At 50.3% G+C, this 241069-nt stretch overlaps 7 protein-coding genes and 1 non-coding gene across 12 annotated transcripts; 3 read left to right on the forward strand and 5 right to left on the reverse strand.

The window, feature by feature from the left end:
- The first annotated feature begins 34191 nt into the window (after nt 1-34191).
- Nucleotides 34192-49139, forward strand: MDFI (MyoD family inhibitor). Of its 2 annotated transcripts, none has more exons than XM_068557930.1 (5): nt 34192-34268; nt 34707-34793; nt 41874-42056; nt 45684-45908; nt 48472-49139. In XM_068557930.1, exons 2-5 carry the CDS (start codon nt 34718-34720, stop codon nt 48726-48728), a joined length of 741 nt encoding a protein of 246 aa, XP_068414031.1. In that variant the 5' UTR covers nt 34192-34268; nt 34707-34717; the 3' UTR covers nt 48729-49139. The 2 variants fall into 2 exon arrangements, with proteins under 2 accessions (XP_068414031.1, XP_068414030.1); XM_068557929.1 differs by lacking the exon at nt 34192-34268 and adding an exon at nt 34386-34571.
- Nucleotides 49140-73025: 23886 nt separating this feature from the next.
- Nucleotides 73026-120635, reverse strand: TFEB (transcription factor EB). 2 transcript variants are annotated; one of them, XM_068558597.1, is made up of 9 exons: nt 120439-120635; nt 79338-79584; nt 79003-79257; nt 78273-78350; nt 76623-76743; nt 76476-76532; nt 75893-75968; nt 75123-75270; nt 73026-74137 (listed from the first exon to the last, which is right to left on the reverse strand). In XM_068558597.1, the coding sequence occupies exons 2-9, from the start codon at nt 79566-79568 to the stop codon at nt 73649-73651; spliced, it is 1455 nt and encodes a 484-aa protein (XP_068414698.1). In that variant the 5' UTR covers nt 79569-79584; nt 120439-120635; the 3' UTR covers nt 73026-73648. The 2 variants fall into 2 exon arrangements, with proteins under 2 accessions (XP_068414698.1, XP_068414697.1); XM_068558596.1 differs by lacking the exon at nt 120439-120635 and adding an exon at nt 108747-108841.
- A 1732-nt stretch (nt 120636-122367) lies between these two features.
- PGC (progastricsin) lies at nt 122368-130787 on the reverse strand. The gene is made up of 9 exons (XM_068557725.1): nt 130729-130787; nt 128633-128783; nt 128104-128221; nt 127024-127142; nt 126187-126386; nt 124882-125004; nt 124162-124309; nt 123279-123377; nt 122368-122523 (listed from the first exon to the last, which is right to left on the reverse strand). Exons 1-9 carry the CDS (start codon nt 130785-130787, stop codon nt 122368-122370), a joined length of 1173 nt encoding a protein of 390 aa, XP_068413826.1.
- Nucleotides 130788-151028: 20241 nt separating this feature from the next.
- On the reverse strand, nt 151029-159971 carry FRS3 (fibroblast growth factor receptor substrate 3). 2 transcript variants are annotated; one of them, XM_068557607.1, is made up of 7 exons: nt 159794-159971; nt 158020-158163; nt 156908-156996; nt 155812-155998; nt 153634-153795; nt 152646-152803; nt 151029-152362 (listed from the first exon to the last, which is right to left on the reverse strand). In XM_068557607.1, the coding sequence occupies exons 3-7, from the start codon at nt 156971-156973 to the stop codon at nt 151448-151450; spliced, it is 1488 nt and encodes a 495-aa protein (XP_068413708.1). In that variant the 5' UTR covers nt 156974-156996; nt 158020-158163; nt 159794-159971; the 3' UTR covers nt 151029-151447. The 2 variants fall into 2 exon arrangements, with proteins under 2 accessions (XP_068413708.1, XP_068413709.1); XM_068557608.1 differs by lacking the exon at nt 158020-158163.
- Nucleotides 159972-160676: 705 nt separating this feature from the next.
- Nucleotides 160677-166538, forward strand: PRICKLE4 (prickle planar cell polarity protein 4). The gene is made up of 7 exons (XM_068557609.1): nt 160677-160721; nt 162713-162860; nt 163370-163477; nt 164177-164314; nt 164608-164811; nt 165387-165591; nt 166064-166538. The coding sequence occupies exons 2-7, from the start codon at nt 162726-162728 to the stop codon at nt 166435-166437; spliced, it is 1164 nt and encodes a 387-aa protein (XP_068413710.1). The 5' UTR covers nt 160677-160721; nt 162713-162725; the 3' UTR covers nt 166438-166538.
- A 312-nt stretch (nt 166539-166850) lies between these two features.
- On the forward strand, nt 166851-168338 carry TOMM6 (translocase of outer mitochondrial membrane 6). Its single transcript, XM_068557610.1, has 3 exons — nt 166851-167149; nt 167693-167797; nt 168020-168338. The coding sequence occupies exons 1-2, from the start codon at nt 167022-167024 to the stop codon at nt 167787-167789; spliced, it is 225 nt and encodes a 74-aa protein (XP_068413711.1). The 5' UTR covers nt 166851-167021; the 3' UTR covers nt 167790-167797; nt 168020-168338.
- A 2984-nt stretch (nt 168339-171322) lies between these two features.
- Nucleotides 171323-182554, reverse strand: USP49 (ubiquitin specific peptidase 49). 2 transcript variants are annotated; one of them, XM_068558246.1, is made up of 5 exons: nt 181196-182554; nt 179353-179557; nt 176460-176568; nt 175701-175906; nt 171323-174753 (listed from the first exon to the last, which is right to left on the reverse strand). In XM_068558246.1, the coding sequence occupies exons 1-5, from the start codon at nt 182516-182518 to the stop codon at nt 174563-174565; spliced, it is 2034 nt and encodes a 677-aa protein (XP_068414347.1). In that variant the 5' UTR covers nt 182519-182554; the 3' UTR covers nt 171323-174562. The 2 variants fall into 2 exon arrangements, with proteins under 2 accessions (XP_068414347.1, XP_068414348.1); XM_068558247.1 differs by lacking the exon at nt 171323-174753 and having other exon boundaries at nt 175615-175906.
- TRNAW-CCA (transfer RNA tryptophan (anticodon CCA)) lies at nt 177127-177199 on the reverse strand. Its single transcript has one exon. It is a non-coding gene; the product is annotated as a tRNA-Trp (tRNA).
- Nucleotides 182555-241069: the final 58515 nt, after the last annotated feature.

Raw genomic sequence — 241069 nt, forward strand, 5'->3', positions numbered from 1 at the left:
TAAAGGCAGGGTGGGGAGGGGAGCACCACCACACCAGCCCACATCAAGTCCTGGCTCCCCATCTGCTGCCCCACCCCAACAGGGGAGCCCCCTCCGCCTTCCTCAGACCCCAGTGCCGTTACTGGGTTATCGGCCAGTTCCCTCCTCCCCGCACTGTTCACCGTCCAGACACTCCCTCCTCCAGAGCAGGGCGCGGGAAGGAGTGTGTGTACTCAGCGGAAGTGCGGTGGGGGGGGCGGGGGGAAGATGTTGAGAAAGCAGCAGAACTGGAATCAGTAACCCCACAAATCACCAAACTGCTGGAACTTTCTGAAAGCCAGGCTTGAGGGAAGTAGAGCAGAAAAGAGCCAGCAGGAGCTGGAGATTGAGTCTCTGCTGACTTATGGGTCTCAGGCCCATCCTACTCCTTTCAACCATCATCTGTGTCGTCCTGTCTCACTCTCCCCACTTTCTGTCCACCCCTGTCCACCCTGCCTCCTCGCCCTGCTCCAATCCTCTGGACATTGTTGTAGAGCCCAGGGTGAATCCCCTGTCCCTCCTTACAGAGGGCATCTCAGGAGGGGCCTGGCCAGGTCAGGCCAGGGAAGCTCAGCCTGGGGACTCAGAATCCCCACCCTCTACCCGCCGGCTCGCCCACCAGACGCTATGAACAAGTGGCATTGATAATATAATAATCTGCCCCACCTCGCCCTCCGTGGAGGCCACCAGGGTTCTGTACGGTAGAACTAGCTGCATGTAATTGGTGTGGACAACGGCACTCTCTACAACGCAATAAAGCGGTTACCCTCAGTTTCACTGCAGCCGCCGCTTCCCCTCCCCTCCTTCCCCTCGGAACCCACCAGCCTTCTAGAAAATCCAGAGGTGTTGGCTGCCAAACTCCCTACTCCACCCACGGAAGAAGATTTGTTTTCTAGGCTGGCCCTGGGAGCATCCTTCCCACATGGGAGACTCTAAAGGGACAAGGATACACCCAGCCTCACTACCAGGACAGTCCTTCCAGTGATCTAACTTCAGTTTCTCCTGCTTCAAACTTGAGTCCTTTTTTTTTTTGATTCCTCCCCACAGGGATCTGGCAAATGTCTGGTCAGTACATTTGGACATGGGGTGAAGATCTATCCCAGGTGTTGGCAGAGAAGAAGGTCTTACAATATGAGAAACAGGAGGCTGCTGTGGGCCTCCATCTTCTGAGTACAGACTCAATAATTAATTTCCTTTCTGATCTGACAGATCCCACGCGGGACACTCCTCCCCATCATTACATCGTTACCTTCTTCTAAATAAGAACCACCTCCCACATCCCACCCCCAATCATGTTTTGCTGTCAGGAAGTTCTGCATGCTGTCTAGCTGCTCGCCTTCCTACTGTTTTGTGCAGCTGTTGGGGGGCAGGTTGTTAGCTCTGGCTGGCTGCTTGTCCTGGTCTATTTCTGCATTTACCGGGGGAGAGAAAATCTGTCTTTGGAAACTGTTCTCAGGCTGGTTTAAAAAAAAAAAAAATACTCCAAGCCAGGCATTTTGAGGGTGAGAAGGTGGCACTGTGGGCTCTGCATCGGGCAGAAGTCCCCTTCCCCTCACATTCAGAAGGCTCTACTCTCCCCCAACCTTCTATTTAACTCGCCGCCCTTGACCAAGGCCTTCGCCGATGACCAGCAGAGGGCGCTTCAGACAAAGCCGAGCTTCTGCTCCTCTTTGGGCAAACTTGCCCTCCAGGGGAGGATGGGAGGTGGGGGTGTGGGGAGAGGGCGCTCAACTTCCTGTGACAACCATGGCCCTACAACCCCATGTCCCTGAGAGCAGTCTCTAGCCTAGGGCAGAAAAGGGTTCCTCCTGCTGTTTGGGGGCTTCCAGACCCCCTCCAACTTGTGACGTATGAAGCACCCGGAGCAGAAATAGGAGAAGAGAGATGAGAGTGATCTGGAGAGATGACGCCTCTGGAGCCTAGTACACTGCTCACCACAAAGGGCTCAGTAAAGATTTTTAATGGTAACAATAATTACTAACATTTAGTGTTCTTATCACATACCCCACACTATTCTAGAAGCCTTATATTTTGTGTAATCCTCACAACAACTCGAGTTAGATACTGTTATTATCCCCATCTGACAGATGAGGAAACTGAGACTCCGGGAATCAGAGGCTAACAGATGAAACATTAAGAATGAGGAATCTGGTTTGCAGTGGGGGAAGGGAAGACAGCGGCTCGGTGCCTTAGTCTCAGCTTTCTAGTGACACTGTACACTTTGGCTTTCCCCCCACCCCTTGTTGGAGACTCCCAAAGGGGAAACTGAGGTACAGAGTGCCTCAGAGCCAGGAATCAGGCCCTGAATTCAGAGTTCCTCAGATGCTGTTCTTCTCTAGGCAGAATGAGGTAAGTTGGGGCTTGGAATGTCTCTAAGGGACAGAGGGAACCGGAGAAAGAAGGCTGAAACGCTCTATAAAACTAATCAGGCTGGGAGAGGGGTACTGGGGGGCCTTCTGCTGGAAAACGGAGTGAGTCTGAGCAGTGAAGGCAAAGAGGCCCCTGGTCAGGGGTGGGGGTGGGTGCAGATTCACAAGGCGCGCGCACACACACACACACACACACACACACACACACACACACACACGTGCTGCTAATTAGCTACGTTTACACCAAGAAGTCCCTTCCATCTTGAAAGCCTGCAATTATCCTGTGGCCAGCCAGGGTGGGGACACATACCACCCGGTAGTCACGGTGACATTCCATCACACAGGCCCAGGTCCCCTCCACGCCTGCGGTCTGCCTCCACCTCAGGTTCAAAAGTTTAGAAAAACAGCCCCTCCCAAGAAGGTGGTCACGGTGGCAGCCAAGGCTGAAAGGCCCTCTGTCCTACCCAAGAGGGGCCGGGGAGGGGGTGTGGGGAGGGGGCACTGGCCACCTTTGGGAGATGGGTCAAATTAACAAGGTTGGTACAGGGTGGGGTGGGCATTCTGGAGCTCCTGGCCCTGAGTAGAAGGCTTCTACCCCTGCTAGGGGTCAGGGCCCCTCCTGCTCTCAGACCTGGAACTCAGACTGTCTCCATCGGGCGCTGCCTGGGCTCAGGGGCAGGCCAAGCGCAGGAACACGGGTGGGCAGACACCAGAGATGCACGGGACTCAGCTCTCAGAGAGCTGGTTCTCTGGCTGGGAAACTGACGGTGATCAGCCAAGTGCCGAGGACTGCAGGGGAGAAAACTGAGGGCCTGCAGGGGTTCAGATTCTGCCTCTGCTACTTGCTGACTCTGTGGCCTTGGGAAAACTTCTTGACCTCTCTGGGCTTCAGTTTCCTCGTCTGTAGACTGGGGTGGGGCGATCATCACTGGCTTGTTGAGAAGATTAATTACACAGCATATCAAAACATGTCTAGTGCATATTAGGCCCACAGCACATAATAGCTCTTAACAAAATGTGGTCTTGGATGCCAATTACCATGGGGGTGAGGGGACCGGTGCACTCCTGGAGGACTCCCTGGAAGGAGGCTGCAGCTGGGAGGGGAAACTTGGGTGGGAAGCGGGGAGAGGAGAAACGTTCTAAGCTTGTAGGTAGACCTAGATGGAGCTTCGGGAAGGTTCACGTGGCAGAAAACAAAGGGCTGAGTGAGGAGAGAGAGGCAGGGACAGAGAAGCCAGTGGACTGACAGAAACCTGGCCCACCACTGTCATTGCCGACACACATTTACCTCCTCTGGCACCGGGCTAGGCCCCCGGCACGTGAATTGTGGTGCAGTCTCCTTATCTATAAAGTGGTGATCAGAATCCCTGACTCCTCAGAAGATGGAGGGGAGAATTAAATGGAATCGTGGATGTGAAGCATGCATACGGGCCCACGCCTGCCGATACCCTGTCAGCGGCGATACTGCTGGTGCTGCTGACAAAGATTCAAACTTGCGGCCCATGTCACCGAGTTTACATCAGAGGGGGACAGTCTGGTACTTCAATAAATACATAAGTGACCTTGGCAGGGGCGAAATCAGTGATTCTATCACGCCATGCTGTGGCCTGCAGAGGTGTTCAGAGCAGGCTTCTCGGAGAAGATACGGCACTGTAGTAGCCTCAAGAGAAAGATAAGGCTCAGCAGGAGAGCCTGGCAAGCGGGGCAACCACCCAGAGAAAGCAGGGGTGGGATGGCTTAGGGCATTTAGGAGAGAGTCAAGAAAGCCAGAGAGGCTGCAGGACTGGGAGATGATACTGGAAAGCCAGTGGGAGTGACTGTTGGAGGGTCCAAAGGCAAGCTGGGAGTCCAGGCTGGCGGCCAGGGGCAGCGCTCAGGAGAGGGTTTAGAGCAGAGGGGAACCGACTGACATCAGGTGTGGGGAGAAAGTAGCTGTGGGGCGAGTGGGCTAAGCTGGGGCTGCGGGGGCCATTAGGTGGCTACTGGGGTTGTCCAGGTGACGGGCAAAGGAGTCCCAAATAGGGAGGTTGCTTTGGAAAATGATATCAGGAAGCTTTTTGAACAACAGAGTAGAAACTGGGACCAGGTGACTGCACGAGAGAAGAGAGGTCCAGAATGACCTCAGCTGAGTGTTATCTGAAATGTCTATTCACGGGACGGGGGGACATCAAGTGTGGCACATTTTCACAATGCAATATTAGACTGCAGAGAAAAGGGATACACCAGAGCTACTTGTCATCAGCAGGGTACATTTGAAGGGGAGAAAATGGAAGAAGGATACATAGTGCTGCCATTTACATAATGCTTAAAGCCATGCATATGAAAGCTATATATCATGTAAGGCACATACACATGTAGCGAACATTTAAAGAATTTGTAGGAATGATAAATAACAAATTCAGGATGGTGGCTGCCTCCTCGGGGAAGGGGAGATGCGATGGGGAGCGGTACTCAAGGGGCTTCAAGTATATCGATAATGGTTTATTCTTGAGCCAGCTGGTGGGAACACAGGGGTTCATTCCATTATTCCCTGTACCTTTGTGTGGCTGGAATATTTCATTTAAAAACAAAAGAGGAATGATTCCAAGGTTTGGGTCCTGGGCCAGAGGAAGAAATCTCATGCTTTCAGCCCCTCTGGGCTCAAGACAGAGCCAAGGAAGAGGTTCGATGTTCAACTGGGCCTGTAGGGAGGGGCAGGACAGCCAGCTGGCCCTGTACAGAGGGGCTGGAGAGATGGACCTTGGTGAAGCACATCTGGGCCCACATCTGGTCGTGGGGCAAGAGGCGTGGCTGTGAAGGAAGACAGAGATGGTCAGGGGGCAAGGAGGGAGAACTGGTGAGAGGGCGGTCCCGAGGCCGAGGCAGGGGCTCTGCAGTGGCAGGGCTGCCGTGCTCACGGAAGGCAAGGCCAGGGACAGCTTCAGGCTCCATGCCACCGCCACCAACGTGGACTTGGCAACAGGAGGCCCCTGGCACCCTAGGACAGCATAGTTTCTGAGGAGAGGAGGAGCGCAGGAGAGCTGCGTGAAGGAGTCCCTGAGTGGAGCAGAAACGGGGGCGAGGGGGAGTCTCTCTCTCTCTCACTGAGTTTAGCAGCAAAGGGAGAGAGAGAAGGACCCCAGAGGTGGAGGGGAGGAGACACCGCCATGGAATGTCAAGAAAAGGTTTTGCTATTAGTTTTCTCGGCTGTAAAGATTTTGTGTTTTCTGATACATATTTAAGCGGGGCAGGGAGAGGGCAGCAGAGGTTCAGGTTGATTCTCCCATGAGTGCCTGTGAGTGGACCCTCCCTCCTCCATCAGATTAGGTGTTTCTCACATCTCCTTTCTCAGTATCTCCCCCAGGACTCGACCACAGCTGCTCAGGAAGAAGGGTGGGGCCCCCTTTGGGAGGGAGAGTCTAGAATTGGTCATGGGACTCACCAGGGGAGGGAGGGAGCAGGGCACACCATCCCGGAGCAGAGGCCTGGACCTGGTGATCCTCACTTGAGGGAGGGAAGATTCAGCAGCAATGAAGTTGAAGGTGGCTCTGATGCCCGCACTACAAAGTGGGGTTCCGGAGGCGAACGGGAGGCAGGGGAGTGGGGCGACCGGGGCTGGTCAGCCCCTAGAGTGAAGAAATTGCCCTGAGGCCTTGACCCTGGAGGCCTTCCCACCCACTTAGCCCCTCCCCCATTGCACTGGCCACCTCCCACCCCACTGCCACTCTGTTCACACACATTCCTCTCCTCCCTCCCTCTCCCTCCTTCCTCATCTTCCTCTTCTCCCTGCTTCCCAAAGAACACTTGGCTGTGATGGGCTATTCCTAGATGCCTTCTCCCATAGTCCACGCTGGTCCTTGCCGTCTCCCTCCTCCCAGGCCTGACCCAGGCCCCGCTGGGCTTCCTGATTTTGCTTCCACATCAGAGAGTCACCCCAGACCGGCCCACTTATCCTCCCCGACCTCATAGCACACGCGTTCCATCTACAAATCTTCACTGAGCCCCTACTCTCTACCTAGGCTGGAGCTGGGTGCTATGGAGAATGCTGGAAGGAAGAGCTAGGCACAGGCCCTGCCCTCGGGAGGCTTACAGAGCAGCTGGAGAAAGAACACGGATATGTAAAGAAGTAAAATAATAAGTGAAGCTAGGCAACATGCAAAAAGAACATACTCTTTTCCCTTTTGCTGCGAGCAATCTTTGGTACAAAGAAGGTCCTTCTAATGACACTTGCAGGGAGTTTAATTATTAAAACGATCTTCCTATCAAAGGATTACTAATATGGTGATAATGAAGGCAGCAGCATAGAAAAGAATAGACACAAATAATGAAGTATAACTATAAAGTCAATCATTCATACATTCAACATTTATTGAGAACTTAATGTATACAAGGCACCAAGCTAAGCCCTGAACGTACAAGAGGGAAAAGACACAGTCCCTCCCCTCAAAGAACCCCAAAGAGAGACAGATATGTAAGCCGAAAAATGGCAATACAGGACTTCCCTGGTGGTCCAGTGGGTAAGACTCTGCGCTCCCAATGCATGGGGCCGGGGTTCGATCCCTGGTCAGGGAAGTAGATCCCACGTGCATGCCGCAGCTAAGAGTCCGCATGCCTAATTAAAGATCCCGCATGCCGCAACTAAGGCCTGGTGCAGCCAAAATAAATAAATAAATATTTTTTTTTAAAAAAAAGAAAAATGGCACTAGGACATTCGACTTGAGGTTGGGAACACAGAAGAGGGTGTTGGCAACTTCCCCGGGATAACTTGTGAAGCTAGCTCTGCGTCAGAGGCAGCATTTAAGCGGAGTCTTGAAAGGTGTGCAGGCAGAGGGAACAGAGTCAGGAAGGGCCAGTGTGTTCAGAGTGGCCGTAACCACGCCCAGCGGTCCTAGCAGGAGAATGAGGCCAGGAGAGGCAGATAGGAGTCATATTGTAGAAACTCCCCTACCTAACTCAGAAATTGGCACTTTTCGCTCTAGACAAAATATTTTTGAGCCGTGAATGACATGACCATGGCAAGTTTGTTTGTTTGAAGACATTTCGGAGGTTAAATGTGAAGGGAGGATGCTTGAAGATCAGTAACAGGCCGTTCCTTCGGGCCTGGGTGTGAGAAGCTGGATCTGGGTGGCCTCTGTGAACAGAGGAGGGGAAATGGGAAGGACACCAGAGGGGAGACTAGTTTCATGAACAGGGGGCAAGGGACGCACAGGTGCAGAGAGGACCCTATGGTGTTAGGCCTTAGGTAACAGAGCAGCGGAAGCCACTGGCAGAAATCAGAACCTACTAAGAATCTCCTAAGAGAAGGAGCTTATTTTGCAGGAGAAGATGGGGGGGGAGGGTGGTGTCTGGGTCAAGGTGAATTTGAGGTGACAACAGAAAATCCAACTGGAGCAGCCTCTAATTAAAGGTGGGCAGTTGAGCTCATGCGTTTCCCTCCCAGCCATCCTGAAGCCCTGCTAAACTACAGCAGAGGGACTTGTTTTAGGAGGTAGACTCATAGAAACAAATAGAATAGAACACGGGAGGGAATTCCCTGGCAGTCCAGTGGTTAGGACTCTGCTTTCACTGCAAGATCCCTGGGTTCGATCCCTGCTTGGGGAACTAAGATCCCCGCAAGAGGCACGGCACAGCAAAAAAAAAAAGAAAAGAAAAGAAAAGAAAAGAAAAGAACAAGGGAGAAGACAACAGCAACAAGTTTCAGAAGCTGGAGAGAGGATGGGCAGAGAAAGCTGAGTCCTCATACAGTGAAGAGGGCAGCTGAGAGGCAATCTCCCTGCCTCCCCCAGCTCCACACTCAGGGCACAGAGGTCAGGGGAGGGTTGGCATGGGTTACCTTGGTTACCTCTAGAAGTAGGGATAAAGGTGAATTTTAAAAAGTAAAATGTAAGTGGTTGCCGGGGGCTGGGAAGAGGGAGGGATGAATAGGGGGAGCACAGGATTTTTAGGGCAGTGAAAATACTCGTTGTGAGACTGTATGGTTGATACTTGTCTTTATGCATTGGTCCCAACCCGTGGAATGTTCAACACCAAGGGTGAACCCTGCATGTAAACTATGGACTTTTGGGGACAATGACGTGTCAGTGTAGGTCCATCAGTTGTAACAAATGTCCCCTGGGGTGAGGATGTGGATGATGGGGGAGGCTGGGTATGTGTGGGGCGAGGGGTACACGGGAACTCTCTATACTTTCCACCCAATTTTGCTGTGAACCTAAAACTTCTCTAAAAAATAAAGTCTATTAAAAAAAAAAAAGCAAACTAGTTGAAAGTCAGTTTAAGGAGCAGTTAGTCCTCCAGATCCCTCCCCTACTCTGTGCAGGCAGGTCCCTTCCCCTCCCTGTACCACTGTAGATGATGGGAGATGCATGTTCTGGAGTGAGTAAAATGGAGGGCCTTTGGGCTGGAGGAAACACTGATGTAGGAGAGGCAGGACCACTACAGGGGACTGACTGGGTGAACGACTCTGACATCAAGGGTTTCTAAAGGGCAGAGGCAGCAAAGGCCTGCCCACAGTTGCAAAGCTTTTAGAGTTCCATGCTTCAGCAGAAACCCAGGGACTTCCCTGGTGGCGCAGTGGTTAAGAATCCGCCTGCCAATGCAGGGGACATGGGTTCGAGCCCTGGTCCAGGGAAGATCCCACATGCCACGGAGCAACTAAGCCCGTGTGCCACAGCTACTGAGCCTGCTCTCTAGAGCCCGTGAGCCACAACTACTGAAGCCTACGAGCCCTAGGGCCCATGTGCCGCAACTACTGAGCCCGCATGCTGCGAGTACTGAAGCCCATGCGCCTAGAGCCCGTGCTCCGCAACAAGAGAAGCCACCGCACCGCAACGAGGAGTGGCCCCCACGCGCCGCAACTAGAGAAAGCCTGCGTGCGGCAACGAAGACCCAACACAGCCATAAATAAATAAATAAATAAACTAAATAAACTAAAAAAGAAAAAAAAAACAAACCAGAAACCCAAAGATTCACAGACATATGAGGAAAGCATCTAATGTGAAAAACAGAGGTCAAAACAAACAGATGAAAGCAATTTGGAGGAAACTGTTATGCAGACAGAAAGAAACTTTTAAAAAAATTATTTATTCTCAGAGAAATGTGATATTGCATCCATGAAATAAGAATAAGATGCGATAAAAATGAACATTCAGAGAACAAAATGAGGTCTCAGAAATTTAAAGCTTAACAGGAATGAAAATTAAACAGGAAGACTGGAAGTTAAAGATATCCTCCCGAACTGTAGCAAGCAAACAAAGAAACAAAAACAAAGGAGGAAAACAGAAAAAACAGAGAAGAGAAAAGCCCTTAAAAAGTATTTCAAGAACATTTCCCAGAACTGATGAACATGAGTTCCAAACCGAACAGGCCAATGAGCATATAAAAATGTACCCTCACCAAAGCACAGCATCATGGAATTTCAGAACTGGAGACACAGATGCTACAAACTTCTAGAGAGAAAACTGAGTCACATGAAAGGATCAGGACTCCAAACAGCATTGGTTGTTCAACAGCACTGTCATAGATGACGGAGCATTGCCGTAGAAGTTCTAAGAGATTTTTCTGCAACCTAAAATTCCATACCCTGCTAAACTATTAATTTGTAAAATAAAAACATGTTGAGACATGCAAATTCTCCCCAAACTGCAACTCTCATTTACCATTTCTCGCAGTGGGAGGGTGGAGGATGTGTTCCCTCCCCCAAACACAAGAAAAAGAAAGCAGAAAATCAACTAAGAGAGAGATTAGGATCCGTGCCAGGAGTAGAGAGCAAGCAGGTCCTCCTGGAGAAGTGAAAGGGCTCTGGGAGAGATTTCTTCAAGAAGATGAAATGCACAGAATGCCTAAAATTTGGACATATTGAGATGAGATCCACACTACCAGGGAAGATTTAGAGATTGAATCACTAATATGTATGAGGAAAACTAAGCAAATAAAAAAGGGCAGCTCACTCTAGAGAGAAAAAAATGTTGAAATAGTAATAATATACTACATGGTTTAGCTATAAATAACATTTAGTCATAAAAATGAAGACACTGAGGTCCCATTTAACCAAGAGGATGATGCAACCATATTGGGAGAATGGGGAGACACGAAGGGGTTCTGGGGGAAGGTTCTAATGGGGAGGGTGGATAAAAGATAATTTAATCTACATCTTATAAAGTGAGAACTTAATTGGCACCTGAAAAGTCAACTGAAAAGTCAAAAAGTAGCGATGCAAGTCTCTTTTCTACAGATATGTATGCTGCTAAAACTCAAAGGAAGCATCTAAAAGAATTGAGAGTGGGGGGACTGGGGGTGGGGTGGAGGGGTGGAGGTGGGGGACAGGGAGCCAGGACACTGCTGCTTTCTTCACAAGACTGGTAGAGCTCTATTCTTTCAACCACGGCACAGCACGTAGCCCTCTGTGGTTTAATTCCGTGCTTATTCACCTGCCTGTCTTCTAGAAGGTGAGCTCTGCAAAAACCAGGCCCCATTCATCTTGTTGCCCCAGCACCCAGCCCAGTACCTGTCAGACAGCAGACCCTCAATTACGTGTTTGTGGAAGGAATCATCGTAGGTTCAAGCTGGGAGGGAACTTTCATTTCGACCCTATCATTTTACAGGTTAGAAAACCGAGGCCCACAAAAGAAAGGGCGCGTTCCCCAGGGCTCAGGTGGCGAGTGACAGCTCCAAGGCTACACTGTCAACCTCTGGATTCTTTGTCCATCCTCCTGCAAGCCCAGGGGCCACCTTCGAATCTACAGAATAAGTGACGGTTTGGAAACAGAGCTGCTCTCGTGGGGAGAGGATTTAAAGAGGGAGGAGAGGTAACAAGAGGAGGGAAGACAAGCATCCAGGCAGAGGGAGATGTAGCTCCTACCAGAAAGGTGTGGCCCTGCCCAAGTCAGGAGAACGACATCTCCCGGAAGAGGAGGTGACCATCTGGGGCCCATCAGGGACTTCTCCCTCTGAGGCCCCACTGGAGCTCAGAGTTCAAGATCACACCCCATGGCTGCCATCCAGGGTTCAGGAAGCTGCTACTGTTTCTGCCAAACCGGCCTCTCAACAGCCAGGAAGCTACAGAGTGGCCCCTGGGAGGCTGCAGCAGAAAAATGGCACATTTCCTCCACGTTTACCAGGAGCAAAAGCAGCCCAAAAGGGCATTCACTGCTGCTTCCAAATACCACCCAATGCATCTACATTAGGGGGAAACTAATTTGCACCCGGATCCCTATTGCCAGCGAGTTCTGAGCAACGTGGCTTTCAGCTCTCTGACGTCTCCAGAGAACGGTGGACCGGAGGTTGAGAGCGACACTCCGCAGTCCCCTCTGTCGATTCCACTTCATTCCTCTCCTGTCTCCCTCTGTCCCAGGCTACGGCACCAGAAACATCTCTTCTCTTCCCAGGCCTCCAAGGAATGCCCACCTGTCTGTGAGTAAATTCACGCAAACAGGTGCCTGGAGGGACCCCTGGGCACCCAGCTCTGAATCACAGTGCGGGCTCTACGGGCCTGGGGAGATACTAGTGTCGTTAATGTCCCCTCTCAGCCATCTAAGCATCCAGGATCAACGGGGGAGGGGAATTTCAGGTTTAGCTTGTGACATGAAAAGACTATTTGGCAGGATGCCAGTAGACAGGCAGGAGGGACCTCTGTGCCAGGGAAATGCCCACAGTGGGCAGCCCCGTATCCATCACAGCATGGGCACTGGGTAGCAGGAGGCTGGCCACGTGGGTCCCGGGGTTAGCAAGCTGGACAAGCCAGGAGACCGTCTCAGAGATAATATCCAATTGGGACCATGTGAAGTCTGGTGGTGTCCCAGGCAGGGTGGGGGGCTGGGGTCCGTCTGAGTCAAAGAGTTCCTGGTCACGGAGCCCCTTTCTCCCAACGTTAACCCCCAACGCAGAACCTGGCCTCCTGTTCCGTCTTGCACTGCCCTCCTCAGCCGGCTGCACTCTGGCCGGGGAACCAGAACGGTCCTGGACGAGAGCAAGTTGGTTGGCACCTCTCTCTCCCTCCTGGCATGGGAACACAGGTTCTCCCCTGGTCTCCCAGCCAGCCCCTTGTCCTGCCCTCTTGGAGTTGGACAGACTAGGTCCAGTCTACACTCCAGCACTTTCTAGTTGTGAGACCGCGGGCATGGTGATGTCACCCTTCTGAGCCTGGGTTTTCCCATCTGTAAAATGGAGCGAAAGGTAACATTTCTCCCAGGGATGTTGTAAGCATTAAACAAATAACATGTGTAAGGCTGTTGGCGGTGCTTGGCATATGGTCAGTTGCCCACTGCTGTGTAAAAACTGCTCCAAAACATAGTGACTTAAAAGAACAGCTATTTACTTCTCATGATTCTGGGGACTCAGCTGGGCAGTACCTGTGCTCCTTGTGGTGGCAGTGGGGGGCACTCATTTGGTTACATTCAGCTGGAAGTTCAACTGTGGTGGCTGGACCTCCTTCTCCAGCAAAGTGGGCTTCTCGCGTGGCAGCCCAGGGCCCCAAGGAGTCCAGGCAGAAGCCGTCAGTTAATGCCTGGGCTAGAACTGGTACACTTCACTTCTGGTGCATTCTATTCTTCAAGGTGAGTCCCAAGGGCAGCTCAGACTCTCTGGGAGTGGAGGTAGCCTCTGTCTCCTGGTAGGAGGAGCGACATGGCACAGAGATGGGAGAGATTGTTGGGGGCTGTCTTTGGAGACAAGGTACCAGCACATAACGTTAGGTCAGTGGTAGATGGGGAAGTCTGGCTTGACCACTCGGCTTTGCACCCTCAGGAGTCTGGCCCAGAGCAATGTTTCCCAGACGATGCAGGCTGCATCACTGGTGTCCCAGAGATGATTTGCAAAAAGTAACTTTACTTGGGAATTCCCTGGTGGCGCAGTGGTTAAGAATCTGCCTGCCAATGCAAGGGACACAGGTTCAATCCCTAGTCCGGGAAAATCCCACATGCCGCAGAGCAACTAAGCCTGTGTGCCACAACTACTGAAGCCCGAGCGCCACAACTACTGAAACCCACGCGCCTAGAGCCCATGCTCTGCAACAAGAGAAGCCACCGCAACGAGAGGCCCACGCACCACAACAAAGAGTAGCCCCCACTCACTGCAACTAGAGAAAGCCCGCACACACAGCCAAAATAAAATAAATAAACACAGCCAAAAATAAATAAATTTAATTAATTAATTAAAATATATTTTAAAAAGTAACTTTGCACTTTGAGTCTTTTTTAATCCTTTTGATAGCATCAAAGAGAAAGATGTTGGCTTAGTGCTAGCCTGTGTCTAACACACTCTACCACTAACTATTGCTGGCCCGGCATTAGTGGTATCCAGCAGGCAAAGTATCTTGCCAGAACGTAGTATGTTGCTTTGTTTCTCATGCATTTATTTATTTATTTAAATAAATTTATTTATTTATTTATTTTTGGCTGCGTTGGGTCTTCGTTGCTGGGAGCGGGGACTTCTCTTCGTTGCAGTGCACAGGCTTCTCATTGCAGTGGCTTCTCTTGTTGCAGAGCATGGACTCTAGGCACGTGGGCTTCAGTAGTTGTGGCGTGTGGGCTTCAGTAGTTGCGGCACGTGGGCTCAGTAGTTGTGGCTTGCGGCTCTAGAGCGCAGGCTTAGTAGTTATGGCGCATGGGCTTAGCTGCTCCGCGGCATGTGGGATCTCCCCGGACCAGGGCTCGAACCTGTGTCTCCTGCATTGGCAGGTGGATTCTTAACCACTGCGCCACCAGGGAAGCCCTCATGCATTTATCTTTACAATCGTCAAGTGAACTGGCTTTCCACTCCTGAGGGTAATAGAACATTGGCTGAAGTAAGGATAATCATCGCAACAGAGGGGTCAGAACCCAAGGGCTTCCCAGCTCCAGGCTACAAGCTCTCTCCTGATAACCCTACTTCCAGTGAGTCTGTTGTCCCCAGAAGAAAAGCCTCAGCATCCTCACCACCCTTACCTCCTTCACCCATTAAACTTTCCTCCTGTACATTAAATTCCACTCCCACAGACATTCCTTGGCATCTTTACAGGCCTCTTCCAGAAACTCCTCTGTGCTTTATTCTTTTTTCCCCCCTATTGAAATATAGTTGGAATCGATTTATTTATTTTTTTTGAATACAGTATTTTTTTTTTTTTTCCTTTTGGCCGTGCCACACGGCACGTGGGATCCCAGTTCCCCAGCCAGGGATCGAACCCACGTCCCCTGCAGTGGAAGTGCGGAGTCTCAACCACTGGACCACCAGGGAAGTCCCATTGTTTTATTTATTTTTTAAATTAAATTTATTGGAGTATAGTTGATTTACAATGTTGTGTTACTTTCTGCTGTACAGCAAAGTGAATCAGTTATACATATGCATATATCTACTCTTTTTTAGATTCTTTTCCCACTTGGTCTTTACAGAGTATTGAGTAGAGTTCCCTGTGCTATACAGTTGTGCTTTACTCTTCCCCAATACTCTCCCCGTTCTCTACTAGCAGGCAGTGTGGTGCAGCGGGGAGCACTTGGGGTCAGACCACTTTGGTGAGGTCTGGGGTCTATCACCTACTAGGCACAGCCCCACCTTTCATGTTTGCAGCCCAGGGCAAGAGTGCAGAAGAGACTCCCCAATTCCATACCTTGAGAGTTAAAAGCTGCAAATAAAGCTAACAAACCATTACATAAAAAAAGTTCCAGCTTCCTAGGTTGACAAATATATCTTCCTTAAAACCAAAAACGTGTAAGAGTTTGTACACAGAGCTATGCTTTTTCTATGATGACAGACAGAAAAATATAAAAGTCACTGAATTTTGTGTAATTTTATAGTAAGTCTTGAAATCAGTATAAGTCTTCCTACTTTCTACTTCTTTTCAAATTTGCTTTGACTATTCCAGATCCCAGTTTTTCTAGGTCTGAGAAAGTCTAGGTAGGTTGCCTTCATTTTGAAAGATATTTTTACTAAGTATAGAATTCTAGGTTGATGGTTTCTTTCTTTTCTTTTCTTTCTTTCTTTTTTTTTTTTTTTTTGTTTTAGTACTTTAAGGATGTCTCTCCATTGTCCTATGGCTCACACAGTTTCTCACAAGAAATATGCTATCACTCTTTTTCTTTGTTCCTCTGTCTGAGATGTGTTCTTTTCCCTCTGGCTGCTTATACAGTTTTCCCTTTCTTACTGGTTTTCAGCAATCTGATTATGATGTGTTCTTATGTGGTTTTCTTTACGTTTCTTCTGCCTGAGTTCATTGAGCCACTTGGCTCTGTTGTTTTTAGTTTTCATCAAACCTGAAAATTTTTTTATCATTATTTCTCCTTTGGAGAAATATATATTTTTTATTTCCCTGCCCCAATCTGGGTCTCCAATTTCTCATATGTTAGATGACTTGGTAGTATCTCAAATGTCACTGATGCTCTATTTATGTTTTTTTCCCCCCTCTTCTTTTTGTCTCTGGGCTTCATTTTGGATGTTTTTTTATTGCTGTATCTGCATATTCACTGATCATTTCTTCTACAGTGTCTAATCTGTTCTTAATCACATTCAGTTTATTTTTTTATTTAAGATATTATATTTTTCACTTCTGGACATTACAATTGGATTTTTTTTATAACTTCTGTTTCTCTCCTGATCATGTTCATATGTTTCTCTACCTTCTTGAATACATGAGACTTATGAGTGAGGCACAATTATATTTTCTCAGTGTCTTCCTCTGCTAATTATTTCATCTCTTCATTTCTAAATCTGTTTCTACTGATTGATTTTTCTCCTGATTGTGGGTCATACCTTTCTACTTGTTAACATGTCCTTTTGTTGTTGTTGTTTGTTTGTTTCTAAATTTTTTTTTTTTTTTTTGCCACTCTGCACATCTTGTGGGATCTTAGTTCCCCAACCAGGGATTGAACCCAGGGCCATGGCAGTGAAAGCATCAAGTCCTAACCACTGGACCACCAGGGAATTCCCTGTTTCTAGATGTTCTTTTTTTTTTTTTTTTTTAGCACCTTTAATTATTATTTATTTATTTATTTGGCTGTGTTGGGTCTTTGTTTCTGTGTGAGGGCTTCCTCTAGTTGCGGCAAGTGGGGCCACTCTTCATCACGGTGCGCAGGCCTCTCACTATCGCGGCCTCTCTTGTTGCAGAGCACAGGCTCCAGATGCGCAGGCTCAGTAGTTGTGGCTCATGGGCCTAGTTGCTCCGCGGCATGTGGGATCTTCCCAGACCAGGACTCGAACCCGTGTCCCCTGCATTGGCAGGCAGACTCTCAACCACTGCGCCACCAGGGAAGCCCTCTAGATGTTCTTTATCAGACTGAGGAAATTTCCTTCTATTCCTAGTCTTCTGAAAGTTTTTAACAGGACTGGATGTTGGATTTTGTCAAACAGTTTTTCTACATCCATTAAAATGATCCTATGGTTTCCCTTTTTTCATTTGTTAATATGGTGAATTCAATTGATTGGTTTTCAAACATTAAACCAACTTTGCATTCCTGAGATAAACCCCACTTTGGCAGGATGTATTATCCTTTTTATGTATTGTTGGATTTGATTTGCTAAAATTTTGTTTAGAATTTTTGCATCTATGTTCGTGAGGGCCATTGGTCTGAAGTTTGATTAGATGCTAGACATTGTGAATTTTCCATTGTTTGGTGTAGGAGCTTGTTGCATTCCTTTAAGCAGTGTTGGACTTTGTTCTGGCACATAGCTAACATACTTGAAGTAAGATGTATACTTTTGAGGCTTGCTTTTAAGATTTTTAGGGCAGATACAGAGTAGCTGTTAGTCGAAGGTTAATTTAGACCTCTGCTAAGGGGATATGCTTCTGAGGACTATACTCAATACCCCGTGTATTATGAGGGCTTTCCACTCTGCCTGATGGGAACACAAACTAATCCCTGCCCCGTGTGAGCTCCAGGCATTGCTCTGCCTTCAGTGGCTCTTTCCCGAGCCTTTCCTTTCATGTGTGTGCAAATCAGTGCTCAGCCAGACTCAAGGAGACACCTTTGCTGATCTCTGGATATATGTTCAGCTCCACTTCCCTGGGACTCTGGCCTGTGAATTTCTAGCACCTTTCTAAATCTGTCTTCTCAATCAGCAAGACATCCAAGCTCTGTTTGCATTCCCTCCTCCCTGCACTGAAGCCTGGAAACTGCCGGAGGCGGGGAGCTGGGGTAATTACAGGGCTCACCTCATTTGGGCTCACCTCATTTGTTTCCCTCTCCCCAGGGACCAGTCCCGTGTTGCCTTTGTCCAAAGTCTGAAAATCATTTTTTCAGCTATTTTGTCTGGAGTCCTAGTTTTTTAAGGCAGGAGAGTAAACCTAGCCCCTGTCACTTCATTATGGCCAGAAGCTGAAGTCTCATTCTGTTAGTAAATTTCTTTTCCCATGTGGCTGTGACATGCAGAGCCTTCTAAACTGCAGATCCCAGGTCGGAGGCCCCTTTGCCTAAGTCTGAGATCACTAGTAACTAGATATGTTACCTTGGGCCAGTTACTAGTCCTCTTGGTGCCCCCATTTTCATTACGGTCAGATGGAGGGGACAATAATTGTATTGACTCTAAGGACTGTCGTGAGACATTGGTAAGATCTTACACGCTTAGCACCCCTAAAACAGTGCCTGACACATAGTGAATGGGTGTTTGATAAATGTGGATTATTTCAGGGACAATCCAGACCCCCCAACTAGGGCTCCCTCAATCTCTCAATCTCCTCCCACTGTCTTCACTCAGAGAAAGAGGAATCCTTCCTTTTTTTTTTTCTAAGGCCATCACATCCCCTGTCTGATGAGTTAAAAAGATCCTTTCTGGACATATTTTCTCCTGATTTCTCAGCCTCTCTCTCTTTCCACAGACTCTTTTCCCTCCGACTAAAACATATTCCTGTCTACTGCCTTCTAAACACCAAGGAACACAAACGTTCCCTCTGGCCTCCTTCCCCCTCACGCTCCCTTCCTCCGGCTTTATTTCCTTTCTCTGCCAAATTTCTTGAAAGAGAGCTCTGTGCTCTCTGCCTCCCATCCCTCACCTCACACTCACCCCACATCTCTGCACACCCCGCCCTGCACGGACTCCGCTCTCACCAAGCCCAGGGCCACCTTCTCGGGCAGTGGCCTTTTCTTAATCCTGTTCACTCAACCTCCCTGGAGAATGTGACATCGGAGGAAACCTCTTCTTAGGGCTTCCATAATTGTCTGCAAAATGACCTTGAGACCCAGACAACCAGAGTCCTTAACAGAACAAGGAGTTCGTGAGGCCAAAGAGCATGCCCCACCCCCCCACCCCCGGAACACGTGACTTGTCTTCTAGGCCACGCTCCAGGTACCCAATATTTGGGCATCTTTGCCCAAACAGCTCAAGGCCCACTTCCAGAGCCTGCAAGGGCTTCCTGCCTTGGTTTGTCCTCTTGAGGGTGAAGCATGACGGGTGCGTGTGCCCAGGGCCTGAGGGGGCAATTACGGGCAGCTGTTTGCAGGTGGAGAGCACGGACGGAGCTGGGGTTTATGGTTGGAATGTGCATGCATTCCATTAATAGGAGACCCTCACTCTGCAGGACAAGCTGAAAGTGTGAAAAGAAAGGGAGAGGGGCAGGCTGGGAGCCAGGAGCCATTTGCATTTCCCAGGCCCTGCAAATGTCAGGGGTGGGCTTGATTTTGCCCCCTTGACTCTCCTGCAAGCTCTCTGACCACTTTGCCCTGTCTCCTTCGCTGACTTTGCTCCATCTCCCATCCTCCTGGAAAAGGTTTCCCAGGAGCCGGCCTTTGGCCTCCACACTCCCTCCTCTGCCCATCTCTCAGGGCGCTCACTATGCATCGAGGGGATTCAGCATCTGCATGTCTGCCTTCTCCTCCAGATGGGAGTTCCTCGAGTCCCCTTGTTTCCCCTAGCCCAGAGCTGGCACCCAGTGGGTGCTCCATCCATGTTTGTTGAATGACAAAGGGAATGGATAAATGAAGCTCACTTATTCTCGCCCATGAGCATCTAAACTCACCCTGCTAAGCTTGCATTTCCCCAGTGGATGTGATGAAAAGACCAAAAACAGGAGCTCTGGAGTCAGACTGCCGGGCTGCAAACACCCCTCTCACCACTTGTAAGCTCGATGTGTTCCAGGGCAAGTCATTTAACTGCTCTCTACCTCAGTTTATTCTTCTGCAAAGTGGGGATAATAATAGTACCTACTCCATGGGCACCCTGTGAGGAGTAAAAGATCTAACCCACAGCCTCCACTTCTCTTCCTCTATGTCTTTGCTGGTGCTCTTTGTCCTACCTGGAATGCCACTGGCATCATCTCTGCTTAGTGAATCCTACTTATTCTTCAAGACCCAACTTAAATGTGCCACCTCCTTGCAGCCTTCCTGGATTCCCACATCCTGGTGCCTCCTCCCCAGTTAAACACCTATGACATGCTTCCTGAAGGCCACAGTCCTACTCTGCCCAGGTTACAATTATGCCAGTCCAAGCCCCACTCTCCCTCATAGGGTTGGAGCTTCTTGAGGGCAGGGGATAGTTGGTGCTTAATGGATGCTTATTGAATGAATGAATGAATGCTTGCAGGATATTCCAGATGCTCTGGCAATGTCTGATAAATCTACCAGGACTAATTTTTAGGCAGCCCTGAACCAAGGCCTGTAAGATAGCAAAAACATCTCCTCTAACTGACCCCTTGGATTTAAAGGGACTTTGACTTACTGAAAATCCACTTCCAACTTGTAAAGAGTTAATTATTAGCAGGGAGCTGACCCAGGAATGAAGAAGGGCAGAAGATCCTTCCCTCTGTCTGTTCTGTAAATTTGGAGACAGTATGGTGTCGTGTGAAGATTAAACGACACAGTGTTCTAAAAGCCCCAGCAGAGTGCCTAGGGCGCAGCTGGCCCCCAAGAAATGGCAGCATCAGCACCAATGTTTTTTTGGTGGTTGTTGTTATTGTTCTGGAAGAACTGAGTTCGCAGGGTAAGAGGGCTGGCAAGCTGATTCATTTGCAGTTAGTAAGTAGCAATTTCTGCTTGAGGACTATATTTCCACTTCCAACCCCATGCTTGTCGGTACACATATTAGTTTCCTATCGCTGCCTTGACCAACGTCAGCGGCTTTAAATACCGCAGGTGTATCACCTCATGGTTCTGTAGATAGGACGTCCAACACGGGTCTCATGGGACTAAACTCCAGGCGTTGGCAGAGCTGCGTGCCTTCCTGGGGCCCAGGGCCCTTCCCTCCGTCTTCGAAACTGGCAACAGTAGGTCAAGTGCTTATGCTGCCATCTCTCAGACCCTCTGCCATCCATGTCGAAAGCCACTGACTTTGTGTACCTTCTCTCTGTACTTCTATTTTTTTATAAATTTATTTATTTATTTCGGTTGTGTTGGGTCTTTGTGGCTGCGCACGGGCCCTCTCCATTTGTGGAGAGCAGGGACTACTCCCCACTGTGGTGCGTGGGCTTCTTATTGCGGTGGCCCCCCTGGTTGCGGAGCACGGGCTCCAGGCACGCGGGCCTCAGTAGTTGCAGCACGCTGGCTCAGTAGTTGTGGCTCGTGGGCTCCAGAGCACAGGCTCAGCAGTTGTGGCACACGGGCTTAGTTGCTCCGCGGCATGTGGGATCCTCCCAGACCAGGACTCGAACCCGTGTCCCCTGCATTGGCAGGCGGATTCTCAACCACTCCGCCACCAGGGAAGCCCTTCTCTCTGTACTTTTAGCCAGGAAAGCTTCTCCACTTTTCAGGATTTATGTGATTAGATTGGCTCCCCTGGGTAATCCAGAGTAATCTCCCCATCTCAAGGTCCATACCTTTAATCACATCTGCAAAATCCCTCTTGCTATGTAAGGCAACGTATTCATAAATTCCTGGGACATCTTTGGCGGGGGGGTCATTATTCTGCCTAACACAGTATACCGTGTTACAAGTTGCCCTGAGTATGTTTTCTGTGTGGGGACCATCCAGTCTCCTCTTCAGAGGGTCTCCCTATCGTCATCATAACAGCAAATCGTTCGGAAGGGTTACCACATGCCAGGCACTGTTCTAAGGAGCATGTATTTCTGCACTTATTCAGTCTTCACAGATTCCTTATGAGGTTCCCCACTCCTTAAGCGTGGACTGTGCACAGCCACTTCCTTCCCAAGAGCACAGCCAGGAGAGAGGGAGTAACTTCCCAGCAGAGAAACCTGACACCTGACAAACACCTCAACCAGGTGATCAAGGTCAACGTCCACAGTCATAAGTCACATTGATAGGATGTAGCATTGAGACAACACCATGAGAAGAGTGTTTTACCCCTGTGACCTTCTCCTCCTCAAATCTATAATCCCAGTCCAATCATGAGAAAAAGTCAGACAAATTCCAGTAAAAGGGCATCCTGCAATATACCTAACTAGTACTCCTCAAAACTGTCAAGGTCATCACAAGCAAGAAAGTCTGAGGGCTTCCCTGGTGGCACAGTGGTTAAGAATCCACCTGCCAATGCAGGGGACATGGGTTCGAGACCTGTTCTGGGAAGATCCCACATGCTGCGGAGCAACTAAGCCCGTGCGCCACAACTACTGAGCCTGCACTCTGGAGCCCGCGAGCCACAACTACTGAAGCCCGCGCACCTAAAGTCCATGCTCCACAAGAGAAGCCACCGCAATGAGAAGCCTGCGCACCGCAATGAAGAGGAGCCCCCACTCGCCGCAGCTAGAGAAAGCCCACGCGCAGCAACGAAGACCCAACACAGCCAGAAATAAATAAATAAATAAATTTAGAAAAAAAAGAAAAGTCTGAGAAACCATCACAGCCAAGAAGAGCCTAAGGAGCCATGACAACAAAATATAATGAGCTGTCCCGGATGGGATCCTGGAACAGAAAAAAGACCTTAAGTAAAACTAAGGAAATCTGAATAAACTATGGGCTTTAGTTAATAATAAAAAGTATCAGTGTTGGGTCATTAATTATAACAAATGTTAATAACAGAGAAAACTGGCTATGAGATATATGGGAACTCTGTACTAGCTTCTCAAGTTTTCTGTAAACCTAAAACTTTTCTAAAAAATAAAGTCGAGGGCTTCTCTGGTGGCGCAGTGGTTGAGAGTCTGCCTGCCAATGCAGGGGACACGGGTTCGAGCCCTGGTCTGGGAAGATCCCACGTGCCGCGGAGCAACTGGGCCCGTGAGCCACAACTACTGAGCCTGCGCGTCTGGAGCCTGTGCTCCGCAACAAGAGAGGCCGCGATAGTGAGAGGTCCGCACGCCACAATGAAGCGTGGCCCCCGCTTGCCACAACTAGAGAAAGCCCTCGCACAGAAACGAAGACCCAACACAGCCATAAATAAATAAATTAATAAAAAAAATAAATAAATAAAGTTGATCATAAAAACAAATAAATAATAAATAAATAATTTTATAGAACTCTACAACATAGATGCCATCATTAACCCCATCATACATATAAGGAAATTGAGGCTCAAAGAGGTAACTTATCCTATTAATGGTGGAGCCAGGATTTGAATACTGGATTCTGGCTCCAAAGTTCAGTGCTCTTAACCACCATGTTTTCCTGTTTCTCTAGGGGCTGTCCAATCTCCCCCATTAGTCCAGAAGTTCCCCAAGGTCAGGATCTGTCTCTTCCCTCAGACTAGGGCCAGTATTGTGCCTCTCTCCTCAAGGGGCAGGACTGTATTTCTGCCAGACTGGGCACCGTCTCCTGGCCACTGGCCATGTCCAGTGTAGAGATACAACCTGAGTTTTGGGGATAGACCATTGCTTTTTTTTTTTTTTTTTGGCTGCGCCGCACAGCATCCTATTATCTGGCCGGAGATGGAACCCGGGCCCTTGGCAGTGAGAGCATGGAGGCCTAACCACTGGACTGCCAGGGAATTCTGACCACTGCTTTTCAACTGGAGTGCTTCCCTCTACCCTGCCCTGGGGACACTCGGCAATGTCTGGAGACATTTTCAGTTGTCACAACTTGAGGAATGCTACTGGCATCTAGTGCGTAGAGGTCAGGGATGCTGGCAAACATCCTACAGTGCCCAGGACAGCCCCACAACAAAGAATCATCTGGCCCCCAGGTATCAAGAGTGCCAAGACTGAGAAACCCTGAGACAGACCCTATTTCTAACACTCTCTCCCATTTTCCTCATAAAGACAGTCATATGTATCTAACCACATGTACCAATTTTTGGTTTGGGAAATCTTGTCACTCTAAGTATAGCAGAGACTCTGCGATGGAGAGCTCCACCCTGGGGAACAGAGGAGGGAGGGTCCCGCGCAGGGTCCCGCTACTGCTTCTTCCAGCCCCTGTCTCCATTGACTAGCCTACCTGACTTCCAGCGTGGCCCTTTTGGCAGAGAGGTGCCAGGATGCCCTATTTCCTGGGGCAGGAGGAAGTTCCCAGCCCTGAGGAGGTCACAGCTGAGTCAGCCCTTCTTGGCTTCAGCTCTGAGAGCACTTGTAGACCTGAAAGAGACATCCACATCACAGCTTGCTCTGGGCAGCCAGACCGGAAGGCGTGGCGGGCAGTGGGGCGCAGACAGCTGCCAGGTCAGCCCTGTCCTCGCCCAAAGCCTTCCCGAGACTTGTCAGACAGGCATGTCATGGCAGCTGGGTCCCTTTGGGCAAGTCATGACTTTCCGGACCTTGGTTCCTTTATACATTGAAAGCGGAGAACACTCACTCTCTCTCCGTGGGAGGATAAAATGGTCAGGGAAAACAGCTTTATGGAGCACTGACTCAGGTACCCCGTTCCAGGTGCTGGAGAAAGTGTGGTGGACAAACAGCACCCTGTCTTCAAGGAGGGCACCCCAGGTGAGGGGAGACAGAAAATTCAGTGGTCCACATGGGTCTGTTTCTGGTGGGGTCTGCGGTGGCTGCTGTGACTTGCTGGTACTCTGTCTGTTGGCTCCCAGCTTCATGTCCTCCCTTCTGTGTTCTGCAGGTGCTGGAAGCTAGCAAACGACATTTCCCAAACTCCAGTTAGGTTCTGCGAATGGGAGGAACCGGTGAGAGATGGGAAGGCATGAGGGAGGGAGAAGCAGAGTTTTCTGCTTCCGCAGCTTACTTCTGAATTGGCGGCAGCAGCGTGGACACCTGGGGTGGGCACTTCCTTAGCATCAGTGGGCAAGAAGGGTCCCTGCTTGCTGCTCAGGGGCAGCTGTTCCAGTGGCAGCTGTTCCAGTGGCAACACTTCCAGCTACTCAACCCCTAGTGTGGGTCTGTGGGTTCCAGCCCAGGGATGGTAGCAGCTTCCTAGCCTCTGAGCATCACCTCCTCCCTTCTAAGACATTTGTGACCAGTTCCCAGTATTAAACCCCCTTCTGCTAAAAGCACCTAGAATGGTTTCTGTTTCCCTGTTTGGACACTGATACGAATGGTAATAAATGAGATGATAATGAAAATGTGAAAATGGCTTGCTTCTTATTACTGCAAGGTCCAAAGCAGAAAGGAAACCCAAGTGCAAACTCTCCGTGATTTTCCCCTTAGTGCGCATCTGACATTATCCCACCCATCAGCTTGGCGACTTTAAGCCAGACTGTCTATCACCCCAGTGGGAGTCCATGGGCATCTTCAGGGGCCAGGATACACAATCCCCCACCCAACAACCCCCCCTTCCACTCCTACCACTACCTTCATCACCTGCAGTTCTGTTTTATTCTCTAGGCTATTCAGAAGCACATTCTGATGATTGGATGCAATTCCAATCTCCATATATTTTGCTTTGTTTGTTCTCTTCAGCAATGTCAGATTATCCTAAAAAAACCCCATAGACTCAGAAACAGGGCCACGGAGGTGAATAAAATTCTTTCTCCCCACCTTCAAATGTCACTTTATGCAGATCTCTGAAATTCCACCGCTGAAGCAGTCCTTCAGATTAAGGCAAGTAATCTTAAATGAGGCTTTCTGGGCTTCTATGGATCTCCCAAACTTGTATTGGAAATGCTATGTTTATTTGAGGGAAGTTTTTTTGGATAGTGCCCATAATTTTCATCAGATTGTCAAAGAAATATGGGATCCTGAGAAAGCTACAACCAGGAGGTTAAGGCAAGGCCATCTGTCAATCACATATATTCTTTCAGGAAGAGGGGTACATCATTGTCTCCAAAACGGGATTCAGGAAGAAACACTTATTTATATTTACTTCATTTATATTGGATTCATTCATATTTACTCTTTGTCTCACCCTTTCACTTTTAAGCATATTTATTATGTACATTATATATAACATAATAGCACAGATATATAATTTATAAGTAAATGACACATATGGGGATTGATGGGCAATTTTAAAAACTTGATATAGGTGCACTGTCAAAATACTTTAGAGGGAGCAGGGCTTGAACACTAATGTTCATTGCAGCATTATTCATAGTAGCCAAAAGATGGAAACAACCCAAGTATCCATCAACACATGAATGGGTAAAAAAAATGTGGCATATCCATACAATGGACTATTTATTCACCCATAAAAAGGAATGAAGTTCTGATACATGCTACAACATAGATGAACCTTGAAAATATTATGCTAAGCGAAATAAACCAGACACAAAAGGACAAGTATTGTATTCCACTTATCTAGGATAAGCAAATTCATAGAGACAGAAAGTAGATTACAGAGTGCCAGGGGTTGGGGGAAGGGAGGAATGGGGAGTATTATGGGTTGCATCGTGTCCCCCACGAAAGATACATTGAAGTTCTAACCCCCAGTACCTCAGAATGTGATGTTATTTGGAAATAGAGTCTGTGCAAATTTAACAAGGATAAGATAAGGTCATTTTAGAACTGGCCCTGATCCAGTATGACTGGTGTCCTTTGGACACAGAGACAGACATACACAGAGGGAAGGTGATGTGAAGACACAGGGAGAATGGCCATGTGACTGGAGTGATGAATCTACAAGCCAAGGAACTCCAAGGATTGCCAGCAAACACCAGAAGCTAGAGGAAGCCAGGAAGAATTCTCCCCTAGAGCTGTCAGAGAGAGCATGACTCTGCTGACACCTTGACCTCAGACTCCTATCCTCCAGAACCGTGAGACAATAAATTGCTATTGTTTTAAGCCATCTAGCTTTTGGTACTTTGTCATGGCCAGCCTAAGAAACTAGGGAGTCACTGCTTAGTAGTTGCAAATTTCTATTCGGAGTGATGAAAAAGATTTGGAAATAGATAGTGGTGATGGTTGCACAACATTTTGAATGTAATTACTGCCACTGACTTGTACACTTAAAATTATTAAAATGGAAAAATGTATGTTTAAATGTTTTACCATAATTTAAAACAATTAGTAATGTAATATACCAAAACCTACTAAATTGTACACTTTAAATGGGTAAATTGTATGGTATGTGAATTATATCTTCATAAAGCCGTTAAAAAATGGTTTGTATATGGAGAGGCAAAAGACCCAGAGTACCCAACACATTATTGAAGAAAAACAAAGTTGAATAACTGACACTACCCAACATTAAGACTCACTATAAGGCTACAGTAATCAAGAAAGTGTGGTATTGGCAAAGAATAGAAAAATAGATCATTAGAACAGAATAGAGAGCCCAGAAATACTCACATAAATTTAGTCAATTGATCTTTGACCAAGGAGCAAAGGCAACCCAATGGAGCAAAGACACTTTTTTCAACAAATGGTGCTGGAACAATTGGACAACCACATACAAAAAAATAAAAATAATCTAGACACAGACCTTACAGTCCTCACAAAAATTAACTGAAAGTGGATCACAGACCTAAATGTAAACACAAAACTATAAAACTCCTAGAAAATGACGTAAGAGAAAACTGGATGACCTGGCAGTTGTCAATGACTTTTTAGATATAATACAAAAGGCAGGGTCCATGAAAGAAATGATTGATAAGCTGGACTTAAAATTTAAAACTTTTGCTCTGCAAAAAGCACTTTGAAGAGAATGAATAAACAAGCCACAAACTGGGAGGAAATATTTGCAAAAGGCATATCTTTTTTTTAATTTTAAATTTAAATTTTTTATTTTTAAAAAATTAATTTATTATTTTTGGGGGGCTGCGTTGGGTCTTCATTGCGGTGTGTGGGCTTCTCATTGTGATTGGCTTCTCTTGTTGCAGAGCACAGGCTCTAGGCACACAGGCTTCAGTAGCTGCAGCACGCGGGCTCAGTAGTTGTGGCGCAAAGGTTTAGTTGCTCCGCAGCATGTGGGATCTTCCCAGACCAGGACCCATGTCCCCTGCATTGGCAGGCTGATTCTTAACCACTGAGCCACCAGGGAAGTCCCACAAAAGACATATCTGATAAAGGACTGTTACCCAAAATATACAGAGAACTCTTAGAATTCAACAATAAGAAAATGAACCACCCAATTTAAAAATGGGCAAAAGACCTGAACAGACACGTCACTGAAGATGATATACAGATACAAACAAGCATATGAAAAGATGCTCAACTTCATATGTCATTAGGGAAATGCAGTTTAAAGCAACAATGAGATACTACTACACACCTATCAGAATGATGAGAATCCAAAACACTGACAATGTCAATGCTGGTAAGGATGTGGAGCAACAGGAACTCTCATTCACTGCTGGTGGGAATGCAAAATGGTACGGCCTCTTTGGAAGACAGTTTGGAGGTTTCTTAGAAAATTAAACATACTCTTACCATATGATCCAGCAATCATACTCTTAGGTATTTACCCAAATGAGCTGAAAACTTACGTCCAACAAAAACCTGCATACAAATGTTTATAGCAGCTTTATTCATAATTGTCAAAACTTGGAAGCAACCAAGATACCCTTCAATTAAAAAAATGGGTAAAGAAACTGTGGTACTTTCAGATAATGGAATATTATTCAGTGATAAAAAGAATGGGCTATCAAGCCATGAAAAGACCTGGAGGAACATTAAATATATATTATTAAGTGAAAGAAGCCAATCTGAAAAGGCTACATAATGTATGATTCCAACTACACAAAATTCTGGAAAAGGTAAAACTATGGAGACAGTTAAAAATATCAGTGGTTGTCAGAGGTTGGGGGAGGGAAGGATGAATAAGTGGAGCACAGAGGTTTTTTAGGGCAGTGAAAATACTCTGTACGATACTATAGTGGTAGATACATGTCGTTATATGTTTGTCAAAACCCACAGAATGTACAATGCCAAGAATGAGCCTGAATGTTAGCTATGGACTTTGAGTGATAATGATGTGACAGTGCAGATCCATCAGCTGTAACAAATGTAGCACTCTGGGGGGCATGTGGATGATGTGGGAGGCTGGGTATGTGTGGGGCAGGGGGTGTACGGGAACTCTCTATACTTTCCACTCAATTTTGCTGTGAACCTAAATCTACTCTAAAAAATAAATCTTTTTTTTTTTTAAGACTGGCACTGTCCAGAAAATTTTAAGAGGTTTACTTATAATTGTTATAAAGTTGAATTACTTAAAAAAAAAAAAGTTTGGAGGCCAGTGCATAAGGGCATTTATACGTGATTAACAGCAGCTCAGAGTTAATTAACTTCCCTGGGGGATGAAGAGGATCTATCCAGTAGAGGATCAGCCCTGAGTCCCCTCCCTCCCCCCAGGGAAGACGGTGCTGAAGGGAAGGCTGTGAGGCTTAAGCAAGTTGCTGAACCTCTCTGTGCTTCTGTTTCCTCACCTGTGAAATGGGGGAAATATTGGTACTTAGTATTAACTGATATTTAATGTTGTGACTATTAAACTGGTTAATTCATGTAAAGTGCTGTGAACTGTGCCTGTCGCATAGTGAGCACCGTGTAAGGTGCTGGACACGTGCCCTGTGAGGCTCCCCTTGCTTGCTGCTGGGTGAGCGTCAGGGAGGGCAGACCCGGGCAAGGGAGCTACCATTTACTGAAGCCTCTGTTGTTGTACCAGGTGCTCACTTAATTTCTTCCCAATTGTGAAGTGGGAACCATCCTCCTGGGTTTACACGACAGAACTGGAAGCTCAGAGAGTTCAAATGACTTGCCCCAAATCACAGAGCTAGGTAGAAGTGAGTGAGCCAGGATGCAAATGGGGTCTCCACGATACCAAACCAAGCCCCACTCTTTCTACGCTGCCAATTACCGATGAGACAGAGGAGGGGGGCCAGGGCCATGCCTCCATCTCCAGCAGCCAGCTTGGAGGTGGGGGACACATTCCGAAGAATATCACAGTTCTCTCTCTGTGCTAAAGGCCATGTCAGGGATTAGAATGAGCACTGCAGTGGGCTTCAGAAATGTGGTACAAGGGACTTCCCTGGCGGTCCAGTGGTTAAGACTCCACGCTTCCACTGCAGGGGGCATGGGTTCGATCGCTGGTCAGGGAACTAAGATCCTGCATGCCATACGGCACGGCCAAAAAAAATTAAAAAATAAAAGAAATGTGGTACAAGTCCCAGCTGCAACCCATACTAGTTGTGTGGCCATGGGCAAGTCACTTCACCTCACTGTGCCTCAGCTTCCTCACCTGTAAAATGAGGATAATAGCTATCCGGACTGTGTGGGTATTAAAGGAAGCAACATGGGAGGGAGACGCAAGAGGGAGGGGATATGGGGATATGGGGATATGGGGATATATGTATACATATAGCTGATTCACTTTGTTATACAGCAGAAACTAACGCAACACTGTAAAGCAATTATACTCCAATAAAGATGTTAAAAAAAGTAAATTTAAAAAAAAAAGAAAAGAAAGGAAGCAACAAATCTAGAACAATCCAGCAAGGGGCTGGCATATAGAACATACCCAAACTCATGTGTACTGAATGTGACACACCACCGTCTTCTGATCACCAAGAATAGAGGAGAGGAACAGAGTCAGGCCTGGGGCCCAGAGCTCCCCTCCTGCCGTCCCATGCCATGTCCTTGAGGAAGGGGGGATTAGAGCCCCATTCTCCACTCTGCTCATTAGGGAGGGTGTTCCTATCTAGTTGTTCAGTTCCTATCCAGCATCCCCCTCCCCCCACTACACACAAACACACCCCCTTCAACACAGCCCTCTGCAGGGAGGTCGCACCACAATGGCCTGTCCCCCACTCTCCAGGGTACGGAGACCACAGCTGTGGTCCAGCTGCGAAACCCAGCCCAGCCACCAACCAGCCCTGTGCCAGACAGGAAGCCAGGAAGAGCTGTGCATGCCTGCTGGACACTGGAGAGGGGTGGACGCCAGGGTCTGGAGCCTGGCCAGGCTCTGTAATCACATTGTGTGGAAGGGAGCATACAGGAGAGCTGTGCAGGGTCACCCTTCGCTGTCTGGAGGGCTGTGGGGGTAGGGGGTGAGGATAAGCCCCAGGAGGCAGGAAAGAGCACTGAGTTGGGAGTCTGGAAACATGGGATTTAGTAAGCTCTTGCCACCAACTCACTGCGTGACTTGCTAATGCCCCTTCCCCTCTCTGGCCCCTTGTTTTCCATCTGTGAAATGAAATATTTATTGAGCTCTCTGTGTCAGACCCAATTCTAGGGAATACCCTAGCAGACAAAGCAAAGTCCCCTCTCTCCTGGAGCTTTCATTCTACTAATCAACAAGAGGTGAAAGGTTTATGAAGAATAATAAAGTGGTGGGAAGGGACAGAGAGTGAGGGGTCTGCAATGGCCTCTCTGAGAAGGTGACATAAGTAAAAGGAAACAAGGAAGGGGGCCAAGTGAATATCTAAGGGAAGCACATTCTGGGCAGAGGGAAGAGCAAGTGCAAAGGCCCTGAGGCAAGCACACGAGGCGAGTTGAAAAAACAAACTCAGGGAGCAGCAAGCTGGAAGGAAATGAGTGAGGGGAGATGAAGGCGAAGGCAGGTCGAGCCCAGCTCTTGGAGCCTGAAGGCCATTGTAAGGACTTTGCATTTGACTCTGAACTGATCAGTGGGCCCCAGGAAAGCTAGGCCTGGGCTTGAATGCAGAGCCTACCTGGTGTTGAGGGTGTTGGTGAGGGGGGTGGAAGCATCTTCAGCCTCCCGCTCATTTACTCTGGGGTCCTATCCAGGTCCTTCAGGAGAAGACAGTAATAGGCCAGGGACAATGGTGAGGTGTGTAAGGCCAAGAGTGAGTGAGGCTCAGGTGCAAAACTTAAGGGAGCATCAAAAAACTCGGTAATTACAATTACTCGGTAATTACTCGGTAAACAATATTTTCCTGCAATATATCTAAAAATCAAAATTAATGCAAAAAAATCTATAATGAACAAAATGCCAATATTTTAAATAAAGACAGGATCTAACCCTGAACTTGCGTGATCCCATCTCACTGGCTTCACCCTAATCCTGTCCCTGGTTCCAATAAAACTTTATTTATAAAAATAGGCAGCTGGGTAATTCCCTGGTGGTCCAGTGGTTAGGACTCGGCACTTTCATTGCTGAGGGCCTGGGTTCAATCCCTGGTTCCATCCTTGGTCCGGGAACTAAGATTTCACAAGCTGGGACTTCCCTGGTGGCACAGTGGTTAAGAATCCGCCTGCCAATGCAGCGGACACAGGTTCCAGCCCTGGTCCGGGAAGATCCCACATGCTGCGGAGCAACTAAGCCCGTGCACCAAAACTACTGAGCCTGCGCTCTAGAGCCCGTGAGCCACAACTACTGAGCCTGCGTGCCACAACTACTGAAGCCCACGCACCTAGAGCCCGTGCTCTGCAACAAGAGAAGCCACTGCAATGAGAAGCCTGCGCGCCGCAACGAAGAGTAGCCCCCGCTCACCGCAGCTAGAGAAAGCCCGCGCACAGCAACGAAGACCCAACGCAGCCATAAATAAATAAATAAATAAATAAAATTAAAAAAAAAAAAAGATTTCACAAGCTGTGAGGCACAGCCAATAAATAAGTAAGTAAAAATAGGCAGCTGGCTGGCAGGGCTGTAATTTGCTGATTTGGCTTTTTAAAAATATTGAATTAAAACATTTTTTTATCTTGGCACCTTCCTAAATTTTGCACCCCAGAGGAGCACCCCATTTACCTCACCCTAGTCCTGGTCCTGGATAACAATGAAACTATTAGGTTCCACATGGAGGCCCCCAATGTTCATCCCTCCTGAGGCTCAGAGAGGTAAAGGGACTTCTCCAAGGAAACACGTGGATGGTGGAGTTGGGATGTGGAACTGGAGTCCCATGCCTGGTCATCACACCATACTGTGTTTTGTCCTAGAATGTTGATTTTAATGAGTGTTGATTTTTTTTTTTTTTGAGTGTTGATTTTTTAAAACATTTTATTCAAGTATAATAGCCATATAAAAAAGTGCATGCACCTTAAATGTTCAGCTTGCTGAATTTTCACAAACTGAGCACACCTGTATAACCGGTATGTGGGATTAAATGTAAAGCCTATTTTACATTTCCAACAAACCAGACATATTAATTAGTGTTGGGCCAGATTCAGAGGACTTTGGATCCCAAGCAGCTGATTTCGGACAGTAAGGCTGGGAGACTGACTGGGCCGATCCAGAGTTTAGGGGCCCTGGATAGAGACCGAGAAGCAGTGGGGAGGCGGGGCGGGTTAGTGGTGCAGGGCTAGGGTCTGTGGTTAGGGAGGGGGCCCCACATTCAGGAGAGGACGGAGAGCGACGGTGGGGACTGCACTGGGGACCATGTCCACCACCCCGCCCCCTTACGCCCTTCCACTTCCACTCTTGGCGGCGGGTGAGGCCAAGCTCGCGGACCCAGGTAAGCTGGTCAGAATGCTGCAGTCGCCAAGCCCCACGGGTGCGTCCCAGTGACTCAGCCCTTGCCGGGAAGGGGGAGTCCACCCCGCTCCCCGGAATTTCCATACAACAGCCTGATCCGGGCTGGCTCCCGGAGTTCCAGGCCGGGCCCGCACCAGGCAGCGCGGCCGCGGGAGCGGGACCCCTTCCTCCCGGCCCGGGGGCCCCCCACTTCCGGCCGAAGCCACCTGGCCTCATCGCGGGGACCACAGCGGTCCTGGCCTCGACGGCGCCGCGGGGACCTTCGAGCGTCGTAAGTAGCGACTGCGGGGACTGGGGGACACCAAGGAGAGGCCCCGAGTCCCTAGCTCGGCCCCCGCGTCCCAGCCCCGGCTTCAACTCCGGGCTGGAAGGCGGAACCGGCAGAACAGGCCTGGAGCCGCCGTCGCCTCCCTAATTGCTCACGGGCCCTCGTGGTGCGGAGCCCATACTCGGCTCCGAGGAGTCCTTGGTCTAGCGTGGCTGAGACGCTGTCACCACAGCGGGCGGCCTCACCTGATCATCCCACGGGCCCGCCCACCCCCACCCAGCGGGCCCGCAGGCTCCATGCCCTCCCCCATCCTCGGGGACCTGCTCCCTGGGCGACGCTGAGGGTCCCTGAACTCCCCCCACCCCGACTCTCTGGCCACGGCTCCTTCCTACCCCCGGCCCTGAGGAGGGACCCAGCTCACAATTCCAGATGTGTCGCCGGGCTGCCCCCGCCGGGAGGGGCTCCCTGTCTCCCCTTTCCCGAGCGCCCGCAATTTGGAAGGCCTCGGATTCCAGTCTGGAGCCAAAAGAAAGGCTAAACTCGAGAACCTCTCTTTGCCTCCAAAGTTGGGTTTCTGACCAAATTCCCACGCACGGCTGGTGGAGGTGGGGGAATTAGGGCTGCTGTAGGACACGGGATGCTAGTTGGTCACTAACCGGATTTCCCGGAGGGACAAACTTCTGGTCTGTGCCAAGGCTTAGGACCCCGGGGCAGAGACCAAGGGAGTGGGCAAAGGGTGCCTGAGAAACTTGATCACTCCCACCTTTGGGACAACGAGATTTGGGGTCCACAAATATTCAGACAATTGGCTCGAGGTAGTTGTGGTCACCATGGTTTCTCTCTCTCTCTCGTTCTCTTGCTTTTTCGAAAACTTTTGCAGAGTTTAGGACAGGCGAAGGGGAGCGCGCGCGGCCCCTTTTGCACGCCCCCCGGGGAGCTGGGCCTGGGAGGGGGGCGGGGATCTGGGGAGACTGGGCCCAGCTCCGAGAGCGCGGAGGAAACGCGCGGAGCCGGCTTCCTGTGGGGGCTCCAGCCGCGGCGCCCCGCGGACAGACGTGTCCCGCCCAGGCAGCGCCGAGCCCGGCGCGGGGGAAGGGACGTGGGGGGGTGGGTGCGCCTGGGAAGGCGAGGAGGGGGCGGGGAGAGGGTGGGCCGGGGAGGAGGGGAGGGAAGAGGAGAGGCAAGCAGGGGAGGAGCGAGGGGGCTACAGGGAAAGGAGGCAGAAGGAAGGGGGCCAGCGGCGCGCGCTGGCGCCGAAATGGGAGAAAGGAGCGAGTGAGAGGGGAGGGGCGCGGGGCGAGCGCAGTGGAGCCGAGTTGCCCCTGGGCTGGGGCGCTCGCGGCCGTCACGCATGGCAGGCCCCGCGCAGTGATCCCCGCGGCGCGAGAGAGCGGCGCGCAGCTCGCACGAGTAAGTCGATCGGGGGCCGGGCTGGGAAGGGATAGGCGCAAGGCTGCCGCTGGATCGCCCTCTGCCCGGCCCCCTTTTCCCCTTTCGCGCGCGCGGGGACCTTCCGCCCCGCCCGCTGAGCCCTGTTTCCCGCAGGTCCCGGGCCGATGTCCCAGGTGAGTGGCCAGCGCCCCCCTCACTGCGACGCGCCCCATGGAGCCCCCAGCGCAGCCCCCGACCCAGGTAGGACCGGGGATGGAGAGCTAGACTGGACGAGAGCCGGGTAGGGGGTTGGGGGAGGTGGTCATTCTCCCCCCTCCTCCCTGAGAAGGGGGGAGACGGTTCGGGAAGCTTGAGTGGAGGTGGAGGCGAGGAATCTGGGCATCGGGGACCGGGTCCAAAGAGAGTGGAGGGCTGAGGCGATGGGGGTAGGGCCCGAACGGAGGCGGTGGCCGCGCCAAGTTGGCTCCAACTCTCCCCACTCCCAGCACCAGACACACACACACCGCAGTGTCTGTCTGTCCGTCTGGGATTTGTGTCCCAGCCTTTTCTGCCCAGTGTGTAAATATTTATGGGGGCCTTAGGCGGGGTGGGGGTGTCTGAGTCTTTCTCTCCTTCCCTTCCCCCAACTCAGCCAGAGCCTAGCGCTTCCAGAAAACTTTTGTCCGACAGGACCCGGCCCCTCCCCTCCTTGCCATTCCGTCTCGCTCGTCTTCCTCCCCACCCGGGCCCGGCCAGTCCCCGCCACCCCTACCCTGCAGGGACGCGCGCGCGCGCGCACACGCACGCACACGCACACGCACACACACACACGCTTTATCTCCTTCTCCTCCTCTCTCTCTCCCTCTGTCTCATGCACTCACCCCAATCAAGTGCTCACCACCCGAGTGAAACGCCCCTTCCCTCAACTCAAGGGGTCTGTAACCTCCCAGGGATTCCTGCAGGAGCCTCCCAACCCCGGGAGGGTTTGTGACTCCCTGAGGGGGTCTGAGGAGGGGGTGGAGGGGAGTCCTGGGGCTGTGGCTCTCAGTCCAGCCCCTCACCATACACATGTGAGCTGAGGCTCACAATGGACCACAGGGACAGGGAGAAGTCAGGAACATCTGGGTTTTGTTGCGGGGGGGGGGGGGGGCTGGAGGGGTGGCATGCAGGAGTACAGGCCCAGATTTCATGCCTTTAATCCTAGCTCTAGGCTAGTCTAATCTTCTGCCTTCCTCTCACCCAGCCCCATTTGCCCTTTCTCCCCTCTTTGAGTCTCTGAATAACGGAGGTCTGGTCCTGGACCTCTGACACTAACTCCTTGCACGGCCTTGGACAAGTTCCTTCCCCTCTCTGGCCTCAGTCTCCATATCCGCCCATGGGAGCTGGTCTGCCCATTTGGAGAGGCCCAGGTCTACCTGGTGTGGATGCTGGCCCTTTGGAGACGCAGGGCTGTGGAGGTGCAGGGTGGGGCTGGGGGTCTCCTAGAGTGAGGACAAGTCGGAGACGTTTGGCCAGGAGCCGGCATGTACGTGAGACTAATGTGTCTGCTGTGCATCCCACCAGCCCTCCGATTCCCCCCCTCTGTGGGGACCCTGGAGTAGGGACTTCTGGGGAATAAACTGCCCCAAGAACTGGGCTCCTGCAGCCTGGAGAGAGAGCTAGGGGCAGAGACCTGGGAAGGCTCTTTCTCTGTCCCTAGCCCCTCCTCTCTTTCTCGGCCTCCTGCTTCTCTCCCACTCTCCCATTCTTCCCCTGCTTATCCATTTTCTCTGCTCTCGCCTCCACTCCTTCCTTCCAAGATCCTCGCCCCTGTCTGACCCATTTCGAGCCCCAGTAGGGAAAGGAGGGGCTGAATGTGCTCGGGGCAAGGGCAAGGGCCAGGGTGGGCCACTGGGAGGGTTAAGCCCTGGGCTGTAACTTGAGGCCCCCCAGTGCCCCAGCGAGCCCCCTCCCCAGCCTGGGCTGGGCCAGACAATGTGGCTTTCATAACACAGAGGCCTGGCTCTGCTGCCTTGGGAGAATGAGCCTGCTGCCCAGGAAGCCCAAACCGCAGGAGACCCAGCCAAAACCCCACGGACGCCTAAATCGGAGACCAGAATCCCCCACGCTCCCTGCTGAGTGCTGACAGAACAGCAAGGCCATGGCCCTGCTGGCAAGATAGCCAGGGAGCAAGTCAGCCCCTCCCTCAGCCACGCAAGATGCAGACAGGGGTGCAAGGGGACCCAGGGCAGCTCTGGTCGGGGAAGGTGGCCAAGCCCGCACACCCTTGGCTCCCCCAGTGGCCTCTTCCCCATCCAGCCCTGAGAGCCCCAGGAGCCTGGCTCCCTAACCCACAGATTTCTGTCCAGCACTGTGGCGTCACATTCCTGCTCTTGGTTCTAAATTGAATTTCCTGGGGAACTGGAGCCTTCAGACCTAAAATAAAACCAACTGGACCCAGCCTAACTGGCCATCTCAGGCCCTCACAAGTCCTCAGCCTGGTGACCTGAGCCTGTGACCTGTGTGTCACAAGTGTGTATCAAGTGAGTCCACATTCTTGCCTTCTTGGTGCCAGGTGCCAACCCTAATTCTCACCTTCTCGTTCTCTCTCCTCCTGACCTGGGGCTCCAGGCTCCAGAACTCAATCCTCAGCAACAGACGTTTGCTAAGTGCTTACTGGGGGTGCAGAGACAGACTGGGGCTGCAGCCTGATTGAGGACCCGCACTTCACTCCCTAGTTACAGTTTACAGCAGGGAACCCTGGACGCTGAGTTCTCAGTAAGTGGCCACTCCGAGGAGAGACTATTGGCTCGAGGGTCAGGGAAGGCTTTCTGGAGGAAGAGGTGAAACTCCAGCTGGGTCATGAAGGATGAGTTGGATCTGGGGAGAGGGGAGAGGTAGGACATTCTGATCAAGGGGAACAATATAAGCTTGGATGGATTGGGCAGAAGGCCCTGTGGTGGCCTGGGGCCATGGAGAGGTCGGCCAGCCTGGAACATAGGATCCTTGTCCATTGAGTAGGCTGAAGATATAGACCGAGGCCTTGAATACCAGGCCAAGGAGAGATTGGAACGTGGGGCTTTGGTCACTACTCTCTGAGCAGATCAGATCCTGGCCCTCTCTCTGCAGAGATGGTCGGAGCTCCGAAGGGGAAAACTGGGTCCACTGTCCACGAAGACAATGGAGAGGGCTCAGCTGGAGGGACCAGGCACCGGAGCTTGGGGACAAGGGCCCTGTGGACACCTTCCAGGCTTGGAATGAACCCTTCCCACCTGGAAGACGTCCCCCGAACTCCTTCTCCATCCAGGAACAGCAGGCAGAGGGAGCACACAGGGTCTGGCTGAAGTTTGAGTCTCTCTGCTTCGCTCTCGGGCTTATGGATTTAAACGTGACTTTTCCACCCTCTTCTGGGGCTGTCTTTCCAGAACTCAGGGCATTGACCTGAACCTTATCCCATGTTAGGGATGAGAATATGTCGAGGCACAGGGGCTCTTGCCTTTCTGTGTTTCCCCCTTGGAGATGGGGACTCTTGAGAGAAGTGCGGGGCTGGGGCTTCTGCTCAGGGACGCCACCAGCATGGCTGGCCCGCTGTGCACATTATTATTTTTTTTAAGTTTATTTATTTATTTATTTTTGGCTGCACCGTGCTGCGTGCAGGATCTTAGTTCCCCTATCAGGGATCGAACCCGTGCCCCCTGCAGTGGAAGCGCGGAGTCCTAACCACTGGACCGCCAGGGAATTACCCCCTGTGCACATTAGAAAAAGGTGGCTCTGGTGGGGCCCCAGCCAGGGACTCCAGCCCCACCCCGACCCGGGGCAGATGCCTTCACACACAACTTGAGCTTCTTGTCCACACGGTGGCCCTTGTCCTTTGCTGGCCTCCCATCCTCCGGGACTTTCTCCTCAGAGATGTTCTCCCCTCTGTGGCTGGGCAGGGGTCTCCTGGTCGCAAGAAGGAAAACTGGGCTCTTTCCGTCTTTTGATTGTTGAGCACATGGGCCCCGCCTCTTGTCTGGTTTTTCGGCTCCACGTGCTTGCAGGGAGAGCTGTTTCTTCTCCAGCATCTTGGCGTCGGGGCCCCTGGGCAGCGTGTCACCCGCAGACCAGGCCCTCCTGCCACGTCTTGTTCATTCTCTGCCTGCTCCCACGTCTCTGGGCCCTCGGCACAGTTTCCTCTTCTGCCCTCAGCGCTGCTCCCCCAGTGTCTGCTGGGTCCCCTCCGCAGCCCTCCCGGCTCCAGGAGGTCTGTCCCTCAGTGTTTCCAGGTCAAGATGACTGGACTGGATTTACTTTCCCCCCTGGTTTCCTTCCAAGGTCTGGTGCTCACCCCAGAATGGCAGGTTTCCTGCAGGAGGGGCCTCCTCGGGACTTTGTCTGTGCTCTCTGTAATTTCCTGTTCCCACCAGATTAAAGGTCACCAGCCCTGTAGGTGACTTAGGAGACACTGCCCAGAGAGTGGCAGGTGACATAGGGGTAGGAGGGCCCAGGTGAGGACCAGTCTCCTAACTCCTCTTCCTCTCCTTCCTCCCTCTTCAACCCTGGGGGCCAAGAGAGCTGCAATCCTGGTTCCTTCCACTGCAGGACTGACAGTGTCACCTCTGTGTGCCCTGGTGACCTCAGGAGAAAGCCTGGGAAGTGACCACAAGGCCCACCGTGCCCCAGTTATCATTCTAGTCTCCCCTCGTTCATGCTATAGCTGTTCACACTGGGGTCTTGGCTTCTGCTGCTGTTCTCGAAAGGTCCTTTTCCCCTTCTTTGCTGACTGATTGATTATTTAAGACCCAGTGTAGCCATTGCCTTCTCCAAGAAGCCTCCTAGACACACACAAACACACACACACCCCCCTGGGATAAGTGCCCACCTTCTGTGCTTCCACAGTTCTTAGATGCCCCTGCTGTAACTCTTGCCCTTCGGTGTATGTGACTGTCACCCACCCCCACCCCGACAGAGAACTCCTGGGGGAGTGACCAGGTCTTTCTCATTTTGGTCCACCCAGTGCTTGACGTATTGGGAGGTGCGTCGTAGCTGTTACACCAAACAGCACAGGAAGGAAGGAGGAAAGGAAGGAAGGGAGAGGAGGGAGGGCAGGCAGGGGGATGGGCAGATGGAAGGGTATGTGAGTGGCCCCCTGAATACCAGGCACTGCTGAGTGTTTCATTTACTCTTTGAAACCCTGAGGGACAAGCATGGTGAGCCCCCTTTCACACAAGGTGACCCAATTCCTGGTAACTCGCCCAAGCTGGTATCTGGTAAAAACCAGGGCTTGGGTCTTCCAGCTCCTGGCTCAGGCCTCTGTCATTACACCACCTGGGAGAGTCAGCACTCCGCTTCAGGGCTTTGGCAAGACGCCTCTGGGGCCAGAGGCTGGAGCTGGGCGGCCCCCTCCCTTCCTGGGAATTAGGACTCAAGCTGTGAGCCTCCCTCTCCATGCCAGGTTGGTCGTGACCCTCCACCGTCCTGTCCCGTCTGTGCTGCTGTAGACCAGGCTCTGGGCTGGGAGAGGTGCCATGGAGCCGGCGGCCTGGATCCCCCTTGGGGGTTGTCTCTGCTTCCCTGCTTCCCCTCGTGCGAGCCCTGCGATCCTCCCAAAGCCATTTGACCTCTCATTAACGCAGAGAGCTCTCAGTAGGCCCAAGGAATGGATGGGGCTGGAGGGACCTGCCCCCTGCCTCCCTGGGCACCAGGAGGGGTTCCCAGCACAGAACTGCCACCTTTCAGGAGTGGTGGGAGCCCCAGCCCTCCCTGCTCCCTGTCCCAGCTCCCAGCTCCAGGCAGGGTTAATGGTTTCCCTAGGCAGGTGGGAGCATGCCGGCTGCTCTCTGTACGACCCACGTGGGGTCCCTGGGGCCTCGGTCCCCCTGGCCGTGGGAGACCAGGGTCTTTGGAACAAGGATTGTCCCCTCCCCTCAGGATGCTCCCATCCCCCAGACCTACATGCCCAACCTGAATTGATCCCTCTAAAGATCTCCTTCCCTACCCCTCCACCCCTGTTTGGAGACAGCTCAGGGAAGGAACCCCTGTGTAAGGCCCTCTGTGCTCTGTGATTGGTTCCGTTACTGTTTCCAAGACTAGTTTTTGTCTCTCTCTGTCCCTGTGGGTGTGTCTCGTGATTTCTGTGTGTGGTGTGTTCGGGTGGGCGCTGACCTCTTACTCTCTGGGTTTCATCACCCTTTCTCTTCATCTTTCTCTGTGGCTCCCTGTGTCACTCTCCTCTCCCTGAGCCCTTTGGTCTCTGTGTCTCTCTGAGTCTCTCGTTTCTGTCTCCCCTGCTCCCAGTGCGGCTTGGGGGAGGGGCACCCTCTTGAGGCCCCTGTCATTCCCACTGCACGACCTGGGGGCTGATGGGAGGCCCAGGCTGCACCCTGCCCTTGCCCAGCCTGGCCCCTGGCCCCATGACCCTGGGCTTCACCCTTCCTGTCCACCCTCAGGCCTTCCCACGCCCGGTCACCTTTCTGCCACCCTGCCCCACCTCTCAGCCCCCAGAACTTTCCTCCCCTGGGCCCAGGAGGCCCTAGTCCTGCTGCCTCAGGAACTGTAGGTGGCTCCATTTCTGCCTTCCGCCCACCCTGCACAGAGGGGCCGAGCCACTCACTGTAATTACATGTGGCTGCCATACGCCTCTTCCAGCACTCTTGGGCCGTCTCCCCGTCTCTCTTCCTGCCTGGAGCCCCTCCGCCTCACCCCCCAGGCTCCGCCTCACCACCCAGGGTTCTCTGACTCTTTCTCTTGCTGTCATCCTCTTTCTCAGCCCCAGTTGCTCACTGTCCGTCTCCCTCTTGCTCTGTCTGTATCCCACTCCCTCTCCATCGCCTCTGCCTCTGACCTCATCTTTATCTTTCTCTCCATCGCTGACTTTCGCTCAATTGCTGAGTCTCCTGCCTTTCCCGGGCTGTCTGTCACTGGGCGTCTGGGGCGCCCTCCTCCGTGCCCAGTCTCCCACTTTCTGATGCACTGTCTGTCTTTGCTTCTACCTTTCACTGTGCCTTTGATTCTTTCTCTCTCCATGTCACTCTGGATGCCTGTCCCTGTCTCCCCATCGCTGCCTGTCTCTTCTCTCCTGTGCTGTGTTTCTGCCTCCCCCCACTTCCCTTATACCATGCATCTCGGGCCCCTCTCCCTGACGGTGCGCACACACACACACACACGTGCACATGTACACACCCTTGCTCGTTCATGGGCTGTGGTTTGGGAACTTTCTATTCTAGAGTCTGGCACTGTTGCCAGATAGGGTAAGGGCTGGGTAACTGGTACAGAGACCAAGAATGAGGGCTCACGGCATTCTGGGCTGTGGGAAGGGGACCAGGGCTGGGCAAACAGGAGGACACCAGGAAAATGTCCTTTGGTCGTCTGCTTTTTCCCTAGCCCAGACACTATCCCTCCTGCCTGGGCTGGAGGTAGTGACAGGATCCACTCAACCTGTGGAGGCAGCGCTAGAGGAGGGCTCCCTGGAGGAGGCGGCACCCTCCATGCCCCAAAGCAATGGCCTTGGGGCCTCCCAGGCCCTGGACAGCACTGACCTCGACTTCCCCACAGAAGCTGTGACACGTGAGTCCTAGGGGTCAGGGGATTGGGGTGACAACATGTAGGGGTTGCTCTAGAGAATCCAATGCAGATGGGCTGGCAGAAATGCCGTGGGTGCCTGTGGGAGCCTAGCGGTGGGCCAGGACCTTGAGGTGTGGGCAGTGGAAAGGTGTAGGACATTGCCCTTTCTGTCTAGGAAGAAGACCTCCACATACAAAATGATTCGGATAAAATTAGTTCAAAATGAGTGTGGACAGGCTCCAGGCAATGTGGTTCAGGACAAGAGAGCATGAGGCCAGGGGCAGGGAGCCGGAGCCTGAGGCAGCCCAGCCTTCAGGGTGTCAAGAGCAAACCGGCAGGAGAGACACCCGCAGTTGCTCTCTGTAGAAAGGAGCAAAACTCAGCTCTATTCCCAGGTTTAGCTCAGTGTCTCCAAGGAGGTCCTGGAGGGGGAGAATTCGCCACTGTCACCCTCAGAAGCAGGGGAAGGGACAGCCAGAATCATTTTGTAATTACCAGTAAGATCCGCAAAATCTACAGACACATTGGCACTTTCCAACTTTCTTTCCCTGCATGATCTCACGCGCTCTCCACATTGGCCTGTATTGAGGCAGCAGGATAGCGCTTGCCAAGCCCATTTTACAGATGAGGAAACTGAGGCAAGGAGACCCACTCTCCCTGGACACAGACTGGGGAGCTCAGGTCTCCTGGCCCAGTGCTCTTTCCTATGCCTGCCTGCCCAGCTGGCATGGCCGAGCGTGGAGCCGCCTTCAGCCAGGGCATCTGGGGTCAGCTGGGCTCCCTGGAAGTCAGGGTTACTAAATCCTGCTAGTGCACTGCCCTCCAGACACACCCACCAGCAGAACTGAGAGAAAGAGCTGAATGCCGTGGTCACGGAGGAGGGGGCCTGGATGGGAGTTGGACAGACACCCCTGTGTCTGTGGGGCCCTGAGTGTTTGCTCTGTGACTCAGCCACCACGACCACCGCCACGGCCGTGGCCACAGGCGAGCTCTGTGTCTGCCCCAACCTCCTGGGCCCTTAGCTCACCACACGCCCCCGCCCTCTGGTCACTGTGCCCATGTTTAGGCAGCAGGGCAGGGGGCACCGAAGCTGGCCAAGGACTCAGCCCAGTCACCCACCATGGGGCCAGGCAGTGGGGGCAGGATGATTCAGGCCTGGCCACTTCCCCTGGCCTTACCCCTGTTTACCCAGATGCAGGCACCAGCCACTGCTCAGGGCCAGAGGCTCCCAGCACGGTCCTCCCCAGAGCCCTGTCTCCCATCATCTCCTGACTCCCCAGCTTGCCCTCAGCTCCTTTCTCCCAATCTCCATCCCCTCCCCACTCCACTTCCTAGCTGTGGAACCTCTGGCAAGTTTTACCCTTTCTGGGCCTCAGTTTTTTCATTTGGAAAATGGGCTAGTAATAGTACATCTGTTTGATGCTTAAGGAAGTTACTACTGGGAATTGCTGGTGGTCCAGTGGTTAGGACCCAGCACTTTCACTGCCATTGCCCAGGTTCAATCCCTGGTCAGGGAACTAAGATCCCGCAAGCCACTCGGTGTGGCCAAAAAAAAAAAAGCACGTAAGGAAGTAGTTACTACACTTAGAGCTCTTAACACTGTGTGTCTGGCACCTAGTCACAGCTCAAACCATGTCAGCTACTAGTTATAAGAGTAGTGATGGTTGTGATAGTAGCAGCTTATTCCTCGGTCCCTTGCCTCCCAACCTCTGCCCCGCTCCTTGCCTCTCTGCTCTCGGAGTCCCAGCTTTTAGCCTCCAAGCTGGTCCCACCTCTGACCCTTCGCTGTGTGACCTTGGACAAGTTACTGTACTTCCCTGGGACTCGATTTCCTCATCTGTAAAAGGAGGATACTGCCCTATAGAGATACTGAGAACAATTCGCATGCCAAGTGCTCCGAACAGTGCCCGGCATGCAGTGAGTGCCCAGCAATGTGCTCCCACCATTACTTAAAGGCCCAGCCCCCTCAGTTAGGGGAAGCGCTGAGGCCCCCTTCCGCTCTCCTCAGCCTCCAGCTCCCGCCCCAGACACCCCCTCCTGCCACAATCCAAACCCAGAGACCTGGCCCGGAGGGAGCTGGGGATCTAGACCCCAGGGCCTGAGAGATGGAAGTGCCCCACATTCACATTTACTGAGGGTCCTCAGGGCCAGAGGGTCCCGCGCAGGAGTCAGGGACCCTGAGCAGAGAGATCCTCGAACTCTTGTGACCCCTTCTCAGACTTCTCCCCCCCCACACACCCCTGCCCTCATCTCTTGAGACACACACACACACACGCACACACACCCCTGCCTCATCTCTTGAGAGACACACACACACACACACACCTGCCCTCAGCTCTTGAGACACGCACACACACACACACCCCTGCCTCATCTCTTGAGAGACACACACACACACACACCCCTGCCCTCATCTCTTGCAACACACACACACACACACCCCTGCCCTCATCTCTTGCAACACACACACACACACACACACACCCCTGCCCTCATCTCTTGAGACACACACACACACACACCCCTGCCCTCATCTCTTGAGACACACACACACACACACACCCCTCTGCCCTCATCTCTTGAGACACACACACACACACACACCTGCCCTCATCTCTTGAGACACACACACACCCCTCTGCCCTCATCTCTTGAGACACACACACACACCCCTCTGCCCTCATCTCTTGAGACACACACACACACACACACACACCTGCCCTCATCTCTTGAGACACACACACACACACACACACACACCTGCCCTCATCTCTTGAGACACACACACACACACACCCCTGCCCTCATCTCTTGAGAACAGAACCATGCCATCCAGGTGGGCAAACCTGAGGGAAGGAACGGGGTGTTTGGGGGGATCTCCAGGGCCAGCCTCCCCACACCCCACTGATAAAGCTGTTTTGGTTCCTCAGCCTGGGATGGGGACCCAGGGTTCCCAGCTTCTGGGGTCTCCCTGCTTGGCCTCCCTCTTCCCTTCTCCCCCTCCTCAGACCCAAGGGGCCCCTCAGCAAGCCCCTTCTGCAGCTGCCCCACAGAGGCCGGATGGGGCGGGGAGCTGAAGGCGGAAGGAGCAGGAGATAGGGGGCTGCTCTGAGGAGCCCCTGGATTCCAGGGCCAGGGCATTCATCTCCAAACAGATGTTTCCAATCAATCACCCGGCACACACGAAGGGCAAAAGCAGCAGGGGGCTTGGCAGGGGCCGAGGTGACAGTTAACTGCTTCCCTGCTGTCCCTCCACCCCCAACTGCCACCACTCTCACCAAAATCCCAGGACCCCAAGAGCAGGAGAGTGGATTTCACGTGGGGTAAGAAGGTGGGGTCCAGGGCCCTGAACCTCTCCCTTTGCCTTGCACCTCTGTCTTTTCTAGAATGAGCACGGACCTGGGAGTCAGGATCCAGGCTCGACTCTGTGGCTGTTTCATGATGTGCCACTGGGCAAATCAGTTTCCCTGGGCCTCAGTTTCCCCATCTGCAAAATACAGATCAGCTAGATGACCTGTGGTGTATCTAGGAACAAAGCAGGCAAGATTCAAGCAGAGCCCCGGGAGGCTGTGCAGGGACCCACTCCCCAGCTCCCACCTCCCCCATTGCCCTTTCTCATCATCTTCCTAGGCCAGCCTCAGGGGAACCCCTTGGGCTGCATCCCACTAGTGGCGAATGGCTCTGGCCACCCCTCGGAGCTGGGCGGCGCCAGGCGGACGGGGAACGGTGCCCTGGGTGGCCCCAAGGCCCACCGGAAGTTGCAGACACACCCATCTCTAGCCAGCCCAGGCAGCAAGAAAAGCAAGGGCAGCACCAAGTCTGCTGCCTCCCAGATCCCTCTCCAGGCACAGGAAGGTAAGCACCCCATCTCGCCTCCCTCTGGGAGAAGCCTCCAAAGCTGGCTTCCTCGAAGTCTGACGCAGGGGCCAGCGGCAACATCTTTACAAGGTTGCTGGTTAGAAGTGCAGCATCTCAGCCCCACGCCAGGTCCTCCAGATCTGAACCTCTGGGTGGGGCCCGGGAGTCTGGGTTTTAACAAGCCCTCCAGGGAGTCTGATGCAAGACTCTTAAATCAGAGAACCTTGCAGAGGACACATGTTGGGTAAGGTAAGGCACGTGTGAGTTCTCAAGGCCAACCCCTTCTCATCCCTACTCTCCCAGAGTTGCTCTAACAAGATGTGGAGCCATCTGGGCCCGTCCAGCTTAAGCCACGTCATTTCTGGAAACGGAAATTTTCCTTGAGGAATGGACCATCTGTTCAGTGAGAGCACAGCACCTAGCGTAATAAAATGATGCACCATCAGATGCTTAATTGGGGGCGGAATGGGGGCTGCAAGGTGCAGTGGGAGGTCAGAGCACCCAGATATACCAGCCATTGTTCCTGTCACACAGAGGTCCTCTGAGGGACCAACCTGGGCAGCCACGTCCCCCGTCCCACCAGGCATCGGTTCAGCTTGGGTGACGGCTACCTGTAGCCCAGTGATGTTTGACCTTCACCCCAGAACTTTTAAGTAATTTTTCTCCATGCTGGGGGACTCTGGCTGGTCCTCTGCAAACAGGATTCAGCGTACACATTTGCACACAATGTGTTCATAACTTTCACCCGCCAGAGCAGATTCTGCCCAACAGGCTTGTTTATGAAGGGGGTATTCATGCATCTGAAGTGAACTGGGCATCTGCTGTGAGCCAGGCACTGTGCTGTGTCCTGGGTACCCAGGCCATGGCCTCATAAAGCTCTCATCAGAGAGACACAAACAGGTAATCACTCTGTAATGTGATAAAAGATAAATGAAGAGTGATAAAGTGAACACAGGGGGACACCCACACCAGCCCAGAAAGCTGGGGAGGGGAGTCTGGGAAGGCTCTGGAGGTGTCTGAGCAAGCCTTAAAGGACCCATAGGAGGATCTAGCCAGGGTGCATTAGCACAGAGGTGAGAACTGGCTAGTGTGGCTGGATTATGAAGTTCCAGGTGAGGAATGGTGGGAGGTGAGACTCCAAGCAGACCAGGACTCCCGCGGTGGAGGGTACCTAGTAAGCTGCATAGTGGGTCTAGACTTCATCTGGGAGACAATAGGGAGCTTCGAAGGGTTTTAAGCAAGGTGGTGACCTCATCAGATTTGCATCTGAAGAGAACTCCCTTATCCAGTTTGCCGATAGATGGCAGGGGTTCCAGCTGTGCGAGCCCCCATTCCCTGTACACAGGACTGGGTGGGGACGTCAGAGCCTGCATGGTGCTGTGAGACTCCGACAGGACCAGCAACCTTGAGCCAGGGGCCCGCCTGGTCAGGGGAACTGGACACTGCCCATGGCCCGACCCCTGGGAGGGGTGCCAGCCCAGCATCCTGGCAGCACGCCAGCGGTTCAGAACACGGGCTGCCGAGCCAGCACCACAGCGTACCAGCTGGGTGCCCAAGGCAGGATCGTGCGTTAATTCACTTCCTGTGTATTTACTCAGCACCCACAATGTGCCAGGCACCGGTCTAGGGACCGTAACAGACAAAGACGCCGGCCCCTGCGGTGCTTGCCCTTTAGTAGGCGGGGAGGGCTGTGTAAGCCGCGGGAGGTGCTAAGTCCTGGGCGGGGAGGCAGAGCAGGCCCCGGCGAGGGGGTGGGGCTGGGGCCCAGCAGCTCGCAGTATTAAAGAGGGTGTTCGCGGAAGGCCTCCCCGAGAGGGGACATTTGGGCAAAGACGGAGGGGACAGAATGAGCAGAGCATGTATCTGGGGCTGGAGCACTGGGGGGGACGGGGGGCAGTGCCTGCATGACCAGGAAAAGCCAGTGTGGCCACAGCAGAGTGATCTGGGGAGGGGCCGTCGGGGCTACCGTGAGCTCTTGGGCTTTTCCTCCTGGTGAGGCGGAAGCCACTAGAGGGTTCTGAGGGCAGGAGGGGCGGGATCCAACAGAAGTTTTTCAAGGGTCCTTCCGGCTTCCGTGTGCGGAGTAGGTGCGGGCTGGGAGCGGTAGTCAAAGGCAGGGAGTGGGGAGACCAGCGAGGACGCAGTTGCTGTCGCCAGGCAAGAGCTGAGCAGAGTGGTAGGATTCTGGAGAGATTTTGAAGTGACTTCTCTGTGCCTCAGTTTCTTCATCTGTAGAGAGCGGCTAATACAGCCCCTCCTCAAGGAGTTGTTGCAAGTTTAAATGAGTTTAATTCGTGCATAACACTTAGAACAGTGCCTGGAACACGTCATCCCTCGGTGTTCGTTAAATAAATGACCGAGGGTGGTTAAAGCAGGGACTCAGGATCCAGGCTGCCGGGGCTCAGACCCTCACTCCACGTAACTCTCCGTGTCTCGGGGTCACCTGGAAGGTGGGTCCCCATTTCACGGAGCCGGGGGAGGGCTGCACGAGCGTTATGTCTGCACTCAGTGAGCCTGCCGCCCGCGGCTGGTCCCCGGCCCCGGGCCATCTCGCCTGCAGACTGCTGCGTCCACTGCATCCTGTCCTGCCTGTTCTGCGAGTTCCTGACGCTGTGCAACATCGTCCTGGACTGCGCCACGTGCGGCTCCTGCAGCTCCGAGGACTCGTGCCTCTGCTGCTGCTGCTGCGGCTCTGGCGAGTGCGCCGACTGCGACCTGCCCTGCGACCTGGACTGCGGCATCCTGGACGCCTGCTGCGAGTCGGCCGACTGCCTGGAGATCTGCATGGAGTGCTGCGGGCTCTGCTTCTCCTCCTGACCCGCGGCGTCCCAGCTGTCACACGAGGCTGGACCGCCCCCTCCCCCGGGCCTCTCCCACCCTCCCCGGGCCCTCTCGGAACCCCAGCCCGGTGAGAGGGCGGTGCCGGTCCTCCTCCTCGCTGGTTTCCCTGGACAACAGCACCGAAGACCTGGGGGGAGGGGGGACGGTTCCTGGATCAGCTGCCAGGGCTGCAGAACACTGTGAAAGTTGGGGGAGGGGGCCGGGACATGGGGGAAGCTGGGGTGCTGGGGCTGTGCGCTTTTCTACCTCTCACTGCCCCTGTGCCTGCCTCCCCCCTCCCCCGCCCCCAGGCTTAGAGGACAACAAAATGTGAAAAGAGACACCCCACCTGACCTCAGCCAAGCCCCTCCCCAGTCTCCCCTTCTGTGAGGCCTGACCCATACAGTGACCCCAGAGGGCAGGGCTGGGCTTGGGCCCAGGGTGGGGTGGGAGGGGGGAAAGGTATAGATAAGACTGGAAGGGGAGAGGGAGGGAATGGAGGGAAGGTCTGTTCTATTTGTTGCTGTAAATAAAGATATGGGTCCATCTCACATTTCCTCAGGACTCATGAGCGATGGCCATGGACTCTCAAAACCAACACTCTCACAACCCCCCTACAAAGGCCCCAGATGGATGGGGCTTCCCTGGCCTCTGAGGTCCCCTCCCTTGTGTCACGTTCACCCCTGAGGGAGGGAAGGAAGAGGGGTACCCACACCCCACCTTTATTTCCCTCTTCCTGCCAAAGGGACAGAGAAGCCCAGAAAGGGAAGAGTTAACCCTTGGCATAGAATTAATTAACAGCAGATGTGTTCAGGTTTTGATTAATTAATCTCCTGCTGACTCCTGCTTCTCAAAACCATGATGGCTCCAAGGCATAGGGTGACGCCTATGTCAGTGGCAGAGCAGGGCCTGGGGAGGGGACAACCCTGGGCCCCCACACAGCCAGGGCTGCACTGGGAGACAAGTTTGGCCTGAATGGAGGTCACGTGGCCCAGCCTCAGTTGTCCCCCTGATTGCCAGGGGGCCTGAGATAGAAGAAAACTGTCAGGATTGGCAGGAGCCTCAGAGGTCAGGTGTCCAGAGCCCTTGGGTGCAGGAAGGAGGCGCAGACCAGAGCACTGAGGCTGACAGTGGGGAGGGCTGTGTGGACCAAACCCCTCTCCACCCCATCCTGGACCTGGAGGAAGCCAGGAGGGGTCCAGGGTGAGTGAGAGGACAGCTCATGGTTGGACTTGGATTGTCCTGAGGAGAAGACATGGCCCTAGAAGGCCTTGAAAAGTGGAGACCTCATGGGAAACTGGTGGGACGCTGCTTCCAGGAACAAAGGGTGGAGTGGCCCTGACGGATTCTGGAGGGGAGGAGGGAGCTCAGGAAAAGAGCCAGATGAAATCTGAACTGTCTTAAGGAATGCCACACTACGGAACAGCCCATGGCCTTGGGCGTGGGTTGCAGTGTCAGCAGAAGGAGGTGACAAGAGATGGTGAGAAGGACCCCCCCCCCCCCCCGCTCCGCCCCTCCCCTGCAGCCCCTCCCCTCATACACATGTACACAGGCCTCACTTTGCCAACACCAAGGTTTTCCGACTTCTGGGACCACATAGGAAACTCAGGACACAGAGAGGAAGTGACCTCCCCAGGGTCACATAGTCAAGATCAAAGCCAGGAGAGAAGCCCCATTTTCTTGGCCCCCTCAATGTTCGTTTGTCTCAAGGGTTTTTTTGTTGTTGTTTTTTTGTTTTTGCTTAGTTATTGTATGCTCAAAGTACAAAAGGTTCAAAAGTCTCATCAAAAGTGCATACACAAGCATTTACCCATATCATTTTTCTTTTTTTTTTTTTTTTTACAAAATGTCAGAATCCCATGCACGTTGCGCCATTTTTATCACTTGACCATTTATTTTGGGGGCTCTTCCTTATCAGCACTTTGAAGAGCGGCCTGGAGCTTCACGGAGGGATGAGCCACACATGATCCAGTTGCCCAGCTCCTGCTTAATCCCTTCCATTAATTTCTCTGTTATAAACAAGGTTGCATGAGCATGTCCTTTTGCACAAATGAGCTGTATCTGTAGCATATTCCTGAAGGTGGGATCGCTGGGCCTCAGGGTGTGTATGTTTGTGACTCTGACCTCGATGAGGGCATGCCAGTCTGCCCCCATGGCCGCGGGGAGCGTCCACTTCTCTGCTGTGCTTCTTTGTCCACAGGAGGATGGATGATGGTGGGAGGGCTTCCGTTCAGTCCCCGCTCAACCCAGCTTCTCCCCAAGGCTGAGGTTCGCGGGACGTTAGGGAGGACCAGGGCGGGGGGTTCGCCTGACCAACTCAAGGTCTGGTCCAGGTGGGCAGGAAGGCCCCTTCCCGGCCCTCTCCCCTCCGTGGCGGCCGCCGCAGGAAGAGGCACCTCTGAAGTCCAAATAGTGATTTCCTGCAGGACAGTGGCTGAAACCTGAGAGGCTGAGCTCGGTGGGGGTGAGACAGAGGCGGGATTCAGCCACACACACACAAACACACACTCTCCTTACAGCCACATACTCACATACATTCCACAAAGACACACACATACCGCACACACACACACACACCAGACATAGACACACACATGTGCTCACACACTGCACATTTCAGAACCTGCAACACCGCCAGCCCGTTCAGCCTGATCCTTATGTCTGCTATGCGCCCCCCTGCATCCCACGCCTTCTCCACCTTCCCCAGCCCCCGCGTCCTTGCCCAGGTGGCCTCCTCTCTGCTGGGAAGCAGATGGCATTTATCTTAGAGGCCACTGACCCACCAAGCTCTGCCCACATGTCCTTCCAGGGCAAGCCCTCGTTCTGGACCGTTCCCCTCCACACCGTGGCCCTTCTCTGTTGGCTCCCAGTCTCTGCTTTCTGACCAGCTGATCTGAGCCGGGTTCTGCTGTGGGTCCTGGGGAAGAGGCCCTTTCACCCTCTGGGCCTCAGTCTCCTTGTGTGTACAATGGAACAGTGATGAGGCTCTGGAAATCTAATGGCGGCCACAGTATCCAGGGAAGTCGCCTGCTTCTCTGGTTTTCTTTCAACCCTGGAGCAGCAGATCAGCACCCTCCCCTTTGCCCAGGAGACTTCTTGAGGGCCACTCTCCTGCCCTGGGTCGTCTAACTCAAGACAGGCATTACCACATTTGTGGGAAGACAAGGTGGTGAGGCCAGGCTGAGTTGTCCCTGGCCAGGACCGCCCATGACCTCTGGGTGATCTGGTGTGTTTGCCCTGTAACCGAGCAAGCGGCTGAGCCAGGGGCTGGCTTGATGGGGAGGGGTGCTCTGCCCCCCACGCCCCCGCCTCATGAGCCTCCACCAGCTTCTCCCCATTCTTTGGCACATTTAATCCACATTCTCTGTGCTTGTACTCAGAGCTGGGCCAACTCCAACTCGGCTTCGGGCCTAGACACCCCATGTCTCCGGGGCAAGGAGGGGACACCTTGAAGCAGCCCCAAGGCTGGATTGCCTGCAGCCAGCCATGCCCTGGGGCCTTCACCAGCTCCCCGGGCAGAGGAGGCAGTGGTGGGGGACTGAGGGCTGGCCCCCAAGGCTCAGGACAGCTGCTGCAGACACTCCCCGTTGCTGAGCGGGGTCAGCAGAGAGGACAGAGATCACAGCCCTGGCCCCTTGTCACTTGCGTGTTTACGCTCCTTTCCACATTCCGACTGTCCTAGAATGATACGGAGACAGGCATGGGATGGTATCTCCCACAGCCCCAGCCCTCCCCTCCCCCCACCTCCTCCAGTGAAAAGCCCCTCCCAGCCTTCCTTGCCCCACACCTGGTTTTCCTGTCTTTCCCCGACCCTGTAGCGGCCTCTGTACCCCACAATTCCTACCGTCTCTGGGTTACAGCCTCATTCCCTCATGATGCGGACAGGTGTCCAGGGGTGCTCGGAGGCGGGAAAGAGAGGTGTGTTCACGTGCTGTGTCTCAGGCATTTCTCAGTTTTGCCACCTCAGGGGGCCCAGGGAAGGCACTAAGGCCCATCCCTGGACCAGTCACCGTGTCAGGGGACAGAGGGCTCCAATGAGCCAGGCCTTTGTGGCCAGAGACGGTGGGTTACCTGGCTGCCCATCCAGAATCAGGTGGGCACATTTCCCAAAGAAATAGGGGTGCTGTGACAAAAGGGGGGAAGGATGGCAGATTAAAACAACAGAGGTCACTATAGGTGGGTCCAGAGGAGGCACCTGGGTTGGGGAGGCCTGGCTGGAAACCTTGAGCTGCACAGGGCATCTGGCTGGAGAGGGAAAGTCAAGGACAAAGGCTTTCACAAATCTGAAGCCTGGGAGGAGAGTGAGGCTGTCTCGGGCTCCAGCGGCAGAGGTCAGACCCAGAGGCAGAGGTAATGACGCGGAGAGAGGTCCCAGCCCCAGGCAAGAGAGAGAACCGCCCCAAGGGGCGCGCACTGCAGCAGTGGTAGGGGGACCTCCCCGTTCCAAAGACTGTTCCAGGGGAGGGGGCGGGTCAAAGGGGTCCCTGCCCTGGTGTTGACTGTTGGCAGGGAGGACAGATGGAGGAGGGTGGTTACAGGTGGCGCCCACAATTCCTGCTAAGTCAGACCTTCTGTGGCTCTACGATGCAGCCAGTGACCGTCTGATAAGAGAGAAACAGAGACTGAAGGTAGACAGACCGGAGATGGAGTGAGATGCAGAAAAGGAGGGGAAGAGACAACGAGGCAGACCGGAGAGTGCGGACAAAGCATCCCCAAGGCCCTGGAGACAGAAAAGCGAAGCAGGGAGGCTGCGGGCATGCGTCCCTCGGCTGCTCCCAAGGTCACCCGCCGCCGGGGCTTTGGGGGCAGCGGTGCCCCTCCTTTTGGTTCCGGGTCCCTCCTGTGCCTGGAGCCTCTACAACGCTGGGCAGCTTGGCATTAATTAGGGGCCTGGCTAATGGCTCGGAAGATTGGCCCGTTCCAGGGACGCTGCTGAATAGAGACCTCGGTGAGATTTATTCCTAATTATCTCATTTGTCTCCCCCCATTACTCTTTATGGCTGGGATTTATGGGGCCATTAATGGGGCCTGGTCAGGCCAGGATGAGTGTGAGCCTTGAGATGCTTCATAATAATAACAATAACAACGCTCATCCTGGCCAGATTAATGGGTTCTTGCCCTCCCCACCCCCTGTCCTTGGGACCCCAGCTACCTGCTGCCTAGAGGTCCCTCTCGCTTCTGGGACCCCTGGTCCTCAGCTCCAGTCCTCAGCCACCTGTGGAGTTTGAGCCGGTGGCCCCTCCTCCGCCCCACTCCACCCCAAGGCTGTCTCTTAGTCCTTCTCTGGTGCCACTAATTGGGAGCTTCAAGGTGGTAGCGGGAGTGTCGAGTCCAACGGTAACACCTCTGGGACAAGGCCTGTATCAGCAGTTGATGAGCTTGGCTGCAAGCAGCAGAAAACCCAGCTGAAGGTGGCTTAATCTGTAAGGACATGCACTGTCTCCTTAACGAAAGTGCAGAGGTAGGTGATCCCAAGCTGACTGGGAGACTCAAAGATGCTGTCAAGGAAGCTGGCTTCCATCCTTTCACTCTGTCATCCTCAGCATGTGGTCCAGGTCTCCCCTCCTTGTCACAAAGTGGCTACTGCAGCCCCAGGCATCAAGCTCACACAGCATCCACACAGAACAAAAAAAGCAGAGAGGGAAAGAGAGAACTTCTCCTCCTACGCCTTTCACCAGAAGGAGGAAAAGCATTTCCAGAAGCTCCTAGCAGGTCTACTTACATCTTTGTCCAGACTGGGTCACATGTGGTCTTAGGTTAACTTCCCCAGAAGCAGGCCCTAGACAAGGCTTCAAGTGCAAGTAGGTTTGTTCAGAAGGGGATTCCAGGAAACATCAGTAGGGAAGGAGGGGAGTGAGACTGGGAGGGAAGGCAGACAATAAAGGGTGTGTTATCAAACTGGTTACCACTGTGGGTGGACAGCACTCAGTCCTGCCTCTGAGGGAGCTGAGGTATTTACACACCAAACCCACCATCACTGGTTGAAGGCTCTTCCCAATGGAGTGGCAGTTTTCTGGTGCTTGCTGCCTGGTTGGGCTGCTGAAGGAAGCCCTCCGGCAAAGGGGCAGAGATGCAGAGAGGCAGAGGTTGGCCAGAGAGCTCTTCATTGGAAATGCCTGAGGGGACAGGCAGCCCCATCACCTGCAATGCGTGTGCAGTGACTGGCAGACAGACCAACCTGGTCCACTGCTGGGCAGGGAGAAGGGGGCCGGCTACTGAGGAGACCACCACAGGGTCTGCCACAGCCTTCCCCCCGTCTCTCCAGGGGTGAGACTCTGCCACCAGAGGCCAGTCACAGGGGCTGAGCAACTTCCACATCAGTGTGAGGGACACGTGGGGACAAACCCCACAGAGAGGAGGCGAGTTTCAGCCCCGGTGCTGTTGGAATGTGGAGCTGTCACCTCAGCCTCCTCTACCTGCTTAGCTCAGGAGGAGAGCAAGAGATGGCCCTTCCAGACCCTTCCGTGGCCACCCTCCCTACAGGCTGCCGGTCCTCCTCCATCCCCATTCCTGGGTGTGGTTGCCCCCGCCTTCCCACTGCCACCCACTCTCAGGATGGAGAAGTCCAGCTTTTTCCATCCAGGCACCAGCTTCCCCCCATTTTGCTGTAGGTAGAGACTGTCTTACCTCATGTTTCAGCACCAAGAACCCTTGTACACAACCGCTGGGAGTGAATCTCCTCTGGCAAAATAGACATGCATAAGCCATTCAACCCAGCGATTCGATTCCCTTCTGGTTGTATATGAAAAAGGTCTAGATACACACATGCTCCAAAAGGCACAGACTAGAATGTTCACCACAACACTATTCATAGTGACCCCCAAATGGAAACCCAATTGTCCATTAATGGTAGAATGGAAAAACAAACTGTGGTGCAGTCACTTGATGGAATTCTGCATAGCAGTGAGAATGAACAAACCCGACTCAAGGGAAAGAAGCCAGACACAAAAGAACAGACTATGTGATTCTTTTTACATAAAGTACAAAGACAGTGGAATCAATCCATGGTGTTGGAAGTCAATTACTCTTTCCCATTGTTTCTTCCTTCTCTGTTTACCGTACCTATATGAGATGATGGATGTTAACTGAACCTATTGTGATAATCATTTCACAATATATGTTAATCAAACAATCATGCCATACACTTTAAACTTATATGTATCTCAATGATTTCTTGATAAAACTGAAAAAGAAAACATACTGACTGGGCTTCCCTGGTGGCACAGTGGTTAAGAATCCGCCTGCCAATGCAGGGGACACGGGTTCGAGCCCTGGTCCGGGAAGATCCCACATGCCACAGAGCAACTAAGCCCGTGCGCCACAACTACTGAGCCTGCGCTCTAGAGCCCACGAGCCACACCTACTGAGCCTGTGTGCCACAACTACTGAAGCCCGCGTGCCTAGAACCTGTGCTCTGCAACAAGAGAAGCCACCACAATGAGAAGCCCGTGCAACGCAACGAAGAATAGCGCCTTCCATCGACAGATGAATGGATAAAGATGTGGCATATATATACAATGGAATATTACTCAGTCATAAAGAGAAACGAAACTGAGTTATTTGTAGTGAGGTGGATGGACCTAGAGTCTGTCATACAGAGTGAAGTAAGTCAGAAAGAGAAAAACAAATACCGTATGCTAACACATATATATGGAATCTAAAAACAATAAAATAAAAAATGGTTATGAAGAACCTAGGGGCAGGACGGGAATAAAGACGCAGACGTAGAGAATGGACTTGAGGACACGGGGAGGGAGAAGGGTAAGCTGGGACAAAGTGAGAGAGTGGCATATATACACTACCAAATGTAAAATAGATAGCTAGTGGGAAGCAGCTGCATAGCACAGGGAGATCAGCTCAGTGCTTTGTGACCACCTAGAGGGGTGGGATAGGGAGGGTGGGAGGGAGATGCAAGAGGGAGGAGATATGGGGATATATGTATATGTATAGCTGATTCGCTTTATCATACAGCAGAAACTAACACACCATTGTAAAGCAATTATGCTCCAATAAAGATGTAAAAAAAAAAAAAAAAAAAAAAGAGCAGCCCCTACTCACTGCAACTAGAGAAAGCCCGCGCGCACCAACGAAGACCCAACGCAGCCAAAAATAAATGAATAAAAATAAATTTAAAAAAAAAAGAAAACATAGTGACTGATCTACTTCCCGTCTTGTGACATTAGTTGCTCTGTGAGAGGAATGACGAGTTTGCCCCAAAGTCTTACTTTCCTGGCGAGGAATCCAGAGAGCTCTGCATCTACCATGCTGGTGACAGAAATCCCATGCAAACCAACGTAAACAAAAAAGGAATTTATTTGGCTCTCATAGCTGGAAGGAACACTCTGGTATTTGAAAAAAATTAAAGAAAGATCTTCAGTAATCGGTGGGAGCTGGGGACCGAATGCCACCAGGATTCTGTCTCTCTCCTTCCCTCTGTCTCAGCTCTGTGACCCCCTGAGTGTTGGCCTCAGCGTCTCCTGTTGCAGACACATCTCCTCCATGTCGGTGGAGGGGGAGAGAGCAAGGCGGATAGAAGCTAGAGATGCCAAGATCCCCAGTGAGCAAAAGAACTCTAATCCTAGGAGAGGACTCAGGATGGCTCTCTGGGATCACATGTCCATCCTCTGGATGGGTCACTGTTGCCAGGAGCATTGGCTTCACTAATTGATGGGCCTGGATCATCCGTTTACTCCTGTTGGGGAGGGGGCTTTGGTAATTGAGAGCCTCATCAGAGCCCCAAGGAGGGGAAGAGGAGCAGTTCCCCAAAGCAGGGACATTATTTTAGAAGAAGGAGAGAAAGGTTGCTGGGAAGACAAAAGAAGAGTAGACGCTTAAGACACACCCACCTTCCCAAGGAGAGAGGCCCCCTCTAAGGGGTTCTTTCTACTAAAAGTTGCCCTGCATCTCGCTGGTACATCGAGTGAAACCAACCCCACCGCCCAGAGAAGTACTTCCCATTGAAATCCTCCAGGGGCCACTGTTCACACTGACCCCTGTGAATGGTGCCTCTTAAAGCCAGACAGTGTGTGGCAGCCCTGAACTTGACCATGTGTGGTTGGACCAGGGATGGGTGGCTGAGCCATGAAGGAAGCATTGAAAACGATGAAATACTTAGTGATAAATCTGACCAAAAATGCGCAAGACCGGTTCACTGAAAAATTAAAATAGTCAATACATTGTTGAGGGAAATAAAAGAAGAAATGGGTAGACTGTGTACATGGATCAGAAAACCCAATATTGTTAACATATCAATTCTTCCCCAAACTGATCTATAGATTCAATGCAATCCCAATCAAAATTCCAGCAGGCTTTTACATGGATATTGACAAGTTGATTCTAAAATTCATATAAAGATACAAATGACATAGAATAGCCAAAACAACTTTTAAAAGGAACAGCAGTTTGGAGAACTTACACTCTCGGATTTATAAATCTACAGGAATCAGGACAAATTGATGGAACTGACAGATGGACAAATAAATCAATGGAGTAGAATAGAAAGTCCACAAATAGACACATGCATATATGACCAATTTATTTTCAACAAAGGTGCCAAGACAATTCAAATTTCAAAGGTGTCCCCTTCCTAGTCCCTGACATACAGTAATTCTATGTCACCAAAACCTCGTTGGATGCTACAAAGGCAAAAATACAGATGACCCCACATCCCTGTGGTGTTGCCTGATGGTTTCCAACTAGATTGCCAGCTCCTGGAGCTCAGGCACCAGGACGGGGACACAGACCAGTGGGAGGCATGAGGAGGACCCGGCTTCCCGGGGATATCGAGGGATGCGGGGTTAGAGGCAGAAGAGAGAGCTCAGATCATCTAGCTTGTTTTATGGGCAAAGCCCCCAGGACAGAGAAAACCAAAATGTTCTGATAACATATTTCTTCCCCAGATTTCATCCTGGTAGAATTACTGGCCAGTAATTACCTAGCAAATTAGCGAATCTACCAGAACTGGTTCCTGATTAGAGAAAGTTGTCAAATGGGAACAATTATCTCTGTTCTGTTTCATTTCCTCCCCCCTCAAGCCAAATGTCTCTGCTTCCCCTCCCCCACTGGGCCTTCCTGCTACTCTTGAGACCGGGGTTTGGGGGGGGTTGAGGAGGTAGAGGCCACTGTCTGTCGCCACCACTAGCACCAGCCCAGGAGGTAGTACCAGGGGCCTGTCCCTGGAGTCCCATGCCCTCACCACCTTGTTTCCGAAGGGCTTGTCTCTTCTCCCACTAAACTACAGGCTCCCTGCGGGCATGGGTTAGTCTTAATTATCTTCCCATCTCCGGATCTAGCCCAGGGCCTGGCTTCCAGAGAAGGCTTAGAAAAGATTGTTGAAAGGACGACTCTGGGTCCCAGAGTGATAGCCTCCACCCAAGCACAGGGGAGGGGGCTGATTGCCTGACCTCAGCTGCCCTGCCATAGCCCAGAAACGCCATCCTGCCCACATCCCGAGGAGGAAGCCTGGCAGGAGGTGTGTGATCTCAGCCAGCCTCCTGCGTTCTGTGTTGCTCTGAAGCTGGAGACGTCACTTCTGGGTTGAGGGATCGGGGAAAGCTTCATGGAGCAGCTAGTGTTTGGTTTGGGGATTTAGAGTTAAGAGGAAATGCCAACAGAAGCAGCACACAGATGAGGAGCTTGGTCTGGCTGAATTATTGGAAGTTTGCAAGAGGGAAGGAAGGCAGGAAGCCACGAAGGCAGGCAGGCAGGCAGGAAGGAAGGAAGGGGGGAGGGAGGGGGGTGGGAGGAAGGGGACTGGGGTTGTGATAAACCTTCAAAGACCACCAAGGAGTGTGGGCTGCCTCCCATAAGCCTTGGGAAACCATCCAGCAAAGACAGTCCCGGAAGCTGAATCCAGAGTCGATGCTCACGATGGAACCAAAAGGAGAAAGATGAGGGGCAGAGAACGGAGGCCTGAGGTGGGGCAGGGGGGATAGTACAGGAACTAGAGGAAGGCGGCTGTCACCTGTCATGGGGCAGGGATGCCCCCAACAGCTCTGATCAGACAGTGAAGGCAGGAGGGAGTGGGGAGTCAGTTAAACAAAAAGCCTCAACTTCTGTCCTAGCAATTTCCCTTTTAGGAATTTACTCTGAAGAAATTATTCAACATGTGCGTGAAGATCTTGAGTTCCATGATGTCTATCACAGTATTATTTAAAATAGTATTAACAAGAGGGGGGAAAACATTATGCTAAATAAAAGAAGCCAGTCACAGAAGACCCCATCTTGTTTGGTCCCATTTATATGAAATGTCCAGAGCTGGCATATCTGTAGAGACAGAAAGCAGATTAATGGTTCCCTAGGGCTGGGGTTGGGGGTGGAGGGTGGATTAGAGGGTGACCACGAATGGGTACAGGGTTCAGTTTTGGGGGTGATGAAAATGTTCTAAAATTAGATTATGGCAATGATCAGACAACTCCAAATGTACTAAAAGCCACTGCATTGTACATTTAAAATGAATGAACTTTATGGTTTGTAAATTGTACCTCAATAAAGCTGATCAAATGTTAAACAGGGCAGGGGGATACTGTGTACTGTGAGGAAAGTGGTTTCTGCTCGAAGCCGTGGTCAGCTCTGGACCCCGACAGAAAATGAAGCCGCCCTGCATTAGGAGATGGCGCCCCTCTGGAAGAGAGAGGGACGAGGTAGCAGGGGACGGGAGAGCCTCAGGGAAAACAGCTGGCTGGGAGCTGAGGGTGAGAGAAGAACCCGCTGAATGTGATGCTCCAAAGATGACTGTCATCCCAAGTCCCTCCCTGTGGACAGCCAAGCAGTTGGGGCCCCGCTGCCATGCTCTACTGCACGGTGGCTCTGCACCCAGCCACCAGGTCAGGTCCTGGCTGAGAAACAGAGGAAGGTGGGGTGCTCAGGTAGGGGCAGAGGAGAGAAAAGCAAGAAGAAAGAACCCAACAGTCTTGGGGTTGAATCCCAGATCTGCCACTTAACTGGCTGTGTGACCTTGAGCAAGTTACTTAACCTCTCTGGGTCCCTGTTTCCTCACCTTCCTCAGGGGAGAGCAGCTGAAGTTACCGGCTATAGCAGGTGTAGAGAATGGGGTGCAATGCCTTAAGGGCCCCCTGTCATAGGAGCTGTGCAGGGGCCTTATCACTCGCTGGGGTGAGCAAACCCTGGTGATGGGGGAGAGCCTCATGGGGTCGCCAAACCTCCATGACCAGAGCCAGTGGGGGTGGGGCCAGGGGTCAATAAATCACGGATCCCAGAACTGCAGGGGGTACAACAGGAGGAAGAGGGGCTCCCCTGCAATGCCTGATGTCTCTCCTAGAATCCACCTCCCCACCCCACCACCCCCACCTGCCATTCCAGAAGCTTCCAGCATGAGGGTCTTTCAGGCTTCTCCAAAGAAGACACTAATTAAACCTTAATTGACACAGCACTAATTAGCTTCTTAATTACATGGAACCACATGATTAGCCACTCAGCAGACACTAATTGTTCATTAGGAAGCAGCCTCCCCTCTCCCCCTTCCCTTTTCTAGAACCTGCCAACTAAGGCACCTGAGGGGCCCATGGTAGGCGGTGCCCCCGGACCCCAGCCCAGCCTCTGAGCCCATCCTGATGGTAGAGGGGGGCAGCTGGACGAGTTCACGCTGCCCTGGCCTGAAGTCAGGTGCCCTTCCGTGATGATCTAAATAATAACAACTTCTACCATTTTGAGCATCTCAGATTCAGGAGCCTGTAGCCTTCCTCCTTCAAACCCCTGGCCCGAATCAGGATGGAACTGTGGACTCTGGAGCCCCGAGTTTTGGCCTCCTTGGGGTGAGGGGAGCCCAGGGCAGGCCCAGCTTGGAGAGCAGGAGGGCAGGGACCAGTGTGCATGAAATACCCACCTTGGGCCGATCAATCACCTCCCACAGCTTAGTGTCTGGAGCCTCTGACACCCAACAGAACAGTATTTTCCAGACGGGGAGATTGAGGCTCCATGAGAGTGAGAAGTGTACCCGGGGGGTTCACACAGCTAGTAAGCGATGCAGCCAGAGTCAAACATGGGTCTGACTCCAGAGCCAAGCTACTTTCTACTAGTCCTGCTGCTTCCTGCAGAATTTCCTAGATCTCACGATGTGCAGAACTGGGAACATCTGCCTCCATCGACACAGTTTAACTTCTCTATAAGCCAGGAGCAGGGCCTCAGAGAGCAGGGATGGGCCGCCTGGGTTCAGGTCCCAGATCTTTCTAAATTGTGCGGCATTGGGCGAGTTACCCTCGACCTCTCTGTGCCTCAGCTTTCTCCTTTGTAAAATGAGGATAATAATAGTACCACCCCCACCCCCAAGGCTTGCTGTGAGGATTAGGTGAGTGAATGCATGAAAAGTGCCCAGAAGGGTGAGTGTCTGCCTTGCGAAGCCAGTGCTTTATAAGGGCGGTAGTCACTATTTTCTGTAATGGAGGTGGTTGGTACCTCCAGGAGATCATCTTGGGATTTGGGGTCCCCCACCCCTCCTTGCCACCTCTCAGATTTTCCTCTCCACTGTCTAGCCTTGGAAGCCACTCCCAATAGCTAGGATGTCACCTCCCCTTCCTGAGATTCTGCCCCCAGCTGTGACCCTCTCTATATGCCTCCCCGAGCCCAGGCTGTGCTGGCTCCTGAGGGCCCCAAGGTGGCCAAGCCTACTGGCCAATGGGGGCACACAGATGCCCCAGCGCATCCTACCATAGGTGTGGGCAGGAATGGGAGCAACATCGCATATAGATCTAGTGACCACACATCTTGCTTCTCCCAGGACAGGCCTACTTTTTGCCTATTGCCCTGATGTAATTATTCATAGGGCCCCCTTCCACTTTTAAAGGGCCCAGATTTGGACAATACATGATATGATCCTGGGACTTCCCTGGTGGCGCAGTGATTAAGAATCCACCTGCCAGTGCAGGGGACATGGGTTCGATCCCTGGTCCGGGAAGGTCCTACATGCCGCAGAGCAACTAAGCCCGTGTGCCACAACTACTGAGCCCTCGTGCCACAACTACTGAAGCCCACGCACCTAGAGCCCGTGCTCTGCACCAAGAGAAGCCACCGCAATGAGAAGCCTGCGCACCGCAAAGAACAGTAGTCCCCGCTCGCAGCAACTAGAGAAAGCCCACGTGCAGCAACAAAGACCCAACGTGGCCAAAAATGAATAATTTTTAAAACATGATATACTGAAACGGAGCAGGACCCTATGGTCCTTCCTCCCCTCATGCCCTCCACCTGCCTTTTTTTTTTTTTTTTTTTTTTTAATTTATTTATTTATTTATTTTTGGCTGTGTTGGGTCTTTGTTTCTGTGCCAGGGCTTTCTCTAGTTGCAGCAAGCAGGTGCCACTCTTCATCACGGTGCGCGGGCCTCTCACTATCGCGACCTCTCTTGTTGGGGAGCACAGGCTCCAGACGCGCAGGCTCAGTAGTTGTGGCGCACGGGCTCAGTTGCTCCGCGGCATGTGGGATCCTCCCAGACCAGGGCTCGAACCCGTGTCCCCTGCACTGGCAGGCAGATTCTCAACCACTGCACCACCAGGGAAGCCCCTCCACCTGCGTTTTGTCTGAGGAAAAACTTTAGCCAAAGAATAAGTTTAATCAGAGAAGCGAGCAAATGCAAAAACAAAGGAAAACAGTCCAGCAAGACTAAATAATAATAGTGTAGTCATTATGCAGCGTCAAGGACCTTTAGTTCCTCCTCAAGGGCTGTAGGTAATATTCTGAGCCATACCCTGTGAGCTGCCTTATAGATGCTGAAACCCCCAGCAGGTGGAAGAAGTTAACTACATGATGACCAGACGGTAGCCATGATATAAGCTGCCACAATTCTGAGAACTGGCCTCAAGGAAATGGGAACAAACCAACCCTGGAACTGAAGATTAACTATACCTAAAACAATCAAGATGATGCTAGTTAGACCACCGCAGGACCAACTTCAAGATGACTGTCAGAGCTGACTGTGCTGTTTCGGCATGTAACCCCCTCCCTCAGCCTATAAAAGCTCTTGCCCACTGGTTGTACGGGGGGCGGAGTCGGCCTTTGGACAGGCATCTGCCCTCCCCTCCACCCTGGTTGCCGGCAGCCAAAATAAAGCAAACTTTCCTTTCCACCAACCTTGCCTCTTTATTGCCTTTTGAGCAGCGAGCAGGCGGACCCCACTTTCGGTTACGCTCCCACAGTGTACACACCCTCCCCTGCCCGTCATCGGCCAGGTGCCGTCCACACCAATGGGCCGGAGGCAGGGCTCACCCATCCCAGGGACTCCTCAACCGGAGCGGTAGGGTTGCCGACACCCCCTCCCCTGACAGAAGAAGAGAAAACAAAAGCATGAAGATATGGGTGGAGGGCTTCCCCAAATTCCTACCACCAGAAAGCGGAGGAGTTGAGGTGCTAACCCACGACTGGGGGGGCCTCGGAAGCCCGCGCCCCTTCTCCTCCTGTCCTGCTCCTTCTCTGAGTTGGTAAGAGGGCACTACGAAAGAAGGGTCGTGTGGGATGAGAAGGTCTAGGGGTACATGTGGGGAGAGTGGCTGGCGCACACTGGGATTTATGAAAAGGAGTTAAAGCAACTCGGTGTCTGGAGTAAAGGCTGCTGGGGGCGGGCAGTTCTGGGGGCGACAGGTGACTGAGTGGATTGGGAGCTGGTGAGAGAGAGGAACCTGAAGAGGGCAGGGGACAGGGGCTTAGGCCAACTATCCAAAGAACTACCCGACCAGATGAAGCGTATTCCCTTATTTGTGTTCCGCCACTGGCCTAAGGACTTGAGATACGGTGGGGGGGGGGGGGGGGACCCAAAGTGCCTGAACCGAGAGCTTCGTGGAAGATGGGGCACTGATGTTGGCTAGGTATCGAAAAAGGCACCGCAAGTGGGAAGAGCTTGTGCAAACACTGAAAAATACATCTCTGATCTCCTAGAGGATGATGAATGGACCAGCTTGGCAGGCCTGGGACGCTTTAATGGACATGAAGCCAAAGGGGATATTGTGGCCTGTTGGGGAAAGCTTTGGGTGCCCTGGTGAGCATTTATTCCTTATGGAGGATTCCAAGGGAACCAGCCCCTTGGGTGCGGCCATGCTGGCTTCAGGGTTGGGGGCAGAGATTCGCTCACTGCCCCTCGACACCTCCTCCCATGCCTTCTTGCCCTCCTGAGTCCTCTTCTGGTCCCTTTCCAGAGGGTCAGGCCTGGTCTCCAGGGCCAGGATGCTCAGGACGACTCACCCCTTCCCTAACTGGTCCTTGGTTGGGGGAGGAAGAGGTGAAGATGCCCCAGCATCTTAGGGAAGTGCCGGCCACCCCACCCCCACCCCCACCAGGTCCCTGGTGTCGCTGCAAGAGACACAGCAGTTAGGTCAGAACGCCCCCTCCAGATGCTCCACCCCCTCCTCATTATCTGGAAACTGTTACAGTGTGTCAAGGAAAGCCCCCTGGGGGCGTTTTCCCATCTGTTGCTCTATTTGTGACACATGCTGCTTGCCCACCTGGAATTCCCCGGCCCTCCTCTCCTCTCCTCTCAGCCCTTCCTGTCCTTGGACAAGTTACCTAGTCTCTCCGGGTCTTTTTCTCCTCATCCGTAATGTGGACATGACAGTACCCACCTCCTGTGAGCCACAGAAGATTCAAGGGATTAATTCATACCAAGTGTTTAGTGCAGGGCCCAGCACAGAGTAGATTGCTCAATTAATGGTGCCTACAGTTCTTCTCAAGGCCCAGCCCAATGCCCTCTTCCTCCAGGAAGCCCTCCCTGACCACCCCAGGCTTAAGTGGGCACTCTGTCTTCTGCTTTCCACTGCCCATCCTTCACTGCTTGTCACATCCTGACGTGCACACTTTGCTGCCGATACACACCTTGCCCCGACATTTATTGGGAGCTTACCATGTGCCAGGCACAAGTGCTTTAAATCTGTTAACTCATTTAACACTTACAACATCCCTATCCCATTTTACAGAGGAGGAAAACAAGACACAGAGAGGTTAAGTAACTTGCCCAAGGTCACACAGCAAGTAAAGTGATGGACCCAGGCCAAGGACCCAGCAGTCAAACTCCAAAGTCCATGCTTTTACCCTCTACTATAATCAGGTTGATAAACGTTTGCGCAGGGCGGGGGTGTGGGGGGTGGTAGGATATACACATGACAAGTACCATGGGCTTTGTGGAGTTTCCAGTTTCACTGCTATGCACACTTGGAGCTCTATACCAGGGCTGTGCATGTGTGGTCATTGCACGTGGATCATGTCTGTGCAGAAATGTGTCTAAAGGCTGCATGTTGTATGCACGGAGAGCTTAGACACCACACTTTCAGAGTGTGTGCACATCTGTACAATGTCCGTGTGTGCACCCGGTGTGTAATTCTGCACGGGGGATTGTACGAGGGCACATCACACGCCTTTGTGTAGCTGTCATTCTGCCTTAACAATAGTTAACTACTTGGGAGGGAAGTGGAGCAGGACTTACTTCCCCTTCTTTAGAAATTGAGATGCCAGAGCCTGGAGCAGCTGCATGACTAGCACCCTGTGTGCGCATGGAGTATGAACAGCATGTGATCCAAGCACGTACGCACGTGTGTGTAACCGTGTGTGTGTGTGTAAGTACACCCACGCATCTGTGTGTCGACAGTGCCTGGGTGAATGTCCACACAGTACACTGGTAGCCATATTTGGGTGCACAGAGGTTGTATGTGACCCAGGTGTGATAAATACACGTGCATATGCAGGCGTGCATGTGTCTGTACTCGGAGAGGTGTATAAGCAGGCACACGTGAGAGGAAGCGTGGTGGGTGCCAAGACTGCAAAGTAAGACAGACCTGACCTCCGCTCCTGCCTCTGCCGCTGTCCAGCTGTGTGATCTTGGACAAGTTGCTTCATCTCCCAAAGCTCAGTGTCTGCCTCATAAAGTGGGACTCAACCTCCCAGCTCAGGAGAGTTGGGAGGATGAGAGAGAACAGACCTGAAGCACAGTGGGCACTGAACATATGTGCGCTATTTGAGGACATGTTTGTGTGCACACGTACGTGTGTGCCACGAAGGTGCGTACGTGGATCTTTGTGTGTTCCCAGGGTATGGAGTGTCGGGGGGGGGGGGTGGGGAGCATAATGGGTGAGCACGGTGTGCTGGGCACACGACGGGTGTGTGCTCAGGCTGCGAGGGGCACAGTGGTGTAATTGTAACGCGTGTGACTGTGTGTGCGCTGTTGTACACAGTGTGTGCGTGGGGGGCTGGGCCCCAGGCCCCTGCTTTTGGGAGGGGCTGGAGTTGGGGGGCCTGGCGGGGCGTAGGGGGGTATCTCTGGCTGTCAGGCCCGCGGTGGGTGGGGGCGCCCCCGGCGGCGGTGATGGAGCGCCCCGCTCTCCCGCCAGGGCTGCCAAAATACAGCGAGACAGGGTGTAATTACCGGCACTTACCGCGGCCATTACCCCCCTCGCCGCGGCGCGTGACACACGACCCGTCAGCTCGGCGTTCGCACCATTAAGGGGCCTCATTAGCATCCCGGCTCAGAAGCAAAATTACCCTCACTGCTCATTTCAAGATGTCATCAATTTTAATTTAGGGCCCCAAAGATAGTACAATGGGAAGGCCCTCCCGGCCCGCCGCACACGGAAAGGGAGGAGAGGATGGGGGAGGGGCGGGGGGCAGCCAGGCCAAGGTGCGGGGGGAGGGAGGAGAAGGACAGCGGTGGGGCGGGGAGCAGAGGCCCGGCGAGGAGGGGAGGAAAGCGCTGGTCTCGCCCTGCCCCCAGAGAGGTCCCCAGGCTAGGGCCTCCGCTGGAGCCCCCTGGGGAGGAAACCGGAATTGCAGGGACAACCAGGGACAGGGCCCTGACCCACCCGCCCCTCGAGGGCCAACTGGAAGTAAGTCTGGAGCCACACCTTGAGCAAGATGCTGTGCCTGGCATTTCCCTTCAGTTATTCCTTTAATTCCCACAACAACCTTGGGAGGTAGAGATGGCAGTCCCCAGTTACAGAAGGGAAACTGAGGCAGAGAAAGTCTCCCCCACATTTCAACACAGGCCCGTTTGGTTCTGCTGCTCCCTGCCTTCCTGGACCCAAAACCTGTGCCTTGTGGAATAGTCTTCTGGTCAGTGCCTGGGCCCCCCAGCTTCATCTGCTGCCCATCTCCCCAGCCCTCTGATCCACAGGCGGCCTTCGCACACCGCGTGCCCTGTGCCTGGAATGACCCCTCCGTCTCCTTGTCAGCCTGGTCCCTCATGATTCAGTTTAATACCGCCTCTGTCTTCCCGTAATCCCTTGCTGAATCACCATGGCCGTTCATGTGCCTGTCTCCTCGCCCCCACCTGCCTGGGGACTGGCTCCTAGAGAGTAGGGACTGTCCCTTATCCACCAGGGCATCCCCAGCACCCAGCACAGAGCTGGCTCTAAGGAGTGCTCAAGGTTTGCTGAGAGAATGAATAACCACTATCTTGCAGCCAGTCTTCCTGCCCTCAGGTGGAGGCGGGCCGCTGTCTGGGTGGAAAGGGACCACAGAGTTCTCCCCAGCCCACCCTCCATCGCTCAGATGAGCACCTGGGGCTCAAGATGTGGTCGGTGGGCCCTCGCGAAGGGCTATTTCAGTCTGTCCGAGATGGCACGAGAGTGGGCATGCCACAAATGTTTGAGTGACTGAATGACTGAACACACGGATGACTGCACAAGTGGGTGAGAGGCGCACTCCCCAGGGTGCTTTCAGGGTTCTCCAGTGTCAGAAGTCTTAGCTATTTCCTCTCCAGGCCTCACAGCAACTTGACTTATCAGCACTCCTGGGACATTTTCATTTTACAAGCAGAGCCTGGGCACATATTATGCCCTTAAAGAGCCTCTTTCTTCTGAAAGGGGAACTACACAGGCCAACGGAGATTTTCCAGGAGGTGGGGGGAGCCTTCTTGTTATTCCAGCCAGCTCCACCACCCCGGTCTGTCTTAACTCATAATGGGGTTCAGGTCAAGGCCCTGAACCCAGTGGGCCTCGGTTTCTCCAAGTGTAAAGGAGGAGGCCATAACCCACACCGCAGCTTCTCAAGCTATGGTGCGTGGCTCAGCGACCAGGCAGCAGGAGGAGGGCCAGGCTGAGGGCAAAGGGCACTGCCAATCACCGCACCTGCCCTGGCCCAGACCGGGTCCCGCCTGCCTCCCCTGCTACCCGCAGCCCCTCCAGCTCCCTGGCCACCTCCAGAGTGAGAGGAGGGGGAAGGACCCCCATCCTGAGCCCTGAGACAGGGTCCTCGCTGGCGGCAGGCGCCGCTCCCTGGCCTCACAGAAGACAGATCGCTCCCTTAATCACTCTGGAAAAGAACCCCAAGCCGATATAATATTATAATTAATTAATTCACTAAAAAGGTATTAAATTTCTCTCCCCCCTGAATATTATCTGAATTCATTGACCTTTAGAAAAATCACCCTCTAATTGTAACCAGGTCCAAAAGCATTTGCAGCCCGTCCCTTTTACATTAATAATGTCTTCCCGGACTCGGCTCTGGCTGCTTAAATATTGTATAAATTTCACTGACCCCCTCAGAAAAGAGAGAGCAAAGAAAAAAGATGAGGCTGGAGGAGCCCGAGAGGGGGATGGAGGCTGGACCCTGGGAGGTGAAGGTCTCAGGAGGTGAGGGACAGGAGGTGAATTGAAGGAGCTCTTTCTAGCTGCTCCAGCTGACATGCCATGTGGCGTGGAGGGGCCCGGGCTCTGAGATGGGGAGGGAGGCATGGGTTGGGAGCAGGAGGGTTAAACTTAGGGTTCGTTGTTAGGAGGCTATGTGGGGGGTGATATCCATAGTGTATATGAGACGCTTATCCAAGCCAGTATCTCCAAACAGTGAAGAATCTCTGATTTAAAGGAACGGTGGGTGAAAAATCTACAAACAATAAATGCTGGAGAGGGTGTGGAGAAAAGGGAACCCTCTTGCACTGTTGGTGGGAATGTAAATTGATACAGCCACTATGAAGAATAGTATGGAGTTTCCTTAAAAAACTAAAAATAGAACTACCATACGACCCAGCAATCCCACTACTGGGCATATACCCTGAGAAAACCATAATTCAAAAAGAGTCATGTACCACAATGTTCATTGCAGCTCTATTTACAATAGCCAGGACATGGACGCAACCTAAGTGTCCATCGACAGATGAATGGATAAAGAAGATGTGGCACATATGTACAATGGAATATTACTCAGCCATAAAAAGAAACGAAATTGAGTTATTCGTAGTGAGGTGGATGGACCTAGAGTCTGTCACACAGAGTGAAGTAAGTCAGAAAGAGAAAAACAAATATCATATGCTAACACATATATATGGAATCTAAAAAAAAAAAAAATGGTTATGAAGAACCTAGGGGCAGGACAGGAATAAAGACGCAGACGTAGAGAATGGACTTGAGGACACGGGGAGGGGGAAGGGTAAGCTGGGACGAAGTGAGAGAGTAGCATGGACGTATATACACTACCAAATGTAAAATAGATAGCTAGTGGGAAGCAGCTGCATAGCACAGGGAGATCAGCTCAGTGCTTTGTGACCACCTAGAGGGGTGGGATAGGGAGGGTGGGAGGGAGATGCAAGAGGGAGGAGATATGGGGATATATGTATATGTACAGCTGATTCACTTTGTTATAAAGCAGAAACTAACACACCATTGTAAAGCAATTATACTCCAATAAAGATGTTGGGGAAAAAAAAAAGAAAAAAGGAACGGTGGGTGATGGAAACTTGAGAAATTCCAGGAAGGACGTACTGAGGTCCTGTTTCTCCCCCACTCCATCCCCACCCCAGGCTTCACTCCACTTCTGGCTTCCCAGACAGCCCTGTTCTACAGATGGTGGAGCAGGCCTTGGAGGAGATGCCGTTGGACATCCAAGATTTCCCAATGCTGAGGAGGTGGGTATAAGGAGCCGAGAGCCAGCGCCACCCCCGGCCTGTCCTCAGCAGGGCCCAGAGTCCACTCTTGGCCTTCTATCTGAACAAGCAGGGAAATGCTCCACAGACGTCAGGGGTAGAAAGCCACCTTCCTGTGTGTACACCCCGGTGAGCGTGTCTATGTTACTTCATGGGTCTCGGATCCCAACTTCCTCCCAGTACAAGAGGTGAGAAGCCAGCAGCTGGTGGGGGAAGGACAAGCAGATACAGGGAGTGGAGCTGAGGTTGGCAGGACCCTCACACCCAGTATACCTCCTTGGCTTTGGGGCTCCACAGGGGACCCAAAGGAGCTGCAGCTGCTTGTCCTCCCCCAACCTGGCTTGGACCCCTTCCCAGACCCCACTACCTTTTCACACTTTGGCTTGTTCTCAAGGCCGTGGGGTTTCCTCAGTGAAACGAGGGGGTTTGACAGGTCCGTCTCTGCCTTCACACCAATCCCTCACCCACTCCACCTTTTTACAAACAGTTTCCCCGTCGTGGACCCGACGTCTGGAAAGGTGTTGTCTACCAAGTAAAGGGTGTGGATGAAGACTGCATCCTCTTCTTATTTAATCAGAGATGTTCATAACCACCAGTCAGAAGCTGTTGGCCGACGCCATTCCAGCCACAAGCTAAGGGTCATGCAGACCAGTCTCAGATACACAAACACTTTCTGGTGGCTTGCTGAAATTCTGGAGGTAGCCTCTGTGCCTGCTTGAACCAAACCTGCAGGGCCCGCAGGCAGACAGCTTGAAAAGCACAATTAAGCTGAGACATCGGCCCCACCCACCCCTGCCAGGGGAGCCGGCAGCTGCCCGCTCGTGGCTCTGTGGCACCCTCCTGTGGGCAGAACCTCCCCCCCCACTCACTCCCCAGTGCTGCCCCATGGGCTGGCTGTCCAGACCCTGCTTCCCCAGCTGCAGGTGGTGGCCAGGCTGAAGGAACCTCGGGGCAGGAAGCCTGCAGGCAGGTGGAGGGGGGATACCATGGTCTTGAGGGGCTGCTTGAGGAAGCAGGAGGGCAGCTCTCCACTCCACTGAGTCAGTCCCCAGGGTGAAGGGGGAGAACAGATGGGGGTAGGAGAGAGTCCTCAATGGCCTGAAGGATGGCCTTGGGATTTCCACACCCCCATGCCTCCCCCATCAGGTATCTCCCAGCCAGAGTCCAGGACCTGCCCCAGGAGGGGCTGAAAGGGAGGTTCCCAGGCTGTGGGCAGGTCCCGGCAGCAGGGTGGCACCTGGAACTGGAAGGAGGTGCCAGCACCTGGGCTGGCTCCAACTCACAAGGTCATCCACGGCTCCATCTGACCTTGAGATTAATCCCCAGCCCAGCCGTCATCAGCACCCACACACCCGGCCCCCTTTCCTTCTCTCCCGCACACATTAATTGTTCCAACGTTGATTCAATCTCCCATTCTGCACGGAGGAAATTGCCCACTTAGCCATTTTCATCCTGGGATTTTTCTTTTTTTTAATTAGGCCCCTTTGGCCTCATAGGGCCCCATGAGGGGGAAGCCACTTTGGTCTTTGCCTGAAGAGACTGTGGGAAGTCGAGGGAGAACCAGGGAAACCCCCAGAGACCCTCTCCTCCCTCCCCCCAAGACACCCAGGGCCCAAAAAGCTCCCCCTTCACCCCTCTCTGCCCCAAGCCCGTTTCCCCATCCTGGGTGAGGTCATAAAGCCCCAGGATCTTGGAGCAGAGGCCCCAGGAACTATTGTGCAGTGAGGGAGCTTTAGCCCAGAGAGAGAAAAGGGTTAGTGGGGGCCTGGCTGCCTGATGGTGCCGGAGCAGAACCCACGCCCTGGGCACCACCCAGCATCCACCCAAACTCCCGGGTGGGAGTGCTCCCACCTCCTCCCAAACTGGTTTACATGGTCCCTCTTTCCCCAAACCCATAGAAGGATGCAGCCCCTCATTTCCTAGGGAGTCTGTCCTACTAGAGACACTAAGTCAGAGGGCAGAGGGCCTTGTCCGCACAGATCAGGCAGCCCACCTATGGAGGGGAAAGAACTGGGGGTGGGGACAGGAGAAACATGCCCCCCATCCCCGGCCAGGGGTAGCCTGGACCCACAGTGCCCAAGAGCAGCAGTTAGGAGCAGTAGACTTGGACAGGCAACGGGGTCTCCCACATCACCCGGGTCAGTGGTCTCAGGCCACAGCTGGAGGTGTGAGACCAGCAGGGCTGCGGCGCCACCTTGTGGCCGCGAGGAGGGACAAGGCCCCCCGCAGCTCCCGAGCCTCCTAAGTAAGGCTAGATCTCCAGCTTCCCATGGGGCAGGGCTGGGGAGTTGGGGGAAACCAGGTGATGGACTCAGTCCCTCCTGTCTGTATCCCCCTTCCCTGATCCCCACGGGGGCATTTGAACTCTGAATCCAGAAAGGAGCCCACCGGGTTGAATCCTCCCATCTCTGTTGTCCCCAGACCCCCCTTCCAAAGAGACAGGACAAACAGGTACAAAGCACAGTGTTTACTAAAGGCACAAAGTGGGGAGCCTGGAGGGGAGCTGCTCTTCCAGCAGTGACCCCACTCTAACTTGAACCCAGCGCCTCCTCTTCTGGCCACCCCCCGCCCTCACACCACTTGCTGGAGAGCTGTTAGCACCAAAGGGGGGTGGGGGGAGTGCCAGGCTGGAGGACGGGCTTGTTGCCCTCAGAGTCCAGAAAGGCAGGCCTGGGCACCCCCTGGACCAGTCGCTGCCTCCAAGAAGGAACTTCTGGACCCCTGGTTCCAACGAGTCCTCCTTCATGGGTGGGGGGACCAGGCTCAGAAGGTAGGACCTCGTCTTACCTCCAGCACACCCTGTATCCTCCCTCGCCCTCATGATTTCACCTCCGGGAGCCGGGAGCCGGGAGCCGGGCTGAAGGCCTGTTCCTGCCCAGCCCCACCAAGAGGGCTGCCCCTGGGTGGGGGGGGCTTCCGACCCCACGGACTGCCAAGGGCACTAAGCCCAAACAGGGGGCCGACAGGGCGGAGGGAGGCAGGGCAGGGGCTACTTCACACGCAAGTACAGGCTGGCGGGTGGGAGGGAGGTGGCCCTGGCTCTCCCACCCCCCAGGCCCACCCCCGTGGCCCAGGTCACGGCACGTCGCCCTCCTCCATGCTGAAGCTGCTCCTGCGGCTGCTGGCTTTGGAGGCCTCGGGGGACACGGTGGAGAAGAGGGGGTCGGAGGCCAGTGGTAGCAGTGAGTCGTCCAGGAGCATGAGGTCCAGATCCTTCTTGGACAGGCTGGGGAACGGGGAGCCATGCTCTGGCCCCAGAGGTTCGGGGTAGCCTGGGGGCCCTTCGTTGCCCCCGCCCCCAAAGCTCAGGCTGTGGCTGAAGTCCAGGTGGTGGAATGGGGACGGTGGCTGGGCTGGCTGGGCTGGCGGGGGCAGCTGGGCCTGGGGGGGCAGAGCCGGCAGTGGCTCAGGGTCGGGGACCTCGGCCCCCAGCAGCAGGGCCTCCCTCGGACCCTCCTCGCTGGGTAGCTCCTGCTTCACCACCTGCTGGGCCAGCTCGGCCATGTTCATGCCCGAGGGCGAGGTGGTGGGGAGGCCGTGCACCCGAGCCTGCATCTCCAGCTCCTGCAGGTGCGGCAGACAGAGGCTGGAGGAGCACACCCGTGGGCACCCGTTGCCCGCCCCCCCCCACCTCCGCTGCAGCCCTTGCCCCTCCTTTTGTGGCACCCAAGACCACAAAACGTCTCATAGGGCAGCTCTAGAGTCTAGACCAGTGTTGTTTCAAACTACAAGTCGCGACTCATGAGTGGGTTGGGAAACCACTACAGTGAGCCTTGACCAGCTCTCTATTTTTTTAATTGGAATAGACCTGCCTAGACTAGACTAGACGAGAAACTATCAGAATGCACTGCATCTACTAAGGATGAGGGTTCTTTCATGAAACTTTGATTTTTCACTTTGAGTATGGCTATGTGTGCTGGATTGTAATGTGAATTGTATTATCTACCATAAGAAACAGAAGAATTTTAAGCTGTAGTCCAGCTGCCCTTTGTATAGATGACCAGCCTCAGGTCCAAAGAGGACAAGAGGCCTTCAACACAGAGCCAGGACTAGGCAGCTCTAGGTGGTAGGATGGACTCTCCCAAGCCTTTGTTCTTTCTCTTGTCCCCTGTGGTGATTCTTAGCATTACCCACCATAAAGTCCCAGCTCCCTGCCTCCCACAGGGGTAGGTTTGCCCTTTCTTGCCCCCTTGATGTTAGGTATAGGCATGTGCTTGCACTGATGGAGGAAATGTGAGCAGAAGGGACAAGGTCACCCTAAGGGTGACACATGGCTTTAAGAGCCAGCTCTAGATGTGCCTGTCCGTCAGCTTGAGTCCCAGAATGAGGGTCTCACGGAACAGGCCCTCCAGCTGACATCTGTTCCTTAAAGCTGCTGGGGATTGTTTGTTACCAAACTATAACATCCTGACTGATACATCCTCCCTCCTCATGGGCATCATCCCCATGTCTCCAACTTCAGAAGTATAAGCACTGCCCCTGGGGTCAGGACTCAGGCCAGGGGTCAGGAGTCCGAGCTACCCAAGAAGTCCAAGTTCAGGGGCCAGACCTGGATGCGGAGCCAGAGCTGCTTGTTGGTCATCTCCAGGCGCCGAGAGTGGTTCTCCAGCTCCCGGGACTTCTGCAGGTCCTTCTGCATCCTCCGGATGTAATCAACAGAGGCCTTGAGGATGGTGCCCTTGTTCCAGCGCACATCCCTGCAGGCCAGGCAGAATCAGAGGTGCACGCTCAGAGGAGGGGGCAAGTATTTGCCAGGAGCTTAGTGGGTGGAAGTAAAACCCTGTTCGGAGCTTATGTCGCCTCTCCCAACTTTGCCCCAAATCCCAGATCCAGCCAACCCCTACTTATGAAGGAAGCTGATCTCCATCTGCACAGAATGGGCCTTCCCAGGTAACTATGGTGCCACCACCCACATCACTAATCCCAGGAACCAAGCAATTCGGAGCAGCCTCCTTCCCCAGGCCTCCCATTCCTGCCACCAACACCCACACCCACACCCGTCCTTGACTCTCACTACTCCTGTCCCTGGACCACCTCTGCACCAGTCCTGTGGCCTCGCCAAACTTTCCCAGCATGACTCCAGCATGACTCCTCCTTCAGGAAGCACCCCTGACCCCACCCTCACTTCTGGGACATCTGCTCCTCTGTCTTGAGCCTTCCTTATTTGGGGGAGGGAGGAATCTTCTTTTCCCAAATAGATGATAAGCTCTTTGAGGCAGCAACCAAGGGATTCTCTTCCCATCCCTTCTCCCTGGCAACCAGCAGTTAATACTTGTGAGCTGCTGCCCTCCCTTCCCTCCCTCCAGGAAACCCACTCACAAGTCGTTGGCCTTGGGGATCAGCATTCCCAGCTCCTTGATGCGGTCATTGATGTTGAACCTCCGCCTCCTTTCAACTAAAAGTAACAAATTCCAGGAGGGGCCATTAGGGGGATGAGGACCCCACCTGGGACGAAGGGTCCAGCCCAAGCAGGGATGCCTTAGTCCTTCTGGGAAGTAATGGGTGACCAACCAAATGGGATTTCTATGGGGGTGAGGGTGTCGGGGGCAGGTCGGACACAGCTAAGGGGGTCAGGCTGCAGCGGGCGAAGCTGCCTGGGGAAGACTCTCTCTCTCTCCACTGCCCAGAACTCCTTCCCAGACTCCACGCCCTAAAGAAAACAATCTGATAAACTCATTCCCTCTGAAGTGCTGGGAATTTCATGAATACCTCTTCCCTGGAGCGCCTCTCCCACCCCTTCCTAGAAAGGGCTGACGGGAAGAGGGCTGTGCTGAACCCAGTCACACCAATGCCAGGATTTTAAGGCCTTGGGTAGGGAATCCTTCCTAGAAGCTGTGCAGGACAGAGAGTGGCTTTTGAGCCAGCCCAGGTGAGGGGAGGAAGAGGGGCTGGGGAGACTCACTGAGGTTGTGATTGTCTTTCTTCTGTCGCTCCTTGGCCAGGGCCCGGCTCTCAGCATCTGCAGAACAGGAGAGGAGAGAGGAGCTGGGAGGGGAAGGGAAGTGGCAGGACTCGGGAGCTGGGGCGCAGGGAAGCAGCGGGCTGGTACCTGTAAGCTCTCGCTTCTGGGTCAGGTCGGCTGGGCAGGAGCTGCTGGTGACGCCCACCAGGGAGGTGGTGACCTGGGGGTCTCCACTGTACACATTTAGGTGACTGCTGGACAGGGGCAGCTGCAGGGTGAGGTGGGGAAGGGTACCCGATGAGCAGCCCCCTGTCTTCGGGGGGCTCTCCCCAGGGCCCATCGTCCCAGGATTCCCCGGGACACTGGGGAAGGCTGCGCTGGGGTCACCCAGGGCAGAGTCCAGAGCTGAATAAGAGGCAGCCCCTGCCCTCAAGGAGCAACCAGCCAGCGCTGGGAAGCAGCTGGAGAGAGAGGAGATAGTGGGTGAGAGGATTTCCCCCAGGGCCTTTGGAAGCCAAGGGGAGGGGCAGCTAATCTATTCTGGAGTTTCTGGAAGGTTTTCAGAGGGCGTGGTGAGGAAGGGCACTATGGGCAGGGGGACGGCTGAGCGGGGAAGCGGCCAGGACAGAGCATGAGGTCACAAGCACCTCAAGCTGAAGGAGCGCAGTGGTGGCGGGGGAGTGGGGGGAGATCCTGCCGGACGCTGGAGGGCAGGTTCCACTTGCAGAGCCCCTGGGACTTGGTGATGAGCGGCCATTGGGGGTTTAAACGGGCCCCACCGGGGACAGGTTTGAGCTCTGGAAAGATCTTCGCAGTTCCTGCCACACATTCACGCAGAGCAAATCACAGGCCCAGAACTCTGCAGGGTACCCTGGCCCCCACTAAAGGGGCCAGACGCTGTGCCCTCCTCTCTGGCCTCCCAGCCCCCGATGCCCCTGCTGGCAGCAGGCTTCTGACCCACTGGCCCCGGCCAACTCCTGATGAGCCCCTGGGCACTGTCACCAGGCAGCGGAGATTGAGGACTGACGCCTTGACTTCCCTCAGCAGCATGGGCTGGGGCCCAAGGGGCAGGCGTGAGCAGCTAAGGTTCAGGGATCTCCAAAAAAAAGGGAAGGGGACACCTGCAATTCCACCTGCTCAGTGTAAGTACCTGTCCCCCCTTGTGCAGAGCTAACCCCCAATTTCTTGCCTTATCTAATTTTCCCACCAGCCCGTGGGTAGAAGGCATCAGCCCCAGGGGCTCAGAACAGTTAAGGGACTTCCCAGAGTCACAGCCAAAGTCAGAATCGAGGCCTCTGGATTCCAAGCCTGACCCCTTCCCACCTGCCCTGTCACCTCTGCCCAGGAAGCCCAGAGAGCATTAACGCTGCCAGGAGGCTGCCGGAGGGAGGGAACCGAACCAGCCTGAAATCACCTGCCCCTCGGAGTGAGGGACACAGGCCTGTGCTTTCTGGGTCCTGGGCTTGGTAGAAGAGGGGGCCCCATATCTCAGAGAAACTCATCAGCTCCAGGCCTTCCTGGGGCCACACTGCTCCCTCAGTACCAGTGCCTCCTGCCCCACCCCCGACCCAGGAAGCCCTCCCCAGCCCCTCTCCCCCCACAAGCCCCACCATGCGCGCAGGCTGAGGTGCACCCTCTGGATTCACAGTTCTGCCGGACCCTGGGCCCTCGTCACATGATTTGATGGAGGTGACTCTCATCTCTGTAGGAGATATTCTAGTTCTCTCCAGGCTCACAGCCGCTGCAGGGCCACTGCCCCTCCCTCTGACACACCCATCCCGCCCTGGCCAGCAATACCGTATTGGGAATCTGAGTTTCTGGATTGATGAAGCCCAGGACATCGTCCAGACACATAATGTTGTCGATGACATCAAACTGAAAGGGAAAAAATAGTCCATATTGGGGGTTGCCTACTCGGAGAAAGGCAGGGGAAAAGGGGCACTGGGACAGCCACTGACCTGAAGGGACCTTGGTGCCCACCACACCCCATCTGCTCATCTGGGGGGACGGAAACAGACCCAGAGAGGGGATGAGCTGCCCAGGGCCCCCAGGCCCCAAGGCCCAGGCCAGGGCTCTGCCCAAGGAGCCACGCTGCCCAGGGAGATGGCTTTATATACCCTCTGTCAGGACATGGCTTTGCAGGTGTGCTGGGCATTCCTGTAGGAGTCGCCTGTGTCCCCCTAGCAGAGGTTTCCAAAGTAGGGATGTTTCTCCTAGGAGACTGGGGCTCCCTGAGGGCGGGGCCGTGTCTCCCCTCAGACGGGGTCTCCGTGAGGGCGGGGCCGTGTCTCTCCTCAAACCCGGGCTCCCTGAGGGCGGGGCCGCGTCTCCCCCAGACCGGGGCTCCCCGAGGGCGGGGCCGCGTCTCCCCTCAGACCGGGCTCCCCGAGGGCGGGGCCGTGTCTCCACTCAGACGGGGGCTCCCTGAGGGCAGTATCTTGCCTCTGCCATTAGACCAGGAGCCCCAGGAGCACAGCACGTGGCCCCAGCTCTGCTGGTGGCAGGCACCGGCCAGCTCCTCACTCACCTCCCGCTCAGGGTTGGAGCCGATGTGCAGCATGGCCATGGGGCTGTTGGGAGCACTGTTGCCGGCTGAGGACGACAACACGTGTCCGGCCCGCACGCCCGGGGAGGCGGCTGGCAGGGGCTTTGGGGAGCCCTGAGCAGGGCTGATGTGGGCAGCAAACTTGTTCCCGTAGGTCTCAGACAGGTACTCCCGCACCTTCTGGTCCCGGGACTGCTGCAGGTGGTAGGAGGTGGGGTTCTCCAGGTAGGACTGCACCTGGAGGGGGGAGGAGGTAAAGGGCTCAGGGCGGGGGCTCCGAGGACCGGGGCGAAGGGTCAGGGTGGAGCAGGCCTTACCTTCAGCACCTCCCCGGGCACAGGCGGCGGAGACTGGAAGTGGACGGGGGTGTTGATGGCGGGGGTGGGCGGCGCGCCCAGCTGCTGCTGCTGCTGCTGCTGCTGCTGCTGCTGCTGCTGCTGCTGCTGCATGTAATGCATGACGGCCTGCTGCTGCATGCGCTCCCGCTGCTCCTCCTGCTGCGCCTGCTCCCGCATGAGCTGCATGCGGAGCCCGATGCGTGACGCCATGCTGGCTGCTGGCTCCCTGCGGACGGGAGGGGGCAGTGCTGTGAGGCACGGTCCCCTTCAACGTGCATGGGGTCCTGGGACTTCCCTGGTGGTCCAGTGGCTAGAACTCTGTGCTTCCACTGCAGGGGGCCCGGGTTCCATCCCTGGTCAGGGAATTAAGATCCCGCAAGCCATGCCGTGCAGCCCAAAACAAACAAACAAACAAAAAACAAAACAAAGTGCACGGGGTCTTGGGGAAGGGGCCAGGACAAGGGCAACCACATTTTACAGGAGCGGGGGAGAAATTTGCCCAAGGTCACCAGGCAAGTGGGTGACAGAGACTTAAACCCAAGTCTGCTGGTTCTTGGGCCAGAGATGCAGACTCCCTCCAGGTCAGCCTCCCAGACTTGAAGTCAACCTTGACTCCTTTCTCTCATGCCACCTGGTGAGCCTCCAGATCTGACCTCAAATATATCCTCCTCTGCCACTGCCTCACTGCCACCAGTGTGAGCCCAGCCTCTGCTATGCCTTACCTGGCTTCCTGAAGGCGCCTCCTAACGTCAGACTCCCTCCTGCTTGCCCCATGACATTCTACTTGCAACTCAGTAATTAGAGGGGTCCTGTTAAAACCAAAGTTAGATCCTGTCCCTCTTTCGGCTCAGAACTCTCCATGGCTCCTGTTTCACTCAGCGTAAAAGCCAAAGTCCTTACCATAAAAAGCCCTCTATGATCTGTCCCCACCTCATGGTCCCTGTGACCCTATTATCTCCTACTCTCCTCCTTGTTCCATCTGCTCCAGCCACACCCAATCCCTCAGACATACCAGGCACTACCCTCAGGGCCTTTGCACCTGCGCTTCCCTCCGCCTGAGGTGCCCATCCCCCAGACACCACCATGGCTCATTCCTTCACCAACACCACTCAAGTGGGTCACCTCCTTACAGAGACCTTCCATGACTACCCTATTTAAAACTGCAAACCCCCCACCAGCTCCCCGCCCCCCCGACTTTATGCTCCTTCCCTGTTTTGTTTCCCCATGTCACTTATCACCATCTTAAATATTACACATTTTTGCTTACTTATTTCAATTCATTCTCTATCTCTTTCTCAACAGGAATGCAAACTCCCCTGAGGGCAGGCATTTTGTCTGTCTTGTTCACTGCTGTGCCTCAGGCCTCTATGAACATGTGCAGGAATGGTTACTATTTATGAACCAGCATTGGCCATACAGCAGCAAGCCAGCTGCAGTCCCTGAGCTCCTGGCATCTACAGTCCAGTAAATGAGAAAGGCAAGTCCTCAGGCCATTGTAACCCTGCGCAGGGAGGGCCACTGCAGGGCACCTGGTCCTCCCAGGGCCCAGGGAGAGCTTTCCACCACCCAGCACATCAGCCCTGATCTTTGAAGGGTCTCAGGAGGACAGGGGACTAAGGCCTATTTGGGAAGGGGGCAGGACAGGACAGAATGAGTCTTGCAGCTGGTTGCACTCTGTCCCTAGCTCACTGAGTGACCCTGGGCACATCCGTCCCCCTCTCTGAGCCTCCATCTCCCCATCCACAAGATGAAAACCTTGGACTGGGTGATTTCTAAGGTCCTTCCCAGCTGGGATGGGCTGAGACTCTCTGAGAGGTGCAGGGGCCCTGGGGGTGCCCAGATGCCATAAGGTCCTGACAGGGGCTGGAGGGTCCCCTCTCAGCGATATTGCAAAAGGCAGTACAACTTTGTAGCTGAGCAAGTGCTACAAACAGGGCTTGAATCTCAGTTCTGCCACTTCTTTGCTGTGTGACCTTGGGCAAGTCACTTAACTTCTCTGAGCCTCAGTTCCCTTACCTGTAAAGAGTTTCAGAAGATTGGTGAGAGCATTAAATGAAAATAATGTGTCTTCAACAGTGTGCAGCACTTGGTAGGCTGAGTGGGTGAGTGATGGATCAGCACAAGATTGGAGGGTCAGCTACAGCGTAGACCAGAGGCCAGAGCTGTGCCCCAAGGTCCTAAGGATGAGACCAGACCTCTGGGGGTGGCAAAGGAAAGCAGCACAGGCTGACATGTTCTGCCTAATGCCAGACATCAGACTAAGTCAGCATTAGCGGAAGGTACTGGCATATATTCAGTGAAAATCACCGGATCATGGAAATAATAATAATTTGCATCTATCTGAGCATTTACTGTGTGCTGGGCACTGTTCCAAGCACTTTAACCTCAAACAGCCCCATCTGGTAGCTTTGGTTATTATTCTCCTTCTACAGATAAGGAGAAACAGAAGCACAGGGAGGTTAGGTCTCGGGCAGCGGGGACAGTGCTGGGACCCAATCCCACATTCTGGCTCCCTGGCTCATGGTGGGTGAGGGTGAAGGGTCTTCAAACCATCATGTCTCCATGTAGAGCTGGGAAGGCGTTTGTCCCAGGTTGCATGTCTGGTTGATCCAGGGCCGCCCAAGCCACCTGACCCCCAAGCCAGGGCTCCTTCTAATCACCCTGCATCCCGCCCTACAAAGTACAGCAGCACTACCCATCTCGAGGGCTGAGTACTCAGTGGCCCTAGCCTTACCTCCCTTCCTCCCTTCTCTGCCCCCCTAGGCCGGGAATTTGTGACGAGGCTGCCTCAGCCCCAGGGGTCTCTCTGCCCAGCTCCCTGCAGGACAGTTCCCCCCCTCCTCTGTCCTGCAGCAGGGACACATCTGCAGCCTCCACCTCTGTCCTGTGCTCCTACAGAGGGGTAGCCTGTCTTTGCCGCCCCTCCCACAACTGCAGCCCTGCAGCAGATCGCACAGGCTCTGACCCCAGCCCAGCTCACTCCCCTCGCAGCTGCACCCGCTGCCCGATCTAGTTAGGAACAATCTAACTTCAGTTGGCCCATGGGGGCGGGGGTGGGGTGAGGGTGCAGACACCGAGCCTGGCAGTGCCAGCCGGCACGGGGAGGACTGAGGGAGAACGAGCCCCTTGTTTCTCTCACAAAGGGCTGGGCGCCCATCCTGGGCTGGGCGAGAACATGGGCTCTGCCCGCCCAGCCTCTCACTGCCTGCGCCAGCCTCAGTTTGCTCATTTGTAAAATGGACGCAGGAATCCCTGTCCCACCACCCCGCCGGGGTCTGTGAGAGCCTCCTGGGGGAGGATATTGAATTATGAACCTCAGCTGTCTGTGTATCAGAGAGTGTCAGAAGCCTTAGCCTGTCCCTGGTCCTCTGACAGAAGGTGACCCTCCATCCCCAACCCTGTTGTCAAAGTTTTCACCCCCCTCGCAGAGCTGCTGCTACCCGCAGAGTCCCAGCCCCCTGCCCTGGCTCCCAGCCTGGGTTGCTCTAAGCGTAGCCAGGTGGGATGGGTGTGGGGTTAAGGGCGGGAGTTGAGGGGTGAGGGGATCCGAGGGCGGATGGGGGGGTCCAAGAGAGACCCTGGGGGTGCTAACACCCCCCCAACCCCCAAGCACAACTGCTCACTCAAAGCCTAAGGGCCACTCGCAGCCTCCCCCAGTGCCCAGTCTGGTCAGGAAGGGCTGAGAGGAGGAACACGGGAGATCTAAAATGCCCCAGACCCTCCCCGTCATCTAACGTCAGACCCACCAGGCCTGGAAAGGGTCCACCGTGCATGTACTCGGTAACACCGGGAACTCGAGTGCCCACTACGATGCAGACCCTGGGGCTAGGGTGTTTCCCCAAGAATCTTCTCCCCTGTCCCCTCCTCCTGAAGGGACCAGGGGGTCTGATGCTCCAGAGAATTCCTGCCCCTGCCCAGTAGCATGGAAAACATAGCAGGGGCTTAAGTTGCAGCCGAGGCAATGAGAGCTGCCCCCATCTGCACCCTCAGAATCCACGGGCCGCCTCTGCTGCGGTTCCCCCAGAACCTCGCACCTGCCTCTACCTTCCCTAAGCCGTGTCGGGGTTCTAGTTTAGTTGTGACCAAAATGGACTTCACAGTCCAACAGAGGCGGCCAAAATGCCTGCTCTGCCCATACTGGCTGGGTGACTTTGGGAAAGCCACTTAACCTCTCTGTGCCTTGGTTTCCTCCCCAGTAAAATGGAGCCAACAATGGCATCTGCCTCTTGGGGTTGTTGTGAGGATTCAAGGAGACACAGCGAGTGTGCAGAACGCACCTAACAGCCCTTAGGCGTTTGATAACGGGTGGGTCCTGACTCCCCTCCGAAGCTGTGCCCTCCTCTGGTCAGGGGCCTGAGCTGGTTTCACACCAGCCTCCCTCGTCAGTCATTTATGCCTTAGTATGAACAGGCTGGTCAGAACCTTTTCCAAGGGAAGATGTGGACAGAGGGAGGGGAAAGACAGGGAGAAATCAGTGGACTCCATGAGGAGACGAAAGGAGAAAGAGGGTCCCAGAACAGAAAGGTCTCAGATATAGGAAAGAAGATCTCAGAGATACAGCACTGAGTGGACAAATCAAACTGCAGAATAAAATGTACAGCCGGAGCCCACTTAGGCAGGAAATGAGTAAATGTGTAGAAAAGACTAGAAGAATCAAGATGCTCTTTGAATCCTTGCCATGGGTCAGGGCTGGGCTAGGTGCTTTTCAACTATTAACTCATCTGTTCTTCACAACAACCCCAGGCAGTGACTATTATTGCCCTCAATTTTCAGGGAGAAACTGAGGCACAGAGTGGTGAAGTCACTGGCCCTAAGTTACACAGCCGATAAGTAGCAGGAGGGCAATTTGAACCAGGCAGCCTGGTTCACAGCCCCCATGTTTTATCCACTCATCTGGGCACCCCCAACACCCAAACTGTTCACTGTGTTACCTCTGGGGAGGGGCAGTAGAGTGGGGAGGGGCAAAGAGGTGTTTTTATAGTTTCTCATTCCACTTTCGAAGCACTTAACTCCTAGGATGTGAAGATGCGTTACTTGTGTGATTCTTTTAAAACAAGGGAAAAGGAAGTAGGGCAGCTTCTAGGGGTTTGTGAGGGGCCCAACCTGCTTCCAATCATGTCCGAAGTTGGGTCCCCCCAGCTCCACCTGGAGTCTGGCCCGAGCCCTGCCCTGCTCAGCACAATGGTTGTTAGGCCAGCTGAGGACCCCCGGTGAGGACACTGAGTGGCCTCTGGAGGCACAGGCCAGGGTCGGAAGCCACATGCCAGCTGGAGCTGGAGGGCCAGGACCCAGGCCTAACTCAGTTTCTACTACAGCCCTGACACAAGCCTTCGGAGCGGACATGATCCCTTTTTGGAGGGCCCCCCAAAAAGCCCTGAGCCGAGGCACCTCCCTTCAATTGCTTGTGGGGCCTGAACTGCCCTGGGGATTTTTCTGCCTTCCAGATGATCCTTTAAAAATATGAGCAGGAAGCAGAAAATACATAGATGCCATGAGCCAGCAACTCCCTTCCTAAGTATCTGACCAGCAGAAAAGCATCCATGTGGGCACCAGAGGACACGGACTAGAAAGTTTACAGCAGCGCTATAGACAGTGGCCAAAACTGGACACCACCCAAACGTCCATCAACAGGAAGATGGATAAAGAAGTTGTGGTACCTCCATGCCCTGGAATGCTGCTCAGTGATGGAAGTGAACCAACTATTGCTACACACAACTCAGATGACTCTTGCAGACATAATAGCAAACAAAAGAAGGCAAACACGCACACAGCACGATCGATGTACAAACAGTTCAAAAACGGGGGAAATGAATCTTGCATGTTAGAAGTTAGGATCCTGGTCACTCTTGCGGGGGGAGTGACAGGGAGGTGGCACAGGACAGCCTGGGGTGGGTGTGGGGACTAGGAATGTTCTGTAATTTGATGCGGGTGTTGGTGACACGGGAGTGTCCAGTTTATGAAAATGCATCCAGATGCTCACTCAATAGTTTGTACACTTTTCTGTAGGTGTGTCATACTTTCATTAAAATTTTACGTAAGAATGAGGGCAGACCTTAAAGAATGTAAAAGAAAAGTTGAACAAATTACCCTCTCCCCTCCCCCACCCAAGTGTGGCTACGACTTTAAAATGCCTTTGGTACCAGGCAGCTTCAATGCAACTGCCTGAATGTAGCTTGGTACATCCTCTTTGGAAGAGCAGTTTGGCAATATGTATCAAAGCCTTAAAAAATATCCACTAGCCTGAGGAAGAAATCTCAAATGCAGAAAAGGCTTTTATGCATAAAGATGCCCATCACACTATATAGTGAAAAATAAAAAATAATCTCAATGTCCAGCAATAGGATGGTTAAATTATGTTGTGTTCAGGAATTCCCTGACGGTCCAGTGGTTAGGACTCTGCGCTTCCACTGCTGAGGGCCCAGGTTCAATTCCTGGTTGGGGAACTAAGATCCTGCAAGCCACGCAGTCAAAAAAAAAAAAAAAATTATGTTGTGTTCCTCCTCATCAAATGTTGTGTTTGCGGTAAGTAACACAGGGATATGTCAAGTGACAAAAAGTAGGATGCAAAATTGTATATAAAATCTGATCATCATGTACAAATATGTGTAGAAAAACCTCTTGGGAGGAAATATACTAAAATATTACTGACTTCTTTGGATGATGTAATCATGAGTGATTTTTTTTTCTTTTTACCTTTGGAATGTTGTTCTTTTTCTATAATGAACATGTATATCTTTCCTTTTTTTAATTAATTAATTTATTTATTTGGCTGCGTCGGGTCTTAGCTGCGGCGTGTGGGCTTCTCTCTAGCTGTGGCGTGCAGGCTGTAGAGCACGCAGGCTTAGTTTCCCCAAGGCATGTGGGATCTTAGTTCCCCGACCAGGGATCAAACCCACGTCCCCTGCATTGGAAGGCAGATTCTTGACCACTGGACCACCAGGGAAGTCCCTGTATATCTTTCTTATGAGGAAAAATATTTTATACTAATGCTTATGGAGTACTTACTATGCGCCAGGTATGGTTCAAAGCACCTTATTTAATTATCACGATCACTTCATGACATGAGTACCAGTACTGTCCCCCTCACACACACAGATGAGGAAACAGGCACAAAGAGGTTGTCACTTGCCAAAGGTCACAGAGCTAATAAGTGGCGAGGCTGGACGCTGGCAGTCTGGCTCCACCACCCTAGTCCTGGGACTTAAGAGTTTGGCCTTGGTCCTGCACTTGGGACAAGGTAGCCACATTTTATTTTAGGGATTTCCACTGAAGATGCGCCTCTCCTCCCACCGCCCCAATCAAAGTGTTTCAGCAGCTGATCTCTTTCATTCCACCTCAGGGGGCCAGAGGGTGCCCAGGACGAGGGAATGGTCTGGAATCCCCAAACACAAGCAGAAAAAATTCTGCCCTCCCTCAAAGGGCAGAGATAATTTCCTGTATTCCCAGAAAAAAACATATGTCTGGCGGCTGAAACAACAAAGTGTGGAAGCTCAGAGGCCGGGATGCTTGGTTAAGCCATTTATCACATTCTGCACCTCTGTGGTAGGAAGAAATTTTCTTCTGACCCAGTCTGTTACAAACTACCAGTTGTGTGGGAGCTGCCCAGTCGTGGCGGAGGGGAAATCAAACCAACCACTAAAGGAAGGCGTCCTGAACAGGTGCCGAGGCTCCCGGAAGCAGGGCGAAGGACCCCGAGACCTCCTGGGTAACCTTTCAGCCTTGGGAAGGGAAGAGAGGGGAAGATTCCAGGTCTGGGGTTTGTTTTATCTGCTCTGAGCCCCCTCTGGCCGAGGACGTGGCAAAGGAAGGCCTGATGAGCTAGGAAACGGAACAAGAATGTCCACACAACCCCCTCGCCTTAGGACAGGGCCGTTCCAAATTACCAAGGCAGTCAAGGGTCCCTGCAGGGCCTGGCGGGCATCAGCTGGGCCAAACCCAAAGAGAGTTAAGGGTAGGGAGGTGTCATAAGATCCCCAGGAGCTAGCATGCCCTCCCACAAGATGCTATGGGAACTTGGCATCAGAATGCTTGGGGATGAATCCCAGACTTGGGCCTGACTCAGTGTCTGAGCCTAGCCTCAGCCTTTCCATCACTCAAGTGGGACTTACCAGCTGGGGAACCTCTCCCAGAGAGCTGCTGTGATCTAAGTTGGGGTGCTGGGTGATTCCACCTCTGCAAGGGTGAAATCATGGGCAGAAGGGCGATATCACCGTTCGGTCACTGGTTACTCTCGCTTCATCCATGCCCACCGGGGGCATCCCTGGAAGAGTCTCCTCTTTCTATTCTTAAATTTCTTTTGAGAAAAGGGTCCCATCCATTCTCCCATCCATTGACACACGCACACGCACACACACCCCATAGCAAGGCCCCAGGTGGGGGGACAGCACTACCTATTGATCACCAGCTTCTGTCTCTCCTTACAAACTGGCCAGAAGCAGAAAGGCCTTGGCCAGCTTTTCCCAATACCAGGCACCCTCTTTGTTTCCTCTCGAAAAGCCTTGGGTTTTAAAAGATTTTCTTTTCCAAAGCTTGTATATTATACATAATTCACTGCGGTGCTATGGGAGAGGCAGGTGGGGAACAGTGAAACCCACCTCTCTAGGTTCTAAAGAGATCAGGAGCAGGCAGAGCACTTAGCACAGGACTCAGCACTGGAGACACTTAGTCATGTGGGTCGTTATTATCTTAGCTGACCCGTGGTTCCTTAGGGGTCATGAAAGGCAACAGTGGGCTCTCCGGATGCTTCCAACATTGAAAAAAAGCAACTGGGATTCACACTTGCCCCGGTAAGTGTGCACCACAGGACGCTGCAGAAGGCCGGGGGCAGGGGGAGTACAGGCAGGGGCTTGTTTTAGACAAGCCTGAACACAGGCAGGAGGTGGGGAGGAGGGAGAGGAAGGAGAGGGGAGACGAAGGGCAGCCACAGGAGCTCCCGGCCTGCTGAGTGGCCTCCAAGGCCCAGAGCTCAGGCCCATCAGCCCGAGGACCCAGCTCACATCCCACAGGAAAGGGTGGGAGCTGGCACCTCCTGGCTGGCCCGGGGCAAGGCAAGGCAATTGTGCGGCAAGGGGGGCAGCTTCAAAGGCAATCCCAGACCAGAGAGGAGCCTGTCTGGTCCCACAGGGATCAGCTGGACCCTGGCATGAGGCCTGTCCCAGGAGGACTGCCACTGGGCTTTGAAGGATGGGGGGCCAGGGGGACACGTGGCTGAGGGAAGCATGGAGGGAGAAACCAGAGGGGTCCTGGGAGATGCCCACCCTGTGATACGCATCGACTCAGCCCAGCCACACATGCAGACCCTATGCTGTCTGTCTGTTTCTGTCTCTCACACACAGATACACACGTTGCAGAATCCCTCACCCTGCCGCTCAGTGGGCAGCCAGCTCTCTCCTGGGTTAGAGTAGGGCAAGGGGGCTGAAACCCCCTTCTTCCCCTTCTCCCCTGCACCCCCAATCCTGGACACCCCATCCCCTTGAACAGCCTGCCTGTGGCCACACTACTTTGTTCTCCAGTTGTTTCCTGGTCACCTCCAGTCTCCCCAGCTACAAGGAAGCTCCCAGAGAAATCAGCTTTCTTCTTCAGAACCTCCACCCGATCCTAGCCGGCAGACTTCCCAGAACAAGGCTCAGGGCCCTGGGAGGCTGCTCATCCAACCACCCATCACGTGCTCAATTACCACCTGTTCACTCATTCGGCAGACACTCCAAGTCCCCACGATGGACCAGGCACTGCACTCAGCACATGACCTATATCAGATCTCACCCGTCCCCCACAAACACTTCATGGGACAAACAGAACTTCTGCAGATGAGAAAACCAAGACTCAGAAAGGTTAAGGGCCCTGTGCAAGGCCACACTGCAAGAGCACAGTGAAGTGTTCCTGGCCAGCCCAGGTCTCCCTCAGGTGTGCGACCACCACCAGCTCCAGTCCCATGAGGTCACCAGGGGCCCACAGGGAAGATCCCTGTAGAGAGATGGATTATTGTTCCCGTAAGCTCCCAGCCCTGCCTCACCCCCTCACCCCGTGTTGCCCTCAGTGAACCCTCCAGAGGGTCCCAGAGAGGCCTGCACACCCCTCAGCCCTCCTGGATGCCCCAGAACACAGGCCAGGCCCCGCCCACCTGCAGGCTCTCTTCTTGCTGAACAGCCAAGGCCATCCACGCCCAGGGCTCAGGAGACCATATATCTGGATCTCACTGAGGCGGTTAATGTGGCCACACGAGGGCCTCAGGGGGAAATTATATCAAACTGGCTGGACAGAAATGCGATTACATGGACCAGAGATCTAGCACTGGATGGCAGCAGAGGTGTATGTGCAGAGGGAGGGGCAGGGCGGGGAGTACAGCCCACAGGTGGCACCCCAGACAGGAAAGGGGCCTGAAGAGCAAGGGAAGGATTTCCAGACGGGTATCCAAGGGCTTCAAGCCCCATGTGACCTCCCCCGCCCACCCCAGCCCACCTGATCCTGTCCCCCTGCTGAGGGAAGATCAGCTAAGTTTTGGTGGATGCTAGGTCAGCCCATAAGGTCACCGATACCCCCACCAGTGAAGATGAGTCTCAAGACTCCGCCTGATTGGTCACCGTGTGCCATCATGGATTTGGGGCCCGGGAGTTTGGACCCTCTGGAATGAGTCTGTTCCGAAAGGGCAGAGTAGGATCAAAAAAACGCGTTTGGCTGTCCCACCACCCAGCTGTGTGACCTCAGACACGTCCTGTCCCCTCTCCCAGTTGGACCCCTGGTTGATCATGTGAGGAGGCTGGAAGGGCCGTGGTGGCCCCCTTCCTGCTCTGTCCAGGCAGGTGCAGGGTTCGGGCAGCATGGATCGGTCTGGGGCCGGATGCCCGGGGAGCCAGCCTACAGGTCTGTGACAGGGAGAGCCGGGTGCTGCTTTCCAACACTCAGGAACTCCCTCTCCAGAGCTGTGGCAGCATTGGAGACCCAGCCTTCGATCGTCCATCTCGTCAGAAGAGGAGGATGCAGCCCAGGGGCAGCGAGGAGCGGGCAGCTGGCACACGGAGAGGCTTCTGGCTCCCGACCTGAAGCCCAGCTCCAAACCCAGGTCTCCCTGCCCCAGGCCAGGCGCCTGGCTCCTAACCCCCACCCTTGGGGGCTTCCTCTGCTTCCTCCCGGCTGCTACAGCCTCTCCAATCTCCGCTCGCTCGTCCACTGCAATGAACTCCTACTGCTTGGCTTCCTTTTTAAGAATTTAATCTGCCTCTGAGGACTTCAAAAACAACCTCTTTAAAACTGAAGTATCCAGCCTTTGCCTAATAAAAGAAGGCTTTGGAAGACTGCAGGGGAAAAAGAAGGAAGAAAAACACCTATGAGCCCTGACAACTGCATTACATTCGCAGAAGGTGGCCTATGGTCTCCGGGAACAAACCAGCAGGCGTTTGTTACTACTGGCACTGAGCGATTCCTATGCACCAGGCACAGTTCTGAGTTGATACATGTTACTGATGTAATCCTCCAGACACATACTGCTGGGGAAGTAGTAATATATCCCCCATCTCACAGGGGGACAACTGAGGCAGAGAGGCTGACAACTTGCCCAAGGTTGCACGCTGGTAGGCAGTGGAGCTGGGGGGCCTGGTCTGCGGGTCTGCATACCCAACCTCCGCAGACACAGGTGAGTGCACAGGGGCACAGCAGCAGGCTGGGTGCCCAGGCGGGGAGTCAGTCCGGAAAGGGCCTGAGGAGGCAGGTAGGGAGTCGTAAGCCCATCAGCAGAGGGGCCCTGGGCTAGGCAGGTGGGGTTGGATGCTGTTCCCTGCAGCTGCGGTCCCTCCCCTCACCCACCCACCTTGGCTGCATCTCAGCCTTCTGAGTCCGCTCCCTGGAAGATGGCTGGGTTTAGTGGAATGCTCATATGCTCTGGACCTGACAGACCAGAGTTCAAGTCTGGTTTTGCCACTTTCCAACTGTGTGACCTGGGACAGGTACTCAACCTCTCAAAGCCTCAGTTTCCCCATCTGTAAAACAGGATGGCAGTAATGCCACCTCCTTCAGAATAGGTGAGGGGATCAGAGGAGCCGAAGTGCGTGAGGAGCCCGGCACCAAGGGGGTGGCCCCTGAGGGTTAGTTCCCTGGCCGGATGAGCAGAGCCCATCTGGCTGGAGTTTGGATGGAAGAGGGCCGTTTAAGGCTTTACCACTCAAAGCAAGATCCACAGGCATCACATCCCCAAGAGCTGGTTAGAAATGCAGACTCTCAGGCCCCAGCCCAGACCTACTGAGTCAGAATCTGCACTTTAACATGGACTCCTAGGAGATCTGTGGGCACGTTAAAGTCACTTTACTTGCCGCTTCCTGGGGGCTTGATCACCTGCTGGTTCCAAGTGTGACAGGTGGGAGGGGAGAGCTGGGAGGTGGAGAGAGACCCTTTAAGGGACAGGCACAGGCCTTCTGAGCCCCACAGTGAACCTGAGCAAACAACCCAAACTCTCAGGCAGGCCCAGGAGCCAAGGTGGAGGCGGGAATGCAGGGCTCCAGGCCGACTCTGGACTCGCGCTTACTCGGTGCTGGGGCTCTGGCTCGGGCAGGAGGGGAAAGAGTCTGCGGGAACTGATTGGAAGCTGATATGGTTCCCAGTGGGAAAGCAACCCAGACAGGCCGTGTGAGACACACCTACTCACACACGCTCACAGCATCTCCTACACACACACACACCACCCCAGGACTCGGCTGCCCAGAGAACGGCTCCAGCAGAGAGCAGACAACCTCAAGGACAGGCTGTGCCTGCGCGCTGTGCGTGAGGCGTGGGAGACGCTGGGGCCCCTGCAGCAGGCCTGGGAGACCACTCTTCCCCCAACACTGCTCTGCCCCTCCCCGCCCCGCCTAAGCCCCAAACCCAGCTGAGCGACGAGAAACCCAAGTCCTGCTCACCTGAGCTTAAGAGGGACCCACATTCTAATTGGTCACCTGCAACGTGCCTGCTGACAGTCCCCCGCCCCAGTGCATGAAACCCACCACCCCAGGTTGCTGGGGGGTAAATAGCCAGGTGGAGTGCTGGCCTCAGGGCCCCCCCTGAGAGGCGGCAACACACTGCAGATGGAGGCCGCACCCATCTCCCACCCACACAATCACGCGAGCAATAGCAAAGCCCACCCTCTCCCTGACCACACAGCTTCAGGAGCAGCAGGGACCCCCATCCCCCCAGCCCACGGATGGGTAACGCTCTCACCTATACACCCTCATCTTCAGCTCAGAAACACACACCCACTGACCTCTTTCACCTCCGCGGGCTGGATGGCCAGGGGCCCCCAGGCTCACACAGGCTCCAAAGAAATCCTAAAATGTGGGGCCTCAAGCAGGCCTAGATGCCCAAGAAAGAACCATTGACTAGGGGGTCAGTGGGGGCTGCTGCAGGGTGCATGATGTCACGGGTTCTGGAAAGGCCCTTGGCCCCAAAATATCTCCCCTCTGGGTCTGGAAATCCCTCCCAAACCTGTAAGAGTCACTGCCGGGAGAGGCTCCCACCTGAAGCCCTTGTCAGCTCACAGCCATGGGAGAGGCGGCTGACAGCTGTCCTGAGAGCAGCGGAGGAGGGGCAGTGCTAAAAGCCACCGACCATCCTTTACCCGGTCTGCAAGCTCCCACCAGGAGGGGGCACCCTGTCCTCCCAACACCCCAGAAGGCCGGTTCCAGAGAAGCCAGCACATCTTGGCCAGGGAGGAGGGGTCCAGCAAGCAGAGGAGCTTTAAGCAACACCCCGCTCCCCCACATATGTGCCAGGGGACGTCAAGTCTCACCCCACAGTCCCCTCGAGGAAGGCAAAGAGCTGGTGACGAGGAGGTGGGGGGAGCCCTGAGTGATGAGCGCTGGGGGACAGAAGGGGGAATTAACCAGGTTCCAAAATAGCACTGCTGGTTCTGCCTCGCTTCACCCTGCGCAATGTCTGGCAGCTTCTGCTTTCGGTCTGACTCATGCCCGGAGGGGGCAGGACAGGGCGGCCGGAGCAGGCAGGGGCCACTGGACAACCACAGACTGTTCTCCCCTTGCTACCCGCACCCACCCGGTGGCTGGGCCTCCTCCCCAGCCCCACCCCGGCGTGAGCTGGGCTTCTGGGAATGGTCAGTGGGGGCACAAAATCCAGGGGTCCCTTGCCTGGGTCCTTGCTTAGCCCTCGCTCAGGCCAGGACTTCCCCAATGGCAGCTGCCCCAGACCCAGAACTCAGCTTCTCTGTTGCCCTGCCCAGGTACCCAGCTGACACCTCTACCCCATCTCCCTCTGGAAGCCAGAGGAGACCTCTCCCCCCAACAAAAGAAATGACCTTGTACAGCAATGTCCCCCCACCCCAGGCACCTGGAGTGAGGGAGCCGCCTCCACCTGCCCCATCCAGCCCCCCCAACACACACAGGTATGAGATGAACCCTATGGTGGTCTCACTCTCAAAACGCACACAGCGGCCCACCCACCCCTTTTGCTGTCCTGAAACGCCACAAGAAGCACTTGCCCTTTGCTGGGCAGGGAGAGGAACCCAGTGCCCTGGCTTTTGTGGGCGTTGGGTGGGGGAGGAGCATCTGTCACTCTGCTCTCCCCACTCACTGTCTCCCCCCACCTGTGTCCTTCTGTCTCCCCAGCTTCCCCCATGGGGGTAAGACTCCCATGCAGCCGACCAGCAGCTGCAACTTCTCCTCCTCCCCACATCAAAGATGCTTAAGCTCCAACCTGAGACAAACCGAAAGCCTCATCGTAAGTGCCCCCTTTCTGACCCTGTGCAAATGTCTCCGATGTCCTCCCAGCCCTCACACTGACACGCCTGCCCCGAATAAGCACAGCCACCTTTCTATCCAAGTGGGGCAGGTACACGATCGACGTTCGCTCTGCCAGCGCTGGCCCTGCCCACGGGGTGGGAAATAGATGCCACGGGTAAGTAGAGGGAGAATGTCAAAGGGAATGAGTTTGGCCAGCCCAGGTCAACACACTCCTGCCCCCACCGCCCTGGCACACGCGCCCTGACCAAACCTGGTTTGGAAGCGAAAACATCAAGGGGAAAGTCTGTGGGTGGCGGCTGGAGAGATGAGTCAAAGGGACTGGGACTTGGCAGTCCTGCCTGTGGCCCAATACGGAGTTTGGAGCGTGTGTTGTGTGTGCTCCCGCCAGGCCCGGCACCTGCCCCAGCCCTGTCGCCTGCCCTCCCCTGCCCCTACAGCAGGCGGCATTACCTACATACCACATCCTTTCTTAACTCTGCCCCCTCCCGGGGCCCTACAAGGCAGGAGAGTGTAGTGGGAGTGGAGTCTGAGGGGTGGGGGCAGGAGTCAAGAAGGAGGAGGCCCCTCTTCAGGAAGCAGGCACCAGGCAGGGCTTTCACCAGGGACAAAGAAGGGTGCCCATGAATAAACTCACCCCCCCCCCCGCCCCCCTGCCATTGCACCGTGAATTGCATCCTGTTCCCCATAGAGACTCGGAGGGAGGGCGCTAGAAGCCTCAGTTCCCGACTGAAGAAGGCAGCCACGTGGCAGCCATGGGGCTAGTGGCCCCAGGAGGGAAGAGGCAGGGGCAGCGAGAGAAAGGAAAAGGAAGTCAGAAAAACCGCTACAATCACAGCCTCGACAGAGCCGGGAGGTGACTCAAAGGTGGTCCAAGCTCTGTGGCCACCCAGTCTGTCGGCCCCGCCCCCAGCCTGTTGGCCCCGCCCCCTAGGAGAGACCGTAGAGCTCAGAGATGGGCGGAAAGGGCTGCCGCGTCTGGCAGACCAATGGGAAGGACCTCCTTCACGCTGGATCCCTTTCCTCTGCTCTGAGCATCTAGAGGGATCCTGGCAGCTTCCTCCTCTTATGGTGGCACCCGGCGCACATAGTAGGTGCTCCTTAAGTATCTGCTGAATGCAATGAATGTGGTACCGGTGACTGGCCCCAGTGGGAAGGGTCTGCCTGGGGTAGAGTGGTGGGCGTGGAGTGGGGTGGCAGCTTCGTGGGCATGGAGAGAGGAGGGCTGTAGGAAGCGGGTTTGGCAAGAGGCACACTTCACGGGACTGCCCGGGCCACCACACCTGGGTTCGGTGAGCGCGGCAGAGGCTATCAGGGCCCCTGGACACTCCTAGTCCCTCCTGCCCACCTGAGCACCTCCAAATGCCAGCACCTGCACGCATCTGTGCCAGAGCCAATGGAGGCAGCACCCGCCCTCCCCCGGCCAAAGACCAGGGGGAGCTAGTAATAAACCCCCAATTCCCTCACGCCATCCCGCGGCTGGGAAGCTCTAAAGCACGTTCTCCAGAGATCCGCAGTGAGACAGCCTGGTGCCCACAGCGGTCACCTGCTCCCGAACACACATCTCACTGGCTTCCTTCCCCTCTGTGTCTCACTCAGCCTGCTCCACTAGCCATGCTTCCTGGGGTCACTTCCCAAGTAAACTGCCTGCACTCACAGCCCTGTCTCAGCCAATGGGGCCCATGGAGGCAGTTTTAACCTGAAATTGTGCAGCTAACTCCACAGCTTAGACAGAAAGGCCAATAAAGGGGGCAGAGTAAAATGGGGGCTGGGTGTCCTATGGAGAAGCTGGGAGACAGGTGCCCAAGAGCCCAGTCACTGGGGGAGACTGGTGGGGCTGAATGCAGTGGCCAAGCACATACCTAGAACTTTCCTACCTATGGAAGACAGGACTGCCCTCAGAAGCAGAGCTAGCCTGATGAAGAGAAGAAACAGGACGTGCTGGGTTGCAAGTTACGTGATCAAGAAGCCTCCACTACAGGGGCAGCACTGGCAACACTAGGTTACCAGTAGCAAATGCCAATACGACTGGAAGCCCAGAATAGCCTCCCACCCCCAGGCTGCTCCTAGGATAGAACTATGGAACGCCAGCATTCCAGAACCTGAGTGTGCCGGTCCGTTCATTCAATGGCAAAGCTGTTATGTTCCATGCTCAGAACAAGGCCCTGGGGACACCCAGGGAGGCCATCTGATCCCACACTATGAACATGTGTTTTGAAGCAGGTAGAGCTGGATCCCAGATCGCTTACTGGCTGCGTAACCTTCAGCAACTTACTTAACTCCACAGCATCCTAGTATCCTCATGTACAAGATGATGATAATGTCCATCTTGGAGAGTTTCTATAAGGATTAAACATAAAGCATCTAATTTGGTGCTCAGTAAGTATTTGGTAGATGCATGGATGGATGCATGGATATAATGGATGCATGGATGAATATAATAAATGAAGTGATGGATAGACAGATGGATGAATGGATATGATGGATGCATAGATGGATGGATATGATGGACAGATGGACGGATGCATGGATGCATGGATGCATGGATGGACATAATGCATGAAGTGATGGATGGATGGATGGATATAATGGATAGATAGATGGATGGATGTTTGAAAGGAGACAGAAGAGACACAGTAGTTTTCTGCAGTCTGGTTCCCACGCGGTTCAATATCCTTTTAGGCTAAATTTAATAGCAAGAAAATGAAGGCCCATCACTCTCTAATTTATCTGTTAGAGAAATCTGTATCTCCATTTATCAGGTTGACAAATGCTAAGTAAATTCTTCCTAATGAGCCTTAGCCACATTATTGGCTGGGGGTGGGGGGAGTCATTCCCTGAAGGGGGTAGCGGGCTATGTCAGAACAGGGTGTCCTGGCTCGGTCACCATCACACGGGTTCCCACCATGTGGTCACACCATGCCCGTATCCCTCTCCCCTCAAGTCCAAGTCCAGCCAACCCCAATCCCAGGGAAGATGGGTCAGGCAGGGGGAGCAGGCCAGTACAGCTGAGCAGAGAAGGCCAAGAACGGAGCATGGATAAGTGGGCTGGGGGTGCATAGGGATCGGAGAGAAGGGACTGAAGAGCAGAGAGAGGGTTTATTGTCTTTGGAGAAGTGGAGAAAGGGAACAGCCCTGAGAGAACAAGGGAGCAGAAACAAAATGGACTAAGCAACAAAGAAAGGTCATCCCCCTGCTTCATCACCCCCAGTGGCTCCCCACTGTCCACCAGATAAAGTCCAAACTCCCTAGGTGGGCCTTTAAGGCATCCAGGATCCCCCTGCCCTCACCAAGTCCTGGGCTCAGGGGGTTTTCTCACTCTCTCCCCAACACAATCGAGGCCTCCAGATGTACCCCCTGCCCCATCCTCCATCCACAGGTTGTCTAATGCCTGTGCATCTCAGGAAGCCCTGCTCTAGGGCCACCTCTTCCCGGCAGCCCACCCTGACTCTACCCTCCTCTGATCACCATTTGAAAACAATTACTTAATCTGCTCCAAGCCAGGCTCTGTGCCTGACGCCAAGATACAGAGATGAGTAAGACAGTCCCTGTCCTCACCGGTACTCACAACCTAGTTTGGAAAAAACAGCATTACCTGATATCATATATTGTACTTCTTCTACGAGAATGACTACTACCACTATGACTACTACCAATAAACCTGAACTGAGCACTTACCATTTGTCAGGAACTGTTCCTAAGGGATTTACCATGTCTTAATTCATTTGCCCTTCTCAACAACACTGGGAAGTAGGAAATATTAGTGTACCCGTTTTATAAATGAGAAACTGAGGCACAGAGAAGTTACTCTGCCTAGTTTTCTCAGCTGTAGTAGAAGCTCCCTGAGGGCTGTCCCCAGGTTTTCTCTTTCTCGGCATCTCCCAGGGAGAAGGCACTCAAACATGGCCCTTCTGGGTTTGACGTGCCCTGCTGTGGCCTTGGATGAAGATGTGTTGGCTGTCTTGGGGGACAGCATAATCGGAGTAAGCTGAGCCCAAGCAGACTGGGAAAGCAGACAAGACTCTCAGGGTGGGGTGAGAAGGGAGCTGGCCTCAGTGTCCCTTTCCAGCCTCTCTCTTCCCCACCTGTCCCCAAGGCCCAGCCCTGGCATTGCACAACCGTGTGGCCCCTGCAGACTGCCCTGTTCATTTGCTGAGAGGGCTGAGGTGTCACTAAGGGGGAGCCAGGCCTCGTGCCCGGGATGGGCAGGGGACAAGGAGGTTGGGCCGAGAAGAAGGGAGGAGCTTCAGCTCTGCCCAAACCCATGGGGTCGGAGGTCATGAGTGGATAAGCTGAGACCCATAGAAGTTGATTCTGGGCACCCTCCAGCCTGGCCTGAAGGGCCCGGGCGCTAGGCAGAGATGGGACCCCCTCGCAGCCTAGAGCTGGGCTGCCCCCTTGGCAGGCTCTCCGGCCTCAGAGGCCCCTTCAGGCTGGGAAACCTGAGGAGATGGGGCAGCTCAGGACAGACTCTAAGAATAGAAGCAACAGGAGGCCTTGGTCTAGGTTGGGGAAGGGGAACTTCCCGGCCAGCCTATGGAGCACAGGAAAAGGAGATGAGGGTCCAGGTCTCAGCCCTGGCCACACCTCACCTCTACATTCTTATGCCCTGCGGAGAAGCACAGGGGATATTCAGTGCCGGTGGGGCAGGGAAACTGAGGCACAGAGCCGCCTTCCGACTCTGGAGACTTGCTCTGCCTGTCCAGCCACCAGTATCATCCTTGAAAACCACCACGCTTCTCACAAGCGCATGGCTCCAGACCCTACTACTCCAGGGTCCCCTTCCACCCTGGGGACATGTACTTTCCAGACAGTAGCCTGCCTAGCCCCTCAAAGTTGGGCTGGGGAAAGAAGGAGCACTGCCTTTCCCCGAGCCCTGACCTGGAGACTGGGTATGCAGCACAGTAAGGGGTGCAGAAAAGACTCTGGACCAAGGCTGCCTGAGTTCGAACCCCAGCTGCATCCCTTGCTAGCTGTGTGCCCTTGGGCAGGCTACTGCAGCCTCTCGGGGTCTTGATGCCTCGGTTTCCTCATGTGAATGGGGGACAGTGCTCCCTGCCCTTGTATCTACAGTTGACAAAGAAACAAATGTATGCATTTGGCTCCTCAAGCATCTGCATGGTCCCGGCCCCTCAACTCGGGGCACCCTCACTCACAGCCTAATCGCCAGCCCTCCCTCCTCCTCCTCCCCAGGGCCCAGTGGCTCGGGCCCTGGCAGGGAGTGCTGAGGAGCTGACGGAGCCACTGCTGTTGATGGAGCTGGTGCCAGGCCCATGGCGGGCACAGGGCCCAGGCGTACAATGGGGCTGTGTGTGCACCCAGCGTTACCCCAGAGCAGAGCTGGGCAGGCCGGCATCTGGGGCTAAGCCAGGAATTCATTTCCCTGGAGAGGGCCTCCCCACCCCCTCCCAGGCTGCCCAGCCCCCCCTCACAGTGGGGGGGGGGGCTTGTGGGAGGCACCACCCACTCCCCCAGCAAGCCGGGCACTGGAATGGGGACGTGCCTGGTGGCGGGCACTGGGGAATAGGGACTCCTGAGTCCAGCTGCCAGGCTGGGCCGCTTACTTGTGAGGCATTTGGGACCCATTATGTAATCTGGGGCTGCGGCAAAGGGAAGGTGAAGTCTGCAGAGGCCAGAAGACACCAGAGAGGTCTGCTGTGACCCCTCCCGCACAGAGGGCCTCACTCCTCCCTCCCCAACTTGCTGAGCCTGGGCCGGTGCCCCAGGAGAGGAGCCGGCTCAGTCCCCGGGGGAATGAGTCACAGGCAGTGGCTGCAGCCAGGATGGCCGGAGCCGGGGAGACGGTGGGCAGGTGGAGCCTCTCCTCACCCCTCCCCACAGGTCTCCTCTGGCTGGAAAACCACTCGGCTGGTGTGGGGTGGTGACCACGGCGTCCCAGGCTGGGCCTCTGAAGGCCACTTCCTCTGGCGCAGGGGCTTAGCTGTGCCAGGGTTGGGGGCGCACTGCCTTCTAGAGCTGCAGGCATGGACCATGCCCCCGCCCCAAATGCCACTGAGAGGAGGGTCAGACTGCAGGTCCGGGCAGCCCCCTACCCCAGAGTGAGATACAGGGTCTGAGGTGAAGGAGGAGGGGGACATGGGCCTCTGGTGAGTGGGGGAAAAGGAGGAAGCCAGGCCACCCTCTACCTCAGGTCGTGGCGCAAGTGGGGAACTGGGGAGGGGCTCCTTTGCATGAATCACTTTCCATTCTCCTCAGAGAATGAGCTTCCTCAGAGCCCAGGAAGCTCCCAGCAACAGGAGATAACTGCCCTTGCTCCCTGGCTGGCTGGATTCACACACCCTTTCACACCCAGTCACAAGGACACAAATGTGTCCCTATTGGCTGCCGCCCACACTCGCAGAGGGTCACACACAAAAGTCATGGTGGCGGCCCCGGCCCAGCAGACATGGTTGGATGCCCACCCTTCCTCTCACACCCACAGCCCCCCACCTCCCCACCCCAGCCATGGCCCAGGCGCATCGCACCCTGGAGGCCCCAGTCGGAGCCCCGCGGCATCCCCATCCTCATCTCGGAACCTGAGGGGTCTGCCTGGTGACGGGGGCTGGCCTTTCCCCGGTGTGCATGTGACCTGCCCTGAGAACAGAGGTCACGACACCACCGGAGGAGGCCTCCCAAGCCAAGCCCATCATCCTCGTTTCTGAGGAAGTGTCTTTGTTCAAGTTTATGAGCAAGGCCGAGCCTGCCCCCAGGGCTGGGGTAGCTTAAGGTTGGTCAAGCAAAGCAGAAGAAAGGGAAAGGGGAGTGGAGGGCAAGGAGGAAGGGGAAGAGGGGGGGATCTGCCACCCTCTCAGAGGTACCGCTGCCCTGGGATGCTGTGCTGGTGCCACTTTATTCATTCCTTTCAAATATTTCTTGAGCATTCACTACAAACGTACCTGCACTGTGGCAGGTGCCTTTCTGCCCAATCTCAGCCCTCGCTCCTTCCTGTGAGATTTTGCTTGTGGGGCTGAGTATGTCTTCAGGGCACCCATGTCCCACAGTCAGCGAGGCCAGGGCAGCGCTCAAACCTCTCCCCCAGGAGCAGCCTGGCAGCCCCCTCCCTGCCCCCACGCCCCTCGGGGAGTGCCAGCACCCTCTGGGCAACAGTGCCCACGGCACAGGTCACCTCCCAGAGTCACTGCCACGTCGGAGGGCACAGACGTCCGACGACAGGAGCCTGGGAAGTCACCCACCAGAGATTCCCAGGCTGTTTTCAACAGCAGAACCCTGTTTTCAGACAAAATTTACCTGGAAACTTGATAGTAAAACATGAGAATGAAGCAGCTTTGTGGGGAGGGGGAAGGGCCAGACCACCTGGCCTCCAACTGGGGGCCTCTCCCCCCACCACGCTGTTCTCCTAGTCCTTCCCTGAGGCACCCCCAGGGGTTCTGAGAAAGGGTCTGAAAACCAGAGTTTTCTCTGGCCTCTTTGTGTTACAGGAGACCAGGGGAAGCTATGAGTTTGGATCACATAGCTCACCGAGAGCTAGGACCCCAGCCCCCGCCGTCCAAACCTCCAGCCCCAGGGCACCCCATCTGTCACATGGGAAAGGGACACAGCAAAAAACAAACGAAAGAAAGTCTCATGGATTCAGGTCCTACCGTGTGCCCAGCACTGGGTAAAATGCTCCACGAACATCAAATGCTTTATTTTCCACCATAACTCTATGGCCTACGTAGTATCATCTCTGTCATGAAGGTAAAGAAATGGATGTTCAGAAAAGTTAAGTGAGTGGGTGGGAATGTAAGTTGGTGCAGCCACTATGGAAAACAGTGTAGAAGTTCCTCAGAAAACTAAAAATAGAATTACCATATGATCCAGCCACCCCACTCTTGAGCATGTATCCAGACAAAACTGTAATTCAAAAAGATACATGCACCCCAATGTTCACAGCGGCACTATTCACAATAGCCAAGACATGGAAACAACCTAAATATCCTTTGACAGATGAATGGATAAAGAACATGTGGTACATATATATATAATGGAATATTACTCAGCCATAAAAAAGAACAAAATAATGCCATTTGCAGCAACATGGATGCAACTAGAGATTATCATACTAAGTGAAGTAAATCACAAAGAAAAAGACAAATACCATATAATATCACTTATATGTGGAATCTAAAATATGGCACAAATGAACCTATCTGCAAAACAGAAACAGACTCACAGACGTAGAGAACAGACTTGTGGTTGTGGGGGAGGGACGGGTTGGGAGTTTGGGATTAGCAGATGTAAACTATTACATATAGGATGGATAAACAACAAGGTCCTACTGTATAGCACAGGAAACTATATTCAATGTCCTGTGATAAACCATAATGGAAAAGAATATATAAAAAAAAAAAAGAAAAGAAAGAAAAGTGACTCAACCAACCTGTGAAGGGCAAAGCCCACATTCCAACCCACCTGTGTGCCCTTGACCCCTCGGGGCAGCCTGGCAGAAATCACCCCATCATGATGCCCGGGTACAACCACTTTGAGCCCCATGCCAAGCTTCACCTCACTCAGAGAACAGCCAAGACGCCTCCTCCCCAACTCAGGGCACACACAGAGCTTCTCACTAGTAACAATAACAATAGCAATAATGACAATACCACCAGCTCCCTACTATACAGCACTTACTAGGTAGGCACTTGGTACATTATTACTTTACTGAATCCTTACAACACTCTACTCCCACCCCAACTTCACAGATGAGGAAACTGAGGCGCAGAGAGGTTGAGGACTTGCCCAAGGTCACACAGCTAGGAAGGAGCAAAGCCAGGACTTGAGCCCAGGCAGTCTGGCCCTGGAGCCTGCACACCTCACCACTGAGTACCCTCCTTCCCTATAATGTCTGCTGGCTCCTCCCGCAGCAGTGGCTGTAACAAGTGCCCCAGCTCGGGGCTTGCCCTCCTGCTCTGAGGCCCTTCTCTTCAGGGGTCAGAGGCTGACTGAATCCCTGAGGGATGGACGTGGGAAAGCCTACCGGATGAGTACCACCAGCTCATGCTGTCCGGCTGGATGGTAACCCCCAGCCCACCTCCCCACCCCCACCGACAGGCGCTGGAAGGATGAGGTCGTGGGTGAGCCAACAACATTCAAGCACAAATAGGACGCCTACTGCATGCCCAGTTTTAAGTAGTGGCAGGTGCAGGAAGCAGAAGACTCTGTCCTTGCTGTCCTGCCAGAGGCTCTGGTCCCCAGCAATGCCCAAAGGGTCGCCCTGCCACCCCCACCCCCTTCAGTACTGTCTGCACCAGATGTTGGCAATGCTTAGAAACAGGATTAAAAATAGTCTCTATAATGAGTCAGTGCTAAGAATAACTCGGGCAAACAGCCCTCGGGGAGAGGACACTGCCAGGGAGGCACCACCACCTCCCACCTCCCAAGCCAGCCTGGCCCACCCCCCACCCCCCAGCCTTGCACCCGGAGCCCCTGGCAGCCCGCAGAGAGCCTGGGATATTTATACCCCAACTGCTGAGTGGACAGAGATGTGGGCACGCCCGCACACACTCCCTGCCTGAAGGGGCCGGGGGATCAGAGGAGTGGGCAGATTCTGGAGACCACCATGCTCAAGGCGGAGCCATACTGAGGCACCGAGACACTTGAGTTTCTTTCCCAATTCTGACACCAGCTCCCCACAGGACACTGGGAAACCATGCCCCCGGCTCCCCTCCCCTCACCTGTGAAACGGGTCCCTAGTGTCAGCCAGACCAGCCCACTTCCTAGGTGACCAGGGGAACTGAGACCAGAGAGGACCAGCAGTATACTAAAGGGCAGATGTCAAATATGGGGAGCAAATCGGACCGTGGGAGTCAGAACCATGCCAGATCCCACGGCCAGGGGCTCCCACATTTCTTCCATGTTCTTCCCTCATCGCCCCCACCCCGAGATGATCAGAATTGCTAGACTCATGGACATCTGGACATGAACTGAAGATTAACAGAGCACATTCACACAAGGTGTCAGAGCTGAACCCCTCAGTACCTGCAGGTGAGAGACAAGGTGATGAGTATCACTCTACAGTTGAAGAGACTGAGGCTCAGAAAACTGAATTAACTTGCTAGGAGCCCCTCAGCTGGGATGAAGCCTTACTGCCACCTACCAGCCCAGAAGCATCTCCCAGGAGCCCGAATGCTCCTCTTCCAGCGACACCCAGAAGGAACAGGACACCCTCTAACGCTGCTGGGAGGCAGAGGGAAGGGGCCAGAAAAAGGTGAGGGCCTTCAGGAAGGGAGCAGCACCACACACGTTTCTCTGAGAAGAAGAGAGGAAGGAGGGAAGGAAGTCGGTGTCCTGGGCAGAGCACGGGCCATGGAGCCAGGAGCCCTGGGCTCTAGTCACAGCTCTGTTAGAGATAACTGCATGATCTGGGAAAATCATTTCCTAGGCTTCACTCTAGGTCTCAGTTTCTCCATCTGGAAAATGGAGCTTTGAACACCAGGCCTTTGAAATATCCTGAAGTATACCATGACCACACACTGGAGGTGCATAAAGAATATTAGCATATCAAAGGCTCTGACAAGTCCTGTAGCAAAGAAATCCATTTTACTTTTTTTTTCAACTCTCCCACACCTGCTTGATCACCAAACCCTTCCACAGAACACTTCTTGAGAAACTCTGGAGTAGATCTGGGGTCAGCACTTCAAATGCCTCCACGGGCCAGCAGGAAACATGAAAGCTTGAAGCAGGCCCAGACAAAAGACATCGGGACCTGCAGTTAGCTCCAAGCCCTGAAAAATTCCTGGTAGCTCTGGGGGCTGAAGAGTCTAGCATTTCTGTTCTGTGAAGGCCTCCCCCAGGACCCATCCGGGGTTTTGATCCCATCTGATCCTCAGCAATTCTGTTGAGAAGGGCAGGGAAGGGGTCAGTACCCGGTGTCACACAGCTGAGGAGACTGGGACCCAAGGAGACCAGAGGATGGGCCCCGGGCCACACCATGGTTCCCTGGTACAGACAGGAGAGATGGTGTCCTAAGTACCAAGCACTTGACCTCCATAATCTCATGGAATTCTCACAACCACCCTTTGAGGAGGGCACTGTGGTTATACCCATTTCACAGAGCAAGAAATGAATGGGCAAAGAGGTTCAGGCTCTTGTCCAAGGTTGCACAGCTGGCAAGTGCTACTGCCTGGCTTTCAACCCTGGCAGCCTGAATCCAGAACTCATGCCCTCGGCCCAGCTCTGCCACTCACTAGCTAGCGAGAGAGATTTGACCATTCTGAGCCTCAGTTTCCTCACCTAAAAACGGGATGATAAAAAGACCTGCACGTTAGGTTATTGTGAAGATTCAATTTGCAAATATACAAAAGTGCCTGGCATACAGTAGGTACTCAATATACGTGACCTCTCATTAAATACCACATCCTCCTGTGGGAGCTCACGCCTGAGCCTCTGGGTTCTGGGTCTGGCAGGCTCAAAGCCACCCACAGCTTCCTGAAAATTGACCTCTGCCAATAAGTCCAAGGACACAGACCCTCCACCTGGCATCACAGGCCTCCAAGCTGGGGCTCCTCGGGTACCCCATGTAGGTGGGGGCTCTGGAGGTTGGGTTTCCCAGACCCAGGCCAAACCTGGGTCTCATCCCCTGGGGCCCCTAATGGGCCACCTCCCCCTCAGAGCTGGGGATATCCCCAGCTCACCATGGGTCACAGGCCTCTCCCCACCCTTGCCCCAGCTCACGGGGTGGGGAGGTGGGGGGGCTCTCCAGCGAGGCAGCTGATATCCTCATGACCTGCCCCAGCCCTCCCAGCCTTAGAGACAACAGTTACAACCCACCCAGAGCTCGCCACACTTCCTGTAGCCAGCTCAGCCCTGTTAGGTCACAAGATGGGCATCACCACCCAGACGGCTGGCTGCTCAGGGATTTGTATGCCCACTTTACAGATGAAGAAACGGAGACCCCAACTTACCCCGGGCAGAGATCTAAGTCATAGAAAGGCTTCTGGCTCCTGGACTGAGCTCACAGGGCTGAGCCAGGTCCCAGGCCAGGCCCATCTGAGCCAGCCGGGGCAGCAAAAAGGAGGAGAAGACTCAGGAGACTCCCAGGGGCCAAGGGGAGGAGGGAGAGTATCTGAGCCCTGAGTCCCACCCATCACTGCAGATCCTGCAAGTCCTGGGGGGTTGGGCGGAGCACCAGTAAACCTGAGTCCTCCTCTACCCCACCCCACCCCAGCCAGGGAAGACGTGCACAGCCCTCACCCAGTGCCTTGAGACAACCCTCACCCTCACCTCTGGCCAGGCCTGGCCCCGCAGCCTTCCACTGACAGGGAGCCCCCACTGGGGGGCTCTCTATCTCCAGACCCCAAGTCAAGCACTCACCCAAGGCATTGCCTCCCCTCACTGTCCCCACCCCATGCATGTCATCATCCAGGAAGCCCTCCCTAACCACCCCCTGCCCTCCGTGTCTGCTGACCTCCACCGGGCCCGCTCACACAGCCACCTTGCTAAGAATTGGGTCCCAACCCCCCAGTCTGGCTCCCACATGTGGAGCTGGGTCTTACACTGAGTAGGTGCTCCATAAACATCACTGCACGGGAGGGAGATCATCTCTCAGGCGGTGGCCCCAAATATTTTGACCATGACTCACAGAAAAGTATATTTTATTTGACCCAGGACACACACACACACACACACACACACACACACACACACACACGGAGTGCGTGTACACATGCACATGAAACTCCAAAAAAGTTGTACAAAACAACACTTACCAGTACTGTGCAATACACTTGGATGTTTCCTATCATTCTTTTCCATTTAATTTATTACTTCCTTTTCATTTCATTTTCATTGAGACCCACTAAGCTGATTTCATGGCCAGATTAGGGTCCAATCAGTGGCCCTGATCCACAGTTCAAAGAATGGCCCTCCAAGGATATCTGCATAGCCCCGCTCCCTGCCTGGCACACGACTCTCTGTGTAACAGGTGCCTAAGAGAGGCATCCATTTGGCGGACACTGACTCCGGCCAGGCCTGTGCTAAGCATTTTATTATGGTATCTCATTTCATCCTCACGGTCATCTTAAGAGGAAGGGACTGGGAGGAGTTTTACATGTGAGGAAACTGAGGCCAAGGTCACAGAGTAAACGGCTCAGGCAGGGGTCAGAGCCAGGGCTGCTTGAATTTGGAGCCACGTTCATGACCATCCTGCCCCATCCTGCCCCCCAGGTGAGCGGCCTTCAACTCTTCTCGAAAGTCCACCCACGGGGGCTTCCCTGGTGGCGCAGTGGTTAAGAATCCGCCTGCCAATGCAGGGGACACGGGTTCGAGCCCTCGTCTGGGAAGATTCCACATGCCGCGGAGCGACTAGGCCCGTGAGCCACAACTACTGAGCCTGCGTGTCTGGAGCCTGTGCTCCGCAACGGGAGAGGCCGCGATAGTGAGAGGCCCTCGCACGGCTATGAAGAGTGGCCCCCGCTTGCCGCAACTGGAAAAAGCCCTCGCACAGAAACGAAGACCCAACACAGCCAAAAATAAATGTAAATAAATAAATAAATTTCTAAAAAAAAAAAGAAAGTCCACCCACGGGCAGGGAGCTCTGCACAAGGAAGTCCATTCCCTCCCACTACGAAAAAGCCGTTCCCTATATTAATGTCATTCTTTATATTTGCTGACTATGTGATTGGAGATGGTACAAAGAGAAGACAGGGCTCCTGGCCGGAGCTGATGGGCCGTGAGGCGGGCCCCCACCCCCCCTCACAACACACCCTGCTCCCTCCTCTCCACCCGCCCACCTCCAGCCGAATCCAGAGGAGGTCCGGCAGGGCTAAGGCAGACCATTCTGCTGTTCTCGTCACTGACATTACTGCCCTGGTAAGTCACGCGATGCCTCTGTGCCTCCGTGTCCCCATCTGTGAAATGGGGGTGATGACAGCACCCACCTCATAGGGTGAGTGTGAGGGTCCAAGGGGCTGGTACAGGTCAAGCATTTGGCCCAGCATCTGACGTGGAGTGAGGTCTGGAAACAGGAGCTCTTATTAGTATCCCCAGTCCCCAGTCAAATCCTCGCCATCAGAAATAATCACCGTGAACCTGGTGTTTTGCTGTTTGTACACAAACATGCTCACATACAGGTACGACATTAACCTGTGCCAGGTGCTGTTCTGAGCACTCTCCGTGAATTAAGTCTTTTAATCCTCAGAATGAACCCACACCGTGGGCACTGTAACTGTCATCTCCATTTTACAGAAGAGAAAACTGAGGCCCCAGGATCACACAGCTGCAAAAGCGGCAGCGCCAGGATTTGAACCCAGCTGGCCCGGCAGTGTCTGCTCCCAATCCTGACGTCAGCGTGTATTTCCTGCAGCCTGGCCGCTGGGCTAAGTGCATCATGCCCATTACCTCCTCACCAGAGGCTCAGACGAGCCTGGGAGAGGAGGAGAGGAGGAGAGGAGGAGAGGAGGAGAGGAGTCAGGGAGCGCTTAGTTACACTGGCCAGGGCTGCACGGCTCCGCAGAGGTGGGGCTGGCAGTCTGCTTCTCCTGATTTCGCGTGCGTTCCACCATCCCATCCTCTCCCCAGCCCCTCCCTTCACCACCTGCTTCCCCAGCCCTGACCTCGCTCAAAAGATACCCACATGCCAGCGCAGCCTGTGGGACCTCATCCCCACTAACCCAGCTCCCCAAAGACACACACACACACGCACACACACGCACACGCACATGCACACATGCCCGTGTACCTGGAGAGGGCAGCCCCCTGGAAGGAGGCCCCCAGGAACGCTCAGCTCTTCGGGGGTCCAGAGCCCAGGGCCGTGCCCCTGGCCCCAGCGCCGGCCCCAGTTTCCTCATTTTCCCCAGTGCTGTTTCTCACCCAGCCCCCTGCACCTTGGCCTGAGAGGAAGTTGCACAATCCCCTGGGAGCTGCAAATGTGGCTGAGGATTACTCACAGTGCAGAGGGAACCACACGCCCAGAAGGCCTCTCATACCCACAACTCTACCCAATGCAGATGGGCTCCCAGCTCCCATCTCGCGGACCCGGGGCTCCAGGCCACCTACAGGGTCCCTCCCTGCTCCAGACTGAGCCAATGACAGCCCCACTGCCCACAGAGCCGCACAGGAACCCAGGCCAAGCTGCCCCTGCACCGAGATGGAGAGGCACAGAGGGGCAAGAATTTGCAGGAATCCTACTAGGTCCCGTGCGGGCCAGACCCTAACCCACACATCCTCCCTGTCCCTCCTGGAGGTGTGTGTCCCCTTAGCCAGAAGCCCCACGGTTCACCACTTTCCTGACTGACCCCACACCTGTGACCTCAGCCTTCGGCCTTCCCAGGGCCTCCAGACACCCAATTCACACTCTCACTCTGGCCCACCTTGAAATGGACCCTGAGACCCAGCACAGTCCTGTGCAGCTCTGGGGAGATCTGAGCCACCGTACGATTCTCACTTGTGGGAAAATGCTCTTGCTACACATGCGATTTCAGAGGTTCCTCAGCCCCCGAAGCACTTCTCTAACAGCCTGAGACACTTGACATTTCGCTAGTGTTTCTTTCTCGTGGCTAAGGGACTCCCAGCCCTGGTAGGTAGATACTGCTTGTCAAGAAAGGCTGGTAGTCACTGAGCTGTCATTAGTCATCTACATCTCAGGGTGGATGAGTTTACTAGGCCCTTTCACGAGAGTATGTCTCAGGAAGGGATAGTGTAGTGGCGGGGAGACTAGGCACGCCAAGGTTCCTGAAGATGCATGGGGTGAGGTGAGCCTCAGAATGGGGAGGTCAAAGAGGCCCGGAGAGCTCTGACCCAGACTCTGGCCCAATCCTGGGCCCTCCCTGAGATAGCAAACTCCAGAGGGACACAAAGCTTGGCCTGGGTGTACAAAGCCCCTAAGGATGACCTCTGGCTCCCATGCTTCACCACCGGACTTGAAATGGGGCCTCAGATAAGGAGTATGATAAGCACCTCTTATCACCCCACACAACCTTGGACTCCCACCCAGCTGAGGACAAAGTCAGAAATGGTTTTTCCTGGGCCCCAGGGCTCCCCAGAGAGCCCCTCATTTCTGCAGCCCTCATCAAAAGGCAGGGGCCCTCAGGGCAGTTCCCCCACAGCCCTCTGAGACCTGGAGTAGCAGGAGGCTCACGGCCATCACCTGACGCCTCCAGCTCAGTGCACGGACAGGGAGCACAGTCGAGGGGAAGGGCTGGCGCTGGAAACCCCCCACCCCCTGGAAATAATGGCCATGGGCCCCTTTGCAGGGATGCTTCCCAAGATGCCTATACAGCCACCCTCTCCCCAGTCCTGACAACAACCTATGAAGGGGAGGGGGCAGCAACCCTTGCCACCCTCCTTTTTAGATGAGGAGACTGAGGCTCAAAGCATTTAGTCACTTCCCTAAGGCCACACAGCGAGGTCATGGCAAATCTCAGGTTCCTGGATCCTTCCCTAGAACAGAGTTTCTCAACCTCAACATGACTGACACCTGGGGCCAGATAACTCTTTGTTGCCAGGCTGTTCTGAGCATTTTAGGACCTTTAGCAGCATCTCTGGCCTCTACCCACTAGATGCCAGTAGGATTCCCTGAGTTGTGACAACCAAAAATGTCATCAGACATTGCCAAATGTCCCCTGGGAGACAAAGAGAACTACTGCCCTAAAAGGACCTGAAAGATGGGCACCTGCCAATTCTAAATTGAAGGGTATCAGCTGGAGCCCTAGATGTGCCAGGCAAGAGGGCCTGAAGGTGCTGTAAGTACCCTGTCGGCTCAGTACCCTCTGGGCAGAGCTGCCTCATTGGCAGCCAGTGCCACTTGGGAATCTCGTCCCAAGACCACCTCCCCCCGCCAACCTATAAACCAGCCCCCGCCCTGGCATTCAATATTTCAGTGGTCTTTCAATTATTTTGATCACTCACCCCTGTGAGTAAAAAATTTTGAGCACCCCCAATATTAGTTTCTTTTCTCAGGGATTGCTTATAAATACCAGTATATTAATATATCATGCATGTGAGCAAACATACACAAAAATAGATCTATAAAAAAGGTGAGAAGGGAAATATAAATTACACCCATGATGAGATACTGTTACACGCTCACCAGTGGGACAGAACTGAAACAGTCTACCAATACCAAGTGTTAGTGAGGATACAGAGCAATAGGAACTCTTAGGTGTCAATAGTGAGGAGTAAATTGGTGCAACCACTTAACACAGTATTTACTAAAGTTGAAATATGCATTGCATACCCTGTGCTCTAGCAATTCCGCTCCGGGTTATATGGACTCTGGAGAAGTGTATGCACCAGTGTACCAAGAAGCAAATTCCAGGATGTTCTTACAGCATTGTTCACAAGTAGCCAGAAAAGGAAAGCAACCCAAAAGTCCATGAGTGGCGGGATGGATACAAATATGGTAACAAGTTCATACAGTGAATACTATACAGCAGTGAAAATGAACACACCACAGCTACACACAACAATGGTGGACGGATCTCACAACGTGACAAAAGAACATGTTCAGTGTCATTCCAGCTCTAGAGACTCAAAATCAGGCAAAACTAAACTCTCTTGCTAAAGGATGCAGGTACAGGTGGTTACATGATAAAGGAAAGCAAGGAACTGATTATCTTGAAAGTCACAACAGTGGTTTGCTCTGGGGGAGGGGCTTATGACCAAGGTGGGGTGCACAAGTTGATTTCAGAATGCAGGTTACATTCTGTTTCTTCCTCTGGGTGGTGGTAACCTGGGTATTCACTTTTATAATTATTTATTATATTATCCATATAGGTTTATGCTCCTTTTGGCAATTATGCTATATTTCACCATAAAAGGAGGGACAAAAGGATGAGATAGAAATACATAGAAATAGAAGTTCTAATATTTTCTTCTCACACCTGGCTTTGAAAACCACTATGATTAGACCAAACCTACTGGATGAGAAGCTATAGTTAGTCACAGGTCTGGAGGAGCCAGTGACACCCAGGGCTGTCTGTAGAGGGGCTCCTCCAGCTGGCCCAGACTATGGGCTGCCCCTCAGCCCACAGGACCAGGCCCTTTGATCTCCCACCCACCCCCGGGCATCCCAGCCACCACATGCCCCTGGTGGCCAAGGGCAGGGGGTTGCATGATGCTGGGCTCCCTCACACCCACCTCACCCTGCCCTGGGTCATTCCTCTGGGTCCCCGACAGCAGAGCTCAGAGGTCCACACTGGGAAGGCCCTAGGGGAGCAGGGCGGGCCTCACACACCCTCTAAATACACCAAAAGAAGGAGAGAGGCAGAAAAATGAAATGAAGAAGATGAAGCAGGACAGGAAGACACACCCGCATCTAGGCCTGATGTTCCAGATGCCATGGAACTACATGAAGGGTCAGAGGGATGGGGATGTGGGGGGCAAAGGAAAGAGGGGGGAAGAGAGGGATGCTGGAGGTGGGGGGGCAGAGGCACTGCTCCGGTTCCAAGCCCAAGTCTTGGGGCTCAGCAACAGGTGTGCCCAAAGAGGCCTGAGCTGTTGCACCCAATTTAGCACCGTGTGCCCCAGAGCCCTGGGCTTCAAATGACAGGCGGGTAGCTCAGGAGCCAGCAGCCTCCCTGTGGCCTCACCTCTCACTCAGCAGCCTCTAGGCCTCTGGGAAGAAAGGACTCTATCCAGGAAGGAAGGCTCCTGGGCCTGCAGAGGTGACCCCTGGGTGGGAGGACCCAGGGATCGAGAGAGCCACCCTTTCTGGAGCTCAAGGGGTGAGAAGAGCTGAGCCAAGTTCTCAGTGCTGGCACGAGCCCTTCTGTAAAAACTCCCTCTGGACCAAGGAAGAATGCCCTTCTGCGGGGGAGGGATAAATTGGGAGACTGGGATTGACATATACACACTACTATATATAAAATAGATAACTAATAAGAACCTACCGTATAGCACAGGGAACACTACTCAATACTCTGTAATGACCTAGATGGGAATAGAATCTAAAAAAAGAGTGGATGTGTGGATATGTATACCTGATTCACTTTGCTGTACACCTGAAACTAACACAACATTGTAAATCAACTATACTCCAATAAAAATTAATTTTTAAAAAAAAGGAAGAATGCTCTTCAGACCAAAGGGCCAGGCGTCGACACATTTGTGGTCATTTAGTCCACGGCTCTGTACTATCTCACATCACTCTGCCTTTCACTGTCCTATGCAGTTACTGAAATTCCCCACCAGGCTATCAGTTTTGGGGGAGGAGCCGTGTCTTTATTCCCACCCACCCTGCTTGGCCGGCACAGTGCCAGGCCCCAACTCAGTCCGTGCCTGCTGACTCCAATGGATGCTGGAGTGGGTCGCCCGCACTCCCTGGATCCCGGTCCCCTCCTCTCGACAACACAGGGGCTGCGCCAGCCGGCCTCTGAGGCCCACAGCCCTGCAGCTCCAATCAGCCCACGGCAAAGCCAGATGGTGCCTCGCTGGCAGGGGCAGCTGAGAGCACACCTGGCCAGGGCAGGGAGGGGACAGAGGCGGCAGGGGGTGGACAGGATAGTGTGTCACCTCCTGGCCACACTGCACCCCTCAGGGATGTAGGAGCTGGGGCAGGTGCTGTCCCCAAACCAACTGTAAACAAGGCTGAGGACAGGCTGTGACTTCCCTAGGCAAACAGGAGAAAACAAACCGGAGCCCCACCCCACAGACCCACTGGTAGAACTGGGGTGGGGGGTGGGGGGTGGGGGGGTAGGGGGCAGGGCTGCTGCTGCAAACTCTCTGCGGGGAGGGACAGGCTGTGAGTCCCATGCTAGAGCCAGGCTGGGCCTGGATCACTGTGGGCAGAGGCGGGGAGCTCCTCCCTGTACAAGTCCCTGGGAACCAGTCCCTGGGTCTTAAATGGTGACGTTCCTGCAGGGCAGAGACCACGGGTAAAGCATTTGTGTGTCCTCGTTTCTGAGCACACGACCGGGGCCCAATTCATGCTCGCTCACTCACTTCATGAAGCTGTACTGAGCACCCACTACACACCAGCCTCTCTCCAGGCACTGGCGATACTGCATCCTACAAGACAGACCCCACCCCTGTACTCAGAGTGTGACCTTGGAGCAGTCCATTCATCTGTAGATTGATGGGCTCCGACTCCAGCTCATCTCACCACCCCCCTGCAGGGCTGGAGGACCTGCCATCACCTCTTCTCACTTCCCAGAAGGCTTCCCTGCAACTCCCCCAGCTTCCAAGGAAGACTCCACCCGCACAGGCCTCCCAGTGAAACCCCAGTGTCACCCGACTATCTGCTGCCCTCAAGGCCCAGGACCCCCTGGAAGATGATGGACACATCCCTACTCCCAACAATGACCCCCACCCACCATTCCAACATCTCCAGGCCGGGTGAAGAAAGGAGAAGGAAATGCCTATTTCTTGCATGTGTATTATCATTTTTATTATTAACCAAAAAATGCAATTCAGTGATCAAACACCCTCCACAGGGTGGGAAAGTAAAATAACATGATGGGTCTTTCTACAGCCTCACTTTGGGCTGCTTTGGACACCTCCACCCTGGTGCCAGCAATGCCACCCTGGCTCCAAGCACTTTTACGGGAGCTTCAGACCCCACCGCCCCCGTGTCCTGATGACTCTCGGGGCTGGTGCTGTCCACCTCACCTTGCCTTAAGCAGAAACTATTTCCTGAGCACCTGTCCTGAAGGGTGGGGCTAAGACTGGACACTGGTCAGAGTAATGGGAGGTGGGGGCAGAAAGTCAGGATGGGGGAGGGAGGGCTGACCATACCAGAGACTAGGGGTCACCAAATGGTCTCAGAGTGGTTCCTGCCCCTGGGGACCTGGATTCGAAAAGGAGACAGGCCTAAGAGACCCAAAGGAATCGGAGACCCAGGAAACAGATAGCTCTGGCCTGGGTAGCTGCAAAACAGTAGGTTATCAAAGTGGGGTCCCAGGACCAGAAGCATTAGCATCACCAGCGAACGTGTCAGAATTGCAAATTCTAGACCTATTGGAATTTGCAGGCCTACTCAATTAAAAACCCTGAGAGTGGGGCCCAGTAATCTGTTTTAACAATCCTGCAGTTGATTCTGATGCCCACTCAAATTTGAGAACCACTGTCCTAGAGACAGGGCTTTAGAATCATCAGACAAAAAAAATTTTTTTTTTTTAATATTGATGCCTAAGCCCCTCCCTGAAGACTCAGATGCAACAGTTTTTTTTAAAAGAGCTCCCCAGGGCATCACAACATCCAGCCGGAGCTGCAGATAGAGCAGTCCCCTGGTCTCCTGGAAGGGTGTACCTTTATGGACAGAGGATTTGCCTATAGGGAGGGGAGTAGGGGAGGGGTTGCCAGGAGAAGGGACCAGCATGAACAAGGGCTGGGACGAGGGAATATGGACCATGGGTTTCTGGATAGTCTGTTGGAATTCCTGGATTAATCCCATGGCATCACATTTGACTCTGGGACCCCGCTGTGTGGATAGAAGACAAGAAGGCGGCCTGGCCCCAAGGAAGCTGGGCAAGGGTGGGGATGACCAGACCTCATTTCTCTTCCTCCTCATGCCCACACTTAAGAGACAGGAAAGAAAACTGGTGATGACTCTGCCTCTTGCTTCTGCCCCTCTCGGCTGCCCTCTGCTCTCACCCACTGCCCCACTGCCCCACAGCCAGCAAAGCATTTCCTGTGGGCACGGTAAGTTCCACATCCTGCCTTATGGCTGAGATTTTATCTCTGCTTTTAGTGGCATTGCAGACAAGGAGATCTGTATCTCTGGTCAGAGTGCAAGAGGGCCAGGCAGCAGGAGGGCAGGGGAAGGGCCTCTGGTCAGGAGTGAGTAGTAAGTGACCAGGCCAGATGCTATCCTAGGAGTCCCAAGGGGCAGGGCAGGGCAGGGGGGGTAGAGATGCTGCAGGCATGGCCAAATCTGCTACCTTGTTAATTGTGGAGACCGAGCAGGGTGTGGTACAACAGGGAGTGGTGAGGACTGTGGCCATGGAGTCTGCAAAGCCCCATACAAGGCATTTTGCTCGAGGCTGCTAGACCCACGGGAGAGGCCTGTTTGCAACCCATAGGTCTTTATTTCTCCCTTAGAGCTCTCTATGCCTCTATTTCCTCACCTGGAAATGAGAAATAAAGACATTATAGGAGTTAATCATGATAATTAACATTTTTTGAGCACGGCACTGTTCTAGGTCCTGTACATGCAGCGAGCACCAACATAGCCCTCCCTACAGCACTATTAGGTAGGTGCTACTATACTCCTCGATTTCTAGGTGTGGAAACAGAGACACAGTGTGGTTAAGGAGCTTGCCCAGGGTCACACAGCTAGTAAGTGGCAGAGCTGGGATTCCAAGCCAGGCACCCTGGCCCTGGAGCTCATGCTCTAGGGTACACTTAGCCCAGCGCTCAATACATGGTAGCTATGGCTCTGTCCCAAGAAAAACTGGCTGGCCGCTCCACGGGGCCAGGCTTTAGCGAAAGCTCTCCTGAGTGGACTTGGGCAGCACCTCCCCCCTCCCCTGCACCCCATACCCAACCCTTTCTGAAGCCTCTCCTGCCTTGGTGCCTTTGCGGAAGATCGGTAGAAGGCTCGCACTGGAGGGGACTCCACACATAATCTAGGTTCACAGATACGGAAACTGAGGCTGAGAGAGGCAGGGACCGGCCATGGATACACAGAGGGAGAAAATTTGGGCCATCTTTGCAGTCTACCACACTAATAAAGAGAAATGGGCAGGATGGAGGAAAGGGTTGAATAAGGGTGGGAATGGGTGCTAAAATGTGAGGCAGGTCCCAGGTCATGTCAAGGTATATTTTATACATTATCACTATAGGCATTTTGTGATACCACATGGCCTGTCAGCGCGGGGTCTCCTGGGTTCTTCTCACGACTTTCTCTGCTGTCCCCTTCTCACCCAATAGCTCCCCAGTCTTTTCTCCACATCAGATTAAACAAGTGCCTACTGAGGGCTTCACTGTAAGGGAATGTTTGAGGTATCCAAGGAGACCCAGGAAGCCTTGTCTGAACCCATCTCCTCCCCGGGCCGGGCAGGAGAGTTCTTGCCAGGGGTCCTTCATCACCTGTGTCAGCAGCTCAGAAGAGCAGCCAGGAGACAGGTGTGTCCTGAGGCAGGGGCTTCAGCAAGTCCCACCCCTGCTCAGAGCAGGAGACCCCAGAGGGGGAAAAGAAGGTTCCTGCACCACCACACACCCTGCCTTTTAAGAGAGAACTCCTGGGAAACCCTGACGTGGTCTTCTGCAGGGATTGAGAACATGGATTTTGGACTCAGTTGGGCCTGGGTTAGAATCCCTACCACTTCCAGGTTATGTGACTTCAGGCAACCTGCTTAACTTCTCTGAATCAGTATAATGAAAATAATAAGTACTACCTCATTCTGAAGCGTAAATATACAATAAATGTTGACAACTATTGTTAGAACTAAAATTTATTACAATATTGTTCTATTATAGCATAAAGAGAATAGATGCATATTCTATTAATGTTAAGTTATCGTTACACTCTCATAGACATGCATATACACAATTCATCTATATACATGTATGTAGATACCTATAACCTCATAACCACACACACAAACTCCCATCAATCACATACATCCCATACTGACATACAGAGCAGCACCCTGGACTCACCACGTACCAGGCACCTGACTCCTTACAGCAGCCTGTGAAGTTTGTACATTTTTATCTCCCTCTTTTCAGATGAGGTTACATACACTACATGCAAAAACACCCACTGTATCCTGGGATGTGGACACTTCTGGCAGCTCTGGGAACTCTGAACTCCCTCCCTCTGTATCAGAGGAGGCCAACCCAATTTCCACGGTCATCTCCAGGGCAGCCCCAAGCTGGGCCCCAAGTGCTGACTGCCCTCCATCCCTAGGACAAAGGCCCAACCTGGCTTTCATGCCAGCTGCGGTTGGGGAAACCCCTGCTGCCGGCAGAAACCAAGTTGACTTTGAAAAGGAAGAGACAGAAGCCAGGGGGTGGCTAGGCCACTCCCTGTGGGGGCAGGTGCTAAGTAACTCTATAAACTCTGGCTAATGATGCAATTACAGCCATAAACAGAGCCCCAGGAGGGATCCAGGCCAGAAGCCAGACCCTCTAAGGGCAGCCAGGCCTGAGAGGTGGGAAGCCCCTCCCACCTGCTTTCCAGCTGAGAGGCTGAAAGGGAGGCCTCACTGGCCATGGAGGTGAGCACTGGGTACTCCCATCATCCCAGAACCCTGGATGGGTTTCTGCCTGCCCTGGCCCACCCTCCTACCCACCTCTGACTGTGAGTTACCAGGCCATCAGCCCACAGAAGCCCAGGGGCTCTCCCTGGATTGAGTGCTCACCTGACGAGATGTCCCCAATCCCTGCACCCCTTCCATGGGACACAGAACCAGGAGACCTGGGTTCTCATTTGGCTGCACCTCAGAGATCTGAGTTGAGGACAAAATAGCACTGCAGCTGTAACAGGCCTTGTAAACTGTAAGCAACATTGGCTGCTCTCCCACACAAGCAGAGCATAGAGTCACCCTAAACAGCCCTTCATTTACACTCTCTGGTTCCCGACTCACATCTAGAAGCCAGGAGGCAGGCAGAATGAAGGGGCCCAAGTGAATTGCTATTTTTCCCACGGCTGGGGAAACTGAGGCATGGTACAAGCACACCTCAGGCTACCAGGCAGGGCTCCCAAGGCAGCCAGCCCTTCCCCTCTCCAGCCTATTCTGGCCTGGCTGTCTCTCTCGCAGACTGTGATCTCCCTGAAGGCAGGGCTTGGGAGCCATCTCTCAGGCTGGGAAGAGTGAAGGCCTCAGAGGGAACAAGCCAAGGAACCAAGAACTGTGATCTGATCTGAGGGCACCCACATCTGGCAGCCGTGGAGGACACCAGAGACCGGCCCCCTACCTTCCTCTCCACCCCCAGTTGCCCAAGAGTGCCAGGTCTTGGGCCGGTGGAATCTCAGCTGGCAGGGTCCTGAGCCCACATCCCAGAGGTGTCACTGGGGACCTGAACCGGCCTGTCCCCTTCCCTGCTCACCCAAGCACCCCTCTCTCAGGGTGGGGGGTGGGGTCTGGGAGGCAATTAACTGACACTTCCCCAGAGAACACTAAGCCAAAGCGCTAAAGTTTAGTCCAGAAACTGTTCGCGCAGAACCATCCCCAGAACAGACGGGCGGGAGGACGACGGCAGGAGTGGACGGGGCATCTGAGAAGGACCCCGCGGTGAGGGGCTGGCCTGGAATGAGGAGGGGGTGGGGGAGCCCTGGGCAATGCGGGCGCTCGCGCAGACAAGCCCCGCCCCAGGCGCCCTCTCCCCCTCCCTCCCTTCCTCCCTCCCCCTGGGCGCTGGGCTGGGGCGCGCCGGGCGGCTTCGGCGCGAACCTGCTCGCGCAACCCTGACCAGCTCGGGGCAGCCGTGCGTGAAGCCAGAACCCCCGGCGGGAGGGGGCCGAGGGGCGGGGGAGCCGAGCTGGCATCAGCCCGCTCCCTTCGAGGAGGCGAGCGCACTCGCTGCGGCCGAATAGCTGATCGGGGTACCGGGAGGAGGGGAGAAGAAGGAGCGCTGACTCGGGGGCGGGACAGCCTGAGGTTGGGCGGTGCGGACTCAGGGAATCGGGGGGAAAAGGGGCGTGTTTTCCGGGATTCGGGACCGAGACGAAGGGGGACACTCGGGGCGGGCAGATGGCTGCGAGCTCCAGGGAGGGTAGAAAGAGGGGCGTGCAGTGGGTGAGCTCTGGGGTTGGGGTTCCCTAAGGTCGTGGAATAATGCAAGGGGGAGAAAAAGACTACGCTCAGGGATACCGGGGGACTCTGGCAGGGGCGACTTCTTCAAGAGACCGAGGGGGAGGAAGGGACGGGAAGGGAGGGAGGGATGGTACTTCCACCCGCCCCCCCTCAGCTTCCAGCAGCCCGGCCCCCGGGGCGTGGCGCCGCTCCGGCCCTCCCATTCCCCCGGACCATCCAGGCAGGGCCTGGCCCGGCCGGACTCGGCCCCCGCACACCTCCCCTACCTCCAGCGCCCTCCCTCCCCCGTGCCACCCGCCCCAGCCGCGTCCGGTGGAGAAGAAGTAAGTGGGCGCCGGGCCCACACGCCCTCAAACTTCTTGCAAGTTCACTCCCACGCCTCCCGCCCCTTCGACTCCCAGCTCCCGGGCCGGGAAGGCCCGTGCCCGCCACGGCCCCTCCCGCCTGGTTACATAAGGTCGCAGAGAAGCCGTCCCCCGGCCCGGGCCTGAAGGGAGGGGCTGAAGGGGCTCCCAAGCTCCGCGGGCAGCGCCGCCCCGGCCATGCGCCGGGCGTCCCGGGCTAGACGGACAGCGGGGCGGGTGGCAGCGCGGCGCACACGGTCTCGCTCCCCTTTCCAGCCGACACCCCCACCCACCCACCTGTCTCCCGGACCCACTGGATCGGAGCAGGCGAGCCTCGGTCAGGGGTTCCGGGCCCTCCGCGCACCCCTTGCCCCCCGGCGCCGCTCACCTAACTATGAAGGTCAATCCGTCCGCCGCCCGCGCCCCGCGGCTCCGGCAACTTGTCCCAAGTTCAGGTGTCCGGCCCGAGAGCTGTGCCGGCCACCCCCTCCCGGACTCCTCAGGCTCCGCGCCACCAGGGAGGCCCGCCCCCGTCCGCCCTTCCCTCTGCCGTCGGCGCCGCCGCCGCTCCCTACGTCCAGCCGGCGGCCGCCGCCTCCGCTGTCACCGAGCCCCGCGCCCGGCGCCGGGGCTCCTGCTGTCACTCCGCACCCACTTCCCGCCGCGCCCGGCAGAGGGCAGCACCCTACCCTGCGGCCCCGCCCCGCCCGACTCCGCCCCACGTCGGCCTGCCGCGGAGCCCGCTGGGAAGCGTAGTCCTCCCTGCCGCTCGGCTAGGCACGCCGGGATTTGTAGTCCCGCTCTGTGAGTTCAGGCCTGTAGAGGGACTTGGCGTTTAGTTTGGAAACTTGGTTTCACTTCGTTTATACCCCTTTTGCAAGTTTTCTCTTTTCAATAAGTGATGTCCGAACCACAGATCACCACAATACACCCTGTGGCCTATCTGACCCCAAGGAGAGGCTTGCAGCGGGCTGACTTTCCTGGAGTCTAGGAAAGATGTAGGGTCCCAGATGGTGTGCTGTTGCCATAGAAACCCCTCTGTGTCAAACCTCAGTTTCCCTCCTGGTTTGGAGTCGGGTACCAGACCTGGATCTTGAGCATAAGGGACAAGGTTGGTCAGCATGGTAAAGGAAATATGACTATAAAATAGAGCCCACCTCCCCTCTAATTGTGAGTTCTCCATTTATATATACCCCCTCCCCACCTAGACCTCATCAGCCCGAGCTTGCAGGTACCCCCCCCCACTGCCATGTTGCTGGACAGAAATTTCCTGACCTCTTTCGTGTCACCTTCCCCTGCTGGAAGTTACAGGGTGCTGAGCTATCATTCTTTGCCTTTTCCTCCTCTTCCTCCTCCTCCTCCTCCCCCTCCCCATACCATGTTCCCCCCGCCCCCCGCAGGTTTCTGGGTCTTTTGCTGGGTGGGTCCTATGGAGGACAGGAATGAAGTCCATGAAGTCCAGAAGGACAAGACCTCTTGCTCAGTTGGTTAGAACAAATGGGCTTGATTTTCATGTGATTCAAATACCTATCCCTCTTGTCCATGGTTGAGAGCCAGCCCTTCTTTAAAGACAAGCCCTGGGACATAGGGGTCTGGGTTAAAATACGATAGGCTTAACTCAGCCCAGATCTTCTGGAGCCCTCCTAGAACCTACTAGGTTCTGGTGGCATCAGGTGATCTCTCCCTAAAGGATCCATGACTGTTACAAGTGTGTATCGGCATCCAGCCTTACTCTGAAAGCTCCTAGTGAAACTTGATCACAGATAAGGAGGAAGAGGCCCAGATTTAGGATACATTGGACCCCTAGTCACACTGCTAGTGCACATGTGCGGGGTAACTCTGGTGGCAGTTTGGTAAATTAGGTCAGCAGAGCATTTTGGATTGTCCATTACAAAGGAATGCCCTGCTTCCATGCCACTACCACTGTCTTCCCTCTCCAGAGAGAAGCTGCGAACAGACTCCAAGCTTTGAGGGATGCAGGGCCCACCTCCAAGCCCTACCCTGTGCCCTATTTCTCTTAGGTTCTCAGTGACCCACTGCAAACCTCCTAGAAACTCAGGGAGAACATGGTGCAGCAGAGGCAAATGTGCCCCTGACTCTCATTGTCCCCATTGTCTGCGACCAGGGGCTGCCTTACAGGCCACAACTGCCCTCTAGAAACAACAGGCTGGCCGATATGGAGAAGAAAGATTTATTGTTAGAGAAAGTCCAGAGTCCAGAGAAGGGAGGCTACATGCAGAGAGGAAATGCAGAGAGAACCCCCTGTAGCCTGGGAGGCCCAGAGGGAGAAGGGAGCCCGGGCGTCCAGGCGCTGAGTCTAGGCGGCGGTGGCAAAGCCCACCCTGTTGTTGCCCAAGTCATAGACGGAGTAGTAGGACCTGAGGAAGACGTCCCCAAGGATCCACAGGGGCTGGCCGTTCTGGGAGGGCAGGTAGGTGGCCTCGACCCCCACCATGCAAAAGCTGTCGTCGTTCTGCACAACACAGAAGGGCAACACTCATTCATCCGCTCACACAGTGATGGGGGCACTGCTCAGCCCAGAGCCCCAGGCCAGCAGCACAGATGCAGAAACAGGTGAGCCAAAGTTTCTGCCCTTGAGGGCTCACAGGCCAACTGAGCCTCCAGAGCCAGAGCCGGGCTGTTGGGGGATTCTGGCATGGCTGAGGGCAGGCTGCAACAGGCCTCCCTCTGCAGGGTCTCCTTGACTCCCTCCTGTTCCTGATTTGGAGCAGGTCAGCCTGGCGGTAAAGTCTTGGAGCCAGACCAACTTGGGTTCAAACCTTAGCTTCACCCCGACTAGCTATGTGGCCTTGGGCCAGTTACTTAACTCTCTGAACCTCCACGTTTTTATTTGTAAAATAGAATTAGTATCTCGCTCATTGAATGTTGTGACGAGTAATCAGGGAAATGTAGACAAAGTGCTTCACTCCGTGGCTGACTCTCATAAGTGATCAACAAAGAGCCAGTGCCCCTCCCCCCTAATTAATAATAATGATTAATAATAGATGGCACTCTGCTCTTTCATAGCCTCGTTCCAGAGACGGGGGTTTAGAATCAATGGATGGGGAAAAGAAATCAATGCTGCAAGGCATCAGGAAATGGTGCAAGGTAAGGAGACCCAGCGTTTCTGGCTACCCACCCCTTCCTCCCAGCCCTCACCCCCATCCCCCATCCCCCACCCTCCCGATCGTGTCCCCACTCTCTCAGCCTGCAGGGGCTGGGACTTACATTGAGGATGTAGGAAGTGGGCGGCAGAGGGAACTGCACACCATTGATGATGAACGTGAGGGTGGGCAGGCTCTGGATGTTGCTACAGTCCACGAGAAACTGCAGAGAGGAACAGGGCCCAGGATGCCTCATCTCCCCCCTGAGAGGACCTGCCAACCCCATCACCTCAGCCCCTCCGGACCCGGGCCTGAGCCCCAAGCCTGCTTTGGGACTGGAGGCTGCAACACCAATACTGCTCGTGTTACACAGGAGGACTCACGTGCAGAGGGTGGGATCTGGGGGCACCTGAGCATCTCTCTCACCCCCAAACATGACTCTTGCTTGAATTTCCCCCATGAGAGAGGTTAAATCTACACTCCCTTCTCTGCAAGTGTCCTTTTAAAACACGCAGGTCTGTAGAAAGCATGGCCCATCAGTCCACCAAAGTTAGTGGGAATGCATTAATTAGGCAAACCCTTTGGTGGGCTCAGGAGGGGGCACGGGGCAGAGAGCATGGCCCTGTGGAGGTGAGGGAGCTGTGGACTGAAGGGTTATCCCTTGTCACTCATGGGCTTGGCAGCACAGTCTAGTTATTTCCCTCTTACTGCAAAGCCCGGCAGGTGTGTAACCTGTTTCTGCTAAGGGGCTGAAGCTCAGAGGAAATTCTGCCTAGTAGTGACCTCCCCACACCCTTTTCGCACAAGCATCTGGCTCCCCTGGATCAGCCTTCAGGCCCCCAGCCAGCTCCCAGCCCCAGTCATCCTGGGGCCCCCACCTCCAGTGCCTGGGGGCAGCGAGAAGCAGGGAGGCCAAGAATCAGGCTATTCCTGTGCTCCCAGGAAAAACCATAAATGCCCCCTGGCTGGCCTCCCCCAGGGAAGGGGCACACCTCCGCCACACGCACCTGTCCATACTGGTCCTCGTTGGCCCCTGTGGCCTGCAGAAGGGAGCTCATGAACTGCTGGGGCACGGTGAGCAGAGATGTGCCAGTGTCCACGATGGCCTGGCAGCCCTGGGAGCACCAGCCTGTGGCCTGGTCACCAATGAGGAACCTGAACGGTGAGGAGATGGGCGGCCTCAGCACCTCCCAGCTCAGGGCAGCTAGGGGATGAGCTGCAACCACAGAATCAAGGTGCACCTCTGGAAGATAAGGACTCTGCAGAGGTCAATCCAGCCATCCTCCTGCCTCATACCAAAGTCTGTCAAAGGCCACCTAAATGGCCTTGGAATCTCTTTCTAAAGAGTTCCAAGGATGGTTCTAGAAACACTGAAGGCCAGGGTTACTGATTCATTGTAAGTACTTTGAGCAAATTAGTCCCTCCCCCTTACACACCCCAGTTTTCTAATGTCTAAGCCCCTAGGGTTGGACTACAGGGCCCAAATTGTCTGGGATTCTCAGTCCTGCCCCTTCCTATGTTGTCCCCACCCCACCCTCTTCTCCAGGCCGACCTGGGCCTTGAAACCCCAGCTGAGGGCAGCTGTGGCTTTGCAGGCGCAGGTCTCTGGGGTCCTCTGTCCACCCCCCCGACACCCGACAGTGCCCGGATGTGTGTGTGTGACATGAAGTGCCTCAGAGCCTGCTCCGAGGAAGTGCCCACACCCCCAGGGCCCACCGCAGACTCACTCCTCAATGCCAATCTGCCAGTACAGCTCCTGGGTGACGGGGGCCCAGTAGATCTGCCCCGTGTACAGGCTGCTGTCCACACCCCCGAAGATGACTGCTCCCCCGTCCTGAGAGCCCTGCTGGCTGCAGGACGTAAAGCAAAAGTGAGTCAGGGAGTGGCTGTGGAAAAGGCAGGAAAACAGAGGTCCTGCCCTGGCTCCAGACTGGGGCTCCCTGAGGAACGGCTGTGTCTCCCTTCAGACCGGAGCTCCCTGAGGGAAGAGGTTGTGTTCCCCAGCCACCCACCCACCCCCGCCACCCCCGCCACCCCCAACTGGAGCTCAGACTTCCCAGTGCCTCAGGCTCCCAGGTGCTGCTGCTTCACCAAGCGCTGCCTCTGGGGAAGCCTCTGGTCATCTGGCCCCCCACCCTGCCGCACACCACGTTCTCCATTCCCTTTCACTTTGTGCTGCTGGTGGAGCGTGTCCACGGGAGCCTGACCCGGGCCCAGCTTGTTATTTTTCTGCTGGGATCGGAGGGAGGTAGGGCCCAGGTGGAGGGGAGGGCAGGGCCTCCCCTGTTAGACAGAAGACGAACCCGAGCATGGAACTGGGCAGAGCTCCTACAGGCTAAACTCAGAGTACTTGTAAACAGAGGCCAGCAACCGTTGTAACAGGATAATGTGGTTGAAAGATTCAAATGACTAAGCCCCAGAGAGTAGATATTGACTATCCCTAGAAGGTAGTTGTCTAATTCTGGAGAGGAAAGAAAGTCCACCCCCGGCCACATGCGACGCCCCCCCCCACCCCTCCTACTGCCTGGCACCGGGGCCCATCCACATAAATCACTGAGTTGGCTCGTGTTTGTGGTAAGAATAACAACTTGTTAGGAGTTCATGGTGGACCTAGACCAGAAGACTCCAGGACCTGGCTAGAACAATAGATCAAAGGAGATGAAGCAATAGATTTCTACACAAAAGAGGTGTCCAGGTAGAAAACATTTGGTCAGGAGGAAATGAGCTAACTGGGGCTCTGGGCAGGAGGTAAGCCCAAGAGGTGTGGAGAAGCAGTAGCAATGCTCAAAGAAGGGTTCAGCCGGAGGAAGGAGAGATACTGTCGTGGCCAAGAAATACAAAGAAGAGGCCGAGTGGCCAGGGACAGATGCAGGGGTTGGGGAGGGAAGGAGGAAGAGTCAGAAGCCCAGGAGGAAAGGCCCTGCCAAATATGCCTGCTGGGAGGCCTTCAAATCCCAAAGTGTTGAACCTCAGCCGTCCAGGGCCACGGGGGCAATGGGCTGGGAGCTGGGGACCGCCAGGTGGTTCCTTACCTGCTGAGGTAGAAGCTGAAGACTGGGCTGGTGAGGGCACCCTCCTGCAGCATGCCCTGCAGGGCGGTGGTGGCCCTGCCCATGGACAGGGCAGGGTAGGCCATGCCCATGATGCCATCGAACTTCGCGTAGAGGAAATTGGTACCCGGCTCGTTCTCGCTCAGGCCGAACTCCTGGTTGGGGACCTGGATGCCCTGGACCTGGAGGGGAAAGAGAGGATGGGAGGTGACGAGTGTAACTCCACCCACCTCCCCCAGGCTCCCCCTCCTCAGACCCCTCAAGGGTCTGTTCTTCATCCCTCCTTTGTTTCTGCTGCTTCTCTTCTTGACACATTTGCAAAAGCCACTTTCTCTTCCAAGAAGCCATCCCCGACTGCTGCAGCATTCCCCACCCCAACCTTCTTCTTCCCGAGGCTTTAAGTTCCTTAAGGACCAGGTCATCGCAACCATTGTGGTGCCCTCAGTGCCTGGCACATAATGGCCCGCAGTGAGGGTTCAATGAGTGAATGGATGAGCTTTTTTTTTTTTTTTTTTTGGCTGCGCCTTGTGGCATGCGGGATCTTAATTCCCCGACCAGGAATCAGACCCATGCCCCCTGCAGTGGAAGCACGGAGTCTTAACCACTGGACCACCAGGGAAGTCCCTGGATGAGCCTTTATTGTACTGATTTTCTGGCCTGTACGGTAGAGCACTAGGTGTTTCCCATATTTTCCAGGGCCTCCATCTAAGTCTGCCCATCAGACTGTGAGAACTTGGAGGTTAGAATCCAGCTCACAGCCCCGGACTACCTTCCCCACATCTGGGGGTAGGGACGGGAGCAGCCGGCAGCATCACTCACTGTCAGAGTGTCATAGCCGAAGAAGCCGGTGAGGCTGCCACTGCCATACTGCAGGGAGAAGGTCTGCCCATTGCTGGAGTAGGTGGAGGACAGGCTGGGGTTGAAGCGGGTGTGGCTGGCTGCAAGGGAAGGAAAATTTGGGAAGTCAGGCTGGCCCACTCTCAGGCCTGCCGGGCTGCCCACATGTCTCCCAGCCTGGGCTCACATCCTGGGGCCTCAGCACCCCCCCACGCCCCACCCCCCAACGGCCACTGAGTCAGGTGGTGGCCAGCTGACATTCCTGGCATGGGAAGACCCACAAGAACTGGCCAGCCTTGACTCCAAAGCCCACTCTGACCTACAGAATCTTGAGATGCCCTAGGATGGTGACCTCCCTATGGGCAGGTTATATAGAATCTATTCATCTCCCTGACCCCCAGCAGATCTCCTGACACATGGCGAGTGCCGAGAAATTACTCATTGGATGAAGGAGTGAATGAACCTCCAGGGCATCTGTGCGTTCCCTGACCCTCACCTCACCCCGAGGAGAAGCTGGCCACACCAGGATCCTGAGATAGCCTAGGATGGGGCCAATGAGGGACCTTCTGGACTAGAGGTGTCAAGACCCAAACCCCAAGGCTTTGGCAGGGACCAAGGCAGCCCTAGGAAGTGAACATCTCCTGTCTCCAAATACAACTACAGGGAGGGGACCACATCTATATCCTTCTCCCGTGTCCCTTGAGATACTCAGTAAGAACTTAGTAAATCATGGGGTGGAGTAGCATAGATAGAGTGTTGTAGAGTGGAGTAGGATGGAATGGCATTGCGCAGAGCAAACAGGACGGAGTGGAGTGGGCTGGGCTGGGCTGGAGTAGGTGAAGGGATACGTATTGGTGAGCAGGGAAAGCAGAGGTGCCACCCAGCTCCATGGCCAGCTTCTTCCCTCTGGCTTGGGCATGTGCCATGTGACCCTGGACAAGTCCCTGGTCCTTTCCAGAACTGAAGCTCTCCCCAGCAATCTTTATGAAGTGCGGCCCCTCCCCAGAGGGTGTCAGTGCCCTGCCCTGCCAGCCGCCCTCCCCTGCCCAACCTAGTACTCACTGCAGGCCTGGCTCTGGCAGTAGACAGAGGGCACCCACAGGTTGGAGGAGCCAGTATCAAAAAGGACCAGGAAGTTCTGTGGTGGGGTCCCGATGCTGATCTCACCAAAGTAGGCAGCCTGGGCGGGGGAGGGGGGACACGGGCAGACTGTTACCTCTGGCGGGATCCAGGGACCATCAGGCCCAGCCTCCTCCACGAACAGAGTGATAGAGTGACCAGCCCCACAGCCCGCACCAGAAGCAGGGGCCCAAGCCTGCCCTCCACGCTTGCCCAGAACCCGCAGACCTTCGGTCCAAGCCCGCCCGGGGCAGCTGCAAAGGTCTCTGTGGACTCAGCTGCCAGGTCAGCAGGGGCCCCTGAGTGCTCTGCCCGCCAATGAAGTCTCCGGGCTGGCAGGTCTGAGAGACGGGGGCAGGCCCAGGGGCCGGGTGGGAAGGTGCAGAGAGGAAGGGCGCAGCTCACAGCCCAGGCCTGGCCCTCTGCCTTTGGCAGCAGGGCGAGGGGAGCCCCGGGGAGGGTCAGGACTCACGTCCATGTAGTCCATGGGCTCGGAGGCCACGCTGAAGTCATTAAAGCGGTACTTCTGGGCGGGGTCGTACTTGTGGGTCCTCAGGAAGTCCTCCAGTATCCCCTTCTCCTTCATGGTCTCACGGATGGACTTTAATTTCTTCACGGGGACTCTGCAGGAGGGCTGGGGTCAGGGCAGGACCTCCCTCTTTCCTACAGAGGCTCTAATATCCCAATCTCTCTCTCTCTCCATCTCTAACTGTTTGCCTCAGGCTCCCTGCCGCTCTGTCCCCCTGTGTCTGCGGCTTGTACGTGTCTGTGTGTCTCCCTCTTTCTCCATCTCTGTCTCAATCTCTGGTTCTCTCTGGCTCTTTCTCCCTCTGCCTCTCATTTTCTTCCTCTCTCTTTCTCTTTCTTTCAAAACTCTTCTCAGGACTTGCTCTGAGATTCAGAAAACAACTGCCTTCACCCATGCATGCCCCCACCCCATCTCATGGGTCCTCATCCCACCCTGGTCCTCCACTCTCAGATATCCCATAAACACTTTCCCAGACAGGGGAGAGGAACTTCAGACATTACCCTTTGTAGGATTTGCACATTTTTGTTCTGTTTTGTTTTGTTTTTGTTTTTGTTTTTTTTGGCTGTGCCACGTGGCTTGCGGGATCTTAGTTCCCTGACCAGGGATTGAACCTGCGCACTCAGCAGTGAAAGTGCGGAGTCCTTAACCACTGGACTGCCAGGGAATTCCCAATTTGTGCATTTTTAAAAAAGGTTTCAGAGGGACTTCCCTGGCGTCCAGTGGTTAAGACTCTGCACTTCCACTGCAGTGGGAGCGGGTTCGATCCCTGGTCAGGGAACTAAGATCCCACATGCTGCGCAGTGTGGCCAAAAAAATAAAATAAAAGTTTCATAGATGGCAAAATTCACCCCAAAGAGAGTCCTCTGCTACAGTGGCTGTCAGGCACCTGGTGCCGGCTGGCTGTGACAGAGCACAGGCCCAGGGGAAGAGCACTAGACTGGAGACTCAGAAGACAGGGTCCTAGTTCTGCCCCTGCAGCTACTTGTCTGGCCTGGATCATTCATGCTCCTCTCAGGATGCAGGGACAGTGGGGAGTTTGGCCTGGGTGGTCCAGAGCCCAAATCAGCCCTGGAACTGTATGTACTGAATTATGGGTTTCTGCCCACGTCCTCCCAGACCTGCTTGCTGCCATTGCCTAGGGGTCTCTGCGGGTCCACCCAGGCCTTGTTCCAGGCTCCAGAATTCCTGCTGCTTTCACTTCTTTCCCCATCTCTTCCCCATTCCCTCAAGACCCTTCATTGTCCAGAAATTCTCTGCTAAACCCATTCACCTTGAGCTATGAAGGCTGATGGTTGCTTCACCCCATCACAGCTACAGAATTTGCATATTCAAAGAAGTTTCTGAGAGGAGCCATCCCTTCGCCAAAAAATCACTCTTTAGTGGTAGAATAGCAGGCAGTGTGGCAGGCCAGGAGTCCTGATGTCCTGTGAGCTGTGCCGCCTCGTTCCCTATCCCCTGACACCTCAGCGTATAGAGATTACATGACTGGTGTTTCTGCTTAGATGATTTTGACATCTGCCAAATAAGTTGGGGGCCTTAAGGAAAATACTAGCAAACGTCTCCCTATCTAGAAATAATTGTACCGGCCGTTCAGCGTCTGCTTGGGTGGTAGTCACCCCTATTCTCCCTGTTTCCGATCCATCTTTTCTCATCAGTGGGGGAAGGGCTGGTGCTCCTCCCTTTGACTGGAAGTTCCCTGAAAGCAGAGGCCATATCTCCTCCCACCGCTGAGTCCTATCCTATACCAATTCAGGGAGCCTTCCCTGTCCAGAAGTCCCAGAGCAGAGGCAGATCATCCAGAGAGCTTCCTTGTCCCTTCCAACATGTGAGGATAGCAAAAAGATGGGGGTATATGAACTAGGAAGCAGGTTCTCGCCAGACACCAAATCTACAGGCACCTTGATCTTGGACTTCCCAGCCTCTAGAACTTTGAGAAACAAATTTCTGTTGTTTATAAGCCATCCAGTCTATGGTAGTTCATTTAAAAAAAAAAAAAGGCTGCCCAGCCTCCTGCCCCAGCAGCCAGGCCCCAGACTCACTTGATCACGGCCGCCTCCAAGGTCTGGAGGCAGACCAAGGCCACCACCATCCACTTCATGATGCCGATTCCCAGCTGGCCACAGCAGAGAGGCAGCTCAGAGTTGTGGCGTCAGAGTGGAGTGAAGGCCTGAACACTCCTTCCTCCTTTATACCCCGAGGACCCGGCCCAGCCCCTGCCTCCCTGCCCTGCACCAGCATGACCTCAATCCCGGCCGTACCCTGGGCTCCACGTATCAGTTGTTTCTGTGTGTTTTCCCTTGTGAGGGTGGCTGCAAAGGACTTTTCATCTTATTGACTTTTCAGTACAAGCAGTGGAGGCCAGGAGGTGTGAGCGATAAGAAATCAAAGTTGCCGTAAGATGGAGCGGCAAATATGACTTCTTGTGCAGGAACCAGAGGTGTGAGGTAAGCCTTTTAGGGTGAGGGCCAGAGGAGGGCAGAGTGAGGGCCGTAGGATCTATAGGCAGGTTTTTCATCCTCAGTGCTTCCGAGACTTTCGAACAAAGAACTCTTTGCTGTGGACACTGTCCTCGGCATTGTAGCGTGTTTAGCAGCATCCCTGGCCTCTGCCCACTAGATGCCAGCAACAGTCCCCCAGTTGTGACAACCACCAGTGTCTGCAGGCATTGCCAAATGTCCCTTTCGGGAGCAAAGTTGTTGAGAATCGCTGGTCTGTAGGCGATGCACTCAGAGATTCTGGCTTAAGTCCTGGTTCCAGCACCCCCAACCCCTTGGGGGATGCAGTTAGGAGTGTCTGGGGGTTGATGGGGTCAGTAGCTAGGATGATGGTAGTGATAGTGGTAGTGGCGAGCGTGACGCTGACGGTGGTGATGGTGGCGGTATTGTTAGCACAGATGCAGATGGTGGGGCTGGGTTGCCAGTGGCTGAAGTCAGAGCTATTGGGGGCAGCTCTGGAGGTTTCCCTGGTCAAATAGGACATTTGGAGAAATTCTCATCATAGTTCAGCAAGCACTCAGGACACACCCACAGAGTAAGCCGCACTGGCTTCTGGTTGTGCCACTGGCACTGATCTGCAGCAACAGGAGGCCTGGGCAGGGGCATGGGAGGAGGGGACATGCCGGCCCCTGCTTCTGTTCTTCATTGTCTCTCTTCTTCTGTTCCATTGAGACTCTGCCCATGTCTTTTTTTTTTTTTGCCTCACTGTGCGGCATGAGGGATCTTAGTCCCCCGACCAGGGATCAAACCCACGCCCCCTGCATTGGGAGCACAGAGTCTTAACCACTGGACCACGAGGGAAGTCCCTGCCCGTGTCTTTAGTTCTCCTAAAACACCTGTGTCCCCCATTACCCTCTTCCCCAGCTCTCGTCTGTCCTCGTTCCTGTTCCCGAGCCTGATCTGCCGTGTCCTCTGTCCCTCATCTCCGGGTCCTGCCTGCTTCCCAGCTACAAGCTTCTCATTGCCTGAGGTGACCTGGAGCTGGCCCAGCTCCCGCCAACCTGGCACTGGAGAACTCTCCATTCTGGGGTGAGTGGAAAAAGTCCCCACACCAGTACCCTCTCTGCCACCTCACCCCTCACTCAGGGCTCCAAACAGATTTGTCAGGCTCTTGAGCCCCAGGCAGAAGGCCAAGACCCGGCCTGCCAAGCACCGATATAATCCAGCCCGTGGGGACTTTCCACTCTGGCCACCTCCACCCACTGCCCGGCCAGAGCCCTGGAGTCTCCCCTGGCCCTGGATGGAGGAGGGGAGGGAGGGCACTAGAGGTCCACCCGGGCCTGGCACAGAGAGGGAGGTACCTGCCTGGCTGTGCCTCAAGGCCAAATCAGCTCCCATTCCTCCCTGCAGTCTCCAGGGACACTGGAGTGGGAGGCAAGGTAAGGAGGGAGTGCTTTCCCTGGGGTGGGGGAATCGCAGGTTTGGAAGATCAGGCAAAAGAAACTCATAGGATCCTTGGAATCTTGCCACATCCTGTGAATATAGCAGAATCCATGGGGTCCCCTAAGTCTTGTGAGGCCAGCCAGAATCGACAACATGGCCCTCCAGGGACCCTTTCCTTATCTGGCGGGACCCAAGGAGTCTGATGGCTGTGGGCTAACTGTCCCCAAACCCCAGTCACACCACATCCCTTCTGAGTATCCCTGGCCTACTGTATCGAGCCAGGGTACCCTGCTTGGCAGCCAGGCCCTGGGGCTTTGCTGCCCCGCCTACCCAACCTGACCTGACAGCTCAGTCAGTCCCCTCGGTGTCCCCATATATCCTAAGTCCTTGTCTGCCCTGGCTGCCCCGCCACCACCCAGCCCCCCCTTCCTGGAAAGCCCATTTCTCTTCCTTCTACATGTCCAAGTTCTGCCCATCCTTCAGGACCTCTCCTCCTAGAGCCAGGCATGTACAGAGTCTGAGGACACTTTAGAAGTCATCCAGGGCTACCTCCCACCAAGGACAGGAGCCCCAGTAAGCCTGACCCACTGGCTGCCCACCAAGTTCATCTTCTACCCCTAAACACTGCACACCCAGCTGGTGCCCTCCCCTTAGTGCCAGATCACACACTGTCTAGGATTGGTCTCCAGTTGTCTCCTGGTGTACGTTTCCTCACTCCATAGACTAGAAACTCCTAGAAGGCAGAGATTGTGGCTTCCATCTCCCTGGGCTTGGCCCAGAGCTCAGGAAATCCTGAACACTAGTTGGAGCCCATGGGATTGTTCTCAATGGGTCTTGGTTATATCTCCCACACCCCATTATCCCAGTGCTCTGATTTCCACCCCACACTCTAAAGGGATCGTGTCAAAATCCAGGGCCTGGAGTCCTCTCATAGTGATGGTTTCCCAGGAAAGAGGCATTTTCTCATCACCCTCTGGTCTCCTCTCCCTCTAAGCACCACCTGCCTCAAAACTCATCAAAGGCTCCCTGTGGCTAATTAAATAAAATCCAAACTCATCACCCTGACCTTGAGGACACACTCAGGCTGGCCCCTTCCTGCATTTCCACACTCATCTTCCACTACTAACCTACACATGCTCTGTGCTCCAGCCATAGCAATCTCCTTGCTTTCTCCCAGGAGGCCTGTTATTTTCCAACCACCGTGCCTTTATCCATGCTGTGGTCTCCATCTGCAATACCCTTCCCAGCATCTCCACCTGCAAAATCTCCTCATCCTTCAAGACCCAGTACAAAGGCCATAAAGCCTTCCCTACTGTGCCCACCTACCCTCAAACTGGCCCCTATTGTGGAGGACTTTGCTTTTCCTCCCCTTATGGTATTTATTTCATACTGTCTTATATCCCAGTGACTTGCCCCAAATCCTATCACTTGTAACTAAAAGAAAAGGTCTTTTCCCTCACCTGGCTCCTTAAACAGCTCATTCACCTTTCAGAGTAACTACAAGAGTGACACTGATTGCTGGGAGTGTCTCAAGAAGAGATGGCAGCTACTAGCATGCACACTGCCACTGCTAATCCTTCACCCATGGCAGACATCACTAATCAAACAGATCACTCTCTTTCATGGTGCTGAGACATGGCCTCAGGATCCTTCCCAATCTAGTGTTCATACACCCATTCTCAATTTTGAAATGACAATCCCTGAGTCCTTTAATGGAGGATTTTTTTTTTTTTTAATTCTGGATACTAAATTTCATTTAAATTCTGTACATATACTACTTTTTAAAAAATCAAAGTGACATGAAACTACAATTATTTGCACCATTCTAAATTACAAAATTATATTCTAGCTCCTAATGTACACACTGAGATTTTAACGTAGCTGTAATCAGTGTGTAAATACTACTTCTGTTCTGTTCTTGTTACTGAAGATTACTATATACACACTTCCATGAATTGAGATAGGCCACATTCTTATCACTCTTGGTGGCTGTACAGTGCTCTATCATCTTGGTAGTAGCATTACTTAGCCCTGTTCATTTGGGTTGATTCTAATTTCTCATTTCTATCAATAGTAATTGGGCACAAAATAAACATCAACCAAAGGAAGAGAGTAGTGAGCTCCTCGTTATCAGCATCATTCAAACAGAGGCTAAAGGAGCACATTTTGAGGAATCCTGGAAGTGGGGTCTCTTGCAGTGGGTGTGAGATTGGACCAGGGATCTGAGTTTCACTGTGTATTCTAACCCCTGAATTAAGTTTGCAGAGCTAAGAGACCTCACCTCAGATCCCAGGACAGGTACTTTATACACCATAAGTCTTCGGCAGCTGTCTACATGAATTTTAGTTACGGCTTCGGCTGTTATCTTGGTTTTTTAGTTTTTTCCTTAAAACTTGTGTGTTTTATACTTACATCATTATATTGGTTTAATCAAACTTATTGGGGGCAAACTGGAATGGAGGATTTTTTTTTCAAGTTCAAGGATTTATGCTTTTTTTTCTTTTTCTTTTGATATAGTTTTTGAATTACCGAAAAGTTACATAGTACAGAGAGTGCCTGTACACCTTTCATCCAGAATTCCCTAATGTTAACATCTTACATCATAACCATAGTACAATGATCAAACCCAGGAAATTAACCCTGATCTAATACTATTAACCAATTTATAGACCTTATTTGAATTTCACCAGTTTTCCCACTAATGTCCTTTTTCTGATTCAGGATCCAATCTAGGCCCCCACATCACATTAATTTTCATGTCTTAGTCTTCTCCAATCTGTGACAGTTCCTTGGTTTTTTTTTTGTTTTTTTTTTTTTTGGTCTTTTATGACCTCGCTACTTCTATAAAGTGCTGAGCAGTTATTTTGTAGAATGTCCCTCAGTTTAGGTTATTCTGATGTTTTCTCATGGATGGCATGCTGCCCACCAATTTTAACATCTGTTATTGGTCCTTGCTTGCAACAGTCATTATGATGGTGCTTGCCTAATGGTGCTTTTCTATGTCCATCATCCCTTCTACATTTATTAATTAGAACTCTTCTGTAAGGAAGAGCTAGGTTCAAGGTTTTGAAATGGACTCTTCCTCCCCTACCAAAATATCCCATCATCGACGTTGTGCCAAGCAGGGTACTTTATATTTGTTTAATCAGGCAACCTCACAACAACCCCACTAGGTAGGTTACCTTATCCCCATTCAATAGTGGAGTCCATTTTATCTGTCTGTATCTCAAACAGCTGGAAATTGATCCCTGTGTGTATAAATGGATAGACAGGCTGATGTTTTTTCTCTGGTCTATTGATTGATGTACCCTTGCTCAAAGACAGCAGCTTGCTTGTCTGCCTTAGGTGGAAAGGGGGATGCATTGGATGGATGGCTAGTCATATATTGCAGCCCAGCTGCAGGAAGAGGAAGGATGGGGCAGAGCCTCAGGGGTCAACTGAAATCTGGGATCCAAACATTATCAGGACCTTTGCTTCTCATTCCTGCTTCCCTTTTCTCTCTCTCTCTCTCTATCTCTCTCTCGCTGTAGGCTGCCTTTCTCCACATAACTGACCATCAGAATCCGAGTTTTACATTTCCAGAGGAAGAATGAAACCAAAATTCCCAAGAAAGCTCTCTGATTAGCCCATCTTGGGTCAAATGCCCACTCTTGGACCAACCAACTGTGGCCAGCAGGCAGAGCCCTGTAAGAATTTGACAGCTCCCTCAGGAAGCCTTCTGAAGACTTTAGACAGGAGAAGTCCCCAAAATAAGTAAGGGGATGTTTCTGGGCAAACAATCAGAGATGTCCTTGCAGATTTATTGCTGATGACCTATGGACCCTACTTCAAACTCTTCATTCACCTCTCTTTGTATATATTTAAGAATGTGATGCTGATGTGTGACATGGAATTGACTTTAGGAGACCAATCTCCACCACTTGTTGACCATTTGACCCCAATAACTCACTTACCCTTTCGACCCTGAGTTTCCCTGACTGTAAAACAGGGATAATCATCTGCCCCTCAGGGTTGCTAGAATAATCCAATAAAACCATGGTTATTAAAGTGCTAACACAGAGCAAGCCCTCAATAACTATCAGCTGAGTCAGAATCTTTTTCTTTAAAGTGGGCAGGGGGCTGGGGACAGGGGCTGAAGAGGAAAAGGGACCTCTGGTTAGCGCCGATGATGTTCTGCTTCTTGACCTGTGTTCCGGTCACGTGGGTCTGTGAGAAGTCAGTACTGGATACTCATGATACGTGCACCTTTCGGTATGTATGTGTATTAAACATCAGTTAAAAGCCTTATGTTAAAAAAATTTTTTTTTAATTTATTTTGCTTTATTTTTGGCTGTGTTGGGTCTTTGTTGCTGCGCGCAGGCTTTCTCTAGTTGCGGCGAGCGGGGGCTACTCTTCGTTGCAGTGCATGGGCTTCTCATTGCGGTGGCTTCTGTTGTTGCGGAGCACGGGCTCTAGGTGCATGGGCTTCAGTAGTTGTGGCGCGTGGGCTCAGTAGTTGTGGCTCGCGGGCTCTAGAGCGCAGGCTCAGTAGTTGTGGTGCACGGGCTTAGTTGCTCTGTGGCATGTGGGATCTTCCCGGAACAAGGAATCGAACCTGTGTCCCCTGCATTGGCAGACGGATTCTTAACCACTGCGCCACCAGGGAAGTCCCTAAAGTCACATTTTAAAAAGAAGGAAGGGAATTCCCTGGGGTCCAGTGGTTAGGACACTTGCGCTTTCACTGCCAAGGGTTCGGGTTCTATCCCTGGTTGGGGAACCAAGATCCCGCAAGCCTCACAGCGCAGCCAAAAAGAAAAAAAAAAAAAAAAAGAGGAGGAGGAGAAGGGAAAGGAGCAAGGAGACAGAACACCTGTCCTCAGAGACACTCCCCCCCCCAAAGATGAAGGGAGGAGGCAGCCCCAGCTCAGGGAGTCCCGGGCTGATGTGGGCAGTGCAACTTCACCCGGGCTAACATTGTCCACAAGAGTAGAGAAGCAGAGATGATTTCAGGTGCAACGAGGATGAACATGTCTTTTCCACATAGCTGTGTATTTATTATCGTATATTTTAACACACATACATATTGGACACATCACACCCTTGATTTCACGGACTAGGGGTGTTTGTGACATCCTCCTAACCGAGGAATGTCAGGAAGCAGCAGAATTACAGCCTGAAATCCTTGTCACCGAGGAGTTAGTCTCCTAGGCTGGCCACTGCGGGGAGGGGCAGAGCCTCAGTTACCTGAGGACCCCAGGGCCCCCAGCCCTAGAGTCTAGGTGTTCGATTTCTCCTCTCCCTCCACCTCCCCAGCCCTGGGCCCCAGGGGGAGGGACAGTCTCCTAGATGTGAAATCCAGCCAGGAACTCCCAGCCTGTCCCCCCACCAAGGCACTGCCCAGAGGTGGCCCTCTCCATTTGACAGGCAGGACAGCTGTGAGCACAGGGTCAGCCGTCCTGCCAAAGTGGGGGCTCCATGTCTGTGGCTCTGTCCACACTGCCGGCTCAACGTCCTCCCAAACTACTGTCCCACATCTCCAGAAGTGGCGCCTTGCACAAGCCAGAGCGCTGGCAGGGAAACCTGACCAGGCCTCTGACCCACCCCACCACGTCAGTGGATTCTAACCGGGGCCACACCCAGATAGCGCAGAGATCATGAGGGTGGTATTTGAATGACTAGATTTGGGACCCAATGACCTGTACTGAGTGGGCATGAAAGTCGAACTAATCTCACCCCCCTATTTAACTCCCCAGCCACCCACCTTGTTCCCCAAAGCCAGAGCCTACAGCTGCTTTATTTGGGGTCTCCCAGCTCTCAGCCCTGAGGAGCAGAGTTTGGCTAGAGTGAGTGAAAATGGGGGCTCCCCAACTTCCGAGAGACCCAGAGACCCAGAGGGTGTGCCTCTGACCAGGAAGATAAGGCAGAGCCGGTCTATACAGCAGCAGCCAGGCCCACCTTGTCGTTGCCCACATCAGAGATGTAGTAGCAGACCCTCAGGAAGACGTTTTCAGGGAGCCATGAGGGCTGGCTGCACTCTGAGAGCAGGAACGTGGGCTGAAACCCCATGAGGCCGTTGCTGCACTGACCCAGAGGAAAAGAAGTGAAGCTGTCAGTAGGCAAGTCTCATGGGTTAAGGAAAGAACCTGAGCTCTGAAATCAGAGAAGCCTGGGTTCAAATCCCAGCCCACCCCTGCCTGGCTTTGTGACATTGGGCAAGTCACTTAACCTCTCTGAGCTTCAGTTTCTCATCAGTTGAGGGAGGGAGATAATATGACCCATTGCTGTGTTCTGCATGATGAATACAAGTTAAGCAGGTGAAGAGAGTGAGAAAAGAACATTTCTGGCAGGCAAAATAGCACCTGCAAAGGGCCTGAGGTAGGAAAGAGGAAGTGATGGGGCCAGTGAGGCTGGAGTATAGCAGTGAGAGGGGTCCCCTGAAGGGGGCAGAGGCCCAACCACCAGACCTGAGGCTTTCAGGCTTTTTTAAAACCACAACCCACAGTTAGAAATATATTTTACATCATAACCTTATATACACATACATACAACGTCTAATGAAAACAAAAGCTTCACCCCCCCCCAATAAAAATTCTAGTCCATAGTACATGGGATGCACCCAATTTTCCTATCCTATTTAATTGTTTCTCAAGTGCTGGTTCCAATCAACTGAACTGATTTCTAATGCGCTGTGAGCTGCGATTTGAAAAACACTGATCTCTATGGCATTGAGCACATGTGTGCGCACACATACACACAGTCTTCCACTCTCAGCTGTCATCTGTCACATAAACAATCACAAGTGTTCAGAGAGCAGGGTGGTGTCTCCTCCCTCCTTTGTGTCCCCCGAAGAGGAGGTCCAGAGGATACTCCATGCATATTTGTTAGATAGGAGCAGGGTGGAAGGCTGGGAGAGAAGCAGGGCCTGGCCCACCACATTTGGAGGTTTGAATAATCTAAAGAGGACCCCGTGACCACCATCCCTCTTGGACAAATGGAATGGGGACCACCCACACGTGGTAAGGGCCAAGTCTCAGGTTGAAGAAGGGGCTGATCATCACCTGTTGGGGTGATAGTGGTACCCACTTCCAGGATTATCAGGAGGATTTGAAGAGCAAATACACACAGAGCCTCGGCTCAGCATCTGAACCAGGCATAGCCACCAGCACTTACAGGGTGCTCAGCGTGTGCCTGGCCCTCTTCTAATCGCTCTAATTCTACCAGTCTGTTTAATCTCACCAGGACCTTACTCATAAGGTAAACACTGTATTGTCCCTATTTTACAGATGAGGAAATAGAGGCTCAGAGAAGCGCAGTGACTTGCCCAAGGTCACAAGGCTCAGACGTGGCAGAACAAGGATCCCAATGCAGACAGACTGGACCTCAACCACTCCACGTACGGCATCTCAGAAAGATCTGGATAAATGGTGGTTCCTGGTACTACGCTTGTGGAAGAAGTTGGTAAGATGATCCTTAAGGTCTTATGCAAATCTGACATCCCAAGAGCTCTATGGGCTCCCCGCCTCCATGCCCAGGTATGAAGGAGAAGCGGGAGAGAGATGGGGAGAATTGTAGAGATGAGGTGCTGAGGGCCCAGCAGAGAAAGTGGATGCCCTGATGGTGAAGGGACTGGTGAGTGGGCTCTGGCCACTGCTGTAGTTGGTGACAAACTGGAGAAATGATAAAGGATGCAGAGACAGGTGGTCAGAATCTGCTCCCCCAGGGCTCCGGGGACAGAGGTGGCTGGTCTCACAGCCCGGAAATCCATCCTGCAGCCAAATCCTTCCTCGGTCCCTCAACCTCCCAACCCTCCTCTCCCCCACAACTGCAGATATGTCCCCACCCCAGATGAATGCCCCAGTGAAGGCACCAAGATGGAGTCCAAGCCGGTAGGGCAGAAATACAAGCAAGGGCTGTTGCTAGGGGAGCCTTTGAGGGAGAGGGGGCAGGGAGGAGGCAGGGCAGGGAGATCCCGCTGCACCTGGCATGAAGCAGCTGGCAGGGAAATGACATGCACACCCTCAGGGAATTTGGAAGGAGCGCCTCAGGTGAGAGTCCTTTGACTTCCCAGTGACAGTGGGTTGGTGTGCCTCCCTCTCCTCGGCTGTTCCCTGGGACCCCAATGAGCTGTGTCAGCTGACCACAGATCTGCTCAGGGAAAATGATGAGGGAGTTGCCTGTGTCCATGACAACCAGGCAGCCCTGGGAGCACCAGTCAGTGGGCCGGTGCCCTGTGGATAACCTGTAGGAATCATTAGAGGTCAGAGGTCATGTCGTCCCTCCCCCAGCCTCCATGCAGGCTCTCCCTTAAAGCAGTCCCTGGGTCTGCCCTGGGCTGGGAGAAGCCCTACATTTTTCCCAAAGGAAGCCCCCCAGGCCTCCTCCCTTAGTGGGGGAATAGGATTTGAATCTCCCCACCCGTGGAAGATGATCTGCCAGTAACTTGGGCAACCACAGGGCTCCAATAGACCTCACCTGTGTACAGCTGGCTCGTCTCACTACCAAAGGTGACTTCTCCCATGGTGATGTCATCTTGTCAGCTGCAGACCAGAGACATAGTCAGACTGTGTAGGAGGCAGCTGTGGGGTGATTGGACCCCCATTTCTGGAGCCTACTCTCTGAGTCAGCCCTCTTGTACCTCCACAGCCCCTGGCTCAGGGTGAGGCTTCCGGCCAGGTCTCCATAAGCCCCTGTCCAGTACCATTTGCAGAGAGAAGAAGAAGCTCCCAGGCGGCAGGGGTCCTCTCGCCTGGTAAGATAGAAGCTGACCACGGGCTCTAGAATCAGGCTTCGTTTGGAAAAGCCATCCATGCCCGTGGTAACCCCACTGCAGAGATGGAAGAGGAGACCAGGCCCTTTATCCCATCAAGGTGCTTTCAAAGGTGGTGTCCGGCTCCGTCTGGCTTAGGCCAAACCCCTGGTTGGTGATGGCCAAGCCCTGCATCTGCCCCGCCACAGGAGGAGAATGCCCCTGGGGGTGGCCCTCAGGAGGCCAGGGCCCTGCAGCCTCCCTCAGCCCGAAGGAGGCTCTACTCCCAGGACTCTGTGAGAATGTGGGTCCTGTGTGGCACAGAAGCGGTGGCCTCGGCGAGGAGTCCGTCCATGGAGGGCTCACAGAGCTGGAAGTGTGTGTACCTGAGCGTCAGGAACAGGCATGGAGATCAGGACCCCGCTCCTTCCCTCTCTCCTCACTTCCACAGGAGGCTGGCGAGGCTTCAGGGGAAAGTCTGCAAGGTGGCCCTTAGAGCCAGCGAGCTGGGTGGGGCTCGGGAACCCCTTGCTGGGTGATGCCCTTGTACAAGGAGGCCCTGAGGGCCCCAAGTGTCCTCGTTTGGGATGCCTGAGAGCGGGCAAGGGGCCACCAGGCCTCGCCACGTGTCACAGGTCATCACCGAGCATCCCCTGTGCACAGTCTATCCATGTGCAGACCCACTCAGCAAAGTGCCGTTCAAACCGAGGGTCTCACCCCATTAGCTGATGGTGAAGTCAATCTGGTAGATTCTGAAGAGGGCTCTTTTTTATTTTTATTTTTATTTTTTTAATAAATTTATTTATTTTATTTATTTATTTTTGGCTGTGTTGGGTCTTCATTGCTGCATGCAGGCTTTCTCTAGTTGCAGTAAGCGGGGGCTACTCTTCGTTGTGGTGCGTGGGCTTCTCATTGCGGTGGCGTCTCTTGTTGTGGAGCATGGGCTCTTGGTGCGAGGGCTTCAGTAGTTGTGTCACATGGGCTCAGTAGTTGTGGCTCGAGGGCTCTAGAGCGCAGGCTCAGTAGTTGTGGCACACGGGCTTAGTTGCTCCGTGGCATGTGGGATCTTCTCTGACCAGGGCTCGAACCCGTGTCCCCTGCATTGGCAGGTGGATACTTAACCACTGCGCCACCAGGGAAGCCCAAGGGCTCTTTTTTAAATGCCATTGACTGGAATAGAATAAATCAGAGTGCCATTCAGACAACATGGCTATGCAGTGCTTGTGTGTGTGTGTGTGTGTGTGTGTGTGTGTGTGTGTGTCTGTGTCTGTGTCTGTGTGTCTGTATCTGTCTGTGTGTGTGTGTGTCTGTGTGTATGCATGTGTGTCCTGGCTCATGATGCAAGATGCTGAAAGGGTCCCACGCTCACACTGTCTGGGATGTACACGTACAAACACACATACATATTCAGGGACACGCTTGCCCGTCTCCCTGCTCACATCCAGGCCCGGGCTGCGCACGAGCTCTGGCTCCCCCAGAGGCAGCTGTGTGTGTCTCCGCGTGTGCCCAGACACACCTTCCTCTAAGCTGGGCAACAAGGAAACTCTCCTATGATCCACCTCCACCCTGTCCCTTGTCCTCCCCTTCCTTTCCCCCTCTTCCACCTCTTCCTCCACGTGGTCCTCCCTTCTCCTCTTTTTCCCTCCTCCTTCTTGCCTCCCTCCTTCTCCCTGCCCTCCTCCCCGCTTCCCCTCCCAACTGGCCATGTCCCCTCTAAGCCCTTGCTGAGAGGTAAGCCCAGGACCTCCTCTCAGTGCAGCATCTGGACCAGGGAAAGCCCCTCCGTGCGACTGCATCTCCCAGGGCAGAAATGAGGACAAGGGGTCTGGCTTTAGCATAAGACAGTCAACCTCAGGCCAGACCTGACTACCCTGTTCATGGGGTCACCCCATGGATCTGCACCGCCTCCCTCAATTTCTCCCCCAGAGAGAGTGGCCCACTTGACAGTAGGGGCTGGAAACTTCCAGAGACTCTCTGCTGTTCTTGACCAGTCTCCCCTTTAAGTCCCCAGACCTGTCCAAAGGGGCCAGCAACCCGTGCTCCTGTGCCCCATGTCCTCCTGAGACCTTGCAGGGGCCAGGTGAGGGCAGCAGGGTGCTGGGCAGTCCATGGGGACAGGTTATTTGGATGGAGCTGGCCTTGGCCACAGACCAGGTCTCCATGGGTGGGGAGTGCTGGGGTTTGGGGATTGGGTAGCAGGAAGGGGAGTCCTGTGTCCCAGATTGAGGCATATCAAAGGCCAGAGAATCTAATCAGCAGGGCCTGGATAAGGAGCAGGAACTGGGTCTGTTCCAAAAGTCCCAAACCAAACACTGATAATGGACCCAGGAAGCTCTGTCACCTCTCCCATCCCACAGCCCCTAAGTGGGCCTCAGATAGACGCGGTTATGGTCCCAGGACTGTGGAGCCAGAGCTGGCCCCAGCCCAGATCCCAGCCCATTTAGTTTGGGTTTTGGAGAGGTGGGCCTGTGAGTGGCAGCGTGGAGCCTGCCTGGCCTTTCCCTCTGCTCAGGGCTCCTTGTGTGGGACACCTGGGGCAAGGAGGGGGCCAGGGATTCAGGACAGGGAGCTGGGGACAGGCAACCTCGGGCAGGTACCGGCAGCCCCCCACATCCTGGCATCTGGAGGGCTTGGCTCCGCATGCCCACTGTACAGGGAAACCCAAAACCTCAGGGGGTCCTCACGCACCCAGCAGGGATGGAGGAGAGGAAGGATCCAGAGGCCTGGACACTCCCCAAAGCCACCCCTATTGCTTTCCTGGCTGAACATCCCCTTTTCCAGATTCTGAGCATGTCTGGAAGGGGTCTGGCTGACCTTGGCCCAGCTTTCTGCCAAGTCCAGGCATACTCCCCACACCCGGCCCAGATTGTAGGAAGCTGAGATCGTGATCCAGAGACTCCAGGAGGATTTCTGAGGGTCTCACCTTTTGTCCCTTTGTAGGATAAGGTGTCACCACTGCTCAGTGCTGGCCCCAACCTCTAGTGGCTTGTCCTCCGGGCTCTGTCTGCCTACATGGGCCACCCTCTGTGTGCTGAGATCCCCCAGGCCTGCTCTGGACGGTAGTGCCCCCTCCCACCTGCATCGTTGCAGCCTCACCTCCCAAAGTCCTGGGGGTGGGATGGGGGCTCAGCATCCAGATCTCCCCTGGTCGCAGGTCCGGCAGAGAAAAGACACAGAATCACAGGTGCGGGAGCAGCAAGGTGGGCCTCTGCAAGGCCTGGCCTGGCCCCGGGAGCGCGCACAGTGGAGCCCTCAGCTCTGAGCCATGGTGTCTGAGGACCTGAATTTTTAGCCTCTGGCCCCAGGGATGGGTCACTGTGTCAAGGGGCATTCTCCCAGGTCTCCCACAGGGAGGAAATCTGTCCCTCCTCCCCCCACATTCTTTTTCCATTCAGTAAAAGGCATCCCTCCCTGTAGGGCCTGGTTAAGGAGCAGGTCCCAAACCTCAGAGACCTCCTTTCCCACACCTCGCCCCCTATCATTTCCCTTGTCCCATTGGGTCTACCTCAAAATATATCCCAAATCTGTCCTCTTCTCTCCTTTCCCACTGCCACCAATGGGCTCCCAGCCACTGTCATTTCTCCCCTAGATTACAGCAGTAGCCTCCTTATAGGTCTCCCCACTTCTGCCCTTTCTACATGCCTCCCCTCCTCCTACCTCCACACAGCAGCCAGAGCCATCCTATTAGACCTCAAGTCAGTCTCTGCTCCCAACCCTCCAACAGCTAATCCAGTCACCTCCCCTCGCCCATAGAACCCTGCGTGTCCTAGGTCCTCCCCCTGATCCTTCCCCCTCCATCACCCCTCTCCAGCTGCACAGGCTTCCTTGGACCCTGTCACTTTTCCCGAGCCCCACAGGGCCTTCGTACTTGCTGTTCCCTTTGTCTGGATCTTCCTTCCCTTAGCTGTTCACTCAGCCTTCTTCAGGCCTCTGCCCCACTGTCACCTCCCCAGCGAGGTCTTCTCTGACATGTGGCCCATTCCTTCCACTCAATCACATTGCCCCTTCTGCAGTTTCTTCAAAGTTATGTCTTCCCTGAACTTAACTTGTTCATTTAATTAATTAGCTGGTTAATCGTCTCACCCTTAGTAGAATGTAAGTTCATGAGGGCAGGGCCTTATTTGTCCTTATGGCTGCCGTGTCCCCACCCACCTCCATGCCTGGCATATAACAGGCACTCAATAAATATCTGTTGAGTGAGTGGACAGGTAAATGCCCACACCTGGTCTGGTCGGAGCCCCACAGCTGCCCCCTCCAATCACATGTGGACACACGGCCTGCTGTTCCAAAGCCTGTCAAGTGCAGTCACCTCCGCCTCCTCCTTTCCTGACCATCTAGCTCCCGCCCCACCCGCTCCTCTCCTCCCAGCCCTACTCCCCCAGCTTAATTGCTGGGGCCCACACTTCCAATTCCTTCCCCAAATCCTCCCCACCCTTCATGGTCCCCCTATAGCCAGCTTCCCCACATCACTGACTGTTGCTATGACAACCATAGCAGAGGCAAACTTGGGCTCTGTGTCAAGTGCCCACGGAGCGCTTTATGTGCATTTTCTTATTTACCACACAACAACGTTGGGAGGTAGGTATTATTAGTTTCCCTTAATAAATGAGGAAACAGGTTCAGAGAGGCTGAGTGATCTGTCTGAGGTCACACAGATTTCAAATGGCACAGGCACGTGGTCTGTAATCCTGTCTTGTGTGAGCCTCGCTTCTCCAACTAGACAGTGAGATCTGGGGAGGTGGGGCTTTGTCAGGACTCAGCGCCCATGACCCAGATTTTGAAACTTGGACCCGCTATGTCTAACGGTGGCTTGGGAAATCAAGGCCACTGTACTTGCATGACTGTGCATGGGGTCCCCCACCCCAACCCTGATATAGCAATACATTGATAGATTCCCCAGGACCTTTCATCCCAAGAGGAAAGGAGCTCAAAAGGAAAGATCTTGGCCAGCACCAGCCCATCTGGGCCAGAGAGGCAAGGTGCCTCAAAGAACACCTGGAAACTTCCCCACCCCCACCCAGCCCGATGCCCCCTACCCCTCCTTCCATGGCTGCTCCCATCTCCCCCCAAGCCCTCCTCAGACTCAGCTGCCCTGCTCTCCCCAGCCCAGGCAGCACGCAGTCAAGATTAGAGGTTTCATTGCTTTTACATTCCTCTTCCCCAGAGCCAGAGTCCCCAGTCCCCCATCTCCTCACTCCCAAGTCTTGTCCCAGCCACACTCTTTCTGGGATCTTCTCACCCAAAGAGGAACCGTGCCAGGCTAAAGGAGAGGCAGGTGGAGGGAGGTGACGGCACCCCCAAGGGGCCAGGCCTCCCCAGCTAAAAGAGCTGACCAGAAGGAGAAAAGACAGCTGAGGAAAGACCCCCTGTTAATTAGCAGGCACCAGGTGGGGTTAAGGTGCTTCCTCCCCACCCCCCGCACTGCTCATTAGCTCGGTCATTATATTAATAATCCCTTAAGAATGAGCATAATGACAGCGCACAGCTGGAGCACGAGTGGTGAGCCCACCCGCCTGACTTCCCCAGCCCCACTCCACAGGCATCCACGGGGTCCCTGAGGCAGGAATGTCCATCCCCAGAGAGGCCAAGAGAGGGGTCCACCTGGTGAGCAAGGCAAGTGGTAGCAAGGCTCCCTACCAACTACTAGCAGGCAGAGTGAAGCTTCCAGAAGAGCTAGGCTGAGAACCCCACATGTCGCAGCGAGTCCTTGTGACCCACCAACCACAGAGAACTCCCTCTCAGCCCCATTTCTGTCTTCCTGTCACTTCCAGGTTCACTGCGAGGGTTGGTGCCTCTAGATTCCAGGACAGACCCAGACGAACAACAAGAAATGCCAGCTGAATGAATGGAGGGTTCAGACTTTGACTTAACAAACCAAGAACTCCAACATCAGGTAGCCGCTGGGGGGCGAGGAATGCTGCAGATGTTTATGTGGAAAGACCTGGTGGCATGCCAGCTCTAAGGTCCCAAGAGCAAGAAGGACCAGTGAAGTGAGTGCTATCTCAGGCAGAAGCATAACGTCTAGAGTGCAGGTCATGCTGGGAAGACATTCTCTTATTTGATCCTCGCAATTTCTTTTTTTTTTTTTTTTTTGGCCGCAACGTGTGGCTTGTGGGATCTTAGTTCCCTGACCAGGGATTGAACCCACGCCCTTGGCAGTGAAAGCGCGGAGTCCTAACCACTGGACCGCCAGGGAATTCCCTGATCCTCACAATTTCAAGACAGAGGAACTGTTATTACCCCTGTGTCACAGATGAAGAAACTGAAGCATGAAGAGGTCAAGTTGTTAGCAAGTGGTAATGCTAAGTTTCAAAGTTCAGCTCCCTTGGCAGAGAGACTAAGCGGTATGCGGGTCCATGAGCAGAATTAGGACCCACTGAGGGACGGTTTTAGGGACATCATAAGACCCAAGTGGAGGGAGTACTTGTGAGGTTGTGAGCTCCCTGTCTGGGGAGTGTGTGAGCAGAAACCTGATAAGCATCTCCAGGAATCCTGTTGAAGGGATCCCCGTATGGGTCCCAGCTTAGCTGACCTACAAGAGTCCATCCTGGACTCCGTGATTCTGTAGATACAGAGCCCTGAGGGGTCCACACAGGCCCTCTCACCCCTGCCTCAGCCTCCCATGGCCTTTCTGGGGTCTCGGGGGGTCCCTCATTATAAACCCTCCTCCACCTGTATGACTCCCCTTGAAAGTATTGGTCAGAGAACCCGCCAGAGCTCAGGGCCTCTTGTGGGGCTGAGATGCCTGGAGGAGAAGGCAGCGGGGCCGGGTGAAGTCAGGCCCCCTCCGGCACACCCACCTACAAAATGGGAACCATTCCAAGGCATCGAAAGGGTAGAGGGGCAGGGTCCGTGGGTGGGCATTGGACCGACCCTAGGGGAAATCAGGTTCACCTTGCTGTCAACCAGACAAGGCCCTGGCTTGGAATTCAAAAAGATTCCTGAGTGGGAACACTGGGGAATGTGGCCCTTGCCGATACCTGGCCCACTTCCGTCCGGGGCAGCACCCAACACGCTCTCCCCGCAGCCCACCTGAGGGAACTAAGCCCCTTCAGACCAGGTTGGGAGAAGTGCCTGGGAAAGACACACGACTGGCAAGCAGCCCCAGCTCAAGCCACTGATTAACTTCATGGCCTGAGGCAAGTCACTTCACCTCTTGACCTGCTTCCTCCTCTGCACTGTGGTGATAACAATCCAGCCCAGAGAGCTGCAAGAGACAAATGGTCTATAAGGCCCTGTGGAAAGCCGCCCCTGTTTATACCCTTGGAAAGTGCTATTATTACCCACGGGTGGGCTCCGGGAGGGCCCCTCCTGGTCTGACCTGAAATGTCACTCCTGGACAGGATGCTGGCTCCTGTCCTTTCCTGAGGGCCGCCCAGGGGGTGGGTAGGGCCTGATTCTAACTAAGAGAACTGAGCAGTCAGCAAACATTCACCATGTTGGTGGGGATCGTTGGACGATGATGGTGATGGAAACAGATTCTGTCCGCACACCACGCCCTGATGTTGGCAGGGCAGGCTCAGACACAGGAGCCGCGGTCGCCCTCCTGGGCATCACTCCCACCCGCCCCTTCCCGCCAGGAAAGCCGTCCGCTCATACCCTACCCGCTCCACCAGAGGAAAATTCCTAGAGTAGACCTTGTGGTCAGAGGCAGTGACCTGGGGAGGGGACGGGGAAGGTTGGCGGCCACACTGGGCTGGAAGCCAATTCCTGGGACATGCCCTGGACCCCCACCCAATGCCCCACAAATATGCGGACTGAAGCGATTACAGCTTGTTCTGGGGGAACCGCCAGGCTCTGACCAAGACCTGGGGACCCCTGAGAGTGAGGCGGAACTGCTCTTCCTTGAGTTGTTCAGCAAAGGAGCAGCAATGAGCCTGAGGTCGGTCTCAGGGGCTGAAGAGTTGTGATGGCCAGTGGTTTTTTTCCGGGGGAGCAGCTGGGTTAAGACAGCTTGCCCACGTCGGTCTGCTTTCTAAAGTGGTGCCACGTTCATCATCTCATTGGCTACTTCTCACAATTAGCTCCGTGTTTTCCAGGGGTAAAAGCCGAGGCCTATTTGGGGTGACCAAATGCTCAGGAGAGCAGAGATAATAGCCAAGTCAGCAGCAGAACCCGGCCTCTTGACTGAAGCCAAGCTCCTGACTCCCCGATGACAGGGTCCACGAATGAGGAGGGTCCGGAGCACACCCATGAGACACTAGCATAGCCAGGGGCCCTTGGCCTGGTCCTGGCACAGCCATGCCTGCCCCCCATCTTGGTCATCCTGTTTGGAGAGTCCATTGCTCCTGACTGTGGAGACCAAAAGGAGGAGCAGGGGTAGCGCGGGAGGACGTGGAGAAAGCAGAATTGAGCTGCCTGTCTGGGTGAGCTGCAGAGAGAGGACAGTACTGCCCTAATGCAGTGCGGGGAAAAGTGCATGAATCCAGCCTGCTGCAGGTGATTCCTCTGGTCCAGAGATCAAAAGCATATAAAGGAGAGAAGGGTCCGGTGCCAGCTGTACCCTGGGACCGTACTGGGCCCCAGGTGAAGGGCCTCTCCCATCCTCTGTAGCCAGTCCTCTTTGCCCATTTCCTGGACAGAGTGACACCCAAGGTCAGGCAGGTCTGGAAGCCGGTTGGTCTAATCCCCGCCCAGGGGAAAGGGCGCTCCCAGAATTGAGGCCCAGGCAGTGGTAAGACAGCAGGAGGAGAAGGGAATTGGGTGGGCCCCACGCTGGCCTGTTTCCTTGGTGTGGAGGACAGGTCTGCTCGCTCCACAGGGCAGGGAGCTGGGGTACAAACGGTGACCAGAGACAAGAAGGCTTGTCCCTAAGTCTTGGACAAACCCTGCTCCCACTCCTCACCAGGGCCCTGAGTGCCTCATCGCAGACACTGGATTTCCTGGAGATTAACCATTCAGGGGTTTGAGACAGGGAGTCTTGAGGCAGGGAGGCTGGTGGGAGGAGGAAGAGAGAAGAGGCAGCCTCCGGACAGGGAAGGGGAGCTTCCGCAACCCCAGCCCTGGGCGGGTGGCGTGTGCAGCCCTGTACAGACCGTGGGCTCCCAGGCAGGCGTTCAGATGTGGTAGCTGTCAGGGGACCACCCCTGCAGTAGGTCAGAGGGGCCCCAAAGAGTCCATTCCCGGGGAATACTTCTCTGGGAAAGTCCTACTTTGTAAGTCAGATTATTTAGTTACATATTACACTGTTTTTCCCCTTTTGTTTTTTGCTCGTCCTGGGCTTTTATTAAAGTCCTGTTTAAAGGTTCTAATCTTGACCTTGCCATGTTGACGGTGCCGAAGGAGGATCCAGGGTCCACCTTTGGACCAAGGTGGTACAGGAGAGCAGTTAAGTACCCAATGGGACCCACCTGGTGGCAGAAGGGAGACTCAGTGAGGGATTCCAGAGGTGAATCTGGTGTAGCGCCCCGCCCCCTCAAATTTCCCCCACACATTGCCAACCTCAGAGAGTCAGGGTTTTATCTCATCAGGGTAGCTTTCCTTACCGATCCCCTTTCTGCATCTAGAACTCTAGCTGTCCTGTCACTTTACTTTGACAGAGCAGCCACCCCTGGCAACTTTCAGTCTGGGCCGCAGCTTCTTGGAGGAGAAAAAGAAATGGTCATGACTCGTCACAAAAACCACAATCACCCCAAATTTCCCAGAGTGAAACCCCTACCTCTGTTAGGCCTCCCCGACTCCCACCCCAGCACCATGCCAGGAAAGACTCCCTACGAATTCGACATCATCCACCAAGTCAGAATTTAAAAATAATTATATTAATAATAAATATGTTAAATTACATTTAAAACAATAAATAGAAAAATAAACTGATAAATAAAATCAACAGGTACAAAATGTTTCCAAATTTCAACCAAAAAAACACACAGACGACAGACGAGACAGATGACATAACGAGAGGGTGCGAAATGCAATCACGGGGCCCTTCACAGTTTACGTCGCGTCTCCCTCCTCACCTGGTCACCCTCTTCTGTCCCCGACTCGGAGAGGAGACTGGGAGACTCAGTGGCTGATACCTTTGGGGACTCCGGCCAGTGCGGGGAAGCATCTGGTCCCGCCTCAGGGCCCTTCTGCGAAGCAACCCCAACCCCGGGCGTGGGGGTTCAGAGCACAGGAGCGGGAGGCGGAGGCTGCCAGGCGGGTGGAGGGACGTCCCTACAGCGGCAGGTCGGTGCTGTTGTGCCGGGTTTTCCTGGCGGTGCCATCGTCTCGGGGCAGAGCCCTCTGCAGGTTGGACATGGCCACGGTCTTTTTGAGGTCAATCACAGCATAGGAGTCTGAGCTGCGGGCAGGGTGCGTGGTGGGCACAGGGGCTCGGGGGGCTGAGGGGTTCTGGGGCCCCTTGGGGCAGTCTCCACCCCAGCCCTTCAGCTCCACCTGGATGTAGTTGAGCTGCCTGGGGGGCTCGGGGCCCGGCCGGCGGAAATCAAAGTTGAAGACCCTCGGGGAGCCTCGGTGGCGGGTCAGCGGCACAGGAAAGCTGCCGTGGCTGCGGAGGGCAGCCCGGGTGCTGGTGGGCTTCTGCAGTGGGGTCTCATCCTCCTCGCCTTCAGGGAAGCCGTTGGAAGAGGGTGTGAGCCCGTCCCTCGAGTCCCCGTCATCCCCGGCCTCCTCCCCCAGCTGCTGGGCCTGGCTCTCCCACACGGGGGGCAGGGAGGGCAGGTTCTCGTAGTGCAGCAGCGCGGCCCGGCGCTGGGCAAGGCCATTCCAGCCGGGCTCCTCCGGGCTCAGTCTCCAGCCTGCCCCCAGCCGCAGCCCCCCACTGACATTCTCGTAGGTGCACTTGGGCCGGGATGGGCACTCGGAAGGGCCCTCGTTGTTATTGTCGTGGTGGAGCGGGTGATGCAGGCTGGGGCAGAGGCCTTGGCACTTGGTCATGTGCCGCCGAGCCGGGGTGGGGCCCAACACGAACTTCACTTGGCCCGGCTGCAGGAACACCTGCGGGTCCCGCTGTTCGGGGCCCCAGGTCTGCGGGGCAAGGGGCGCCCGGCCCTCAGGCAGGGGCTGCAGGCAGTGCCGGCTCCTGCGGTGCTCATCCTCACTGGCTGGCGTGTTGACGTAGGTGTGGGACTGCGGGGGAAGAGTCCAAGGGCAGGAGGGTCCGAGGGCAGAGAGGAAGGAGAGAACAGGGGACAGGATGAGAGAAGAGAAGCACAGGGAAAAGGAGCTGCAGTCTCCTCCTCTTCCTTGTCCTCCTAACCTTCCAGGGAAGCTGCCTCCCTTTCTTGGGACAGGAAGGGACTCTATCAACTTTCTTCCCTCTCATGATCCTCACTGGGAGGAGGTGCCATATTTCCCGGTCCCCCACCCCCACCCAGACCCACAGGAAGACGCCGGGCAGCCACTTGCTCACCTGCTCATCGGGGGCAATGAGGGCATGGGTGGACTCCTCCCCAAGCGAGGGGTGTCGCAGGCTGCTTGTCGAGGGGCGCCGGGGCACTGAGAATCGCAGACCCTCTCCCGGGCAGCCAGGGAAGCCATTGGAGAAGCTGGAGACGGTGTAGCCTAGAGCTGGGCACACAGGAGACAAGGGGGTCCTTAAACCACCTGGCAACTACCTACAACCGTGTGTGTGGCATCCTGGGACTCCTCCAAGTGGAGGGGAGACACTCCCAAGACCCCCAGGGGGTCAGCCCCGCTGAACTGGCAGTCCCCCATTATCTTCACCTTGTATCTGTTCTCCAAACCCTGCCCTTTCCCTCACAGCTCAGCTTGAACCCCACTTCCCCATCACAGCCTTATCTGAAACACTTAAGGCACACCTTGTCGTCACTGGACCGACCCTTCACCTCATTCCAGCTCTGCCACTGAGCTCCAGGGAAGCTCCTCGAAATCAAGGACCGTGTTCCTATTTATTCTGTCCCCCACGGGCCAGCCGATGGAGTGCCAGACACGGAGCAGGTGCTCAGTGTGATTCAGTGAATGAACAAGCAGAAATTGTGGGAACCTCTCCAGACAGCTGTGGGCAGAGATGCCTGCATAAGCCATCAGGAAAGGTATATGGGTATGATCCAGTAGACAGAAGGAAGGAAGCAAAACAGCTCCAGACTGCCGTTTCCATGGAAACCCAATGTCTTCCTGTCTGTTCCCCGACCATCCATCAGTACAAGACCCTGGACTCCCCAGCCTCCACTTGAGTCACCTGACTGGCCCAGGCCAGGACTTATCCATCCCTAGGAGTCGTCGGATGATAGATGACGGTCCTGGAAGCCTGGCTCACCCAGCCATCCCCTCGCCTGCCTGCCTGACTCATGCCTCCAAGACTGGTGCTTCCTGGGGCTATGCTTGTACGTGCATGTGCGTGTGCACTGGGGTGCTGAGGCGGTGGGGGTTCTCCTCACCATTGGGAGGCTGGGGGGCCCGAGGGAGGTCGAGCTCAGCCGGGTGGCTGTTGCGGGTGATGATGACCGGTTCTTCCATCACATTGATGCTGTTGCACTGCATCAGATCCTGGAGGAGATTGAAGATTTCCTCGGCCCGGGAACACTTAAATGCAAATATCCCTGAAGAAGGAGAGGAAGAAATGAGGCTCCTCTGCCCCTGTGTCCTATAGGGAAGGACTAGAGAGGCTGAACAGATGCACAGAGCTCAGGACAAGTCCCTGACCTCCAGTCCCAGGCCTGCAGAGGGGTGGGAGAGGCCCTCACACTGAGCATTCTCCCCAGCACCCTCCAAAGTCTAAGAGCCACAGGAGGAGCTGGCCCCAGGCCCACGCGGCCCACCCTAACACACTCTATCCATTACCACCATCTTAAGATCTAATACTTCAGCTACATTCCTCCGAGGTTAAGTCCTTTTCATAAGGATGTGTGTGCACCAGGGTGAAGGGAAGTGAAGTAAAAAATCAAAGTGGAAGGGACAGTGTCAGATGAGTGACCACTCCACCTCACATGCTGCCCCCATCTTCCTCTGCCTGCCACCCCTTAATCCCCGGAAAAATGAGCTCCGCCAGGGCACCAGCCCTCAGCTCTATGCCCAACAGCCTCTAAGCTCTTTGAGGGTGGGAGGGTCTGTCCTGTTCACTGCTTATTCACTGCATACTTAGCCCAGTGCCAGGCCAGAGAGTGACTGTCTACTGTGTATAGGCCCCTGGCCTTATGGAGCTTGAAGTCTGGTGCAGAAAGGAAGGATGGGCTGACTAGCTAAAAGACAAATATGGCAAGGCAACCATGTGGCTCCTCCATGCAGCCAGCCTTACAACCCCTCAAACTCTAAGGCAGCAACTCACGGTCCTGGCACAGCAGGACTGGGCTGAGCACACATGACTCAGGGGATCCAAAGATGCTCTTGGGGTGTTGGGCCAGCCTGGGATTCTGCACTCCCCCTGTGTAACAGTGGGACCCAGGACTCAGGGGAAGCCACTTGGGATGTACATGTGCATGTTCCAAACAAAGACAAACTAGGTTGGGGTATGAGGTCTGCAGGAATGGGATGAGAAGGATAGAAAGGAGGGGAAGAAACAGGGCTATTCTTTCCTCATTCTATTCTATTTATTATAGCTCATTCCAAGATATGTCAAGAGCTTAGAAAAGGCTGGGAAAGCCTGGAGTTTTAGAAGAACCCTGTGTTGGGGCCTAGGGAGCTCCTCTGGGATCTCCAGTGTGGATTAATCACCACCAGGAGCAGAGAGGCCCCTTCCTCCCCTCTCTCTGCTCAGCCAGCGTTAACTGCTTCTGCCTCATGAGTTCCAAAGGTAAGGTGCACAGAGGGGCGGGCTCCCCCAGCCAGTACAACCTCAGAGACACACTGTTGTGTTGGTGGCCTCATCAGAGGAGCTTTCTCATTCCATCCCTGCAGTCACACCTCCGCACTGCATTGAACACAATCCCTTGTGGGATTCCTTCTAGCAGAGCTTAGGCCTGTGTCCTCAAAGAAGGCCCAGACCATGCCACCCCTTCAAAGAGCCATGGCTGGCCCCAGCCTTGACTTCATGCAACAACCCACCCCTCCCTGACCTCTGGCTGCAGGGAGAAAGGGGAAGAAGGCAGAATACCTCACACTCCACCACCCACAGGTGACAGGAGACAAAGATTAACCTCGTGAGGGTTACTCTGTATACCACGGACCTCCCCAAATCTATCATTCCCATGCCACACAGCCCCAAGGCAGCCAGAGCTCTTGCCTGACCTTTCATTATACACAGGAACCAGGGTATATGACTTGGGGCTCAGTTTGTTCCTACTTAGGGGGCAAGAGGGACCCTGAAACTAGAGTAAGAGAGGGAGGAGGAATCGCTTGCTTTCCCAGGCCTGGGAGCACTAGCTCCTTCCCGTGGGCTGTGCAACAAATGACCTCACAGAGCCCCCCAGGCCAGAGTTGCAATGATCGAAGAGAAAAAGCACTGGCCTGGGAGTCCACTTAGTTCTGTGTGCTCTTGGCCACGACCCTTCCCTTCTCTGGGCAACACCTGCCAAGTGGACAGACTTCCCCACTGTCCCTCAAGCTACGACTTCCAGCCCCAATACCTGTCCCAGGCACACAAGCCCCCATCCCAGCGTGAGGCAGGGGCTGGTACTCACCCTGGCCAGTCTGACACCGGCGGCCACTCTCAAAAGAGAAGAGGTTGGAGTCATAGCCATAGCGCCGCAGGCAGAGGTAAGGCCAGCGGACAGCCTCGCGCCGATGCAGGTGCAGCACCAGCTCACTCTGCGTCAGCTCCATCACTCCGGAGCCCAGCTCCACCCCCTCATCATCCACATTTGTCACCTGGCAGGGGCAGGGGACAGAAGGGTTAATGGGTGAGTCCAACAAGTGTGTCCAGGTCCGTGAGCCACTGGGAATGCCGCACGATTACTGGGACACGGATGAAGCAGCACCGCTGACCCACTACAGGTCTCTAGGCCTTAGTTTTGTCATTTGGGCAGTGAGGGGAGGGGTGGTTAGTCGACCTCCAAGGTCAGATGGTTAGACGTGCAAAGTTAGATGACCCTAAATGGTCCATGGCTGGTATCCAAGGACCAGATGTTAATGGGAGAATAGGTTCTGTTGTAAGTTCAAAGTCTTAAGACCCTGGGAGAGTCAAACCCAAGCAGAACAAATATAAAGGCCTCCACCACCTCCCCAACTGCAGGACCTTGCTGAGGGCTCCCTCTTCTGGTAAGCAAGAGAAACCTGGGCCTCAAGATGCCGGGGTGAGGAGGGGGCGCCCCCTACAGGGAGGTGGAAGGAGCAAGGCGGGGGTGCACCCAGGTCCACTGGGCCGGGCCTCAGCTTCCCAAAGCAAACAGCAAACACTAATACTGTGCTTAACATGTGTTAAGCACTGTTTGAAATACTTGACACGTGTTAATTCACAAATCCAGACTTTTGTTGTTTTCTCCGAAAAGTTATAATGTAAAGTTACAAAGATACACTGACAGGAGTGAACATTCTGAAAGCACAATCTTTGCTACTCTTATTACAGCATTTCTTCATTCTTAGTAATACCAAGAGCCACAAAAAAGGCAGTGGCCTGAGCCCGTTCTCCTTGGCACTGCTCAGAGGTCCTGAGCTTGCGAAGCCCACAACCTCAGCCAGTCATTTCACCTTCTCTAGGGAGGTTGAAGCAACTTGACAGCTCGGGCCGAGCCCAGGAGGCCGCGCTGGGAATGTGGGAGAGGAGGGGGCTGTGGGTACCTTGAACTTGCTGGGGTGGTTGTCTGGGACGCTGTCTCTGTTCAGGCAGCTGCAGCAGCTCCCCATGGTGTCAGAGCAGCCGGCCCGCCCTAGGGAAAAACACAAAGGACAGGAAGGTCATCGAGGTCAGCTCCCAAAAGGCCTGCTCTGGGGAACTCTGGCCGAACCACCTCGTTTTGATCACCTACTCTGTCTAAGACTCACAGTCCCTCCCTCAAGGAGTTCACATTCTCAATCCAGGGCCAGACACACACTGGATAAACATTAATTCAAGTTAGGACGTGTTAAGGATTAATGCTGATGGAGGGATGGAGAGAGCTTCTTAGGGGCAACATTTGATCTGGGCCTTAAGAAGTATGTAGGATTCTGACTGATGTAATGACAGGGAAGGGCAGTCTGGGCAGCAGGAAAAGCATGGTTAAAAGTAGGGACCCAGATGAAGTGATCTGCATCAGGAGTTGGGTGCCAGCCCAGTGCCCTCCTCCAGATTCAGTGAGGAAACTGTAGTTGGGAGTCCCAGACACTTTGGCCTGGACCTTTCTCCTTGTTCCTCCTTTTCCACCTCACTCCTCCCACATCATCCAAATCCTCTCTTTTCTTTCCTCACCACCATCCCAACATCCACCTCAAATTTATCTTTTTGATGTTCTCTTCAAGTGAGATGTTACATTATGGTCAAGAGATAGACTCAGAAGATTGAACATTTAAAACAGAGCACTACTTATATAACCTTGAGTTGGTATTTCTTCATTAAAAAAATAAACGCTGGGTTTGCTCCCCTTTGTCCAAAGGGGAGAACAGAGGCCTTAATATCTGTTTTTTTCCTCAAGGATTACGGCACTCGAATTAGACGCCACAACAGTTGGGCCTGTGCCTAGGATGGAGGTGATACCACCAGGCTACAGTGACCTAAGGGAGCAAGCAAACACATGGACCGATTCCAACCAGAAGTTATGAGTTTGCAACTTTCTGCAAGAAATGAATCAGCAGGATTAGGTATCTTTCTAGAATTCCCGCTGAAAGTGTAAAGCCTTGAACAATCCTGACTTGCACCCTCTACTCCTCCCAACTTGGAAAACTCCAGAAAAGTGGCTCCTATACACAGCTCTCACCTCACCCAGGCCATCGGGGAGCTGACCATGGGAGGGGCATGGGGAAGGATCCCCACTTTATTCCCCCTGTTCTTGGTGGGGTGTCATGGCAAGCAGTCTGCAGAGAAGTCACCTGGATCTCCCTGGGACACACCTGGGGCTCACCTAGCATAGGAGACAGAGACCACAGGTTAGTGGAAACCTTCCATTCTCACCCCCAATTGTTAATGAAACTGACTTGCCATCAGTCCATCCCACCTGGATATCTATTCCAGCCCTAATGGGATAGAAACACCAATGAAGGAAGTGAGAGCAAGAGCAAAGGGACCACAAATTCTAAGCCCCATAGGCCCTGAGAGGGACAGACTCCCCTGGCATCAGTGACTTTGAAGTCTGAGGCAGCCCAAGACATTTTAAGTCACCTCTAGTCTCCATCTGAATCCTGTTACAACCAATATCAAGATCACCACCTTACCTTTGCTGAGAACTTGAACTCTACAGAGAGCTTTCTCAAAAGGACACTAAGATGTATTAGAAAGAGCAATGGCTTATGATTCAGGAAACCAGTAGTCTTTTTTGTTGCTACTAAGTATCTGGGAGAGTCTGCCAAGTAGATTCTCCATCACCACCCCCAACTCCCACCCCAAGGCCTTAGTTTTGAAGGGAAACATCTGTCAACTGTGGAACTTCTAGCTTCAATAACCTCTAGAGGTAAGTTTGTAGGACAAACATAGCTAAAATCAACATTTTCCTCTTCTAGGACAAGCTCCTTCAATCTCACATGTGGAAGCTTGATAGATTTTCTGTTCTCCAAACTCTGAAAGGCCTAAAAGTTAACATAAATGCTAACAATCAATCAAAATTTCAGTAATCTGAGCCCTAGGTGGACCAGTCGACAAGCCAGTACCCTGGAGATCCTTGAAATCCCACCCTCCTGCTCTGGAAAAACAATGTCATTTCCCAGGGCCCCTGGTGCTCTGCATCCTTGGACACTTCCCAGGTAAAAGGACGCCTACCCTCTTGGTCTGGCTTACTCTCTGGAAGGGGGCAGCAGGATGAGGAAGGTATGCACAGCCTAAAGGCAGACAGCTGGGTAAATATTGGGGCTTGAGCCACCAACAGGGAGTCTGCGGGTGAAGCCAAGAACTACAGGGTGCAAGATGGGGTAGGGCGCTGCACCTTTTCCTGTCCCCTTCACTTCTCTTTAAGATACCAGGACATATCATGACAGCCCAACGAGGGGGGTTACATCGGTGGGACAGGAGGAGGGGTCGCTGGTCTGAGACAGGTGTAGATTGGAGGTGGGAGTTTGAGGTTACAGGGACTCAAAACGTATGAGAGGGATCAGGGAAATGTGGACAAATTTTTTGGATTTGAGCACGGTGCAAGGAGAATGGGGGACATGAAGACTCAGAGGAATTTCAGGGCGGTGGATGCATCTGGGGGCATCCAGGAGAGAATGGTGCTCTGTGAGCGTATCAGGGGAATTTGCAGGAGTGAGGGGTTCTGAGGGCTCCAGGACACATGAAGGTGTGTCCGGGGGTGGGGGTGGGGTGGTTCTGGGGGCTTAGAGACAGATTTAGGTAACAGGGTTGACAGGCGAATTTCTAGATACCGGGAAGGAATAGGGGAGGTCAGGGCCGCGCGTTGTCCCTGGATCCCCGCCCCCAGCCCCGGGTTTCCACCGCCCGCCCGCCCGCCCGGGGCTTCCTTGGGAGGGAGTGGAGACTGCGGCGCGGCGCGGTGCGGCCTCGGTGGAGCCGCCTCGCCCCCGCCCCGCCGCGCCCCGACTCACATCGCCCCGCGGCCCGGGCGGCGCCGGGCCCCGCTCCCGGGTCCCGCTTCAGCAGCCGCCACCCGCCCGGAGCTAAGGCCCCCTCCCCGTGGCGGCGGGGTCAGAGGTCACCGGTAGCACCAACGAGACGCTGCGGGCGGGCAGACCCGATCGGGGGCGACCGGCGCGCAGCCTAGAAGGTCCCTTTGGAGGACTTTGCAGTAGGGAGCAGGGAGCATGCGCAGACGCCAGAGGGCGCTCAGGGCCAGGGACTGAGAGAGCCCGGCGGGGGCGGGGCGGAGCCTGGGGCGGGGGCGGGGCTCGGGGCGGGGCTGAGGGGGACCAGAGGTAGAACCAAAGGTTTCCACTCCCAGGATCAGAAAAAGGACCCGAGCGGCGGGCGGGGCGGGGGAGAAACACGAAAGATTGGGGGAGGAGCCTGTAGGGATGGAAGGGAGAAGGGCAGGACGAGGGACCCCAGGAAAGGCCTGGGGACAAGGGGGAGGGAATTAGGTGGGGTGGGGACACACAGAGAGGGGCGGGGCTAGGAGACAAGAAGGAAGGTCTGGGGGGACCTGCAGGCTCTGAAAGGCGTTCTGTTCCGCGAGTGCTTGAGGACCCGGCATAACGATGGCTCCCGATGGTCTGCTCCGCGCCCGCCGGGACGCGGTCCCAGTGCTAAGCCCATGGGCACGGGGGCAGTGGAGCCTGCACACTTTCCACCCGAGATCCCTCAAATGCTTTCCTTCAGTCGGCAGCTCTAGGCCCCTCCCCCTGTCCGGCTCTACCAGCCCCGGAGGGGCTGGCAGGGCCCGCGTGGGGCGTGGGAGCGGAAGGCGCGCTCCCGGGGCGGGCAGAGGCGGGTGTCGAGGCCTGAGGGTGGGAACTGGGTGAAGGGCCCGACGGCAGGGTCTGTCCAGAACTGCCCGGACAACAGCGCGCAGCGAGGGTGAGACCCCGGCGGAGTCCCGTCCCTTCCCCTAAACTCCCAGCAGCCAGACTGGGAACCCCAGCTGACTCGGGAACCACACCGCGTCCCACTTCGGAGGTGGGCCCCGCATGCCCAAGAAAAAACTTTGGGGATCTGTTGAGAGGGCACTTGGCGGGACCAGACACTTCTCTTCCCCTTCTTCCTCTCACTGTCCCGGGAAACCTTCCATCCCTTACACCCTCCTCCTCCCCCGCCACTTCCCAATCCCTAGACTCTGCACTTCAGGGCAGGGGTGGGTTGGGAAGGTGGAACTCCTGAGACTAGTTACACCTGCGCGGGGGCGGGGAGGGGGTTCAGTCTTGTCCCTTTTGTAAGGGGGGAGGGGAATTCTGGAAGGAATCCAGCACGTAAGTGGGGTCCAGTGCTAAGTGGACGTGGAGTTATGGCTCCCTGGGGGGATGAAGGGTGAGGGGTGAAGACTGATTTCTGAGTGTTGTTCCTGTGTGGGATGATTTCATGCAAACTAGAACTAATCTGGAAGAGAGGGTGCAAGTTTCCTCTGGGGCCCGATACCCTGCTTCGATGCCCACCCCCTCCCCCAAGCATCTCTTGTTGCCTGGAGCCCCAGGGGACATGGCTACTCCTGGCCCTGGGTGTGAACAGCCCATCCTGGCTGCCTTCCACAGGAAACCTGATCTGAGGGACAGAACAGGAAGGAAGCAGATGGGTGTGGAGCCAGGAAGCAGGGAAGGGTGGCACAGGGCGGGGGCTCCGGGCTGAGAAGCACTATAATTGTCACAGTCCAAACCCTGTCCCCAGCCCCAAAGCTGGGTCTTATAGAGGCCAGGGATTTGGTGGTGCCCTCCTGTGCCCAGCTGCCGTTAGAATCCAACCCAGCTCTCAAACGCAACCTCCTCCTCTAAAGCTTCCCTTAGCCTTCTAACGTGACCTCAGGCAAGTTTAATCTCAGTTTGTTTCAGCCGTAAAATGGGATAATAGAAACTACCTCACAGGATTGTTGTGAGGATGGACTATATTATGTAACATGCTGGAAAAGTCCCTGGCACAGGGTAAACATTCTAGAAAAGTTTCCTCTGGTTTTTTTTTTCTTCCTAGGGTGCTGTGTATATCTGCCCAGAACCCTGGCCCCATCCTGCCTGGTTTCATCTGTGCCTTACCCAGTAGACTATGAGCTCCTTGAGGGCAGGGGCCATCCCTTTTCTACTTCAGTAGTCACCTCCTATCCCCAAGATACTGTGGCCATACCAGGGCTTGCCCAGAGGAGGGCTGAAGAGATGCACTTTGAATTATCCAATGAAGTTGCCACTAGAGATAGAAGATAGAAGCACAGGATTTCGTCTGTCCTGGAGGAGCTGATAGACTAGATGAGGAGCTGAGAGAGACACAGGGAGCAAAGAGAAACATTAGGTGCTAAATCTTGTGGCACCCACTGTACTTATTTCTGGAGCTCGGGGAAAGGACAGCTGGTATGAGCTGGATAGGCTGAGAAGGGCCTCCCGGTGAAGTGGTCCTTTCACCCAGCCCAAGCCTACAGCGGGAAAAGCAGGGAGAGGTGAGGAAGTAGGCTCACTGGGTGCTGAGTGCACAGTGAGAAGTGGTGGGAGCTATGGCTGGGGAGGTGGGGAACAAGGGGCCAGTCTAACCAAAGGCTCACCAGAAAGGCAAAATGCCCTCTCCTTCCACTATGGGCCTCCTGTTTCCTCCATCCCAATCTTGGGAGACCCCAGAGTTTGAGCTTCAGAAACTCTGGAGGTGAAAGGTTTGGCCTCAAGATCCGGCTCTGCCATTTACTAGCTGTGTGACCTTGGGCAGACCATGTACGCTTTCCAAGCCTCAGTTGGGCCATCTGTAAAATGGTGATAAGAATACCACCTGATTCACATAGCTGTTGGGAGGCCTGAAGGAGATAACGCCCATAAAGCATTTAGCCTGCCTAGCACACTGTTGTGGCCCAATAAATGGGAGGCGTCTTGTTGTTTTCTGTGCAGACTTTCGCCACCAATGTCACTGCTGAACTCTGGCTGGCCCCACCGAGGGGAGAGGCTGACCCCTCCGGAGCCAAATTCACCAGTCAACTCAGACAGCAACCCAGGTCACGGGCCAGAGGAGGACCCTGAGGAAACCTCTGCTCAGGTGGTAGGGGTCCTGCCCTTCCCTCTGAGACCAACATCCCCTCCATCCTTTGGGCCTCTTCCCATTTCCACCAAGTGGGAGGTAGTTAGCCTTTGTGCCCAACTTCTTGCAGCCCTTTCTCTTTGCAGGAATCCCTGTCCCTACAGCCCTCTCAGGACACAAGGGTTCGACTTCTTTAAACTTATCCACATGAATACATGAATACTCTCCTAGGGGGTCTGTGTTGTCAAAGCAGAACCTAGGGACTTTGGCCCTAAGGCGTGAAAGGGGCGATTTCAAGCATAAGAAGGAAGCTGTTTTGGAGTGTGCCCCCCCTAACCTGCCTCAGTCAGACCACAAACATGGGAGTGGATCAGCTGTCCTTGTGATCTTGAAGGAGGATCCTCCAAATGGAGGGGGGTGCTTGGATGTTGTTCCAGATTGGCGAAGAGGTGGCAATGAAGAGGGAAGGAAAGAAGGGGAAGGAAGGAAAAGCCGAGCTCTGCTTCTCTCCTTTTGCTGCGTTTCCTCAGGATCCTGAAGTCCTGAGCTTGGGGAACCCTGGCCTGGACACCAACCAAGCCCCCAGCTGGCCTGGACTCCGGACCCTCCTGCAGCAGCTCCCTCCGCAGGACAGCGATGTGGGTCTCCCTCTCCCCAGCTTTCCTCTCTCTTGCCTCCCTTTCTTTACTTACCGTGGGAAGAAGTTTGGTCCAAAAGGCAGGGGACGTGCATTTAAGGCCTAGCTTTGCCACTAATTGGGGGAAGTCATCCCCCACCCCCAGCCTGAGCTTTCACAACTACATAATGGGTGCAGTAACATCTGCTCTGCCCACCACAATGCTTAGTTGAAGAGCAAATGAGAAAATGGACATGACCAGCTTTTGAAACTGATAATGGAATGTACAAATGTAGAGAGTATGGTGGTTAAGTATTTATTGAGGGCCTATGTGTGCCCAGTCTAAAGGCTTACAGTTCAGCTGGGGAGGCAAGGCAGGAGAATAGGGAATAAATAGGGAAAATACAGTGGGAAGTGATATTAAGCTACAGCTCATTGGGAGCCAGGATCTAAATATATGGAGATGGGCTAAGTGCTGTAGGGCTGTCAGGACCTGAGCAATCACCATTCTTGGGGTGGGGGCAGTGAGACGGAGGTGGACTTATGCCAGTTCTTTTCCCTCTTTCCCTCTCCTCAGTGCCCTTCTGTGCTGTTATCTCCTGCACCTCCCTGAGGTTTCACAACCTTCCTTTGACCCAGCAGCTAAACCTCCCCTCTCCAGTCAAACTTCAACCTTGCCTGCTGGGGCTCTCCCGGTCACAGTGGACATCTGTTTCTGCAGGAGCGCTACTGCCTGGCCCTTGGGGAGGAGGAGCTGGCTGAGCTGCGGCTCTTCTGTGCCCAGCGGAGGCGGGAGGCCCTGGGACAGGGGGTGGCCCGCCTAGTACCTCCCAAGCTTGAAGAATGCACCTGTGAAAAGGTATGTAGCACCCTCCCCCCAATATTCCCCTTCCTCCTCTTTGCCCTCTCACTTCTTCAGAAGGGGCTGGCTTCTGGGACTCTGGAGGGGGAAAAGGGGTTTGGGGATTGACAGTTTGGCAAAGTTTAGGAAAAAGGGAAACCAAATTTAGGGGTTCTTCGTGGAGCCTGCAGTGGAGGTGGGCTTGCCAGAATATGGGGAGAACAGTTAGGTTGGGGTTGGGATGGAAGAGCCAGGAGAGAAGGTAGGAGGGTGGTGTGGCCTCTGACCAGCCCAGCACCCGCACCCCGCAGTGCAGGGAGCAGCTGAGGCCAGGGGAGTACGGAGTGTTCGCAGCTCGGGCAGGAGAGCAGCGCTGCTGGCACCGGGCTTGCTTTGCCTGCCAGGCCTGTGGCCAGGCCCTGATAAACCTCATCTACTTCTACCACGATGGGCGTCTCTACTGCGGCCGTCATCACGCAGAGCTGCTGCGGCCGCGCTGCCCGGCTTGTGACCAGGTACAGCCTCGAGGGGAGGGGCTGGAGGGGGTCTGCCCAGGGTCCAACGCGGCAGATGCAACGGGACACCTCTTCCAGTACCACGGAGTGGGGAACAGAGAACTAGGAACCAGCCTGGGAACTTTGTATTCCCTTTGCTCTGACTTGAGCTCTGGGCACCTGGGACTCGTTGCCTTTGTGCCCTCCCTCACCGCAAGCAGAGTCTCCCAAATTTTCTTGGACTGAAAGAATTTCTCCAGAGCGGGAACTCTTAGACAGACGTTCATCTCAGTACGTCGGGTGCCCAGTGCGGGCCTGCTCCTGCGAGAAACTCCCTCAGTGTCCGCACAAGAGGCTGCACGGAACCCTGGGTTGGGCGTCCAGGAGACCCAGGTCGCACTTCTTCAGGCTGTGCCACCGGCTAGCTGGGAGATCCTGGCTAAGCCAATCAGCCCTCCCCGCATCCGAGAGTGGTTGAGTAGATCAGATGGGAATGTCTGTAGACGTGCTTTAGCGTCAACTGGGTATAAGGCGTGGTTACTGGATGAATGAATGAGTGAATGAATGAATGAGCCGTTCCCCTCTCCCTCTCCCAGCTGATCTTCTCCCGCCGCTGCACTGAGGCCGAGGGACGGCGCTGGCACGAGAACCACTTCTGCTGCCAGGACTGCGCCGGGCCCTTGGGCGGGGGACGTTATGCCCTGCCGGGCGGCGGCCCCTGCTGCCCCAGCTGCTTTGAGAGACGCTATTCGGATGCCGGCTCGAGTCCGGCCCCGACAGTGGAAGGCAGGGCGTCCCCGGGTAAGAGAGGAGAAGGTGTAGATCAAAGGGGAAGGGGGCAGCGGCTTGGGCTGGGCTGAGGAGGGGTTCTCCCGGGCTGGGACCCTCGTCCCGGTCCCACGCCGTCCCGCCCCTCCAGCAGCGCCCCCGTCCCCCCCACCGCACCCCCAGACCCGAGCCTCGGGGCCCGCAGCTCTCACCGCGCGTCCCTGGCCGGAGCGCTCCGAGGGCCTCCAGAACCCACCCCGCGCCGCGGTTGAGGCTGCGGCGCGGGACTCGCTCCTGGGCTGGGTCCGCGGCCGCCCTCTGCTGGGCGGAGGCGGGGAGGGGCGGGGAGCCGGGAGAGGACTCACCGCGGCGGCGCGCAAGGCCCGGGGGCGGGGCGGGAGGCTGGGCCCCAACTGGGACTGGCTTCTGGCGGCCGCCCCGCCCGGGTCTGGGAGAGGGAGACTCGCGGCTCTGAGATGGGCGTTTCTGACCCGGCCCGGAACAGGGGAGGCGGAGCTCGGCGGAATTGAAGACGGGCACCGCGCCCCGCGGAATGCCGCGATCATCTCCCGGGCAGCCATTCTCTCTACTGCCGCCAGCTCCAGTCTGGAAACCCAGAGGGGGATGCTTGGATCCAGCCCGGAGCAGGAGTGTAGAGCTGGGGACCAGGCGGAGAAACCCAAAGGGCAAGAGCAGGGCTGTCCAGAGACTCCCCTTGATCCCAAGGAGGACGCTTCCTGCGCCACCTGCTCTTCTTCCTCTGAATCGGAACCCGAAGGCTTTTTCTTAGGCCAGCGCCTTCCCCGGCCCTGGGAGACCCCTGGCAATCTCCAAGCTGGGGACAGCGACACCTCCAGGAAGCACTGCACCATTTGCTAGTGGCGTGGCCCGGAAAAAGGGTGGCGGGGGAGGTGATCTGTAAGGTGAGAGAGCAAAGCTCTCCTCCCCCTATAAAAATCCTAGACTGATCGCCATCAGGGCCATGGCTGGGAGAGGCGGCGAAATGACAAATTTGGAGTGCTTCCTTTTAGCCCGCACATTCTATGACTTTTCATGGAGACTCTGGGGGAGCCCCATTCCTCAGAGCTACGCATCCCCTTTTGAGTGAGACCCTACCCCAACCCCACAGGCTGGGCAGCCCCATCCTCAGCATCCTCCTCCTGAGCCAACGAAGTGATCACTCAGAGACCACCTGTGACTGACAGGGTGGGCCAGCCGAAGGCCAGGAGGGAGCCGGAGGTGGAACCCGACCAGGAGAGGTTGTAGCTGGACGGCACTCCTCTCCCGGCAGAGGCCGCGGACTGGCAGCCCGGGAGTTCTCACTCCAGGCGTCTGACCGAGCTCAAGCCACTGCGCCCCCTGTCGGCGAGTAGCCAGCGGCAGTGCAAGACCGGAAGTTACGTGATCTGCTGGCGCCGACAAGGGGCGTGGTGAGAGACCTTGCGGAGCGCTGTGGTGCTACTATGGCTTCCAGTGGGGCCGGCGTGATCGCTGCGGGCTCGGCAAATGAAGCTCCCGAAATTCCAGACAACATGGGAGACTGGCTTCGGGGCGTCTACCGCTTCGCCACCGATAGGAATGACTTCCGCAGGTAACCGAGGCACGGGAACTTGGTCGCTCCCCTGCCCTTCGCGCACGTATACATACCTGCCAGGTTTCCTTCTTCGCCGAGGCTGGGCCCTCCGGATTTTTTACACCGCCAATATCTCGGCCTTTTCGTGGCTCTGGCTGTGCTTTGCTGAGGTCCTTGACCGGGAGAGTTCCCGTGCGGCCAAAGCGCTCCTTTCAGTCACCGGGCTCTGTCTAGGGAATCTCACCCTGCCCGCGGAGACCCGGGGAGAGGAGGCGCCAACACGTAAACAGGCTTTTCGGCCCTGGACGAGTACTTAATTGGGTTTTGCATTTGACCCTACTCTTATTAGACGTAGAAACGAACCTTAAATAACCATGTGGGTCTTGCGCAACCTATTATGTAACGATCGATGCTCTTGCGATTCTAAAGTGTTTTTGCATTGGGAGGGGGTGGTTTCCAGGGTGGTGATGGGAAGCTTCCCCCCACCCCCCAGCCCACCTTTCACTGACCGAAGACACGTGACTCAGTGACCACAGGGTTAAAGGGATGCATTTTTTCCAGGAACTTGATCCTCAATTTGGGACTCTTTGCTGCCGGAGTTTGGCTGGCCAGGAATTTGAGTGACATTGACCTGATGGCACCTCAGCCTGGGGTGTAGCCGTAAAGGTAAGCATTAACCACTGTTCTGCCTGTTTTAGGAGTCCTAGAGACTGGGAGAAGAAATAATTTGTATCAGCAATTCACAAAGTAATAGATAAGAGACTTGATGTAAAACCCTTGGCTATTCCTAGTTAGATGTGTCTCCAGATGTTCCAAGGGATTTGAGTCTCTTACCAATTTCCCTCTAGTAATTTTACATTTCTAATGCCACCTGTTGTCTGATTGTAGACACATGGAACCCCTGTGCTGTACTTGAACCTTCCAAAAACACAGCCTCTGATCTGTGACCGTCACAAGACTTGCCCTGATGGCGGCTGAAGTTTGATTCAGATGGACACCTTTCCTTCCCTGCTTGATTTCCTTTTCTTTGCTGAGTCCACTCAGAACACCCTTCTCTGGTCAGCAGGTAGGGTTCAGCTAAAGTGTTGTCCTGTGTTCTGTAAAGTTCTGTACATAGTTCCAAAGTTTCTGCAGGGGATGATCTTTGCTCTTGTCCTGAGGAATATTCTAATGGTATTTTAACAAATAAAGACTGTACACAAAGACAGCCATTTTATTCTTTTAATAAGAAACTTCGGCTTACAAAAACAAGGTGTAAAAAGTCAAGATTTACAAAAATCATAAAAACATGATTTATATTTCACACTCGAGAGAGACAGGAACAAGCCCCAAACATGGATTGTAACAGAGATGGTTTGCTTCATATTAAAAAAGAAAAGGAAACCGTAGCCACCGTTCATTGATGTTAGCATAGGATGAAGCATATTGTTGAGGAATTTCCATTTTTGAGCAGTACTAAGGGAAGAAGTCATTTGGTGTTGCATAGCATTTTAGTGCACCGGCTGGGTTTTCCAGGCACCAGGGAGGCATTGTTGCTGTAGTACAGTGGGATTTGAGGGCAGTGAGGTGCAGGCAGAGGCAAGGTGTAAGTAAGCCTGGGCAGTGGGTACTGAAGTGACACTGCTTGAGGAAGCTGCTTCCTTCACAAGGAAATAGATTATTTTCTGACCGTAAAATTCATGGTAGTGCCACTGTCCAGGAGTTTGGGGTTCTTTGGAAATGGAATATGTAAGGAACTGGCATGGAAAGAATCACATAGGCTTAGAAAGGTGTGGACACAGTGACAGGCTCCCCTTGGCAATTTTTCTAGTTGATTTGCTCTACTAGGCATTTAAAAAAAATACATACTACTTTTCTGTGCCGAGTCTCTTACGGAACTGGTATGGGATTAAAGGACATGAATTGGAAAGGAGGGTCAGTATAAATGCACCATAGTGGCCTAATTGTTAGTTGACAGGTGTTGTCTCTAGCAATCTGTTCACTAAAGGTAAACAGAATAAAATGGTCCTTCTTGATCCTGCTGGCATAAATGTAATTAAGAAAGCTGTTAGAGCATTAGATTTTTTATATGTTAAAGAAAAGCACCATTCTCTTATGAGCATTAATCAGGGAGGAGGTCTCATCTCTCAGGAGGAAGGAGTTTGAGCTTGTGTGAATTTAGGTCTGTGGCTGGCTTAACATGAAGGCAGGATCCTTTTAAGAGTCTACATGGGGACCACAGATGCTCTGACAAGTTTATATCTGATGGGGAGAGGTAACATACATGAAGCAAGGCTTAGGTCTAAAGCCATCACCCCCGCAAATGGTGACCAGGAAGGAAACTTTTAAGTCCCTTCAGCCTGCATCAGACCACTGCGCTAAGACTAGAAATACCAGCACCTCCTGTTCTTTACAGGAGTGAAACTTACATCCTTGAAGTCTGCTACCTGATCTATTCATAATTGTGAACAGTTCTATTTGATAAAAATTTTCAAAGCTAAAAATCAAAATCTGGCCAAAATTAAAGACATGGCAGCTTCCAAAAGCATAATTCAAGTTTCATTTAATATTTAATGTTTTAGCTTCAAGTAACAGTGCCACTGTTGGTTTATAAAGCCATAAAGCTGGTAAGGTAACGTTTCATTTAAACTGGCTTAATTCCTGAAAGTGGTAAGAATTTAGCAGATTAAAGCTACCAAATCTACAATTTCCTCAAATTTTGATGAATAATTATTAAGTCCATAAATGAAAGTGCTGGCTTTCATCATTCCAACACAACATTTCTCCTCAAGGGAAGTCAGTTTCACATCCTGTCATATGGTGTTTAGCCCAGGCTAGTTAACACCGTATGACAGGATATAAACACATAACATAGTATGACAGTACTATGAAACTCTCTTACACAACCTAGTTAGATGTGAAATAGAAACATGCCAGCAGAAGTTAGTATGGAGAAAGTCCACAAAAATGACCATTCACTTCAATGCTCTAGTGGCTGTGGTGTACTTAGAGCAGTGCTTGGGTTGAGTACACAGTGGTTAAAGTCAGAGCCCTAGACCAAGAAAATGGTGAATTTAAACGTGGAAGATATAAACTAAACTCACAGTCATATTTAGAAGGCGCTTTTCAGCTTTAGTGCTAACTTCAAAAAAGAATCTGAACCACCAGGGAGATTCATACTTACCTGGTAACGAAACTAAGTGGCCACGGGAGGTTTTATTCCAAAGATACAATCTCCTCACCTAATTAGGCTGAGGGATCCAATTATTATATGTGCTTTGAGTGGTAAGCTTTTTAAACACCCTTTGGTGAAGTCTTGGAAACCTTAAGGTGGGAGTAAAAGGAACATGCTGTGTTTATAGCCCTGCAGGTGAGCAGGCTGGGTCTTTTCCCCTTCCACAGCCACTCAGCACCATCCCAGTCAGCAGCTGCCAGGGAATGGGGCTGGGGAGCTGGGACAGGTTCTTTGAGCCTTCTTTTTTGCATATTACACAGTGCACTGGCTTGCCTTACAATCTAAAGGTTCACATATAGGGGATTGTGTTCTACACTGCTTCCTGAAATTTTGTGCAAAAGAACTTCAGAACTAATGAAGGTACCACTTTAGGAGGAACCGTTTTTATTTGACTTCTACCATACGTTGCCCAGCATTAGAAAAACTAAAAGACCTTTTTCTGAATATTTGTGCTCTCCGAATCAGCTGGAAAAGCAACCCTTCCACTTATAAGATATAATCCCAGATAGGAATACAGTATATGTTTAGGAAGGGGTAGCCCTCCCAGCCTGATTTTAAAAAGGCCTGAGTTAATGTTTCAAACATAAAAGGGGTGGTAAAAAAGAATGGGGTACACAGTCTGCCCTGAAAAGGAGACATTGATGAATAATCAAACACAAAGATTTTGGATATTACAATAAAAATTTCAGAACTTGCTGGTAAGAATAATTTGCTTTCACACACACAAGATATGAAATGCTTTTAAAAAGTCTGACACCAAATGTCCTTTACGCTATACAGACCCATTTGCCACTTGAAATGACAAGAAGGAATCCTTTCCCTTAATCTTTTCAATCCCATGCAAACCATAATTGGGTACAAGGCACCAAATTTTATGAATCGTATAAAATTAGTTCACAAAGCTTTATCAGTAAGTAAAACGAACTCCATTTCTCCCTCCCTGCCCACCCACATCCCAACCCCCAACACCCAACCAAGTTTTCATTCTGTACTACTGTTGACCTCTCTTGTGTTTATGCTGGGACCTGGCTAGGGCCATGCTCCACTTCCAGCCAACCCACCTCATTAGTTCTTGCACTTTGATGGAACTGTAAGCATAGCCTGAGCAGGGAACTCATACAATCACTGACTCTAGAAGCCTTGCCATTAAAAACAAAAATAAACTCTGCTATTGAGTCCATAGGACACATTAACACTTCTGTAGTTTCCAATTTTATTCATGACATTGTAAGAGACATCTGGAAATTCTTTACAGTGTGGCATTGCCCCCATCAGCCTGAGAGGGACTGGATGAAAGCAGGCAAGAGGTCTGCCCACCTTTAATTAAGAGCTTCAGTTCCTGGCCATTGAGGGCATTCCTAATCTTTTTTTTAAAAAAAAAAAAAAAAAACACACTAGCATGGATGCTGTCAGAGGCAACCACAAGTATGAGGATCAAGCTAGATTGAGGTAAAATCCTTTTTGAGGGGCCAGGGTGCATTCATCTTGGCTGGCTACAGCAAAAAGTAAACACACCAGCCAACTACAAAGGGTTCCTAGAACGGGACTCCAACTACTTGTCTGGGAAAGAAGCAGGCTGGAAAGGTTCAGTTAGGAGATCTTGGGTTTGATTTGGCAGCATCTAGTCAACTTCTACCCGGTTCTTATTTTCTTCTCCTTACAATGTTTCGACTTAAAGTAAGATGCAACTAAGAAATTCATCTACTTCCAGTATGTAAATAAATTAAAGGCAAAGGGACATTTCCCTCACAACAGCCACTGGCTTATGCAGCAGGAAACTCTTTTCTTTAATTAAAATTTCCATAAATACTAACTTCTCAACAGCGTCTAGTGCTGCTGCCTCTGGGTACCTGAGGTGTCTCACTGCAGGGGCACCTTCAAGTGTGTGCAGCTCACTGAGGACTCTGGTATTGGTTTCTATTCCAACTCATTTTAAATGATTTTGTTAATTTGATACAATGTGTGCTCAGCTAAGTTAAGCACTTATTTTACAAAGTCCTTTGCTTAATAATCCTTAATACTTGGTATAAAACTATTTTTAAGAATTAAATTTGAAGATCTTTTAATTTTCTATTAGATGTTTGTTTTTCTTGTTTTCCCCTGGACAGCCTGAGGGATGAAGCAGATGCTCTATTAGGACTTCTCCATTTGTAAGTTCTCTTTTTCTAGAATGATAAATACAGCATTCAATGAAAGATGAGGCACAATTTATATTTTCCTTCCCTTTTTACTCTCCTTGGGTTTTTTTGAGTTAATGCGCTTTTCTCTTGCCACAAAAAGTCATCACCAATCATGCCAACTTAAAAATGTGGATCTAGGGGATACAGCCTCACGTCAGAGCCTCTGACAGCATGGGCAGCTGTGACACTTTAAAACAGTGTCCAGGTGAGGGTAAGCCCGGGCCAAGCTTGTACAAAGAAGCCTGCAGTAGACAATACAAACCAAATAGCATAAAAAATGCCATACGCTATCGCTTCCAAATAAAAGCTAAATATTACAGAAACCTCACAGTGTTGGAAAAAGCAAGTTTAATTTAAAATATAGTCACTCCTCTTCCTTATCAGGGTGAGCCATTGTCTGTCTGATTTCCTCCAAGTCTCAGTGCTGTCTGGCAGGTCCTATGGGAGAATTCATCTCAAAAGAGGTCAACAGCAAATGCTACAGATCTGCTCGGGAAATGTGGTTCCTCAACATCGCTAAACCTTTGGCTCTCATTCTTCAGCCTTTCTTTTCCCAACTTCCCATCCCTCCCCAAACTCCCTTCACATCTATCCTCTTCAGGTGGCAACTGTACTTCTACCTGAATTGAAATGTTAATATGACATACTCAGTCAAAAGATGAGCATTCAGAGTGACAGGCTGAGGCGGGCTGCAGCACTCCCACAGTGAGAGTTACGGTTTGCATTCACTTTTACTAGTGAGTCTAAGCGAAGGACTGAAAAGGGAAATTCAGTGGTGCCTGATAGGGCAGAGAGTTTCCATCTGGGCAATTTCATGCCACTTAGAAACTGACCCAGTTTAAAAAAGAAAGATATATTTTACTAGCACTGGAGTTAAGGACAGGGCACTCTTGCTTTTTTCTCTGACGGATTGAGTGTGGGTGGGTAAAGAAACAGTAGGGATTAGCAGATTTTGGAGGAAACAGGCCAGGGCTGTCAACAATAAACTGTTCAGACATACAGGACGAGGATTCCTAAGCCTTAGAAAAGCAAAAGCTCCCACATCTTGTGAACAGGAAATAAGCTGCAGATTAAAAAAAGCTGCATGCTGCACCAAGGTGAAGTGGGTGACAGGCATTTAGATAAGCCCTGGACCACTGGCTTCCCCCCACCCCCACCCCCTGAGTTCTGAGAAGGCCTCAGACAACTGACCCAAAGACCAATTTAAACCAAACTATGTGCTTGCCCTAGACCTGAACCAGGGATTTGCTACAGAACTAGGTAGCCAGGAGTGCCCTTAGGCTCAGTGTGCCACAAAGAACATGTCATGTACCAGTTTCTTGCTTCCCCATGTGAACTGCTCCTTCTTTAGAATGAAGGGATGTTCATGCCATCTCAGAAGATGTGGTATGATTAAATGACAGCAGCAGCCAGGGAGAGTATGACACATGAAAAACCTCCCATTTCACGTGGAGAAATTTCCTCCATGCATCTCATTCCACTCTTCAACTGCTATCCCCTAAAAAAGGAAGTCTGCAGACTTTCAACCCTTGAGGGCTACTTCCTTTGTAGGAAAAAATCCTTAGACTTCACCTCCTGCCTTGGAACCAATCCTATCCAGCAAGCTGCCAGCCCAGGGCCCCTCCTTGCGTGCTCTGTCGAGGGCTGCTCACATCAGGAGGGTTCTTCTGGTGCTGCAAGGAGTCCTGATTAGCAGGGGAATCATGTAATAGCAAGAACATGGCTGGATATGACCAATTTACTCCCTCTTTCCTCCACCCAGATCCCTCTATATTCAGAAGCAACTGATGAAAGAGTCTTCATAGAAGTTACTCCTTTTGATTTGTTTTAACGAAGGAGGGAATTTCTAAACCCATTTAAAAGAAAGTTGCTACAAATTTTATGATAGCACGTGAGCCACCTGGCATCTTCTGCTCTAGACCCAGTGAGGCAAACCTAGTAATCTGTTCCTGCAGTAAACCTTATTTCCTATACGAGGAAAGATGTATAGAAACCAATAGTTTAAGAGCAAGCCAGTCCTTGATACGTGCCTCCCATTCAGGGGAAGGTCCGTGGTCTGCCCTCATCGTTGTTGCTGGACTGCACCTGAGTTTGGAGTTGGGTTTCTGAGATTCTTGCATTGCCCTGAACTGTTCTTTGAGTGTAAAAAAGGATGTAGGCTTGAGTTTTGCACACTTCCTCGACACTGCATACATTCAGCTTTGAGTCATTGCAGTGGACCCAAAAACCTAGGAAACCAAATGAAAGAAAGAGAGAAAATGACTACCCAACTTACAGTTCAGTCACCAGGCAAACGAGGAGATGAGGAAAAGGACAGAGGAGTTCTGAATAGAGCCAACCCTTGATTGTTGGTGGAGGAAGAGAAAAGTAAATGAAACCAACAGACTTCCCTGAAACCACTGGCTTTAACCCCACAAGCCCCACCACAATACTGCTTGTAGTATCGACCGACTATAATTTTTGTCCTCATTTCATTTCATTCAGGCTTCTTTCACTGCCCATTAGGGTTTTCTACAAAGACAGGAGATGGGGGGCTAAGAGATGGGAAGAGGAGGAGGAGGAGGAGGAGAGGGGAAGTGTAAATAGAGAGAAGTGATAAAGGAAAACTTAGAAGGAATAAAAAGTTATTTTTTACAGGCTCACTCTGGCCACCCCAAGGGCTGAGGGGTTCAGGATGGGTACACTACTGAAAACACATCTGCAGTCCACCTGCCTCAGCGCAGTAGCTGGGAGGCTCTGCTCTGAGGGCAAGGACTGAAAGCTCCTTGGAAAGGGCCCTTGTAGTAAGTGCTCAGTAAGTGTCCTCAGCTTTATTATGAGCTGAGGCTAGTGAGATTCCATGAAGTTAGATAGGTCATATTGTCTCTGCAAAACCAAGAATGAAACTGAAGTCTGCAGCAGAAGTATTAATAACAACAATAACCTCTAGCATTAACTGACCATTACATACTAGACACCGTGCTCAGCACTTTTACATGTTAGTTCCTGTCAATTCTTAGAACAATCAAATGTTGTCACTTAGTGATATATCTAAAATTTGAATCCATCTTTCGTAATTCTTTCCACTGGATTTTAATGTATGTAATATCCCCCTATAGATTAAATAAAAGGAATGAAATGTGGACAAACCAACCCTTTTTTGTGTCCCCCACCCCACAGAGTAAAGCGCACGCACCTCCCTCTGTGTTGTAGCAATAGGCTGTGTAGTGTCCTGAGCCAAACCCTTTCCCGTGATGCATGACCACTGCGGAGAGATCATAGGCAAAGGTCTCTTTGTCAAGAGAGGAGAGCATGTCCCTGCAGCAGTAAGGTTCCATGGTTAATACCTGGTCAAAGACGACATGGACCCCAATCTTCTCTCGGTGATTACGGCCAGACCACCTAGAACATGGATATAAACTTCTTACTAGTAAGAAATGGCATGTGTGATCAGAGGTAGAGGTAGGTAAAACAGGGAACGGAGAAAATTTAACCTTCTGGATTTGGTTTTCTTTCACAAGACAGTGGTAATCAATGTTCACATAAATTTCCTGTGAATACTGCATGTTCTCTGAAACTAGAAATCCCCGAACAAGCAGTTCAGGCAATACTCTTTTTGTACTTTACCTCCTGCCCTCCTTTTCACAGATTATCTCACATTTTATTCTGAAGATGAATCTATAAAAGCCCAAGCGAGGCTAGAAAATGTTCAAGCACAGACACCCAAGTGCAGGCTAGCTGATTAAATAGGACCATGAGAGCAGAAGCCCAGTCCTGGCCCCCGACATCAGCTTGCTTCACTGGGCACGAACCATACACTCCATGGAAAGCGTGAGGCCTCTAGGGAACAGGCTTCTCCTCCCAACACCGAAGAAGACATTTGCCTTCGCCAAAGCCTTTGAAGTAGCTATTCCCACAGCTCACAGCCACCTGGGACGCCCCAGAGCAAGCTCACCTGAATCTTTTAAGGTGCAGCCGGAGGACCTGAGGTAGTCTGTAGATCATTAACTGCTTTCTAGCTTCACTCAGAACAAGGGGTTTTGGATTGGATTTTCGTCGTTTGCCTATATGGTTTGGGAAGGCATAAGACATAGATTGTGAGGAGACTCATTCTTTCTGAGCTATGGCAGAGAGTGACTTGCCACTTGATATGCATTCTCCTTATTTCTCAGTATTAAACCTCAATTATATTTGGGGGAGCAATGTGACCCTCTCTAAGACTGCATTTCCCAGCCTCGCATGCCTGCATGGAGTGGCCATGGAAGTTCTGGTTGAGGTGAAAGGAGTGATTGTGTGGCACTCTTGGGATGGCTGCTTAAAGAAGGCTGACTCAGTTGTAAGGTGCATCTTTTGTCCTTCCCACTGTCTGAAAGGAATCTCAGTTTCCTTTCCTGTGAAATGGGGGATAATGCATATATTTCAGGCTTAGGGAAAAGGTAAGAGGACACAGAATTACTAAAGGACAGCGTGTTTAAACAGACTTTTTCCCCATGTGAATTGCTTGTGGCCTATACAAATATTTAGAAAAGAAACTTTGCTGGTTTTATATTTTTTTAAAAAAAATATTTATTTATTTATTTGGCTGCACTGGGTCTTAGTTGTGGCATACATGTGGGATCTAGTTCCCTGACCAGGGATCGAACCTGGGCCCCCTGCATTGGGAGCATGGAGTCTTACCCACTGGACCACCAGGGAAGTCCCTGGTTTTATATTTTTATGCCGTACCTATTTTCTGAAACATGTTTCTTGGTAACAGCACACTGCTAGACATGCAGGACAAGGCTGACAGGCTGGCCAAATACACCCAGTCCAAAGCAGAACCAGTGCTTGAGACTCCAATTTTGTTTCTAAAGATACTGAATTGTGGGTGAAATGCATTTCTAAATTACCACAAGTAAACAGTGGAAATGAAGTTCTCTTAATTTCCATCAGAAGCCTTCTCTATAACCATTTACTGATGACTGCTCTGTTTTATATTAATTAAATCGGTGAATGGATGGGAATATAAAATTAGTGGTCCACTGTGGTGCCTGCTAATTGTCTTTGAGCTGTTGAAATCATGGTCTCAGTGTCTGAAGAGCTTGGCATCTGATTTCGAAGTCCTGTCTGTACCACTCGTGAAAGGTAGCAAGTCACAGCCAGATGACATATCAAGGAGCTTTCCGTGACAATAGGATGTGTAGCTGTTGCTTCTCATAATAGACTGCAGCTTTTACTAGGGCTGGTAGTCATGATATGTGAGAGCATGAGCGGAAAGAGAATTCAAAGAGGGGCCTGGCCTTATTTTCCATTCCTGTTCACCAGCAGATTTTTGAAAATTACTACAGCTCTGCCTGGGAATCTTGGCAGTGACTGCTACTCTCAGCAGAGGGAGTAAGTGAGCTAAGATGAAGACAATAATAGAATATGGCTTTGTTTCCCTAAAATGAAATTCACAAAGAAAAAGATACTACTGATTCAGCTGAGATTGATCAGTTCTGTCTCCCATTTGATTAAGCTGGCCACACAGAAAGGTGGAAGACTGATAGGTTCGAAACTTTCACAAGCAACAGATCAATGCATCTCATCCCTTCACCATAGCTTTCCTTCCCTGCTATTTGAACCTGTCTATAGAAATACTGAAAAATGGGCACATATGGCAACCAGAAAAACAATCCTTTCTTGCAAAAATTAAAAAAGAAGTATTTCTTGCCTAATCTATCAAGTCCAAGAATGATAGAGTTAAGGCTGTTAACATCCTTCTGTTCCTTACAAGTATAAAGCTTTATGAATCACTATTTTAAAAAGAAAAAACAATGTTCTAGTAAGATAATTTAAGTCACTGGCTTTATATCTCAATATGGAACAGGATAGGTGAGTTTATGGTTAACCAAATGAAGCACTTCAAATTTTGTTTTAAAATGGCAAAATGATAGCAGGTATGACTTGATTTTTATCCTGATTCTTCACAGAGAACAGGTTTCCCACAATGTACTACTTTAAAAAGCCATGTGCAGAAGTATTAAAAGGGCTACCGTAAAATTATTGTTCCCAAAACTTGTAGTCCAGACTACAGTATGGCTGCAAATTGATTTCAGATCTCTACACAATCCATTCATCTTAGTTTCCAAATCTCTATATGCCAAAAACCCAAACATCAGCTTCAAAGTATTTGCTCTCCATTTCCTCTGTACATGCTGGGTTAGCAAAAGCAGTAAGTGTTAGTGTGGTAAGACATGGGGGTGGGGATGGGGGGTGCATAAGATCCTCACAGAGCCATATGGAAAAAATTCCACTTTACAATTAAAGCCATGACAGAGAAATACTTCCTTATGACCCTTCTGAGATGTGAACCTTTCAGGTATGTGAAAATAACTATGAAGCTGCCATACAGCAATGCACCATACAACTTCCTTTCTTGGTTTCATTGTACTTTAAATCTACAAATTCAGGACAAAAGCACACTTTTCTGATACCATAGCCCTCAAACAGGCTATGCCACCTGAACTTTAAATAAGAACTGTCAGACTCTGTATTCATGAATTTAAGCAGGACCCCTGTACACTATGAAGCTAAGTACTCAACATTCTTGGAGTCCCCATTTCAGGATCCATACTTTCAAATGCCTCCCAAGATAACTAATGTCAATCACAGCAGGAGTCAAAGGAGGCCCAACTCCTAGGTTTTGTTTTGCTTTTTAACATATAATGTCCATATGCTTGTTTTCAGGAAAATAGGAGAAAAAAAATCTTTAAAAGATGCTTTAAAACCACTCAATATTACAGTGTTACTTTTGACTAAAGTGGCAAATGAAACACCTTAAACTGATATTCCAGTTACACACACCTACCCCTCCCCCCAGCACTCACTGTTACATTGGTCACAAGCGTAGATTCTCCCTTCCAGGGCCTCTGTCTCTGTGAACTTGGCCAGCATCTCAGTGAGCAGGCACTGAGTCTGATTCAAAGGGATAAACCCCTTTTCTATGCAGTGATAGCGTTCAGGGAATTCCAGGGACAGATCCCAAAAGGGCTCGATGGTATTGGATTTGTAATTGCATGATACACATGTGACCTAGAATGAAAAGATTGGTTTACAGGTTATATAACTTCCATGCTTCCCACATACATTTTTGCTAGCACATAACAACCAAAACTAAGTGTATAGTTTTCCAAAAACATTTAACTGCAATATTAAAATAATAAACATAACTTTAAGAGAATTAGAGCATATTACTTCTGGTATGTATCTCTAACCATGACGCTAGCTGGAACTGGAAAACCACACAGCACAGTTATTACTACCTACCCCTTTCTCTCTTCTCTCATAAAGCATGCTTTGCCATTCAATGCTGCAGTATTACAGATGAAAGTTACCGTGGAGTCAAGGCATCATCAATCTGAGATGGAGAATTTGCAGATTCCTGTCTGCTTCTCTCATCCTCATACTCTTGTTCTCTCCAGACTTTGCTCCTTCCATCCAGTCCAACTTGCCTCTCTTTTTGCCCTTGTTTCTTGCAGCATCCCTACACTGATCCCTGTGTTCCAAGAGCCTCAAAGTACCTTGTGATTAGACCTCTTCCCCCGCTGTAACCTTCCCAGATGCACCTTTCTTCCTACAGACCCTCAGGGGGGTAGAGGGAGGGCCGAGAAACACTCCCCTTTCACATGCTGAAAAACAAAAGTCTAAATAAACTTCCTCTTCCCATCCTACTCATCATTCTTTTAAAACCCTAAATACCAGGACACAAAACCTCAGTAGCATAGTGTAGAGGTTTTACCCGAATTTGTTTTTTTTTTTTTTTTTTAATGTGTGTTTTTATTTATTTATTTATGGCTGTGTTGGGTCTCTGTTTCTGTGCGAGGGCTTTCTCTAGTTGTGGCAAGCGGGGGCCACTCTTCATCACAGTGCGCGGGCCTCTCACTATCGCGGCCTCTCTTGTTGCGGAGCACAAGCTCCAGACGCGCAGGCTCAGTAATTGTGGCTCACGGGCCCAGTTGCTCCGCGGCATGTGGGATCTTCCCAGACCAGGGCTCGAACCCGTGTCCCCTGCATTGGCAGGCAGACTCTCAACCGCTGTGCCACCGGGGAAGCCACCTGAATCTCTTTAAGTTGCCCACCTCTTTGCCTCTACAAATTCTTTCTGCATATTCTCACAAAGCCTTATCTGTGAGTCTTCACTCATGTCCTTAGATGGCTAAGGAAATGAAAGGTAATGGGGAACAGGAGGGAGACTTGCTTACCCTTTGGCATCCTCCTAGCCACCTCCCTCCCTTGTATGTAAAGAATGCCTTGGAAAGTAGAGTGCTCTTTCAAACAACTATGGAACCAAGGTTATAGGCAAACTCTTCAATTTCCTAAAACTGATCAAAGGATGGCACGTCAACAATGGGTACTTGATTAGAACAATGGGAATATTATATTACTCGTATCATCATTAAAGATTAAAGACATTTACTGAAAGTGAAATGATATGGCAAGTTAAACTAAAAATCTGCCTGTTAAGACAGGAGGCAAATTCACCAACAAGGCCGTCGCACAGTACAGTAAAAGGTACAGTGGCTGCCCTCAACTATGCATAGTTATGGCAAATGTCGGCTACCCTAGTTAGGCCAACAGCCTGGGGGAGTGATACGCACGGGAAGCCTAACTACTACACCAGCCCCGCTCCAGTGTGGTGGGCAGCTGGGGGTGGGCTGGGCACACACCTACCTGGCTGAGTAGCTGCCCGTGAAATATGGTGTTCACCACCTTTAAGACCTGTTTGGTGAGCTTCCTCTGGGAGAAGGGGATGAGGATCCGGCGCTTGGTGCCCTCGGACTCGAGTTCCTGCTGCACTTTGTGCAACAACTCGCAGAGAAACTCCTGCGCGTCCTGCTGGTCGTAGCCGCGGAAGGCGGGGATCAGGCTCCACACCGAGTGAAGCATGGCGAAGGGCGACACCAGGGCCCACTTCCCGGACCACATGACGCGGAAGAGGGTGTGCAGTTCGTGGCAGAGGGAGATGTGCTTCGAGCTGGGCTCCTTGTTCTGGATGAGTTCTAGGCTCCTGCTGAGGGAGGCCCCGCCATTCAAGCAGAGGCCCTCGAGCTCGCAGGCCTCGGCCCCGTGGTTCCTGGGTGACAGTTCGGTGGCCGAGCTGCCGGCCGGCCTGCCCGCGAGCGGGGCCTTGCCGTTGGCGGCCCTGGGAAACAGCTGCTCCGTCTTGGACGGGTCGAGGTTCAGGAAGCACTCACGGAACTTGCGCAGGTGGCTGAGCACCTGGAGGATGGAGTTCATGTAGCAGGTGTTGCCCAGGTTGCGCAGGCCCGTGACGCCCGGCGCCATGGCGGGCGCGCGGCGCGGCGCGGGGCGGGGCCCAGCGGGCGCGCGCGGCGCGGCGGCGCGGGGCGCGTGCAGCAGCAGGCGCGCGCTCTTGCGCGGAGGGGAACTGGCCAGCTCCTCCAGCAACCGCCGCTTCACCTCGCGCCGCCGCTGCCGCGCTGCCTCCTTCTTGCGCTCCAGCGCCTCCTGCCGCCGCCGCTGCTCCAGCTTGGCCTGGCCCCGCGAGGTCTTCTCGAACCAGAGCCGCAGCGTCCGGGCCAGCAGGCGCTGGCGCCGATACCACAGAGCCGTGAGCATCTGCGGCTGTCCCTGAGGAGCGCGCTGCGGCGGGACGGCGTCCTCGCCCGAGGCCATGGACCGCAGCGTCCGCCCGCGCCTCAGCGGCGGGTCCTGCGTCTGGCCCCTGACCGCCAAGAGGGAGCTTCTCAGCAGCTTGAGGTCCCCTTCCGGGTTGTCGTTGAGCACGTAGTCCTTGCACAGGTAGCAGAACACGTAGAGATCCCGGACCTCCATGGCTAGCGGGTGTCCAGTCTTTTCGAAGTGTTTGAGGGCGTGATCTTCGATGTAGCGGCCGCAGGCCACGTGCGAGCACTTGAGACAAGCCCACACGGACTCGGTGGTGGCGCACTCCCGGCAGCACCACTTCTGTGGGTTCAGGATGGAGTGGTCCTGGGCTAGCCGCAACCGCCCTACATGTTTGCATCTATCCATGTCTTATGGAAGTCTTCACTCTTTCAACCTGTCACGATTAGGGCCCTCGAAGAGAGAGAGAGAGAGAGAAAGAGAAAGCTTTCAGCAAAATATTTTCCTAGAAAAAGGCTTGCAACCGGCATTTTCCACTCAATATTCATTAGTTTTCAATTCAAAACTGGTTCTTTTGGAAGGAAGTTTAAAAAAAGAAAAAGAAAAGCAATTTTGGCATAGACTGGGTATAACAGAAAGACAGTTAAGTTCCTTAAAAAGACAGAATCATAAAATACTAAACGACAGACCTTAGCCCTAATGTGTAAGTTTACATTTTCCAAGGCTGTTTAAATTCTTGAATATCAGCTAATTTTTACGTAAGGCTGATTTGGAAATGTCATTACCCTTATTTCACATTGCACCCAACTGGCCACCAGGGGAAAGAAACTTGTATTCTGAACCATCTCTGAATTGATGATGTCCTGGAAGTGAAAGCCTCTCTGTCTCATACTGACAAGATCCTGGCTGCATGCAAAAAGGGACAGGGCAGAGGAAAGGAGAGGAGAGACATAGACAGCGTTTCACATACCAGTAGGAGAGATGAAGACTCTCAAATAATTGCTACTCTCAAGTAGCGATCTCAGGTCGGTTTCACTGTATTTCAAAGTAGAGATAAGAAGATAGGGTAAAAAAGATAAATGGTAAGAAAGAGAAAGTCCTCTGCAGTACAAAGTATCATTTTTATTTTCTTGAGTCCAGAGATCCGGCTAAGTAGGTAGACTGAGCCTCAATCTAACATTTTGTCTTCTGTGGTCTGAATGTTTGCACCCCATTCATATGCTAAAATCTTAACCCTGAAAGGTGATGGTATTAGGAGGTAGGGCCTTTGGGAGGCGCTTAGGTCAAGAATGGCTTGACCCTCATGGGATGAGCCTTCAAGAATGGGATTAGTGCCTTTATAAAAGAGCTCCCTCACCCCTTCCTCCATGTGAGGACACCGTGAAAAGCCAGCCATATGGCTATGAACCAGTTAGTCCTTACCAGATATGGAATCTGGTGCCATGATCTTGGACTTCCCAGCCTCCAGAACTGTGAGAAATAAATGTTTGTTATTCATAAGCCACCTAGTCTATGATATTTTTGTTACAGCAATCCTGAGGGACTAAGCCAAAGTGTCTTTTTGAAAAGAACATTTACATCTTGTAGAAAGGATGGGAAAACGTTTACCTTCCTTACTGAAAGAATAGTTAAGTACAGAACTAGACAAATCTGACTCGTAGGACAAGAGGTGTAGTGGCTACTGGTATTACAGTATTTAACCAAACTACCGAGACAAAAGGAAAAAAAAGCAAACCTTCTGGATGATATATGTAAAAATGCTTTTTATTTTTAAAAACATTGGTAACATACTGAGCTTTTTTTTTTTTTTTTGTCTTTCTAACATTGCTTCTTCAACATTGTTCATCAGAGAAGCCGAATAAGCAATTTTTCCAAGGGAAAGAGGCTATTTTAAAAGAAAACCTTTTATTCTTTGGAAACTTGACTATTTTCCCCCCCAATACCAGCATTTAAATTCCCTAAAGGCAGATCCTCTTATAAACTGGATTTCCTTCACCCCATTTCTTGCCCACTTTCATTTCTGTGAGCAAATACAGTTCTATGACTATGGGGTCACCCAGAGAAGTTCTAAATCCAAAGCACTCTGAGTAGTTCCTTTAGTCGGTTTTCCAGATGCCTTTTTTGGCTTGGCCCTATTGCTAAACCCCACAAATATACCACAGGACCAAACCAGAGATCCTTCCCATTTTTAAATTGCCCATTCCAGTGGGCAGAGGCCATGTCCCTATATAAGAAATCCTTAAATCATACAAAGGAAAGTAACCTAGATTATCTTCCATCAAGTCAGATCATGCTTTTCCTTTGAGTACTGTCAGGATTTAGTTTCTACTATATTATTTTTCTAATCATTGACTTGTTGCTAAGTGCCCTTTAAGTCATTTCTGTGGATGTATTTCTCCATTTCCTAACCCTTCAGAGAGGAGATCATGTGTTATATTTCTTTCTTTCCTTTTTTTTTGGCCGCACTGTGCAGCTTGCGGGATCTTAGTTCCCTGACCAGGGATCGAACCCGGGCCCACAGCAGTGAAACCACTGTGTCCTAACCGCTGGACCGCCAGGGAATTCCCTATTCTTCTTTTTAAAAAAGAAAATTTTCTTTATAATTCTTTATAATTTCAAGACTTGTGGGTGCTCAACTCTTGAGTAGTCAAAGGTGTTCTGTCAGAATCACCTCTCCACACAGACCAGAACAGTACTGAAATAACCATTTCTGTTTACTTTTTGTAGGGCATAGCCAAATTAAAAAAGACATACATTTAAAAGATAAAATGGTAAATAAATGAATTGTCTTTTTGCTACTTATTACCAATCAAGAATTTAAGTTGGATACACATGATGCTTACAACCAATTACTGGGGGCACAAAAGAAAGTCAGTAATAAAAGAATGAAAAGGGGAAAAAAAAAATCAAAAGACTGGCAATTCCCAAGTTTGTCACTAACTTCCTATTTTTCAAAATGTAGTCTCTGAACCACCTACCAGCATCAGAATTCCTTAGGATACTTGTCATATGTACAGATTTCTGGTCATGACTCCAAATGTGATGAATCAGATTTTGGGAGAGGGGTCTAAAATCTCCATTTTAAACAAGCTCTACAGATGATTCATTTGTACATTAAAACCTTAGAACCACTGTACTAATCCAGTAAATTATATAGGGATGAAGAACTCCTCATAGAAATCGAAGAAATCAAAGAATCAATCAAAAATTTTATTTCTCAAGATCTTTCACTTAGACATTGTTCAATAGAACTCTCTGCAACGATGGAAATATTCTTTATCTGCATTGTCCAATACTGTACTAACTAGCCACATGTGCCTCCTGAGTACTTGAAATGTGGCTAGTGAAACTGAGGGACTGACTTTAATTTTATTTAATTTTAATTAATTTAAATTTAAATAGCCACACGTGACTGGTGGCTGCAGTATTAGATAGCACGGATTTAAATACACCAGGACAGGGGCTTCCCTGGTGGCGCAGTGGTTGAGAATCTGCCTGCCAATGCAGGGGACACGGGTTCGAGCCCTGGTCTGGAAAGATCCCACATGCCGCGGAGCAACTAGGCCCGTGAGCCACAATTACTGAGCCTGCGCGTCTGGAGCCTGTGCTCCGCAACAAGAGAGGCCGAGATAGTGAGAGGCCCGCGCACCACGATGAAGAGTGGCCCCCGCTCACCGCAACTAGAGAAAGCCCCCGCACAGAAACGAAGACCCAACACAGCCATAAATAAATAAATTAAATAAACCCAAAGTTTAAAAAAAAAACCTGTCATCTTTAAAAAAAAAAAACAAAAAAAAACACCAGGACATACTATCTTTAGCTCACTTGGGTTTTCTTTTTGTTTTCTTCCCTTTGGAAGATTCAATACTCACTGAATCATGTCTGAATAGCCTCTTCTAACTCAAAACCTGACAAATCCCCATTTTAGCCAAAAGGAACCTTGATGTGTCTTCAGAAATTTAATTGCTATTGAGATCTTATCACATGAAACATAGCACAGCTTCAAATCCTACAAAGAGAGAATATTTCTATTAACAGGAATACAGCAACACAACACCCAGGACACCAATACCTTATGAAATCAACTTCTGTGCTAGAAAAAACATGCTGGAACAACCAAAAGCCAAAATAGAAAAACACTAAAAAACCATTCCACACCCTCTTCATGGAATGCTGTCAAATGGAAAGGGCACTCTGGAAATTCTTTCTTCCAATTTCATTTTCTGATCTATAAATCTGCTGATCACGCACATCCTTTCCTGCACAGCCTTTTTCCCATTACAGATCTGTCGTGGCAACTCACTAACCTGCCATATGGCAGAGTAAATCCATTCAGGAAAACACAGGGCTACTCTGCACCTCACTACACTGATTTAACCTAGGCAGACTAGCTTCTCTAGAGGAAAAACATGAAATGCTGATCATGAAATGGAAATCACTCAAAAGTGACACAAAAGTCAACGCACACAATAGAGAATAAAGAGAATACAATCTTGAGTGTACTCAGTTCAAGAAAGACCATGTATTTCACTCACCCCTCACACATCCTCTGACCACTTTATTTAAGAACAAGGCCTAACACTCACAGGCACAAAGAAGAAATCTATTTTACATTTTTCTGACATGGACCCCTTTTCCTTCATAATTGCTAAAGGTCATAAAAGTCCTAACACTTCCACTTAAAACATATATCATCCAGTGTGACAGGCACCCAGTATCCAAAAGAGAGAAACTTGCAGTGTAACTGGGAATGAACATGATGTGCCTAAATAGCTCTCCATCGTTAAGTAGATCAGTAACTGTAAATAAATGTCCTGCTCACCCTGGATCAATCTGCATACAGGGAAAGCAAACCTGACAAAATATTAGTGTTTGCTTCTTTAAGTAGTGTAGTTTTATTTTAAAAATCTGAATCAACTTGAGCTAAAAACCATAATTAATATTTAAAAGGATTCTACTGTAGTTAATATCACCAAATAGTAAAAGAAGGTAATGGAATCTGTTCAATGTTTGCCTTTTGTTCTGATGAGAAACTTCTAGATTTATCACATCATTTTTTAAAGGTCTCTGTATGAGAGAGATGACTGAGCATTATAAAATCTTTCAAAAACCTATAGCTTGAAAACATGATTCATCTTTTAATTGGACTATTCCAATTATTCTCAAATAGCAGATTTCTTAGCTGATCTGAAATGGATAACAGCATCACCGGAAATAAAATTTCTGGGGAGAAATTCAACAAAAACAAAATAGGAAAAATTTAAGAGAATCTACTTTAGGGAGATTTGCATTTCTTCTCTCTCATCGTATTGATTTCTTCTCAGTTCTTGACTAAGGATAGTGGAAAAATCCTGCCTGATCTTGGTGAGACCAAGCGGCATAAATTCCAGCTTCAGAGAGAGTAGACACTATGGTAACATGCTGACAGCCTTCATTTACATAAAAGAATACTAATTACGTGGTATCATCAACATCTGCGATTCTGCTCACCGCCATATGTGACAAAGCAGGGTATTTTAACCCTTCAACCTGCTACACGTACCCTACATTACATGTCCCACAAAACCTGCAAAGGGTGCTTAAAGACACAATGAACACATTTTTACAAATAACAAGTGTTGAAAATGAATTTTATTTTCAGCTAACAGTTTATTTCTAAGAGGTATGGGAAAATATAATTTAGTATCAATATCCAATTAAGAAAAACATTTTTTAAAACAAGGTAGAAATCACATTAAGATACAGTTAATAATCCAAAAGGGAAGAATGCTACATTTTAGAGTATTATATAGGGCTTTAAAAGGCTGTATTTTAAGTACAATGAAACTAGCCTTTTGAATTTTTGCATTATGGCTAAAATAAAAACAAAACAAAGAAACAGATACAAAATAACAAAAACAAAAACTAGGGGCAGAGACTGAGAAGGGTGAGGCTAGCCCTTGACTAAGGGCAGTGTGTAGGGGGGAGCACGCGGCGGGGTGGCGGGGGGGGGGGGATGATGGCTGAAGGGGTGGAGGGTCCTCACAGCTGCTGCACTTTCCCTTGTTCCCCTTCGTTTCCATTCTCCCTGAATGTGGGGGTGGGTGGGTGGATGGGTGACAGATAACCTGTAGGTCAGAGCATCCGTCCCTCAGAGACTCCTGCAGAGGCTGAATTCTCTGGGACGAGGTTGGAAGCTCTAACCAAATGTGTTCTTGAGCTCTTAAACCCAAGAGCGGAACGGCCACTTAAGCAGCGGCTCTTGGCCACAGGCAATGGTACGCTGATGCGCTGGGTGCGCCGGAGCCTTCCGAGGTTGGCCATCACTCGTCAGTAATCAAGCGCTGATGTTCGAGAATGAGCCTGTTTAATCACGAGTTACAGATTTAAGGTTATGTCTGCACAATAATGTCTCTCTCACTTGCATTAGGATCTGCTTTCCTCAGTGAGAAAGCAGTAGAGTTCATCTAGAGAGCCAGCCAGCACACAACCCTGATTGCCACAGCGCAGGGAGATGACAAAGACAGAACGACCAGCACAGTACAGATGCTTTGCTCTGTGCCAAATACCAACTTATCTAACTGTATTAAGAGCCAGAATTGGGTGTAAGCCCTCTGTACCTTCAGTCTCTGCTCTCTTTTGTTTGCCTCCTTCCTCTCCAGCTGCAACATGCCCAAGTCGCTCCCGTCTAAAAAACAACGCAAACCCAACTTTGCCCTGCCTCTAGACTATCCTTGACACTATTTTTAGGCTCTTTCTCCTTCTGCCTACTTTATTTCTGGCAAGAATAATGTGCAGCTTCATCTTTCTCACAACTCACTCCTTCGCACCTTCATTTCATAGCAACTGTTTTCTCAAAGGTCTCTGCAATTTCCTCAGAGCTGAGTTCATCAGCCCTTTCTCAGTCCCCATCCACATCTATTCTGCCCCTGACACTGAACACACACTCACTCCTGCATTTTAGGCTACTGTTCTCTTCCTATGTCTGTAAATACACCTTCTCTGTTTTCATGTGTGTCTCTCTTCCTTGAAATATATACTCTCCTTAAGATTCTGTCCTCAACTCTCTTCTTGATGATTTCGTCTGTTTCTAGAACATCAAGTATCATTTCTATTAACGTATTTTAATTCTCACAAACACTTTTTAAAAACCACTTTATTGAGATATAGTTGACATACCATAAAATTCACTCATTTAAACCACACAACTCAATAATTTTTAGTACATTCACAGAGTCCCATAAATACTTTTGCATATAAAATCTGTCCATTTCCTTACAGAGGCTTGGTCTCAGGTTGGATCTTCCCATTCTGATACCCACATTATGGTATACTACTGTTAATGCTATTTGCAGGATGAAGCTTCTGAATATGTTTTGCAGTTGTTTGTTTGGTAGCAGTGATGTACTGAGCTATACACACTGAGATCATGTACTGAGTTATACACACTGTTTCATCCAAGTCTCCTGATGATCAAGACATGGAAGATGACAGACAGGGGGTTAAGGAAATGCCATCTGTGGAACAAAGCTAGCTGGCCTTCAAAGGATCAGACTTTTTGATTCATTAACCTACTCTTGCCAAAGAGGTCTGTGCCTAAAACTTAACCCCTTTTCCAGGAGGACAGTAGACTGGGCGCAAGGGGGCCAAGGAATACTGCTCATATAAAATTCAGAGAAATTTTGAATACACTGGGAGCCTGTGCACGCGCATGTGTGCGTGCGCACACACACACACACACACACACACAGAAATGTTACCTGTGACTCTGTGTGGAGAAGTGGCAGCCAAGAGTGGAGATAACTAGTTTGGCTGTGTAAGGATTAAACAGGTTTGCTTCAGAGCTTAGTAATTTGTGGCCCTTCCAGATCAAACCTGGTGATGCTTTTAGTATGATCTCCCTGACAAGCTAGTGCTACGGCAAGGTCCAAACTAAAGGCTCCCTCTTCTACTCCACTGCCACAAGGAAAAATTCTATCGCTACCGCTGAGAGAATCAGGGTTTACCCTTTAAATATCTGACTACAGGAATTATGGTTTGTCCCTGCAGTATGCCTCCAAAACACTGTTCTCTACAGCAGCTGGGCAGTCATCATAAGTGTGTACATATGTGTATACATATGTCAAAGTGTACATATATGTCAAACTTCTAGAATTGTGCCCTTTAAATACATGCAGTTTATTGTATGTAAATTACATCTCAATACATTTGTTTAAAATTGCATAGACACACACGCACAGACACATATACACACACAAGTGAATAATATACCCCTAATGAAATAATGGATCTAGTCAGTAGCTCCTTCAACCACTAGGTGAAAGCTGACAGGAAACTTTACAATGGATGGATAAGGCTGACAGCACCTGACTCCAGTGATCAATTTCACATTGAAAATAGGACAACCAGACATTATACGCTTCCCTGCTATGATGCAATAAGAGGTTCACAGCAGCATCACCTATAAAGTACTCTTGCTAAAAGAACTGAACCTGGGCTTCCCTGGTGGCGCAGTGGTTAAGAATCTGCCTGCCAATGCAGGGGACACGGGTTCGAGCCCTGGTCTAGGAAAATCCCACATGCCGCAGAGCAACTAAGCCCGTGCACCACAACTACTGAGCCTGCGCTCTAGAGCCCGCGAGCCGCAACTACTGAGTCCACGTGCCACAACTACTGAAGCCTGCGCACCTAGGGCCTGTGCTATGCAACAAGAAAAGCCACTGCGATGAGAAGCCTGTGCACTGCAACAAAGAGTAGCCCCCGCTCGCCGCAACTAGAGAAAGCCCGCGTGCAGCAGCAAAGACCCAACACAGCCAAAAATAAATAATAAATAAATTTGAATAAAATGAATGAATAAGCATTTTCAGAACTCTAATTAAAAACGGATGAACTCATAAAAGTGCTAACAAAAGATCAAGATAAAAAAAAAATTAATTACATGGGACTGAGTGAACTGATGAGGATGATTATAATTTTTGTGACTTTTTGTTTGAATTAAAAACAAAAAATCCCACAAGGACTCAGAGGCAAAGAATATACAAATCAATTTTCACTGCAAAGTAAAGGAGCTGTTATAGTGGAGGATTACTGGACTGAATGTCTATATTATGACATAGTATGAGTGTGTTTCGTGTTTGGTAATTGCGATCATTGTTGCTTTTGTTGTGGTCATCCATTTACAATGCTTGGTGTCAGTCTATTTATCTCTTGTAAAAATAAAATACAGTGTGTGTGTGTGAAAAAAAATAATAATGTGGTTAAAATGAGAGCAGTAATGCACAGTACGTTTCATCAGCACACAACCTGATTCTCTTGAGAGAACAGATGAAAGGAGTCTTGCTCAGACTCCTGGACAACTTAAAGTGTTGCTGGCCTCTCTGTGGACCGATCATAGCAAGTTGTAATTCAGATAATGAACTTCCTAATGCAGGAAGTTCTTAATTCAGGAAACAGGAGTTGGTGAAATTGAAACCAATTTATTAAATAAAAGGAAAAGCATATACAGCCAAGTACTTAGAAGCTAGAATACTCAGTTTTTAAGGTCCGAAATAGAATAGTGTGGGACCTAAAATTCTTCAGTTTTTATACTGTACTATCACTCCGATAATTTGTTCTAATCCTCTGAAGTTGTTTAGAAAAATGCAACAGAGATCTGGAGAAATCTGTATTTTTAAACTTTAGCTCAATGTTTAGCTATACACACAAATATTTAATGGCATAAACTGGTAACAGCCTACATAATGGACAAGGCTTATATTTATCTGGAGAGCACCAAATTTTCCAGTCTTCTGGGACGAGCCTCCCCCACCTCCCTACAAGGAAAAACTGTGCCTCCCCCCATTTGAATGGGTCTATAAATCCCACCTGTCCCCTTGACCACAGGCAGGTCCATGACCAAGGCCAAGGCAACTGGAGTAATGCCTGCTGGCGCTAGCAATTGGTCCAAGAGTGAGCACCTGCCCAAAGGTGAGCCTTTCTGAGCCTTTCTGTTCCAGAGATTCCCCAACCTGAAGGTGAGAGAAAGAGCTCCCTCTCCTTTGGCATTGTTAAGCCTTCCCCAGGGACTGTCCTGTAACTCTGGAGCTGCCTGTGGTCAGCTCCATTCACGGAGCCATCTGAAGTGACAGAGAATGAGTGACTGTACCAAAGAAGCCAAGAGTTAAGGCAGAGAAATGGAAAGACAGTCATGATACTTCCAGTTCTGGATCCAGAGGACTCTGAGGCCAACCCTACCTCTTCCCTCCCTATATCAAGAGACACCAAGTTCCCCTTTTTGGATAAACTTTTTGGTATCAGTTTCCAACACTGCAACTGAATGCATTCTGACCAATACACCTATATGTCCAACAGGATTGGTTAAGCAGACCACAGACTCAAAATTGTGTGGCCATTAAAATTATCTTACCAAAGTGTGACTCAGTAAAAATTAAATGAATAGATGGCATGCAAAGATGATCTGGTATATTAAGTGAAAAAAAGCTAGTTATAAAACAATATTCATAAAATAGGAAAAAAAAAAAAAACAACTGAACCTGAGTCCAATGAAGCCTTTGGATCTAACACCAAGTTATAAGAAATGTGGGAGACAGGAACGTACTACCACACGGCTGCAATTAGCCAACGCACCAAATCAGAGTGTGGCAAATGCTACAGGATCAGTGATCTGGAGTCTTTAAGAAATAAATGACATGAAGAAAAAAGGGGGGGGATAGATTTGCTACAGATTATAAGAAACCTAAAAACATATCAACCAACTGCAATGTGTGGTTCTTATTTAGATCCTGATTTGAACAAACCAAATATAAAAATATATTTTTGAGAAAACTGGGAGAAATGTTTTAAAATACTGTTTGCCTCTAGCTATACCACTATATTTTAACAGTTTCGTTGAGGTAGAATTGACATACAGTGAACTGCGCATATTTAAAGTGTACAACTTGATACATTTTGCATATACTTGTGAAATCACCACAACCAAAATAATGAACACATCGATCACCCCCAAAAGTTTCATGCCCCTTTGTAATCCTTTCCCCCAGCCTCCCTCCCTTAAACCCCCAGTCCAAAACTGGAGAAAATTTAAACACAGACTAGGACTTCCCTGGTGGCGCAGTGGTTAAGAATCCGCCTGCCAATGCAGGGGACACGGGTTCAATCCCTGGTCCGCGAAGATCCCACATGCCATGGAGCAACTAAGCCCGTGCGCCACAACTACTGAGCCTACGCTCTAGAGCCCACAGCTATGAAGCCAAGGCGTCCTAGAGCCCACGCACCACAACTACTGAGCCCACGTGCTACAACTACTGAAGCCCGCACACCTAGAGCCCGTGCTCCGCAACAAGAGAAGCCACTGCAGTGAGAAGCCTGCGCACCGCAACAAAGAGTAGCCCCGCTCACTGCAACTAGAGAAAGTCCATGCACAGCAACAAAGACCCAACGCAGCCAAAAAAATAAAAATAAACACAGACTAAGTATTAGCTAATATTAATAATTATTAGTTTGATGTGACAATAGTACTGTGGCTGTATTTTTTCAGTCTTCATATGTTAAGAGACACCTCTGAAGTATTTATAGGTGAAATATTACGAAGCATGGAATTTGCTTTAAAATACTCTAGTGGCAGGAAGATAGATGAAACAAGATTGTCAAAACGTTCATAATTGTTGAAGCTGACTGATGGGCACATGGAGTTCATTATATTATTCCCTTTATATTTGTGTATGCTTGAAAAGTTCCAAAAAAAATTTTTTAAAGACAAAAAGCAAACAATATACTCTCTGATAGCAAAAGAAAACCTTGAGATATGAACCATTCACAAATTAGACAAATTATGAGACACCTTTCATCTCTGTCATCTTACCATCATATCTAGTCTTACCGTGAGATGCACCCTCCCCACCCCTCAAGACACACCCAACCAAAGCAGTGCAGTTTTTCTTGGCAGTGTTAGTCACAGAGATTGCTTGCATAGTCCTTTCGTCTGGGCCTCAAGTACACCCTTTAGACTTAGGTAGCAACTTCTTTGCAGCCCCCCAAACTTTCCTTCAAAAACTTCACCAGAATTTTGCCCACAAAAATTTCCTGAGGATGTTTCTCTTTTGGGGGCACAAAGCCACTTTAGTTGATCTGTTGAAATGTTCTTGCTTAGTGTAATGTTTTCTCTGTTTCTGAAACTTCCTCCTTTATTGGGAAGGAAAATCTCTTTAATTTTTTTTTTGAAATTCTGCTTCTTCCTCACTAACTCTGATTATCCAGGTGGCAAGGAGCTCATCCTATGCCTTTCTGAATTTCACTGTAGTCACAGCAAAAAACAGTAGCACAAAAATTATATTAAAAAAAATATTTCTGTTTCTCTGACTCCAGTCAGATAAAGGTTACTCCCAGTCCATGTGATGTCTGGGGAAGCGAAATTTGGCCACAAAGATCCAATACAATATTCACAAACATCAACCAACAGGTTGTTTTCAGCTGAGACTTTGGAATATATTTTCTCATAGAAGCAATGCTACAAATAGCACTTGGTCCAGTTAAAAAGCTTATTGAAAAAAAAAAATGAAAAAAAAAAAAAAAAAGCTCATTGAGCCCATCATGTATCCTTGGTGTCGTACCGGAATACTAGTGCTACCACTACGGAAGCTAACTATCAAATGCATTATTCTGAGAAAATTAATTCAAAGTTTCAACTTAAAAATGCCAAGAACTGCTTTCCCAGCTGCAGCCCAGGCAGTGAAATTGGGAATCTCCCTCCTCCCATGTTCCCCACATGGCTAAAGAGGGCTTTCCACACGTGGCCATTTGTATGAAAGACACATATATATGTTAGGAACTGCCTGCAGAGGAAAAGAAGGAACAATTTCTGTGAATAGAAAATAAACCTGACTAGAATTTACAAATGGATCGTCAGGATTAGTTGGTGATTTCAGTGGCTGCTCTAAGGAAAGGAAACCCCATCTTCCTGATGTCCTGTTTCTTAAAAGGATAGTAGTATATTTAATCCTGTGCCTTCCCGAAGAATATACCAAAGCACATCTGTCAGGACGGAGGTCCATCATATTTTGCATAAATGGAGACACAACTTTTAAAAAAATGTATGTATGTATTTATTTATTTTTGGCTGTGTTGGGTCTTTGATGCTGCGCCTGGGCTTTCTCTAGTTGCAGCGAGTGGGGGCTACTCTTCGTTGTGGGGCGTGGGCTTCTCATTGCAGTGGCTTCTCTTGGTGCGGAGCTCAGGCTCTAGGCGCGTGGGCTTCAGTAGTTGTGGCACACGGGCTCGGTAGTTGTGGCTCGCAGGCTCTAGAGCTCAGGTTCAGCACAGGCTTAGTTGCTCTGCGTTATGTGGGATCTTCCCGGACCAGGGCTTGAACCCATGTCCCCTGCATTGGCAAGTGGATCCTTAACCACTGCGCCACCAAGGAAGTCCCGAGACACAACTTTTCAGCACTTTATTTCAAGAGCAAAGAAGACAGATGTCCAAAGAGAAGGGGCCAAATACAAAGCGGTATTTGTTACATACATACAAAAGGAGAAAACTTGAAGCTACAAAGAAAACACTCAGGCACTTTAATTGAGAACAGGTTAAATAAATTATAAATTGGCCATATAACTGAAACCACCAGTAGTTTTTTGTTTTGTTTTCTAAAGAGGCAGGCCTATGGGTACAACAATTCAAAATACAGTATGTGAAAAAGAAAAGGGGTAGAATAGTGTATATAATATGCATCAAGACTAAAAAAACTACACATGCACAATCTCTCTCTCATATGCAATTAAGAAGATAAACAAGAAACTGGTAACACCACATGCCCTGTAGTGGCAAACGGGGGGTGGAGATGGAAAAGAGAGAGTCATCAACATTTGTACCTTTTGGGGAAAAAAAATCATGTATTATCTATTTTCAAAAAGGATACAGCACTGAGGAAACTGTTTCAATAATCTTAAAAATTCAGGCATCAGCAAGATGGCTGAATATAAGTGCGGGGCGTATATGATTTACTATGCTTTTATTAGAAAATAGGATTTAGGGACAGGCAGTCTGATGATATTTATGGCATATGGAGAACCCAAGGAATTATATTCTAGTAGCACTAATCACTGCAAAAAGAACCCCCCACTTCTTTTTCCACAAGCTTATGACCAGCAAAGTGCAGACCTCTTTGGCTTATTGCAGAGGGGCTTATATAGCACAGCCTCAGTCGGTCGTGTCAATCATTTGAAATTTCATATCAGCCAAGGTACCAAGGTAATTTCTACTCTGCTTCCCCAGAGGCCACTACAGAAAATTGTCAGTAGAAGGGAATCCTGTAAGCAGACCCTTCCAACTCTCAAGAGATCTTCATTTCCTTCATGGACAGCTCCTAACATTATTCCAGTGTACCGGGCAGCAAAATCTCTCTCTCAACACCCAGCCAACCTCTCTGAAGGAGCGTGGGTGTGAGAGTGTGGGTGTGTTTTGGGATGGTGAAGGCAATCAACTGAATGATGGAGGACCCCCCCCCCCACACACACACATACCATTCCAAGTATAAAAGTATACTATAAGCCTCAGTTTCTCAAGTCTATAAAACCGGGGAGCAATAATACCTACTTCAAAGAATTGTTCTGAGGGAGACTCAAATGAGATGGCCACGTAACTGCGTTCTGAAAGTGACTGACTCTAAACAAAGTACTGGCTGACTTGGCCACCTTGTCACTCATTCCCAAAAAGCTATTTTTGCTTCCACAGGGCTTAGAGTCAGGCTGGCTAATTGAGCAGCTTACAGTAACTGACTATCTGGTCTTGACTTTACCCAGATAGTTTCATCTAATAAGGTCTTCATACTAAAATATTCTTAAACGAGAAATTAGAGGATACTTTTATATTTAAAATGAGAAAAATCACTATCTTTCCAAAACAAATTAAAAGGTTTTATTATTTATTATCTATTTTTCTTAGGTCTTTAAAGATTGTGTTTAATAGCAACACAGAGCAAGGCTAGTAAAAGTCCAATTAAGATGTTAAAAACAAACCCAGAGCACCATAAAATGCTGTTGAATTAAAGAAGCAGAATCAGGCTCAGCTCACACTCTCCAACAGGGGTATGCCCATTGAATACTTACAGGTCCAACAGAATGTGCTGCGTGGCAAAAATATAAAAGGGGCCTTCTTTCAAATAAGGCATAGAAGGCATTTCAAAGACGTGAACTGTGCATGAACCCTCATCTCTCGTTAAGAATAAAGCAGGAGTACTTCTGGGAACTCAACTATAGTGAGCTGGCACAAGAGAATAGAAAGCCAGTGCACACCCAGGCAGCAAACTTCATGTAGTTTAAATCCCACAAGTCCCAGCCACTTCTCCTATTTTAAAGATATCAGCCTCCTGGCCTGCCAGTGAGTCCTACCACTTGGATTTGGGCACTGACACTCTCCTTAAAGGCAAACAGAGAATCTTATAAGGGAAACACATAAAGCCCATCAACTGCTAATAATTAAGCATAGATTAATTTACCATAGCAGGAAGCAGAAAGCTGGGTGCTAAGGGGCAGGATACTGCATAGCTAAATGCAGTGAGGAAGAAACTAAAGAGGGAAAGAAAAGTATGAATCACTGACTGATACCCTGTAGAAGGGAGACTTGAGCCTTAAGGAGTATTGGACAGCAAGGAGGGAGGTCCCTAAAAAATGGTATGAGAACAAAAAAATAAGCCTCACTGACTTCATCATTTTTTTCCCTGCATCCTTCCCATGTTGCCTGTGGTAACTGTGCTGAACACTGTCCATACCTATCAAGTTATAATATCAGTGAGATGTAATGAAACAAGGTAAATACGTGATTCATTACGTGTAGCTTTAAATACATATGAATAACTAGGAAAGTAATTATTCTAAAGTTAAACCTTTCGTTTCTGAACCTGCGCTTCTGAGTCTGACATCTCAGTTTGTTATTTTTAAGTTACTGGTCACAAACAGCCTATAGCCAACGGTAAAGTCCCCATCAAATCACCCAACTCCACTACAGCCAATTTATCAAAACACATACATTATCACTATACCTATCACTCACACAAGAACTTACCAGAATTAATAAGAACTAAACTGCTTTGACGGAACTATCAGTAAAAAAAATCATATCTAATATTGGCAGAAGCAAAATAATAAACATTACATATTCCAAGAGACCAATCAACAGACTTCTAAGGGACCACTTAATGCACTACTTATTCTAAGAGTCCAGCTTCTGAGTCTGCCAGTAAAGAAAATATCTCATAGAATTGTTCCAGATATGACCTAGACTTTAATGGAAAGTGGGGCAGGACCCATTAAGGTGCTGATGCCATTGAACAGGTTTAAGAAATAAGGAATCCTCACTTTGTGTTCATACATGTCAATGATATAGAATATCTCTAAAACTGCAGATAAGGCTTTATCTTCTGAGACTGAAGTTCAAAAGAAGAAAAATGTAGTGGACGCAATAATCCATCTGTTAAAAACACCAAAATCCTGAGGTCTGAGTGACTGCAGAGTTCTGGGGACCCCCAAACCCATTTATGAAAAGCCCATGGCTAACATCCTACTCAATGATGAAAACTGAAAGCTTTTCTTCTAAGATCAGGAACAAGGCAAGGATGCCTGCTCTCACCACTTCCGTTTAACATAGTATTAAAAGTCCTAGCCAGAGCAAGTAGGCAAGAAAAAAATCAAAAGGCATCTAAACCAGAAAAGAAGTAAAATGACCTCTGTTCATAGATGACATGATCTTATATGTAGAAAACTCTAAAGGTTACAAACAGACACACACACATACACGCACACACACAGTTAGAACTAATAAATTCAGCAAAGTTGTAGTACACAAAAGCAACATACAAAAGTCAGTGTGTTCCTATACACTAACAATGAAATCTGAAAAGGAAATTAAGAAAACAATTCCATTTACAATGGAATAAAAAAGAATAAATACTTGGGAATAAACCTTACCAAGGAGGTAAAAGACTTGTATACTGAAAACTACAAAACATTGCTGAAAGAAATTAAAGAAAACACAAATACATGAAAAGACATCTCATGTTCATGGATTGGAAAACTTAACATTGTTAAGATGTCCATACTACCCAAAATGATCTACAGATTCAGTGAAATCCCTATCAAAATTCCAATGGCATTTTTTGCAGAAATAGGAAAATACATCCTAAAATTCATATGGAATCTCAAGGGACTCCAAAGAGCCAGAACAATTTGAAAAAAAACACAGTTGGAAGAACACACTCATACTTTCTGATTTCAAAACCTACCACAAAGCTACAATATAAAACAGTATGGTACTGGCATAAAGACAAATAGACAAATGGAATAGAACAGACAGTCCTGAAATAAACTCTTATGTATATGGTCAGATGAACTTTAGCAAGGGTGCCAAGACCACTCAGTGAAGAAAGAACTGTCTCTTCAACAAATGGTGTTGGGAAAACTGATATCCACATGTAAAGGAATGAAGCTGGACCCTTAACTTACACCATATACAAAAATTAACCCAAAATGGATTAAAGACCTGACCATAAGACCTAAAACTATATAATTCCTAGAAGAAAACATAGGGGAAAATCTTCATGACATTGGACTTTGCAATGATTTCTTGGATATTATACCAAAAACACAGGCAACAAAAGCAAAAATAGAGAGGTAGACTACATCAAATTTAAAAACTTTTGTGCATCAAAGGACACAATCAACAGAGTGAAAGGCAACCTACAGAGTGGGAAAAAACATTTTCAAATGTATCTCATAAGGGGTTAATATCCAGAATATATAAAGAACTTCTACAACTCAACAACAAATAAATCAAATAACCCAATTAAAAAATGGGCAAAGGGGCTTCCCTGGTGGCACAGTGGTTGAGAGTCTGCCTGCCAATGCAGGGGACACGGGTTCGAGCCCTGGTCTGGGAAGATCCCACGTGCCGCGGAGCAACTAGGTCCGTGAGCCACAACTACTGAGCCTGCGCGTCTGGAGCTTGTGCTCCGCAACGAGAGAGGCCACGACTGTGACAGGCCCGCGCACCACGATGAAGAGTGGCCCCCACTTGCCGCAACTAGAGAAAGCCCTCCACAGAAACGAAGACCCAACACAGCCAAAAATAAATAAATAAATAAAAATTAAAAAAAAAAAAAAAAAAAGGGCAAAGGACCTGAATAGACATTTCTCCAAAGATGATGTATACAAATGGCCAACATGCACTGAAAAGATGCTCAACATCACTAATCATCAGAGAAATGCCCATCAATGGATGAATAAACAAACTGGTATATACACACACACACACACACACACACACACACACACACACAATGGAATATTATTCAGCCTTAAAAAGGAAGGAATTCTGATGCATGCTGTAACATGGATGAACCTTAAGGACATTATGCTAAATGAAATATGCCAGTCACAAAAAAAGACAAATACTGTATGATTCCATTTACATGAGGTATCTAAAATAGTCAAATTCCTAGAAACAGAAAGTATAATGGTGGTTACCAGGAACTGGGGAGAGGAGAAAAAGTGTATAGAGTTTTAGATTTACAAGATGAAAAAGTTCTGGAGATCTGTTTCACAACAATGTCAATATACTCAACACTACTGAATTGTACACTTAAAAATGGTTAAAATGGTATTTTTTTTACCACATTTTTACCAAAACTGGTTAAGATGTTAATTTTACATGTTTTTTCCTTTTTTTTTTTTTTTTTAAAGAAAAAGCATTAAAACATTTGTTCAGCACAAATGAGACCTGTGATCTCAGCATTTTCAATCTCACATGGAAGATGAGAAATAAACACAGAGAACCTGAGTAGGTAATGGCCTCTTATTAGGCTGCCAAAGCAAACACACTAAAAGCTTTACTAAGAAGCAAGGTAAACTAGAGTTCAACTAGTATTTTCCTGAATGTGCTTCCAACTGATATGACTGATGCAATCACTTGGGAGTTCATTCTATCCCAAGGTAACTTCTCCTAACCCAAACAGGATCTAAACCCACCAGTCCATATGAAGGCATTCCCCAACTACTCTTCAGACCCATAATCCCACTGGCCAGGGTAAGATTCCTATCTGTTTTGTTCTTGGGAAACACTGTTCTTTGTTAAGATAGTGTATCTCTCCATGTTCTTGGTGTTAAGTGCCCTTTCTCTTATGGCGGTGACAACAGATGGTAGTTTGGGTTGGCATACACGTGTGCATGCAAGTGTGTATTTTATAGATCCATGAAATTAAAAAAAAAAAAATCTGGGAACCACTGTTTTAGATAAAGTCCTCTTGGACCAAAGCTTTGGAGAGTCTTTTAACCTTATGAATCTATGATTCTAAAGGTCACAGTCCTCAGGACTTCCCTGGTGGCACAGTGGATAAGACTCCGTGCTCCCAATGCAGGGGACCCGGGTTTGATCCCCGGTCAGGGAACTAGATCCCACATGCATGCTGCATCTAAGAGTTTGCATGCCACAACTAAGCAGCCCATGTGCCGCAACTAAGGAGCCCATGAGCCGCAAATAAGGAGCCCGCCTGCTGCAACTAAGACCTGGCTCAACCAAATAAATAAATAAATATTAAAAAAAAATAAAAATAAATGTCACAGTCCTCTAGAGAAGGGTTTCTCATGGTAATTGCCAACACTGGTGTTGGCTCTTGGCTATAGTTTTCTTTTGCATAGCATTATTTCCTTATTAAAAGTACTTTTATTATTTTATTTTCTGCTTCCTATAACTCTGTAAAATAGTTATGGTACATATTTTTAATGTGTCATTTACAAATAAACTGAGAGGCAGTATAGTATAGTGTGATTAAAAGTTCAAGCCAAGCTGCTGGGTTTGGACTTCTAGCTCTGTCCTTATTAGTTATATATGGTCTTGGGAAAACAATCTCTCTGGGCCTCAGTTTCCTTATCTGTAATATGGGGACAATAATAGTTTTTACCTCATAGGGTTGTTGTGAAAACTAAATGAATTAACATATGTAAAATGCTTAGAGCAATGCCCGGCACAAGTCAGAGCTCAAGAAATGATAGTCATTATGTAAAGTGATACTGTGACTTGCTCCACATCACACACTGACACTGCCAACAAAGTTAGGACTATGACGAGGATTATGCTCTCTGCTGAGATCCTTCCACCTGACCCACACAAACTCTTCTTCCCATTGATCCAATATTATAAAGGTAATGTACAGGTATTTCGGGGCAAATTATTACTCTGGACTCTTCTCAGTCACCTCACATTAGGTTCCTGGGCCCAATTCAACATGTGTGCGTATGGAGGCTTCCCCACACCAACAGGCAATTCCTGGACGCCATCAGGGTGCCTCAGAATTCAACTCAATTCTGACACTACCCAGAGATAGAATGAGATTCCACAGGCTCAGTCCTACAAAACCACCTCCGCTTCAGACACCAGTCGCAAGCCCAGTTTGTTACCTGTGCTTCTGACCAACTGGCTAAAAATTAGAGGTTCCCATGACTCCCCCTTTGGGTTCAATTAATTTGCTAGAATGGCTCACAGAACTTAGGAAAACCTGTTTTCTAACTAGATTACCAATTTATCACAAAGAATATGAATCAACAACCAGACAAAGAGATACATAGGGTGAGGTCCCGAACAAAGGGACCTCTGTTCCCATGGAGCTGGGGGCCCAGCACAGTGGCACATGGAAGCATTCTGGTTCCCCAATGTGGAAGCTCTCTGAACCCCATCCTTTTGGGTTTTTATGGAGGCTTCATTACACAGGCACAGTTGATTAAATCATTGACCACTGGGGGTTGATTCAACCTCCAGCCCTACTCCCAACCCCAGAGGTCAGGGGGCGAAACTGAAGGTTCCCACCCTCTAATCACACGGTTGGCTTCATTGGCAACCAGCTCCCATCCTTAGGTGCTCTCCAAAAGTCACCTCATTAACATAACCAAAGACACCTTTATCATTCAGTACTTAGGAAAGTCCATGGGTTCTGGAGGCTGTGAGCCAGGAACTGTGGACAAAGACCAAATATATATGAGAAACATATTTTGGTCATCTGAATGATCAAATATATATTTCTTATAAAACACAATATGGCACACCTCTTCAAGTGGAATCCAACTGTTTAGTCCCTCACAATCTGATCCTGCCATTTTAACGCTGCAGGTTTGTTTACAATTTAAAACTACCTTCTTTCAGACATTTTTCAGATGGAAAACGTTTGCACAACTCGAAACTTGACGCACTTAACGCTTTAAGAACTTGTAATATTAATAAGCTCTATCACTTTCAGTAGCCTCTCTCTCAAGCATGCTTTCTGAAATGCTCAGCTTTGCATTCCTAAGTAGCTGCTGTGTGATGAGCTAAACAGAGATAACTCAAGCAGAATAGGAAAAAGAAACACTTTGAAGACACACTAAAGCAAGACTTAAAATGACACAGCACCACTGGGGACTCAGAGAAATCACAGCGGCAGATAAACCTAGGGAGCATTGATGAGCACCTGGAGTATTTCTTTCTTAAGAGAGGATGGCAGGTGCACACAGTGCCAAACTCAGCACATGGAGGCTGCAGCTGCAAATCACGGGCCAGCGTGGACAGCTGGTGGGGACCCGCTGGCTAGATGGTAATTACTGGTCAGTCATCTTCAGCTACAAAGGCTAAGGTGTAGCTCATTACATCTGTATTCTTCAACCAGTTATTTATCTCAGTGCTAAAGTGACAGTTAGCCTCGAGGCATGTTTACCCATCTGCCTAAAAAATAAAAATAGAAAGAATCATACACAAAGGGAAAACACACAAAGGGCTTAATAAAATTTGTATTGAGTCCTATGATAGATTATCTCTTCTCAATCATCTTTGTACCTTACCATAGAAAAGTCCCTTAAAATCTGAGAGCAAAGTTAGATAAGTTTTTATGAAGTCTGAAAGTAGGAGTTGGTCTTTTTGTTTGTTTGCTTTTACCCTGAGCAGCCACTCTTCCTCCATAGGGCCATGTGCTTCAGGAGAAGCACTAGCTCCAGGGGTGGGTCCTGTGAGGTCTCAGCCAGTTTGTGCATGGCACCCCCTGGCAATGGTCACAAGTCCAGCAGTGGGCATGTGGCCTAGGCTTGCCAATCAAATCGAAGGGAAGGGCATAATCCATGTGTAGGGGAGAGGTATTATCTTAGTGTTGGCATCTATTGGTTGTCTTTTTCCCATTAGTTGAGTTTTCCTTGTTAATTGTAGGTTGAATAATTTTGTACTGTTTTAATATTACGAGATTCTGAGTCTTGCTTAAATCCTAAGGAAAATGTTAATATTTGTTTTGGCAAGCAATCAACCTGGTTGGATTCAGATCACAAGTCCCAACCAACCCTTCTGTGAGGTATGGTTTAAGTATCAGTTCCACAGTCAAGCCTTTGCAGAGGTATTAGGATCTGTCTGGCATGAGCGCTACCCAGTGGCCAGTCTAGGCCCTGGACAGAGATTTATCTCATAGTCGATTCTAATAGTTTTCGGTATGCTGTTCAGGATCAGATCCATGCATGTGCTGTTGAGGGGTGGACCCAGGAGTTCACAAATAATTCTACGGGGTTGCTTCCCTGAGCTCCTCCTTCTCCACTGTCTCCCAGGTACTTTTCAGTTCCTTGGAGCTTCCCTTTCTGTCTTCTAGCCAGAAAGCTGAGGCTTTTGTTATCCCATTCTGTCACATATTTTGAGGGCTAGGCAACAGGAAGACAAAGAGAAAGAAAAAAACTGAGGGGTCCTTTTTAGGACTATAGCTTCTCCAACCGGAGAGGAATGTTCCTCTCCCTTAAGAGTTTTAGGCATCTGTGGGTCCCAGCTGCTGTCACTGCCAGCACCAACATCACAAGATTGCCTGGCGGCTGGGGCCTGAGAGAAGGGAGGGAAATTTTTTAAAGGAGGAAGTTTCTACCCCTCTTTCTCTGAGTGTTAGAAGAGTGTTCTCCTCTCCCACTCAAGTCAAAACTGGAGGTTTTCTCCTGGAGCTCTCTCTGTCCATGCCTGGTGCCCACTTCCAGGTGTGGGCTGCACTCCGTCCAGGCTAGGGGACACTAATGGCAGTACTTCAAATCCTGGTCTTCTCTAATCCACCTGCTACTATTGACTTTTCAGAGTCCTCAAATTGCTGTTCCATGAGTTCTAACCAGGTTTTTAGCTGCATTCAGTGGGAGACACTGGGCTGAGTGTGCTTACTCTGTCTTATCCAGAAATGGAACTCTCCAGAGGCAAATATTTTTAAATGTAGTAGTCATATATGATTATAATGTGTCTTATAAAAGAATAGAAAATCCATAACTCCATAGATATTTTTTAGGGTGAGATTCAAATAGGCTTTTAGGTTAAAAAAAAAAAAAGTAATATGGTTTACAGAAAAATATTAAGTAACTCTACAGGTGTTACTGGAATGTGGTAAAAATCATGCAGTGGTATACAAATATCAGAAGTTTGAGAAATCCTTATCTACAGGATAGAAGCCACTTCATTTTTAGAGCTACTTCTATATAGTTCTATTTTTATAATAGCATTATTATTTTTAATTATAAATAAATATAAACTACATATGAACCTGCTTATATTATTTGTTTTATTAACTGACCTTATAGTTTTGTCCTTCTGGCTATTATAGTCTACAGAATCCTGGGAAAGAACAAGGAAGGTCATTCAGGGACCTGTAAACAAAGCCTTCCTAGGGAAGATGGGTCTGAGGGATTCCCAAAGGACAGAAGGTAGACGGGAGTGTTACACACAGATTAGGCAGTAAATGAAGAAGGCATGGATTCAGAAGTTACCCTCTTCTTTTAGAAGTTTGCCGAGGGAGCAGGTGTTGCTCCTGGCCTGGCTTTGGGCCCCAAGCCTCTTAGCCTGGATCTTTGCACCTGAGCCCACCTGGCCAATGCCGTGGCCACCAGGATGTCTGGGCAATTCATGGGCATCAGGGAGGGCCATGGTTACAGATGATGGCAAGGAGCCATGCAATCTACCCCAGCTCTTTCACAGCTTGACTGTACATTAATTCAACCTCCCTAACAAAGTCTTCCAAAATATGAATGGACTCTCCTGAGACCACATTCTCCTTCAGTAATGTTTCACTTGACAAGGTCCTGCTAAGTGTTACCAGAAAATCTACCCAGTTTCACTATTACTGTGACATCTGAGGCTGAAGAAAGTGATGAAACTGTCTAGAATATCCTCAAGTTTACATACAGTGAAAAGTACCCAGATGAGGCACCCCTCTAGGAAATATTCTCCCAGGAACATCTAGAAGATAATGATGTCTCAGACATTAAAAAGAATTATTAGCATTACAGGCAGAAGAAAACCTTGGTATGGTGATGATCTCTACTTTAGTGACAGCTGTGCAAGAAAAATTAAGTGAAATGGCAGATCAAATAAAAACTATAAGAGAAGAAGAAAAGAAACAAAAAGAAAAAGAAGCAGAGGGGCTTCCCTGGTGGCTCAGTGGTTGAGAATCTGCCTGCTAATGCAGGGGACACGGGTTCAAGCCCTGGTCTGGGAAGATCCCACATGCCGTGGAGCAACTAGGCCCGTGAGCCACAACTACTGAGCCTGCGCGTCTGGAGCCTGTGCTCCGCAACAAGAGAGGCCGCGATAGTGAGAGGCCCGCGCACCACGATGAAGAGTGGCCCCCACTTGCCGCAACTAGAGAAAGCCCTCGCACAGAAACGAAGACCCAACACAGCCAAAAATAAATAAATAAATAAATAAATAATTTAAAAAAAATCTAAATGTTGAAAACATCAAGATTTTTCAAAATTATTTAAAAAAAAAAAAGCAGCAGAAGCAGCTGAAAAGCAATTATTTCGTGGCACTCCTGTTACAATTGAGAATTCCTTAAGCTGGAAGGCCAAGTTTGATGTAGAACTCTTGGAAATTAAAAATGTTAAAATAATCTTTAGGGACACTTTTTGGCCATTCACATTTGGCATGTCAGTTTCTTTTTCCGTTAATATTCTAATGGTATTCCCAATCGTCTGCGTTTGGAAATGGCTGAAGTTGTGAGTGATACAAGAGACACCCAGCCGCTGAGCAGGAGTCTGATGGCCACATTAGTTAACCTTCCAGCCATTATTAAATGACTCAATCTAATGAGCCAAGTAATCTCTTTCTGTATAAAAGTCTATTAAACAAATTATAGGGTCTTGGGAGCAACTCACCAGGCAATGAAAATCTCACGCATATATGAACATTTTTCTTCAAATAATAAAAAACAATTAGAATAAACTTAACATCAGTTGGTATTGAATTTTTTTAAAAGTTAAACTTTTTGACAAAAGTGGCGCTAACTTTGAAAACAAAATAAGATTAAAACAACCACAACAAGGGTAACTGGATAGGCCCACCTTTATTGCTATATTGGGGTTCCAGGTAAGATTTGAAAAATCCCAGACCATTTGGTGCCCTTAAAAAACAAAATCACAGGGCTTCCCTGGTGGCGCAGTGGTTGAGAATCTGCCTGCCGATGCAGGGGACACGGGTTCGAGCCCTGGTCTGGGAAGATCCCACATGCCGCGGAGCAACTGGGCCCGTGAGCCACAATTGCTGAGCCTGCGCGTCTGGAGCCTGTGCTCCGCAACAAGAGAGGCCGCAACAGTGAGAGGCCCGCGCACCGCGATGAAGAGTGGCCCCCGCTTGCCACAACTAGAGAAAGCCCTCGCACAGAAATGAAGACCCAACACAGCCAAAATTAAATAAATAAATAAAATAGGTTGCAGTTTCTTAAAAAAAAAAAAAACCCAAAACAAAATCACAAAATGTCAAGCAGTTTCCACTCTATCCTCAGCACTCAGCCACTGAGAGACAGCAGTCAGTGTTCAAGCTCCACAGCAGCTACGGTACCATGAGCTCAGACTCCCCTGAAGAGGGAGCTGTGACTACGGCAAAAGACTCAAAGGCTGGGATGGAAGCTCTGTGAGGGTAGAGGTTTTTTTGCTTTCATTTTTGTTCACTGACTTATTTCCAGCCCTAGCCCCTAGAACAGGACTGGAACATCATAGGTGCTCAATTAATACTGAAAAATAAAAGGCTGTCCTGAGAGGTCCTTTTGGTCCTCCCAAAGTTGGGAGCAACCAATACAAAGAGAACATTCTGAATTTGGTATATATCAGTGGGGTCACTGATTGGCAAGGTTGGACAGTCTTCCTCCTTAAAACCAAACCCTCCTTTCACCTTTAAATGCATATTTCCACAGCTCCTTATAATCTGGAACATACCCTCTAGCACAATTATGAAAAAGGAACAGAATATTCACTTTTCTAGACTGGGAGACACAGCCGCAACCAATCAGGATGTCACTAGAACCTACGTGGAGGTGCTGTGTGGCAGGCACAGTCCGCCCAGTCACTAGAGACAGCACCGTGACTTTCTGGCCCACGTTGGGGTCATTGTAATGTTCTAATGTAGAGGTAAACCTCAGTAATTCTCATTGTAAATCTAATGAGAAGAGTGGCCTTATTCTACATTTTTACAAATCTTTTTAGTGTCTGGAATAAGGAAGAGAGTCTGAATTCAGTTGATTGTACATCATGAAGTCTTTGGAAAACTCCACTGCATACTCATACGCAAGTATGTTTTAATATTGTTATGAAAACAGCTTTGACTCCCAAAAGGGTCTCAGGGGCTCCTGGGCCATAATTTAAGACATTGTTGTAAAAGACTTTGCCTTCCAATGCGGGTTCCATCCCTGGTCGTGGAGTTAAGACCCCACATGCCTCGCGGCCAACTCACGGTCAAAAAACCAAAACATAAAACAGAAGCAGTACTGTAATAAATTCAAAAAAGACTTTAAAAATGTTTCACATCAAAAAAAAAAAAAAGATATGTACACTAAGAGCCATAACTTTGATGAACATTCAGAAGGGATTCTCAAACAAGGAAAGAGAGTTCAAGAAGATGGAGAGAGGAAAACATAACTACTTGTAGCCACATTTACAGTAAAGCCAAAACATTTTATCAGCATACTCGTTGTTACTTTAAATGATGCTTACTCTTTGTACTTTACCATATTTCAACAGGAAATGAACTGTTATTTGAAGAAAAGAAAAGCCAGTATTTCTCTCTGACAAGACAAACCCCAGAACAAAAACCACCCAGTATAACTCCTTCCAGTTGCTATATAAATGTCGATTGTTAATTTACATTTACTTTTTAGACCATCACTTGTGACACTCTAATTATAAGACCCATAAGTCACCTTTCTCATGCCTTTTCTTCTCTTCAACAACTTTCTGCTAACTGTCATTCAAATATTATTTAACAGGACAAAAGAACAATTTCCAATTACCTATCAGTTCCAACCTGCTGCACAATTCAGTCTTCTGTCTGCATGTTTCTACGAATAGCAATTAAATGGTAATCTACAAATCAACTCAGTTCTAAAGATGTACTGTTCCTTAGCTAGATTCAGGTGATTTCTATCTACTACAAACAATTCATAAAGATGTAAAACAATTGTATTCATTTAAGTATGGTCAAGAAAAAAATAATTATTTATGAATCTCACCTCATCTCACACCATTACTTTTCCCAAATTTAAGAAGATACACAATTTCAAATTTTCCTTTCCACAAGTAAGCAGAAACAGATTAGTTATGGTGACTTTTTCAGGCAATATTTGGCTTTATTATCTTATTATTTAAATCCACACCCACCTTAGCAAACCTTCTAAGTTTATTACTAGGCCAGCACCCCAACTGATCAACAGCACATGCTCTGGAGCAGAGAACCTGGGTTTGAATCCTGAAGCTGCACTAGCAACATGACTGAGCAAGTTACTTAATCTGTGCCTCAGTTTTCTCAGCTTTTAAAATGAAGATAATAACAGCATCTGCCTCATAAGTGGATGACAGGATTAAATGAGATAATGAATAAATGAGTAAAGCACTTAAAACTCTGCCTGACACATAATAAATACTCAGTCAATGTTAACTTCTGTTTTTATATATTTGTCTTCTAAAATAGTCACAGCAGGGACTTCCCTGGTGGTCCAGTGGTTATGAACCCACCTTCCAATGCAGGGGACGCGGGTTTGATCCCTGGTCGGAGTACTAAGATCCCACATGCCGCGGGGCAACTAAGCCCGCGTGCTGCAACTACAGAGTCCAAGCGCTCTGGAGCTGGCGCACCACAACTAGAGAGAAGCCCGTGCACTGCAACAAAGAGCCCATATGCCGCAATGAAAGATCCCGCGTGTTGCAACTAAGACCTGATGCAACCAAAAACAAATAAGTGAATGAATTTTTTTTTTGAAAAAAGAAAGAAAAAAACGTCACAGCAGACAGAATAGTCCATAATAATCTAGAGCCCCAGAACAATACAGGAGGAAAATATTAAAAAGAGATGGCTGTTTTAGTGTCCTTCCTTTTTAAAAAAAAAAAATAAATAAATTTATTTATTTATTTATTTATTTATTTATTTATGTCTGTGTTGGGTCGTTACTGCACACGGGCTTTCTCTAGTTGCGGTGAGCAGGGGCTACTCTTCATTGCGGTGCGTGGGCTTCTTATTGCGGTGGCTTCTCTTGTTGCGGAGCATGGGCTCTAGGTGCGTGGGCTTCAGTAGTTGTGGCATGCAGGCTCAGTAGTTGTGGCTCTCGGGCTTAGTTGTTCCATGGTATGTGGGATCTTCCCGGACCAGGGCTCGAACCCATGTCCCCTGCATTGGCAGGCGGTATCTTAACCACTGAGCCACCAGGGAAGTCCCTTTCCTTCTTAAAATAGGTAGTTGTCTGTATTACCTAAGAAAGTGCTGACAAGTCATGGAAAAGATAGCAAAGACATTTTCAAAACTATTGTGATTCTATGAAAGAAGAAAAAAAGAAACTCAAGAAGACTTGTCCTTCAAAATAGATTAAAGGAATCTTTACAGAAAATGTGACATCACTATCTAGAAACAAGAGAACTGTGCATCCTTTTTGACATAGATATACTTTTATGGGTAAGATGAAACTATCATAGCCCAAAGACAGCTGTTTATTCATACATACCTGTAAGCATCATTTACACCGTAAGATATGTAGTAAGAGTTGAAGGTGTATAACCCTATTCTCACACATAATCTAGCAGCATACTCTGAGAGAAATGAAGCTCAAAGCCAAAAAGAAAACATTCATGAAAAAATTTAAAAATCCTTGCCATCAGGGTTGACCTTATTCAAGATGGTTTAACTCTTGCAGTGTATCAGAAAAAAATTCATCTGTGGAAGGCTGGTACATAAAAATGCTAACTGGGATACATCAGAAAATTATAGCTAACATTTACTGAACACTCACTATGCTCCGGGCATTATTCCAAGTTTTTTATATAGATTAACTAACTAATCTTCAACATCACTATGACACAGGCATTTTATTGTCCCCACTTATACCCAAGGAATTGAGGCACAGAGAAATTAACCTGCCCAAACGTCAAGTTAATAATGGCTAGTCAGGGACTTCCCTGGTGGCACAGTGGTTAAGAATCCGCCTGCCAATGCAGGGGACACAGGTTCAATCCCTGGTCCAGGAAGATTCCACATGCCGCAGAGCAACTAAGCCCTTGCGCCACAACTACTGAGCCTGCACTCTAGAGCCCACGAGCCACAACTACTGAGCCTGTGCTCTAGAGCCCACGAGCCACACAACTACTGAGCCCACGTGCCACAATTACTGAAGCCTGCTCACCTAGAGCCCGTGCTCTGCAACAAGAGAAGCCACTGCAATGAGAAGCCCGTGCACTGCAACAAAGAGTAGCCCCCACTCGCTGCAACTAGAGAAAGCCCACGCGCGCAGCAACGAAGACCCAATGCAGCCAAGAATAAATAAATAAATAAATTTATTAAAAAAAGAAAAAATAATGCCTAGTCAAAAACAGTCTGGCTCCTAAGCCCAAGTTTTTAACCAGTAGGCAAAGAAGAAGACATATCATACACTTATATTATCTGGGAGGGGGGGCTAAGTTTTAGATAGGTTTTGGTTATCTATAATGTTTGAATTATTGACAATAAGCATGTATGGACTTATGTAATTTAAAATTTTTATATCTCATAAATTTAGTTACACCTTTTATTGGATTTTCTGTGGAATTCTATTTGATTATCACCTGACACACAATCTGCACTTGGCTAAATGAACAGGATCCCCAGGGTGAGCCTAACATCACAGCAGCTGGAAATATCTGGAGAGCGAGAAGGGGTTGCTAACACTCTTGAGAGGTCATGACAGACATAGTCTCTATCCAACCACCAGTTAGCTTCAAGACCTGCCCTAGACTTGTTTCAGTATGGGTGCTGGTCTCCAGGTCCCATCTTTTTCTTCAAATATAGCTGTGTCCCCTCTTAGCTTAAGCAATTCATAGCATTCAGAAATCCACAAGGGTAAGAAAGGTGGTGAAAGCTCAGAATGGCAATAAAACAAAGATAGTGACAGATCACTGATCACTCACTCTAATAGTATACCAACCTTGGCCACCTATTACAGACTGGTCATACATAATACTATTGTGAATAGTTTTCATGAATAACTTTTTATTATAGTTTTACTTCTTACTCATTAAACAAGTTTTTTCCATCTTCTTCCATATTATTCCACAGTCATTGGTTAGGTTTCCTCTTCTCTATTACCTACAGGGGAAAAAAATTCTGTAAGGTTGGGCTGATATATAGTAAGAGAAAAGCAATTTCATGAATTTTATTTATAAATTCAAAAACAGGATCAGTGTATTACAATGCCATTTAGTGAAATCCCCACAAGTCCTCAAAATTGAGGTAAAAGAGTAAAAAAAATAGCTGTGATCTTTTTCTCAGCTAAGAGCAACCAGACAGTCATTTATGAAGAGGCTGATGGAAGTACGAAAGGTTTACTTCCTGAGAAATGCACTTCTGCATTTGTTTTAGGTTTTAAAGATTATACACTGTCTTTGCATATAACTTGAAACTGTCAGAAAAACCAAAACAAATTCATGGCAACAAAAATAATCATGTTTCAAAAGCCAAAATTCTTTTTGTATAAGTGAAATATGTAATAATGAAAGATGCCAGGAGGTGACATCTTTGTGTTAGATGGGTTCATGACTTTTAGGTAAGCAGCATGCATTCTATACGCAAGGACACTGCATTAGTCAAAGTTATCTAGAATGTAGAATTTGGACAAATTACATGCATAATCAATTTTTAGGTTTCTGACACTTTATTGAGAAGGCAGGACTCAATAAGCTTGAGATTAATACACTGTCTGTCACCATGTAACAAGATGAAAAATTCTCTATTTTGCTATCCTAATAACTAACACAAGAATTCCTCTTAGAAGAAGCCTTCTTTGTGAAAATATGTTCCCTCATTAGGGTCCCCCACCACTCATGTTCAGTCCCCTTAGGGTGGACGGTTCCCTGCAGAATGCCTGTCAAGATCCCAGAATGACTGTCAAGAAAGGGAAATTGCTTTACACTAGACAAGCGGAAGAACTTGTTATTTTATTTCTGAAAGAGAGAAGGATGATGAGGAGAGGGAAAGGAAGAGGAGAAAAGAATAGTTAGTATAGTGGAGCAAAGCTGGGGTTACGTGGGGGTGAAGTTCTCCAGTCAAGGGAAGTCTGGAACATTTTCAGAACACGGATGCCTTAATAGAAGTTGCATTAATGCAATATAGGGCTCACCCACCTCTATTTTGCCTCCTGTCTTCAGTTAGGTGTACTAAAAATACAAATGCCCTCTATGAATAGGGCCTTTCTGAGAATCAGAGAAGGAGCCAAGTATCACATCTGAGGGCACCATGGTGCACATCAGAGGCACAAGGCAAGAAAAATAGGGGCCTAGGAGGCAGAAGCAATTGCAAGATGATAAAACCCAGGAAATGCACAAATATTTTCAGGAAGAGAAGAGCTTACAACTTCCACATTCTAGGTTGTGGGTTTGAGGCAACCTCATCCAGGAAGCTAAGCTGACATTGTATGGATGGGTGTTTTACGTCCATAAAATTTCCCTCTTTACCTTTTTTTTTGGGGGGGGGCGCGCCACGTGGCTGTGGGATCTTAGTTCCCAACCAGGGATTGAACCTGCACCCTCAGCAGTGAAAGCACAGAGTCCTAACCACTGAACTGCCAGGGAATTCCCCATAAAATTTCCCTCCTTCCTATCCAAACAGCCTTACTTTCAATATGAGAACACCAAACCGTTAAAAGTTAACTTAATTACTTTTAAATCCAAGTTATTTGAATTAATTCTGGATGTTCTCCAAAAACTGACCAAAATAATCAGTTCTATACTGAGCACCTAGAATACGTTAACTACACAGAGGTTAGGCTTAAAAGCCCTGTGAAATAGCTATTAATTTGAGGAGTAATGACTTTGATAATTATGATGGTGATCTTGAAAACTGGGAAATTATAATAGGTCAGCTTAATTCTGCAAACTTAATAAGACTACACACATTCAAATATTTTCCATCTAGGTCCCACTTATATTATTTATACTACTGTAATATACTTTTGAATGGGGGGGATGGAAATTCAGATATATAAAACAAATCGCTGCAGTAGGAACTAAAAATGTGGATGACATCCCTTTAAACCGTCATTAGAAATAAAGTCCCTAACAAGCACATTCCAAGTGTACCTATCATGAGTGAAACTTGCTGAACTCTCAGGCTTTGTGGCATGTGCAATGCAAGAGTACAGGATGTAGAGTAACAGAGACCAGTTATCATCACGGTGGCCGTACCAGACCTTTCGCAAGTAATTTAACTTCTCTGAGCCTGTTTTCTCATCTACTTCAGAGCACTGGTGTAAGGATTAAATGAAAATGCAGGTAAAATGCTAGCATGCTGCCTGGCACATAGCTGATGACTAAAAAATGTTTAGTTTCCTTCTTTTATCTTTCTACCTTTAGTTTAGAGTAATTTTCAGGGATTGAGGAGAAAATCCATTCCTGAAAACTTTACTCAACTTACTTTTAGTCTGCCAAATAACAATAATCATGATGATGATGGCTGCTAACACTTATATAGCCTTTAATGTGCGCCAGACACTCATCTAAGCACTCTAACATATATTAACTCATTCAATTCTCACAATAACTATGAGGTAGGTATTATCTTTATTCCCATTTCACAGACACTGAAACAGAGGTACAAATAAGTTTGACAGCTAATAAGTGGCAGAGCTAGGATTCAAACCCAGGTTTCTGCTCTTAAGAAATACTAGCATTGGGACTTCCCTGGTGGCACAGTGGTTAAGAATCTGCCTGCCAATGCAGGGGACACGGGTTCGAGCCCTGGCCCGGGAAGATCCCACATGCCGCGGAGCAACTAAGCCGGTGCGCTGCAACTACTGAGCCCACGTGCCACAACTACTGTAGCCTGCACACTCTAGGGCCTGCGTGCTGCAACTACTGAACCCACATGCCTAGAGCCTGTGCTCCACAACAAGAGAAGCCACCGCAGTGAGAAGCCTGAGCACCGCAACAAAAAGTAGCCCCCGCTCGCCGCAACTAGAGAAAGCCTGCAAGCAGCAACAAAGACCCAACTCAGCCCCTACCCCCAAAAAAAGGAAAATCTAGCATCAGCGACTAACATCAAGGTGACAGCAGCAATGCCCTTTCTTTAAGAGATCTCTAATATTAATGTAGTCAGGTAGCAAATGTTCAGATGACTTACCAAGTAGAAAAGATCCATATTTTAGGTAATTAAGGTTATCTAAAATATATATATTTTATATATAGTTAAAATACAGATTTATATTATATACCTCAAAATATTTTAATATATTACAAACTTCATAGTTTTAAAAGTTTAAAAAGTTGAACAAGAGAATATTAATAAATTTAAATCAGATAAAAATTTAACCAAGGGACATCCCTGGTGGCCCAGTGGTTAAGGCTCTGCACTTCTCTGCAGCAGGCACAGGTTCGATCCCTGGTCAGGGAATTAAGATCCCGCATGCTGCACGGCAAAAAAAAAAAAAGAAATTAACCAAGATTGTACCTTTTTCAGCAAGGTCAGCCATGTGGCACATTCCAAAATATAAACATTTATTATCCTATGTTGTATCTTGTCTGTAACTGCCTTCCCATAAGCTCCTGGAGGACAGCAGTAGCATCTTATCTTACTAATTGTGAACAACAGTGATGTCTAAAAAAGTGCCTAGTGCTCACTAGGTGCTCAATAAATATTGATGAAAGAATGAAAACACTGGATATTAAACAAAGAAAAAGTTTTCAAGTCCATCTGTTATTTCCATTTCCATTCTAAGGCACTAACACTCTAGGCTTATTTCCCACCACCCATTCACTCCTTAATTTTCCTATCAGCAAGTCCTTGCTGGATTTAAGTGTTTCCCTTGACCCAGTCACATCTTTGCTCATATTCCAATTTATGAGCTCATGTAACAAAATGTCTTATGACAAAAGGTCTCAAGTATACAATTAATCAGAAGATTCGTGCATGAATGCACGCATGCAACATACTGTTATGGCACTTTATGCTTTTCAAAGTGCTTCCCCACATATCTCTCAGATGCCTCAAGACAACCCTGAGAGTAGACAAAGCAGGTGTGATAATCCAGGAAGCTACAGCTAATGCTGATTGTTTTGGAGTGAAAACATATTCTCATTGTCTCTGCCAAAGAGCCAGTGGCTCAGAACCTGAGTTAGATGCTTTCTCGGTAATTGGGCAGAAAGTCTATGAAATGACATATTTTTAAGTCATAATGTCATAAATAATTTTTTAAATCAAAAACGATCAGTCATATCTAATTAAAGTAAAAACGGGCCAAAAGGCTTGGAAGATACAAAGGCAGAGGAAACTCACACAACTAAATAAAGAAAAAGTTTACATGCATCCACAGCTAAATAAAGAGATCTCATATCGAATTTTAAGAAGAACACAATTAAATCTCTCTTGGCCCCTAAGTTAGGAAGCCCAGCATAGACTGGTGGGAAGAGAGAGAGTGAGATTAGGTAGCAGGAAGTCTGGGTCTCAGTCCACACTCTGCCACTGAAGAGCTATGTGATCTCCAGTCCCACTCAAATTTAAAATTCTAAAATTGTGTACATATCACCAGGGTAAGGAATAAAGCAAAAAGAAACATAAAACATTGTGCAGTATGGACAGCACGAACAAGGGCTTAAGATCTGCTGACTTTACTGTTCTAAGATCTAAGTTATTAGTTTGCCATGGGTTTTACCCATTAACGGCTCTGAATAATGTTTTAAGTTCAAATTCAGGACCTCTGAACAGAAACTGCAAAACAGACAGATTTATGATTTTCTGTGAAACACGAAGTGTGCTAGGATTGCATTTATACACTTTGACCTTGGTTCAGAATAATCTAGGTGGTAAATTCTAAGTTCACTTGCCAAATGAATCTTATAAGCTATTTATTAAAATGCTTTTTCACCATTAGACAGAAATGTGGTCCATGGGTTTATTTTTTAAATATTTATTTATTTATTTGGTTGCGCCGGGTCTTAGTTGTGGCAGACAGGCTCCTTAGTTGCTGCTCACCAGCTCCTTAGTTGCAGCATGTGGGCTCCTTAGTTGCGGCTCCAGGGCTCCTTAGTTGCAGCTCACCGGCTCCTTAGTTGCGGCAGGCGGGCTCCTTAGTTGCTGCTTGCCAGCTCCCTAGTTGCAGCACGTGGGCTCCTTAGTTGTGGTTCACCGACTCCTTAGTTGTAGCAGGCAGGCTCCTTAGTTGCAGCTCGCCGGCTCCTTAGCTGTGGCATGTGAACTCTTAGTTGCGACATGCATGTGGGATCTAGTTCCCTGACCAGGGATCGAACCCGGGCCCCCTGCATTGGGAGCGCAGAGTCTTATCTACTGTGCCACCAGGGAAGTCTTGGTCCATGGGCTTATGAAGCTGTGTTTTACAAGCGTAAAAGTTCCCTATGTGATCCTCCCTCATGTCCCACCCCAGCTTAACCACTGTCCTGACTATTATCAAGAAAGTTAGAAATTTGCTTCTCTTTATTATGTTTCAAATAACATTCTGGTCTTAATTAACTACTTAATAAGGAATAAAGAAAATACAACCTTAGCCAGATTGGGAATTCCTTCTCACTAAAAAATAAAATGACCTAAAAGCAAGAGCATAATATGCTTGCATTCTCACTTATCCAAGATAAATATATACAAACAAAAGCAAGACCAAATCCCATTTAGTTTGTAGAGCAGCAGTGTCAGCCACAAAAATGACCTTCCATATAGCATGTGCTGGAGTTGCTATTTCATCACTGTGCTTAAATATAATCCTGTTTTTTATAATCTCCACATATGATAAATATTACTAATTGGTAGAGTTCAGTCTGCCAGCATTCATTCAAGCCATTTTTAAAGCATTAATTTGGTCATTACCAAGCACATTTTATAAATACCATACAACAATTTTGTCAGCACAGAGCAGCAATTTATAATGGGAAGAGAACACTTACATTTATAATACTTTTACTAGATACCATGCTGTGTGAGGGGTTTTCATATATATTTGCTCAGTTGATTCTCACAATGAGGTAGACATCAGCGGCATTTTACAGATGAAGAATGGATACTCAAATGGTGATTAGATGACTAGTCCAATATCACACAGCAAGAAAACAGCAGCGCATAGGCCCAAGATAATTGCTTTAAGTTGCCAGTAACTCCACACCAGCGGCAAACAACATGAGGTTTATTTAAGTAAAGTTTTGTGCCATGGTAAAACTTAGCTGGCAGATAGCAATATTCTAGGGCAATTTATATGCCTTGTTCAGGAGCTACTGAGCTGTAAATCTGTACTCCTTCTACAGAAACAGTATCTAATTTTAAAATTGAAACATAAAGACTTGTCACTACAGCTAGCTGTTTTTAGAGAAAACACTGTAAAGGAAACATTAATTCACTAAATAGAGTCAGTAACTGTTGTATAAAGAAGTTATCTCTTGGTGACCATATCTAAACAAGTGCCAAAAATTACTTGTGTCTTACAAACATAAAACTATTTTTTAAAAGAATTTTGAAATATTACATTAGAAAATGCTTCCTATAATCAAAGCTCTTCTTTTAAAAGTTTAACTCTAAGTGAAATATCACTATTCACTACACTACAGATATAAGTGATATTGTTGGTTTTCCCTGAAAATTCCCATAAAAAATAACATTTATAAAATAAACATTTTAGGAGTGCTCTGAAATGGACAATACTAAACATATAATAAGATTTAGATAACTTGATGGACTGTATATCTGTGTCAAGCAATGAGAAGATATTTGGTCAAGATCTAACGCCTGCAGAGCTTTCCAACTCTGTATTGTTCTACCTTGTGATCTGGTTAGAGTATTCAAAGATACAAAACAGATGCAGATATTAAAAATATAAAATTGCATCAAATTATAAGACAATACCCTAATTAGGTGTAGTTAAGAGAGCAGGTTTAGGACTCAGATTGGCTGGATTAGAATCCCAGTGGGATCAAATTCCTAGCTCCATGACTCAGTTTCCTCACCTATCTCATGCAATTATTAAGGAGTTACAATGTGTCCAGAGTTCAGAAAACTCAGTGGCATGAGGTAAGTGATCAATAAATATTACCTATTATTTTTCTAGTATTACATTGTGTAAAACATAAAATATACGGGCTTCCCTGGTGGCTCAGTGGTTAAGAATCTGCCTGCCAATGCAGGGGACATGGGTTCGAGCCCTGGTCTGGGAAGATCCCACATGCCGTGGAGCAACTAAGCCCGTGTGCCACAACTACTGAGCCTGTGCGCCACAACTACTGAGCCCGCGAGCCTAGAGGCCGTGTTCTGCAACAAGAGAAACCACCACAATGAGAAGCTCGCTTGCCGCAACTAGAGAAAGCCCGCGCGCAGCAACGAAGACCCAATGAAGCCAAAAATAAAAATAAATAAAATAAATAAATTAAAAAAAAATATATATATATATATACATGTAAAAAGACTGAAGGCCTTTCATTACTGGGCTATTTTTCAAGTTTAGAAATTTAAAACATAATAAAGAGAAGCAAAATCCTAACTTCCTTGATAATAGTCAGGACAGTGGTTAACCTGGGATGGGACATGAGGGAGGATCACATAGGGAACTTTTACACTTGTAGGATGTTACTCCAGCTTTTGTTTTACTAGTCTTTAAAATGTACATATGTTTTAAAATGTATTTCACGTATGTCATATTTCACAATTTTAAAAAATTGGAAAAAGTAAAAGTTAATACATTTCCAAAGAATAATAATGAGAAAGCATTATTTAACCTTAGAAGAGGATGAGAGGAAAACAACAACAACAAGAAAACAATGCTTAATCATTCTAAGTGTTCCAGGTACTTCAGATTATGTATGCAACAGCTTAGCTCAGTCAAGGAAAGATTTCCATTGGATTCCACTCAATCCTAAGAGACATTTTTCTCTGTGGGTCAGTTGTTTTAAAGGGTGTCATTGATTCACTAGGAGCACCTCTTTATGATCATGAAATCTGGAGAGTGTAAGGAAGCTCAGAGGGCTTCTATTCCAACATGTTCACTTTCCAGTTAAGGAAACATTAGACTCCTTAGCTTCCAAACAACAGGCTTTTCCCGCTCTGCTCCCAGCTGTTATTACTAGTCACCAACGTGACACAAAGGAAGGGGCAAAGCCCATTCTTTCAATCGTCTCCTAATAGTGACTGGGGAAAAGGTGAGTTTTCCCAACCATCAGCACCTGTCAGTGTCCTAACATGTACCCCAAAGATGCTGGGACCTACAGAGGAACCCAATGCTTCAAAGAAGGCACTCCATAAATATGTGTAGAAGTGAATCTATTCAAAAGTATAAAGCAGGGTTTCTGCCCACAAGAATTTTACAAATAAATGAAAATCACCAAAGAATCCTAGTCAACATACAACAAATTTGGTAGTGTTCTGGGGCAAACGGTACAAAGTACAAAATATAGGAGGGAAAGGGAAATAAGACAAAAGATTTATGTCATGGGGTAAAATGCAGGAAGGGGTCCTGGAAGAGGAGAATTGAGAACTGAGTTTTGAAAAATTGATAGAGAAAGCATTCTAGGATTTCTCCAAAGAAACTTGACATTTTTACAACATGTTTCCTTTTTCCACATTTTTTAAACATTTTAACAGGCATACTAATTTGTTCTAAATAATTTTATCTGCTATAATTACATTCAGGAAAGAGTTTCTGCCCTCCCTGACAAAGAACTTTTGGAGGCCACTGAAAAGGGAATAGTAGGAAGAAAAAAGAAACCTTTTAAATGCTCAATATAAATTCTTCAAAACAGAAACATCTTTAAAAGGGTAAGACACAAATTTTCTTGAGTTTTAAAGTTCACCCCAATAAAACCAGACCCCAATCTTTAACAGGAAGAAGAACATTAAAAAAAAAAAATTCCATGACTGCAACCTAAAGCCGACACTAAATTAACAGGACATTTGGGTGACATAAGCCATGATAAAAGGCTCCTATTTCCAGCTACTTTAATGAGAGAAGACAGAACCACATTGGCAAGGAAAAGAACACTGGGGAAGAGACTCAGTTCTAGTTCTAGACAGATAAGTGACCATAGGTAAGCCACCTCTGCTCTCTGGGTCTCAGTTTCCAAATCTGAAAAAGGAATATTTAAGTTACTTAATGACCTAATTTCTATTATACTATCCGCAAACTTCCCGAAGTCGTTTAGATGTCATTTTCTTATAGCAAGCTATAGGCTAGGCATTAACCCAAAAGGGTAGCAAAGACCAAATGAGTTTATATCTTGTACAATTCTGTTACTGTAGCAAAATTTTTCAACCGCTATAAACCATCTTCCTATTAAGTAGTGTTGAAACAGGGCATCAAAGAAATAAATTTGGATCTTCAATGAAAAATGATGCATTGAACACCTTCACATACCTCTGCTCTCTCCCTAACTCCATTAAAATGGCATTAAAAACATAAAATTCATAAGGACAAAGACTAGGAAAGGAAACAACTACAACAAAGTTTTTGGAAGCTGAAAAGCAGATTGATTAGCTATTTGATTTAGCACAATAAAGAAAGCAAAAACTAAGAGCATGTTAAGGGGAAGCTCAGAGCAAACTGAATTGTGCTGGGAAACACCAGAAAAGCTCAGAATGATCTGAAAGTGGGAACAGCAGGCAGGGCTGAATAAAGGAGCACAGGGTGAAAGTTCTACCCCAAGGTTCCCACCCTGACTCCAAGCAGCCACTGGTCACAGGAAGGGAATTTACTCTCTGGAAACTAAAGAGACTCTGGACTTAGGCACAACTAGGGGCAGGCCGACCAGTCTAAAAAGATGGGGATTCAAGGAAGGCTGAGATCCTGAAAGGTAGATATCCCCAGCTCTTTCCCCATTCAGCTCCCCAAATGCTGAAGGCAGGTGTGTAAGCCGATGGTTGGAGCATTCTCTCTGGGGAAAACCTGGCTAAGAGAATAGAAAAACACCTACAAATACTGACTGCTGGAGGTGACCCCCCACCCCCAACACACACAAAATTGGGTTCCTGGCTAATCACCTTATAATGAAGACCACCATTTAACTTTTAGAAGCCCCCACTCAGGCAAATTCAGCTTTCAGTTTTTCAGTAGCTCAGTCTGGAATATGAGTAAGATGGCCAAGGCCATACATTTAAGGAAATTCCCTAAAAGAAAGACCAAAACAAGCGATCAAGTAAAGGTACTTTAAGGAAAACAGAGATGATACTGGAGGCTGCAGAAAATTTTTAAAAATTGTAACTAATATAAACAGAGAAGAGTTATTCCATCCATGAAACAAAAATAGAAAACAATAAAAAGCAGCATTCAGAGAAAAACCTCTTGAAAATTAAAAATGATAAAGAAAATATAAAACTAATTAGAAGAGTCTGAAGATGAAGTTCAAGACACATCCCAGAAAGTAGAACAGAGACCAAAAACATGAGAAATAGAAAAGATGGTAAAATTAAAGGACTCATCAGTCCACAAGTTCCAAACACAAATAAGTGTTCCAGAGAGAAAGAATAGGAAAACGGGGGGCAAGGGGGAGAAGGGGGAGGTTGGTTATAATTTAAGAATTCAAGGGACTTGCCTGGTGGTCAAGTGGTAAAGAATTCACCTGGCAATGCAGGGGACACAGGTTCAAGCCCTGGTCGGGGCAACTAAGCCCACGTGCCACAACTACTGAGCTGGCGCACCTCAACGAGAGAGCCCGCGTGCCGCAAACTACAGAGCCCATGTGCCCTGGAGCCCGTGTGCCACAACTAAAGAGAGAAAACCCACATGCCACAACTAGAGAGAAGCCCGCGCACTGCAACGAAGAGCCCATGCCACAAGGAAAAGATCCCGCATGCTGCAACTAAGACCCGACGCAGCCAAAAAAAAAAGAAAAAGAAAAAAGAATGCAAGGAAATCTCCCAGAACTGAAAAAAATCTATGTTTCCAAACTGAAAAGGCTCTTAGTGTGCCCGGCACAACAGATAAAACAAGTGAGGCAGATTATCATAAAATTTTAGAACATCAGGGACAAAGATCAGATCCTAAAACCAACCAAGGAGGGGGAAAAAAATCAAGAATCAGAACACCACCAGCCTTCTCACAGCAATAATAGAAGCTAGAAATCAATACAGCAATGCCTCTTAAACTCACAGAAAATATTCTCCAATCTAGAATTCTAGAGCCAGGTAAACTATAAATCAGCTATGAGAGAAAATGAAGACACTTTCATACATGCAGATTTACATCCCATGTACCCTTTTCTTAGAAACCTTCTGGAGGAATTGCTTAATTAAAATATAAACAATGAAGGGGGAAGATATGGGGTCCAGGAAACAGGGAGTTCCAACACAGGGAGGTGAAGAAAATACCTAGGCTATTCAGGAAGGTAGATCCCAGGATGAGAGCTGTTCAGGTCTAGAGAAAACCCTATACAGATTTTTAAAAACAGCAGCTTAACCTACTGTTTAGAGAAAATGGCATTAAATACCAAAAGAACTGCTGGAGTAGAAAATGGAGGTCTCTGGAGAGGCAGAATGTTGGGGAGAAGAAAAGCAGGTAGTACACTTTTTACGCTATATTCAGACTTAGCATTGATAAATATTAAATTTTAAAAGATTCTTGAAAAGGTTAAAAAGAACATTTTAAAATCACATCTAAAAATATAATTTTCCAAGCAAGATTTCTGAGGAAAAAAATAATGAAAGAAGGTCTTCCCTGGTGGCGCAGTGGTTAAGAATCTGCCTGCCAATGCAGGGCACACAGGTTCGAGCCCTGGTCTGGGAAGATCCCACATGCCACGGAGCAACTAAGCCCGTGAGCCACAGCTACTGAGCCTGCGCGTCTGGAGCCTGTGCTCCACAACGGGAGAGGCCGCGACAGGGAGAGGCCTGCGCACCGCGATGAAGAGTGGCCCCCACTCTCCGCAACTGGAGAGAGCCCTCGCACAGAAACGAAGACCCAACACAGCCAAAAATAAATAAATAAATTTATTAAAAAAAAAAAAAAACAATAATAATGAAAGAAGAACAGTAATTTTCAAGGCAGAGCAAAATCAAAGCACTTGGAAAACTCTCATCTTAGCATACAGTGTGGCTTAGTTTGAAAAAAATTAAGAGCAGGAAAAAATGTTTTGCTGATAGAAACTTACTCAAAAGACATAACCACAAAACCAGCAAAAAGAGAAAAAGGAGTAATTTGTTTTAACATATTATGGTATTATTGGGAAAAGTTCATGGTTTATGGCTACGGCAATCATGTCACAAATTAAAATTCCTTTTCCACTCAGCCAGGCAGATGCTAAACCAAAGTCAACATAACGATTTGATTGTATCACATCTTGGTCAGAAATGAAAACACTTAAAAACTGCATTGCTTCCTCAGGAAAGGAAAGTACAAATACTGCGAACCTGTTTGAACAAGGAAAGGGCATTTTAAATCAGTCACTCCTCCTTTCTTGAGACCTGAAATGAACAGGAGTGAGATTCACATGCAAATCTGAAACTGCTGCCCAACTTTCCGGAAGACCCTGAGAAGTGGCATCTCAATTAGGAAATATGCCTTTCTCTATCCACAAACACTTTAAAAACCAAAACATCCATATTTTCTATTGCCCTTTCATAGAAAAATGAAGAGTATAATATGGTATCTGTTCATCATTTTTGATATTATCTGCTTATATTCAATGAGTGCTAAGACGGTTCTCCTCGATCAAATGCTGGGCTCTTCATGGAAAGGCAAGTTAGAGAAGGTGCTGCCTGCTATTTACTCAGTTTCCTGACATCTAGGGAGACTGTAAACAGGGAGAAGCAGCTGGATCTGATTTTTTTGATAATTGTCTACTGATTTTTGACCAGGGGAGATTTTCTTTTTTAAACTAACACAATGAAGCACTTTCCCACCAAATCTACTCTGGCAAAAACACTTGCTCTCAATGTTTAGCATACATGAAGACACTGAGAATAGATTAGCAAGATGCTTTAACTGTAGCATACTTTATAGCTTTTAAGTTGAATACTTAGAAAAAAGTTTGTTTCATCATCTCTTGGGATCAGGAAGAAAAACAATACTTTAAGATTCTGCATAAGGATGATATTCTTCCCTTTTTAAAGTTTGAGAAAATATATTAATAGCTTACAAAATACAATGCATAACCAAAAGTTCCTCCAGCTTGAAAAAAATTAATAAAATACTACGTTCAATCTTTCATGCTTATTTCACAGAAAGGAAATTGCTAACTAGAATACGAAGAAATGCTCAAACTTACTAGTAATTAGAAAATACAAATTAAAATGAGACATTATTAAATGGCCAAAATTAGAAATGTGAACAATACCACGTATTGGGGAGGTTGGGAATGCAACGCCTGTGGGGTGTAAAGGGATACAACCATTCAGCAGCCTGACAATACTTATGCCACAATGCCACTCCTGAGTCTGTATCCCAAAGAAATTCTCAAACGTGTCCATAATGGACATGGACAAGACTGTTTATTGGTAGCATTGTTTGCGGTAGCCTAGGCATCCATCACTATGGGAATGATACACACCACGGAATACCATGCTGAAGTTAGGAGCAATTAGCTAAAAGTACATCCCAATATGCACACACAGATCTTAAAACAGTGCTGACCAAAAAAGTAAAAACTAGAGTAAGATCTACAGCATTTTTACAGGGAGAATTCTATAGCCAAATTCTACGCCAGCGTGGTATAATGAGCAATTTCAGAATTAAAGATACACACACACACAAAAATCACTAAGTATCTTATAAAGATGCATATAGAATCAAGGACATATGTCAAACACATTTGAGAGGGTGCTTGTGGGGTGGGAGAGGAAAATGGGCATGAAAACGGGAGCTGAACAGAAGGCCTTTATACAGCAACGCTAGGCTGTGCCCAAATCACAGAGTATAAAGTCCAAATTCAGAATATTTTTCATTCATGCATACATTAATTTATTCAATAAAAACTTATTGAACACCTCTTAAGTGCCAAGTGCTGTGCTTAAATATAAACTTCTGTTATTTCAGCTGAAGATTTTTTTAAAAACAACAAAAAGACATGTTTTAAGATACGTTTTAACTGAAAGTGGAAGGGGAAAATAATTTACATTAGAATATATACTATAAAATGAGAAATTCACCATTCTTAAAATAGTTTTATCAATATTTTTCATCAAATGTAAATATACCTTGAAGTTCTTTAAATAACAAACTTAAATGAAAAATTGAAATACGAAAAGAACTCACTTTAAAGCCGTAAAAAATTATGTCGTCACATCTTAGCCCACAGGTAAAACAACTTTTCTCATGGTTCGTAGTAGTGAAACAATTTCTTTTTGGTAGAAAATTTTCTTCTACTTTATTTTCCCCCCAAAGATATTTCCACTGCTCAGGAATACTTCTCGCCAGATTTCTGTTTTCTAAAAGATTTCACAAGCAGACTGCTGGCTGCCAATGAAGGTGCTGTAGCTAATATGCTCATTACATTGCACTGCTAACAAAAACTGATTAACACATTCGGTGCAAAGTGACTTATCTATTCCATATCCCATGGGCACAGAAAATGATGTTTTCCCCCCAAATTACCTGTTCCCCTCTTTTTATAAGCCCCAAATGTTAGCTAGTATACATGATAATATTGGTAAACAAACCCAATAGCAACTGGTAGGACATCATATGTCTAAAGCTCTAAAATGTATTCAGATCTCAGTTTTCAGATTTTGATACTAAGTGTTAGTAGGTGGGAGGATCAAAGCTGAAGACTAGGAATGGTTAGGCCAACCATCAATACTACTGGAAAAAAACCCAAACTACATGTCTGTCAGTGGGGTTAGCAGAATCATCACCGCACACAATAAAAGACAACGCATTAATTTATTCTGGCTTACAAAGGATAATGTATTTTCATTCAATAATAATAGCTAACATTGAGCACTTACTATGTGTCATTGTTCTAAATATTTTATATGCGTTATTTACTTCAGTCCTCACAACAACCCAGTGGACTAGGTATTATTATCATCTCCATTTTATAGATCATTTTTCAAATCAAATGCAAGCTCTTTATCACTGTCTTTAAAATCTCCACCAAATGTTCTCAACTTCCACTATATCCCCTCTTCTTGCCATTCCAGTCCTCATTTCTTACTTAAAAACTTGACTGATGTATCTCATATATCCTTTCTCATATGAAAGGAGCAGTTCTCTTCTCTAGCCAGCTTCTTTCTCCTCCCTTACTACCACGGAAGTTTCCTTCATGAAGATGTTCCCACTTAACCCCTTCTTCACGTGCTTATTAAAAGTGACCACTATAGAAGTACATAGAGTAAAAAGTGAATACCTACCCCCAAAAAAGGGAACACCTCAACAGCACTCCTTAACATTTTACAAAAATAGGAATATTCTATACTTATTGTCCTATAACGTGACTTAAAAAAAAAAAAAGTTAACAATGGACATCTTTCTACATCAGCAAATAAAGATTCATTGCATTCCTTACTAGCTTAGTGGTAGTCCGTTGTATGGACCCACCATACATTACTTAACCAGTCCCTAACCGACAGACATCATTGTTTTGCAGGAACAAACAATGCTATAAAGAAAAACTTTGTACTCATATTTTTCATGCACATGTATAAATATATCTATAGGACAAATTTCTAGAAGTGGAATCTCTGGGTCACAGGGTATGCACATTTAAAATTCCAACAGAGGGCTTCCCTGGTGGCGCAGTGGTTGAGAATCTGCCTGCCAATGCAGGGGACACAGGTTCGAGCCCTGGTCTGGGAAGATCCCACATGCCGCGGAGCGGCTGGACCCGTGGGCCACAATTGCTGAGCCTGCGCGTCTGGAGCCTGTGCTCCGCAACAAGAGAGGCCGTGATAATGAGAGGCCTGCGCACCGTGATGAAGAGTGGCCCCCACTTGCCGCAACTAGAGAAAGCCCTTGCACAGAAACGAAGACCCAACACAGCCATAAATAAATAAATTTAAAAAAAAAATTTATAAAATTCCAACAGACATTGCAAATTTACCTTCAAGGGAACTTACGTTCCCATCAGTAGTGTGTGAGAATTCCAATTTCCCCACATCCTCATCACTACTAGCTATCATCAACTTGTTTAATCTCTTCATCTAATAGGTAAAAAAGTGGTACTTATGCTTTATGTTATGTTTATTTAAATGAGTAGAATTAGAATTTATAGCTTAAATAGGTTTGGAACTTATTATTAGCTGTAGGCTAAGCTGAACGGCCTATGGAGAAAAAAAATAATTCAAGAAGCACATTAACAGTATAACTAGGGAGACTGGTAATATTTAACCGATTTGGGATTTTAGCATGGAGTGGACAATGACACCACCACAAATGAGTTTGATCTCTTCACTAAAGCACAATACTTACCTTTCACTTGAAATTCATTGCTATCAGTTCTTCACATTATGCCATATATTTTAGAAATGTTTCTTTTAAAAGAGTATATTCAACTTCCTAGTGATACATTCACTTTCTTATTTTTACTTTCTCACAACACCCCTGAGTGATCAGGCCACTTTGATATTTTACTTTTTCATATGTTGTTTATTAATCTGACCTTTGACCTCTTTTGAATGTTAAAGCACAAGAGTGTAATCAATATCTAACCATGAACATCCAATATAATTAAGACAACTGATATAGGTGGTTATATTAGAACATAGAAAAAGGAGAGTAAAAAAAGTAAATGTTAGCAATGGCCAACCATAGAAACATTCTACATTCTGGATTATGAAAACAAAACACTAACAGAGCCCCACATACTCAGTGAATGCTAACATAAACGAGATGCCCTCTGTTCATGAACGCTGATTCACTGTCAAAGGCTAGGTGTCTATGATTATAATGCTATTAGCAACGATGGTTGAACTGAGCTATTCACACATTTTCTCACCTGATTTTCTTTGTGGCTACCTCCAGGTAACAATTTTTGTCAGGGAGACTCTAATTAGCTCTAACAGGGATTTTGACCTTATTATCCCGATAAATTAGTATCCATAACTGAAAAAATAAGCACCACAAATTATCTAGCATTCTAGAAAGGTTTTGGCTCAGAACTGATAAATCAGTAAACCCCTCTCTGCCCTTCCTTTCTCAATTTAAATTTATATTCTTCACAGAACAAACTGATACTTAAGACTTTATTTCAAAGTCAAAAGCTCGTGCTACATTAACATGCCCACATGGCCTATCTGAGTGAACACATGACAGATACTACACATCATCTTTTCCATGTCAGAGACTGAAAGACAGAGACATAGAGTGGGGGCAGGAGAGAGCAGAACACCAGTGTGACAAAGTGCTAAAGGCAAGCTGTAAATTGTCTTTTGGTCACTCACGGCTGCATTTTGAAAAAGCTGACGGAAAAGTAGGGCCTATCTTTCCTTTGGAGAGAATCAACTGTCATATAAAAGCACCTTCCTAACTCACTAGCAACAGTGCTGCCCCCCCACCCCTCACATAACTCGCCCAGCAAGAGAAGCACTGCTGGTTTCTAAAGACAATGACAAAAAAGCTCTGTATTCTGTCGATGGGAGGGAGCAGTGAAGACCAGCTTCCTGGGCTCTAAACTATGCCAGACTGCCCTGCTAATCCCCCCTAAATCCCACAACGTTGGGGTGGGGGTGGGGGTGAGGGTGGGAGACAGAATAGAAAACAATCCAAAGTTGAATCAAGGGCAGTAGCTCTGGATTATAGGAGGTCATAACATTTCTGTTTGAATGGGGGAGGGAGCGGGGGACGGTGTGGCAGGGGAAGGGCAGATACAAAAGCCTGTATGTTTATAAAAATACAACACAAAAATAAATTTTATCCCTGATCCTTCTGATATGCTAACCAACATCTGCCCCTGATCATTTGCCAGCCCAGGCTGCATAGAAGGCACAGAGTAGCAGGCATTTTCACACAGCGAGGCTGAAAGAGATGTTACTAGAGTGTAAATTACTAATTAGCTCAATAGAAGAAAAGAGAGAAAATACCTGTCACAGAATGCTGTTTACAACTTGACACATAATAAAAACAACCCTGAAAATTTCAGGAGAGTGTCTTACTTTTCAGACTTCTATTAACATGTAAATGGCAAAGGAACAGTATTATAGTCTTTAAAAACTGCCCATGTCTCAGGAACAATAACACACGACTGGAAAGAATGCTTTCCAAATAATTTGTAATTTTCTCATCCTTGTGAGAGCAAAGTGTTTTTCATTATTACAATCAGCTTTAATACACAGAGATATTTCATAGCTTTGATTATCACCTAACGGAGGAGGGGAGGTGGCTTCAACTGCTGTATTTTACATTTGTCGGAATCCGGTTAATAATCCTTTCACTGAAATCAGACAGGCCTCATTCTGCAGGTCATGCCTTTATCAAACAGACAGGCCACCATTTTAATAAAGACCGAGGATGAGCTGGAGGGGCAATGGGAATGGGGGTCAGTGAAATCTCCTTATATCACGACAACTGAAAAGACTCTGCAAATTTCTGTTAATTTTGGGGGGAGGTAACAGAATGTTAAGATATTTATATTCCTCTCCTTACCATAAGGCAAACCTACTTATATTAATTGCAATCAATATTCCTCAGGCAGTCTATTTTACACTTAGATCTCTTCTAGTTCCTTGAAGCAACATAAGGATCTTTAGGTAAAATATGTATTTTACCTACATATGTCTCAGTCACGGTGTTGAACAGCGCTGTGGCTCCTGTTTTCACATAATAATCACCCGTACATCATCAACAGCTAGCATATACTGAGGACCCACTGTGTGTGACCACATCATGCCAGGCGCTAAGGAGGTCACCTACAAAAGGGCAGACCACGACAGTTTTTGCTAATGAGGGATGTTTTTCAAAATACAGTGAAGACAACAAACCATAAAACGACAAAATCCACTTCAGATCCAACCTTGAGATTCCTTTGCTTCACATGCTTGACTAAAATCAAACACATACCAACTTGCTGATATACTCAAAACATTCTTCCCTTTTCTTTTTAAAAGTAAGGCCTGGATATCCATTTTTTTTTCAAATTTACTTGTTTAAATATACGCACATGAGAGAATATGATAAAGCAAATGGGGCAAAATAAAAAACAATTCGTGAATCTGAATAAGGGTATGTAGAAGTTCCTTGTATCATTTTTGCAACTTTTCTATAAGGTTTGAAACATTGTAAAAAAATCCAAAGTCAGAAAAAAATTGAGTAGTAACAGAAAAGCTTTCTCCTAGGGTTGTTTTGAGTTTCAAACAATTTACCTACTTAGCTCATGCTGGGCACTTAGAAAACACTAATTATTAGTTATTTTTAAAAATGAGTGGGTCGGGGCTTCCTTGGTGGCACAGTGGTTAAGAACCCACCTGCCAATGCAGGGGACACGGGTTCAAGCCCTGGTCCGGGAAGATCCCACATGTCGTGGAGCAACTAAGCCCATGCGCCACAACTACTGACCCCGCATGCCACAACTACTGAAGCCTGCGCACCTAGAGTCTGTGCTCCGCAACAAGAGAAGCCACCGTAGTGACAAGCCCGCCCACCGCAACGAAGGGTAGCCCCCACTCTCTGCAACTAGAGAAAGCTTGCGCGCAGCAACGACGACCCAATGCAGCCAAAAATAAATTAATTAAATAAATTTTAAAAAAAGAGTAGGTCAATTGTAACAAATGAACCACTTTGATGAGGGATGTTGATAATGGGGGGAGGCTATGCATGTGTTGGGGCAGGGAAATCTCTGTACCTTCCCTTCAATTTTACTGTGAATCTAAAACTGCTCTAAAAAAATTAAAGTCTTAAAAAAAAAAGTGAATCAATTATCTAAGCAAATTAAAGCACGAATAAATAGTATTTAGTATGTTGCTTGCATAGGCACACATAAAGAGAAGACAGAAAAAATCAGCAAGAGTCTGAACAGATTTTGCTTATGGACAGCCACACTGAAATCTGAGTTCCATTTTTTCCTCAATGGGCAATAATCTCTCATCTGCAAACCTGTATGGACTTGTTATATATCATACAGGTTTGCAGATGAGAGACTGTTGCCCACTGGGGAAAAGTCCAGGGCCTTTTTCTAGCTAAAAAGGTAATTCATTAATCTGCGATGCAATTAGGCATTTTATTGATTTGGGGTTGTTTTGTTTTATAAATACAATTTTGCAACAAAAAAAAATACGAGCATGTAAGAACCGTGATGTAATCTTTGCATGAAATATGGCCCTTATTGGTATCTGTCCCAGGTTCCCATCTAGGAAGGAACTGAGAAACAGTTAATAACAGAACCACAGGGCTAATTTAAGGATTGGCAAACAAAACTGGTTAGGGTTAAAATAATGTGGAGAAGAGCATGGTGGGGGATCATTTCACAACAGTCAAGCAGAGGTAATACAGAAGCAGACTGCCCACAAAATGCCAAGGTTCAAATCCCACCCGCACCTTATTCTACTTTATAAACTAAAAAGAAAGATTAAGTGTATCATTTAGTTACTACTTGACAAAAAAACAGCAGTATCCGTATTACAAGATTATCAGCTATCAAACAAGTAGCTGTAGAAAGGTCTGAATATAACGTCCGGCAAGTCATTTAATCTCAAGGAGCCTGTATTTCAACACATGTAAAATGGGAACACTAATAGTGCTGACCTCATTGGACTGCTGTAAGGAGTAAGTGAGTTACAATCTGCAAAGAGCTTACAACAGTGTCTGGCACAAAAGCACTATACATGGGTAGCTACTATTACTGAGTTTACAAAGAAATGGGGTCTTCTTAATACTATAGTAAAATAGTATTTTTACTCAAAAATCAAGAATGGGGCAAGAGAGAACAAACACAAATACTGTATTGTGTTCTGCTTAGACAGAAGACACTGTCCTTATAGAGAAAATAATTAAATGCTGGAAAACAGTACCTACAAAGGTTGCCACATTACCTCTGAAGATTTACACAAATAGGATACATTTTTATCTACCTGGAAAGATTTAAGTGGGATATTGACTGAAGTTGAAGGATAAACTAGAAGTCCTTTCAAGGTCTCTTCCCATCCAAAGAATCTACAATTAACCAGAAAAACATTTAATTATGTACAACCTAGTTGTTGAATATATAAACTTAAAAGTTTTTGGCTTAGGGACTTCTCTGGTGGCGCAGTGGTTGAGAATCCGCCTGCCAATGCAGGGGACACAGGTTCAATCCCTGGCCCTGGAAGATCCCACATGCCGCGGAGCAACTAAGCCCGTGTGCCACAACTACTGAGCCTGCGCTCTAGAGCCCGGGAGTCACAACTACTGAGCCTGCTTGCCACAACTACTGAAGCCTACGAGCCCTAGGGCCCGCGTGCCGCAACTACTGAGCCTGTGTGCTGCAACTACTGAAGCCCATGCGCCTAGAGCCCATGCTCTGCAACAAGAGAAGCCACTGCAATGAGAAGCCCGCGCACCACAACAAAGAGTAGGCCCCGCTCGCCACAACTTGGGAAAGCCCACGGTCAGCAACCAGGACCCAGTGCAGTCAAAAAAAAAGTTTTCGGCTTAGCAAATAATATTGTAGCCAAAATAAAGTAAATTGAGTAGAATTCTACTTGATGAACAAATGAAGATAAAGCTTAAATTTATCACTGGATTCCTTATTGATAAATAGTATTATTTGTACTAAAAGATTATCCATTTTCAGTTTTAGAAATATCAGCTGAGGGACTTCCCTGGTGGTGCAGTGGTTAAGACTCCGCGCTCCCGGGGCTTCCCTGGCGGCGCAGTGGTTAAGAATCCGCCTGCCAATGCAGGGGACACGGGTTCGAGCCCTGGTCTGGGAAGATCCCACATGCCGCGGAGCGGCTGGGCCCGTGTGCCACAGCTACTGAGCCAGCACTCTAGAGACCGCGTGCCACAACTACTGAAGCCCGCATGCCTAGAGCCCGTGCTCCGCAACAAGAGAAGCCACCGCAATGAGAAGCCCACGCACCGCAACGAAGAGTAGCCCCCACTCACTGCAACTAGAGAAAGCCCGCGTGCAGCAACGAACACCCAACGCAGCCAAAAGTAAATAAATAAAATAAATAAATTTATAAAAAAACAAAAACTCCGCGCTCCCAATGCAGGGGACCCGGGTTCAATCCCTGGTCAGGGAACTAGATCCCACATGCACACTGCAACTAAGGAGCCCATGAGCCGCAACTAAGGAGCCCACCTGCCGCAACTAAAGACCCAGCCCAACAAAATAAATAAATACATGAATAAATAAATAAATATTTTTTTTTAAAAAAAGAAATATCAACTTAGAAATAACCACTCACAACGAGAAGTGGTGATTTAACACACTATGGCAGCATACAGAAACAATAGATAAGACCCAAACGGACTTTCCCTTTGTTTAGCTTATAGTTTATACGTTCTTCTCCATCATTATCAAATAAGTCTAAAATAATTTATGTAAAGATATCAGATACAAAACAATTACATTATAAAAATGGCGGGACTTCCCTGGTGGTCCAGTGGGTAAGACTCCGTGCTCTCAGTGCAGAGGGCCCGGGTTCAATCCCTGGTTGGGGAACTAGATCCCACATGCATGCCACAACTAAGAAGCCTGCATGCCACAACTAAGAGTCTGCATGCTGCAACGAAGACCCGGTGCAGCCAAAATAAATAAATAAATAAATATTTAAGTATTTATAAATAAATAAATATGGCAATACCACACACAGAGTACAACCTACCAGCAATGCCAGACACATCTAGAAACAAAGGGAACACACGCACATATCTCACAGAAACAGGTGCCTCATACCAAAGTTACTCTTCAGCTTGAAAGTTAACATTTCAGACTAATCCTCTTGAAACTTAGCAGGAAAAATAGTAATTTTTAAAAACCCTGTTAAACTGCTAAATCAATCTAGTCACCCTGAACACCTCTCAACAGCATCTAGAATCCATGAACATAGCAGCTGCATCCAGAAAGATTTAAGATCCTAAATTATTCACATACATTAATAACCAATGTCTCTGATATCCACTAATCAAAATCTAATCTTTGCTAACTATCACAGATGCTATCAACCATTTGATCTTTGTCATTTATACAAATACCCACAAAACAGCAGCAATCCAAAATTTACACAACTTTGAAGAAAAAGCATCTTTGTGTAACTGAATGTACACTAACGAAATAACCTCAAATAAGTCTCGAGAATAGTTTGCATTTTTTTCTTAAGTAAATTATATACTATCTTTGGCACCATCAAATGCAAATAATCATTCATATTCTTAGCTAAACGTAAAAGCTTCAGAATAAAAATCATCAAAACAAAATACTTGATTAAGAATAACTTAAGGGCTTCCCTGGTGGCGCAGTGGTTGAGAATCTGCCTGCCAATGCAGGGGACACGGGTTCGAGCCCTGGTCTGGGAAGATCCCACATGCCACGGAGCAACTGGGCCCGTGAGCCACAACTACTGAGCCTGCGCGTCTGGAGCCTGCGCTCCGCAACAAGAGAGGCCGCGATAGTGAGAGGCCCGCGCACCGCGATGAAGAGTGGCCCCCGCGTGCCACAACTGGAGAAAGCCCTCGCACAGAAACGAAGACCCAACACAGCCATAAATAAATAAATAAAAGAACGTGAATTTCTAAAAAAAAAAAAAGAATAACCTAAATTTTGTCCCAAATTTCTTATCTTCCTTTTAATTTCCAAAAGGGTCTTAAAAATCAAAAGCTTCTTCTAGAAAATATTAATCTTTTTTATTCACAACTACAAAACAGGAGAGGCAGTGGAGCTGTCCAAGGCTCCAGCTTGCATTATCTTAGAGGTTTTTTCATGATAAAAATTACCGATAAACCCATTATTTAACCTAAAATCCTCTACTATTCTAAACCTCCCTTTCTTTATTCCATTTTTGTTAAATGCGTGAGTTCCCTACTACAGTATAAAAAGTCCCACACAAAGCTAAAGGTAGCTTAGGAACTGGCTGTCCTCACTGCCCCAATTTAAATGTCATCCCCGGCAAACTTCCCTGGTTGGCTATTCGCCTTTCTCTGAAATGATTTCTCAATATTCTCCAGCCACCAAAAACAATTAGGCAGAAATCTGGTTGATCAAACAAAACAAAAAGATTTTCATCTTTCTCTATCTCAACAACAGTGTGTTCCCCATTGAAAATGAAAAGGCTGTCGATAAAGCACTGCCCAGCGCTTGTCATTTATCACACTGCTACAACACAACACTGTCACACCAGACAGGCACAGCCACACTGGAAATACAACCCATTTTCCCATTATCACAACACCGGTGAAATGCAGAGCTTCTCAGCACCCAGTTGATGCTTCATCATTCATACAAGAACAAAATCAAATCACAATGGGTCTCATCTTTTCAAAGTGGACATGAAAAGTCGATTTAAAAAGCCATGAAAGGTGGAAGCAGATTCAAGATTCCCTGAAGAGAGAAAGAGGTTTCTGGAATATCCTACTTTCATGGACAAAAGGACTCACAGTTTCAACACACTCACAGTTCTCTTCTCAACAAAGAATTCCTTTCCTTCACCCCCTACCTCCACTGTTACTTTTTGGTTTTTGCCCCTATCTCTAGGTCTCTTTGCACTCACCATGGTTCCTCCTCTTCTGCACCAAAGGCTCCCTACACTTGATCCTTCACTACAGCGTCTCTGCCCTGATCCACGAGGACCTTCTGGAGCATCTCCCCCAACTGCACACTTAATTCCCACCCCTGTGCAGTCTACCCCAGCTCTACATCCATCAGGCTTCCCCAAGCTGCCCTTAACCCTGTTCTCTTCCCTCACTCCCCATCTCATCCTTTAAATCCTGGGGCCCACCTCTTCCTTGCTCCTCTGGTGGTCCGCTTTACACCCTGTCTCTTAACCTCCCTGTTTGTACCTTGGATCTTGCTGAACCTCGTCAGTTAACACAATTCCCCAGTTACCCTGTCCCAGACCTTCATCACTTCTCACACCCTCACCCTCTTCTCCTTTCAGCTTTCTGGTCCCCGAATTGTCCTACAAACGCCCCATCTCTCATCTCTATTTCCTTTCACCCTTCCACTCCCACCGCACTTATTCCTAACTCCACCTGGTTCTAGCCCAGTGTCTCATTCCCCCTCCCTCACTTTCAAGAATTTACACCCACTGCCCACCCACTAACCCATACCTTTCTCAGAACCTCGCAGTTCCCACCCACCGCCGGTCCTAGACCTTCAGCTCATCTCGCTCTGCACTAGTTCACACCCTTGTCACGTCTGGCTCTTAATCACTCTCTCTCCTCTACTCCCAACTACTACCCCAGCTCTGCCCCTCCTTGCCTTCCACTTCCAACTCTTACCCCAGTAACCCTCACCCCACTACCATCCCCTTCAGAGCTTTCCCCTCCAAACCCCTGCTCTCACACCTAAGCCGAGGAGCCGTCTTCCTAGGCTCGGTCTTCCTAACCTCATTCCCGGCCCGGCTTCCTCATCACCCACCCTGGGTTTTGCCTCCTTCCAACCTCCTTGGCTGGCTTTTTCTCACTCCTCTCCCTGCCTTCTAACCCTTTCTCCCCTTAATCCTTCTCGTCTCATTCACAGACCCGTTCCCCCCAACCGCCCCCAAGCCTTCCTTCTCTTCTCCCCTCAAGGCTTTTACCCCAAACCCAGCGGTCGCCCACCCCGCCAAAATAAAGGGCCGGCGCTGTCGGACAGCCGGCGCTCGCCTCCCGCCAGCCCTCGCCCCGGGCGCCCCCAGCCCGCCGGCGCCGCGGTCCCGCCCCCTGCCGCCGCTCCTCCCGCCCGTGAGGCGCGCGCCGCCTTTGTCGCCCCTCACCCGGTGTGTGAGGTTTTGCTTCTTTAAAGGGGAGGGCCAGTGTGCCGGAGACTCCTGTCCCCGCCTCCGAGTCTCAGAATGGGATCCCTGGCCGTCGCGCCCTCCCCGGTCCTCGTCCCCCCCACCTCCTGGAGCTATCCCCTTTGCTGCCTCCCCACCTCCTCCGCCCCCTCCCCTGACCCCCCTCTATTTACCGCCATCATCAGCACGCGCGAGCTGTCACCAGGGCGCGAGACAACCGAACCCGGCCACGCCCCCTGCCCACCCATTGGCCCGCCCGCCGGAGCCCCGCCCCCCGGGCCCCGCATTGCGCCAACGGCGCAGCGCTGGGCCCTGACCCGACACAGACATCCCCTCCGAGGGTTCGCGCCGCGGCTGCCAAGTTTAGGGTTAGCCACCGACGCGCGGCCGATTTGAGCCTGCCGTAAGGGGCGGCGGCGTAGAGGGGCGTTGTGAATCGCGGGTCGAAGTTTGGTTGAAGCACAGGAGGGTAAATAAGGAGGTTTTCAGACAAAGAGACTCTTAAAGGTACAGAGTCTTACGCCTGTCCCTCCTCCTTAAAGGGCCAGAGACTCACCCGAGCCCATCTCCGCCCCCTTCTCCCCAGCCCATTAGCCCGCGGAACTGTAAAGGAATTTTACGATAGCTCCCCGCACTCCTTTTGGATGGAGCGTCTTTGACATCGCTTCCCAATGCCAAGGGGAAAAGCCTTTCTCATTATCCCGTCTAGGTTTTTGTTTTGTTCTGTTAAAAGACTATTATTTTTCAGTGTCCGAAGGATGCAGCTTCCGAACTGTGGGGTTTCCTGAGGCAGCTTTTGCAAAAGTTACTATTGGCTCCCAGGCGAGTGAGCACGTGTCTGACTTTTGTCACTGATGACCCAGTCGGAATTCAGCTGTTTTATGGAAATCCCCCTAAGAGTTTCGCTGCTGTAAACTGAAGTTCGGCACATCGTGGGGATGGAGACCCCAGGGAAATAGAACAGCGGTTATTTCTACAAATCTTCTAAGAAAAGGCTTCCTTCCCGAGCAGCCTCTTGGGTGCACTGCCCTGACATAGCTTGGGATGGGGGGGCCTCCTCCAAATAAGACCAACAGTTACATCACCCAACGCAAGGCTAATAAAACAGGTAAAGGCTTACGTTTAAGTACAAGGGCAAGGAAAAGAAATAAACGTATGTGTTACCACCTACACTGACTCAAAGCTACACACCTGTAAATATGAAATAGAGACGCAACAAAAGCCAAAGAACAACAAATAAAATAAGAAGGGGGAAAAAAAAATAAAAAAAATAAGAAGGGGGAAAGAGCATGTGCATGTGTAAGCAAGAATCTACAATGCCCGGAGCCAAACCTGTGAAAACATTTCCAAAGGTAGCTAACTTAGGCTTTTTAGACGTTTGATGAAAGGAGAAGACCTAGTGGTTGACTGACTGATTTGGTGAGGATTTGCCATGTGGTTCAAGAGCTCAGAGTTAGACCTAAAATTTAGCATTCCCTTTGCTGTCTAACACCTTTAACATAATTTTCTTTAAGGAATTCTTATCTTACATTATAACTCATCTATTTTCTCCTCTTAACTCCCCAGCCCCTCAAGAAAATTCTTGGAGAATAAAGATTGGCTCTTATTCAATGTTATTTCCCTAACAAAGTACGTGACACCATTACAGGTGCTTTTTTGAGTGAAGTATTTTGGAGCCACTTAAGACTTCTGAAGGAAGGGGTGCTCTCATAATAGCAATGGGGGCGGTGATTCTCAGTGCTGTGAGTATGTATTAGACCAGCGGTTCTCAAAGTGTGGCCTGCGGAGCCCTGGTGACTACAGACTTTTTTCAGGAGGGTCCCTGAAATCAAAACTATTTTCATAGTAATAAGATATTACTTGCCTTTGTCACTGTGATGACATTTGCACTAATGATTCAAAAGTCACAATGGGTAAAATTGCTGCTGCCTTAACACAAATCAAGCCAATGGCACTAAATTGTACTAGCAGTCAAGGTATTCTTCACTGCCACCCATTCACAGGAAAAAAATAATATCTGTGTCACTTTAAGGAAGTCCTTGATGAAGCACTAAAATAAAAACTATTTGTTTTATGTAAGAACAAATTTTTTCAATAATACTGTTCTATGTGATTAAGTGGATGTAGGCATAAAGCACTTTTGTTCCTTACAATGTTTTTCTTGAGGAAAAGAACTTGTGCAATTTCTCTGAATTTTGAGCTGAATTAGCAATTCATGCAATACCAGTTTTACTTGGAAGAACAGCTAACAGATAAACTATAGTCATTCAGCCTTGGGTATCTGAAAGATAGTTTCTCAAAAATAAACAAATTGAGCCTGACAGCATTGATCAAACTCAAGCTCTCAGGCAAAACTTCCCAAGACTTTTCTGATGAGATTGGTGGTGATATTAACAAATATGATTTTTTGATATTGCAAAATGAAATGTGTCAACATTAAAAGATCTGCAGTATTTCCCAGATGACCAATGCATGATGCTACAAAATTGTGTACGGGTAAAAGATCCCTTCAAAGTGCAAAATAAACCAATGAATGTTAATAAAATAGAGTACAAAAAGTTCACTGATAGAATTTGAGATTCCACATTGCAACTAACCTTTAGCGGAGCTGTGATGTAGTATCAAAAAACATCCACAATTATCGGAAGACGGTATCACTATACTTCTCCCTTTTTCCAACTACACATCTGTGTAAGGTTGGATTTTCTTCAT

Source organism: Eschrichtius robustus, chromosome 12 (assembly GCF_028021215.1).
Source record: "Eschrichtius robustus isolate mEscRob2 chromosome 12, mEscRob2.pri, whole genome shotgun sequence".
Classification (NCBI taxonomy): Eukaryota; Metazoa; Chordata; class Mammalia; order Artiodactyla; family Eschrichtiidae; genus Eschrichtius; species Eschrichtius robustus.

Excerpts from the sequence above, each read along its gene's own strand:
- TOMM6 (XM_068557610.1), top strand. The coding sequence starts at position 167,022 with ATGGCTTCCAGTGGGGCCGGCGTGATCGCTGCGGGCTCGGCAAATGAA. Across the intron at positions 167,150-167,692 it reads GATAGGAATGACTTCCGCAG|GAACTTGATCCTCAATTTGG; the intron begins GTAACCGAGGCA and ends CATTTTTTCCAG.
- MDFI (XM_068557930.1), top strand. The coding sequence starts at position 34,718 with ATGTCCCAGGTGAGTGGCCAGCGCCCCCCTCACTGCGACGCGCCCCAT. Across the intron at positions 34,794-41,873 it reads CAGCGCAGCCCCCGACCCAG|CCCAGACACTATCCCTCCTG; the intron begins GTAGGACCGGGG and ends CTTTTTCCCTAG. Across the intron at positions 42,057-45,683 it reads CCCCACAGAAGCTGTGACAC|GCCAGCCTCAGGGGAACCCC; the intron begins GTGAGTCCTAGG and ends TCATCTTCCTAG.
- PRICKLE4 (XM_068557609.1), top strand. The coding sequence starts at position 162,726 with ATGTCACTGCTGAACTCTGGCTGGCCCCACCGAGGGGAGAGGCTGACC. Across the intron at positions 162,861-163,369 it reads AGGAAACCTCTGCTCAGGTG|GATCCTGAAGTCCTGAGCTT; the intron begins GTAGGGGTCCTG and ends GCGTTTCCTCAG. Across the intron at positions 164,315-164,607 it reads AAGAATGCACCTGTGAAAAG|TGCAGGGAGCAGCTGAGGCC; the intron begins GTATGTAGCACC and ends CGCACCCCGCAG.
- PGC (XM_068557725.1), bottom strand. The coding sequence starts at position 130,787 with ATGAAGTGGATGGTGGTGGCCTTGGTCTGCCTCCAGACCTTGGAGGCG. Across the intron at positions 128,222-128,632 it reads AGCCCATGGACTACATGGAC|GCTGCCTACTTTGGTGAGAT; the intron begins GTGAGTCCTGAC and ends TCCCCCGCCCAG. Across the intron at positions 123,378-124,161 it reads ACGAGGACCAGTATGGACAG|TTTCTCGTGGACTGTAGCAA; the intron begins GTGCGTGTGGCG and ends TCCTCTCTGCAG.
- USP49 (XM_068558246.1), bottom strand. The coding sequence starts at position 182,518 with ATGGATAGATGCAAACATGTAGGGCGGTTGCGGCTAGCCCAGGACCAC. Across the intron at positions 179,558-181,195 it reads ACGGGCAGCTACTCAGCCAG|GTCACATGTGTATCATGCAA; the intron begins GTAGGTGTGTGC and ends TTTTCATTCTAG. Across the intron at positions 176,569-179,352 it reads CGCTTGTGACCAATGTAACA|GCAAACGACGAAAATCCAAT; the intron begins GTGAGTGCTGGG and ends CAAACCATATAG.
- TFEB (XM_068558597.1), bottom strand. The coding sequence starts at position 79,568 with ATGGCGTCACGCATCGGGCTCCGCATGCAGCTCATGCGGGAGCAGGCG. Across the intron at positions 78,351-79,002 it reads GCTCCAACCCTGAGCGGGAG|TTTGATGTCATCGACAACAT; the intron begins GTGAGTGAGGAG and ends TTTCCCTTTCAG. Across the intron at positions 76,533-76,622 it reads CCAGAAGCGAGAGCTTACAG|ATGCTGAGAGCCGGGCCCTG; the intron begins GTACCAGCCCGC and ends CCTGTTCTGCAG.
- FRS3 (XM_068557608.1), bottom strand. The coding sequence starts at position 156,973 with ATGGGGAGCTGCTGCAGCTGCCTGAACAGAGACAGCGTCCCAGACAAC. Across the intron at positions 153,796-155,811 it reads CCGGTGTCAGACTGGCCAGG|GGATATTTGCATTTAAGTGT; the intron begins GTGAGTACCAGC and ends CTCCTTCTTCAG. Across the intron at positions 152,804-153,633 it reads GGCCCCCCAGCCTCCCAATG|CTCTAGGCTACACCGTCTCC; the intron begins GTGAGGAGAACC and ends CTGTGTGCCCAG.